A 282,237-nucleotide genomic window follows, 5' to 3' on the forward strand; every position below is an offset into this window, starting at 1 on the left:
CACACACACAAATCTAGTACCTTAAGACTATTCAGTCCGAAGGAACCACAATCCACCTGCTAGAGAGGGGAATATCCATCCGCCCCAGTGAATCTACAGACACGTTCCTGTTTCTCAGCAAGCCTTGAGGTTTACTGGAGAGACTTTATCTCCACCAACAGCTGAGACAACACAGGACAGAGGGGCCAGAGACACAAGGCAAGAAAGATGGATCAGTGTAGATAGGGAGCCCAGCAGCAAAGACTGGGAAGAGTGATACTGGTCACCACCTGAAGAAGCAGGGAAAGTCAAGAAGCCTAGAAATTAGAGAACTGTTTGGATATTTCTCTATAAAATTTGAGATTGTGCAAATTTCTGTCTTGATAGATCTTTGACAGGAAATTCGGTATATATTCATATGAACCCCCTCTCATAAAGAAGCAGGGTAAGGCAGAGAGAAGTGCCTGACCTAGGATCATAACTTTACAGAACTAAGCCACCACCAACAGGAGCGATCCCCAAAGCAGAAAACCTGTCTCTGTGTTGTCGTTCAGGGCTGACAGAATTCCCCTTGTGTCAATCACAAAACTGAGATCTCAATACACGTGCGGTCAGAACTGTGTGACACTTGCCAAGCCTCTGCAATCGTAACACATACCATACATGCTAGTGCTGACCTGAACAGAGAAATTTGGGCTATAAACTTACACAGGCAAGTTTTGAGGCCTCTCTCCACGGTTTAGAGAGCGATGATGCTGCGTGCTGCCAAGCGCCCCAGCCCCTGCAGCTGGGAAAGGGGCTGAGTTATAAGCACATAACTCATGGTCTGAAGGGCAATTAAAAAAAAAACAGCAGTAAGACACAAGTATGGAAAATGGAGCAAAATTTGAGATCACACAGGTTTGTTCCATACTTACATAAATGTTAACAGACCTTGAAGTGAAGGCTGACACACAAATACACGCTTATGTCCAACTCACCTCGTTCAGTCGGATGTTGGACAGGGTACAAATATTTTCATTGACATATGAAAACAGACTGTAAATCTTTTGAAATGGCTGGCCCGCAAACTCCACAAGGTGCTGTTCAGCCATTCCTCAACACAGTCTAGCCAGAGTTGTTTAAACACTACTGCAAACAGGCTGGGCCAATACAAATATTATAAACTGTGATTAGCAACCAAAGACCTGATCTGAGTACAACAAAAGAAAAACTGACCTGCTCAGGATTTCATCATCCCTGACATTTACGAAATTTGCTTAAATCTCTCAGCATACAGTTTGCAATGAAGTGGAGCTACATGAAAACAAGACATGGATTGTCAGGAATTCTCTTATCACCAGTCCTGTCAAGTGCTGCATTTCAGTCAAGCCCACGTAACAAAATAAAACTGGGCCGGGGGAAGCGATCCAAGTGTAAGTACTTACAGTCCAAGTTACCAACCAGTAGAGAGTTTTTATTTATGAAATAGGGACTCCATCCTCTAGAAGATAAACATTGTAATTTATGCATTAATCTTAGCTCGTTTACCTTCCTTATCCAAATGCCTCTATTTCCTCCTCCCAGTTGGGCCTAGAAGCAAAGGCTTGAGCCTTTATACAAACAAGCTAATGGATTCTAATGGCTTACCCCAATGCAATGTCATTTAATCACAGAAGCACTTTATTTTCCCTGCTGTATTCAGGGAAGGGAAAAAAAAGAGAGACTGCATCTGCATTCAACCAGCTCATCTAAACACCTCTTATTTCAGTTCAAATTCCATTATTCCCATTATTCTCATTATAGTCGAATTTTCTCATTCTTCCATTTTAGTACTCTTTCCTCTCCCTTCAAAAAAAAAAAAAAGAAAAATCCATCTTTAGCTCCCTGTGTTTCCCAGATCACTTATTAAGTAATTAAAAAAAAGTAATCCATATATTTACCAGTTTTGTTGATTGTTCCCTCAACTCTAAATTTACTTCATAGGAAATCAGTCCATATTAAAAAAAAAAAATAACCCTGATGTAATTACATTATTTTCACTTTTCATATAAAGTACCTAGTACTCCAGCAATGCTCCAAAAACCAGTAACCGGCAACCAAAAAGAAAAAAAGACCCAAATCACAACCAGCCAAACTCAGATACAACCACCTAATACGGGATCTGCTTTTTAAACACTTTTCATCTTTCGTTCCCACCACACATGGTTTCTTTTGGTTGCATTGTTTCCTTATCTCTGTTTTAATTATTTCACTTGCTCTTTACTCCACACACTCCCATGCCTTTGTCAAGTTCTCCTTGCTCCATGGGAGTGAACTGGAGACCCAACCAGACAGTACAGTCACCAGCGCTTCTCCATACCCAGAGTAAAAAAGACTAGTCAGCCAAATTTCTTCTCCAGTACCTTTCACCTCCTTAGCCCACAGGGGCCACCTGCTCAGGCTTTTCCTCTCTCCTCTTTCTCTTCGCTGTGACTTCAGAAGGTGGGTAGATGCCTTCTCACAGCATTTCTTCCTGGCAAGTACTACTTACCCTGTTCTTCCTTATTCTCAGTTGTGTCCTACACAAGAGGCCTGTTTTAAATCTCATGGTTACAGCAAGGTATAAAGTAAATAATGAACGCCGGTACTCCACTAATCTCACCCATTCCACACATAGGTTAGTATCACCTGTGTGCTCCACCTCATCTTACTCTAAGATTTAATTCCTGGGCTCTTTTCCTGTCCCTTTGTTTCTGCAACCTGCTCAACCATCACTACATTTAGTGCTCAGCAGCCTCAGCTCTGTCTCTCTCCCGCATGTCTCTGTTATCCCACAGTACCCTCCTTTTCCTCTCTCTTTCTAGTCCACGACTCTTAACATCAGAGCTCTATTTGCATTTCCCATCATCATCATAACTTATATTTCATTTGGCCCAAACTCTTGACAAAAATCCCACTAATATTTAGAAAGAAACAGGGTGCTTAGCATGGGTAGGAAGAACAGAGCAGGAAACAACACATGTAAAGCCTCCAGCTCTTTCAGAAAGGTGTAATTTCTCATGAGGAATGACAAGGCAAAATAGCAGAGCAGTCAGTCTTTATCGATCCTGGGGTCAGTGAACATCTACAGAACAGAAAGGTGGAAAAATCAGAAGACTTCACCTTTCTCTAAACGAAAAAAAGCACAACATTTGTTCTTCAAGGTAAATGAAGGAACAAGAAAGCAGGTCAAGAAGCCAAAAGAGTTGTAGCTGCCAAGTTATTTCAAACAAAATCTAAAGTGCCAGTTGTTCAATCCATTCCTTGACTCCTTTCAACTGTACAAGCAGTTTTATTGTAGAGGTAATTATTTCTGTACATTCTATTTTTCCTAGGGCACTTCGTGTTCCCTTGCTCTTGCCAGAGTTGTCCATCTATTACAGCATCTAACAAATCCATGCACAATTGCGGCATTTTCTTGATACTCTACTATATTAGTGCTAGAGAAAGTTCCTGAATAAAGCCTTTTGCTCCAGAACTTCTGAAATGCATTGTTACTGGATGCCACACAGTAGAGTGCAATTGCTCTGTAAGTCAACATTATGTCTCAAATGAAGTATTACAAGAAATCTTTAAATCACATTTTATTTTTCAAATTCAAAAATAACTATTACCTTTATTTAACTTGTTACACATCTCACAGATTTAAAATATCATGCTCTATTTAAATATCTGAGTGACAACACTACACAAATAAAATGTTACACAAAATATATTTAAGAAAATGTTTTGGTCTTCAATCTGAACAATAAATAGACAGGCACTTCTACATATACAAAGGAAGCAACCACTATTTAGAATAACTCTTATAAGCAAGATGTGGAAATACAGAAGAAAATCTGAGTTTTGAGAACATGTTTAACTCTACATGAGACACCATGCAACTTCAAAGGTTTTTTCAAAGTTCAAAACTCTTAGGATCTGCACAATTCTAGATTTGCTACCACTTTACAGGAAATCCAAACCATGCTCTCATAAGCAATGTGCAATTTCAGTTATTTGCATCAAATCAAGCTACCCGATCAATGTTTAGTGCCAAAAGAGAAAACAAGAACTGACCAGAGTAGCTTTTCACCTAAGAATCAAGTCAGCTTGGGGCAGGGGGCAGACCTCACTGTACCTAATGCCCAGCCCCGAACAAAATCTGTTCTTCCTTTTCCTTATAGATTGAGCTCTTTTATAGGGTGTTTCAAACAGTATTATGCTTTTTTGGGAAAAAAAAAAGCATCATCTACTAAAAGAGTAAATCCTTCAGGCACAGGCACACTTTGCACGAAAGGTCATAAGTAAAGGAGAAAACACTGTTCCAGGGTGCAAAAAGACTGAAAACTATAAATTAAAATAAATTCAGTTGTTAAAGTCTCATAAGAGTGTTTCATACCTAACATAAAACTACATTCGTCCAATTTCTGAATTTTCAAATTACAGTGGTTTCCACACACTCCCACACAAATGCTACTCAGGGAAAAGTTATCTTCCACCATCACAATTAGGGAAAAATGCATTGTAGCAGGCAATCCCTGTTTTCAGTACAACTAACCAGTCACTAACAGCTATTACATTCTTGAAGTCCTTTTTAAAATTAATTTAAGACAAAGCTTGAAACATAATGACCACCAGGAGAATGGTGAAGTCAGGACCAAGTCTTCAAGACATCCCCTCAAATTTAGTATTTATTCTCATTTTCAAAAATAGAGGAAAACATTTCCAGAGAAAACCATTAAACAGAGCTTCAGTGGTCCACCAAGAAAGTCAGACTCAAATTTGGAAAGTTATTTGGACTGAAGACACTTATGCACATTACTTTAACAATTTAAGTGTGGATCTTGCAAGCGTGTCCAAATCTTTATCATTTCTTGAGGTTTTCTACTATGTACTAACATTAAGTTTGTGTAGGAACATATGTTATTTCTGTATTTCTCTTCGATATCAAATGTTCTGAAGCCTTTGTGTTTTTCCGGAGCGAGCCCAAGCTTCTGAAGGCACATTCCAGTATAAACATCATCAATAGGGTAAAGGAGTACCTGGTCAGATGCGTTATTCAGTCTTAATGCCAGATCACCAGAGTACAAAAACCCACCACCTCCTGCATACGGAGGATACGAACCTTCATAAACACTTTCCGGGATGTAGTACTTCAATTTTTTCTCTCTGTGAGGTCCAGCATCTTTGATCACATCACCTATAAACAAGTCTTTGGCTTTTTCCTTTGATAAGCTCTTCAAGTAATCCAGGATCTGATGGGTATTCACAAAAACATCATCATCACCCTTAAAAATAAACTGGACATCTGCGCAACTGCTGCTGACCCACTTAAGAAACAGCACCTCTTTCAGAGTTAAATTGAAGAAAGTGTCTCTGTAGTTCCAGAGCAGAATGTCTTGGTGGGTTTCACTCTCAAATTTTATCATGTCAGAAAGATCAGGAAAGTTATCCTCTGGTGGGGTCTGCCCAAGTAAGAAGACCCTTTTGACTGTCACATCCCCCGATTTTATTTCCTTGCCCCAGGATTGTCTAATTGCTTGCCGTCTATCAAAATGGGGTGTAAGTGACTTAATAGCCAGCAGCAGAAAAGGTTTATGTTTGCACTTGTTTGGCTGATCCATTAATAAAGAATAATTTCTACATCTTAAATAAAGTAGAAAGTCTTTGAATCTGTCTGGTAAGTTGGCAAAGTCACTGACCTCTGAAGATACCCACGGGTCAGGGTCACAGGAACTGAGAACACTAGAGTTTGAAAGTAAGTTCTCTTCCACAGTCATGTTGGAAAGCAAGGTCAGGATAGGGTTGTACAGCAGTTCAAGCTTTTGTTGCTGTTTGTTCCAATACGCTTTGTGAGGAGTATACTTTCTCCAGAATTTGCTGCGTGGTATAATAACACGGCCTTTTGCATTCTTCTCCTGGCTGCCACTTTTTGAGACTTCCACAATCACATAAATAAAAATGTTTACCATCATCAGAATTCCCAGCAGCTTTAGTCTTCTGCGTCCAACACTCATTTCTCATATCTGAAAAGAGAAAAATAAAAACAGATTTTTACCCTTCTTCCTATCAAGTTCTCAATGTCATAAAAATGCAAACTACTTGCAGACAAAGAATGTACAAGGTAGTAGCCTAAAAACAGAGGTTACCTACACCTCAAAAAAGCAAAAACTAGTCGACCTCTAATACATGCACACCTACAGCTAGTAAGGGTTTGGGGTTTCATCAGCAAACAAGAAGCTGGAAAGAATGTAACATTTCCATTTGCTAGTTAGGAATTTTACACAGCATTTCACAACACGCCTAAATTAGCCAGCAGTGTTTCTGCTCCTCATTTAAGTCTTCTTGAAGCACTTGACTGTATAATAACAAGAATCTGAGCCCTCAGCTTGGCAAAAGCAGGCAGAGAAACTTTTTTCTGCTAGTTAGGCGAGCTTAAGGGTATAGAATAAATTGCCAGCTATTTTTAAATTAAGTTTCAAGCTTTTATACTTGCACTCTTATACCTTCCAACTACATAATAGGCAGAGCTGCATTTTAAAGCACACAATTCGTTTCTGTCCATGTCACTTGGCTGTTCCTTGGTAGAGAGGCTGACACAGAACTAGCCAGCTGCATTGCTGATATTCAGATCTCTGCAGACAGAAGAGAAGATGAATTTTGGTTTTGGTTTTTGTTGTTTGTTTTTTTTAAACTCCAACTAGAAAAGGACATGAATGGCAGCAGAAAGTGAAAGTGTAATTATTCCTAGGAAGGAAAAAGAAACTGAAGAGAAATAAAAAAAGGATCGATTTCGCATATATGCAAGACCTGGAAAAGTGTACCTCCCTTTGTTGCAGCAAAGGTTATTCTGTGACCCATCTCCAGTTTTTACTATGAGAGAAAATGCATCAATTCCTCTTTCTTCCACAGCTGTCAGAATGAGGGTGCACAGTACAAAGAGTAACATGGTAACAGTGCATTCCTCTAAAGTAGTGCTTGTTAAACTGTTTGTTAGCCCATGGGGATATCAATGTACAAGCCACACAAAATTTAACAAGCCATTCTAATTCAGAACATCAGACTAGAAAATAATTCAGAATGAACAAGGAAGTCAGTAAGGTTACATTTGTGTCGAAGATGCTTTTATTTGCCAGTAATATAAATGACTATCGGAAGGTCAGAAAAACCTAAGGAAATAAAAATATTTGTTATCACTGTTAAAAGCTCAGCTGTAAACACTACATCAGAGGACCTGAAGCCACAGAGCAACAGCAATCAGGAAGGTATACTTGAGAAGTATACCTTGTACTTGCCTATCTTTTTAATTTTATTTCCAGCCATGACCAGACACCAGAGCTGAACTGACCCTTGCTGTCTTCTGGTTTGACCAGTCTTACGTTCTTTTACTCCTCAGCAAGTTAAACACAAAATTTAGTAAGAAAGTAACAAATAAGAATCAACTTTTTTTTTTCCCTTTCTCTCATTCAACTCCTAGATTCTCATCAAATCCAACAGGGGGGAAGTATTTTTTAATTTCAATTAAAGCACTCCTAGAAACAATGGACTACTGTGAGAAAAATCCCTATTCTTCCTTCATTTGATCTCATGTACCATCTGCATATTTATCTCTGTATATACTCAGGCCAGATCTACTTTATTTCATGTCCCATTCTCAGCCAACTATGAAGTTTGCTGTTCTAATTTTCAAGTAGTTTTCTTCTATACCTCAAAGACAAAAGCATGCTTGTGGTCAGTGCCATCATTTAAGCTAAACTGAACTGTTAGAAAGCACTGTCTGGCCAGAGTTTAAAAAAAAGCAAAAAACAAAAAAACCGACAACAACAAACAAAACACATGCACACAACACACACAAAAAAAAAAAGAAAGAAGAAAAAAACAAACCACCCCAAACCTTGATTTTGCTCTTTCAACTGCCACAGCAGCTTCCACTAAAAACAGATGACTATTTTTCTTTACTTCCCTTTCAGTACACACAAAACTACTGGAGAAGCAGCTGTCCCATGTTTCGTACTATTCCATGCAGTTCAGCCAGCACATCAGTCTACACTGTCCTCAAATGTTTCTATAGCACTCCTCACTACAACAACAAATGAGGTGGTGTTTGACCTGTGATCCCAGGACCACTGAGACAACGGGGTGAGAAGCTAAGCCTCAGTAACAGCTAACAAACACAGCATTATAAAGAGCTCCCCAGAGCCTTATTTTCCAGGATAAGTAGCACTACACAGCTCATCTGTTGCAGCTCCCAGCAACTAAGCTATGAGTGTTCAACATATCAGTAAGTCACTTGGATGCTTGACCCGAGGCTGTTTTGAATGCACTGAGACACCATTTGCAAAGACACTTAAAATCCTTCAGATAGCTAAGTCTTCTGGGCAAGCACTCCAATTCTGTAACTACAAGATCTTCCTTAATCTTTCAGTTTTTCACTTGTAACCTTGCAATATCCCCTGCAGCAAATGACACTGAGATCCTACACACAAAAAAATAAATCTTCATATGCTGTTAGACTTAGTAGAGCTTTTCATCTGAAAAATATCAGTCCGGCAAGATGACAGTGGTTCCATCACATAAGGCATGCTAAATGCTATGAGTCCTACATATAAGTACTTCCAGCAGCATTTTCAATCTCCTTTTGAAAAAAAAAACAAAAAAAACAAAACAACGATCCAAATGAAAACTAGAGGCTAACAAGTGAAAACAGGGTAAAAATTGTTTTGTTAAAAAAGTCACCTTTTTGTAAATGACACAAGACTTATTCATAGTATTAGATCAAGCTTTTTGAACTAATTGCAAACAGAATATGATTAGACTTCAGAAAGTCTATTTCTACAAATTGAAATAGAATTCTCAGTTCTGCAATTAATATGTACTAGCTTTAATCACTACACCTGAAGGCAGGATTTAATAAAAGGATGCCAGCTCAACAATTTCGCATCTAGTCAAGTCATTTATCACCAGATGCAGCATTGCAACCCAAATCACACCCACAGCCCATGTCTCAAGACAAATCTCATTTCTTCATCTGCTTTGCTGACAACACAGTGACTAACCAAAGTGTCAGCACGACAGAGATTCTGTGCGTTGGGCAGCTTGCTAAGGAGAAGCATTGTAGAGTACAAGACAAGCTCCCATTTCCTATTTAAAGCTACAGCAATCTGGACAGATCACAGTAACTTTCTCCTATTCCAACAACAGCTCCTATAAGCATTAACATCACAAAATTTCCCAGCTGTCTCCTTTAACTACTGAGAATAGCAGATCTGTTAGGGAAGCCAAAAACAAACTAGAAGTGATCTGGTTCATACTTAAATCTATCTGATGCATTTTTATACAAATACTGTTGAAGAACTGAGATGAGCAATACAAAGAAATACTCTATTTGAAAAATCCCTGCTGCTTTAGGTGCTAAAAAAGGCTAGAACACACAGCTAGCTAGCAGAAAAAGCAGAACACAAGAGTAAACACTATGTATTGGTAAAGAAAAACCACAGTACACACAGAACCTCAGGAATAGAAAATCCTGCAGAACTTTATTCCAACTTCAGTGGGTAAGGTGAAGAAAGTTACCTACACTCAAAGGTGATCTGACATAGTTTTTTCAATGCCTGTTTTCAGCTTCTCAGCTACACTGATATGAAGACTGTTTCAGCAATCAGTTGAAGTTTGTACAAATCATCACATTTCTGCTTATGCAACTTCCAGCTGCACAGTTACAGATCAGTTTCACTGCATACATAAAGTCCATTTGTTCAAAGCCTTTAGAAAACACCCATGTGGCTGGAAAAAAAAAAGAGTTAACATTAACCATACTCAGGATAAACCAAGGTTCTGCTATAGATACAGTATTTGGAGAGCTTGATTCTGCAGAAATGGGAGGAAAAGAGGGAGGAGTTTCCCTCTTCAGCTCCACTCCACTCTTACAACTTCACTGCTGTCAAAACTAAGGAACTGATAAAAGGGAACAGATTTATGGAGCTACCAAAGCAGCACTAGTAACAGAAGATGGATGGAAAAGGCAAGCCAGCAGAACTTTAAGAAAAACAGCTTCACTGTGGGATCAGGCACCAATCAATAAAATGAGATTAACTGCAACAGAAAAGGAACACAGGTATTACCCAAAGAAGCCAAAAGCTACAAGAAAATATTCCAAACACTCAGAAAGCTTCAAGTCCAAATAACATTAATGCAAAATTATGAGAAAGTGTTCACAGGTTGTTTTTAAACAGTATCATTCTATGCTTTATCTCAAGAGTGAACGTATTCCAAAAGCCTGTAAGGAACCTATTCAGAAGTCTAAGACAGTTGGTATGAAACAAGAATCAAAATCACAGAATCACTCTTCCAAACTGGAAGGGACCCTTGAGGATGGAGTCCAACTCTTGGCTTCACAGAAGACAACGTAACAGTTAAACCATATATCCAAGAGCATTGCCCAAACTCTTCTTGAATACCAAGTACGCACACTCCATGCAGTTCCAGGAATTGATTATAGAAGCAACACTCTTTTTGGGAGGCAAGGATTTACACAAAGAGGGGCCATGATACACCCTGACAAAAGAGAAGGATTACATCTGGAGAAGGTCATGCTCAAGGTCAAAACCAGGAACAAGTACATCTAACTGTTCCGGCCCCTAAACAAGGGCACAAGCCAATACATCAGTTTGAACTTCTCACATCAGAGTTAGGATTCTGTAGAAGAATTCTGATTAGCCCTGTTTACAGCACTTTATTTTCTATAATGACTTCAAAAATTTAGTATGTGAAACATGTGATGACAGTTTTAACTTTTTTTTTCTTTTTTAATTGATGCTACTAAGACATTGTTATGCACAAAAGCAAGCCTAAATCTCTACTGAGGTTTAGCTGTAGGAGACAAAAAGGCCAGAGGAAGATGCAGATGTTGAAAAGAAATGGCTAAAAACCCGAAGTATATTTAAAAGTTCAGGAAAAGTAAGCCGCTCTGGGATAGGGACAACAAAACACACTGTATGGTACACTAAGTAGCCTTCTATAGCAAGATGTCAAAACAAGCACACCTAGATTTGCAGTCACTGCGTACAGCCTATAATCAATCCAAACAGGAGTTCTAAAGCCTTGGAACTTGCTTCAACATCCAGATTTTGGCAGATGCTGCGCATTGCCCTGAACTATGAAGCAGTTTTCCTTTCCTACAGTTTTTCAGCAAGGCACTACTTCGTTTTACTTGGATATATTACCATAGATGGTAAAAACTTTCAAGGTAGCACAGGCAGGTGCTCTTTTGGAAATACCATCAAAACAAAGGGCACTGATGAGCATGAACGCAAGGGGCAAATGGATAAATTTGGACAGTCAATTCCACCAATTTTACCCATGAAGCAACACAAAACTAATTTCCTGAAAAGTGAGTCTACATTTGTATCCAACTTATTTCATTCTGCTTATATTCAACAAGATGTGCTGAGTCGTTAAAATACCAGAGGATTTACTGCTTGCTTACATATGAACTGAGATATCATAAGATAGCTTCAGGAATGCCACTTGCCTAAATAAGCAGAACTTCCTTTTATTCTAGGTTTCTATTTAGCAGCCTGGACACCAAAGAATCGTATAATCATACACCAAAGATTGATAATATTTGTTGACTGTAACTGACGTTTAATTTAGGTTCCTAACCAGTGGAGCCTCTTACTAAGATGCCCAATTCCTCTACATTTAAGCTTCTTCTGCAGCACTATACACACTAGCTCAGTCTCTGTAGAGAGATGAAAATCCACCCCAAGCTCTTCCTTACAACGCAGTAAGAGTATACCTATAGCATGAAACAGAAGAATAAGCCGTCAGAAGGGAGCTACAAAAGGAAAAGCAACTGTTACTTCATGTGCTTTAATAAAGACAGAAAAGTAATCTTCCTTTCTCTTAAGTACTGATGCCCATGATAAATTATGCAATCAGACAGATTGCTGGTGACTTTCTAACACTTGAACACCTAAAAAGGTATTACTTGTTATTACAGGAAGGCTGCATCATTTCCCTTTCAAATAAAGGGATAAGTTTTATTAAAACCACCACTGGGGAGGATGCAGTGCAACATGACTTGGTGAGGATCCTTAAAAGCAGTTTCAGGTCAGCAAGTAGGTTCAAAAAGCACAATCCTGAATGGTGTGTGTCCGCTTGCATTCAAAAGGCAACATAGCCTGTGGTGGCAGAGTGACCCATGCTCCATTCCACTGCACAGCATGGGCATACCCACAAACTCTTCCAGAAAGATGAAGAAAGCACAGTATTCCTGTTTATCACATAAAGGAGGAAAGTTTCAGGGAGCAAAAGGCAGGTAAGACAACAGCCATTTTCAAGATTATAGTTCTGCTTAAAAATAAGTTTAGATGTCTCTAGATGTACCAAACATCAATTTATTCACTCCAAGACCAGTCCTTTGCTATTAAAACATTCTTTATGCTTTTGCTTATGAATTATAATCTCAACAGTAGTAGAAGTAGGCTGTGACTACCAGTAAGCAGTCTTAACAGCAACATATCATACAGATTTGCAGTTAAGCAAACCACCCAAAGTAGAACTCCCTTAAAACAGCTTGAATACGTAGGATTGAGAATTAACAATTCCTCTGCGAAAGAAATACCAGATAGTATGATGGAGACTACCTCAGGTGGTGTTCCTTTCCACACTGCATATACCCACACTAGCATTCCTGCACCAGCAAAGCACTCCACAGCAGATACAGCGACAGTAGCAAATCTGTACTTCGAGCCAGTACACCAAACCTAAGAATGCTCATGCAACCCCAGAACAAAAGAAAAACAATACATTTAACCCGACTACCTGCCTCAACCCTCACGTCTTGCAGCAGTTCCAGGCTGTTGATCCACAAGCAGCTGAACTGATCTAATCGCCTGACTCTTCTTTTTGATGGAGACTTTCTCCTCCTCCCTCTCTGACTCAGAGAACTTAGGTCCAATCCCTCCATTGCACTGGCCCTAGCGCTTTGCCAGGCCTCTCTGTAAAACAGTTCACATCACTAACCCAGCAGAAAACTAACAAAAGACCAGAGATGCACACCAGATAAGCACCACAGCAGATGCAGTGAACACACACAGCAGAGAGAAGGGGAGCAGACAGATCTCCCCTCTTCAACAGGGATAATACACCAGAAACTGAGCCTTGGTTCTGGATCCATAATCCCTCCCACCCTCCAACAAGAAGCAATCTGATATCACAGCAGTGACAACATTATACCCTGGTACAAATAGTCATATAACATCATTCTTTGAACAGATCATACAGATGCAAGGTAAAACATATTTTTTTTTCCACCTCCTTCAAGTCTGGCAGAAGCCATGACCTTAAACTGCAAATACTTTTATCTCCTACTGAGGACAGGAGTTATGCTGTATTTTCTAAGTGGGCTGAGTAACCTGTCTACACTATTTGACTGCCAAACCCAAGTATTAGAAGTCCATTTACTTACTGTGGCTGACAAAAGATAAAATAATCCATGCTACCTTCAAGTATTACACCTAGCACTCTACTGGTTCAGGACTAAACTATCAGGAATCTGGCACAACAAAGCTGTAATTCACTTATCTAACAGATAATACCTTCCTTTCTTTACAGACACTAGCTATAACTGGGGCTATGGCATACTTGGATCTTGCCATGTAACTTCATTTTGAAGCCTGATATCCCTTATAGCAGTTGTACATGCAGCACATCTTCCGGTAGTGCTAGCAGTGCACACAACAGTGACATCACAGTTCAGAAGATAATTTTAAGATTATTATTATTATTAAATACATCACAAGCCATATGCAGTCCCTCTAACCTCCTATGAGATTCATCAGTTCTCCCAATATCTCAGTTCTGTTCAGTGAGATTCCTGGATTGAGCAACAACAGTTTTAGAGCACAAAGATGTTAAGAGCCCCAGGCTGCTATAGTCTGTCCTATTTCCAGCTTTAAAGAACTTGACCACTTTATTTTTCTAACTACACAAAACTGTGCATCTTTTTCACCTCAGAACTTTACATAAGCGCACTTTTACACAAGAACATCATAAGAACTGGCAAATATCAGTATTCTGTTGCTTCTGCACAAGCACATCACAGTGGTTCCCCCTGAGTAACAGGGTGTTTTCCGTGTTCTTCAAAGACCACAGATATTCTGAAAAAATGTTCCAGTTGGAGGAAACTTATCAAGATAATACACTACAGAAAGTATCAAAAAGTGAAATTATATTCAGAGTAGTTAATGTTTATTTTAACATTAGTTTTAATTAATTGCATATACCTGCTTTGAGTGATCTTTCAGCATATTACTTAGTTTTGGGAGAAATTCTACTCTTCCAATATTTTATTACCAGAAGATACCACTGCAACTTGGACATGGAATTCCAAGATCCAAATAAATAGCAAGACTGGGGAAGGATGTGCTTGTGTTTTCCTAAAACTTAGCCCTAGGCATAAAGAACCATACACAATTTGAATAAAAGCTGATCTAATTTCACGTTGTTTCCCACTAGTTATCTTCAGAACATTTGCATGTCTTGCTTGAAAAAAAAAAAAAAAAAAAAAAAGTAAAACCACCAGAAAACTTCACTCCCAAAAACACCCAATGGTACAGTGAGGTATTTCTCTAGTAATACTCCCCTGGTTTTCTGTAGTAAGATAATAGAGGGCCAGGGACTACACTTGAACCATATTATTGAACCTAATCTCCCTTTGTCCAATTCCTCTTTGAACCCACTAATATTTTCAACTTTTATGAATTCCACTGCTGATGAATTCCTCAATTTTTCACGAACTGAGAACTTGTAATTACTTGCTTTTCTATCATCACACAAGAGGGGAAATTCTTGGAAAATACAATAACCAGAAAACAACCCTGCAGTTATTTTTCCCTGTGTACATTTACCACACGAGCTATATAACGAACATTTATCTGTCCTCTGTTCCTTCTTTGCCACAGTAAGAAACCCCAGCCATTTTATTTCTGGAACTATTTTGCATTTCTGACTATTCTGGAATTCCCCCCCCTCCACTTCTCTTAGGTTATTTTTTATACGGCAACAACAAAAAAGCATTTAGTACTTAAAGCTCACAAATAAGAATTCGTGGAGACTTTTTTAGAGCCATATATCAATGGGACTTGGTATAAGGCACAAGCCAGATAGTATACTCAAATCTTGTTAAACATAACGAAAGAGAATTACTTCCAAAAGTAACCACAAAATTTGAGAAATAACTGTTTCCCACATACCTCTTGGGGTATTCCCATTAGCTTAGAAAGCTTTCTCATTCTCGGCTACTCCCAGACCATGCCCTACAATTTAAGGGAAGGAAGTATACACTGCACAGAATCATAAATGGTTTAAGCAGTTTTGTGCTGTACTTTAAAAGTTACTTTGCTTATCTGATCCATGGCACAACTCCTTTCCCAGATGGATTCTGCCCCTCTCTTCAGAGATGGACTGATGAAAAGAAGTAGTAAAATTCTCATAAATATTAAAATAAATCTGAAACTGCCAGTGGGAAAGAGGATTGTTAGAAAGTTGCCAGTCTTCCCACAAAACAAGCATTTTTGTGGTCACCTGCTCAATTCACCCTTCGCCTTAAAGGTACTGGTTCCTTGTTACTCACCGTTTGTCACTCCGCCCAACCTTCAGCCATGCACTCAGCTGCGTCACAGAGCAGCTTACAGTAGCTACAATAATAAACATCGCCCTTGTCAGCTCTACCACTGGTTTATCTTATGCATTACAAAGTTTGTAAAAGCACAATGAGAATTCAAAACTCCCTACCCCTAACAGCCTACTTGACTGCCATCTCAGACTACTAATGTCAGGTTCTGACTGTGGTATTATGACTCAACAGTGAGTTCATTTACTGCTGAATGCTAAGTTCTGAATATCAGAACCCCAAAATCTTCAGATAAGTTACACCACTGCTATGTTTCCTGTCACAATTTTAACTAATTCCAGGTGCTTCCCTCCCTCTAGCTCCTCAAACAGGAAAGAGAAATTACCAGAATGTCACCTTTTAAGGTATGCCATTTGAAATAGCAACTATGAGATGCAAGTTTTGTTAACTTGATATTGCTGCCTAGAAATAGTGCAGCAACACCCACCAAGTTTGCATCAAGATATCTTCACAAAGTAATTCAGGACAATGAAAACTTGTTTTTAACTTCATTAAAAGCACATTACGTGAAATTCCTGCCTGACAGAATACTTGCAGATGGAAGATCTCCAATGCCTCAAACTGAACACTCCCAACTCGGAATCAAACTGATAAAGTCACAACACCTTCAACTGGAGAGTGATCTACTCTTTCACTCATCTTAAATTAGAAAGTCAACTACCAGTGAAACACTCAGATCATCCAATCTTGTCTATATTTTAAGTTGATACGTCTCTCACAAAATGTCTGGGTTTAACTAAGAAGATATTTAAATATTGTGTACCTACTGAATTCAATTCAAGTAAGGGCTAAATATATTTTTTTACCTGATAAAATTGAATTATTGGATTGGCTGAAACACCATTTGGTTCATATTTTAATTGTTTCAAGTGTTCCTACAGAAGATAAAGGTATATGCAAGAAAAGCCCTCTGGTCATTATAAAAATTATCTGTAAACTCAGTCCCAGGTTTAATATATATTCAAGTTTTTCTACTGGTATAAACTACTTCATTTTGGTCACGGGGTAAAAAAAAAAAATCAACAAAGCTTCACATGTATAGCACACTTGTATAAGGCAATTTAAACCATGGTAGTGTTCCTATAAATTAGAACATTGTGCTAACACCTGCAGCCACATCAAACATCTATAAAGGTATTCTAAGTGCATGTACAAAATAACTTGTGATTTTAAAAAGGTCGTTTTCTTTGTTTAAGAGTAAAAAGGGGTTGGGCTGTGTGGTTTGGGTTTGTTTTGGGTTTTTTATAGTAATTGAGCTTTCATGCTGACAACTAAGGGTAAGATCTCAGCTTGCTATAAAAACTAAAGTTTAATACTTCAGCATTTGAGGGCCTGTGGCAGTAAGTGTGACCTGTTTTTCCCAATCCAGTACACAAAAAAATAATCATGTGTCATGCTAAGGTCAGTTCAAGCTTTAGAATCTTTACATTGTCCAATTTGTTAGGAATAACGCAAAGCTGCCAGCCTCTGATTTATAGGCTTCAGTTTTTACACACATTTGAGAAGGCTTCAGTGTGAATGTACAGTAAATTACACAGAATCAAGAGAAGAGGTTTAACTGAGTGGCAGCAGAGAAATATTTCTTGGAAGAAAACTGTCATTCATCACATGGATTACAAGTTGGGAGGTAAAGTTCCAAGGCAGTTTAAAACAGTTTTAGTCATGACTAACACATTCCTGTAATGTATTCCTTCCCCTATAAACTGCACAGTCTTACCCCTCTTTGCATATATTTGACTGTGGTGAGCCAGTTCCGGGAGCTAAAGAGGACAATAAAGAACCTAGCAATAAAGCAGCAGTTAGTTTTTAGGTGGTTCACATCACAAGACTTGCTCGCTACTATGCTGCACAAACACCAGTGACAGTGCAGGAGAGGGAAGACTCACAAAGTCAAGACCACAGCAGATCCTGCTTTCAATCAGCTTAAGCTTTCATGTACCAGCACATTGCCATGGCAGCCTGACACTACTGATCCTGTTCTCACCTTCATCCAGAGGTCCCACAGGCTGGGTCAGCCAAGCATCAACACTGGTCCACCAGAAGAGGCCTTTAGGCAACCTCAACCTTATCAAGACACACCCTGGTGCTTGAATTTCTCTTAACACTTTCTGTTATCAAATCAGTTGGTTAGCAACTGAATTAGCATGACCCACCCATTTCCACTACTTCTTGTGTGGTCTGCTGGAGTGTTATCTTCTGGTAATTACCAGAAACCTAAGGAAGTAGATAATGAACTACCTTCCTCACAGATATTCAATATGCAGATCAATGCCAGTTCTGGTAATAAAGAATAAAGAACAAGTGATACATTGAAAGCATCAGTCAGGTTTGCAATGGAAACCTAAAAACAAAGTCTGCTGGAGAGGCACTATCTTCTTACTTTTATGCTGTATTTGAAATAAGAGAAGTGATTTAGTATACCTGTTCAAGATGCAGATAACCATTATTTTCCACAAACAAGACAATTCATCTCCTTCTGGCATCTCTTCTAGCTTTATCTTAAAACCAGTACTTACTACTGCCTTACCCATATTCCAACCACCTTTATGTCTGCATAGAGAGCATTCACTATCTAGTCAAGTAACAAAGCCATTCTTTAAGCACCATACTGCAAGTCATCAAAATTTTACCTCTGCTTTGTCTTCTTGCCTACATTAAGACTGTCAGACATAAGCCACACTACTAAAAACTATGTTTCAAAAGCAAGGAGGCTATTACTTGGGATGTCTGATAAGGTCACCGCCCCTGATAACCTGCTAGTTTTGGGTTAAAAGTAAACAGACACTGGTTTTCAATTTGACTTCCACAAGATGCTGCCTTTGCCATCAGTACCTGGGTGATGGGATGATAACCTCCCCAGTCATCTCAAGACATTTCCCTGCAAGTGCTATGAGGTTACTCAATCAAAAGTCAATTCAAACTAAATTCATATAGCAAATCAGAAGAGCAGGTCAGAATTCTGGGATCTGCCTCAAAATTTACAGTACTGAACTAAATAAGTATTTAAGAATGCAAAATCTACATTTTAAAATGCAAATACGTGAAAAGATACGTTTGCCTTCTATTGTTTTTGGTTTCAAGTGTCATTAACAAGTACAGGAAAAAAAAAAAGGTTTAATCTTTCTGAATAATTCATTTCAAGTTTAGAAAAAAACAGTGGAGTTCTAAGTAGGGAAGTTCATTTTCCTCCTTCAAACTTGTAAAAAGTGAGATACAGGTCTCATTCCAGCCTATCAAGTTTAATGAAAAGGGAACAATTCTTCCACCAGTTTTAGGCAGTTAAAGATGCATGTAAGTACCAGGAGGATTTTGTAAAAGATCTTTAAGCAGGTTAGACAGCTAACTCCTGTTTTTGTTAACGGCGGATAAGCACGTAACCTGATTACAGACTCCTAAATCCATGCAGGAACTTCTGTACAGCAATGTGAAGTATCCACTACAATTGAGAGTGGTTTGAGTAATCCACTTTAAGATGTTTTGCATGTCTGTCAATTGCTTTTATTTGAAAGCAAATCCACAACATCCCAAAGACAGTCTTCCATTACCATTTGCTAACATTCAAATATCAGATTAAAAAAATATCGTTGCTCAAGTAAGATGAAAACAGCACTAAGTTCAGAGTACAGTCTGACAATCAGCCACACTGCTTCTTAAACTGAATTAAGAAGTCCCACCATTTCCCAGTCCATGAATTCCCATATTTACATAACTCACATTATGTATAACCCTCAAGACAAGCAAATAAACCCCTTGGTTCCTCAATTCAGCTCAAAACACAGCTGCACAAACAGCTACGCCAGCACAGCAGACGTGGGGCACAGACAGGAGTGCTGCTTTGGCTGTTGCTCCTCGAAACTGCACCAGCCCACAGGATGCTGTCGGCAGCAAACCCTGCACAGATGAGTGACAGGTCTCTGCGCAGGAAGCCAAGCATCCCACAAGCGCACACATCTTAGCCAGGCATGTCAACCATCACTGCTGTGCTGCTACTGTAATTTCATACAAATACGTATATCCTCTGGTAGTTCATAAGCCATTAAGAACTCATCTTTTATAGAAAAATAATAAAACCACTTATCCACATAAAAAAATAAAAGAATCAGGATTTCTTACTAATTTGATTTAGAGAGCTGATTTACAAATTCAGTTAGTCAATCCACTCCCAAAGTAACTCTTCTATGAATTTAAGATGGAGCAGCTGTTATTTCACAAGTTATTTACAAAGACGAACAAAACTACTTCCAAGTTAAATGCTTTTCAGCTCCTACTATTGTATTTTTCACAAACAACAAAAGCTTTCTTAACCAACTGCTGATGAAATTGTTTCATCAATTCTCCTTTTAAAAATCTCAGCACCACACCCATCACACACTGGGATTCTTTTCCTTATTTAAATGCTAATTGTTTCTCATGAGACATCAATTCAATCATTCTTTTGTACAGTTTGTCAGAAGACATTTTAATGATCCAGTCTTTTCACTGGGTTTTACATGATCAGGAGACTTGGAGAGGTTTACTTACTTTAAAATCCTAAAAAGCCCAATGAAATCAGTGAAAAATACAGAAGTGCATGATCAAACCCAATATACTTGTCAGTTCTTCCTGTCTAAAAATCGAGATGTGCCTGTACATATTTGAGAGATTTATTCCACACCTTTCAGTTGTGACTTGTTCTTTCTGTACTGAAGTGATGGGAAGAGCCTGTATTTCATTATATCATCATCATATTCTCTTGATTATTTTTTTGCTGTTTTTTTAACACATAAGGATTGTGCAATGCAGCTGTGAAGTAGTAGCTGATAGACTGATAAAACAAACACTTAGGTATACATTTGTGAGGTCAACACATGGTGTAACAGGGAGATTACATCAGTAATTTTTGTTAACTGCACTCACAAGCACATTTTTTTTCTCTAAATGATGTGAAGCACTTGTCTGAATATAGCTTATGACGCACTAGAAACATCAGATACTAATCTGGCGATTCCTCATGCACACAGGTGTAAAAACCATACGTTTTTCCTAAACCAATTGTTAACACTTTGATTAAAACTGTTACTTCACAAACAACCATCAGGGATTAAAACTGCGTATGCTTTAAAACTATTATAAAAGTTTAAATTTTAAAAGCAAACTGATACCTACTTGCTTCAAAATTACTTACACAACTTCTACCGTATAGTAATAGAAAATATAATAAAACAGACATACTAGGAAAAAAATCCCAAACCAACAACCTATGAAAGGCACAAAGACGGTTTCAAGCTTTTGGAAGGTGACCAATCCTAATGGCCTTCCAGAAACATTAACATGAGAACCAGACACATTAAAAGGCTCATTATTTTAATGAAAAACATATTTTCCTCTATATTCTGTGCTTTCTACAAAAACACACTGATCAAAACAAATAAAACAGATTAATAAAACTTTGCTGTCACAATGAGTATACTGTGGCCAATAGCCTTTTTTTTTTTCCTTTGGCCTATTCTTGGCAAGTTTTAGAATTATACCATTAAGTATATGAAAAACTTACAAGAAACCTACCATGCTCTACTATTTACAGTATAAATGCTTCATCTGAAAAATAAGAAATTAATAGAATTTTTACAGCCGGAGATATAACCAAATCCAGTAAAATAAAGATCTGGCACATCAACCTATGATGCATTTCTGACAGAGCTGCTCTTTCCATCAAAACCCACGACTTTGACAGCACACAGAAAAAGCCCATCAAGTAACTAATTTCGTGGTTAGTTAGCTTCACAAGTTGTCTGAAGATTTTACAAGACAATTTGAAACACATGTGTCAAAAATGAAGTTGACTATGGAAAAAGAAGTTATCAAAGAAGCTGGCCGAGGATTTTAATTGATACTGCTCAATCTTTTTCCTCTCCTTTAGTTAATTTGTAGAAATACGGCTACAGGGATTTCAGTCAAGTACATGTATCAAAGACAAGCCACCCCTGCTCTTTGACTGTTGTGATAATGACAATATTGGCTGTGCTAGGAGACATATGACTACATCGCATGTTTCAACACAATCAGCACTGATGCAGACTGTCTTTTACCATCACCATTTGTTCTCCTTCAAGTGGTTTAACGCAGCCGACAGCAAAAATCACTATCAGAGCTAGTCCCACTACAAAAGTAGCTGCACCAGGTGGCAGTAAAATGACAATTGCAAAGGCTCTTGGCATTGACAAGTCACAATGGAGGAGCACTCACCTGAAAGACTTGGTCCTCCAAGGAGTATGATGGGTAGGCAAGAAGAAGAAGACTGCAATCCTGCACTTTTTATCCCACATACAGTGTAACTTATTTATGCAGACAATTGCATATATTTGTCAGCATAGAATACAAAACCACTTCATCCACTTCCCATTTTTCATTATGGCCTTTCTGACTAAGTACTACCTTTATACTGATCTCCCCATCAGCATCTTCATTACCCGGAAGTGTTTGCAAGATTTAGGAGGAGCTTACGGGCAAAAATAATAAAACTCTTGACCGACAGTGACAGTGTGTTCATTAGGAACAATCTCTAGGGAGATTGGTGAGCTGTATCTATCATACGACAGGGCATCAGACAACAAGCTAGCACTCCCAGTTATCTAACACATGACCTCCAAAATAAGTCCCTTCAACAGTGTCACCTTGCTGCTGTCTCTCACTTTCCTCCTCCTTCCTCATCTATTTATAGTATATGGGGAAAAGAAACAAGCAAAAATTCAAGCAAAACCAGTTTACAGATGACAAAATTACTTAAAACAAATCCTAATTTTTGATTACTTTATGCAGTGTCTGTAGCTTCCTTATAGCCACACAAAAGTATTGCTCAACATCTCAGGTAAGAAAGTCACATGTTCAAAGCAAGCAGCAAAATCAGGACTTCCTTTAAGCCAAAAGATTTTCATTCTAACCGACAGCATTGTATTTTGAAGTATGAGGCAAACATTCTGTAATATAATTCAACTCCACTGAAATATTGTTTCCTAAATAATCCATTTTCTTTTCAGGTTGTCCACGCCCCCAGAAAAAAAAAAAAGCTAGAAATTACATTGGCTGATTCTCCCTTTTATTTCCTCCACGCGTTTGGTAATAATTCAGAGCTAATTCAGCTCCTCTGGGGGGCTTCAACAGGCAGAAAAAAAAAAAAAGCTAGAAATTACATCGGCTGATTCTCCCTTTTATTTCCTCCACGCATTTGGTAATAATTCAGAGCTAATTCAGCTCCTCTGGGGGGCTTCAACAGGCACCAGGCTGGGTCACCCAGGTGACAAGGGAGTCGTTGCCCCCAGCCAGTTCCTGGGCTGGTCACCTGAAGGAAGCACCAACCGTCCCACTCACCCGAGTGTCATCCGCTCTCTCCACCCACCCACATACACACCCCTTCGTGACAGCATGACAGCCTGACTCAAAAGCGGAACTGCAAGAAGAACAGGAAACTGTTTTAAGCAGCTCTAAAAGGGAACAAAATTTGAGGCTGTCTCTCTTTAAGGCAGGGAGGAATAATTACTCAGAAATTTCCTCAAAGGAGAATGGTATAATAATGTTTCCTCAACAACTTTCATATTATATATTTAGCACATAATTGCATGCATACATCCTTCCACAGTCAGATTAAGCTCTTCTGTGCCCAAACCTACTGTGTCCAAAATAATTCTATACTATATTAAAACAAACAAACAAACAAACAACAAAACAGGGGGGAAAAAGCAACCAAACCAAGTAAATTCTAAGTTGCACAATTAAAACTAAACACTAGTGTTTAATAATCAACTCCAACAGCATGAAGCATTTTGGGAGGACGGACGAAAGGATTACTCAAGTAACGTTCACCATAAATTTTTGCAGGATGACTAATGAATTGGGAGCTGCAGTTTGGCCACAATCACAGCTAGTGACCTGAAATCCCCTCCTGACAGGGTATAGTAGTCTTAGGAAGTTTAAAGGGCTAAAAAACATTATCTTGTGAAGGAGCACAAATATTCAAGCCAACTCTAGTAAAAACAGTATTTTCTCCCTTTCACGTTCACCAAAGAACATACTTTAGAGCCACCACCACACCGTACCAGCAAAATCCTAACACTGCGCAGATATTAATAATTAACCTACTTGGTTACAGTCAGTTAATTAGCCGACCCCACGAGCTGTGCGAGTCGTTCCAGCTCCGCCACCGCCCCAGAAGAAAACCCGACAGGCGCTACCGTGCCCGCGTCCTCCCGTTTCTCTCCTCCAGCCAAGGAGAGGATTGCAGCAGCACCCAGCACTGCAGCAACCCTACGCCTGAGGTTTTCTCTGGAAAAAGCTCACGGTTTCACCACTGACTCCTCCTCCCCACCACCAGAAAAAAAAAAAAGGCGACGACAAACATACGGTTGTTTAACTCGGCTGAGCCGGCCTAAGTTTGATCCATGCCAGCAGACGGTGCCTCTGCCTTCCTCTCGCCGAGTTTGTTGCAACATGTGCCGGTTGCTGCCGATGCTCCGGTGCGCCAGGGGACAGATTTAACGCCCCCCCCGTCCGCGTGATTTAACGCCACCGTTTTCACCGCCTGCCACCTCCCACATGGAAGATAAAATAATTTTTTTAAAAGTCTCAAAATCCCAAATAAATATATACGTCTCCGACCGTTCGGCCCCCACCGCCAGCTTGTAGCTGTCACTACACAAATAAGCTAGGGGCTACGAGGAAGAAAAACCTCACGATCTGGAGTTAAAAACGATTTGGAGTTAAAAATTTAGTTAAAAAAAAAATCCCGTCCTTTCTCAGCCTTTTTCGCAGCACCGCGGCCCGGCGGGGGTGGCAGCCGAGCCCCCTCACGCCCCTGCTTTGCCAGGCTGCCGCGGGTCTCCGCCGGAGCTCTTCCTGCCGCAGCCTCCACAACCACCACGCTTCTGTCCGGCCGCCTGCACGCCGTGAGGGTCCGTCCACCGCGTCGCCGGCCTGCCGCCCTACCACGGCCCCAGCAGCCGGCGGGGCTCCATGCCGCCCCCCTCCGCCAGCCCCCCGCAGCGGGCGGGGACTCCGCACCTGAGGGCGACGCCGGCGCCGGGGCGGCCTCGGAGGGCTCGTCCCGTCCCACCGCCTCCCCGCGGGACGGCGCTCGCCGCCGCTCTCCTCGGGGCCGGCCGCGCCTCGCGGAGGTGCGAGCCCGCGTCCCGGGCGGCCTGGGAGCGAGAGGAGAAGGATGCGGAGAGAGGACAAAAACAACGCCAAGTGAGGCGCTCGGGGCTCCGGCGGCCGGGCCGGCCGTTGCGGGGGGGCCGGGAAGCGCCTCACTTGTTGCCCTGTGGCAGAGCCGCGCGCCCGCCTTCCCGCCCGTCACGCGCGCCTCCCCGCACGAGCGCGCGCGCACCCCCCGCCCGCCGCCTACCAGCCGCGCGCCGCCGCGACAGCAGCGCGAGCGCCCCGCAGCTCGCACCACGCGCTGCAGCCCAGCGCAGGATTCGGGGGGAGGGGGGGGGGGAAGCACCGAGCGCCGCGCTCCCCCCGAAACCCCGCCTCCGTCCGGCCTGCGGCGCAGCGGATTGGCGGAGCGGGCGGCGCGGGACCGGGCGGGGCGGGTGGGGGGTGGTCCCTTCGCCCCCTCTAGCCCTGGTCGTCCCCGCGGTTGTCGGACCGATTGGCCCTGAGGAGACAAGCGGACGGGCGGAGGGAGAGGTCTAGCACCGTCGCCTCGCCAGCCGCCTCGCCAGCCCCTTCCCCAGCCGAACACAGCCTCCCCATCCCTGCCCTGCCACCCGACGGCGTGCAGCACCACGCCCTGCCCCGCGGGTCAGCGTCTGAGCCCAGCGCCCCCCATCCACACCTCGCTGTCATCGCGCCCGCCCGCAGCCCCGCCTCTCGTCCGCCACGTTCTCCCTCGACGCCTCATCCCCTCCCTGAGGTGAAACACCCCGAGAAGGTGCAAACTGCACCAAGTGACTGTCGGCACAGGAAACTGTGAGCTGTTGTCACCAGAGGCCTCCCCGTTCCCAAGAGGAGGGCGCCTGGTCTGGGGGCTGTTTCCACAGGGAGGGAGCAGCACTTGGTCCAGCAGAAAGGCAAAACACCAACGCATTTATGTCTGCCAGCTTTGCAGAAGGTGAGGCTGTGCCTCCTTCCCTCCCTCTTGCAATAATAAAAACATGTTTTCTGAGGTAAACACCTACCAGTTTTGCAGACTGGTGGCCTCTACAGACGCAGGCTGCTGGCTGTGGCTACGAAACATCCTTGTGACAATGTTAGTTCCTTTGGTTTTTCTCCACATGGCATCAAGCAAAAGATGAAAATAACCAACCATGCTGAAAAACGCTGTTCCACATCACTTAAAAACATTTTTTTCTCCTTTTTAAGCAAGGTTATTGCAGCTTTCTCAGTTTTATGTCATGGTCCACAAAGCTTTTGTTATTGAATCTGGGGGGAGAAAGAAAAGACCGGCTCAGGCTACCAGTGCTTCTCTTAGTAAATAAGTTTCTGAGAGTTTCAGATTTTGGAAGTTTACCCTCCAGAACTGATACTAATCATGCATGACTCATTCATTAGTAACCCTCTTTTTTTGTTGTTGTTTGCTCACTTGCTAAGTTGATGAGGCTACAAAACCTGGCCAGACATCCCTATTAAAACAAACTAGCGAAATCTCCAAGCCCCAGGATGCTTACTGAAATAAAACATAAAAATGTGTGCAGTTACAGCAAGGAGTACAGCCTTCAGTCTCCTTTTGGCCAGATCAATAGCTACCAGCAAAGAGATCTACCCCTCCCATGGACTGTGAACCCCACGGCTTTTTGTCCTATACAGGAAGAAAATGAACACATGCTGTTTGTTTCCATTTTTAGCACCTGTATTCTCAATCCAACGTAAGAAGAGGCCCAAACAAACTAATTATCTCAGTGTCACCTGGCACAGTCATTTAAAAACTCTTCACTGCAAAGGGAGAAGTAAGCATGTCCCCACAATCCACAAAGATACACGTTTATGCACTTCCATTTTACAGTGCTCATTTTCACCAACGCTCAGCAGCTGATGGGCACAGCCATAAACATGACTAGTTTGGTAAAAAGCATGAGTATAAACAGCGTGTACTGAGCTCCCTATGCCCTCTGTCCATAAATATTGGAAGCCCATAGAAAACCCGCAACGAGTCTCCTGGAGCTGCTCCAAAATCTTATTCAGGAGTCTGGAAGGAGTGTCCCCATCCACGATGTACTGGCAGCGACATTGCATATTTCATTCCTCTTCAAATATTTGTATATGTACTTAATGTTTGAGCTGTCCTTTTCATCAAAGTAGAAAGATTACAGCAAAGGGAGGAATTATCCTAAATCGGCAAGCATCTTTGTTCATTAAGTAACACAAGGCTCGAAAGGAGAATTAAGCATCTGGCAGCCAGGAGCTTGGCTCCACTGCACGGGAGATTTCATAACAATGTTTTGAGATCAATTTAAAGAAAGAGGAAAAAAAATTCAACTAGAATAGCATGTCATGTAACACTGGGTGATAAGGAGCCTGGAAAAACATACTAAAGCTGAAAAGTTTGGACAGTGGTGGTCTGCTGTATTTGGGGAAAGGATGTTTCCTCCTCCCAGTCCCACGTGCACGGCTGAGCCTGCGCTTCTGTAATCGCACCGACTCGGCTGATAACGGGGCTGGGTTGTGAAACACTGAGTGGTGGGGAGGGAGGCATTTTAATCCAAATATACTCCCTGATCCAACCAGCAGCTGAGCCTCAAAAATTAGCTGAAAGGGGGAAAAATACCTAGAACCTACACTGCCACCGAGCTAAACATGTTTCCAAACCATTGCCTAACTGCAACGCCTCCCCTGTTCTCGGTGCAGCTACGCCCTAAAAACCTCAGGAAGGGGTATGGCAGGATCTCACTTTCCAGCCCTGCGGCCCCGAGCGTGGGCAGCTCGACCTTCCTAAATCCATGCATCACGCTGGGGGAGGTGTTAATCCTGGGGAGGTTTCTTACCTGGTACTGGCAATTAACAGGTCCCGGTACAAGTAACAGTAGTGCCGTCCTGCAGTAGGGATTGCAGGGCTGCAGTGGCCTGCTACGTTGAGGTGGAAACTGCTCCAGCTCTAAACTCAAATCTCCTCTGTCAGTCGTCAGGTTTAATAAAGTCTCATTAGCATAAAACAATCCCACAAAGCAACTCCCCCCATGCCGCTGTGATATCCTCTCCTCAGGCTTCACTCCAAAGCTGCCTCCTTCTCACACTCTCACTGAGGGCCAGGACATCTCCTTATACCTCCCTGTCCCCACCTGGGTCTAAGAGAAGTATCTTGTTTAAACGCACCTCACTCTCAGATGTATATGTATTTTATTTTATTTATACTTCTCCCTTTTCAGCAGACCCTGTTGCTTATGGCCACCAGGCCAGTAGAAAACAAGTCTGTCAAGCAAGGATGTGAATGCACCTGATGCCCCACCATCCCATGTCATGACCCTGGTACAACCCGATACATTAATTAACAGGAACCAGTTCCTAACAGCACCCAGACATGCTGTTCCCAAGCTTTTGCTGTTGTTGATGTTGTTGATGTTGTTGCTTTGACAGGGCCTGCTCTGAAAGGGGATTTGTTATCCAGCTGTTGAGACAAGTAGTGAGGTTAAGGAGTAAACTCATAAAAGCACACTTTTTAAAGCATTGATGATGGAGCAGACACTAATTACATCTGCCAGTGTGACTGTCATGGAGTATGGTCCTTGGGCCATCTCCAGAACTATACAGTAGGATGAAGCAGGACATGAGGATCTACATCTAAGCACAGATGTACAACCTCTCCTGAATGGCCGATTAAGCTTGGGTGAAACTAAGGAAGTCCTGAAAAATCTGAAATTGAAGTTGTTCTCCAGTTTGCTTCACTAGAGAGGGAACAGAATTTTCATGTTTCAGGTCTGTAAAGCTGTGCTTTTTTACGGGCACAGTAGTAAAGTGTTGCTTTTCTTTTTTTCCTGAGAAAGGGAGCAAATGCTTTTGATCACAGCTGTTGTCAGCAGCATGTACACACTTTAATTTGGTCTGAATTTGGAATAACTTTTTTGCCTACATATTCAAAAATACCACCTTCACTCAGCGTCGTGATACAAATTATGAGATCCAGTGTACAACCCTCCCCAGCGAGTTGTAGAGCATCAAACATTTTTCTGCGGCTGGTTCCAGGTAAGTTGTATGTTTAGGGCATTGGTCTTGTGTCACTTGGTGACATGAATTCTTGTTGCTTGAGTTTTTCCATAGGTAGCATGATATGCACAACAGCCAGAAAAAGGTCTTTTAGCAGGATCCAGCTCTCATTTTTTATCAAGTTCAAAATAGTTTCTATTTTTTTCCAGGATATTTATGCATTGCTGTCATAGCAATTGGGTTCACGGGAATAAAAGCTGATTGGAAGGGGTTACTGTGTTTACAGCTATGGAAATGAGCAATGTACAGTGGCCTTTTCTCTAGCATTTGCCTGTTAATTAATAATTGTTACATTGCCAGGAGCAAAGGAGAAGTAGGAACGAGTCCCAGGTTATAAAACCTTCAAGGTTATCTTGCTCTTCCTGTTCCACAGCAGTGAAGCAAGAGTGACAGAAGTCAGAGGCAGCTGGGTTGCACCAAGATGGGGCCCGGCCGTGGGGCACTGCCTTCTGGGGCCACAGGCTGCTCTCCCAGGGGAGCCCCATCACAGCACGTCCTGTCCCACCACATCTCAGCTCATCACAGCAGCTGCAAGCACATCCTTCCCCAGCTCCCGGAAAGCAGCAGATGCAGGATTTTCCCTTGAATCCGTGTATTGCCTCGGATTCCCAGGTACCAGTTGGCAGCCACCCTTGTGAACACAGCCAGCACCTCCTCCCCTGCTTCAGCTTGCCACCAGCACCCATCTAATCAGAAACACTGACTCCTTTCCATGGGGAACACCTGTAAATCCCGCATGGCTGGTAGTCATTTGCATCATGGAAGTGCTTGGGCCAGAGCCCTCACACTGCATCCCATAATATTAATGACATCTGTTAGCACCACAGCCTTTGCTCCAAAGCACGTACCCACCACTTGGGCCGAAAATGCTGCTGGCTGCAGGCACACGTACTGAAATGCTTCCCAGCCTCCCTCTTGTAAATACTAACCTAGTTCTCCTGGGTCAAATGCTCCTCCAGTTCAGTGCAGCTGGACTGAGTTTTCTGTGACCATAAGGTTTTCCAGGATACAGCTCTACCTGATTTTTGTGGACAGACTAGTATGGCTAGAGAACACCTGGAAAGCATGGGATTAACCTGAGTGTGCTTCTGTGACTGAGGAGGATAAGAACATAAGATAAGACGTTAAAATTTAAATCACAACAGCAGAGTAAAGATTGCTCCTGCGGCATGCAAGCACTTCAACAGCAGCTGTGATTTTCAAACACAGGAGATAAGAAAAATCTAAAAATGCAAAGACAAGGGGCAATTGGAGCTGGAGCACCTCAGTTCCTCCAGGAATTAACCTGTTTTTTCCCACCCAAATATTTGAGCCTTGAATTCGGCCAAGCAAAGAGCCTCTCCCATGGCTGGCAAGGTTTGTTGTCAGGGTTTGTCAGCAAGGTTTGTTGGCAAACAAGCCAGCGACATGAACACAACCTTTCAGTGGTCTCCTCACAGTAATTTTCTCCCCTGGACATACACTTGCAAACCAGTGCAGCCTCTCTGCAGAGCTGTTTTGCTCCACTTCCCTTTGCTTTCGTGCCTGGTGAGCTGCAAGGGTTATGATCAGCTTTTACAAAACCACTCAAGTTGAAGAGATTGGCACATCCATCCACGTCCCCCAGAGCAGCACTTTTTTTCTGGAGTGTTGCACCTTGCTCCCCCCTGCTACATTGTGTTGTCATTTACAAGCTGCGGGCAGAGCTGTATTGTGCTTGTATTGATTCACATTTGCCAAGAATAATTACTCCCTGAGGTGCATGGATTAAAGACAGTGTTTCCCTGCTCTAGAAGGACATACCTGCCTTTTTCAGATGAAGGCTGCAGCGTTTTCCTACCTATGGGGCTCCTTTACCTTGCAAACAGAAGGTACAGCAGTGCAGGCAAGAAGATGGAGAAGAATCCACTTGAAATGGAACTTCTGTATGAGCAGAAACCAGACAATAATTATTTTGCAAATAACGAAGAAGCACCTACTATGTACAAAACATCTTTTTTGTGTCCCAGAAACGTGAGCCCTTTATACCTCTCCTTACCTTGGTTCAGAGGCATTCTGCAGCATTTTGCAGCAAGACCTGAAGAGCTGCAAAACCGAAAACTGCCAGGTGGCAGAGGCTGCAGCTGTCTCTTTGAAGGTGAGAAAACTGTTTACAATTAAGTAAAAAGGTATGGGCCCACATAAGCTGAACTGCTTCCATTTTGCTTTTACTTTTTAGCAGATGCAGTTTTAAGCACCAGCAAAATCCCAGCTGTAGGAAAACTGCCAGTCATTATATGTAACTTAGACTTTTAAACCATCTTGACTTCAGGCCATGTCTTGGATGAGGCTCTGCTGTGTGATTTCCTTCATACACTTGCTGGTGCCAGCTTGGGTAAGGAGACTCGAATTAAAACCAGTCCTGTATATGGAAGGGTGCTGACATCCACACTAGCTGTTATCTGGGTGACAGGTTAGTCAGCAGAGAAAACTCCACCAACACAGTGCGTGAGAGGTTTTTCAAGACACTCCCAACCATTTGGCAAAGTGCTTGCAGCCACCAGCGGGGTGAAATCCCGCTCAGCCCGTGGGGGTTGTAGACCAGCAGCAGTGACACAGCGCATGTTTCACCACTGGGGCTTGGAGCTGGCACTCCTGAGAGCTCCTCCTTTGGGTGGTATGAGCAGAAGAGTCTCCAAAACCAGGGTGGGGAGAGCAGCCCTGACTCAGGGGAGCAGTGGTGGCTCCTAGGGCTGCAGGGTTGGGGTGGGATCTAGCTGGGCTGCTTGAAAGCTCCTTCCAAGGCACTTGTCAGGCCCTATCCAGAGGGAGATGCAGGGCATCCTCATTTTGGTGCCAGCTCTCTGGGGGGACAGCTCTGGTGTTGGCCCCACTGCGCCCTGCATCCTCTGTGCTGCTCCCTGGAGGGAGGATCCCATCCAGCACACTGGGCATCCAGCTTGCAGAGCACCCAGGGGTTTGACTCCCAGCTGGGAGGCTCCTGCCCCACACTGTCCAGCTGCTGATGGCTTCTTGCAGGCACTTGGCATTAATTTGATTTCCCCCAGGCCCCACATTTCCCCTGTAACCTTTTTACATGTATTTATGCTTGTAAAAGCCACCTCGGAGGCCGGAGGGCAGTTGCCATGCTGCATTGCTAAGTTACACACACCCATCACCACCAGACCTCATTTCGATGAGCAGATGCCAGCGGCACCACCCGCGGTGCAGGATGTGGCCTCCAGCATATCAGAATTACAATATATCAAAGAAGGAGATTAGAAATATTTTATCTTGTTATTGTAGGGTCTGCAGATAAACTTCAGAAATAAAAAACAAGGCAAAGGGAAATTAAGTAATCCATGTATCTAGTTTTAACATGCGGTCTCATATCTATGGGTGACTGAAAAATGACCTGGAGGGAAGATGCCTCCTGCATTAGGGACTGAGATCAGCAACATAATCAGACTAAATTAAGGGTTTTCTTCATGCCACTCGATGGAGAAATCCGCCTGGCATGGATGTGCTCTTTATAAATAAATAAAACTTCAGAAACCAGCACACAGCACAGATGAGATCTAGCTTCGTAAATTAGTAAATCACTGCCCCACGTACAAAATTGCTGCAGGTTTTGTGCCTGATCCTGTACATATTTAACCTCCCCCCTGTAAACAGTCCTCTGAAGTTAATGGAGCTGGACTAATTTACAATGGCTGGGGATTAAGCCGCTGGGGTTAAGCATTTCTGCTGGCTCTGATTGCAGCACGTTGTAGTCACAGGGCTGTTAGGTTGACTCGGAGATATTCCTGCTTCAGAAAAAACCCCAAACTGTGCCCATTGCACCATGTTGGTGGCAGCCCCGTGGCACAGCCCAAGTATGAGCACTCACCCTTCGCAGGCAGTGTCCTCGGACACAGAAGTGCCGCTCCCGCCCTGCAGAGGAGGGTGCAGACATTTTGTCAGATGCTGCAACGTAAAGCTCATTTCTCTGTTTCATTCTCACGGGGGACATGCCAATGTTTTCCAGAGACCATTTCATTACTATTATGCTGCTTGCAAGTATCTTAATTTAAATCACATTATAGATGCAGCAAGGCAAAATGATCTATCCACTGCCTAAATAATAAACTGGAGTGAAAACATCCTTGGGCTGCGAGAGGCACAAGCACTAATTGAAATGTATAAACTTACATAACATTATTTATAGAAAGGAGCCCAATTGTCAAAGGCCCTGAGAGAGCTGGAACATGGGAATGTTTGTTCTCCCTGCAAAGAAAAATTAATTATGTATGTTTATAAATTCCAGTTGCTTTGTTTGCTTGTCTCCTGACGTGCCTCAGGACTGCTTGAAAGGTATTTATGGTTCCTGGCCTCTGCTTCTTGATGGCATTTTTTAACCTTGTACTTCTGCGTGCCATTGCCTCGCAGGATCTTGGAGCAGGGGATTAGCTTTACACAGTGTTCCTTTGCTGTAGAAAAATGCAAATTTATCCTGAGTTTCTGCAGCAGCAAATTCATTTCAGGGGATGCCTGGAGGATGCCAATGCTCACCAAGCCACCAGATATTTTGCAGAGGGTGGTGGGGCAGCTGCCATGTTTTGTGAGCACAGGGAGATAGAGCCCTGAGCTACTTGCAGGCAGCTGGGATGAAATGGACACCTCTCCCTGCTTAGCTTGCCATCTCCTCTTGACGTGGCTTTGCTTATTTTCGTCTTTCACTGCCAACAACAGAGATGCCATGAAGACTCTAATGCTCTGCATGGTTTGATTTGCAAGGCAGGAAGAGTGATACTTATTACTAAAATGCACTATATCAGATAATTTCCTGGTAATGTTGTATTCAGCCAGGGCTGCCAACTGCCAGAAAGCTCAGGAAATATAACAGAGAAATTACATATCATCAAACCCAAATGATGAATGTTCCCTTCCAGGCTCTGCTCAGAAGCACTATGGCTTTGTGTTTTGTGCTGTGATTGCTGTTTTTTCCCCTCATCCACCTCTGCAAAACTTCACTTCTTAAGAGTCTGAGATACCCACTGGCATCCAAAAATGCAATTTATTCAATTACCTGGTTTTACTTATTCTACAATACCATCTCATTACAAAAGCTGGTAGCTGAGTGCTGGAGTTGCAGTGCAGTGCAGCCAGCCACTAAGTGAATTAAAATGCAAGCTCCAAGTCACCTGCACTCCCAGGAGATAAGAAACAATAAAAGATTTCATGCTTCCCTGATGGCTGATGTCCTCCTACAGCAGCACATTCCAGAGGCCCTTGGGTCCTGCTTGCTGTGGTAACAGGATCACCTGCAAAATGCCCCAGGGCCAAACACCCCAGGCAGGCTCTCCGTCCCCAGCCCCCTCCCTCTGACATGCTTTCAAAGCCACTTTCCTGCAATTCTTTGCATTCTGTGTTGCTACCACCAAAAGGAAGAGGGAAGGGAAAGGCATTTGGGGATCTGAACATGGGGATGATCAACCCCATTACGTCTGGGAGGAAAGGTTCATAGCACCAGCCTGTTTCATCCATGGATGCTGTGCTGGGACAAGAAGCTCAGATGATATCCCAAAATGATCCTAATCAAGCCGTACCAGCAGTTCAGAGGTGAATTTGCAGCAGGTGAGGTTGTAGCTGCAACCCCCTTGCCACCCTTTCATGGGAAGTGACACATCGTGTCCTCCGGGGACTCTGGTGGCCCCGGGAACACCCATGGCATTCAGGCTACTGGAAAAAACATATTTGTTGGTTTATGTGCATGCTTTTGAGGAAAGGGGTGCAGCTCTGGCAAGGCTTGGCTAAACCAGAGTAGACTTCATGGGTAGACACAGCTTTGTCTTGCTGTGCTGAGGAGAGAAAGCATGAATGGTGAGAGCTGCATGTCTCCCTACACTATCACCTTTATCTCCCAACACAGCGAGGGAGGCCCAGGAGCACAGTCTGGCACCCGTGTTGGATTAAACAGCATCACAAGCCATGCTTCCCTGGGATTTGGGAGTAACTTAAGAGGTGGATTTTAACAGTCCCAGCTTCAAGGTGAGGAGTCATCATCTGTATTTTGATTGCAAGCCATGTGAAACATAATGCATTAAAAAGGTAGCAGTGGTTGCTGCAATGGACCACTGTGCTTCCCCTGCATGGCTGTGGCTCTGCGGTACTGCATTCTTAAAAAGGCTCCTTCTGTCCCTGGCACCAACCGAGTGCCTTTTTACAAATATTTGGAATAAATGAATAAACTGCTGAACCTCCTCAAAAGGGGAAGGAAACATTTCCTTCCATAAGCAACATGGGGCATCAGGTAAAACTTCTCAAAGACCTGTGCATCTAAAAATGGTCAGTAAATATCTAAATTAGAAATCTCCTCAGAAAGATGGTGATTTATTTTATCAATAGATAGCAAAGAACTGATATGCAGAGAACAAAAATCTCTCAAAATATCAACTAGTTTATCAAAAAGTTAAAGCACAATAAAATGTGGATGTCATGGACTTCAGTGAAAACCATGAAACACAGTAAAAGCACAAACATTAATTCTGACATTTACATTAATGCGGACACTTCAAAAAGGACCTGTAAGAAGAGAAATTAAAAAAAAAAAAGTAAAAAAATAAAGAGACTAAGTAACCTGAACAATGGGGAAGTAAGTAAACAACAATATAAAATGTGTGCCTTGTTATCTGCTGCTTTCCATGGCCCAAACCTTCATGAAATACAACGCTTGCTTGCCTTGGATTTGGAAAAACATGGTGTGCCTAAATTATTATTTTTTTCATATACAGATATGCCTAGAAAAATACTCTAATAATTCAGCAGTTCTGGGAATATGCAGACAAGAAAATTGTGCTAAGAGGATTCTTTTTGCCAAGCAGAGAGCAAGTACAAGGCTTGCCAACTGTGTAATGTGTGATTGAAAGCGACAGCATTTGCAGATATTTTAGGGAGCACCAGATCATAAACGAGCGGCAACTTGGAGGAATTCCCAGAAAACAAGAAGCAATTGCATGAATAAATTGCAGGGCATTTTAGCAGTGTAAGAGGTGACATCTGAGGAGGAACCAGCTGCAGGTTGCAACAACACGTGGCTGCTGCTTACGAGTCTTCAGTAAAAAGCAGCAGAGCTTGGGATGGGCTGCACACCTGGAGTTACACATCTGGAGTTTTTACATACACAGTGCCAGAGCCGCAGTCCTCAGTCATTGCAGGGCAAATCCACCATGACTTTGGCAAGTTGTCACCTGAGAAGGTGCCAACAAAAGTGGGACCGGAGGAGACTGCTGGTGCTGCTGGGTGCTGTCCCCTGCCTGAGCAGCATCTACCTGGCCAATGGTACCTGGGGTATCTTAGGAAGAGTGTGGCCAGCAGGTCAAGGGATGTTATCCTCCCCCTCTGCTCTACCCTGATGAGGCCCCATCTGCAGTACTGTGGCCAGTTCTGGGCTGTCCAGTTTAAGAAGGACAAGGAATTACTGGAGGGAGTCCAGTGGTGGGCTACAAACATGATGAGGGGTCCGGAGCATCTTTCTTATGAGGAGAGATTGAGAGAGCTGGGTCTGTTCAGCCTGGAGAACGCTGAGAGGGGACCTTATTTATGCTCATAAATATCTCAAGGGTGGGTGTCAAGAGGATGGGATCAGACTCTTTTCAGTGGTGCACAATAACAGGGTGAGGGGTAATGGGCACAGACTGAAGCACAGGAGGTTCCATTTAAACACGAGGAGAAACTTTTTACTTTGAGGGTGACCAACCACTGGAACAGGCTGCTCAGAGAAGCTGTGGAGTCTCCTTCTCTGGAGACATTCAAACCCATCTGGACACATTCCTGTGCAATCTACTTCTAGGTGAACCTGCTGTAGCAGGTGGGCTGGACTGGATGATCTCCAGAGGTCCCTTCCAACCTCAACCATCCTGTGATTCTGTGATTCCTTCCCTGGCTGCTTTCAAGGACTGGGTGGGAAAACTTTTCCCAGGTGAGACTCAGACAGGGGCCCCTCCTTCAGCTCCTCCTCCTGCTGCTTCCCCTTCTCCCTCACTGTACTCCTCCGGTTGTGCTGGGCTGCTCATTTCCCTGCTGTAAATCTACAACTGCCTGGCAGGCTCAAGGGCTGCCTCAGGGCACACTGCCACATGGCTGCTCCCCTGAGGGAAGGAGGAAGAGGAGGAGGAGGTGATGGCCCTGGTGTCACACTGCTTGCGTGGGTCAGCGCACAGGCATGGGAGCTGGTGCCATGATGGGCCGCAGTGGTCTCCAAATCAGGAGGACGCCCCTAAGGCCAACGAAGCTGTGCTGGGATGTTTGATCGGACAGACCCATGCAGGAGACCAGCATTCACGTGTGGCCCTGGCCACAGCAAGAGCTGCCTGGCCAGGTGTTTGGGCCACATCTGGTTTACATCTGAGTTCTGGGGAAGGAATTTAATATCCCTCCTGAGGCACATAAGCAGGACCTTTCATTTGCCAACACCACAGAGGTATTTAGCGGGACCATTGATAGCTAGTAATGTGCATGAATCCCAAAAATAAGCCACTGGCGCTTGTGTCCTTCACTACAAAGGAAAGCAGAGCAGGACTGGAGGCCTCTTCTCCTCCACCAAGTTCAGCCAAGAGTGGCCAATAGGCTGAAAACTCCATAGCAAGGGACAGATGGATGGACGCACACATAAACCATCCCAGTAGGAAGGCACAGTCCTGCTCAAAGGGGAAAAAATCTGTTCTCTGTGCCCCAGAGGCAGGTGGGCATTGCAGCAGTCTGGGGAAGTACAGCATCCTCCTTCCCTGCCCATGTCAAACCTCGTGAAGCACAAACAATTTTGCTGCCCAGTGACGCTCCTGTGCCCTCACCAAGGGCCAGGCAGAGTGCGGTCTCCAAAACACTCAGCTTTATTTTTTCCATTTGTGCACGGTAGCTTACAAAAATCCACCAAGAAGAAAATAAGTATCATTAGATATTCAGGGGAGGGAAGATTAGGAAGAGACAGAAGCAGCCACCCATTAAAATGTGTCCCTTTTCAACTTCTCACCTCTACTAGGAAAGTATCCAATTATTTCTTAAATGACCCCAATATTTTTTGCCACAGCCTCAGCCTCCTTGCCTGGTTCACGTATTTATTATTCCTTGCATGAAATAATACTTCCTGACATCTGTTCCCAGTTTGTTTCTCTTTAATTTCCATTTATAGCACTTTTTCCTATCCTCTGACCATGTTAAAATAAAACAATAAGTATGTTTGACATGGTGCAAGTTACTTAAGATCATGATCCTTCCCTGACCTTGATTTTTTTTGTTTTTTGAAACATGCTCTAAAACACAGCAAAACATTTTAATTAGCTTTGATGAAAAAGCAAGTGGAAAGCTCAGAGAAATGGCAACCACTCAGCATTTCACACCCAGTTACCGGGGGAGAATCCATTGGTGGTTATGGTCCAGCTCCACTCTGAGAAGTATCAGCTGGAGGCAGATGGGGAAAGCGAGGAGCTGTGGGCTGCACGGTCCCTCCATGAGACCGAGGGAAGAACCTGGTGGCCGTAAGAGATAAGGTGGCAGTGGGACAGGCACAGCAAAGGAAACGTTAATTCCCAGTGCAGTGATATACAAATTGGCTTGAGCGATACTTTCCCTTCTGATCAGGCAGATGGGAAAAGGTGCCCCTCCCTTGCTCTCTGTTGAGTGAGTTTGCTTCCAAGTACAATCTGGCAACTCCACAAGCAATAAATTCACAAGGAGAAGCAATGAGGAGTACTTTAGTTATGGCACAAGAACATTTTGTGTTGTCATCCCTATCTTGGTACAAGCCCTCAATGTAATTTTAGCTAAGAAGGAGGTTGCTTATGAAGCTAGAATAAAAAGGAATTAATCAATGTAACCTCCAACCAAATGTGCGCACATCTTCCAGTGAAGTAACAAAGCAAAACAGCGAGCTGGTGTCATCTCCAGCTGGTTTGTCACCATGGTCTATCAGGCAGTTCTCCAGTAGGGACCATTGTGCTCCATACAGCTGTTAGCCTGCTCAGAACAGCCCCTCCAGGTCCTCCGGCTCTGGTAAGCCTGTAAGGATGGTTAACCATCCTGCTGTGACAAGGCCAACAAGGTCACACCCCTGAATAGAAACATCTGAAACAGAAAACGCTTCTGCACAGCCTTCTTTAGTCAGAAGGACAGCAGTTGTTGTGCAGTTTGGTGCTACGGAAGAAAGATGCAGGTGCCTGTGACCACCGAGAGCAACCTGGGCAGTTCAGATCGCGGTGCCCTGTAGGCACCTTATTGGCCTCTGAAAGCTTTTTTCACACAACTAGTTTATCTACAGGGTTTAACCTGCCAGGCTGCCAAGAGCATTTTGCTTTTACCCAAATTCCACACTGAACACGCACCCACTAGAAATCCTGGGTTCAAACCTAGGGCTTTTTTGAGGTCAAGACAAACATCATGACAAAGAGGACTAAGAGTAGCCAAGTTGAACTGTGCCCTGACAAAGCACCATCCTCTCAAACACAACACTCAGCTTGGTGCCAGGGCTGCAGCAGCACAGCTCGCGAGCTGAAGGCCGATGAGCGTGGCTGACCTTCAGGAAGGCAGGTCTGAAGTGGCTCTGAAGGCTCGCCGGCAGGCTGCTGGGTCAGGTGCTCCGCGCACACCGGAGGGCTGCACCTTTTGGGAAACCAGCACCATCTCCCACTGCCCAAGAGATGCTCCCCTGATTGTCCCCTGGCTCCCCATGGTGTCGGGTAGGTGTGACTGAACGAGCCAGCAAGGCCCTCGGGAATTATTTAATACTCAGCAGCACAGAGGCCCTGCAGTTACAGAAACGTATGTCTCTCTGCTCCCTCAACTTGCTGCACTTTATCTGCCCTCCCAGAGTTCATGTGGGTGGATTTGTCCTATATGGCCCATGGTTTGGAAGCATAAACATGAGTCCCCCATAGTCAGCCTATTTTTTCTCCTCTGCCACAACTGGTCAATTTTCCTTCGCTGTTCACCCAGCCCAGTATTTACAGCATCTGGAAGACTCAAAAATTGATTGAGGGGAAAAAGAGAAAAGCTACGCTGAGGTCAAAGGCCAAATTATGCAAAGCTTTATGAGACAATGCTGCTGCTGCCTTGGAGAACAGGCCTGGAGGAGGGGACAGAGAAAGCTTCAGTGTGACTTAGCCCATACTTGGTTGTGAATGCACTGTGCATTTATAATTGGGATTTAACAATCATTACCTATTTTATGTGCAGAAATGGGAATGATGAAAAAGTACCAAGGGTCATTTGTTTTCTGGATTGAAATCTCTTTATTTTGTTAAGTCGTCTGAGTCAACAAAGTCATGCTCTCCTCGATTTCCGAGAGTTTCTTCAGCATCTGGCTCACCTTGGCCTCATCAAACTCCAGACAGAGAAACTCCGATTCCTAGAAAACAAAATTGCAAGAACAATAGTTGAGAAAAATTGGCTTTTCAGGTAGACAATGGAGTCCTGATGACTGGTGTCCCATACCTCCTTTTTTCCTAGTACCAGTTAAATAACCTCAGTAGACCCAGAGGGTGACTACACACCTACCGAGCGAGAGCAGTACGTGCCAGCAGGCCAGCCAGCGGCTGCCAAAGAGGACAGAGGAAGGCTGAGCTCTGCCCACCCTTCCTTCCAAGGTAGGCACCAGTTTGGGTCTCTCCTTAGCTGCAGACTTTCGCAAAACTTGTAGAAATTTAATTGTATCTGAGACTTCCGCTTCTTTTTCCAATCTGGTGATCCCCAAAGCTGTGGCTGCAGATGCCAAGAACTGCAAAGCGGCTGGAGCTGCCACACAAACTTCATCATATACGAAAACCAGATTTTATATAGGGGAAAACACAATTCAAAACACAGTCTTGTACAGCACGTTCCAGTCTGGAAATTCAGGAGAGTTTTATATTCTCTTACACGTGGGCTCTAATGTCAACAAAAACTTAGAAGCAAGATAAGAAGCAGCACTGATTTGCTCTGAAAAGTCCTGTCATGTGTTAAAAAGTAGTTATTCTCTGACAAGATGGATATTGGGATATAGTAAAAGGATCTGGTCAAAGGCCCAGAAGATAAAGAAAATATATAAAGAAAACAAAGTCTACATATATGTGTACATATATATATAGTTCAAATGATATGGAACTCATTAATGAACACTGATATGAAAAGGTCTCCTGAGACCTCCAGTCCATTAGCCTTACTTACTGGTACGTCTATAGTGACAGAGTGTTTACTACAGTGAGTCTCGCAGAAGAAACGTTTGAGATTGCTGGGAGTGCAGCTGTACTAAAGGTCATTCCAGGTGAAGTACCATCGGTGACAGAGAAACAAATAGAAAACATTTGAAAATGAAAGTGCAGCCAATATGGAGGGAGGTTTCCTTAGGAGACACCGGAATGGTTTTAGCAATCAGAATCACTGGATATCCACTGAATTTCTGTAAGTAACACAGACCCTGTGGTGCTTATAAAAGCAGAAGAGCACTTTCAGGTCTCATCTGTTTTCTACCAGACTAAAATTTATATCATTATATCAACATACATTTTTTTCCAAACAATTAGCATCTACCCAAAACATCACAGCTTCATCCTTTACATTCATGGAATTAATAGTTTATACACGGGGATAAAATCATTGGACAACTTAAACCCATCAACTTTTACTAACCACATTTTAGGACAAAACAAGCGTTTTTGCCCAGGAAACAGGGATAGTTTTACCTTTTGCCCTCTCTCGTCCTCCCGTGGATTCACAGATTGTTCCATTTTTTGTAAGAACCAAACCAGCAAGTGAGATACGAACCAAAATGCTGACAGAAGAAGCAAGGGGATCATTTTGTGTGCAATTATCACAAAAGACGCAGCCAGAAAAACTCTCCCGGGAAAGGAGGGAGGTGCCAGAAGTCAGTGATCAGGCAGCTGCGCGTGTGGAAGCACACGACAAAGCTGTGCCACGGCTTCTGCTCACACAGTCACACAGGGAACTACCACAGTTCAAAGCAGAAATCAAAATGGTGATTTAAACCTTTACACTTTCTAAGAAGGGAGAATTCACACAATAAGAGCGGTGTGCACTTTAGAATTTCTTCTGTGTTCAAATATCACTGTCTCTCCCCTAATGCTGGTGCTCATAAGTCACTTCCCCATGGCCCAGGACCTTCTCCCATGGAATACCTGCCACCCCTCCCAAAAGCTGCCGCTGCACCAGTGCGGTCCAGCTCACCATTCTCACAACCAAGAACTGCTCATTCTCACTTACCCTTTTTTAAAAAACACTTCTTAATCACTAAAAGATTATAAATGCAGTCGAAAGGAAAGTGACTGGAGATAGACAGCGAGGAAACCTAGAGAACTGGCAGAGGGGTAGCGCAAACCTGACTGTAATAACCACACCTTAACTTTGCAAGTTAAGACAAATATTATACAAACCAGTCAGTTCTTTACACCTTTATTTTTTAAGCAGTGCTCCATCCGGGTCACTTGGCTAGTTTTTAAGTGGATAGATCTAAAATATGAGGTGGCTTGGGTCATTCCTCAACACATAAGCGCTGCTGCGAGCAGGAGGAGCAGAGGCAGCTCTGGAGCAGCGACAGCTCCAGCGTTAAAAAGAAGCTGGGAAAGAGCCCCAGTCATGCCAGCAACCTGGCCACTGCCAGAAGATATTAATAGTATGCTCCATGGTAGAGTTATTTCTCTAACATGGACAGAAACAATAAGATATTACCTTGAAGATTTAGCTTTAGCTGCACCTGCTTAGAGGCTTGTGTAATAAAGAAATGCCAATGTTAATTAAAAAAAAGGAAAAAATTCCAAGCACCCTCCCACATCCTAAAAAAAAAACCCACAAGACCAAAGAAATTTTAAAACTCCAACCTAACCCGAAATTGAAATTGGAAATTAGACACTTTTTAAAACAGTGTGAGGACACATTTTCCTTGGAAAAGGTACATCTTCAAGTAGTTTTTACAACGATGCTGCCCAGCTCTATCACAGAAGCCTCCCTGCATCGTAGACTACTCTTCCCTACTCATTACAGTGGGAATTTGCTATTGTACTGCCTGATAGCAGAAAATAAATAAACTCTGCTAAATAAACCCTGATAAACTCACCTCAGCATTATTTTAACTATTACTTGCTTCCAAACCATTCTATGGAGAACCCGTCCTTGACACGTGGTGCACACAACTGTGTGCATATGTGACTCTACCCCGGTATCGCTGGCAGGCCCTGAAAGGCTGCCCACTTAAGAGGTGTTGGACTTTGTTCTGCTACCTGTCAAAATAGACAAGAAGATACAGTCGATTTCCTCCTCCCAGCGCTGAGCAGTTCCTTAGTGCTCCAGGTTTGCTTCTCCAAGGAACTGTTGCTCATGCAAGGCTGGGAGGAGATGCAGACAGAAACGAAATAATAAAAGATAATGCATAAGTTACCATGACAATGTTCTCCAAAGTAGGAAAAGAAGCCCCAAAAAGAAGAAAAATATTTGATTTGAGCTTATTTTCACTTCTTCAAGAACCAGGGCAATGCCACATTGAACTGGATGATTCACGCTAAGTGGAAATAGTTTCTGTGAGATGTTCATGAGAGTGATTTATTTTTGCTGCTTAGATTCTCAGAGTAGGAACACCTGATAAGTGGCAAAAAGAAAATAAACAACCCAAGCTGCCACAAACTGATGCAGGGTGCTAAATGTACGAGGTGCTGCATCAAATCTCCTATCACACTGTGTCAACAGCGATCCTGCTGCAAACTTCAGAGCTATTTTTAGAGTCACTAATATTTTGCAAGATACACTGGGGCATTAGATAACGACAACAAAGTCTACATAATTCCAGAAAAATCGGAATGGATGGCAATCCATTGATTTCATATGGCCACGTTTCTGACAACACTAAATTCATTATTTTCCATTGAGAGATATTTTTGCAACAAACCTCTAATCATGGCCTTCAAAACCTCTAAGGTAAAGAGCACTGCATTTCCATAATACTATATAAAATGAAGCACAAATACTTGAACTGAAAGTGCCTTCTAATTCTTCTACATTATTTTGGTATTACACGAATCAAGAACTCTTAAGCGAATGATTATTACATCCATGCAGAAAAAGACATTAACCCGCTTGCAGATTTTTTAATACTTTTAATGTAACATCAAGCCTGTAATATCATAGATTAAATAGATAAAGGATTGTAGAAACTGGAGTCATTCCAGGATCATAAGACCAGGTCTCTGGAACTGCATGGCAAATATAATGTCATTGCTTTTATGATACCAACCTACTGAAAACAGTCCATCTAGTATTTTACACTCTACATGAAACATGAGTCTTTATGGCTGCAGAGATGCACATGCTTTAACCTGCTGCTCTCTGTGTCTTTTGGAAGCACAGGTTTCCTTTCAGAAAGCATTACAGGCAAAAAAAAAACCCAAACCATATTTTAATCAGTGTCACTAATTAGAGGGAAGCGTACACTAAGTTGTTACACATTTCACATCATAAAGAATTAATAAAAGACAACTTAATACTTTGATGCAAGCTTTACAGACTTTCTGTATGACTATGCTGTTTTGAAACTGGTGATATTAAGCTGCATTGGTTTCTGTAAGTCTTCCAACTTGTTCTCTTTTCGATTTTGTATAAAACCAATTGTTTCCTTTTTTGAGTCATTTTAACCTTATGTATTCACCACATCCCACCCAGAGAACAGCGTCTTGTCCTGTGTGCTCCCCCTACACAAACTGTATTACAGGGGTTACTTCTTCACACTTCCACTTAAAAATATTAGACCACAATGTGTAAATACAGAGGTTGACAGTGAACAAATGGTGGATGTCTAACACGAGTAATTACGCTGTGTTTGTGATTAGTGATCTCCTATTTCTTTTCATTATTGAAAGAGTGCTCAGCCATAACCCACTGTGTTCCAGATGCTGCTAGGACACTGCTCATTCATTATTGATATCAATTAGCCCAAACTCTCGGCTGTTTCAGAGAAAACACCGCACAAGGTGCCCTCCTACGAGGGCAAAACACATTCAAATACCCTGAATGCCGATCCACTTCATATGGCAACTTGCTGTGAGCATAAAGGAAAGGTTGTAAAAGCCACAGTTCTGCTGGCACAAACACAATTCAGAAAAAAAACCCTGCATATACTCACAAAATCCAAATTTCATTCTTATTCACTGATGCCTCTTTGCAAGATTATACCTGCAACTTTTTATGTGGTCTTATCCGACTGTCACTTGCTAAGCTTGGTTACCTGGGTCCTCCAACAACTTTTTACAACGTCTTCAAGTAGCTGAGACTCAAATTACCCCATAAAATGCCGTTCCAAATCTGCCGTGGTCATTGGCTACTACAGCTCTCCCTCGCTGAAGAGCGGCGTATGTTTAAACTTATATAATGCACATAGTATTTTGACCTCCTGTCCACAATTCAAGTCACTAATTATAAAACCATGAATTTGACAGGGAATTTCCAGTGATTTCTCCAACCCCGTACTCAATCAGCTTCATACATGTGCAGTGATTGAAATGCATTAATAATGATTGCTTAAAAACAGCCTGTTTTGTCTTCCTGAGTCCCACATGCCAACATCGAGCACAAATGCTAAGGTTGCAAAGTCAATCATCCCCATGAAGCTGCATCACCTTCATTTCAGCACTTGGTAAAACAGGCAAAGAGATGCAGAACCTAAAATCCCTCTGGGTGTAGCCACAGTTTGAGATACCTAACCCATTTTTTAGAAACCTGCAGTGTCTTTAATAGAGCTCCACGCCCTTTCAACACGGCTCCGACCATCTGTGGCTCTGACCATCTGTGGCTGTAAGCACACGGCTCTTTGCAGATTTAACCGCATCTGCCTCGGGCACCCAGAAAACGGGGAACATCTTGTTGGGAAATGACTCTGAAGTGCTCAGCTGTGGCCAGCTCCTCCAGGCCTCGGGCCAGGGCTTTGCGGACTGAAATAAGCCGTGAGGTTACATTTCACTGCCTTATGTGTGAGGCTGCCTCTTACTTTCTGGCAGTGCCCTGTGTTGTACCCCTGGGGAGCCTGTTCAGCAGCCTGAACCCAGAGCCAGGTACCTACAGCACCCAGAGCCTGCATTTCCACGTGTTCAATTCAGGCAAAATCCTCTAGGAACTGAGCTGCTGGACAAAATATCTTATCAACGATACATAATTAAGACTTCCAGAGGCTCTTAAATTTTTTAAGGCTTTTTTTTTTTTTTCATAAGGGCACCCAGAGGCACCTTCCTGACCTTGCTGTAAACCTTGAGCTTACTATTTTCAAGTTTTTTTTTTCCCAAAAAAAGAATTATGGCACTTCCTATATGAAAAGATATTTAAGGAGAAACCACCAGAATATTTTTCCCTCCTAGTCTTGATATTGGAGATGGACAAACCATTCTGGGGAAGGATTCAACCCGGCACGGGAAATACCGACCATGTAAGCTGGTCAGAGCCAAAGGCCACTAAATACAGGGTTGGGTAATCCTAACCCTACGGCATTGCCATCACTGTTGCCTTCTGTCAGATAGGAATAGAGTTGAAGCAAGAGAACAAGAAGTCTTACTACCTAACTCCTGGTGCAGGAATGAAAAGTGAGACATCTCTGTATCTAAACTGATTTCTAAAGAATAATGCAAAAATGAACGCATCCTGCCCTTAACTCCCCTCTGCCCCTGTGGACACTATTTTGACACAGAAAGCACATCAAGACTGTTTCCAGTTGAATTCCAGTATTTTTGAAAGTACAGCTGAGCTCAAGAGTTCTTTCAAACCCTAAAGCAAGCAGTGTGGGATGATTAATCTTTAAGAGGAGCATTTTTCTCCTGCTGCTTGACCGGCTTGAAGCAAATAGGTGTCAACAGCACGCAAAATAAATCACTTCACCTGCTTATTCCGTTGACACTTTCTTGGGGACACTGGTATACAACTCTGGTTGGGTCTTGACCACAGTTACTATGTAGAAGGTGCAAACAAAGAGATAAAATCACCAACTAGGAAATGCATTTACTATCTAACTATTCTTTGCACAAACTTTGTTTCCATTAGGAAAGCTTACAAGGCCTCTGTGCAGATGGGTTGCAGAGATTTATACAATTTTGTATGCATATTAGGGAGAAAGTCCTGCTATTAGCCTGTCCTACAGGCACGTTCTTTTCCTCCTTACAACAAAAAGAAAGCAGCAAAACAAGTCTAGAGAGATGGGACTGTTCAAGACTGAGGCTTATTAAGGGAGAATTTAGGGAGAATTTGTTTAGGGGCTTGTAGTCTATTTTTGGAAAGAACAGAATCATAGAATAGTTTGGTTTTGAAGGGACCTTCAAAGCTCATCCAGTCCAACCCCTGCCATGAGCAGGGACATCTTCACCAGATCAGGTTGCTCAGAGCCCCGTCCAGCCTGGCCTGGGATGTCCCCATGGATGGGACATCTACCACCTCTCTGGGAAACCTGGGCCAGTGTTTCAACACCCTCACTGGAAAAAATGTCTTTCTTATATCTTGTCTCAATCTACCCTCATAGACTGGTCATCACTGGTCTAACCCCCATGTGGGAGATGGTGCACAAAAGGTTTATGAGGAATCACGTTAATTCTGTAACAAACACGGCTGCCAGTCCGCAATCACCCTAAAAGCATAAACGAGACCGAAAGTTTCACATTATTTTTTATCCTTTAGAAGAAAGCTCTTGGGGATCCTATGCAATTCCAGTGTCTGTCAGAGGGTGTTATCTCAGGGAAATAGAGGCTAAAATATTATGTTTAACATTTGTATGTGTCTTTCTCCATGTGAATGTCTTAGTGCCTGCCTATGGGTATCTGACAGGGCTGAAGAGGTTTTAAATGAAAAAAAACACACAGTGATACCTGCAAGTGTCACCAAACTGTACAGAGACGTATATAAAGACAGAATTAAAACAAACAAACAAACACCTTTGTATTGCTATGAGATTTTAATTAAATTATGTATTTAAAAACTATATTACACTATATTTCTGTCAGGGTATTAGGCTCCCATCTTACTTCTTCTCACATTTTTCTCCAGCTAATCTCAGCTCCCCCACTGCTGAGCAGTCCTTCCCCTGCTGGTGCTCACATGGGTACCAGTGCCGAAAAAGCTCCATCATCATTTATTCGAGCTCTGTCTGCTGTGTCAGCTCTTAACTAACACAGAGTCTCCCAGTGGAGTGACTGCAAGGTGATGCACTCTCCTCCAAAAGTCCCCCGCAGGGGACCTTAAAGAGTAAATGCCCTTCCTCACTTATGGTCGTTTTGTTCCTGTGCTGATCTGCATTTTTCTATCTTGTTTGACAGCTGGACTTGTTTTCCTGCACCGTATTTTGTTTGGTTGTTTTTAAGCCTTTTCACAGAGGTGAAATGCTAGTCGACAGCTTCCTCTATACATGTTTAATCTCCAAATATCTAGGCTAGCTTCTGTTTTTTTCAGTCATGTAGCACTTAACTGCAGTATGAAATTAGACTAAGAAAAACAGAGCCTCTGCTGGAAGGATCATCTTTTTTTACCCTAAATTCAGCTTCTCCAGTGAGAACATTATTCAGACCTGCAAGTCGCATTCATCCCATTTTAACCTCCCTGTTATCTAACATGGGAGTCATTCAGCATTGCAAAAGAAACAAAATCAAGAGTCATTCCGCATCATAAATAAAACCCTTTTCAGAATCAAATTTCCAGGACTTTGTGGTATTATTTACCATTTTCTTAAATGTATTGGGAAGTACCATACTATAACATCAAATCCTCCCTGCCACCAGGGTATGTTTGTGCTACAGGGTATCACCCAGACTGGAGTTTGTAGACTCTGCATTTAACTCTTAATTACACAAGGAAATCTCTGTGCTTTTAACTTAACTGTGTACTTAATCAAATCTCTGTCAACCACGTTCTTCTCTGTTACTACAATATTTACTGGCAGGACAACAGGATTTATTTTTATTTACGTTTAAGTAATCTGCATTTAAAAATGATTTCACAGTGAAGGAATACAGTCAAAACCTGAGCAGAGAATACCTGACCTTTAGGAGTCTGCATGAATTGGGATCCCGGCATACTCTGGCTGACAGCACTATCAGCTCGCAGGCTTAATAACTCGGTTAGCATCCCCCAAAACAGATCTCTCTTGCTCCCTCACAGCTCTTTAATGTTTTAGTTTATCTATTATATAAAGGAATCAAGACTCCATTAAGGTCCTGCCTAAAAGTATTACACCAAATATAAAAGCTGAGTGGAAATTAATACCCTAAGACAGGTCAAATGATTGCATTTTCCAGGACGGCAGGCAATGCTGGCTCCTGTTGATGGCAATGGCTGGAAGATCTTGGCTTTTTGACTCCAATCTGTCTTCAGCCAAGACTATACCTGGTTTGGCCAAAGAAGAGTCCGAAGATTAAAATTACTCAGCATTTTGGAATAAGACGTGTTTAAAACCTTATTTTCTGCTTCTTTCTGAACAGTACACACTTGCCATGGGGTCTAAAAGGCACCTGGATTGCCTGAAACAGAGGAGCAGATGAGGAGAGCACAGGGGGTGTTGCTGAAATATTTCAACACACAGACCTGAATTAAAAGTACAACAGTGTTTAGTTTGGTTGCTGCCAGTTTTGCAAAAGTGGTCAGTAAAGGCCATGCAAATCCTTTGCTGGTTTGCATCTCTGAGCAGTGAGAGGCAATGCCCTCAAAAACTCCCATGTTAAAAAAAAACTCCCTCTGTTCTTGCACCTAAACTCAGCACGACCTGGCTACAGGAAATACACTGTGCCCACAAAATGGAAATTTTTATAGAGCAATTTTTCAAGGGCATCTGTTTATGCACATCTATGCTGGTTGTGTTTACAGCATCACGGTGATGCCAGATCCATTTTCCCTGGGGTATTTTACCACCTAGAGGGGGGAAGAGCACAAAGCTGGCAAAACAGATCCTCAAAGGCACACACCACCAACAGCATCCATATCATCACCAAACCATTAACCCTCTGTCCCTGGCACACTGGTGCATCACAAAAATTCTGAATTACATACAAATATGCCTGTAAATGGAGGGTGAAAAGCTACACTTGTTTGGGCAGAAGGGCTCCCCTAAAAATAGGAAAACAGTGTACCAAAGGCTCGAAAATATGCCTGCAGTTCAGCTGGGTTTTCCTTTTTAAAATATACCACAAAATGGTTGGGCCAAACAGGCGCTTTTCTTCTCCCCTCCCCCTATTTTTAGGGCATTTATCTATACCCTTTCCGATGAGCTGAAAATAGAATTTATGGGAACAAAAGGGGCTAGTCAGAGTTACACTGCCACCGCAAACACACACTCCCAGCCAGACCAAAATAACTACACTTGTTTCTTTTTAGTAGTTTGAATGTATGAACTTACAAGGTGAAGGGGAGGACGGGAAGGAAAAGTTTTATTTAATTTTTGATATTTTTTCTCATTTCTCTTAGAATGAGAACTGCTGCCTTTCTGTCTTTTGCTTTGCCATGAGAAACCTCCTGTGAAAAGGAGGGCGGCCCCATATTCATAGCCCAGCCTGTTGTACAGCCCCTCCAGCACCGCTGCTGTTGCCGCGCCAAAGCCTCAGTGCAGGACCCGCACTTGGATTTACCAGCAGAACAGCAGCTCCTGCTGAGCGAGGTGCAAAGCCCACTGAACACAGTGGGAATCTCTGCACTGATTTCAGTGACCTTTGGATCAAATGCACTAAAATATCAGCATCATGTGCCAGCAGGGAGACACTGCAGGAATACAGCTCTCTGCTGAAAAAAACAAAAACGGGAGAAGCAACAGATTTGTATTTTTCTTTGCCTTTTTTTTTTTTTAAGCCCACAGAATATGTCCTTGCTAATATTTGCTGCATGATACATAACGCCTCTTTTTTTTTCTCTTTTCTCACCAGCCTCTTTCCTTGTGTAAGAGGGAAAGCAAAGGCTTGCCATGAAAGCTGAAGCTGTAGCACAATCCTGCAGAGAGATGAGCGTGGGAGGACACTTCTGCCTGTGCAGAATCCCACTGCAGTCGAGGGGCTGCAGGCTCTGCCCACACACATCTCTTTGCCTTAGTTAATATTACAACTTTGTTTTATTCAAGCTGCAAGTTCAAAATTTATCCTAGAAATGAATACAGGCAATAGAATATAACTCTGCTTTACAGTCAATGCACCACACCTGAGTTCATCTGTTCAAAAACCTGACTGGGACCCCATTCCCCAACATGATCCCAAAAACAGCCTTGCCATGAAGATTGTTTTAATGTATGGCACTTCACACTCTTCCTGACAGGCATCATGTTGAACTGTATCTTTTTTTAGAAAGATAAGCGATTCAAAGAAAAGTTATCTAATTTTGGTTGAGCTCTCGTTCTCAATTCAAGGGCAAGTGGTACTTCAGTACAAATCATTTCCATAACTGAATTGCAGAGCAGTCATTTAACAATTAATAAGTGATCTACTTGGCATATGAAAACTAAATATGAAAATAAGCATGTGAGAATTGGAGATACCTCTGCACAAAGACGGCCTGCACGTCAGCTATTTAATTGGTTATCTCTTTCTTCTCCCCGTGAACAAGAGGAGAAGGCAATGAAATATAAAAGAACTTAACCACTTCTCTAGAGGAAAATGGAGCTGATCTGAATGGCTCATTGTCCTGGTTTTGTTAAAAACAAGTTTATCTTTTAGTGAATTTTGCCTGTCAGCTAAAGCCTTCATATTAGCTGCATTTTCCTGGAGAACCCAACACATGTTTTGGTAAACATAGCAATGGAATGCAAAGCTATTGATAAGCATGGATGCACCTCTCCTGAGAGGGGCAAGGAGAAACAGGTGACCAAGAAACTGACCAACTGTGTATAACATTCCATTCACGTGAATACTTCATATAAAAGTGGGAGATCACGAGGATCTTGTCTCTTTTTCCCTTCTGCTTATGGCCGACATTAGGAGAGGACCTTGCGAGTCGTCCCTGCGAACCGAGGCCTGGTGACAGACTGAATCCAGCTCCGGTCGGCTGCAGAGTCCAGTCCAGGACTTTGAGTGCTGGCTCTGCAGTTGCTGAGACTTTCAAGATTGGTTTTGTATATTTTGTATTATTTTCTCTATTCTTATTAGTAGCATTAGTAAAACATCTTTAACTTTTCCAACTCTCTTCTCTCTGTCCTTCTTTCCCTCCTGATTGCTTGTCCTGAGTGGGAAGGGGGGAGAGGGAGGGGCAAAAGGGGGAAGTGGGGGGGAAAGAGGTTAACAATACATCTGCCAGGGTTTTATTGTCAACCCGCAACCTAAACCCTTGACACTCATTTAGCCTTCTGTGTCTTTGAAGCAGAGAAGTGCCTGGGTTTGTCTCTCCACAACAGCTACCTTTTTGTAGCAGCACAGCCTTGTTCTCCTACATCAAAAAAACCTAAGATTTGTGACCTTGGCATATGTAAGGTCATCGCTCTTGCTGAAGGAATGTGAGAAATAGGATGTGTTTCACCTCCTTCCCGTTCCTGCGACCGGACTAAATGTGTCCTCCTGGGACACCAACCTATGCATCGAGGACCTGGCCTTGTGGGCATCATGCTGGTCTGGGACATCATGGCCATGAGGGTGCAGTGACACCACCTCAGGTCTTCTCACTCCAGCTCTTGAGTGGAGGGACAAGAACTGAGTCACGATTTGCAGCAGCTCTCAGATAAAAGAAAAATGAACTGTGCTGTCATTCAAGGTAGGGAGAAGAACAACATTAAAAAACTCAAAGCTCCCCTTTCCTTAACACCAAATGCTGTTACGTGGGTTTAGACAACTGTCCTAAAGTGGAAATACAATAAAATTTGTGAGTGGGCCTGTGTCCTTGTTTCTTCTCCTGCCAAACATCAAAGCACGACACCTTTTCAACCCTTGCGAGCTTAGGGGTTTGTACCAATGGCTGATCTCTCTGCAGCACTCTTGACCCACAGACACTCCCAAAGCCAGGACTAACTGTGCGCCATAGCAACAAAAATACTTGTTCCTGGTTTAAATGTCTGGCTTTTCAATTTCCCTGCATACTGTCCTACCAAAGGGCTGGGAGGTAGTAGAGACTGTACAGAAAGATTTGGACTATGCTGTGGGCTGGGGGTGACAGAAAGGGGCCTATATATAAAGTGAAAATGGTGATGAGAACAAGGAACATCTGTCTCCCTTCCTTGCCTGCAGGATTTTCACATCTCTTAACCCTGGTAATGTGTATTATTAATTTTTCTATATCTATTCCATCTTTCCTCAAGGGTAGGAGACAAGAACTAGCAAAATTTTAGCAGGAACAGTAAATAATTAGATCTTCAGGTTTATTTCCTCCCATTCTTTAATCTTGCTTTTACCTGCACTGCTGCTGAATGCTGAATGGGGATTTTCACTGACCATCCATCACTTGCACCCCTGGTTTTCCCTTCCTTCACAAGCCTTTACAGCACACAAGGAGCTCAGAGAGGTTTACAAAATCCAGACGACTCCTTCTCCAAAGCATCATTCCACCTCCTCTCCAGAGATTCAAAGAAAAAATCTCATTATGGCTCTGTTAATTAGCAAAGCTGGGTTCAACTCATGCTAGCTGTTGTTTGTATCTACCATAAAATGTAGTGATGAATTTTTGGGAGCCGGCCACACGGCGTGCAGGAAAATTAAACCAAGTTTGATAAGTAGCTAAGAAGTTATAAGAAAAATAGACTTAGTGGCATCCTGGGCTTATTGCATTCATTCTGCTCTGCTGTAGGCTCAGTAACATGCTGCTGGACATCATAAAATGTGCCTTAATTTCCTTGGATGAAAGGATTATCCTGAAGCATGCTGGGAAGCAGCTTTACATTTGGAACAGCCTTTCTCCCCACAGGCCAAATTAACAGTTTTGGAAACAAGTTGCAGACATGTAAAGAAAATGTTAATACAGTGGTATTTTCCAAAATATCAGCCCGGGTTATGAAAAAGGTGTTTGTGCTGTAATGAGCTCCTAAAATAAACAGGCGGTGAAGATGGCATTCTTGGCCGCCTTTGTTTGGTTCTCCAATAAACAAGTTCTTGATGAGAACTCAGCATTACCATTTAATGGGTTTCTGCTATTCTGTGTGCGCTTGTTTAACAAACAGCTGTAATTAAATGCTGAAAAAATACAGACCTCAGCTTCTCCTTTCAATCCAACGTGGTGGCAGCAATAGGTTTTTGCTTGGGTTTGTTGTTGTTGTTGTGGCAGCAGAGCAGAGGAGGACACCATGAGGTGTCCATGCACCATGAACATCCCTTGCACAAAAAAGTAGCTTCCAAAAAAAACAACTTCCACTATAACTTTTAACAAAGCCAGTCAGTCAACGTGAAGAAATCAAACACATCTTTGGCGCACTATAAAAACAGAAATACAGACCCCTGCCAAAATAATCCAAGAGGTGCTTTCCAGAAGAACTTCTAATGTGCTGTTGAATCCTGTGCTATTGTAAAGGGGTTGATATAGATTTCAGGACACTGCTGAATTTTAAACGAAAAAATAGCTACAGACAACGTTAGACTTCCTTCTTCTTTTTTAACCTCACTAGATTTATCTTACCACGTTGTCTTCTCAATATGATTTCACAACACAAAGATGGAGGGAAGAAAGACTAAGACAAACCATTCAATGGTTGTCTTTGATATATAGAAAACACATGAACTCATCAGATCTGAGGAAACTCTGATGCAGCAGTTTGGATATCACTAAAAAAAGATGGTCTCTTCCAACCAAAATGATTCTATGATTCTAAGTGACGAGTGATTTCCCTGGCTGGAAATCTCTCCTGTGTGGGCCACCCCTGGGTGGAGAACGCACTCTCCTCCCCGCAGTGTGCTCCAGCGCTGCTCTTGAAGAACACGTGATGAAATCTCCACCATGAAACCTCCAAGAAAGCCAAAGCCTTCTGGAAAAAGGGACTAATTTTTAGCACTCCCACTACAGATGAGCCTCAAAAACATGGAGCAGGACTTGACCTGCATCACTGTAGAGGAGTTAAGGAGGAGGTAAGAGGGTCACTGCTCATGACTCTGTCATGGCCCAGGTTAAAAAAAATCACCTCAGACAATATTTTTCATATGGACCAGTTCTCCAGTGTAACTCCCTTTTCCTTGCTAGTTTTCAGCTGCTTTGGATTCTGTGTCTCAAAACAGCCATGAATAGGAAATAATAAGCAAATAGAACATCTCCACTTATTCCTACATTATAGATCCTTTGTGAGCAAAATGACCGTGACTTCTTAAAATTGCGGTGAAGCATATTTTTAACTTGTACTAAAGATATGGTGAGTCATTAATGACCTGGGCGCCAGAAGACTCTGCTTTCTGCAGCCATCGCTGCTCATTATTTCAAGAAAACAATTAGTCAAAATTAAAAACAAAGCCCTAGAGCTTCCAGAAACTGGATACTGTTCTTTGAATCATTCATGAACAGGATGAAGACAATAAAGGCCATCTGGACCAGCCCCTCGCCCTTTTGTAATGGGTATAATAACTAGAGACAATTTCATCAGTAACAGATGATAAAAAATATAGATCCTCTTCAGGAGCTCTGGATGGGGAGGATGGAAAGACGGAAAGACTGAAAAATGATTCTTATTTACTGACCTGGCTGTGTTAAACTCCAAGCTACAAACTTTTTTTAAAAACAAGCGTCTGAAGCATTGAAAAATAATAGCCGGAGAGGAATACTCATAGTAGAAAACCAAGGCAATACGTTCAAATAAAAATGTAGGGTTTAAAACTGGGATTAGACTTTTTGAAGACAACACATTTAAAAGATAGCATATTACCAGAACAGAGCAGAGCTGAAGTCATTTATTTTCATTAAAAAATGAATCACCATACTTTTCCCCAGCTATAACCCATTTATCTGACTATAATGAGGACCTAGCATTTGATGTTCTAATCTCTACAGATTCACCCACTAAAATATAACTACTGCAGGAGCAAAACAAGCTTGAGTCTAAAAGCACTGGTAGCACTGTCTGAAGTTCTTTAGCCTCAGAATAGCTGTAAGGAGAGATGCACTCTGCTCAATGAGATTTACTGCTGTTAGATAATATGGCCAGAGAATCAGCTTTACTAATTTCTTTGTCTTAGGTAAAACCTCTAATCACTGTCCTCTTAGTTTTCAGCTACAAAGGGCAAAAGCAAGTTGGTTTTTGGGTTGTTCTGTTATTTTTTTCTGTTGTTGGTTTTGTCGGGTTTTTTTGTTTGTTTAGGAAAAAACAAGAAAACAAACAAAAAAGGAAAACAAACCAAAACCAAACCAAAAAAACAACCCCCAAAACAACCACACCAAACAAAACCAACCCCTCCATATGTTTGGGGTTTCAGTTACACCATCCCTCCCCGCAGCCTCGCTGACCCGAGAGGCGCTGCCGCAGCGAGATGTCCCCGTGAGATGTCCCCGTGAGATGTCCCTGTGAGCGCACACACGAGCTCACAGCTCCAAAACAGGTGAAGCAACCCGCGCAGCTCCTCATGCGGGGCTGAATTTACTTGCCAAAAAAATAAATCAGTTTATTCCTCAAAGGAAGTCTGGGGAATCTAGATCATGGAGCCCAAGAGATATTTCTCCCTAAAGATACCATTAAGTTTGCTGCCTCTTGTGCTTAGTCTGTGATCTGCTTTTTCCTCCTGTCATAGACTGTCATAGCTTGTTCCTGTGCGATGTGGAGCAGGCGTTTTGGGGCCCTTCACTCACAGCAGGAAACACAGTTTCTAACTAGAAAAGACAAATCCTCTACCAAGCCAAGTTTCACATCTCTTCTTCGGAAAAGACGGCATCAGCACCCCCCGAAAAATAAATAATCTGAATGTGTTACATTCAATTAATATTTGAAACTTGTCCCTCGATAACTTCTTGGCATTGCAGTTGTGACTGCTGGTATTTTCTAGCAGCGAGCAATGGCTCTAATGCCGGTGTTAAAAGCACAGAAAGGTTATAAATGTATAATGAGGCCTGAGAAGAGCTGCTCGCTGCTCTTTCTGTTGGCTTAAACATCACACTTTGGTTTGCAGTCCAGACTGTCCCATAACGATAGCGTAAATAAGTGGCTGTCCGAGGACTAAATTCACCACTAAATCCAATGCATCTTTCTCATTTTCACACTAGTGGAATGCCCTCTCTGGTCTCTACTGTACGTCATCAATTTACAAGCTTCTCTATTTTAGCTTTTCTGACTCCTGCCTCACCTCTCCATCTCTGCAGAAACAGAGAAGTCCACCACTTGCCACTTTGATTGCAATAACCCTTCCTTGGGACAGCCTTCAGTATATGTGTAAGGCATCTTCACCTTCAAATTTCAATACGACGTTTGCTTCTACCAGGATGACTATTTGATCACAGCACAGAGAGTGGAAAGAAAAAACAATGCAGAAGAATGGTGTTCATTATTTCAAAAATGAGTTGTTTCTGCCTCTTAATCTTCCCTTGTTGCTTTCCATTAGCAGTTGGGTAACTAGAGATCATTTCTTACAACACATTTTCAACACGACCAATGCAGCAGGTTTTATCCTGGAATCCTTGAAACACTTCCAAGAGATGAGGGAGGCTTAACTAAGAAAACTAATTTCATAGTTTTGCTTTGGAGCCACCTGTGTTTGCCACTTCCAAAGGGCCCAGTACCGCCAGCAAAATATTTTGGGTTCCGCAAGTCAAAAAAGATGATGCCACACTAAAAGCACCATCCCAAGACTATATGAAATGAAAAGGGGCTTAATACAGGCCACATAATATTCTCATTTTGAGATCATGTAACATCTGTCCCTAATACTGCTGTTTTGCTGGGTTTTTCTGGTCCGTTGTCCATGGATTGAGCATCTCCAAGTGCATTATGGCAGATTAGTACCTCTCAAATGCAAAAAAAAAAAAAAGGCATTTAATAGCAGCAGTATTTAAAAAAGCGGTCCTACAGCTACTGGTGGACGTGCCAGTTAATATCTATACCTCAGCTAAAAGTGGCTTTGAAAAGGCACTTTTTCAGCCACATGTATGAATGTTAATGATTAATGTGCTTCTGCATGAAGAGTGGAAGGGGAACAGGTGTAGCAAAAAGATAACAATAGTAGGAAAAAGGCTGGTAGGGCAGAAAAGTGTAAAGGTCAAAGAATGGAGAACCAGTCCATCCTTAGAACTAACAAGTGTAGCAGCTCACAATAAATAAAGGACGGTATGGTTTCATTCTGGAGAGAAAACAATTTGCCAGTCAGTACAAATCTGCCCTACAATGATGTTCCAACTTACCAAATTGGTCCACAGAAGAAATAACTTTTTCAGGCACTTTTTCTGCCTTTCATTTGATGTTTTCATAGGTGAAACAACTGGGCAGCACTCTTGGAGGGCAACAAATCAATGCTTCTTGTTGGGAGGGAAGAAAGCGCCTGCAAAACCTGCAGCACTCCTTTTACATCACTATCATCGGGTACTGAAGATGTAACTGCCTAACGCACACGAAAGACTTCACTGAAGAAATCAAAATTAGCATGTATGTTCTCCTTCTTTCTTTTAGCAAACAAGCAGTCATGACAGAGCATCTAAATGAGCCATTTGAGACTTAATTTCCCCGAAGCACAATGCAACTTAGGATGGAAAAACAAAATTTGAAGCAGCCTTTAAACAAAGTCTCCTATCTTAGAAATGCTCTTCAATCACTTAGCATGATTTTGAAGGTTTGTTAATGTGTTAAAATATTAGTTATTATATCGCATGTGTAAGAAAAAGCCTGAAACGTGATCACACCTTTTGCTCCTCGTGTGATTAAACACCATTCCTGGCTGAGGAGGGGAAGGCTCCCTCTTGGTGGCCTTTCTGAGAAAGACCTATCAGAAAGCTGCCAGGACAGCACTGAATTCCCCTGCTGGAGATCCTCCTTATCTGCTTCTCTAAAGTTTCCTCTTGCTTAACCCAACAAGTTCTTAAAATTGCCCTGCCAAGTGACCGGAGCGCATAGGAAAACCTGAGCAGGAAGGCAAGTACAAAGGACCCCACTTACATGAAGAGAACAGCAAGGCATGGGTATATTTTAAATATCTAACCGACGACCAGTTTTACTGTCAGAATTTTGTGTTATCAAGAATTTTTATTACTATAATTTTATTATCAAGGACTGGTTTTATTACCAGAATTTTATATTCTGCGCTGTTTTTATGGACTACACAAGAAAATAAACATCCCTAATTGAATAATGTGAATCTTTTAGGAACTACCAAAGCAAGGAATTTCACGCAAAACTCTTTCTTTAATGCCTGAGCCGGTCTGGTTATTTGATACAGAGATGCCAGCTCACAGGGCAAGTGACCAACTTTAGAGTTTCAAAACATGAAATTCAGTAATCCATCAGTAGTTACCAGTCATTTCTGATGCCCTTACTGTTTTGCTCATGGATCATCCAGCTCTGCTTTAAAAATTGCAGAGAAAGCATCAGACTCATATTATACAAAGCCATAACACATTCAGTGTGAGAACAGTTTGTATAAGATTGCAAACCTGTTGCATAAGCTTTAAAGGAAAACAGATTGTATGTGGAATTCATCTTGATCAATGTGTCCAGTCTATAATCTAGTTTCCAAAAATGTCACTGTAGTTCCCTCTTTGTAAGAAAAAGAACCTGAAAATATCTGAGAGGAGCTGATGAGATGATGCTTGCTATGCATATTTATGTTGCTGATGAATTAATGTTTGCTTTTTTTCCTTCAGAGTGAGCTTTAAATGAATTGTGTAGGTATCTACCATCCATTAATAGTGGTACCTATAAATCCAGATTGATTTCAGTTGAAAAAAAAAAATTAAAGATGCAGGGAAGGAACCCACAAACCAGTTTCCTCTGAGGGATGACAATAACTGGACTTTTTAAAAGTAATTGGGCTTATTCTTAAGTCATGGTTTAGCATGAGATCAATACAAGATGGCAATATCAGCCCGGTTCAAGCTTGGATGAATATTTAGAGCTGCAAGATAGGCTTTGCATCTTAAGACTTGGAGGAAGGTGAAGGGATGTGAAAGACCCAAGATGAAAGCCAAGGAATCTTTCAGCTCCTCAAATCTACAAAACAAAAATAACATTTAAGGCTTGCCACCTTAGAAAATGAAGTCTCTAGCAGCAAGCAGTCCCATCCCTCCTCCCATCCAAATCAAGACAAAGCAAGTGGTGGCTCTTTGAAGCTGTCTGCTGGGGAGGGCTGATCACCAGTGACCACGAGAAACAACAGGCAGAACTAAAACAATGGGACCGGCTCCTGTCTGAAGCTCCAGACATTGTTCCAGGACCCTCCAGGAGACTGAAGGAATTTTAAGTCCTTTTCACCTATATCTGACTTTCTTTTTTTTAAATGGGATGCCTATGGGTGATGCCAGCATCAATCAAGTACATGTGAAGAAAGAATCTGGCCTGACAAAGAGATTTTTCCTGTTTTTCAGATACAATCCAAACCTGAGACTGCAAACTACTGCTATCACATCAGGCAATCTTCATTAATTCGAGGCTTGAATATTCTCAGTAGAGTAAGGAAGCACTAGCGTAATGCCCTATGCTGATGTGAAAGTGCCTTGCTCCAGTGCATTTTACTGTTATTTGAAGGTTTCATGAGCAACAATTAATTTTTTTAGGCTACAAAAGCTTGTTTTTCTTAAGCCTTGCAGTACCTGTCAGTGTTTTTTTAATTGGAAAAAAACAGTACACTTACTGCTCACACATCTTGGAAAATCTAGTGTGTTAAAGATTGACAGAGCAAGGCACTCAATATCCTAATCACTCGATGTGGTAAACTAGATCCTAGCACTCGATGTGGTAACTTTAAAGAGGTTGGTAGTCAACTTGCCCATGAAATATTACCTGGGAATCTCAGCACTGGGTTAAGAAGTTCACAGTGAGAGAGGAGAGAAACCCCTGGTTCTGTTTGATTACAGCACTTGGGCTGCAACCTCCTGGCTTGGGCCCTTCCGACCCCAGCCAAATAGTTCATCCTTCTGCACATAAGAAATCAGCTTAGCATCACCAGAAAGCTTTGGCATTTCTGTTTTATAGCTCTGTTTATTGGTGCCTGTTGAAATGTTTGTTCTAAAAAATATAGGAAATGGAGGTCTATGGAATCTGCTAATGAAAGGTTTATTATGTTTAATTGAGGCTGATGTTGCATCTGGGTTGGGTTTATTCATTCATGCTGTTAAGCACAGATGAGCTATTGTATCATTAGCAAATTATGGAAAACAATCAATACTCTCTAACATGAAAAGTTATTTTGGGCAATCAGTGTTTAAAAAAGGCTCAAACCATCTCCATGGTCCTCTCAGGTTTCCATCCTGTGTGCATTTGTTTTAGCAGTTGCCCTTGCTATCCATGTCCTGCAACTTCTCACAAATGTCATCCACGAAACACTGACAGAGTTACTAAACACAAATTTCAAGTTACAAAACAAAGTTGTTCGCATTTGCTGGTAAAACAATCCCTGATCCTGTCAGAGCGAGCTTCAAAACACCTCAGTGAAGTCAAGCTGCAGATAAAGCTCTAAAAATAGGTTGCCCTTAAGGCAGTTTTGACCAAAACAAATTACCCAGTTTAATAAGCATCGTTCCCTCCTTATCCTCCAAACGTTATGCCTGCCAAAGGAATTAGAAACAAAAATAGCAGGTTTATCTTCCTCAAAACTACCAAACCCACAGGCTCCTAGCAGTGTTAAGCTCGGAGGAGTGCAGCAGCCTGAGCTATAGTGTCTGAAATGAAACCCAGAAAACTGTTAATTAGCTGTACAAGTATCTGAAAGGGTAGAATATATCATAGTCAACAATTCCACAAGCTCAACCTGAGCTCCTGGTCCTGAATTATGGATTGTTGATGCTCTCCTCAAAGCACAGGATTACAAATATTCTCCCTGAAGCTTGTCTCTGAGCATCCCAAATAAGCTCCAGAACAAACCCAAAATTGAAAATATTTTAAGTAACAGATGACCATGAAAAATACAGAATGAACACAGGAAAAGACTGCAACTTTCAATTAGGCTTTTTGTTAAAACAGCCATGCTTGAACAATCTACTTTTCTTACAAGTGTTGTTAAATGTTCACTTCAAATTCCATGTTTCAAAAATTCCCTTTACCACTACCAGTAATACTGGTAATAAAGCCTGATTATACTGGTAATAAAACTTGGTGGTTTATTCACATCAAAGATGTCACAGAAACTTTTGTTATAGGTGGGTTTTTTTCTATAGAGCTGTCTTCAATGTCAGACTTGAGCATCTCACCCAAAATAGAAATCTCCTAAAATCCCAGAAATCAACCCATATTTACAGATTACCAGTCTACTAAGTCCATCTGCTGCACTATTTTAAAATACCACATTTGTTAACAAAACTTCACCTCTGAGTTCCCTGATCTGCTTATTTTGGCCCGAATACTACTGCTTATATTGGTTAAAACACTAATGAGAAAGAATCTTTTTGTGTAGCCATAGTTAAAGAACAACCCTTCTTAAATGCCAGTGTGCATTCTTGCAAAGCTACTTGGTGGTAATTTCCATACTTTGCATATTGTTTTTAAATATATGCATGCTTTACGCTGTATAATGCATTTCTACCTAATACATTGTCAGAAATAGAAATTATTAACACCAGATTCATAAGGCTTCAGCTTAACAGGAATTTACAGCAGTTTATAATTTATCTCTGCAACTGAGGGCCAAGTCATCAGTTTTCTCCAGAAGGACCCTGAAAACCAACAGAATGACCAACGTCTGAAGAGAGAATTACTGTGGAAAAACAATGTAAAATGGAGTGTAAGTGGTTACTTGCATAGGGTTTAAGTACTTACGGGAGGAGTGGGAAGACAGCTGGATAGAGAACACCATGAGTTTCTCCCTCCTCAAAGTCAGGGAGTACCCACAGCCCATTTTGAAGAATTAAGTATCATTTGAAGGGATAACAATTATTTTGGCAGCAAAGTTTAGTAATAAATTAAGCAAAAAATGTCAGAATATTTTTATAAATTTGCAATGAATTCTAAATTTTGAGGAGCCACATGGCATCCTGACATTGGGATGTCATGGGTGGCTACCAAAACACCTGTACAAAGCTCTGGTGCAACAGTACGGTGGACAACGCCTTGGAAAAAACAAGCGCTCTCCCTGGGTAAAAATACCCTGCCCCGAAACCTTTTTCAACTGTTAGAGGCAGCAGGATCGTCATAGTTAAGTCATCGAGAAGTGGCTGGAAACCGTCCCGATCAGATACCATCGCAGCAGGCCTTGAAAACCAAGTGTCTGCAACTGCTGCCCAGCCCGCCTTGCTCATAAGGGTTCGGCCTCCTACACTTTACCAGACAAAACCATCTTTCTTGGGAGATGTGACGTTGGCACCATAACAAAGACTTCAGTGCCAAGGAAACAATAGAAAACACAAACCCTTCCCCTGTGAACAAGTCAAATGCTTTATTTATTCAGGTCGCTGTAAGGCAAGCTACGTTTTAGCCATCAGACCCATCTTTTTCATGTAGCAAAGCCAAAAGGTGTTAAATTTAAACACTGAAAATAAAGGAGAAGCTGTTCCAGTTCTTCTTTGTGAGATGCTCTCCCCTGCTCCTCTTCTTTCACCAGGCACCAAGCAAGCCAATGAGAGAGAAGCCAAATTTTGTAGGAAAACATCACTTTCCCTGCTAGAAAGAGGAGACCTGTCTGACCCCCAACGGCACCACCACTGTGATGCCAGGGAAAGGGGCTCTGTCTCCCCTCCAAGGCTCTGTGCATGCAGGCTCACCATTACACACCTCTGCAAAAAATCACTTGGTGGAGTTAATCTAGAAATGTTCCACGCCGGGCACTGAACTAAAGTTATGCAAGTGCAAACGCTGTGATAAATTACAGCACGTGTGCATGTGACAGAAGGCAGAATATAAAATGACAGAAATAGCCCTGTCTCCTTGTTTATTGTTTTTAATTTTCATTTAAAATGCACTTCAGAGATAAGCACAAAAGACCTTCCCCTCTCCCCCCGGCCAGGTCAGATACAATGAACTTGTCCTGAAAGAATTTAACCTTACTTTTTAGTTGTTCTCCAGAAACACTACAAAAACAAAGTTTTCCACATGCTGAGAAGAACAGAAACAAACCCAGGGCTTTAAAAAGCAGCCGCTGTGAACGGCAGCTCGCCCTGTCCCAAAGCCAAACGCCTCGCTCACCCTTGCCAGGCTGCACTGGCCATCGCCTTGGCACCTTTTTGCATTTGTTGGTTGCTTGTTTTTGGGTTTTTTTTGGACATGCAAATACATGCAGAGTTTGACAACATAGGTGAATGGATGTTTGGGCAGCAACATCAAATTCAAGGGTTTAGCTTCTCCTTCAAAGCTGTACAGCAGAAACCCTACACCATGGACTCACACACCTTATACATAAGCCAGCCCTGTTCCTTAAGTCCTTCCTGAAGGGGAAGGTCGCTGCCCTTGGTTGCTGCTGCTCCTAAACCTAGAAGAGACAGCAACTCAGAGCTTGGTGGTCAGAAACTCCTCAGCCGGACCTGCAGCTTTCCATCCACTGCACATCTCATGCCAGATCTTTCCAGTACGGTCGGTAACACTGAAATGTGGGAATTTGAAGTGTCTTTCTAAGTTGGTATCATTTGCACCACAGTATTTGACTAGATAGCTCCTTCCACTGAAAGCCCTGCAATGAAATCCGTAAGAGTTTCTCCCTTAGCAATGAATTAGCTGATATGTAATTTCAAAGACATATATTTTGTATGTAAAAATATTTTAAGAAGCAAAGGTGCATTACACTTTTTGTCTGGTTTACTATCAATACAAAATATGTTTCTGTAAAATGATAATAATTAAAAAATACCAATAAAACCTTGACTAAAATTCCCATCTTGTTCTTTATTTGTATGTTTTTCTTGAGGAGGTTTCTGAATCTGGAGTATCAGCAGGGCTGCTCACAGTGTGAAATTCCCTTACCCAAGGAAAGCGCTGGATAAACAGGCAAGCCAGACTAAGCCAAGCTGGAAGTTCAAGACACAGAGAGGTCAGCAGGCGTTCCTACGGATTTATCCCCAATAGGAATACTTCATAGATAGCGCTGGCCACTTCCTGCTCACATGGAAAGGAATTCATTTTACCATTGCAGATCATGTTTGAAAGTTGAATAATTGATTGTGTTTTAGGATACACTGTCATCTTTGATTGAAAGGACAAAACAAACTGGATTTAACTCTGTCTTCACAGCCGTGCTGTCAAATTAAGTCCGTTCTTCTCCAAACACTGTGTGGAGAGCAATTTGATGCAGCACAGTTTCTTACAATTTTACAATTACTAAGGTTTAAGTCATTTATTAACCCTATGGTAAATCTTTCTTACTATGAGTGGTATTCACTGAAAATAATTCGAATTATTCCATATTCCTAAGATGTAAAGATATACTTATTAAAGGTTAATAAAGGCAGAAAAGTCTTGAGCACAAGAAAGAAAGAGAAAGGAAAAAATAATTAAACAGGTTTAATTGGTTTTGCATAAGCGTTCACATTTTTGGCTGCAAGTTTAGAAAACTACCCAGAGCCACACAGAGATATTTCTGTTGGCAACTGCTGATCAGTCTGTGCATGAAGGTTTTGTTTCATTTAGAGCATTAGAGGAACAAGTTCTTCAGCCCCTTATTTTTTTATAAACAGAAAAGTATTTTTCCATTATTTCTATTACAACTTAGAATCATAGAATCATTTCAGTTGGAAGAGACCCTCAGGATCATCGAGTCCAACCACAACCTAACTCTAGCACTAAACCAAGTCCCTAGGAACCTCATCTAAATGCCTTTTAAACACCTTCAGGGATGGTGACTCAGCCAACTCCCTGGACAGTCTGTTCCAATGCCTGACAACCCTTTCCAGTTATCCAATCTAAACCTCCCTCGGCACAAACTGAGGCCATTTCCTCTCGTCCTGTCACTTGCTACTTGGGAGAAGAGACCAACACCCTCCATGCTGCAACCTCCTTTCAGGCAGTTGCAGGCAGTGATAAGGTCTCCCCTCAGCCTCCTTTTCTCCAGGCTGAACAGCCCCAGTTCCCTCAGCCGCTCCTCGTCAGACTTGTGCTCCAGCTTTGTTGTCTCCTCTGCACTCTCTCCAGTACCTCGATATCTTTCTTATGATGAGGGGCCCAAAACTGAACACAGGATTCAAGATGCAGCCTCACCAGTGCTGAGTACAATGGCACGATCACTTCTCTAGTCCTGCTCGCTACACTATTCCTGATACAAGCCAAGATGCTGTTGGCCTTTTTGGCCACCTGGGCACACTGCTGGCTCATATTCAGCCACTGTCAGTTAACACGCCCAGATCCCCCATTACCAGACACTTTCCATCCACTCTTCCCCGAGCCTGTAGCACTGCCTGGGGTTGTTGTGACCCAAGTGCAGGACTCAGCACTCAGCCTTGTTAAACCTCATACAACTGGCCTCAGCCCAATGATCCAGCTGGTCCAGATCCCTCTGTATGGCCTTCCTACCCTCCAGCAAATCAACACTCCCACCCAATTCAGTGTCATTTACAAACTTACTACAGGTGCACTCAATCCCCTCACTCAGATCATTGATAAAGAGATTACATTTCTGTAAATTCGTAACCTTTATCACAAAATTGCACTCATCTTGAATTTCCATCTTGTTTTAAAAACTATCTGAGAAGTCAAAGCGTAAAAGACAAAATAACCACTTAACAGAGGATGGAACAGGATACCCCTTCAACACCGGAGGGTAAGAATAAGCAAACTCTCAGCTTTTATTCACGGATGATGTTACAGGCACAGCTATTACAATGTCACTGAGATAACATGAGACAAAGATGAGACTCACTAAAAATTCCTCTCTTAGCACACCCTTCCTTTTGACTCACTTCTTACCACCACCAACAAAAAGATTATGTAGTGTGACCTACCAAAAAGATGTAGGAAAATGCTGCCACTCAAAGCACGGGTGCTGATTTTGGAAGAAGAGAAGACCACAGCAGAGGCAGGATAGGAAAAGATGACAAATTGTCGTCTTCACCGAGGACAGCCAGTCAACATACATACTAGTATCACAAAGAAAGATCTCTTTACTGCATTAGCTGAACTTGGAAGATGTCTTTTTTGAGATGCTAGCCAAACAACCAAAAGTCTTTTACAAATATTTGCATCATGAACCACACTGAGGAGTATTCACATCAGGTCCAGGTAAGCTATGCAGCTTAAGGAAGTCTTCATCAGACTAAATTTGCCCTCTGAATCAACCCTGAGTCATTCCCTGGAGAAGCTTCTCCCTCCACTGACTACACAAGGAACATACACAGATGAGATTTAACACACACAGTTCAGAAGCAATTTTGGTTGCCAAAGATTAGGTAGGGAATGACTCTTCCCAGCTGTCACTTGGCACTTCTTGGACGTAGTTGCTTAAATTTTTTGTTTAGTTGTTGGTTTCTTCACTGTTTTTATTCAGATGGCCCATCAGGTCATGTTAATTTTGTATCTCCCTAGAAAAAGATGTTTCCCAAGGTTATCTCTGGCACCCTGGATACAAGCTCCATGAACCTGTGCCCACTATAAACAAACTTTAAGGAGCAGCCAAAAGGCCTGTAAGTGTGTCAGGATCCATAACGCAGGGGGAAAGTACCCCATGTTACTTGCAGATGAAGACTGCTGCAGGTCCAGCCAAGCTGAAGAACAAAGTACTGTTGTAGCCCAGGAGATCAGCATCCATCAGAAATTTCAATGACATTCTGGCATTTGAAAACAAATCCTCTCTTTCAGCTGCTGGTGGGAGGGTGAACAAACTAAAACGCAAGCAATTCCATTCATTTCACTATAATTCAGACTATATTTTCAGACACTATCCTAAGCCCCTGAGTAGCAGGAAAACAGACATCCGGTGTAATGAGGCTACACTGCGGAAGACAAGTATCACACAGAAAAGCTAGAACTGAAGTCCTCATGAAAGTAATAAACCACTGTAATACTTTCAAAATTCCTGCTGTAACAACATCTCTTTGAGCAACTGATATGTCCAGATTTCAGTTATGTCGGCAGTGAAATACAAGCCTTTAGTAAAACAGACCTGTAATTCATCACCTGGGGCGTCTTCTCTCCCTCTGTACTCTTACGAAAACCAAGGACAGCCCTAGAGACAGAGCTTTAGGTGAATGAACAAAAAGCCATAGGAAGCGTGACTCGCAGGAGGAATGACTCTGCAGGGCTGCCAACACTTAAATTCTCCTTTCTGGGTGGCTATTCTGCTATGAAGTCAACATCTCTTTCATCATTTTAAATTTGAAATGCTCTGGTTGTTGCATTCAGCAGCCTGTAACTTCCTCCACCCAACAAAACAAGGGGCCAAACTCTATGGGTCTATCTCCCATGGAGTTGTCCCATGCGTGGCACCAGCCCTGGGAAAAGCCCGACAGCCTGTGACTGTGGTACGCGCAGGGGACGGAGAAAGAGCAGGATCCAATGTCTGCTTTCACTAATTCTTGGTAGATTTCCTCTGCTGCAAATGTGTTTTAGCTGATGGCCCACTGTATCTTCCACGTTTCTATATTCAGTTAGCTCCATATATTCCTGGTGCCTGATATTTATCTTTTTTTTTTTTTTTAGATATAAATATCACTCTTAATTTCTAAATTTAATTATTGCTAATATGACTTAGCTTCACTCTTCTAACATCCTTATAAATTCACAGACAAACAGGCTCCTTTCTGTGAAATTCAATAGAATTATCTTCCTCAAGCCCATGGCAACAAGCCTGTGGCTTTCTTTTTGAAGGAGGGGAAAAAATAAACAATTTTGAAGCTCATATCCTGAGATTCGAAACAAATAACCCTCCAAAAACCAGTAAAAGGCCTCTTTTACTTTAGATATTGAAAATTAGCCTATGTCAAGCCAACATGACAGGTTATTTAGATATAAAACGACTGTATTTTCTCTGATTCAGTGTTTATATTCTTCAGAGTTTTCCCTGGATAAAGCCATTCCGCCAAACAGATTTACTTTATTCCCCCAACTTCCTGGTATACAGTAAGTTAGTTATTATTTTTTCTGGCTACTTGGTCCTTATGTGACCCATGGAATAGGAGAAAAAAAGAATTACGATATGCTTATGCTGTTAAAGTTCTCATTAATTAGTTTCTTGACTAACCAAACTTAACAGCCCCTCAAAATAAATTCTTAGCTTCGTTTAACTGTTGAAAACAAAGTACGCTTCAGGTAGGAAGAAACTGTAATTACAACACCGCTGGTTCAGAGATGACCTCTTCAGAATCATGACCATCATAGCCTTGAATTACACAAGGCAGCCAGAGGCCCTCTCCCCCTTTCCAGAGAACCCTCAAGAAACCCAAACCACATCCTCCTGTCCAGGCCCTAAATCCTTGTACAAGCAGTTGATCCCCCGTGCCAGCACTGGTAATCACTGGAGCCTTCTGTGAGCCGACTCTGTTCAGTAACCTGGCCAAAGATCAGCCTTGTAAAGCAAGCAAATTACTTTCTGGGAGAGGAATGGAGCAGAGAAGAGGGGACAAAAACCTCCTTCAGCTCTGTCAGTTTGTTAGACCCGCTCAAGCATGATGTATAACTTCAATCTTAATCCCTGTGGTAAATTCTTCCTGAATAATATTAGCTAAATCACGGTACTATCCGCTCTCCTACCCCATAAGGAGTAGGATACTGTTCCACCTGTAACTCCAACACGATTCTGGAATCACAGGATGCGTTGCCACACAGGGACAGAAATGTCTAAATACAATTCTGAGCTGGTTCTGCACTCACACCTGCAGCCATGGCCTCGAGGTCTGTACGCAATGCATTTTCCCATATTTTTGAAAATTCTGTTCCAGGCTTCAAAACAGGACCATTAAGAATGGCTTCCTGAATAAATTAAAGGGCAGGGAATTTAGGACCATATTGCATCATTTTGTATTTCCACGTTCAAAGCAGACACACAAAAGAGTTCCTTACCAGCATTCTTTTGAAACACATTCCTGGAATTAGGGATCCATTTGTATTTCAGTTAGCAGCACTTACACACAGGCAGATTCCCATTTCAGAAGCTATTCTCCTGAAGCAGTACAAAGCAATGAGATGCTGATAAGCACTAAGCAAATCATTAAAAAATAGTTTCTTCTAAGGCAAATAGCATTGACATTGTAGTGGGAATTAGATATGCCTGTTTGTTTGATCATCTTGGAATCAAAGCAATGAAACAAAAAACCCTTATAAAAATTATTTGACAAGTACATGGAGGCAGTATGACAGTGTTTAAGATCACCATGGTACCTGACTGCAATGCTGCCGCAATGACAGTGACAGCAAGCCAGAAATCTGGAGGTGTTTCAAATGAGACAAGCTCCTTTTAGATTCTGATTTCCTTGGGCGGAAGAAGAAAGGGGAGGCAAGTGCACAAAGAAAATATATTCTTCATATTACTGCAAGAGAAGAGACCTTGCAACTTGGAGGAAAGAAAAAACAGAAGTTATCTCCTTTAACACTCAGAAAATCCAGTGACGATGAATGTGTTCAAAGCACTGGGGGATGAAACAACTTCGGAGTGATGCAGGTTACATTAATAAGCAGTTTGGTAGTTTAAAAGCAGTAGGTACTTCCCCACCCCATTTTAAACATTCTACGGATTATCAGGAAAGAGCAGAATCCATAGAGGTTTAAACCATCTGCAATACAATAAATGAAATACACTAGAGAATAAGAAAATCTTTGAAGATACACAAATAAAGTACAAAACAGTATCTTTGTAAGGTTAGAATGGGACTGGTCATCCATGAGCATGACATACAGGACTAACCCATCTCTCTTCCACATTCAGAAAGAAGTGCAGAATTTCTGTTTCCTTGCACCCCTGAAGAGGGAGACAAACAAACAGAGCTGTGGACAGAGAAGAGCTGCTATGACAAATATTTAATGCAAACTGATTTTGATAATGAACTAGTAAATTATAAACACTGCATTCCCCTGCATCTCCATCCCTAACATTAAAAAACTGTCTGTATCCCAGTCCTGTGCTGGAATAGATGAAAATTATCACCCATGTGTGGCATTCTTAATATGATAGAAATAAAAAATAAATCAAGGGGTACATAGATAGCATTGGTACTAACATGAGTAGAGCAGACCTCTACATTTATTTCTAGTGATGACTGGATTTCCACTGAAATAACTAGATCCTTAGCCTTGCAGGAGCCTCAAGAAATCCTCTGTGGGTATCTCCACCCTGGAAATTTCCCTCTGCGTCAGTAATCATTGAATCATTTTGGTTGGAAAAGACCTTTAAGACCGATACTTTGCTCCTGGCACACCTACATACAGCAAGTTGTCAGTCGTGCAGCCTTGTGAGTTTGATCACAAGTTTCCAAAAAAGATGAAAGTCCATTGGCATGTATGTTTGCACAGGGGTGAGTTACAAGAGTACCCAACATGTTGCAATAACTCAAATCAGAGTGAAAGTTTCTGAGGTAAGAAGGAAGAGGAGACAAAGGGAAGAGCAGAAAAGGCCAGATGCTTATGCAAACGGCAGACTGCACATGAAACAAAATATACTCAGAATTTATCAGGGGCATGGAGATATGCCATTAGCTTTGTAAAGCATGACGTCTCCTGTCCATGAACACACAATTCTGTGAACGATACAGAGCAGCACTTACTGGACACAAAGGCAACTTCTCTGGTGATGCAACACGCTCATAACTGTATGGTATATTTTTTCTGTTTAGGTTCTTACTTCAATACACAAAAGTACGGTGGAAGCATATGAAAAAGTCCTCCTTCTTCTGAATAAGTATAGACTGTAAAGCACTTTGCTTTGGTCCCAAAAGACCAAACCTTTTCCTCATCATCTGACTCATTGCTTTCTACCTGGTTTGTCTCTGATTAGTATCAGCCAAGTTTAAACTCTATACGCAAGCCTGAAAGAAAAAGATGTGATTGTGCAGAAGTGAGAGGAACTAAAGACAAAACGCATCTTCATAATTTCAAGTGTAAGATGTTTGAATGTGTTTGTTATCAGCACAAAAAGTCACGTTCCATTCACTGTGGTGACCCAACCCTTGCCTCCGTCAAAAATATCATCAAGCGTCAACAGGATGCTGGGCTTTGCACTAACAATGCTCGTAGTGTGAAGTATGTTTACCACTGGGGAAAGGAAAAGAAAAAAAAGGATCTATTTCTGTGTGCAACATACAGAGCTAGTCTTCTCTAAATAAATGGACCAGTTTGTTCACGTATGTTGATCTTCAGTTCTCAGAATTTATTTTCAAGTGAGTCCAACTCAAAAGTAAAGGTCTTAAAGAAGAAGACTTTTGTGCAGGTTACAAACAGATGACAGATGAAGCAGCGGGCAAGAAGGGAAAAGATGATGCCCTTTGGTTTGCGGATATCTAGTAAGACATCAGAAGACTTCATGCACAACTGATTCTCTTAGTAAACCTATTAAATCCCTCAATGGCATCCTGTTTGGAGCCGAGATTGCCACATGATCCACTAGTCCAAAGGGGAAAAAGCATCAGAAAGAAGAACCGGTGTCCTCACGTCCCTCAGAACCACATGTGGGACCATTAGCTTGCAGTATCATTTGTATGGTCTGACATACAATTTTAATTGAGAGTGGTTTGCATAACTTCACGGCAACTACAGCTCGCTTAGAATGCAAATATTCTTACTTTTAAAGTTGCTCTCTCCCAGTACTATTGCTAATCAAGTCTCCAGGCTAATAAGCCTGAGTTACGTTCACGTGTATGTCAACTAGCAAAGCTGATTCTCAGTATAATCACCATGAACAAAATTTTAAACCTCAGCTACACAAACTTACTACATAAAGCTCATTATTTAGAATACATTAGAACATGCAGGTGCCAAATAACTCATATGCTTCATCCCTGTTTCTAAAGCTCTGCTTTGATAATGCAGTTTGCTAAATCCAGAGAAGAAGAATTATAGACAAGAAGTCTCGTGCACAATCTCATGTGAAGATTTCATATGCTGCTTTTAAAAAAAAAAACCCAAACCACACACAAGCCCAAGAACAGAATACAATCTATTCAGAGCTTCCTAGAAAAATAAGCTTTGCCACGGAGCAAGAAGAATGTGCTGTTTCCCTAACATAGCACTGGTCTCGGTGCAGTAACGTACAGAGGCAGCAAGCAGAGACACCTTGCAAAACTGAACTTTCCCCAGCAGGGTGTCTGTATTTCCACGTGGTCATGGGCAGCTTTGACCTGGGATGGTTCATGGTCCTCTGCTGTGCTGCACAACACTGATAAAGAAAAACTCCTCTGTAGTTCTGCTGAAATGAAACAAAGAACCAAGTTTGAGAGCATGGAAGAAGCCAAGGGGGTGAAAAGAGCGAGGCAAGAGTAAGAGCAGCACCCTGAGAGTGTGGTGGCAGAACGGAAAAGAGGAGAAGCAGAAGAAACGAAAGCAGAACTGGCAGAGAAGGACAAGGGAGAAACAGGAAGACTCAAAGCAAGGAGCACATTGCTGCTGCATCTCAGGACCTGCTGCAGACCAAGCCCTCCCTGGAACTCTGCCCCAGGCAACTCTGACAGAGCCTCCTACTCCCAACCAACCCTTCCCCAGCATCCCCTGTTCAGCAGCCAGCCCTGGAAACAGTCCCCTGCCTACAGCAAATCCATCATAACTGATGCCCAGGAAATCTTCAGGCAATGGCCTACAATTCAGAAAAGCAGTGGAGTTACCTTAAAAGTAAATCCTGCACGTTGACACTCTACACATTGAATGATGTTCTATAGATGTTCCAAAGAAAATGACCCCTCTCCCCTATCAAAGATGACAGCCACTTCCTTGGACAAACACAGCCCAACGCTGGTTGTTTTACAAGGTGCTTCCTGCCTTGTGTTCCAGCCTTGCAAAATATGCACTTTAGCCAAGAAAAAAAGGTTTTACTTCAGTCTCAGCTGGGCAGGCTCTGGTTTCCAAAAGCACAGGTGCATTACACCCATCCTACCACACCAATATAATTTAGTTTTTTCTGCAAGATTGCCTACTGCCTTAGCTAAGCCAGAGATTCACCTTATTGACCAGAGCACATACAATATTACTGTATGATTACATTTCACTAGGTATAAAATGCTATTGCTTCACACTTCAAAGTTTGGAAAAAGGAAGATGTTAAGAAAAGGATGAGGCTGGATCAAACACAGACCTGCACAGAGCACAAGTGCCTGGAAAAAACACTTCAGATAAAAGTCAGCATTTGACTCTGGTTTTAACAATGGGGACAAAAAAAAAAGAGAAGTACTAAAAGCCATTTCCCAGATTCTAGATGGGGAGGTATTAATATTCTGCTCCATTATACCTCTACCTCAGATTTTCTTTGGCTGGAAGAATCCCACTAATATTCTCTCCAGTGGCTTCTGAATATTACGAGTGTTCTGCCTTTATTTGCATGCAACTATCAGGTAAACTTATGTGCCCACAGGTAAATGTTCTTATGTGCATGAAGGAGGTCCGAGCAACGGTTTTCTGCATGTATAGTCTTAAGAAACTCTTTCCAACCCCATTCTTAAAAACTGTATTTAAGAAAATAAGCACTACAATGCAAAATTATCAAAATGCAGAAAATGTCAGAATCACAGTTGCCAGGCAACCTTAAATAACCTTCTGCCCTTCTGCGTAGGCGCTGTCACACAGGCTGCCATGACAAGGTCCAACACCCTTTATTTTCCAGCCGAGCTCAGCTGCAGGAGGTGCCCAGGTGGCAGATGGGGTTGTGCAAGGACACAGCGGCTGGAAGGTGCAGGGGGAATCAGGTGGGAACCGCAGGAAGAGAAGGAAGGATCTTACAGCTAAATGATATCCTGGAGAACTGGACTGTGCCTTTGCAGGAAAGCCCCTGAAATGGTGGGCAAGCCAAACCTTGTTTTTCCAGGTGGCCACTCACTGTGTGTTCCCTGTTTTTTACAGGCTCAGAGTGAGCTCTGGTTTGCCGAATGACTGCGTTTATGTTCTCTGCCCTCAGATTATATCCTTGAAATTGGAATTATAATACCATCATAACTGTTTATTTATTTATGAGATTTTTATGGCAGTAATAGGGTTTGCATAGGAGTCTCCAAAATAATAAATACTATTACAATAAGCTACAAAGAAATTAATAATTTTGTATTCAAAGCACACTGAAAACAAATGCTAAAGAAAGAATGAATGAAGACAAACTACTCAGCAGCACCCTTTCAACAAGTCCCTTATTATTCTGGGCAGTGAATGAAACAGAAACCATGTGGGAGAGAAAACAAACACACAACCAGAGCCAAGAAAAGGGCATAAAAGAAAGGAGGGTGCAGAGCAGCCTCGCTCAGGCAGGGAACGGTGCCAAATGAAGAAGGCAGTGAGATGGCAAATGGAGAGACCTGGTGACAAGTCTCTGCCCAAAGGAGAAAGCTCTGTCTTCTGAGCAGGGGTGAGTTGTTGGACACTGCTGTCACTTCTTAGGATGAGCTGACCCAGAGCACAGTTCCTGGTGAACAAGAATTTCTCACATCCTTTTTGCATGTAAATTGTTTGCAATGCTCAGCCCTCTGGCCCAGCACTCTGTTTGCTGCCCCAAGAGAAAAGGTGTGAGTTAAAATCTCTCCTGGGAGTCAGAAGAACTTGTGGAGAACTCTGCACGTTTTCATGCAAGTAGCAAGTTGCAAGGAACGTGCAAGAAGGGGCAAAAGGAATGAGGTGGTGTCACAGGTTTGGGGCACAGCATCGTACCTTTGACAGCCCTTTCCAAAAAGCAATGCCCAAGAAAAGCAACATCCAAAGCTCTTTGATATAAAGTTCTGCCTGTGCAGAGCAAAAGTCGATGCTTTAGATTAAAATCCAAAGAATTACTACACGCAGTTTTCTTACCAGGCAGCTTCTGCATGAGGATCATTGCAAAGCAAAATCTCCCAGGCGACCCCAAGGCCACTGGGACGTGGCAGCACCGTTCAACGCGCCAAGTCCCCCAGCTAAGTTGCTTGCCTGCAGCAGCTCTGGGGAACAGTCTCCTTCAGAGGTGAGCGAGTCTCTTTGATCTCCAGGCTCTGTGCCTGAAAAAACAAGCTTCGCTCTTTTTTTCCTCCCCCCGCCACCCCCCCGCAACTGAGAGAGAAGCTTCAGGTCCTTGAAACCGATCCATTTGTCCACTGCCTTTCAAATCCTTGCTCTCAGCTGGAGGTATTGTCTTTCTTCTGTTTATTCTGCCCTAGCATCCACTAAACTTGACTCAGTGTGTTTGCAGAGGAAAGTGTTATGGCCCAGGAAGGCTCAGTCACACATCACATCCAGACCACGATGATCTTGGACCACTGCTTATCAGTGCCATTAACCACCATGCACAGCATTTGGGATGTCTAGACCTGGAAGGACTTCTGCTCTGCACACTTAACACTTGTTTATATTACTTTTAAAAAAGAAAGACACATTTAAAGAGAGTTTCTTTATATTTTCATTTATATCTTGCATTAATTTTACCCTGAGAGTTTTGATTTAATGTGAATGCAGGTCTTGGACCCCCAGAGCCTGCACTTCTTTGGCAGACAGTTTAATGACATGCACTCAAGCACTCTTCCCCTGCTATGAATGAAGGAGCTGCCTTTCTCTTCTGGTTTTGCTTCCTTGAAAACAAAGGCTGAGACAGTCTGCCTCATCTGCCCTGAGCTGAACTAAGCAACAAGGTTTTATCCATACTGTTCATCTAAGCAGAGTGGTTGTTAAGGCATCATTAACCACTATGTGGTGCAGACAAAGGGTGGGATCTATCTCACCAAACTTCAGGCCCCTCGAGCTGAGCTAGTAACGCTCCCTTTCCTTTGGGAGTCCATGGAAACAGACACTTTGAGGGAATGGTCCCATGCAGACACCTGAACTGAACCAGATTTACCACCCCCTCAAACAGTCTGGGTTTCTCCACGTGCTCCCCAGTGAGCTCCGGTGGCCGGCTGGATGCAGACCTGGCTCATTGCTCAAACTCCAACGATGGCAGCCTAAACACCACAGGTCAGCAATGGCAAAGGAAAAAAAGCACGTTTTACTACACACAGAAACTGATTGGACTCACACAGTATCTTTTCTAGCAGGAAGGGTCAGTAAGAAGAGAAACAATACAGGAAGATGCTGTCGCCAATGCCTGCACCTCAGCAAGAGACAGCATGTGAACCAACAGCTCTTTTTCACATCCTCACAGCAGCAGGTATCACAAAAGTCAATTCTGTCAAGTGTCATGTTTGTTCTCATTGTATAATCAAGATATTTGTAGGCAGGAACAGGTTACAGTCTAATTAAGTTTGATCAGACTTGAGGTCTTTCTCCGGCAGTCACACTTCATAGCCGTCTCAGAGCATCACAGTGATATTTACTGGGAAATGCAACCCCTCCGCTTCCATAAAAGCAGACAGTTTAAAATCAGCTGCAGAAAACTCAAAATACTGCTTAGAGCAGAAATGTAATTTTCTGAAAGGAGTTATTGGTTCTGAACATGATGCACTGCACTCATGAACTGTCATGCCTTGTTACTTCAGATACTGGGTCCTTACTGAATACGTTGCCGAGTTCTTTTAAGATGCTGCCTTCCAGGGAGAAGTCTTAAAAAAATAAAAGCCATTATCAAACTAATTTTCTCAAGTCCTGTGGCATATTTACAGGTTAAATGGAATTACATTTTTTAATAGTTCTTAAAGTACAGCTCCACTTTCGAGAGCGATTCAACAGAAATGGAATCAATTGATTTAAAAGTTTATTACCTGCAAGTGTTCAAATATCACAGTATCACACAGTATCACAGTATGTTTGGGATTGGAAGGGACCTCAAAAGATCATCTAGTCCAATCCCCCTGCTGGAGCAGGAACGCCTAGGTGAGGTCACACAGGAATGTGTCCATGCGGGCTTTGAATGTCTCCAGGGAAGGAGACTCCACAACCTCCCTGGGCAGCCTGTTCCAGTGCTCTGTTACCCTCACTGAGAAGAAGTTCTTTCTCAAATTTAAGTGGAACCTCTTGTGTTCCAGCTTGATCCCATTGCCCCTTGTCCTATCATTGTTTGCCACTGAGAAGAGCCTGACTCCATCCTCGTGGCACTCACCCTTTATATATTTATCAACATTAATAAGGTCACCCCTCAGTCTCCTCTTCTCCAAACTAAAGAGCCCCAGCTCCCTCAGCCTTTCTTCATAAGGGAGATGCTCCACTCCCTTAATCATCTTTGTTGCCCTACGCTGGACCCTCTCCAGCAGTTCCCTGTCCTTCTTGAACTGAGGGGCCCAGAACTGGACACAATATTCCAGATGGGGTCTCACCAGGGCGGAGTAGAGGGGAAGGAGGACCTCTCTCGATCTACTGACCACCCCCCTTGTAATACACCCAAGGATGCCACTGGCCTTCCTGGCCACAAGGGCACAGTGCTGGCTCATGGTCATCCTGTTGTCCACCAGGACCCCCAGGTCCCTTTCCCCTACACTGCTAATAGGTCATTCCCCAACCTATACTGGAACTTGGGATTGTTCCTGCCCAGATGCAGGACTCTACACTTGCCCTTGTTAAATTCCATCAGGTTATCCCCCGCCCAACTCTCCAGCCTGTCCAGGTCCCGCTGGATGGCAGCACAGCCTTCTGGCGTGTCAGCCACTCCTCCCAGCTTAGTGTCATCAGCAAACTTGCCGATAGTACACTCAATTCCCTCGTCTAAATCATTAATGAATATATTGAATAATATTGGCCCCAGTACTGACCCCTGAGGCACTCCACTAGATACTGGCCTCCAACTGGACTCCGCATCATTGACCACCACTCTCTGGCTTCTCTCTTTAAGCCAGTTTGCAACCCACCTCACTACTCTATTGTCTAGACCACACCTCCTCAATTTAGCTGTGAGGATGCTGTGAGGGACTGTGTCAAAGGCTTTACTGAAGTCAAGGTAGACCACATCCACCGCTCTGCCATCATCCATCCACCTTGTTACATTCTCATAAAAGGCTATGAGGTTGGTCAAGCATGACTTACCCTTGGTAAAGCCATGCTGACTGCCCCTAATGACCCTCTTATCCCTGATGTGCCTTGAGATGACACCAAGGATAAGCTGTTCCATTACTTTCCCAGGGACAGAGGTGAGGCTGACCAGTCTATAATTACCCGGGTCCTCCTTCTTGCCCTTTTTAAAGACTGGAGTGACATTTGCTTTCCTCCAATCCTCGGGCACCTCTCCCGTTTCCCAAGACTTGGCAAAAATGATGGAGAGCGGTCTAGCAATGACTTCAGCCAGCTCCCTCAGCACCCGCGGATGCATCCCATCTGGACCCATGGATTTATGGACGTCCAGACTACTTAATTGTTCCCTAACCCAGTCCTCATCGACTAAAGCAAACTCCTCCATTAACCTGGCTTCATCCGGGGTCTCAGGGGTACAGGGTTCCCCAGGACAGCCTCCAGCGGAGTAGACAGAGACAAAGGCGGCATTCAGCAATTCTGCCTTCTCTGTGTCTTCTGCCACCAGGGCACCCACCTCATTCATCAGTGGGCCTACATTGCCTCTGGTATTAGTTTTATCTGCTATGTATTTGAAAAAGTTCTTCTTGCTGTCCTTGACCCCTCTCGCCAGCTGTAATTCTAAGAAGGCCTTGGCTACCCTAGCTGCCCTCCTGCATCCTCTAACAGCAGCCTTATATTCCTCCCAAGTGGCCACTTCATGGATTTAAAGAAATAGATATTATAGCAGCTTTGCATGTTCAACCAAGGTTCAGAAACTGTCAGAGAATTTATTCTAATTCCAGTGGCAATTTGTGAGTATCTCATTTGGTTAGGCAACAGCAAACTAAATACAGGGTGAGCATGTCCCTGATTTGAATTGGTGGAGCTTAGCCATACTGGAACACAAGGATACTTTGTTCTTTCCATCTTGTATCTGTGTAACTCCACAAAATACAGTTTGGGAACCCAAATTACAATGCCATAATCTTCATGAGATCTTCATTGGTACAATTTATTACAATTAAATTGTTAGGAATGTGATGATGCAGACAAGGAGGACTCAAATTGAGCACAGAGGTCATCTGGTTGTGCAGGGTCAGGGCAAAAAGCACTAGAAACTTTTGTCTTTAAAACAAGAGGCTTTATACCCTTCTTGGGACTTAAAAAAACACTGAAAAAGTGTCATCATTTGTATGGTTACTTTTAAAAGTGGAACTATATTTCAAGCATTTATTAATCAAATCAAGCATATACAATTTAAATCATGCTTTCCTTGTCTTATTAGCATATTAATGAATATACATCAGCGAGTTGTACTAAAAATATATTGAAGATTTGCATGTCTGATTATCTTTGTGGAGTTTTGCAACTGACAACTTGAAAGGACAGAAAAAAACCCCACCTATGTCAAGGTCTATGCAAAATTACAGCTTAGAGATGTTCCTTAATCAAAGGGTTGCTTTGTATCTTTCATAAGCTAAAATGAGAATGTCTTTCTAAATGAAGAGGACTTGCTCTTGGAAGCATGTTCAAAGTAGTCACTTCCTCAACTTCTAAAGCAGTAAATAGGACAATGATATCTCAACCAAAAGCACTGCCAGTGATCTCCCAACATCTCCTTTCACAGAAAAAAAGGGAAACATAATACTTCTACACACTGCCTCAATAAGTATTTTCAAAACAAACAAAAAGTTATTAAAATTTAACAGGGGCACTGCAAGGAAACAGGGAAAGCTACTTTAACAACAGAATTCTTGACACCAATCAACTTCTTGTAACCAGTGAATGAAAAAGGAAAAAAAAATACACCGGGGAAAATAATTGGACAAATAACAGGACAGGTATTTCAATTCTGTTTCTTATTAATGACCATCATGAATGTGTGTAGCTGAGAAATTTTCTAGGAACAAAGAACACTAACGCTGCTAAAATACCAAGATTCCTTAGTTCCTGCAATCTTATCAAGTTCCCACCTCCAGACACCATTTTAGGTAATTTCCAAATCAGATACGTTCTCCACACCTCTCCAGATCAAGTCTACAATATCGAACGGATCCAACAGCTGCGTGTCTCATTTTCTATTCCTCCTCCATTCTTTGAAGAAACACTGGCACTTTGGAGAGGTTATCCTTAGCACTCAAGGAAAGCTGCTTTACTTCTCATGTTCAAGAGACCAAAGGATGACCCATTTTAGACCCCAGCTAGCAAACACCTATGTTTAAGAGAGCATTTTCTAATGGGACGGCAGAATTCTCAATTTCTTTTGTTCAATTTTGCTCTCGCCCTGTTCCTTCAACAAATTGATCCAGACCAAAAATAATTTGGGAAAAAATGAAAAGGGCGTGGAGAGAACAAAAAAAAATTCATTTTAATTTTTTTAATTTTAAAATTATTATTTTTTTTTTTAATCAGTAAATGTGTAACTACTGGTGTGGCACAGTGATGAGAATAAGTAGCAAAGGTCAGGAATTGTTTAAGTCAAGCTCACTGCAAGAAAAGTATCCATAACCCGAAACTACCATTGAAGACCCACATGTGCTTTTCCATAGCAGTTCAATTTATTGCCTTCCTTTCGGTCTGGTACTAACGAGACGAAGGTCAGCACACTAAGGTGCACCATAAGACAAAACCAGTTAATATGGAGGTAAGCGAACCTGCAAATGCAGATGAAATGTTTAAGCTTCTTCAGTGCAAATTCCCACCACTCACCTGCTGACAACCTGATCTACACAACAGGGAAGCTGATATCTGCAGAAAGAGTCTTGTTTCCTATACTGTTAATTCACTCCTGCGGGAAGGGGCATGAGCATCTCCCCAAATTTTTTTGGTGGCATCTAGAAGTCCGTAGGTACCACTGCTAGTGGTATGAACTGACACGAGCGACAGCATCTGCAGTAGGAAAGAGAGTTTTGTTTTTATACAGACACAGTGCTAGTATTCCAAGAATTTCACATGTCAATTAACTACATTTCTGTACAGTGCGCTCATAATATCTCAGCATTGATGCTCAGTTACTAATTGCCCAGGACAGCTTTGTACACCAGCAAATTCCAGCAGCTACCAGTGACATTCCTCAGCTAGAGATTCTGTAAATTGAAAGATAAGAAGGAAAAAAAAGTGTTGTTTATCTTTTTTCCATTTTTAACTATGACGCTACATATGAGTAGAAGCACTAGGATGATGGAAAGCCACAGCATGCACAAATTAGAAGAGAAATATCTCCTCAATAAAAAGATTATACTGGGAACTGCCTACATATTGCATTCCCCTGTGCCCATACCTTCTGCTGCCTAATGTATTAATAGAACTGCTCACCACGTGGGAATTCAATTAGTGAAGAAAGGTGATAAAGCAAAGGTGCTGGAAGATAACATACAAGTTCCTCAAAAGAAATGACACAGGTTCAGTCTTCCCTCAAAAAGCTAATACACCCAGAGAAACAGGGCAAGTTTAATGGTATGGTTTGCTGTGATTTTGCTTTGCTACTGTGAACTGTGTTGGGTTTTTTGTTGGATCAATTCCTGCATAGCCAAAGCTGAAGTCCAGGTTTTATAACAAGTATATATATATATATATATTTATGTTAATGTATTTAATTAATATTATATATACCTATTTTTAAGATGGGATAGTAAGAATCCAAAGGATTAAGCAGCAAAGAAGGGTGTGAGTTTCAAGCATTTCTACCCAATTACGTGACAGCTTTCCAATTTTCTATCCTCTGACACTGCCTCCTACAGCAGCTCTTCCTAATTAAAATAAATGAAGAACCTGTTCTTATTTACACTCATAAACACTACTGTTCCAGGATCTCAAGAGAGACCATGACAAACCTGGAAGGATCTCCAACGAGCTTTTCAGCAGCAATGTGGCATACTGTCAAGAGTGGGAAGGCTGGCCAACTGGCAAAACAACAATTTTAAATGTACTTGGCCAGGCGAGGCCTGTAAAAATAAGATGCTCTGTCAGCCAATGCAGTGGGCACTTATGTTCGTAACAACTCATTTTTTTCCCTGAGTTTTCTAAGAACAAATTACTTTCTAACGTTGACATCCAAGTCATTTGAATAATATAGATGGCCAGCAACTCTAGAGCTAAGATGCAAAGAGGCCAGTTGCTTTGATTTGCCGTATACAGACCATCCAGCAAGGAAATTCCTCTTCTCTTTGAAAATCAAGCAAAACTCCTTACTTTTGTTAAAGAGAGGCTAGTGGTAATTTCTGGTTCTTCATCCATGTTCCCCTTCCTTGAAGGCCTCCTGGGGTAAATATATATTTCATAAAATATATTTATTCTGGGATTTATCCCAAGAGAAATTATTTCAAAAAACAGAACACATTCACTTTCACACCCAAACTACATGCTGCTCATTTTACAAAAGGTGGGCAGTGTCAAAATAAATTATTAACTTCTATATATTAACCCGCAGGAGGCCTCACACCAGCAAATGTTCTCCCTGGGTCCTCAACAGTTGGCAACATGACATCCACTAGACCAAATCTCTGCATGGCAAAGTTGCTTTTTAATAAGCCAGCAATGGATCACATTGGCCAAGCATGGTCCCCTCTGCCTCCTCCTCCAGGCTTGGTATAATGAGAAACGGCAGCATTTTTTATCTACCTTTCCCATTTCAGTTTTAGCTCACCTTCTGCAAATCTCCAAAGACCTTCCACTTCAGACATTAAAGCACCATCTTTTCAAGCCCCGCACTACATTTTGCCTCATTTAAAGCCTGATTTTGCTGCAGCAAGTCTGAATCTCTAGCTGGCTGGTAGACTTGAGAAATGCAGAGCTGCTCCTCCACCCTCCGGCTGTGACCCAGGCCAAGCCATGGGCTCTGAAGAGACAGAAGCTCTGACTACACTTGTTTAAGAGCAAGGTCATGCAGCCACATGGTGCCAGTCTGCATGTGGCATTTTGTGGAAATGCAATGCTTTAATTTGCAGATTTTTGGTCAGTCTCTATACAGCTACAATCCCATGGTGGTAGGGAATTGTATGGACAGTGGACTCACCTGTGATTACTTACATGACAGCAGCAGTGCAAGTGTCACATTGAAACTGCTCTGACAACCTACCTCAAACCAGGCAATTCATCTGGTGATGAGAGGCACACAGTTTCGGGTCTCCAAATTACCCGGTTAATGCAAAGTGACGAGGAAGCACAAGAAACTCATAAGCATCCCCTAAGTTTTGTAGTGACCCAGGAACTTTCTTATTAGAGAACTGAGACAGAGTTGTGGAGGTTTTGAAGCTCATCAGCCATCTTTGCTTCTAACCTCTGCAGTGTGTTTTCTTTAAACACCAGGAACTTTTTTTGTGCCCACTCACACCCTCCCCAACAAAACATTTAGTATCATAGTTCCCAAACCAGCACTCCCAGCCTGCTGAAACCCAGCTCCTCATCTCCTGACCCCCAAGTTCACGCATTCAGACTGAACTAAAGCACAAACTACAAAAGCAACGCTCTTAGCTCAATCTTCCACCTGAGATTTGCGGAACAGAGAAGGAACGGAAATGCATATAGTGACTGGATTAAACAAAGAGCGTGAAAGCATCCGTTTCACCTGAAAGTCTGTGAGGTAAATGCTGGGGCCTGTTGTGGCACAGACCCTGGCAGTGTGTCTGACCACAGTGACTTTATCCAGATTGAGTCCTGAAGATCTGAAAGCATGCACTGCTGCAAGCTCTTAGGGAAACCTACCCCAGCACTGCAGGAATAGCAAATACAGGGTTGTAAAGTTATAAAAATACTTTCAGTAGGGGAGCCAGGATGAGGACCGAGAGCTGTGAGCTGAGGGTATGGTACCAAAGGAGCACCGACTGCTGCTGGGGGCAAGGGAGCTGGTAGGAAAACAGGGCGAGGACGGCCAGAAAAGCCACAAGCAGGCAGGGATAACATAGGGATGGTAAGAAGAAGGAAGCATGTGTTCTTCTAACTGACTCATAGATGTGTAGTGCCAATTCCAGAAAAAGGCGTAGCTAAGTGATGAAATGCATTTCCTGGAGACAGTTTTCAACAGGCAGGTCTGCTGAACCCAGCTGCTCCCATCACAGCCTCATTGTAGTCTCTATCCGAAGGCCTCAAGAGGCAGTTCTGGAGGCTGTTTTATCAAAGCTACGCAATAATTTATCACTGCATGAGAATGCCAGGTTGACGTTAGATTGCAAAATATCTGTTGAACACATGAGATACATAACAGATGGCAAGCTGCCTGTCATAAGGTCTAACACCTCAATGTATTATCTGAGAAGGTTAAAAATTTCAAATATGCATTGAGGCAGATGAAAGGTAGAAAATATGTATCATTATCGTAACATCTATCTTCATACTGCTCACCTTCAGTTAACACAGAATTCTCCCCGTAATACCTTGAGCTCTGCTACTATCAAAAATACACATCTCACTTATATTGTTCTATTTAACTATGTTGGCAAATCCAGTTCCCGAGTACAAACAGTTGACAAGAAATATATATGTGTGTGTGTGCTCATGCGTGCCCATATGTGTGTGCACAAGGCACAAAATAAACAAGGATGGAGACTGTTAGTACCATTAACTGTAGAATATCCTTTCTTCATTTAGGATGAACAGGTGAGGTACTCATCAAAATATAGTCAAATATACACAGTGGAAAAGTGACAGTTCAAGTCAGACATTATTTAACTAATATATCATTTTAACGCTCTTCTCTCTGTACCATATTACACTTAAAAACCCCAACAGACACAAATAAAAAAGTTTTCTTCTCAGTCCCCAAATTTCGCTTTGCTTTCAGGAGAAGGTGATGAAAATTGAACTGTCAAAGCAAAAGACTACTGAGAGTGCCATGTGGAGGATTAAGGAAAAAACTGAGTTAAGTCAGCCAACTGTGTTCCAGTTTTCACTGTGCTGCCTGACCCGATGCCCTCTCTCGTTTTTATTTGCTTTCGCAATGTACTGCTTTATGTAACTGTTCCCTCCAGCTCATAAATTTCCAAGGTGAACAAAAGCTCAAGTGATTACATTTGGTTTGGCCACAAAGGTGATTTTTTTCCACTAATTTCCACTTACCGGGTTTTATATTTTTAATTACATGAAAGCATTAAGGCTCTTGCAGTTAAGCTGATCGATTTGGCTTCTAAATGCCCACACTTTCCCATTTTGGACTGGAACAATAGTTCCAATAATGTTACTAACTGCAAAGATTAAAATGGATTCAGGCTGGAAATGAAAAACGGTTTGGTGGTTGTTTTTCCTTCCCATCCGCAGGCCAGGCTGCCCTTATTTTGGTTCGGGTACCTAAAAATGCTTTTCATCTCCGTAAGCATCCTATAAAAGGCAACTTTTTCTTTTCAGAATACATCCTACATAAAAAGGACTGGAAGTCCGTTATCTGCAGTTCTTTCTGGTGACAGCTCTGAAGCAGCCTGGCCTGGAATCACGCAGAAGCAAAAGCAAGTGCAGCCGTAATGCTTCCTCCCTCTAGCACGAGTTTGCTCGTGGTGTTGTCTTGATCTGACCGTTCTCCAGCAGTGAAAGCTACTGGTGGGGATAACTGCAGCCCAGGGAAACCAAGAGACCCGTGCTTACAAAAATGTGCAGAACACCACCAGATCCTCAGTGGCATTCAGTCTCTAATCCTAGCAAGGTAATGAGATTTAGAGAAGCTAAATGCTAAGTTTCTTTATTATACTGCAAAAGCACATTCAACTTCAATATTTGTGTGTGAATCAGCTTATTCTCTGTTTATAGCACAACTAATACAAATTTCAACCTAAAAATTGCGCAGAATACACAAAATTAATGAGTCAGAAACACTCCTGATCTCCCAGAAGTTTACTTGGAGACCTATTTCAGTCTGTCCCAGAAGATCAAAAAGTCACAAAAACTAAAAGTTGATTAAATTGCAAGCTTCAGTCCTTCAAAATCCTAGCATCATTTTACCTCCCCCATATAGTACATGACAGTTGTCTATGCTCATTATGAATTCCTCCTACATCTGAATTATCACCTGTATTATTGGGTCTGGACCCAGCTGTTAGCAGAGGTTATATGTGATATACCTGAGGCAAACCCTGAGCTGACAGCTCTTACTTTTTCAGTATAAGATAAATTCTTGCACTGGAATAGGATTACTTCACCTAGTAAGCCCTTTCATGAGAAAGCATCTCTCTCACCAGCGAGAGTTTAAAATTACAATCAAGATTCAGTCAGAAGTAGGAAACATTAGACTTTGCAATTTCTCAAAAGCCTGCAACCACTGCTTGCCTATTCTTTAAAGAAAGATGTTTGTTTTATATGAAGATGTAAAACCCTGGTGATTTCAGACTTCACAAAAACTATATGGAATGAGAAGCTGCCCTTTGCCCTTAAATTTGAAAGAAATTATCCTAATTTCATAACTTACATTGTGGTTTTTACTATTTGATGTACAGTAATACTTACTTGCCATATATCATTAATCAAGTTTTAGAACACCTCTGTCAGGTAGATGCTTTAAAAAAGGAAAGGTAAGAAATAAACAATGTTGTGGAAGAAAACCCTCTAATTCATAATCCTGATGCAATTTCCTCGTATCTTTCTGGGAAGAATCCTGCTGTGGAATCCCAGACTTCATTTTAAATTAGGGCAGAAAACACTCTTTGCTCAGAAAATGTGCTTGACACCCCATAAAACTCCAATAAAAGTGCTATTACATGGATTACCAACATCTTAGACACTGAGAAGAGATGCGTGTGAAAATAACCACTTTGTAAATAAGTTCAAGCACAAAAGCAAATGCTCAGGCTAACTGGTAACACTTGACCAGTGTCAGATATTAAACTGCAAAATATATAATGCTGAAAGAAAGTAAAACTTCTTGGCAAAGCAGCCTAGAATATTAGTGGGAAGAATACAGCCCAAAGGGAGAGGTACTTCTCATTAGGAAAATAACATGACAATGTCCATAAAACAAGTTTAAATATATCTTAATGCCAATCCACAGAGCAAAACCAATGCATTTAATTTCTACTAATGACAAGACCAGATATAAATTTGTGACTGAAATCTGCAGGTACCCGAACATTGTGCAGCAGCAACCGTTCGCCATATGGAGCTGCAAGGGCACGACAAGGGCGACTCTCCAGCTCACCCCACTGTCCCTCCTGTCAGATTCGCGTCCGGCTGAAATTTCATGCCAAAACAGCTTTACAGCGATGCTCAGAGAGGGAGAACAAGACGAAAAAGGACATAAAGAAGGGGGCAAGGAGCTATAGATGTTTTAAGAGAAAGCCAGCAAGGTGTAGAGATACAGAAGGATAAAGCCATTGTGCAAAAGAAAAGATGGGCTGTTCAAAAGGAAATAATGGACTGAGTGTGATGAGCACTGAATATCACGAAGAGATGAAGGCAATCGCATGCTAAAGTGCAACTGCTTTAAGATTTTATTTTTAGCCATATTGTTAAAGGAAATGGGCTTTCAAAGCAGAGTACTTCATGGCTGGCACGTTCATCTGCCTTTAACCAGGATGTATAAAGACTACATCACCAGCACAAAGGAAACTTTAAATGTCACTGTAAAATCTTTACTGAAGAAGAGTTCAAACTGCAACTCACAGATCCTGAACCAAACTTCTCAAAGTTTGGAGCACCAGTATTTCCAAATGCTCATCATTAGAAGTGTTTTTTAAGAGCATTTAAAGGAAAGGGTTCATATTTTCCTATTATCAGTAATGCCGAGGGTAGCAAGGATTAAATCATGCAAGTTGTAATGGGTTCTCAAACCTACAAACATCTCACTTCCATCAGAAAACATTCATGAAATTTGACAAAATTCATGTAAACTTGGTCTACTGACATTTATGAACCAGTTACATCAAATTCCCCATTTCTAGCCATATTAGGTCTAACATACACTTTTTCCATCATGAAAGCACTGACTGATTAAAATTCAGAGATGGCAAGCAGAAAGTAAGGTTACTTATCGAGGCAGAAGGAGCAGACACTTCACCAAACTGCCTGGCTGCCTGCTGAGCAGAGATCTAAATCCAGTCCAGAGGTACTGAGAAGAATCGGAGCAATTTTAAATTCTGAAAAGGTACATTTTCTACAGGGTATTTCTTTGCTTCTGTTGAAGTATGTGAAATATCAATGTCAATTCATTGCACATCAGTACATTTATAGACTTCCCTGTCATCAAGTATCCGAATGAAAACAGTCTATTCTGAATAATTTACTCGTAAATCATCAGCCCATTTTCTTCTACAAATCCAGGAGATCTTCGGCATTTGCCAAATCACATTTATGACTGACAGCCTTTTAGAAAAGGTGTTCTCTCTGTTAAGTTTCTGAAGGGTACCAGTATATGTGTATTTGATGAGCTACAAAACTCAATATTTAGGACAGATATAAATTGCTAACAATAAAGTAAAAATACATATAAAGTCTATAAAACACGACAGTTTTAAGTTCGTGGGCTGGATCTGGTGTGCAAGACCAACTTGTTCAACTCTCAATAGTAAAGTTTCCATGACGATCTTTGCAGGGGGTTCCCAAACACAAATGAGAAGAGGCTGAGGGCTGGATGAACTGTTCTGGCAACCCACTTGCTGCTGGTTTGGTCCTGGGGTTCCCCCAGCTCCCCTGCCTCAGCCCATCAGGTGAACATGCTGTGGACTGCCTCAGACAAAAGCTTATCAGCAGACAACCTATTCAACCCAAAGCTAAAGACCATGTGAAACCATAGCCCCTCAAAATAAACACCAATTTTCACTCAGGCGGTGACAATCCCAATTACTCCATGATTACTTCTCTAAGTATTAGTCTAATACCTGTATTTGCTCTGAGCGTCAGACTTGCCGACAGCTCGCTACTGCACTGTCCTCGGCAAAGGAGACAAAACTTGTGCTTGGTGACAGTTCAAAAAATACATTCACACAACCACTTCCCTTGGTATGTTTGAAATATGAAGCTAAAATAATTCATTCGGTTTTGTTGTGGGGCTCTTCTGTAAGGGAAGTTACAGTGTCTTAGAAATGTGTATTCTTGCTTCATGTCCACATCCCCTTTCTCTCACTGCACAGGGTGGAAGAAATAGAAACGTACTGGCTGACTGATGTCACTGTAATAATCCATTACAGGGAGAAAAACAATTTCAAAACAAGAGTCACTAACTACATAATCCCCTGATGAAATACAACAGTGGTTCCGAGTTAAGGATTTCTTTTTTTAATGAACACAGCTATGCTTCCCATTTGCTCAGTAATGTACTAATTCTAATGTACTCACAGTAACCTTTAAAAACGAAACAAGCCAATTTTCCATTTGTTACTAATACAATACAATTATTTCCAATCTCAAGATCCTGAGCAGAAGGCTCCAATTCTTTGAGGTTAGGAAAAAACCTAACAACACGCACCATTATTGCATTCGTCACTGCAGAGATACATGAGTGGATGGCAGAGGGTCAGCACTTAGGAAGGGTCAGCTTTCAAAGACTGAGAGGAAAAGTGGACTAACAGAATAACTTCAACAACATATACTGTCTCACTAGGACCCCAATTTACTTGTACTTTCATTCTGGTCTTGGTATAGTTAAAATTAAATCATTCAGTCTGCACAGATTGGCTCCAGGTGTGTGTATATATATATACACACATACACATTTTAGGTATACATAATCCAGGAAGGTTTTTGCTATACGGTACTAAAATATTATTAAATCCAAGGAAACTTGCTAAATGTTAACACCAAAAGCCCCGAATTAGCTCACGGTACGATCTGCGGTAGCTACTGCTAAGAAATGAGGTTTTAAGATTCGCTAACACATTGCAGAGGAAAAAGATATCAAATTGAAACACACTTCCTGTCAAAAAAAGACAGAAAAACTGAAGATGGGAAGCCATGCCTTTAGTTGTACATTCATATGAATTATAAAGATTAAAAAGAAATGCAGTGTTCAGCACTGACAGAGCTATATATATCTCTTTCAGGCAGATAAGCCCAGATTGCAAAATGTGACTAGTAATAAAGATGTACTTGTAGCATGAAAATAGGTGGTACGTAAAATAGAGTCCTCCTCCTAATTTGTCCTAAAACATAAGACATTATGATGCATGATCACCATAATTTGTGAACTTTATTATTTTTCAGCTTCTACTTTGCAGATGTTAACTAATTTTATTATTTATTTTTTTAAAAAGTGCATGGAATATAAATATAATTTTAATATAATTGCTAGTACAGCTGATTTTGATTTTTACATTCTCAGATTTTCCAATCTCAGTGTAAAGAAACCTATTATTACTTATATGAAAATATAAAATAATCAAAAATAGCATACACTGCCCAGAACATTTTTTGTATCCAAAGATGGACCACAAGTTCAAGTACATTAAAGGTCTGGTGGTGAAAACTAGAATGACTTGATTTGGATGCAGTGAATTCAGCAATAGGTAAAATGCCTCAGCACATACATAGCTAAATCAGGTTTATGTATTTTGCAAAAGAAAGCTTACCTGCCCTTTTTTTCCCAGTTCCATTTCAACTATTGCAACAGGGGTGTTTATCTGATCAATGTGTCTTGACTGTGACTTCAGATCTACTCGCCAGTTCATGTTTTTCAAGAAATTATCCCAACGGCTTTGATTGATCAGGCTCTCGTGGATCTTCATTCGGTGGTTCTTCCAAAATTTTGCAATGACGGCAGCTTGATCAGATGTGATGCCACCTTGTTTTTTGGTTTGGGCAGTGAGAAAAGCATCCAGCTGATTCAAATCCATGTCTGCTGAAGCAATTGACTGTAGGGAAAATAAGAGGAGAAAAAGGAAAAAGGTTGCCCAAAACTATTCTTTAGCAGTTTAAGCTGAACAGTCTACCAAAAGGTCACATCTTTAGGGTTTTACAAATACTGGATTTTAAAGGGATAGAATCATAGAACAGCTTGGCTTGGAAGGGACCTCCAAAGGTCATCTAGTCCAGTCACCCAGATCAGGTTGCTCAGAACCCTGTCCAGCTCTGGAGCCCTCAGCACAGGACAGACATGGACCTGTTGGAGGGGGGCCACAGTAGGCCACCAAAATGATCAGAGGGCTGGAACAGCTCCGCTGTGAGAAGAGGTTGAGAGAGTTGGGGTTGTTCAGCCTGGAGAAGAGAAGGCTCCAGGGAGACCTTATTGTGGCCTTTCAGTGCTTAAAAGGGGCCTGCAAGACATATGGGGACAGACATTTTTGTAGGGTCTGTAGTGACAGAACAAGGGGCAAGGGTTTTAAAGAAGCGAGATTCAGGCAAGACATGAGGAAGAAATTTTTTTACAATGAGGGTGGTGAAACACTGGCCCAGGTTGCCCAGAGAGGTGGTGGATGCCCCATCCGTGGGGACATTCAAGGCCAGGCTGGACGGGGTTCTGAGTAACCTGATCTGTTGAAGATGTCCCTGCTCATGGCCAGGGGGTTGGACTGGATGAGCTTTGAAGGTCCCTTCCAACCCAAACTATTCCATGATTTTGTGATGCTACTGAGGACTCCAGAGTTGGACACAGGACTCCGGGTGGGGTCTCACCAGAGCAGAGCAGAGGGGCAGAATCACCTCCCTCACCTGCTGGCCACGCTCCTTTTGATGCAGCCCAAGATACGATTGGCCTTCTGGGCTGCAAGTGTACATTGCTGGTTCATGTCCAAACTTTTATTCACCAGTATCCCTAATGCCTTCTCTGCAAGGTGGCTCTCAATCTCTTCATTCCCCGGTCTGTACTGATACCAGGACTTGCGCCCTAACCCAAGTGCAGGACCTTGCACTTGGCCCTGTTGAACCACATGAGGTTCACATGGGCCCACTTCTCAAGCTTGTCCAGGTCCCCCTGGATGGTATCCCGTCCCTCAGATGTGTCAACTGCACCACTCAGCTGGGTGTCATCCACAGACTTGCTGAGGGTGCACTCGATCCCACTGTCTGTGGCACTGATGAAGATATTAAATAGGACTGTCCCCACACAGACCCCTGAGGGACACCACTCGTCACTGGTGTCCATCCAGACATTCAGCCATTGACCACTACCCTCTGGATGTGACCATCCAGCCAGTTCTTCAGCCAATGAACAGTCCACCCATCAAATCCATCTCTCTCCAACTCAGAGAGAAGGATGTTGTGGGGGACCATGTCAAAGGCTTTACAGAAATCCAGACAGATGAGATCTGTAGCCCTTCCTGTATCTACTGATGTAGTTACTCCATCATAGAAGGCCACTAGGTTGGTCACGCAGGACTTGCCCTTGGTGAAGCTGTGCTGGCTGTCTCAAATCACCTCTCTGCCCTCCATTTGCCTTAGCACAGCTTCTAGGAGGATCTGTTCCATGATCTTCCCAGGCACAGAGGGGAGGCTGACAGGCTGATCGTTCCCTGGGTCCTCCTTTCTACCCTTTTTTAAAATGGGTGCGATGTTTTGCTTTTCCAGCCATCAGGGACTTCACCTGACTGCCATGACTTCCCAAATATCAGGGAGAGTGTCTTGACACTACATCAGACAACCCCCTCAGGACTCTGAGATGCATCTTGTCGGGTCCCAGAGATTTATGTTTGTTCAGGCTCCTCAAGTGGTCACAAACCTGATCTTCACTTACAGCAGGATGGACTCTGCTCCCCTAGTCCCCAAAGCTGGGTTATGGAAAAAACCTAACAACTTCCATTAAAACTCAATTTGCAAGTGCCTACCACTTATCCTATTTTCCTGTCCCCGGATAGCTGGAGGGTAATGGATCGGTAACAGTGATGAGGAAACCTGGAGCACGCTTGGCAATGCAGTACCAGTGCAGGATAATAAGGAGGCTTCTTATTGCCCACCTGGCCCCAGTATGCCCTATGCATACCCAACTGATTGCTGCTGGGAGCTGGGTCAGAGGTCTGGCACAATACTGCTGTTCTGATGGTCAGATAGCTGGGCCATATACACAGAGTGTTTCAAAAAGATGGGACCGGTTTCAAAGGTGTATTGATTTCAATTATTTTTGAAACACCCTGTAGCGTGCCCTCAGTCACAGTTGAAACAAGTGAGGAGACATCCCAGCTTGTTGCAGCATCCACAGTTTCATCTGCTGCCTCCACACCACAGACAAGGAAGCAAAACTGGTAAATATTGCACCAGTAAAGCAGAGCCGGCAGCACTGGCCACAGTGGCATGTTGGCTGCAGCAGCAAGAGCGCAAATCTTCCAGGGGAGAGCCTGTGGTGTGCATGGAGCAATCCTTAAAAATGCAACTGCAGCTTCTTCCAAAGCATCAGTGAACTCTCTCAGGCTAAAGACTATATTTGTGTTTTGCAAGGTAGTATAAGGGGTTATTTACTCCTCCTCCCTGCACAGCAACAGATATTATTCTTCCCAAATCCTTTTTTTAAATAGATATCCAGTTTTTCTATCTATTTTTTCCAAAGCTGATAATCCTACAGCCTCAAACCCCATTGCCTAACTGGCAATGGTTGCTAAATACAGCGGTGAAGGGAGGGGAGGACAGGAGGTGTAAAGAGGAAACTGCGGCTAAGTTTCCCCATCGTAGTTTCAAGTAGACACTTCTACTTCATTCTCACCCAAAATGGATTCGGCTTGCCCTAAATGAACATGCTACCTTCAAGCACATGCAATATGGAGCACAGTAAGGTGAAGCGTGGCCAACAGTGCAATCCCTGGGATTTGCCTCAATTTCATTTTCCTTGACATGGTATTCCTATTGCTGAACCCACACGTTGGGGGAAATACCAGTCTCACCTTTTCAACCCAGTGGGTGATACCATGTGGGCAGATGCATACTGCGTACTTTACATTTCTTGTTTGCAAAATTGGGCATTATTTATCTAAAAACCCACGGGTTAGCACACCATGAGCTTGCTAAGAAGCCCACTGTTTCTCCCCATTTCATCAGTGATGAACTGTCGGTGGTGTGAGCTACTGGCAGGCCTTGCCACCTTCCTCTAGACCAGCTTTATGTCAAAGCACACTATCAGACAGATGTCAAAGTTCCACCAGGAGTGGCCTGAAATAAAACAGCAGGTAAATGTAAAAAAACTAAACAAATACCACACACACAAAAACAACCCCACAAACACAAGAACTAACCCAAAACAAAGAGTTCAAACATCACCCAAGCAACAGAAGACAGGGGCAGGTTTGCTGCTTTGAAGGGAGTAAAGCCAACAATGCTCAACCTTCAGCAGATACATCACCATATCCTGAGCTTTTTTCAAGAGAAAAGGACACCAGAAACAGAAGCTTTTGTAACATTTTTAAGAAGAGGAAGCACTGCCTTCCCTCGTTCTCAGAGTGGATTAGCTGCCATCTGTTATGTGGTCAAGAAAAGAAATGACAATCCACATGAGCAACCAGTTGGCTGTATCAGGGTTCCACCTTAATAGAAGTATCTACCAATTCATTTCAAAATTTGAGATGCCTAGTGCCCCGCTCTGTCTTTTCTATAGGGTGTTCAGCATATCTGTACATATTGTTTGCTTTTATTATGAAGATATTTAACTTAAGAGGTCATTATCCTGTAATATCTAATTATGCTGTAAGAGAAAAGCTCTTCATTTTCAAAAGAAAAGCTATTTAGACTTACAGTCCTTTCCTACATCCACATCTTAGGACTGTCTATGAACTGCTGCATGAACTATTTTCTGCTTTAATATTTTCCTATCACTACACGTGTGTGGTTTGCATGTTGTGTGACACCAACTACTGCTTATGTATGGCTTTTGTGCTGGTTTCTGTGAAGGGGGGAGGAATAGAGGAGGATCAACAATCCCAGACCACAGCACTTTAAGAAAGCCCTGTCAAGATCAAGATCAAGTTGAGATGCAGACTTTCTTCTCAGTTCAGCTGTGCAGAAAATTGCCTTCTGTTTTATTCCTGTGCGGGAACCAAGAACATAAACTGCATCCTCTGCACTGAATGAAGCAAAGGTGTAACGGAGAAACATCTAACCTGCATTAAATGTGAACGTAATGCAGATTCCCTGGATCAGATAACAAGGTAAGCCTATTCTTGGCTTGATTTTATAACCTTCAAGTATTTCACATCTGTGATTCTTAGGAGCTTCTTTTAATCTCACCCCCTTTACAACTCATTTTGCAAGATGCCATGCTTTGCTAAGCTGATAATAAGCACACACACAAAGTTCCTCATTGTGCTTGACACATGACATAAATCGGACTTCTAAGTGTATCTGAGAGAGGAAGCTTATGACCAAACTTGCAGTTCTAAGCATAAGGAGGACAAAACAGTATTACTAGGGCCTATACAGGACAGCTAAATTTGCCTGTTTTGCAGAGATCATCAACAGATTGATTAGTTAAGATGCAGCACAAGCTATATTTAAAACCTCTGTATGTTCACATATTATAAGCACCCTGAAATAATTTGCTACCAAAATCCTATCACATAAAAGAGAGGAAGGAAACCATGTATCACAATTAGCAATCTCTCCCTCTCTCACACAGACACACATGCACACACAATACGGATCGTTTAATACTGTGTGTGTACACAGCCAAGACTCCAGAAGATAACAGCTATAGAGGATTTTGGTGGAATATTTATCAGATAATGCATGCTTTAAATAACATAGCCATATAGTCCATCATTCAGATTAGAATCTCTCACAGCTTGGAAATAGGACTACTACTTAAAAACTCCATTAAAAAAAATATAAATCTTAATTTGAAATGAGTACAAGTAATCAATGAGTAACATCTCAGTAGAGATGCACAAATATATGAATGACTATCATTAATATAATGCAAAACGTACCAGCAATAAAGGTTTTCAAGTCACAGAACAGCAACTTATTTTAATATTCTTTTTCATCTCAACTTCGAAACATTTCGTTGTGGACAGCAAAACTGATGCAAATTACAAAGAATGAGAGAACAACTAAGGTCTTTGCTGATCTTTTTTATTGTACAAAATCTTACACAAATCATTCTTTAAACATGCGTAGTTCTACTCCCTTGCTCATCTGAATGACCACAGTTAAATTTTGGAGTATTTAAGTTTAAGGAAATTTTTAAATTTAACTTGGCAAAGAATATATATTTCCAGTCATATTCAGCACAGCATTATGAACAATTCTTTCCATTACTTTTAGCAACACTCATTTATTACATAGAAAATCACAGTAAATACACCTTACTGATATTTCTAAGGAGTAATTTAAAGTTAAAACATAGGGGGTTATTCTGTGTTTATAACTAAAGACAGGTAAAATATGTCTGATTGTAGGTCTCCCTTTCACGCTTTTAAAGCCCAGGAGCTTTGGATGAGCATTTACCACCACCACAATGACCAGCTGTTGTCCGCCTCCCACAGCAGTTTCACTGCCGGAATAAACAACACATGCACATTTTTGCATCATTACTGGAAACTTCTCAGGACTTCAAAGGCATTGAAACCTATTTTATCCATCAGCTTCTACGGCTGAATCACCATCAGCATTGGTTTGAGAGGGATGCACCTTATAAATGCCAATGACTTGTTCTACAGCACGTCAAGAAATGCTGTGTTAGAAATATGACACTAAGGGAAAAAAAGTTATGTATGACTTAACTCCAGTTTTTATTGGCAATCACAAATGATTTACTATTTCAGCACAGAAATCCTCAACTAACAAAAAGCAGAAAACTTTTCTAAGAATGCATAAAATCATAGCTGCTCTATGCCAGTGAGTAATTTCATTTACATTACTATGACTAGTAACTTAAGCGACTAAGTAAAAAAACCCACCTATTTTCAAAACTACAGTCTGTAAGAGAACACCATGAGATATTAAAAACTTCTTCACATTATGTATTTTGAGATTGGTTAAAACATGCTTTTTTTTTTCCTCCTTAGGAAGCACAGCTTATAGACAGCACATCATACTAAGAGCACGCAAATCACATCAGAAGCAGCTGGGCACACCTTTCTCTCGAAAGGCTGGGCAAATGTTTTAAACAACAAGAAACAGTTTTGGCCATACTGACTTCTCCCTGCATTCACCTTCAACACATACCCACTATGTCTTCAAATATAATTCAGACAATAAAAATCTGACTTCAAATACTATTTCCTTAATGGAACAGTATTTGATAATGTGGAGAATTTTGTATTGGCTTAATTAGATCCATTAGACATGTGCCTTAGTACACAGAACAGGAAAACAGACTTAAATTCATTATCTCTTCTGAGAAATACAGCCTGACAGGCATGCAATACTAGTGAAAAACAACAACTGGCAAAACCCACTGGGAAAAAAGAACACACTTCATTTCCAGAAATAAAACATTACTTGTCAACCATTATGGAAAGGCTCCAAGAGCTGGCCATGCCAGCATGTGTAGGCATTTTCTCCAGCTGACCCTCAAAATTGCCGGCTGCTGCCAGCCTAAAGCACAAAGAAATCACAGCCTCCGAGAAACAAATACTGCAGTGCTGTGTACTGTGCTGATGAACTCGCCTCTTCAGATTTTTGGGAGGTGGGTGTAAGAGGCTATTCCTGTACCACAAGCCTTCTAAATCAGATGCTTAGAAATCTAACCTCGAAAACTGTTTTGCAGACCCTTGGAGCACGTGCACGGAGGAGCGTGCCAAGGGACCCTGCTCAGCAAAAACACTCTCAGATCACACAAAGCCAATTCCTGTTAACATCAGGATACTGGGTATTTCTTTCACTTAGGAACCTTGGAAGAAAACCTTAACTAGCTTTGGGGTAAGCTGCATGCAGCTTTGGGGTGGGTAGCTCCTTTCTCCCTATCTAAAAAGAAAGGCAACCCTCGGAGAGCACAGAAGGAACAGAAGCACCTCTCATCATCTTTGGGCACAACAGCACATGTCGGTCCTAGTAAAGCTAAGCTATTTGTCAAAGTTAGTTCTGCATGTGCTTCTGCAAATACTGGCTTCACACAGGAGGAACACAAGAACATGTCTGCAACCCTGTGGTTTCTGGGTCCTCTTTGGAAGTATGTACTAACCAGACTCTCTCCCAAGGGCTGCTGAGATACCCAGTCCTGTAATAAATGAGCTGTTCCCATAGATGTTCCCTGGATATTAGTCCAGTAGACTTTCCCACGCTTCTGGAGACAGGGAGGTTTTCAACTAGTTGGTAGGTTGTGCCTCACAAACACTGTTATTAGAGCCCAAAGAGCTCTCCTGAGAATTGGAATTAAGATAAAATTAGATGAAACAGCATGCTTGTCTGTATTTGAAAATGGTGACCCACCTTTCGGAAAAAACCCCAAAGCTAAAGGCCTCTACACCTCTTCAAATTTCTAAGTCAAAAATCATCAGTGACCTTAACAATACATCTAGTATTTTTACATCAAAGTAGGAAGATTTTAACTAATCTTTAAGTCTTCATCTAATCCATGAAAGATGATATGAATTTCTTTTATTCAAGTTCCATACTATGTTCCAATATTATTTTAGTTTGCCTTTTATTGAGCTGCAATATACAGTTAAAAGTGAATTGAAACTGTTTGCTAATAGAAAAAAAGCTAACTATAAATCATTAAGAGGTAATAAAATACATGTTGCTTAAATGACTGTAGCTTAATTTTTTTTTTCTAGTGTGCAAGAGATCTTCTGCAACACCTCTTATTCTAACCTGGAGAGCCTTTTGATTGATTGTCAAGGAGACACTAAGGAGGTCAATGGACATTCAGCAGACTTGTGAACATTTTTAAGTTTCAGTTATTCTGACTTTCATCAAGCTTTCTTCTTGGACAGGAGCACTCACAACACATAGCAACAACAACAAAAAAAAAATAACTTGACTGCTACTGCAGATGGGAAAAATGTGTGTGCATGATGAAGTTTCAGACAAAATTACATCCTTCCTGCATTTCTAATCTTATTAAGCTTGATTCTACCCAGACTTGTCAAATGTGCACATGGAAGATAAAACTCTTCTCAATGGGTTGTTTCCATGCTTCTTGACTGACTCCTCTGTTTTCTTCCCCAAGGTCCCCAAGCAGAAACTCTCCCAAACCCACATCTTTTTTTCACATACAAGCTCACCAAACCAAATGTTCTCAGCTAAAATTGTTTTTTTTTATTTGAACATGAAGTTCAATAACAGAGGAGTAGATATTCAGCTATTTTTGGCATAGCTTACAATTGAAAGCAAAAGAATCACAGAATAATGTTGGTTGGAAAAGAACTTTATGATCATTGAATCCATAGAATCATTTCAGTTGGAAGAAACCCTCAGGATCATCAAGTCCAACCATAACACAGCCTACCTCTAGCACTAAACTGTGCCCATAAGAACCTCATCTAAATGCCTTTTAAACACCTCCAGAGATGGTAACTCAACCACTTCCCTGGGCAGCCTGTCCCAGTGCCTGATAACTGTTTCCGTGAAGAATTTTTTCCTAATATCCAATCTAAACGTGGTGCAACTTGAAGCCATTTCCTCTTGTCCTGACTTGCTACTTGGGAGAAGAGACCAACACCCTCCATGCTACAACCTCCTTTCAGGCAGTTGTAGACAGTGATAAGGTCTCCCCTCAGCCTCCTTTTCTCCAGGCTGAACAGCCCCAGTTCCCTCAGCTGCTCCTCATCACACTTGTGCTCCAGACCCTTCACCAGCTTTGTTGCCCTTCTCTGAACTCACTCTCTGTTCAACCAGGCCAGTCATCTTCTCTGCCAGCTCATCTTTTGGCACACAGGGACAGCCTGCTCCTGTGTATCTAACATTTCCTTCTTGAAGAGCGACCAGACTTCCTGGACTATTTTGCCCTTCAGGACTGCCTCCCAAGGGAATGTGCCAACCAGCCTCCTGAACAGGTCAAAGTCTGTCCTTCAGAAGTCCAAGGTAGCAGTTTCGCTGATCATCCTCCTGACTTCTCCAAGAACAGAAAAAACCACAATAATTTCATGATCGCTATGCCCAAGCTGACCTCCAGACATCACCCACAAGTCCTTCTTGGTTCAAAAACAACAGGTCCAGTTGTTTCCCTAGTTGGCTCACTGATCAGCTGTGTTAGGCAGTTGTCTTTCATAGGCTCCTGGAGCCTCCTAGACTGTTTCATCTCTGCTGTGTTGTAATTCCAGCAGACACCTGGTAAGTTGAAATCTCCCACGAGAACCAGGGCTAGTGATCAAGAGACTTCTTCCAGCTGCCTGCAGAATATTTCAACTGCCTCTTCATTCTGGTTGGGTGGTCTGTGACAGACTCTCGCCAGGATATCCACCTTGTTGCCCTTCCCCTTGATTCTTACCCATAAATACTCAACCCTACCATCAACCTCATCAAGCTCTAGACAATCGGAACACTCCCTAACATACATGGCTGCCCCATCACCTCTCCTTCCTTGCCTAGCCTTCTGAAGAGCTGATAGCCATCCAATGCAACACTCCAGTTGCACGAGTCATCCCACCATGTTTCTGTGATGGCAACTATATCATAGTTTTTCTGCTACACAATGGCTTCCAGTCCTTCCTCTTTATTGCCCATGCTATGTGCATTGGTGTAAGTGTGCTTCATTTGGGCTATTGGTCCCACCACCTTTCTTGGGGGAGAAGCTCTAACTCCTACATGACCACTCTCAGGTGCTTCCATGGTTTCTAACACATCAATAACCCTTGTGTGTTCGCTGCCGCACAGCTCTTCATCTCTTGCCTTCACTGAGATGGCAGACTGAAGGGCTTCACTGGCACCCCATCCCCCAAATGCCACCCCCTGAGTTATCTCTGGTGAGCCTGGTTTTCTTCCCATACCCCTTAAAATCTAGTTTAAAGCTCTTTCAATGAGCCCTGCTAACTCCTGCCCAAGGATCCTTTTCGCTCTTTGAGACAGGTGCGCCCTGTTTGCTGCCAGCAGGACTGGTGTCATGTAAACTGACCCATGATCAAAAAAACCCAAAATTCTGCTGGTGACATCAGCCCCACAGCCAGGTATCGTTCTGCTGGGTCTTCCTGTATCTTCCCTCCAACGGGCGGGACAAAGGAGAACACTACTTGTGCTCCTGACCCCTTAACCAGTCATCCCAAGGCCCTGAAGTCCCTCTTGATTGCCTTCGGATTTCCCATTGCAACCTCATCACTGCCCACCAAAAAATCAATAACAGATAATAATCCAAGGGCAGGAAGTTTTCTCTTCACATCTTTAGCCCAGGGAGGCAGCAGACTTCCCTACGAAGTGGGTTTGGTCTGCATAACGGGCCTTCTGTTCCCTTCAGAAGGGAGTCTCCTATGAAAACAACCTGTCTTTTTTTCTTCATAGAAGCATTTTTGACACCGACTTGACCTCTGCGGGATCTCCAACTTAGTTGAACCATCTTCCTCAACAGTGTTGTTTGGTTGACTTGCATATCGCATACCTCTTGTGCAAGTCAGCCTGAGAAGGTGGGGTAGTCACAGCAGAGACCCTCCTTCTGTGCCAGGTGGGAACATGTTGCCATTGTCCACCATCCCTTGAGTCACCACATTTCCCCATGCAGAGATAGGGCAGGGAGTCTTCTGTACCGTGTGCCCTGTCTATACACCAGGCCTGTCCCACAGAAGGTAGGGTGTGGTCTATCTCGCTCTCACACTCTCTGATGCTCCTCAACCTACTCACCTCCTCTCAGAGCTGTGTCAGTAAGGCGTGTGTCCTCCACCTGGGCACACCTCCCACAGCTGTGCTTCCTGCTGTCTTCTGGTGCTGGTGTCAGAGCAGGGCACACCCTGCAGCCTGACACCTGGGTGGCAGCATCTTCCCACCAGCTCTCGGTAGCTGCATCACTTGTGGTGGGTGCTGACATTACAGAGGCCATTGCTCTGAGAGCTTCTCTGCTCTCCCTGCACACCCCTCCACGCCAACTGCCACAACACGCTCCGTCTGCCTGCTCTGTTTGCAGCACTCCTGATCACCAGCGTCCCCCGAGCAGCTTTTTGTAGGCGTGGGGGTGGTCACCATTGCCCTGGCAATGCTCAGGTCTCATCGGCGACTCCCATGAGAGCTGGTGGCTCCTGATGGGTCTGACTGCTGACTTGGACTTTCCCTGTCTAGAGAAAACGCTTCCTGCACCAAGACCTGCTGCTCCACTGCAGACCAGGTCAGCCCTGGAGCAGCTCCCCTCAGTGACTCACTGGTGGTCTTGGTTACACTGTGATCTCACCATTCATTTTTAAAAGCATCTGAACAAACCTCGTGAAGGATCTGGAGCACAAGTCTCATGAGGAGCAGCTGATGGAGCTGAGGCTGTTTAGGCTGGAGAAAAGGAGGCTGAGAAGACATCTTATCGCTGCCTACAACTACCTGAAAGGAGGTTGTAGCATGGAGGGGGTTGATCTCTTCTCCTGAGCAGCAAGTGATAGGGCAAGAAGAAATAGCCTCAAGTTGTGCCCGTGAAGGTTTAGATTGGATATTAGGAAAAATTTCTTCATGGAAGGGGTTGTTGGGCACTGGAACAGGCTGCCCAGGGAAGTGGTTGAGTCACCATCCCTGGAGGTGTTTAAAAGACAAATAAATGAGGTTCTTAGGGACATAGTTTAGTGACAGTGTTGGGTTAATGATCTGACTCTATGATCTTAAATGTCTTCTCCAACCAAAATGCTTCTATGACCACATCATTTTTCTCCAGTCTGCCTGTGTCATTTGTCTGTATGTCTGCTAGAAATGACCAGTTTGAACTCATAATTCCATAAAACACCACTTCCTAAATTCATTTGCAGGTGGTTTCTTTTTCCTGTGGTATGAAGACTCATTTGATGACAAAGGAGGATGAAATGTTGATTAAAATTGGCAGCCATCAAATGAGCCGCAACCCGAGCCATGCTCCTGTGGTCAGATCAGAGTTCCTGCAAGTCTGCTGTGCTGAGCTCAAAATCATGGCTCCCCAACCCCTTCCTAAAAAACATCTTCATCTGAAGGAAAACTGAGAATCATCGGGATTAGACTGTCTGGACCTACTTAAAGACTCTGTTTAGGTCTTATACCACCTACAGAATATGAATAAATTTAAAAAAAACACACCAGAACAAGCACGCCCCCTAATAACATCAGTCATAGCTAGGTCTCCAAACAATGCCTTTGTACTCACATTACAAATAGATATTCAAAGCCTAGATTTTAAGCAATAAAACTTTAAAAAGAGAAGCACCACCCCCTTCTGAATAGTAGTTTCCAAACTACTTAAATTATTTAAAATACAAAGAAGAAGATATGTACAAGAAAAAAGGCAATGGAAAGCACTTCTCAGAGAGCTCAGATAGGCGCTGGAAAGGCTAAGGAGAGATAAAACAGAGAACTGAAAGAAAAAAATGTTCTATTAATAGCAGATACACTTGCAACTACAAAGGACTAAAAATATGAATTGCCCGTCCTGTTCTGTACTTAATTGAATTACAGCCAAAAAATCCCAAGTTTTACTATCAGTTTTCTCCCCATTTGAGACAAATTCCTTGTTATCGTTTAGAAAGCATTTTGCCACTTGGGGTGGAGGCGAAGAAATGTCACATTTCCAGTAGTTCTTAAACATGTAGCTGTGTTACAGACAAGTTTGACAGGTTCAACCTTTTTCAAAATGAATGTGCATAGACATGTGCTCCCTGAACTATGTTTCAGTAGAGGCAAGTTGTTTTCTTGGAGAACGTCTAAATCCTCACAGGTTACGTTATTCAGTCTAAAACAGTGTCTTCTTCAGTTGTCCTGAAGGAGGTGGATTCAGAAATAAGAACTCTCGACAGATGGAAGCCATTCAATGCAGTATTGCTAAAGACAGAGAGGAAAAGAAAAGGCAGAGAGAAATCCAGATAGTGCAAAATAAATATCAGATGGTAAATACAAAAAAATTCAAGGGAGGGAGTAAAAGCAGGAAAAGAGACTGACAAACACTACGATAGTCCTGGAACTGATGACATGACCCGTCGTTCCCTTAGCAGACCACGTGGTCGGCCTTTTTTCTGCTCCTCCGTTCTCTTACAATAAAATAAATGAGAACTGTGTTTATCAGGTTTCTGCAATCATTCCGGGAAAATTACTTGCTGCCGCAGACTACTGCTCCATTTTTAATCTCATTTCACTTAGGAGAGTTAAAAATAGATGTTAGAGCAGCTCATATTTTGAAGGCACGTGGGAAAAAAAAAAGCTGTAGCCCTACCTCGCATGCAGCAATGGGTGCAGACATCAGCAGAGCTGATTGTGGCTCTCTGTCGGCAGTGATCCTGTCAGTGAAATCAGGCAAAGCACAAACTAAATCATGCTCACAGCACGGCGCTGCCTTAGCCCACAGCCCTGCAGACACATTTCACAGCAGCAGAGCTATTGGCAAGTTAAGGAGACAAGTTTACAGACTACACAGCTTCAAGGGAAGCAAACAAGAGTGCTCTGCCATCTGGTCATTCATCACCTATTTTGACAACTCGTGTTACATGTTGACAGGTTTGACAGGCGAAAGGTAAGCTTCCAGTCTCAAGATACCAGCCGACAGGTCTTCCTTTGGCACAGATAAAATGGTTTTCCCTCTTGTCAGCTCTGTGAAATACAAAATGTGTTCCCCAAACCAGCAGCAGCCATGGTGGCTGTTAACAGCTGAGCCTTTGTAAGGAGAAAGGAGCAGCAGGTCAAACTCTTCACAGCTGCTCTGTAAAGGTCCCCTCCAGTGCTCGAAAACAACACTTGATTGGGAGCAAAGCCCAAGCTGGGGAGCTCAGAAGAAAGGACTTTCCCATATAGATTTAAGTACCATTTGCTGTATGAAAAATGCTCTTAGAACTAAATGTAATAAAATATTTCGGGGAAAAAAAGGCTAAAGACTTAATGAAACAGCCAAAATATCAATCTGAAGGCACTCTCCAATAGAATGATATTAAATATTAATGATTGCTTTAGTTACCTCAGAGGGGGTTTTCTATTTCTATCAGTTTAGGCTCCTGATCAAGATATGTATCGGTACAGCTGGCCAAGTAATCTGGTTTTCTAGCAAGTTTGTGGGAACAACTCCCCACATCTGTGCCTCCAAAGACAGTAGTAATATTCATGTCTGGGGTCTTCCTGTTCATCTTCCCATTCTTCACTGGGTCCTTTTATTGTCCCTAGACAGTCAGTTTCTTATCTCTAAGGCTGCAGCTTCTGTTGCTAAAGGTAGCATCCTTATCTTACAGCTTAACTGGCTCTGGACCTGTCTTTTACTTGACTAGGTAAAAGTTCAGCACATCTAGGTGAAAGTTCACAGCCTGCAGCCTAAGACTTCAGGAAATTTAGCTACTAATGCTAAGCAAGTTATGCAAAATAAGTTCTATATAAGTAGTATAATAAATTGAACAATGTATACCACCAGTGAAAACTGGTGCTGCACAAAATTTGGCACAAACAGCCAGGAGTTTCAGCACTCAAATGCTCTAAGACACTGCAACTCATGCCATCAAAAAGAATTCAGTTAATTTTTCCCATGGCTTTTCTTTGGCTTTTAGTCAAATTGGAAGCTACTCTTATTCAATAAACCCCTTACCATTTGTCCACACAAACTGGAAAATTTCTCTAGTGCTTTCTTTTCACTATGAGACTTCTTATAGATTTGACACGCCATAAACTGAGATGTCATAAGATGAAGCCTGTGAACAAAAGCACTGTCCCTGCTGAGCAAGGAACAACTGACACTCTTCTAACCTGGTTCACAACACACCAGCACCAGATCCCTCTCTCTCAGTCATGCAGGAGGAGATTTCATACAGTAGGTGCAAAACAGAGGAACGCACATGAGTTACTCATCGTGTACAAGGAGGCACATCCAGTAACTGATGTGGAAAGTCCTTCTGCAAAGTTGCATCAGCTACTTGTGCCTCTGGGCTCCTTAGAGCCCTCAAGAGAGAACCATCCTAGAGGTCTCGAGTTCTGAAGCAGAATAACAACCTCTGAGGACCCATCAGTAAAGCACAGCTTGGGTGACCCACGCATCTCACGCCTCACGCTGGAAAACAAATCATGTGGCCATCCTGCAGGACTCCAACCAGCCTCAGAACCACAGGTTATCATCTTCATCCTAGGCAATGTACAAAAAGCAAGTGTGTCACTGCCTGGTGTTAGAAGGTCACCCATTTCTGACCTCTCTTATCTCTGCATGTGTGCAAATATACCGCATGGACATGTACGTATGAGCATCGCACGAATAGCTGACCACCTACTAAAATAATAGCATGCTGCCTAAATGTGCCATTTCTTCTTCTACAGAAAGAGAGTGTTACGAACATTTTGTTCACTTCAAAAAAGGTAAAAAACGAGTTTAATAAAAAATGGAAAACAAATCACAACCTTTTCAAATGTATAAAATATTTATACCATTCTTGACTATGTAAAACTAAAGGGTACTTACAGTAACAGCTTGTTAAAATAGAATATCAATGACACTTGAACCAGAAATGGCAAGAAAAGTATAGAAGAACGGAACATCTGATGCGACAGTCTGAAGAGAGACAACAAAAATGTGTAAATGTCAGACAAGGAGTAAAAATGTCTGTTGCTTACTTTCCTTTTATACGGATAGTACTTAAGTGTCTGCATATATCATCAGAACATGTCTCACAATCATGGTTTATAGAGACTGAAAAGAAGGGAAAGAAAAAATGACCCACTAAGCTGAGGTAGGAATCTTTTGGCAGACATCCCAAAACATCCAACAAGAAAAAAAAAGTCTAACCTTATTTGGAAAAAACACAGAATTGCACTCAAAATATATTTGTATTGCCACTTTTTATTGTTAGGGGAGAGATATGAAAAATATGCTTTCAGAAATATATTAACTCACACAAAATGAGATAATTACAAAAATATTTTTAAAAATCATTAGAAAACCACTTAAGTCTAAAAATTGTTTGGACAAGTTGGCTATTATTTCACATTTTCTCTGCACAGGACTATTTTTGTCTTCTTCCAGTGAGATCCTGTTGTGATCTATTTTTACTTACACAGAATTATACATAAACCAGCATTTTTAAGAGGTAAATATAGAAGATTACGAAGAACTAGAGGGATGAAAAATGTCTTGGAAGATCACCATTGCCTTTAGAAGTGAAATACGCGGTCCTCAGGAGAGCAGATAAACAGATACCAAACTCTATGGGGAGCTGAGAAGGAAGAGGGAATCACAGGCTTGCTATACAAGTACAAAACTACCAACTTTATAATGGATCAAGTACTCTGAACTAGACCGTGGGCTATCAGCTATAAACAGGTGCTCGTGCACTGTAAACAAAGTGAAAGGTAAAACCCACTTGTTTTCTTCAAACAGTCCAATTCTAAATCATTGGGTGGCTAAAAGAAGTACAGGATGATTTCATTTCCTTGTATGATTTCTAAGATTTAGTCTCCTTGTATGACTACTATATGCAGTGGAATACAATTGTGGAAAGCCTACTGAGCTTAAGCTTCAGATGTTCAAACACATAACAAAAATGTTCCAAAATAATTTTTTTAAAAGTTTGGTTTTCCCATCAATGAACTCCTATTCCTAATGGAGGCCATCCATGTTCCAGTCAGTTCTGAGTTACTCCATACATCAATTTTTATTTGGTTTGGTTTTTTGGGTTGGTTTGTTTGTTGTTTTAAGTTACTGTGTAAAAGTATGTATTTCTAATTATAAATACACAATTTTTAAAAGGGATATTTCTGACTCTGCCTTTAAAGAAAGCCACTCACTCCATCTTGTTCTAAAGCCAATGATCCTCTGGGGATGAATGTGGAGCCCCAGGGAGGCTCCCAGGGAACCAGATCAGCTCTTTCGGCTGGAGCTCGAGTTGCCAGAGGTTCTTACCTGACAACTTCTGCCCTATTGGGCTCAATGACTGAAAACATCAGTGAACAAAAGACTTCATGTAACAACTATTGTGCCTGTTATTTTGTGCTACTAATTATTTTTTTCTTTAATTAAATAAACCGTTGCAAAAATCAATGTCATCTAACCACGTTGAAGAGTTCAAGGCTCCAGAAAGTACAAACTGCAAAATGGAATAAATCTAGCCATACAGCATTTTCACCACTCCAACTTTTTGGTATTGTCTTTTTTTTTTTTTTTTTAAACAAGCTGTTGGACATACTGCATCCAGTTGCTACAAACCAGTACAGTAGAAAAACTAATGTACTTCATACCAAGACTGTAGCTGCCAAGAGGTACAGGCAATGGGATATTTCAGATGTTCAACTGCTAAAAACACTGACTTGTATCATCCAAATTTCCTTCTCATATGCTAGGTGTGAACTTCAGCGGCTCAAGCGAACACCGCAGGTCTGCATTTTTGGCAGGGTATTGATTATTCAATGCATTAGCAGTTATTTCTGTTGCTTTCTTCTTGTTCTGAATGTTGTGTGAAATGGGGATGTGTAGGTTTGCAGAGTGGATTATGCTCTCCCCAATGTAAAGAATCCATTGACCGGTCTTTTTTCCTGATAAGATTCATCTTTATTTGCAATCAAAAAAAAAAAAAAGTATATTTGGGGAAGGGGAGAAGATAAAATAATAAAAAGTTTATTATCTGCTCAGCTGTGTGGCAGTCTCACATGAGACCAGCAAGACCGGAATAAGAATTTTCACTCCATTGCCAACATCAGTATCCTCCTGGAGCAAGCGTTAATCTTTCTTCACATCGGTTGTAATAAACACAATTTTAAAAGTATTGTGATAAAGAACATCATTTCAGTGTACAGATTCTCCTTTCCTTTTAGTTTCTTCTTGAGTTTGGTGCATGAAGAAGGACAACTCAAGTTCTCCCATTTTCACGGGCCACATTTAAAAAGGAAAGACACTAGTCCAGAAAATCACCAGTGCTGAGATGATGGCAGTGAACCTCATTACCATCTTCAGCATTTCCCTCCCACTTTGGGAAACAGAGAATGGAGCATTAGTGTTACTGAAATAAAGGAATGAAAATACATGTGAAGCCTAAGGGAGTCTTTTTCCCTTTTCAAATATAATCCATACAGCATGTGTTCGATGAACACTAATTAAGCATAGTAGAAGCATTTAATTTGTAGTAATGAACTTCAAATCAATCTTCAGTCAGAGTAAACTCTTATTAAGGTCAAGGGAAACACTGCAGGGATCAGACTGGACTAATGAATTTCAGCATAATCAAAATACTTGCCTTTCTGTGCATGTGCTTGTAAGTGCATACCCAAAAATCTATATACATAACATATGCTAACCACACACATACATATATATGTAACTTATACTAATCATACATGTGTGGGTTTTTTTTTTTTTTTTTGAGAGATGACTGCATCCAAAACTTGCTGGTGTTATTAATGATGAAAATACTACTTAGCGGCAGAAGTTCTACAAATTCAACAAACTGAACCATACATTTGCATGGGAAAAGGGACATCAACAGGATAGGAAGCACTGCAACCATCAGTGAACCCAACTTTCTCAGCAGCAGCTCTTTGGGAAGTCCATTAACACACAATTAGCAGGTTTTCAGCAGGGCATTATAAAAGGTAGATGTAATGCAGAGTCATCATAAACATGGAGAGCTGTAACTGACGTTCCTGCTCTAGTCATAGGGCAGCCCCCACTTTGCCAGCTGAGACAAAGCAATTAGATCTCTACTTGCAAAGATATAATCAACACTCTAATTGAGCAAGAACACTGAGAGAGAGAGAGAGAAAGACTTGCTTCTCATTTGGGCAATACAGAGTTTACCACACCTATTACACATCAATGACGCAGGTCTGCTGACTTCTTTTGATTTACCACTTTTCCATAGATAAGAACATAGAACAAAAAAAGACACAAAAGGTCAGGTAAACCATTAAATGTAAGGTAAGCTGTTTTCCCTGAAGTGGCACAGTTATGGCATGTCGGCACTTCACACTCTCAGATGAAGTGAGTCTTGGATTGGCCTTGTTAGGTAATAACCTTTCACCTCAGTGTCATGTTTGAGTTACGGAAAATACTACGCATTAAGTGAACTACATTATAACAGAGGGAGCCCTCCTGTTTCTGCCCACCTACAGGAGTTGCAGTCGTAGCCACCCAGTAGTAGGAATGCTATGAGGTTTGTAATGCAGATATGTGGGTGGGAAGCCTTGCTCACACCATGTTGTTCAAAAGAGTCCAACTCGTATAGGTCTGCTCACAGTGCAGAATATCATCATATCCACATCCCACAGCTACCAGCAAAAACACTGCCTTCGACACATCTCTACAATAATTAAAATCAGAATGAAAACCATACTTCAAAAATGAAAGGCCTTAATACAAACACCAAGTTTTGCAACTGGAGAAATGGCAAAAGAACGAGTATTTTAAAAATCCAGAATGATGCCGGTACATTGTTTTTTCTAGCTGACACATACAAGCAGTAAATTGGTGCTCTAGGCAGGGAAGCACTGCTCTAACCACTCCTGTCAATGTTCTTCCACCATGTAACATCTTGCAGCCAACCTTCCTCTCCAATTCATTCTTCTGAAGAATTTCCCCCCTCCATTGTACGCTATTCCTACAGCTGCCAGTTGCACCAGTCCTTATTTGAACTGACTGCAGATATACATACCTAAAATCTAAAATAACTCATATTGCAAGCACTAATAAGAATGCTTTGGGGCAGTATCCATGAATATTTGCATCACCGCAATACAGCAGATGCTACTTCAAGTAAACATGCAGTTTTCTGTCCTCCTCAGACAACACTGAAATAGTGGCAAAAAAAAGAATCAGGAACTGTAGGTTTTACATACTGAGAAAAGAAAACATAGGTTGCAAAACCAGACACTGCAGAGGTGACAACTGAGCTATGTTCATATTAGCGAGCTATATAATAGTGGTGTTTCACTAAATTTTAAAACAAAACAAAAAGGACTAGGATTGAGATAATAATTTTCTCATGTAGGTCCAATCATAACACCGTAGACATTCCCTCCCTCCCAAAATTCTGTGCAAAGTTACTGTCAGTATATTTCTGTCTAGCCCAATAACAAATGCAATTATTCATAATAAGCACAGTTATCTGCTGGAGTAAAAGGTGTAACACCATGCAGGACGGATATTTGGACACAGTACTTTTTAATGCTTTACAAGCAACTTGTTTCCTTTTACATGAATTGAGAAGAATGAACATGCTTACTGAGTTAGCTTTTTAGTTGGTAGATGCAGGCACAGTTGCAATTCCAAAACAGCAGAAAGCAAGCAGTCTCTCCTATTAACTCTTCCCAAGTGATTTAATCTCAGTCTTCTGACTGAAGCTGTTTTGCCTCTCAGTCTTGCAGAAGCTTGGACAACTGCAAAGCACTTGAGAGTTCATGACTCAGCCCACATGCTTGAGGAATCACAAGGTATCTGGGGAGAGAGAAGAACGACAACTCTCTTCCCTTATTAGAAAATGTAAGAAGTCTTCCATTTCCCACCAGTGGCTGTAAACAGAAATCCTGCTGAAGAAGAGGCCTTTATGCTCCAGAACTGAGTGAGCCCTACAGCTGTTGTTCTGTGCTGACTTTTCATCTAAGGGCAGATCCCTTCTGTGAAGACCAAATATTCCCTTCTCAAAGCAGAGGCAGTAACACTTTGGGACCTCCTCTCTAGGTAACAACAGCAGCTTCACACGGAAAGGACCGCTGTCCCCAGCAGGAGAGCAAGTCTTTAGGGACCACACATGACAACGGCATTGATCAGCCTCCAAAGACTCCAGAGCATTTTACACACCAAGCGATTGTACCCACCAGTGGCACAGAGTTTTCCCCCACAGCCTTTAGGTCAAATTTTAATCAAAAGCTTTCTTATTCAACAGATGTCCTCTGAAGGCACGAAGAAAAGTAATCACTAGAAACAGTTGGGCATTTCACAATATAGAAACAGCTTCAAGATGGGGGACACATACATTGTGCGTGCCAGCAGCACAGCAAAGCCAAATAACAATGGTACAATCAGCCTCTTGGCTGAGCGACAGCAAAATGAAACATGACAGTCATTAGAAAATGTGGCAGAAATATCAGCATGATTTCTACGGAAAATAATCTATAGGGGAGGGCTAGTGAATGTTATGAAGCGTATATACAGAGTTTTGATACATCTTATATGGTGAATATTGAGCTCTGGGTTCTCACACATCACTTAAGTACAATCTGATTAATATTTTACCAATGACATACCAGTATACTTATTACAGATGGTGACACCCTCAGTATTTGTGAAAATAAATACTTATAAATCGAATACAATAAAATATTTAGACTCCTCACACTGAAATTTTTATTGTCATTTAGCCAACATACAGTTTGTTCTGCAGCAGAAGAGCAACCAGAACACTTCCAGTACGGCAGCAGATGATCACATTCAATAAATCCAACAGCCTACTGCCACCAAAAGGAAAGGAGTGGAATTACTCCAAATGCAAAGTAACTTTTATTAGCAGTGGAATACAGTAAATTAAACTTATGTAAGGAAGACACAAATACAATATTTTCATCAGAATGAACAAGTCTTTGAAAACAAAAAAAATAAACCATGGGAGAGAATTTGCAAAAGCTGATCACCACAGTTTCTCAATGTTCTGCAGCCTTACAGGATAGGATGCTGGGAAGCATGAAAACAGAGGGTAGAAAAACAATTGATAGAAGAACATTGAAAAGCTACAGCTCCCCAGGGCCAGCTGTCCTAGGACTTTGTTCTGCCTTCCAGGATATTCCACACAAGAAAAGAAATGAGATTTTAAAAATAATAAAAGTAAATGTAATAAAATAACATGATTTCTCTACAAAATAAATTTGGCATTTTAGAAAGAGGTCAGATTCACGCGCATTCAGAAGATCTATGGGCAGGAAAGGAAACAGCTGTAAGAAGTACATCATCATGACACCTTTTATAAATACAAAACCAGAACTATGCTATACACAAACCAGGGGAAGGGGGGAAATTGAATGCTTATTGCTGCAGCAAATATTTTTGCCCTGGTTTTGTTTAAAACAAGACCAATTCTCTTTCAGTGATTTTTCCTTTCAGCTAAGTCCCTCTAAGTAACTGCATTTTTCTGAAGTTAGTTGGCTGCATATTTTTCAGACACTGTTTGTTCCAGAGCTGCTAACAGTAGGAATGATATCCAGAAAAGGCCCAGGTTTATCCTTACTGCTACAGCAGCCAAGGTCACTGATAAGTTTTGTACAATCCATAAGTGAGAGGGGTGTAGTTGGACGGATGCACAGACAGAAGAGATGACCAAAACTGACCTGCCAGGTATTCCATGCCATCCATGTCATACAGCATCTAAAACTGGGAGATCATGAAGGCCTTGTCCTTGCCTGTCCCCCTGCAATCCTGGGCCTGGTTCCAGTCCGTACATCCCTGAATCCAGCTCCTGTTTACTGCAGAGTCCAGTCCAGAACTTCCATATGCCTGCCCTGCTGGAGCAACACCTGCTCCGCTGCAGGAAATTCAATATTGGTTTTGTGTATTTTACATTATTTCTCTCATTATCAGTATTATTAGTAAAGCATTTTTAACTTCTCAACTTGTAAGCCTCTCTTCCTTTTCCTCCCATTCCCTTCACTTAGTGGGGAGGGCGGCAGGTTAACAGAGAGCGTCTGCCACGGTTTATTGTCGTCCTACAATATACAGTGACAAGGAAATGCTTTTGTGGTCCTTATTCATCTCCATAATTTTCACAGGTGCCATGCTTTGCACAGACAGAATGCAGGATGGCATAGGAAAGTCCTTCACCTTATGTATATTCAGTTCTAATATAAGAAAGTGGCTGATTTATGGTACAGAGCTATGATTACTACTTCAAAGACATGAAGTACTACAGCAGTTAAGTCACAAGAGCAATAAATCTCTCTGCTTCTAACCATCAAGAAGATGGGTGTCAGATTAAAACACAACGCTCAAGAGACAAGAATGAGGTATAACTCACCCCATTCAATCTAGGTGCTTACATTACCTATAAAGTCAACAGAAGACAGTATAAGACATCTGGTCTTCTCCATATTTACCATACAAAGGACCTGGGCATCTAAATGAGGTATTTGAAAATAAACAGTATGGCCACTTTCCAAAAGAATGTACTTCATGCTATTAGGTATTATCATCAATGGAGACAAAACAGTTACCTGTCTTCTTCTGAACTTCATGTGTAGATCACTGCACACAAGGGAAACGGCTGCACAAATAAGAACTCTGACTTTCTGTTGCTATTCTGCTGTTTGCTCCCCTTCCGCCACCACCCAGAGGAGAAAGGAAAAAACAAAACTACAAAAAAGATAACACAACCATTACTGTTAACATTTTAATAATGCAGACCTCTCACAAGAAATTAAATATAAAGACTGGAATAACCTTGCTCAGAAATTCATGTGACAGTAGACAAGGAAGGGACAACACAGATCTTCAAGTGGAGCTTGCTCCTTCAGGTGCTGGGGAGACACCAGTATCCAAGACGTGTTGAAAGACTAAGCTGTTGCAAGCACAGAGGAACACTTTTGAAGTTTGCCATTATCAGCAAATACAACACACAAAAAACTCAACAACAACAACCCTCCCCCCTTCCATATTTAAATTCACAGAGATACTAAAAGTGTTCCAGACAACTCTCTGCAGCATGCAAATATGTTTTGCGGTTCTCAGCTGCCTGAACATTTAGTTAAGCAACTTGCAGGGCCAAGATGACTTTCCCATCACCCTTGCTCGGCCACCTTGTTCAAACAAAAGGAAACAGCTCACACCATGTCTGTGCAGCGGCATCAGACAAATCAGTTTATGCAAGAAGCAGAGATTCGCTCGCTAGCTGTAAGAATCAACAAGGAGGTATCGCAAATAATAGTTAGGACAATGGGTTTTCCCGCTAGGTAGATGGAAGAAGAGGCAAAATTTTAAGCCTCCCTACTTCAAAGCACAACCCTAAAATCAACCTTTCCCCCCTTATATTGGGAGGTGTCAGAGAGAGTAGGCCCTCAAAATGACCAGAAAACCAAGGGATTTTCTAGCATGCTCTAGAACAGAGATCCTGAAAGCATTCATTGGACCTAGGTGTTACTTCAAGTCACCCACTAGAAATAAGCAGCCCAAAAATCCATGCATACATGACATGAAGTAGTGTCTGTACAAAGGAGTTGTGTATTGCTTAGCTCAAGACTTCAACTTTCAAGTGTGTACAACTGCATCAACTTTGGTTACTTCCCAGGAATTTTATTGATAAGGAGGTGAGCAGAGTGGTGGCCACGAAGACCATGAGACACAACTGGTAACAGCGAGATGCTGCTCTACGCTGGAAGGCATGACCTCCAAGACCATAGGTGTTATCAGTTTTGGTTCTTAAAGCAGCACATGGGGAATATGATATCCTCTTCCCAACACATCGCCATCCTCCTAAGCTATATGGCTAAATATGCAATAATTTTAATTATCTGCGTTTTTCTGGGGCTTGAATTAACATTATGTCCAGAATATGACATCTCAACAGTGCTTGAATAGGAGTTGTCTTCCGAAGAGAAAGAAAAAAAAGACAAAACCCAAACAGAACACAGACAAGACCAGGGAGTCTTCAGTCCTGCAAGAAATGGTCTTTATGACAGAGCTGGTAATATTCATTCCCGGGTTTTCAGGTCTTCATCTGAACTTGATCATTAAAGAAACAATGAATCCTCCATAAAAGCAGAAAATGAGTGCCAGCATCCTCATAAAATTCCAAGTCTGTCAACTACACTTGCCTACCTAAGTTTCTCTCGCTATTTCCTCTGGTCGTGGCAATGTCTTTTCTTCTGGCCTCAAACACATCATAGTGGCTCAGCAGCTGTCACGTTTCAGTGATGGCTAAAGAGCCACCCATTTCCACAAACAGTAAAACAAAGCCTATACAGAGTTCGGAGATTGTTCATACAAACTTACCATATATCTAAAATTACTACACTGCAGTACTGCAGTGGAATAAACAGAAGAATACTACTTGTGCTTCTTTTGTTATCTGCCATATCTCTGAGGTAAGACAAAAGCACCAAGAAAAACAGATGAGAAAAAAATAAAGATATAACCATAAGGTCTGAAAAATTACAATCAGATTAGGGGTGAATGGAATACCCGAGTAAAATTTGGCTTAGGCAGATTTAGAGAGGAAACTAACTTTTAAAGTAAAACTGAAAAACAATTCAAGAATTGAACAGGAATTGCTGAAATATCAGCCAGAATACACAAGAATGGGGGAAGAATGTATGATGAAGTACTAGTTTCATTTTCTAAAAGAAAATGGTACAGCAGAAAGACATCTTTTTTTTCAGTGTAACTGTCAGGTAGAACTCAAAACTTCTTGGCTTTTTGCCATGGATTCAGACACTGATCCTCAGGGGGTTTTGGTTCCTGAGCTCTGGCAATGCACAGTTATCATTGCTCCATGAGACAAAGCAAAGAACAGGCAGTGTGCCCAAATCTGAGAAAGTCTAGTTCAGTGCTCAGTATATCAGCAGCCATGGATTTCGGTTTACTTCAGGATGCCAGCAAAATAGCTTGCTACTTCTGAAAAGCACATCTCGCCTCCTGCTCCCCTTCACTCCTGGCTACACAGTACCAACTGTCCCCTTGAATTATCTCTGACACCCACCACGTCTTTTCATTAAATAACTGAAACCCAGGAACTTCAAAGTAATTCTCTTTTTCTTCCTCCCTTTGAGTTATTTAATAATCCAACAGAAAACTGTCAGCTCACAAAGTGGTCCAGAAAGTGCTGTAGTTGTCAAAAGGTAAGAAGTGACAGATGGGCCAAAAGGGGCAAGACCCCCCATTTTGACAATAACATACTTCCCAACTGGCATCCTGCATCTCACAGAACATGTGGCAGATCCGACTGCTCTGCCCACCAAGGTGGTTTTCTTCAGGCATGAGTGACCATAAATAATTATCAAAGTGATACATTTCACATGTGCAGTTCCTTACCTGATGCTGCTGCTAACAGTGCTGTGAGCACAGTGTCATCATGTGAGAATGAGCTGCGTTTTTTGCTGAATCCAGTGACACTGTGTGTAATGATCCGGTCACTACTGCTGCACCATCAGGATTTAAAGCAGCAGTTAACTGCTTGTCTGCTAACATGCATGTTTGCAGTAACATACTGACTCCTGATACAAAAATAGCAATATAGGGAAAAACAAAGCACAAACTTACTTTTGGCCTAACAAATAAGCACACACATAAAAGCAAGAAAAGCCAAGTCCTATTCAAGTTTCCGATATTTTTTTCACCATACAGACAAAGACAAGGTAATCCCAAGGATTCTTCAGAGGACTGTAGTTTAAAATATGCTGTTTTGAAAAACAGATTAATGATCCTTAGCAATACAAACAGCATGTAGCGCTGTAGCGACACAGAAAGCACAGCAAGCAAACACATTGCAGCTTCACTTGTACATAGAAAAGAACATTTTAGAAAAAGACAACATAAAAAGCTCACTGCTAAACACAGCATGAGTTTAGGCATGAAAACTTATCCAGCCAAAGCCACGCTACCGCATTTTGTTGTATTTTCCTCACACGAGTCTACTGAACCACCACCGAGTGTGTAAAGCCTGCGGAGCGGTGGCGGATTTGCCCACCAGGAGGCGGCCGCCGCCCAAGCGTTCCGCACCTGGAGGCTCCTGTGCCACTGGGAGCTGCGGCGAACTACGCGCTTCCCTCCGAACGTGGGGGGAAAAACACCTATTCAGGAGAAAAATACCTTCTCCTCTCTGACGCCTAAAGTAAAACCTGTCTGCTCTTTAAAATAGCTTGCATCACAGTTGGTGATACTTTTCCCAAAATACAGTTTTCCTTTAAGAAACCTATATTTCGAATTAATAGCTCTTCTTAAAAAGTTCTCAAGTAGCGGTGCTTATTTCCAGGAGCATAAGTGCCCAGAGTCGCGCTTTGCCCTTCACAGTGTCCGGGCTCCCACTTCTGAGGAGCCGCGAACAGAGAGCCCGACCACGGCCCGGTCCCGCACCGAGCCGCCCGTTCCCCAGCCGTGCCCGCTGAGGGGGAAGGCACAGGCGAGCCGAGCCGCTTTCATTCTCCCCAACACGCTCCAGAAGCGCCCGGCACAGCTCAACCCCTCGCTGAGGGCAGCCAGTTCCAGCCCCGCGGCAGCCCCCGCAGCCGCCAGGGCCCCCCAGGGAGAAAGCCACTCGTCCGTGTGTGGACACTAGACACGCCGAGGCGGAGAGGCTTTAACCCACCGGGCAGGGCCCCCATAGCTGAGCCACTTCCCCCTCCAGAGCCCCGTCCCGGCCGGTACCTGCAGAAGGCCGCCCATCTTGGCGCGCAGGGCGTGGAACTCCTCGGGCGCCGTCTCGGGGTAGAGCTGCCCGCGCAGCAGCTCCTCCGTGATGTCGGCGTTGCCGTAGTAGGCGGCCTGGGCGATGCCGCCGAGGAGCCCGCTCAGCGGCTTCGAGCCCTCGGGCGGCGGCTGCTCCGGTGCCGCCATCCTGGAGAGGGCGGAGCCACCGTCGACCCCGCCCCGCCCGAGGCAACGAGTACGGCGGCCGCGTGAGGACAGGCCGCCCCGGAGCGGGGGCACCGAGCGTTCTCACGGTGTATCGGGGGTGGGATCGATCGTCCTCCGAGCAAGCGATGCGTAACTATCAGGCACCAAACACGTACGTGGAAAAAGCAGCGGCTCTACCACTCGGACGAATTTTATTTAACACAAACATTTAGGCACATACCACGGAGTAACTGTACAATTAACTTCTGATTAACACAAGTAACGACAAGTGTAATGACACACACCACGGAGCCTTCACTGATTGGTATTGTTCCATTCCTGGTCAATTTCATGTGATGTTTCAAAGGCATTTATGATTAAAAAAAAAAGATCAACACAAAACCCCCACACCAATCACACACAAGAAAAATCCCCAAACCCAATCCCATCAACTTGAACCAAACAGGAATGACCTGACTGGGTACAACAAAGCTCTGCTTTCTAAACTGTTTCTTCAAGAAAAGTTATCTGATTTTACTAAATATTCAGATGTCTTAAGGGAGCTCCCACAGGCTTTGCTCTCTGTCCTTTCACTGTAAGATGCAGCATAGATCGCAAAAATAAGGACAGTTATGAAACAGGTACTAATAAAAAACAAGTGTTTTCTCTGTGCACCATTCTATACAAGTTTAAATATTAAAAAAATATTAAAGTGCTTTGTATATACAAGCATATGCAGTCACAAAAGAGACTGTGCTCTCAAGAGATGTCTACAGCAAATTTTCTCCCGCCAATAATAGTAGTATCATATACCACCTGATTTCAATTATTTAAGCCCTTCATAGTTGCACTTTTTTATGACATACAAGAAATCACATGTTGCTCAAAAATAGAAAACATGAGTTTATGATCAACATGATCTGTTCTGCCTAGTGCTTTATTCTGCAGCTTGTTTTAAGTAGAGAACAGGCAAAGAACACATGTGAGTCATCCTTGTCTGACAGGGATCAACCAATATCTCTTGAAGTTAGAGGATAAGGAAGAATTAACAGTACGGGCATCTAGAAGTTTCTTCCATTCTTCATTGATTTGGGCAATATTTAAGATGTCCTTTTCCTCCCATGATATACAGATTAAACAGCATCTTCAGAAGCTCTAAGGAACCTGGAGATACAGGAGTTTCTATCACTAGATATGAATTTATAGTATGAGAAACTTATTGGCATTTGGGTACAGACTCTTCACAGCACAGCTGACCCTTCCGAGCCTCAACACTCTTCTCTGATGAATACAGTTCACTGTTGCTCGTATTTAAAAAGGAGCAGCGTAACAACTCTTCATGGCTTATCCATATCACCACTGAATATGAAGTAAAAATTCTATCACTCCACTTTAAATTTCTGAAGATGTTGTTCCTCCATCGCATGCTTTTCTTCTGCTGAAGGATGTCATTAAGTCCTAACGAGCAATGCTGGTTTACTGACTTAAGTTGAGGTACAAAGACAAATTTGTTCTTATAATTGCTTTTTCTTCTCAGATCTCAGCTTATTCACTGCCTTGCGTGAAGATGGAAAAAAAAAGTGCTGGTGAAAAGTGCATATTTTGACTTCAAAAATAGTACGAAATTATTCGGGATGCACATGGCAGCAACCAGTAACCTGTGTCTTTAAGATTATTTATTCTTTTTTTTTTTTTTGTAAACAACATTATTTTTAAACAAAAATACATTGAAAAGTCTCTATACACAGTATGTGTTCAAACTTCATTGTGATGCCATGGTTTAAGCAGAAAAAGACAGTCTTGATGGAAAGCTCAGCCACACTACAACCATCTTCAGCAGCACAGCACACCATGCTGCCAAGACGCAGCTCTTTCAGGAATACTTCATTTGTTATTTATCACCTGAACCGTTTTTTGACCATAGTGGTAATAGCTGTATGCAGATGTTACCGTTGTGAAAGCTGTGATGCACCTTTGGGGAAAATAGTACCTGTAAGTCATTTGAGTCCACGTACTATAATTAAAAGTGTTATTTTTAAACATTTTCTCTATTTTCAGTATACAGACTATGCCCTACAGAAATGCAGTTTACAGTTTATATGCTGAAATTCAGTGCTAAGCAGAGGATTAGATAAACAAAGGAACTGCCATCTAGTGCTCAGTTTAATTGTGTACTAGGCCAAATTTTTACCATACTAACACTTGTTTTAGAGAAGTGAAGACAAGAGATTCAGAACTTGCAGCCTACATGATTTTAACCAGCTTGAGAACTGACTCATCTGGGAAACTACCCCTTAGTAGGATCAAAGGGGAGCGTTCAAATCACACAGAACTTGAACTTATGATTTTATCAAGTTCCAAAGCTAAAGCACAAGTTTTGGCTCCAGCCTCTTCTGTTTCTGTACCAGAAGCTGGGTAATAACTATATATATTTCTAAATCTGCAGCACTCCTCTGTGTCAAAGGCTGACACCATTCAGGTGTAAGTCAAAGTTACAATCCAGCCCCTCCATTACAGCTGTCCTCCTCAGACACGCTGCCAGATTCATCCAGGTAATTTTTGAGAGCGTTTATAGAGGAACCTGACAAGTTACACCCAGCATTTCTCCATGACTCACAACATGGTATCTCTCTCATAAAGCCCCATACAAGCGGCAAGGTGTCTGTCACAGATGCAGTTCCAGATTTGGCTTTCCAACAGGTTGAAAAACCACATCAGCTGTTAAGATCAAAGTTCCTTGCTCCTTAAGAGCTTGGGGTTTGCATTTTTTGTTCTCTAAAAGACAAGTATCACTGGATTTTCCACTACTTAAAACTAAGTTATTAAGTAATTCTGCCATCTGCTGTTCAGCCTCTTTGTTCTGAACTCTTACCTAACTGCTCAGGAGAAATAACTGCACTTGTAAGAACTGCCCTCAGCTACATTTCAGATTCAGATACAGTTCAGATGTCCAAGGACAGCAGTGAAAGAACAGCCATTATTAAACGAGATATGCTCCTGTATGCCTGTTTTCATTCAATCCCTCCCCTTTCTTCCTATAGTCTAGCAGGAATCAGCGGATTTCTTCAGGTGCTTTTCAAACAGGCTTCAGAAACCTAGATTTCAAGATAGCACATATAGTATAAAGCAAAGACAACAAAATATTTTGCCTATTTTTACAGATATCAAAATTGCTTTTTCAAGGCCACTTACAGCGTGAGTAGATAAAGGATCCGTACAGTCTTTCTTCCCACTCTCTTCTGTTAAGAAGTGTACACTTTGCCTGTGTACACTACGTCTATTCTGAAGACTTCTTTGTTAGCTATTCCTGGAGCTTAACTAGTTTCACTTGACTATTTTTTGCTTGTACAGTAAATTAAGTACCAAAAATTATCCAGCTTGTGTCAGTTAAGAATAAACATGTAAAAAATCAGCTGTATAGGCCTATTACATCATCTAGGCAGATTTTTGTTCCACACAATTAGATTAATCTCAATTAGCAGTTTTTTTAGGAGTACATTAAATTATCTGAAAAAAGTGGAGAGATAAGTTACCATAATGCCTGCAGATATACGCTGTCCACATAATTGAAAACAGGAGCTGCTAAAGAAGCTGCCACCAAAATTAGCTGAACTGCTGTATTCATCTGATAAAAGCAAAATAAGAAATGTGACCAAAACAAAGACATGTACTATGCAAGGAATATCAATATACACTTTCTATCACTGGTTTTAGTCTATATACAGAAAATTTATTTAGAAACTTCTTTTAATGAAACACCTTACACACTCCTAATTAAGATGTGCTCTGACAGAGTATAGTTGGAAATCTTCCAGGATTTAAGTTGCCTCCAAATGAGTTGGCACTATTTTGAAACAGCACTCAGGAGTACTAGTAAACAGCCCCCTCTGTCCAAACTACACACCACCCCAAGTACTGAGGAGTTATGTTTGGTAATGAGTTACTACTCTTACCTTGCTAATGAATGTTGGTTTTAATTGGGCAGTAGCATAACAGGGGTTAAAATACCTACTGAGTGTCCTCTGTTGGGGGAGAAAAGAGAAAAAAAAAGGCAATTCTAGGATTTTCAATCTGATACACCTCTTCACATGGTACAGAAGTGTCAATCATAGCACTAAAAAAATATACTGCTCTTATACAATTTATTAGACATCATACAAAGGAAAAAAAGTTATCAGTAGCTCTGACTCATCTTTATAAAACCTGTTTCATGAAATCATGTTCTGCTTACAAAACTACCTGGCAAAAGAACAAGCACAGCCTTACATCTTAGGCTATCCATGCAAGTTTTGAGCAACCATCAAGTCTCAAGATGAAAATCTCCTGGTTACAACTTTGTTAAAGGCCTATTGCTTTTTTATACATGCAAAAATACAGAAGATGTAATCAAAATAAAATTATTACATGTTCACACAATCTTGTTCAATGCTATACACTTACCGGTGGAGAAAGAGTTTTGTATCGAACATAAAAAACAGCAGCAATGAGTGCTACATCCCTCAGAATAATCATGGAAGTAAGAGGAACTGAAAAATCAAGCCAACAGGATCTAGTGAAAATCACATCCATGATTACAAAGTAAATAAAGTATAAAATAAGAAGAAATCACCACTCCCAAATTCTCCTGAACAAGTTTTATGCACAATTGAAGATTTTTAACATAACATCCAAAAGAGTTTAATCTGAAGTCCTAAAACAATCCAGTTTATGATAATTTTTTAAATATAGCTACTAACTATTATTGTTTTACAGAAAGTACATTTGAAAATGGCAGCATATGCTTTTTGGTTTTGTATATGGCAGCACATGTGTTTTGTAAGGTCTACTGGGGGAGGTGGTTTTTAAGTCTTTAATAGGAGCAAACAGCAAAGGGTAACTGACAAAGAACAGTTCCCAGCTAAACAGTTTTCCTGCCAGAAACACAAGAAATATTACTATACATAAAATTAGCTTCTTTACCTTATATAGTACATGCAAGTAATGACATTTCCTCACCTGGGATAAGATTTGCACAAGTTAGGCTTACATAGAGCACACTGATGAGAATTTTATCAGCCAGAGGATCAAGAGCACTTCCCAAAGCTGATTTCTGATTAGCCCAGTTTCGTGCGATAAATCCATCCAACTGGGAAAAACAAATTTCAGTGTTCCTCTGTTAGAAAACTAAGAATAAAAATAGCTTATACATGCTGCTACAAAGATATGTCATGGATGACATCACATAATACAACTGACTTAACTAAAATGAAATGTGATACCTCTAGCTGATATTTGTATCATGCTTTTTTTCACATTACATTCCAAATTTTGGAAACCTCTGAACATATTCAATTCTTGTTATAAGAAAGAAAGGCAAAAAACCAGGAGAAAAAGAAAAAAGGTAACCGATGCTCTTAAATTCACACAATTACTGTCATGATGGGTGCACTGCATACACCTGCATATGGTCACAGACCACGAGATGCACAAGCACTGACCACGGAACCCTGATATCCCCTCTGCTCCACCAGCACTAAGTCCTCTTGGGTTACGCATGAGCTCCCTTCACAATGTCGCTGGAGATGTATATACCATTTCTAGAAAACAATTAATATAAAACCTAACCTATTTATTAATTTCCATTCTACACTCCAGTCTAAATTTCATCAGGTTAATGGGATCATTATAGCCCACACCACCCCCAAAGTATTTCCAAACGGATGTAAACATACCAAATCCGTTACACCAGCCAAAACAAAGACACCTAGCGCAACGTCAAAATTTTCTTCAACGATCAAGTAGCCTAAAACTGGCGCCAAACCCATTCTTGCCATTGACAGTATATTTGGGATCGTCCAGGGGTTTTCATACTGCAAAGCAAGAAAGCAAAACTTTAGGTCAGGAAGGCAAAGCCTAACTTGGCAGGTGAATTAATCAAGACAAAACCACACTTAATTTGAACTAGGCAGAAAGCCTTCCAAGTTCTTGGAAACAGCCCGCCGTTTGCGCAAGACACACAGACACGGCCTCTAGCTACTAAACATAACCTCGAGCATTCAAAAGGAAAACGGGCCGCCACTGAGAGATCCAAAAAGCCTTCGTCTGGTTCAAAGATCGAGCGTGACACCTGCTTCCCGCCGGCCGCGCGTTACGGACACCGTGCGCGCCCCCCGGGCTGCACCGGCCCGGCCCCGGGCACCTGAGGAGCGCGGCCGGGAGCTCCCCGCACCGACGAAGAAAGCGGCCCCCTCCCCGCAACTCCCCGTCCCGTCCCGGGGCACGTACCAGCTCGGCGTAGCGCCCGGCCACACGGCGCTCCTGCTGGGGCTCCGGCGCCGCGGCCTCGCCGCCGCCGTCCCCCGCCGTTCGCGGCCCGGCCCCGCCGCTGAGGAGGCGCCAGGCGGCGACGGGCGCGCGCAGCAGCCGTTGGTGCTCGCGCAGCAGCCGCGGGCGCTGCCGCAGAGTGTGCACCGCGCGCGGCCCCGCCAGAGCCCCCGCGGCCGCCGCCAAGCAGAAGACGCCGCCGTTGCCATGGCAGCGGCCGCCCGCCCCCCCGCCACCGCCCCCCTCCGCCGCCGCCGCCGCCACCTCGGGCCGGCTGGCCAGCGGCCTGGCACCGCCGCCCGGCCGCCGCCGCCCCGCCCCGCCGAGGAGCCCCCAGAAACCCCTGCCCAGCCAAGCGGCGGCCAGCATGATGTGATGTGGCGCCTGCCCGCCGCCCCTACGCGCGCCGCGGCCCTGCCCGCGGGAGCGAGCGGCCTCCCAGCGCCGCCGCCATTCGCCGCCCCGACGGACTGGCAGGGGCTCGGGGACAGGGTACGAGCCGCGGGGTGTGCGTGTGCGACGAGGGGTGGGGGGGACGTGCGACTTTTTTGCGGCGCTTGACGGCAGTCCCCCTCCCCGCTGGGCCGCGCGCTTTACGGCAGGCTGCGACCTGCGGGGGGCGCGGCGGCTGAATTAGAAATAAATCGTAGCTGAGGGGAGAAACACCAGGAAAAGCTGCGCTTTCCGGCCTACCTGCCGAACGAGGCTCTTCCCCAGTGGTCCCCGGGCGCTGGCGGCCGTGCGCATGGCAGGAGGTGCCCGCGGTCACCCCGCTTTTCACGGCGGGGCAGCTTCTGGGGCCGCGCTTGTCGATGCAGCTGTTCTTTTACAAGCTCTTAACGGAGAAGGGTGAAGGTTTGCTTTACTACTACCACTTCTTAGGGGACCTAAGTAGTCTGTTGTTCGTAGTACTTGCTCTTTGCCCTCCCTCAGCCACATTTACTTTGGCTCAAGAAGGAAGAGTTTACTTTTCCAGGTGCAGTCACTTGTTTGCTTCCATGGCTTACTCCTACCCACCTCTAGCACTAGGAGACACTGTCATTTTTCATATTTCTGGCACCAGTTTATCATGCAGCTATGGTTTCACCCCCCAAGTAGTCAAGCAACTTTAATTACAGCAGTCAATTAACTGGCAAAGCAAACAGAGGCTCTTAAAAAAACAAAATAAACAACCATAAACCACTGGCTTGTAGGATATTTCATTCTACCTCTTCCACAGCTGTTTGAAAGAATCTGGAGATAGCATATGATATTGTTAATTAATTATTTGTTAATTGTTGTTTAACTTGTTAATTATTTGTTAATTAATAATTCATAATTTTTGTTGATTAATTACAATTAGATGTAGTTATTTCTTTTTTTTAGACATGGGGAGGGTGAAAACAGGAGTAGAAGCACCTGCTGGGACAGGGTGCACTACCAGCAAGTTTGCAGCTGATATAGAAGCAAGGGCCTTTCAGAGGGACCTCATCAGGCAGGACATGGAACCCCAGTTCTGTCCGCTACCCATTATGCCCTGGTTATACTGTACAAGTCTGAGAAGATTTCTTCTACGTGGGAAAAAACCTAAACCCTGCATTGATCTGTTGGCAAAGGTTAAAAATCAGTGTCTAACACCAGCTTCCTATTGGTTGATACAGTAGGTTGCCTTCTCATGTAGGATCGATTCCCAGGTTGCAAGGAGTCTCATCTGCTGCCCAAATGCTCACGGAGAGGACACCTACTGATGCCCACACAGAATGACAGTTCATACATTAAAAAAAAAGCCATTAACCACAGTTACCATAATCATAGAATAGTTTGGTTTGCAAGGAACCGTCAAAGCTCATCTAATCCAACCAGGGACATCTTTACCTAGATGAGGTTTCTCAGACCCCCATCCAGCCTGGCCTGGAATGTCCCCAGGGATGCAGCATCTCCCACCTCTCTGGGGAACCTGGGCCAGTGTTTCACCACCCTCATTGTAAAAAATTTCTTCCTCATGTCTGGCCTGAATCTTCCCCCCATTACCCCTTGTCGTGTCACAACAGGCCCTGCTAAGTATGTCCCCATCTTTCTTACAAGCCCCTTTAAGTAATGAAAAACCACAATAAGGTCTCCCTGGAGCCTTCTCTTCTTCAGGCTCAACAACCCCAAATGTCTCAGCCTGTCCTCACAGCAGGGCTGTTCCAGCCCTCTGATCATTTTGGTGGCCTCTCCAACAGGTCCATGTCTTCCCTGTACTGTTGTTGTTTTTGTGTGTTTCGTTGTTGGTTGTGGGATGTTTTTTGTTGGTTTTGGGTTTTGTTTGTTTTGGGGTTTTTATGTACTTACCCTGAAAAGTTCTCATCTGCCACTTACTGCACTAGGCCCTGACTCTGATTTCCTAAAAGTCAGGCAATGTTCAGCACTTCACTCTTGCAGGACACACATTCTCTCTCCTGTGGCAGGAAGAGAGTTACATGGAAGCATAACATGTTTGTGTTATGCTTCCTGTAGTGGCCATTAATACCCACAAGCTGTGTTCACTGTTACTGTATAACACACTCAAATCAGATTTTTCAGAAATACATTTAATAAAAGTAATAAATAAAATCGAATTCCTGCTTTACAAATTAAATATCAGAAGAGGGATATTTTCTTAAATCAGACTTGCATTTCAAATGCAATCTTAACTAGATAGACCAATAAATACAGACCTGCAAAGCTGAAAATTTAAATCCGTTTCAATAAGGTATCACTTCTTAACTGCTGTAAAACTGCATTGTCTCAACATGAAGGTTCCCAAGCTTTTAGAAACATTTCTGTACTTCACATTCTTCAAATGCACACAACTCATATGTTCTCACTAACAATTTCTGTTCTTATGTCTGTGGGTCTAATATCTCTTGTAGAAGTAGAAACTGTTGTGTTACTGTGACAATGTCAATATCAAATACACTTTCCACTCAAGGATGATAAAGCACATGCTAGTCTTACACAGTTGCATTTGGGCTAGCAGACCTATAGGATGAGCCAAGCAGCAATACCACATGTCGGTTTGTCCTATGGTAGCTTAAAGGAAACCTGTTGGCAACTATGAGTTTCTGAAAGGGGATGTCACACCTCGGTGAGTGACAGTGCCAGCAGTGCATCAACTGATGTGGGAGGCTGCAGTTTAGCATTTTATTGCAGCAGGTCCATTCCAGATACAACGATGATGTCTCAAGAAAATTTGTCACATAGTCTGAAGCTGATAAACTCTTGAACCTTTTTTCAAAAGATAACCCTGATCATTTAGGGATCCAATAAAGCTTTCAAAATCAGATACCTAAAAAAAGAAAAATATGTAAACATCAAATTATAAGAATGACATTTTATCTCATGTAAAGCAACAAAAAGTTTGAAAGAACTCTGTGAAATAAAGTGAGTTGAGAATAGGTTAATTTTCTTAATAAACAGCTGACCTACTAGGAGGTGGCATACAATCAGTTGCACCCTTTTGTGCTTTACGTACACAGTTTTTACTGTGGTGTTACACAGAATAAGTGTCCTCCACTTCATAACATGCAGAAAGTACTCAGAGTTACATATGTGTAAATCTAAGTTCTGAAACAAGTATCTACCAAAGAAAAGTCTGATTTCTACAACTCTCACTTATTTCCAAGTATTTGTTACAGGTACAGACCTTTGAACAGGCAAAAATACTCTATATATGAAGGGAATATTAGATTAATTTAATTAGCTTTAAGTAACTACTAGATGAATGAATGTTCATGTGAGAAGAGAGCTTACAGTAACATGGTCTGTCAGAGCAGATTCAGACCCAATCCAGTCTTATGTACAATTAACATTTGAACACATTTGGTGACAGAAACCATCTTGCCCCAGCAGGACAAAGAAGGCTAACCAGGTAACAGAAAGAACAGCATTATTGCCCAAAATAAATTCCATAAATTCATTACCACTAGTTTTCACTCATTACACTGAAACCCATTTAAGTTTTAAACTGGCATTTAAAGCTTCTCATAACGAAGCAAAAAGTAGAATTAGCTATCGATATTTTTGTTTGGCTGAATTCCCCCACAAGTACAAAATGCAAAAACACATTTGTGGCCATGTGTCCTACATGCTGTTTCTATCAAGTTACAACATTAGGATGCTCGAAGCAGGAAGGAAAACCAAAAAGGCACATTTGGGCCAGAGAAGGCCAAGCAAAACATTACTGCACTGCCAAAATAGAACATGAACAACACAGCAGTCTAAATTTGGGAACAAAATTAGGTGTGGCCTCTGGAGAGCCAGAGGAGGTGAAGTATACTGAAACCAACTACCTTCCATGAAACAAAGCAGAACCTTGTTAAAGCCCAGCTTCAGAAGTAGGACCATCCCTTACTTGTGCAAGGAATTGTTACTGTCAATCCAGTAGTAAGATTAATAAGGTTTACAAACACAAGCGATGCAGGAAGAGTATTCAGCCTAAAACCAGCAAACACCGCTTATTTCTGTTGATTGCAGAGGCACACAGATGTGCCTTTTCCGATTTCCATTTTCAATAAGTAGTTTTGACTGGTACTGCAGTTTGTTGTTGAAGAAATGCTTGGTTTCCAAACTTACTCGTATTTGTAGCTCCTTCGCAATCTGTCGAAGCTGTTGCAAGTCAAAGAGATTGTTGTAAGTTCTCTCTGCAACACTGTTGAGGGCAGAAACAAATCTTTTTGCTTGTGACCGATTGCTCATCCCAGACCCATGCTGTGAACGTTCAAAGTCCAGTTTTCCAAACTCATCTGAGTAGGTTCCCAACATGCTAAAAATATATAAGCCACGATCAACAGGATGTAAAAGGAAGGGTGCGTAAATTTGCTTCCTTAAACATAACTGCTTGAGAAAGCTTTCGGAAGCCCCATAGGAAACCATTCCCTAGTAAGAAAGTCACTATCTAGGGAACCTAGACTAAGCAACTGTATAAATCACTTTTAAACTTAAATTGTTCAAATGCAGCAACAGAGAATAATCACATGAGAGAAAAAACCTTTGGTAGTGTCTCATGCCTAAGTCACTGTGCACTGGTACATGTAACTGCTGTGATGACACAACTCAAAGGCCTAAGCAATCATATCCAACTTAGGGCTGCTATCAGTTTTAAAAGAAGAGCTAACAAATCTGAATACTATTATCAATGCACCTAAACTTGATTAGGTCATTTCTTCACTGTGTTTGAGTATCTGTATTTAAAAAAAAAAAAAAAAAAAGGGTCTTTGAGTTAATAGCATCATAGTACTTACTTTACTTCTAAAGCAGTGTGTATTACCTGTACTTCATGATTTCTATTACATCCTCAGCATCTTCCTTGGTACATTTCTCCCTTAATTCTAGCCTTGATCGTGCCTTAAAACAAAATAAAAGACCCCACAAAGATATATTTAAGATAAATTACAATTTCTGTAATTGCCCCACAATAGGCACAAATTTTAGAAGGAAAGATGGAATGTACAGGAGTAGAGATGAGCCTATAGTATTTTTTGGATAGCATATCAACATCATGTCCTTCACACTCACATTATTAAGCTGTAGCTTAAAGTTAATTTGCTTTTTAACAGTGTATTCTTGGGAAGCAACAGATCACAAATAGTGTTATTAATGCATCGCGTTAGGGAAAACAGTGGCCCTTTAAGTTCAGAACGGGCAGCAGCTTGTTCCTGCCTGCACCTACTTTTCTTTCTTTTGGGAGAACGCGATAGATTCCAATCCCTCAAGAGGGTTTACTTTAAGAGGTTTTAAGCATCACTATCTCCTAAGCATTTGTAAGTCTCTTGCATTGCCTTTTTTTTTTTTTAAGCACAACAACAAAAAAGCATAGCCTTGAATAAGATGTCAAAAAGTTATAGGATATCAGTAGTAGTTTAGGAATAATCTCTTTGCTTTCAATCCCTGAAGTATTACATCTTGAATTTACCTCTGTTAGTCGAATCAGAGATTCCAGCTGCCTTGTGGTGATTGGTGTGCTGTCTGCTCCTTGGTTCTGTTTCCGGAGCTCAAGGTAGAATTCCTGGAGAACCTGAGCAGCTTCTGGAGATAAATTTGGGTGAACGTACTGCCGAGCATATCCAACATACTTCCTCAGCAGCTGATGTGGAATGGCATCAAAGTTTTCTCCTGGTAAGATCTAACCCAATTACAGAGAGTTCAGATTTCTGTCAGAACCCTATACAATATAAATTGTATCATAGAATCATTTCAGTTGGAAGAGACGCTCAGAATTATCAAGTCCAACCATAATCTAACTCTAGTACTAAAATAATTTTAAAATAAAATCTTTGTATTCTATGCTTTATCTGGTGAAATCTTCAGTGTAAGGGCTTTAGAGCTCCATATATGAATTGTGTACTTAAAAGTCCATACACTATGCTTAGACAGGTAATTAAACACACTTGTCCATCTCAGAAAAAGCAGCTAAAGCTTCTCATTTGCAATGACAGGAAGTGCCCAATATAATTTGACTATATCAAGAATTCTTTCTTAAAAATAAAAAGACCCATGATTTCCCAATTGTTATAGGATGTATCTCCACAAAAGATTAAACCATCACTGCTGATATCCCATTTCAAAAAGTGCGTGGGATTAGCTCCAGTACGGGATATTTCTCCCAAGACCGAGCTTTTGACAGTATCGGCCCTCAAACTGATCACTTCAAGTTTAATAAGAAGTAGTATGCTTTCCCTCCTATGATCTCCAAATCTGTCATGAGTTGCAGATGTCTAAGGATTTGTTTAAACACTGCTTTATTTGGATTCAATATTTCACAGCACATTGTGTCATATCAAATTATATCTAGTCTAGTTCTGTAGCTCTTCATTGAAATCTAACACAGCAAATTTACTTTAGAGCTTCTCATGCAAAGTTCCTTCTCACTACCACAACCTAAATAAACCTAGCTCAGCTTACACTAGACACTAGTATGTGGAGATGAAGATGGCTTGAGACACATTTTTAGCAGCTCCAGCAGGCTGGGTAATGTTACTTACAACAGACAATTGGTAGAAACTGGTGGCTGGAGCTTTAAATGCTTCCTCTTTAATTCAGGACCAATTATGATGAGAATGACACCAAGGACATCCAGCAGGTCAGGGCTGCCAGGTCCCACTGCAAGAAACACCACAGGAAGGGGCATAGCAACAGTCACAAGACAAGTCCTACCTTTAGTCTTTCAAGTAGTGGTCGATCTGAAACGACTTCGAGAACAGAGCGATCCTGCATGTTGGTGCGAGTCACAACAGCACTGCTGCACGCTGCCTGCTTTCCAGCTCGGATTGCCATCACATGCTCAGAGAGCAGGTGATCATGATCTTCATTTGGGGTGTCCAGCAAAATGAAAACTAAATCAAACCTCGACAGTAAGGCACTCCCCATTCTAGAATAAAGACATGAAAACCACACGTTGCTTGTAAAAAAAGCAGAACTACAGCAACCCTTCTCCATTTCAAAGACATTTAAAAATCCTGTCCCATTCATTCAGAATAGAGTAGAACAGCAACTTCTCTCTTAAAAACCACAAAAAAATTATTACAGTGAGCTTGTGTTCTAACTCCAAGAAACTCAAAAGTAATTATATACAAACAACTAGACTACCAGAAGCACCTACTCCTGGATGTGAACTATATAAAGCAGCATTTCAGAAAGTGCTCACTTTAAGTTCTCAGACACTGTTTTGGCTTTGTTATAATGTCCTCCAACTGGGTTTGCTGCAGCAACAATAGATGTCCGAGCTGGCAAACTGCAAACAATGCCAGCCTTGGCAAGGCTGATGCTTTGCTGTTCCATGGCTTCCAACAAAGCCTGGTGTTGGTTTCCCATCTTATCAAATTCATCTATTCCACAAATACCTGGAAGCAATTAAGACAAAGACTTGTTAGGAAACACATTAACTGTTGGATAAGCATACACTACAATCCAATGCTGATTGTACGGTCTGATAGATTGGATGTTACAATGCATCAGAAGTCCAGCCTTAATGTCTTAGGGACTGCAGGAGACATAGGACCAAGTCTCCATTTCAGCCAGGTTTGTTTTCATTTCATGTTGCTGCAGCTGAACCATTATGAAGTTGGCCTTGTTCATGAAAGCAGTGTCTTAATTACACAATAAGATGACAAAACAAGCTTCTTAAAAATAGAAGACAACCCTCATAAGCAAGAAGTTTTCCAAAACAGTAAGAATTAAGCAGCTGCCATTAAGTCAGTTGTTTCTCAACAAGAAAATCCTAGTCCTTTGACACATTAAGTAAAGCTGGTATACAAATCGCAGAACTCCAGTTTCCTATACATCCTAAGCCCTAGGAAAACAGGAACCACCTCCAGAAGTCTCTAGAAAAGCTCAGGACTTCTCAAGGTGTGGAAAGCCAATATCATTCTTCAAATTTAAGTTTTTAATCCACAGTAATGTAGTTAATCTTAGACTCAGCAGCACATACACCTGTTCATATCAAACCTTTAGCATCACACGTATTACCTTGATCTCCAAGCACTAAAGCACCAGCTTCCAAGGCAAAATCTCCAGAAGCACCATCTCTAGACAGCGTAACAGTCAGGCCAGAGCTGGTTGAAGTATTACCACAAACATAAACACCTCGAGGAGCAACGTTACACACTGCCTAGGAGAGAAATAAATAGTTTTTCCCTCCCCAAGGTAAAGAATTTCATAAGCCTAATCCTAGAGGAACAAATCAAAGTAAACCCAAATTTGTTTCTTTCTACTTATTGTGGTCCAACAGTAAAGTTATAACTCCTTGCAACACCAAGAGACATACTTCTGTAAAACAGTAGAAATAACTTTGTTCACAGTACTTGCAGCACAGCCACATCTACTGTGTTATCAAAACTACTAGGACCTGGGGCACAGCACCTACATTTCAAAGTAGGTTGAAATGCCTGGGGTCATGCTGTCTGTCACAGAACTGCAGATATAGTTTCTGTATCTTCAGACCTCAACGTCCTTTTAGACTAATATATCTTGTCCTAGTGCCCAACACATGCTGCTTTAGAGGAAGTATGCACAGATTTCCCCTCAGCCGGGGGATAAAGGACAGTCCAAGTCTTCTCCATGCCTCTAATATCCAGAAAGCAGCTTACAGTTTGAAACTTGAACTAGAAAGCAAAGCATGGTAAGCTTGAACATAGATGTTTTGCAGTTAAATTTGCCTAGAATACAGTTATAACTGGATTTTCCCAGATATGTCTATAGTTATTGATGCATCTATTTTATTTAAAAGATAACACCCCAAGTATATTTGTTCAGTACCAGATATGTGACAGGTCCTGAGTATTTGCATTAAAAAAAAAAAAAAAACACCAACCAACCAACTTGGCTTCTTTTCAGCATTGGTTTTCTGCTTGTTGTTTTTGCTTGGTTGGTTGGTTTTGGTTTGTTGTATGTGTTTGTTTTTTGGGGGGTGGGGTGTTTTGTTTTGTTTTTTTCCTGTGACAGTAATGACTGATAGAAGCCTTGTCTCTGGGTCTTATCTGAGGAACAGATCAGTAGCTTTTCTTGAATGGCATTCCATTATTTAGTAATAATGTAAAAAACAAATAATCTACTGTATGCTAGAGAGTCCCCATTCAGTTAAAAATAATTTTAAAATGTTTGCCAGGATGCTTGCATACAAATCCATCACTTTGGTTAAGTTATTGCAAGCCATATCCTAACACAACGCATCTACATTAGAAAGACTTGGACTTTTTAAACCAGGTATGCGGTACTGTAGGTCTAGGTGAACTCTGTGAGGCTTTCACTTCATACTAACTAAGGGAAAACACATGGAACTTTAAAATCATTCTGTTTAAGACAAAAACATTCTAGTACTAACTGATTTTGTCACAGTCATGCAGAAATGCCCACCAAGATTAAAACACAAATGCAGCAGCAGGTCCCTTTCCCAAAAAGCCAAGACAAACAAAAGAACCCCAAACTATATAAGGCAGGACAGCAAGGCTACACTTGAAAGCCCCCAGGCTTGAGCAAGTACACCTGCTTTGATAAGTGTTTTAACAGGCTGGATCCCTTCCGCAAGGCACTCTGGAAGGAGAGGACAGCAGGGACCCCTTTGGGTGCTATCCTATATTTGAGGCATCCTACATGAAAACAGCTCCAGCTAAGCGCAAACAACCCTTTGGTCTTAGCACAGATATCCTATTATGCTTACAAGAAGTTATCAAGGAATTAGAGAAAAATCCAGTCAGACAACAGAAATACATCAACCCATACTTGCAACATTTGACTTTTTCCTAATCCTGGATCTCCAACAACCAGAACATGTGGATCTCCTCGCACTGGGATTCTGTTCTTGTCATCTACAAACTTCTGACATCCTCCAAATAATGCCAGGGCCAAACCTGCCTTTACAATCTGTGGGGGCAAATACCGACATGAATAAGTATCTGCTCATGTTGACCAATATTGACAGCTCCCTAGAATTGGCTGTAATAACCCCTTCCTTCTGGCTGGCTGAATTTACGGGTATAAGACTGCCACCTTCTTGACATTGAAAGTGACTACGAATCACAGTCACCTGTGAATACAGTCCCTGACCCTTCCCCCCACCCCAGATAAGTTTTATAAATGCTTTAGGAATTTACTGTGGCATAAACATTTCAAACTGAAATTGCAAGCAGAGCTGGGTTTGTTGTGGTCTTTTTTGGCGTGGTGTTTTTGGTTTGTTTGTTTTTTACTTACCTCATGGCCATAGATTGCAGGACAAAGAGAGCTGAAAAACAAAGACCACTGTAACATAAGGGGAATGTAAATATTGTGTTATGATTAAAGAAAAAAAATCACTTGTTCTCTCTTGTCATAGGATACCTCTGTAAACATTCAGCAACAGCTAACCAAAAGTTGTGTATCTCCAACAGAATCAGTTTAAAAGCAGCATGAAATTTATTGAAATTTTCAGATAACCAGATATGCTTGAAATGATAAGAAAATCCTTTCATTTGAGTTTGCACAAACAGAGAGGAGAGCCAGTTTCCCAGTGGCTTCTGCCCCTGTTCTTATCTTTAAGAAGTAACTACCTGTAACCCTCCTTTTAAAGGTGCCAGTTTCATGTTCTTTGACTCCACCTGGAGGACCCAAGGGACACCCCAGCTCAAAAGGTACTTCTGGTCTGAACAGAGGGTCTTTCACACCCTCTGCTCACTTCTAGCACCTCTTTCCTCTGCCATAGAAAAGCAGAGCAGAGAACAAAACAGTGCTCATGACTTGAGTTTGCTCAGTGTGGAGCAAAATTAATTAATTGCTTGTCTTTTTTTTTTTTTACCCCTGGCTTTCTGTCTCAGGGTTGAAATGAAACTCTCCTTATTTTCCTGTATCCTTGAATCCGTCCTGGAGTCCTAACATCCCCACTGCAATACTTTCACTTCCTCCCAAGCCCCTTGATCACTAAAGCTTGTTAAATCTCCGCAGTGTCTGTTACACAAGCCTCAGCTTTAAGATTAGCTGCCACATTTGTCTGAAGTTGGTCATGCTGTTTCAGGGGTCTAATCCTAGATCTAGGTTAGATCTGGCACAACTTACTTCACAATGAGCCTGAACAGGTTTTCCTCAGCTTGAATTTCTTGAACAGCATAGAGGTCTTTAAGTGAAAACTCCATGAATGATCTCTGAAAAGTCTCATCATCAAAATTCTTTGGTTTTTGTCCTTTACTGTTACTGACAGAATTTGCCTCAATGTACAACAAGAACATACACTTGTCATTCTTATTTTTAGAAGCTCCTGTTAGAAAAATTGAGAAAGGATGGAGAAATGTTTAAATACTGATGTTATTTACAAATGACATAGGGTAATTAAGAAATATTAAGTACAGTTGTGCAAAATGTTCATTTTTAAGTAATTGAACACCTACATTTTCAAGAATTGATGCAAAGTAAGTTTCCAGTTACATATGTTCTTAAGTTCCTTCCATTTAAGTATACAAAAACAATATTTTGCTAGATTAAAAGGGTATATGTATGTATGGAGAGAATATTCTCCCAGAATAAATAGAATTTTGACAGAATTGCACATAATCACAAAATGGCTGGGGTTGGAAGGGACCTCTGGAGATCTTCTAGTCCAACCCACTTGCTAAAGCAGGTTCACCAGAGCAGATTGAACAGGAAGGTGTCCAGGCAGGTTTAGAATGTCTTCAGAGGAGACTCCACAGCCTCTCTGGGCAGCCTGTTCCAGTGCTCGGTCACGCTCAGAGTAATGAAGTTTCTTCTCATGTTTAGATGGAACCTCCTGTGTTTCAGTCTGTGACTGCTGCCCCTCATCCTATCATTGGGCACCACTGAAAAAGAATCTGGTTCCACTCTTTTGACACCCAACCATGGAGTTATTTATAAGCACTGATAAGATCTTCTCTGCCCAGTCCTCTGTCCTGTTCAGGTCTTGCTGAATAGCAGCACAACCTTCTGGTGTGTCAGCCCTTCCACCCAGTTTGGTATCATCAGCAAACTTGCTGAGGGTGCACTCAGTCTCTTCATCCAGGTCATTGCTGAAGAGGATAAACAAGACTGGACCCAGTACTGACATCTGAGGAACCCCACTAACTACAGGCCTCCAACTACGCCCTGCACTGTTGATCATAACCCTCTGAGATCTGCCATCCAGCCAGTTCTCAATCCAACTCACTATCCACTCATCCAGCCTGCACTTCCTGAGCTTGCCTGTGAGGATGCTGTGGGAGATGGTGTCAAAAGACTTGCGTGTCAAGGTAGACAACCATCCACTGCTATTCCCCCATCTACTCAGCTACTCATACTATCATAGAAGGCTACCAGGTTGGTCAAACATGATCTCCCCTTGGTGAATCCATGTTGACTACTCCCCATAACCTTCTTTTCCTCCACATGCTTGGAGGTGATGTCCAGAATAAGTTGTTACATCACCTTTCCAGGAATGGAGGTGAGTCTTACTGGCCAGTAGTTTCCTATATCGGCCTTCTTGCCCTTTTTGAAGACTGGAGTGACACTGGCTTTCTTCCAGTCCTCAGGCACCTCTCTTGTTCTCCAAGACCTTTCAAAGGTGATGGAGAGCAGCTTAGCAATAACATCTGCCAACTTTCTCAGCATTCATGGGTGCATCCCATCAGGGCCCATGGATCTGTGGGTGTCCAGTTTTCCAGGAATTTTAAATTACTACGTTTTTGTCAAATAAAAGTTGCAAATAAAATGTTTCTACTCAATATTTAGATGAAAAAAATCTATAGTGCAGAAGAATTAAACATGTAGCTTAGTAATTCATCATTTTTTGTATCCCCCAATGATTACTGAGCAGAGAATGGCGTCTCACAGTAAATCAGTATGGCAGTTCTCTGCAATATGTTCTATTACACGGGAGAGGAAGTGGGGAGAACTGTGAAACCCCATCTATCAGTGGACATTAGGGACAGTGCTCCTTTTGGACAGTGCTGCTTCTGGCCTTTTCAAAATAACTCATTATAGAACCAGAATCACAGAATCATAGGATGTCCTGAGTTGGACAGGACCCATAAGGATTGTTGAGTCCAACTCCTTTGGGAACTTCTGAAGAAAGGTACTCTTAATGCATTTACAACTTTGAGTGCTCAAATGAAGGGGGATGGCTGTTGCTCTTGCATAACCACTAGAAAAATCCCCATGCTAGGAAAAAGCTATTCTCAGATGATGCATTTTACCTTCCTCAGTGCTCGACACCTTAACTATCCCTGTAATTGTGACCATATCTCCTGGGACGCAGCTGTCCACAAGATCTTGAACGAGTTCACATTCGATTGTGCGAGGGATTCGGCCTGCTTCTCGCTGATCGTCTGACATGAGCTCCTGCACTCTGCAAAACACAAGGTGAGTGCACACTCCATGCATAACATTTCCAACTCAATTACAGCACACAAGATCTCCAGCTGTGTGCTTCCAACTAATCTTTTCCTACCCAAAAAGGAAGACAGCAGAAATGCCCTGATAAACACAAGAAACAGCAATGCTTAATTTGGAGAAAAAGAATCTTTCCGTTCAGACTTTAATAAATGAGTATACATCATGCATAAAACCCAGAAATAAAATTAACTATGAACTCCAGAAATAATAAAAAATGCTGAAATTCAGATTTTTCTGACACTGATGCACATGTTCATACGGAAATAAGTTCAGTACATAAGATGGACCTCATATACAAAAATTAAGAGGTCAGATCTTAGAGCCCTGATGAATGCTTAATTAGCATTTTTACCCTAGCAAAGCCCAAGAAATTCCTCAGACCACAAGAACAGCAGCTCACTCTTTGTATAGTTGTAAAAGGCTGATAACTAACAAGTTCTTCGAAAGTTTCCGGTTTTGGCTCTGCACTTACAGGTCTGATAGTTTCCCTTGAAGCTTGGAGTTGAGTGGTTCTTAAGAAACTGTGATAAACAGCACCCTCTAGAGCTGCTGACAAGAACATCAGCGCTATTTTTTAATGAATTTTTAATGGCTTTTATTACAGAGGGTTAATAAAGAAAATCATATTTAGATGTCATATGGCACAATAAGATTTTTGATACAGAGCACATTAACTTAGAGAATCTGAATGTAAGAAGTGGGGAAAAGTAAGCAGATTCCTGTTTTTTTCCAAGCTGACACCCTTACTGCAGGAAGCGAACAAGATGCAGAAGAAACACCACATCAAACTCTAATGAACATGTTATAGGGCAGTAGTAGGATGGTCATAGCAGCATAGTTAAGATGGAAGCAATGAAAACAAGATCCACTGTCCACCTTCCCATACTTTAACATTGTTAATTTTTGTAGAAACAGTAACTTGTTCCCCCACAGCCGTGATCTCTCAAATTTTGGGCTGATTAGACATCGAAAGTTATGGTCAGGCACAGCACTATTTCCTTCTATTGAGTGTGCCCTACGGACCGGGGGCCACAAGCAATATTACTTCAAATTCAGATTTTTAACCCTCAAATTTACTTTTGGTTCATTCAATTGTTACAGATGAGTAGCTTTTTTTAGTCGACTTAGAGATCACTGAAAGGAGTCATTAAATAATACATTAAATTAGAAATTATTAAGAAAAGCTGCAAAGATCGTAAACTGAACATTTCTCAAAGAACTCATTCTCAGTATGACAATTTCCAAGAAGTTACTACATTGATTAATGTGTAAAGCATATTATTGCTCTGATAAAACAAATGCTTTGTAATACAGATTTTGAAGAGTGCTTGCCGCAAAAGAATACGATTATTGAAGCTACACAGTGTAACAAGAAATGAGCCATCCCATCACTTTCTGACTAGCCTGTTGCATTACATTTTTGCACAGAAAGGAAAACGTGCTTACTTAACAGACTGCCAGTCCACGGTAGTGGTTAAGGGAGAGCTTCTGTCAGGTGTGAAGGATCTGCCACGGCACTCAGGAATAACACACTGTAACAATAGTAATTCTAATTAATTTTCAACCTTTTTTAAAAAAAATAATAATTTGAAATTGCCTTATTGCAAAGCAATGTGATCCATTAACACCGTTTCAGGAAAAAAAGCTAGTTAAATTAGGGTTAGAAATTAGCACTATGTATAATTAATGACGAGCTATCAGACACCCCAAATAGAGCTGAATACCCTTGGTAAATGGGTTTGAGTTTTCTTGAGTTTTTGGGGAAGGTAGCAGGTGGGTTTTTTTCAGGGGAGTGGGGAGGATAGTAGTGTTTGTTTATTTTATTTTAATACTTGTCCTAAATTAAATTAAACCAGAAAGTTCTAAACAAAACCCACAAAAAACCCCAAATCTAACCATAGAAAACCACCACAGCAAGACAGAGGAAGCTTTTGAAACAAAACTGCTGAAATGGAACCAAAAATATTTTTTTTCTACATTAGAGGGAGTTCCTATATACTGGTTTTGTTTCAGCAGGATACAACTTTTTCTAATAACAAGGTTATGCTGTAATGCAGTGTTGCATGGTAAGTTTAATTTTTTTTTCTAGTGTGTTAGTTGTTTAACCTAGCTTTAAATATCAGATTTTTATTTAATACCAGCGGTGTTGCTTTTTTTCAAATCACTACAGAGGAGGGAAAAGTATGAAGTTAGATGGTTTTAACTGACCTTGGTTGGAAGAGTATACTTTCCATCAGGTAGAGGAACACCCTGAACATCTCCACATGTGCCGCATACAAAAGCTAGCTTAGTGCAGAGAGGCTTTATGTTACTGACACGCACCACAGTACCACGCAAAGCAATATATTTTCCATAGCAGTTGGCCCGAACGTTTTTCAGCTGAGTTAGCGGATCATAGTTGTACACCCTACACAAAAGTTAAGCATAAATATTTCAAAAGCTTACAATATTTAAAGAAAACAAAACAAAAAACACAAGCAAAACAGAAGAACACCACAAAAACAAACAGAAAACCCCATGTCTAACAACAACAAAATGTTTACATACCAATTATTAACAGTAATTATTATTTTGGCTGTGGACCCATGGCATAGTCTTTGATTCCTATTCTAAAGAGCAGTGTAACATTTAATATTCCTCATGTGTTTACACCTCAACAGCTGTACAGCTTGTTTCTATAGTGACACCTCCCTCCTGTAAACAACTGGGACTAGTAATACAGAAGAAATGACTTTATAGTCATCTATAACCATCTCTTTGAATTTTTTCAGATTAAGACCAGAGTTTAGACTCGTGACACAAAAGGATCAAAGACTTATTATGCCCATGTTCCAAAAGGAAGGATGGATTTTCATATTTCAAGGACATAAGAACCTGTCAGGTATAACATACTGCACCTTGTTAAGGACAAAAAAAAAAAAAAGAATACCCAGCTGAATAATTCAGAATAACAAACTTTAAACAGAATAATTTATCAGGGAATGGAACTACTTAGCAGGGCCTGTTGTGATAGGACAAGGGTCATGGTTTTAAACTAAAAAAGGGGAGATGCAGACTGGGCATGAGGAAGAAATTTTTTACAATGAGGGTGGTAAAACACTGTCTCAGGTTGCCCAAAGAGGTGGTAGATGCCCCATCCCTGGAAACATTCAAGGCCAGGCTGGATGGTGCTCTGAGCAACCTGATCTGGTTGAAGATATCCCTGCTCATTGCAGGGGGGTTGGACTAGATGAGCTTTGAAGGTCCCTTCCAACCCAAACTATTCTATGATTCTGCTGTGTAATTAAAAGGGTGCAGTTTTATAATAACGCAAAACTTAAATACATATTGTAGTGTGGCAAGCCCCCAAATTCAATTCAATTGCTATGCCAAAACCAGCAACCATAGCAAACAGGCACCAGCAGGAAAACAAAAACACACAAAACCACACAACCCAAGACAAACCAAACTCAGATAGGGCTTATACTCCCAGTCACCCTTAGACTCCTGAAGTCTGAGAAGCCTTTACTTCTAGCAAAGGAAAAAAAAAAGTGCTAAGGGCTCGTTTCATTAAGAACTCAAAGGAAGTCACACTTCTAAAATATCAGTAATTATTATTCGTTTAAGTACATGCTTGTTCAGAATCACTGTAACCTCAGTTTCTTAATTTGAAATTAAAGTTTGATTAATTAGAATTAATATTGTTGACACTTCCTACCAGTAATCCTTCAATAGATTTAAGCTAGTATAAAATAATACATCCTCATACACCACTGTCAAAACATCCATAGAAGGAATACTAAATATTACCCGTTGTAGTTTAGATCTACACATTCCAAATCAGCTTCCTTATGAAGACAAACCTTTTGCTAACAGAAGTCTAGATCATAATGTCTTTCTAACTTCTCCAGTAACCAAAAAAATTGAAATACTTTTCTCTTTTTAATCAATACATTTTCCACAGAATAGCTTTTCACAGAATAGTTTTTCTACCTAGAAGTTACTTTTCTGTCTATAAGCTTTCCTAGTCAAAAGCTGTTTGTTCAGCTTATTATAAGGTTTCATGTCACTTTTGTCTTCACAAGTTTAGCCTTTGTCATGGTGAAGCAAAAACTGAAGAGCAGATGGGTTTTCTAGAAACAGCTTCACAAAGTCAAGTCTCTCAATAAACAAGTAAGCCTCCAGCAGCACTCATGGACACTGACTACTGTTAGGCAAGAGGCAAATAGATCCTCCTGAAAACAAAGACTCAACACCCATTACCTAGCATGAATGAGAGGCACATTTATTATAGGTTCTCCATCAAGTGGTAATCCTTCCTGCACCTGCAGCTCTGCAGCATGCCGTTCAAGGTCCTTTGTTAACACCTGGACAGAACAGAAAGGCAAACACAAATGTAGTGTGGATTCAATTTGCTATTAAGCTCAATTACCATCTCTTATGATTAGAGCCTCTGCTGAAGCCTACAGAGCCCTCTGCTCTTCTGCCGAACAGTATTTTTCTGCTTCTGCACAGTTTTAAGCTTCTTTTCACAGAATCACAGAATGTTAGGGATTGGAAGGGACCTCAAGAGATCATCTAGTCCAATCCCCCTGCCAGAGCAGGAACACCCAGATGAGTTTACAGAGGAATGTATCCAGGCAAGTCTTGAATGTCTCCAGAGTAGGAGACTCCAAAACCCCCTGAGCAGCCTGTTCCAGTGTTCTGTTACCCTTACTGAGAAGTTTCTTCTCAAATTTAAGTAGAACCTCTTGTGTTCCAGTTTGAAACCATTACCCCTTGTCCTACCACTGGCTGTCACCGAGAAGAGCCTGGCTCCATCCTCATGACACTCACCCTTTATAAACATTAATGAGGTCACCCCTCAGTCCCCTCTTCTCCAAGCTAAAGAGACCCAGCTCCCTCAGCCTTTCCTCATAAGGGAGATGCTCCACTTCCTTCATCATCTTTGTTGCCCTGCACTGGACTCTCTCCAGCAGTTCCCTGTCCTTGAAGTGAGGGGCCCAGAACTGGACACAATATTCCACAAGTGGTCTCACCAGGGCAGAGTAGAGGGGAAGGAGAACCTCTGATGACCTACTAACCACCCCCCTTTAAATGCAATTTAAAACCAACATATTTGTTCTGTTAAAAATAAGAAAAATAAAGTATACAGTAATCTTTAATGCTTGTCAAAGTGGAGTTTTGTTTGACTAAAGCACAAACATCTGAGAACTTGCCTGTCAACAAGCAGTGAATGACTGCTTTTAAGAGACATTCAACAGAATCAGATATTCTTGAATCTGCTCACAATTCACCCACCAGAGCTGTGGTTCTGCTGCATGAGGTGGCACACACAGCGCAGAGAACTCACAACACATTACATAAATACACAGGAATTAGGACTCCCAATAGGGAGTAACAGAAACATTACAACTATTAGTTTTAGTCAACTGCTTTGATGATGAATAAGCAAAATGCACCAAAACATTTTCAAAACAAAATTTTGTAGGCCATAGAGAAATGGTGGAGAGATCAAACATTTTGAATAAACATTATATTTCTGTAAGACAGAAAATCATAGAGATTTATTTTCTATAACATAATTGCCTCTAAGTTCCACTGATTCTTCATCATTGTGAAGGTTAGGGTTATATATGTTAGAATGTCATGTTTACCTGATGAATTGCCAGACCCATACACTGCAGTATTTTCTGAGGCATATCCCTTAATTCAGTAGATATATTTGGTATGGATTTAGTTAATTCTCTGTCTTGGATCAGTTCCTTATAATCCACAAGAATGCTTCCTTTTCTTTCTATTTCATCCTGTGAAATATTTTAAGTTATAAAATACACTTCAAGTTACAAACACCACATCCAAATCATGTCATAAACATTTCATGTCTATGATGGAGATGATTTTTGATGGAGAAAATACACAAAATTTGTAACATTATTGTATTGACAAGAGATTGTTGGTGGGGGGAGCTGTTTTGTTTTACTTTTACCTTATCATAAAGTTCAATGCGCTGCATGAAAAACTTTTCAAAGGCTTGAGTCTTCAGGACAAAAGGAGACCTGTCAGCATAAGCTGATTAAAAATACAATGCATTAGTAATTGACATAAATAATTAATTCAATTTCACAAAATAACATAAACTGTCAATTTCTCTTCTATTATTTTTCTGCATTCCAAAACTGAGGAAAATGAGAACCTCAGCAGTGTCACAGTAATGTTCTGCCGTAAGAGCTGTTACGAAACAGAACTTTGTCTAAGATGACATAAAACAAGCACATAGGACCAAGAAATGCACAGCAGCACTATGTATATTCCAGTCTTTAGCAAACTGCACATCTTATGTGGTTAATTGAACTGGTTTGAGAAAATTGTATTTTACACTATTCAAGATTCCTTTCCAAGTTTTGGAGCCCAGAGAGAACACAGTGTGCCACAAGACCAAAATCTCTACTATATTCATGCTTTTATATTAAAAAAAAAGAAAAACTAATTTCAGTTGCTTTCTGTTGAACTTATCTCCTCTAATTATAAAAGATCTAGAGAAAATTGAATACTTGCTGTACATAATTTTGGTCTAAAGATACCTTCAGAGAAATAAAGTTTCCAGCCCTTATAGGGGATAAACTGGTCCAACGTTGATTGAACTAGTCGAGATTTTACTGAAAAAACAAACAACCAAAACAGGGATTAAAACAACGTGGATACTAAAATTCTGCAAGCTTTATTCTCAGTGATTCTTTCAACTGCTGTGAGGCAAACAGCAGTAGCTGCCTCAGCGACCAAACACGATGGCTTCAGAGAACAGGAAGAAGCACAGAAGTCGACTCACCAGGTTCAGGCATCCTCCCGCACTCCACCTTCTGCGCCTTGCCCCGCCAACTACCCCGCCAGCCGCCCCGCCACCTTTGGAGGCCTCTTCCCCAGCCGCCTCCTCTGCCTCGAGGGTCCCTGCTCATCTCGCTCCGCAGGTGTCAGTCCGGGGACGCTACGGCAAACTGAGACAATAAGACAGAAAGTTTCAATTCAATTTGACCTGCGCGGTTGGAGCAAAGGCCCTGAGGAAACAAGAAAACTCTCACCCCGCCCCCTCATTCTATTTTGGCGCCGCTACGTTCCTTCCGGCGCTGCAACCAATCCTGAGGGAGCATGAGGCGTTGCCATGGAGCGGGAGGCGTGACCCGCCCGCTCTCATTGGCCGGCTTCTTCCCTTCCGATGGGGTCTCACTCCGCCTACCCGCCCTCTGCTTCCGCTCGCCCCGCTGCAGCGCGCATGCGCCGCCGGCTGCGCCTGTGCACTGGCTGCCCACGCGGCGGAGGGCGCACGAGTGGCGGCTGCGATGGAGGCCGGCCCGGGGATGGGCCCGCGCATCCGTGAGGGGGATTGCGCCGTCCTGAAGCGGGACGATGTGTTCAAAGCGGTACCTGTGCTGCGGCGGAGGTGAGGGGCCGGCCCGGGGCTTTCGATGCCACTTGTCACCCACCCCCTCGGCTGAGGTTTGCTCCTTCCTCTCCCCGCCCCCGCCTCTGAGGCGGCACCAGCGGCCGTCGCGCCAAAGGGAAGGCAGGGGGGTCTCGGTGCGGCCGGTGTGACTCTCAGCTCCCCTGCCGTGCCAGTCAGGAGAGACGGCCTCGCTAGGCTGATGTGACAGACAGCATGAAAGATTTTAATGCTGCCTTAGTTACTATGCCAAAAAAAGTAAACCCAGGAGATTTCTGAGCCGCGTTTCTCGTGAGAGTTTGAAATATATTTAAGCTGGTTTTGTGTTGTTATTGTCAAACTGGTGCCGACTGAGAAGAGGTGCAGCAGCCCGAGAAGCGAACCTTCATCAGACTTCTCTCAGTTGTGGGGTGTGATTTCTGTGAAGTGCAGCATTGCTTTGGTTTCACAGGGATTGGATTCAGTGTTCTCATCGGTATTAAACTGTAGATGGATGGCAGCTGTCAGCCCTGGACAGTTACTGCTTTGGAGAGGATGCTATGAAAAGTCTGTCTTTCTTTCCTAGGCCAACGGGCATAGCAAGAAGCGCATGCACCCCAGCAGGAAATGCTGCAATCAGTGGACACTTCCCATTGGGGAATGGGCTCTTCCTGTGCAGCAGACAATTTTATATATCAGTGTGTAGAAGTCAGTGTTGGGTAATGTGGCCAGACATCTGATTCAGTAGCATGGAGATTTAAAGGTACTCTGCTTGAATGAGGCTGGTTTAAAAATGGGATAGCTCAGACTTAGGAATTTGAGAGTACTGGTTATCAACAGGCTTAATGTTCACCAGTAGATTCTGGCATCAAACTCAGGTAGTTACTCTGTTAGCCTGCAGAGCGCTGCCAACATCTGTTTGTTAGGTCCCTCTTCAATTGTTTAATACCCCATCACAAAAGAAGGAATTAAGAAGTCAAAGAATAAATATTGCCACAGAAAATTAAATAACCTTTGCATTAATTTTTTGCATTTCTATAATCTGGTGAGGGCAAGGACATTCCAAGAACATGTGGTTGGATATTCTGTGTAGAATGGTCATTAGGATGAAATTTGAGCGCACACACACCATTTTTATCTGTCTAAATTCTTTTCAGCCATTTCAATTCTTTTATCCTTTTATCTCTAATTAGTCTTTTAAAATCTGGATTGGCAGGGATTAATAGACTTTACATGAGCAAATATAGTGCCTTTTTTATTAAGAGGGTTTGGTAATGTCCCTTGAAAAGGTTTTATTCTTACGCTTTATTTAAATTCTGGATTGTATTTGAGTATACAAATAATACTGTGTGTAAAATATGTGCATGAATTTCATACTTCAGTCAGCAGAAAACTGGAAATAAGAAAGAACCTTTTTGTTTAGCTTCAGGATTAGTGCTGAGTGTAATCAGCATAAGAGCTTGTATTGGTAAGTTTTCATTCAGATGTGAGTGTGGCAGACACACTGGTACCCATTTCATTTGTCAAGATCGGTAATTCTCTGGACAGCAAGGAAAACTTTGTAGGTCAACCTGGAAGTTAAAGGCTTTGTGAGTCCTTTTTTGTCTGAAGAAGTGCAAACCTCCCTTAGAACAATAAAAATAAAAGGTATAATCAAATCCTTCTTTGTTTTAAACATTTCTAGGATTCTGTGACACTGGTGTCTGTTTTCTTCATAGTATTTTGGCAAATGTTATTTCAAAGGAACTCTGCAAAATACAGATTCATGCTCATGTTTTTGCACTAATCTTCATGACCCAGCCTAGACTTAATATACTTTAGATTAATTTCATTCATTGTCTAGTTCTGGCTTTCTCTGTCAAAAGTGGTACTGTATCGTTCAAGTACTAGATCCTTGTTTTATCTGCCAGTTTAGAATTCTTTTGAGCAACAAAAAAATATTTTTCTCACTGTATGCTCAATTTAAGTTCTTTGTTCTTTTCCTGTTCGGTTTCAGTGTAATGTGGTTTTGTAGTTAATAGTAGTTAGCATTTCACTTTTTATGCTTTTCTGGGTTTTCTTCAAGAATATAGATAAAAATTGCATGTACAAAGCTACAGTTTACTTTCAGTTATTGTGGGTTTCAGACATAGTAAAAAATAATGCTTTTAATATTCTTTTATTATTATTTCAGAAAAATTATTTTTGAGAAGCAGTGGTTCTATCTGGATAATGCCATTGGACATATTTATGGAACCACATTTGAAGTAACCAGTGGTGGAAACCTCCAGCCAAAGCAAGAGGTGGAAGAGACTACTACAGGTATTACAGAGGATTGACTGGTCTTTGGAAAAACGAGTTCAAATTAATTTGTTTCTTTGACACTACCAGTGATGATGAAGAGGCTTTCTGTTAATCATTTGTTAACGTTACTTATATTATTTCTGTTATAAAAGTGCATGTTTTTGTCTTGATGTGCTGTAACTACTTCTGTAACAAAAAAGGTTTTTAATATGGGAGAAAAATTGAACCTTATTTTGGGTGAATATATATACTAAGGTGTACTTTATATGTTACATTTCATTGATTGCGTAGGCAATACTTTGCAAGGTCACGAAGCATATGGGTTTAATCCTGAGAAGTCTGCTTTCTGTGAAACTAAAATCATATGTTTCTCCTATTTAAAGATATTTAGAGCTAGATTTTACAAATCTATATCCTTTTCCTTTAGAAACAAAAGAAGCAGGTACAGATAATCGTAACATAGTTGACGACGGAAAGTCTCAAAAACTGACTCATGATGACATAAAGGCTTTGAAGGACAAAGGTATTAAAGGACAGGTAAAAATAAGGTTTTGGTGTCATTTCCCTGCTAGCTTAATGGTTATATTTTAGTTTATGAAATAAGCTATTCTTTTCATCGGTGCCTAGACTTCAGTGCTTTTTCTTTGTTCTTCTGCCCAAGTCATGTTTTTCCTAAAGATCTGTTTTTACAAAAATGCAAAGGCTGTTTTCAGAGCAAATAATATAAGGTTGGCAACTTTGTCAATAGAGAGTAAAGTACAAATTTTTATGGCATTGGAACTCATAAGATGCAAAAAGAAATATTAAAACTGTTAAGGAAATACAGCTAGTGTAATCACCTTTCAGTTTGGTTTTTATAAGACTGAAAATATTTCTGTATTACAGACATATTAAAATCATGCCATAATTAAACTATCAAAGGTGTAGGAAAGGATTATGGATAAAAACGAAAGTATTAACCAATAACAGCCTGTGTAACATGTACTATCTATGTGCCTTCAGGCAGTACCTGCCAAACACATGTTATGCCTGTGTTTTATCTTCACCTCAAAAGCTAAGAATCTTCTCAAGAGCTCAGTTCTGTTCTGTTAGAAAAGGGATTTGATTTTATCCTGCACTTTGTCCAAAAGAAGTGAGACCATCTTAAATGTTAATAAACATTTCAGCCAGTTCTGTTCTGCACATGTTGCCAGTCTAAATTCTCTCATCTTTGGCTTACCCTTTCTAATAAAAATAAGATATTGCTCATCAAGTTCATCTTTTCTTTGTGTTTTGTTGTGTGCTGCTGCTTTTCAGACCAGCTGTTCTGCTTCTGCCTGCTTAATAATGGATGGGTTCAAGGAGTTTAGAATGGTTTTTCTTCTGTTTCCATAGTTGTGCTTCTAGTGATGTTAGCTCTTTGAGAAGAATGTACTAATCAGTCTGATAGCTTTGATGTTTTCCCATTTGTTCTCATTATCTGTGGCAGAATATCACTCCGGCTTTTCTGTATGTCCTCAGGATGTCTGTGCCGTATGTCTACTGTGCTGTTACTTTAGGTTATTAAAATATCCTACTTTGTTAACTTAGGCTTCTGAACTGTAGCTGAGTATTTATTTCAGACTGTGCTGTATTAGCAGCAATAGATATTACTCTTCCATAAATGTCTGGTAAAATTTGAAATAATGTTTGTGAATGGCATGTATTCGTAATGCAGGCTCAGTTTAGAGATGATTGTTCTTTGAAATAAAGCAACCTCAGTGTTAATGGGCTTTGATTTTGCCATCACTTCCCAAATCCTTCCCAGATCTGAGGGACAGGTGTTGGGATAAAGACATGAAGTGGCACGTACTTCCAGGGCATTGCATAGTGCTGCAGCATCCCTCTGGCTTTTGCTTACCCTAGAGAAATAGTCCCCAGTTTCCTCACTGTAAATTTTACTGGAACAAAAACCACCCAACTCAGACACTGCATTTAACTTTTTCCAAAAATAAGCCAAAAAAATAAAGGTATGCTGTTTCATGCCATTATTAATACATTTTAAGTGTTTGAAGGAAATAATGACTTGAAAAGCAGCAATAGCAGGTGAGAATTACTTGCACCACTGTATTTTGGAGCAAGTTCTTGAAGTATAATGTGAGATGCAGTGTCCACATTGAAAATACTCCTTTTGTCATTCACCACCCTCTCCAGACTCCTGTGAAGCCAGGTTATACTATTGCTCTTCCTGCACATTTAACATAAACTTACAATTTTAACAGTTAAACTACTTTGAACACAACAATGAAAATAGCACTTTGCAGCATTTGTTTTTGTATTGCAGGCATGGAGAGAAACTCTGGGCAGTGAAAGCTCTTTTCTGTTGGAGGTTTTAATGATCCCTCCAGCTGGAACCTGAAAGTATGAGGAAGAAGAGTTGGACTGGCAAAGGGAGATTAGAACAGGGAGACCAGGAAACAAAACCTGGGATTCTGGGAAAACCTGGGAGCTAGAGAAGGAAGAAGTTAGAGCGAGTAGTGTAGGAAATAGTCAGTGCTAAGGAGTTTGACATTGTGCAGGGAGCTGGTACAGGAGTCTAGCGCAATTTGGGAGGCAGAAGAAATTAAGTGGGGTAAGGAACATGTCTGATAGATGGCGGAGTACAGGGCAAGAACTAGCACAGGGTGGAAAAAAAAAGATACTCTTGGAGACAGAGATGCTAAAGTCAGACAAGAGACCTAAAGAGGGACTTGAATTAAAGTAAATATTACATGACATCAGGTTCCTTGTTTTGTTCTATTTTTGTAAAACATCTTTGCCTGTATAGCTTCACACAGGACATGTGGTACTGTCACACAATCTAGTTACTATGGGGAAGGTGAGACTGATAGAATATGTGTCAGTTGTTCCATAACTGCCAATAAACATAACTCTGCCTCATTCTAAATAAATTAAATTTAAAATAGCTAATCCCTTGGAGAAAGCAGGGTAGTCTTTTTCACATTCAGCATAGTATAAGAATAAGTAGGTGCTGAAGTTTCACAGAGAGGGCTGAAGTAATGACTTGCTGATGTGGGGAGGAACAGACCTGCTTTTTCTTAATTCTGGCCACATGAGTCTGCCCTCTCTTATGAGTTAGTTCTGGCATCTACCAGACTGCTTCCCACAAAATACCCTGTTTCCAGGATATGCATTTTCAGTTTTAGCATTTTTTGCTGGCGTTATGTACTTAAAGAACACTTAGAGACAGAAGTATATGGTTAGATTCCTGCACATAGTCAGGGTAGTGCTTCACCTTCCATGTTGATGAGTAGAAATTTACTTTGCCATTAGTGTCAGTAGAAGTTACTGGTCTACATGTCTCTACTGGAAGAAAGTATTTTCCGTGTTTGTTTAAAAAAATACTATATATTAAATGAATGAGAAATAAATACCAGCTATAATAAAAATAAATTGTCTTTTTCAAGGAAATAGTTCAACAGTTAATAGAGAACAGTACAACATTCAGAGACAAAACAGAATTTGCTCAAGATAAATACATAAAGAAGAAGAAAAAAAAGTAAGTGAATTTTAAAATCTGGAAAATACTTAGTTGTTCTATAATCTGTTGAGCTTAAACTAAGAATAATACTATGTGTTTCTTACAGATATGAGGCAGTTATTACAATTGTGAAGCCATCCACTCGCATTCTTTCAACAATGTATTATGCAAGGGAACCTGGAAAAATTAAGTAAGTTTTCATTTTTTTATTTTTTCAAATTATAACATAAAGATATTTTAATATTTTTTAAAATACCTGTATTATACCAAAGTATATAATACTCACGTTTCTTCTTTTTTTTCCTGTTAATGGAAAGATTGCAAATTAATGAAAAATAGTGTGAAACAGAAAATGAATCAATATGTTATTGCGGCAAAAAGGAAAACTTTTGCATGCACCACCAGCTTTTAGCATTTTCCTACCATCCCTAGAGGCTCTTTTGCATTTTCAGAGGTATGTCTTAGATGGTTTTGGTCAGTGGCACATTGTCTCTGCTTTCTGGCTCAGTAATCAAAATAATAAGCCAGCTGCCAGAAGTAGGAATTGTTAGTTTTAATGATTTATTATTTTAAAGTAGGAATAGTAGATCTAAGATACTGAGCCTTAAAAACCCCAAATTTATGTTATTTAAGGCTTCTCAAACGTTTTTTCCTTCTCCTTCCCCAATGTCCTTCACTTGGCTTTATTTATCGGTTAAGATATTTGTAATTTCCTTGGCCATCAGTGAGTCTATTCAGTGCATGCACTGCAGTCAGCAGAGTCAGGTTTTGATCCTGGATTGCAGGTGGTACGTGCTACTGCGAAACAGATGAAAATCACTGAGGTTACATCACTGGATTAGGAAATGCATTCAAATACCATCTATTCTTTAGTAAGCTGACATGCTAGAGAGCAAAAAAATGAAGTTTAAAAAATATTTTGGCTGGCTCGCACAACATGAGATGTGCACTTTATTATGTGCACCCTACTTCATATCCTACTTTTGCCGTTTTCTTTGTAAATCTGAACACCCGTTCCCTGCTAATTTCTTGTTGGCTTTATTTCTAGAGCTTCTTTATTACCCGATGGTTAATCAGAAGTTTCTGCATGGTCACTCTGAAGGCCACTGATGCTGTTATCTGAAAATCTACCCATAATCCAACTTTTTTTGACAGACTCATGAGTATTTCTAACTGTAAGAAAACTAATTTGGTATTTCTTAAAACCCTCCGTCTTCTAGCCACTTGCGATATGACACCCTAGCTCAGATGTTGACTTTAGGAAATATCCGTGCTGGCAACAAGATGATTGTAATGGAAACATGTGCAGGACTTGTGCTGGGTGCGGTGATGGAACGAATGGGAGGTAAGGAACACGGTAGCTTTAGTAATGTACAGACAAATTGTATTTTTATTGGAGAAAGTTGTATTTTGCATATTTCAGTTGGAATTTGTTTTTCACTATTTTAAAAAGTATGAAATTTAAAGTTGTCACTGGATGTCGATCTATTTTAGCTTCTATCTTAGTATAATGACATTGTGTTTAGAAAAGGCTGTAAAGAGGTTCTTCTCAGGCACCTGGGAAGCCCAGGACAGAGAATGGCAGAAAACAGGAATAGGAACACTGGAATTCAGAAAGCCCACAGCACTGGAAATGTTGTCATTCCTCTTGTTTACTGTGGCAGAGATTTAACATCAGTAAAATGTGCATTTTAAAAATAGTATATGACATTTTCTTGAGCATATTCTAGGAGAAGTTTGATTTGTTTTCGTTTCTCAAGGTCAGTGAATTAGTTGCTTTGTAAGTCTTTCAAAGACATTAGACAGAGGTGACAATTATATTCCAGAGCTTGCAGGGTAGGAAGTGTGATGTGATGTTGTGCACCCAGATGTGCTGTCACACAGGTGGTTACACTGTAAATTGTTTTTGTTTCAGCAACTTTTGGCCATTCAGATACTTTCTGAAGTAAATGAAATATGCAATTTCAATACAACTATTGAAAAGTTCTTTTTAGTATGTTTAAACATCTGACATCTCTTCCTTTAGGGGGGGTGTCTGAATGATGAAGAAATTCTTTGCCTATTAATGCTGGTTAAATGAGCTTTTATTTTTAATCAAAACTACTCCATAGTTGTGAGTAACAAATACTATAGAAAATTTGTCTTTTTAATTCTTAATTAAATTAGCTTTTCTAACAATGTCTTTGCTTGTATTTAAGGTTAGCGCAGAACATATATGTTTAATACATCTTTCAGTTATCTTGCCCTTCTGAGTTGCAGTCCTTCCTTCTTTGCAGTTGTCCTTCCAGTAAAGATTTTCCACCGTGAGGCATACTTCAACAGCTTGTCAAATTTGATGAAGGTTAGATTAAGAGCAGGCAATTTACTTACCTATTCTTAATTTATGCTTCATTGGCCTCAGAAATCCTGGCTTTCCAATGTGTTTTTGATTCTTTTGCTCTCATAGGCTATGGATCCATTATTCAGATGTATCCAGGAGGGGAACCTGTTAGAGCTGCTACCAGTTGTTTTGGATTTCCAAAGGTTTTTTTCGATAATCTTCATGAATTTCCTCTTAGCAAAGTGGATAGTCTCCTCTCTGGGACATTTTCTATGGAGACTCTGCCTTCAGAACCTGAAGATAACATGCTAGTGGAAGAAGAAAGCAATGGAATGACTGATGGGAAGCAAACTTCCCTGCAGGAAACAGAAGATGAATCTACTACTGAAACAGCTATGGAGGTCAAACAAACAGAAGAGCAAGAAACAATGGACATTAACACTGAAGATGTAGGATTTAAAGAGAACAAAGAAAAAGAAAATAAAGAAAATGTAAGATTATTAGTTGTGGCTATTCAAGTTTTACAGTGCCTGTATACTTAAAAATCTGCCATCTGAATCAGACATGCTGAAATACAGCTTATTCAGGTGTTATAGTGGAACTCTGTATGTTGTCTTTTGTTTTACATTAAGCCTTCTAAAATGCAAAAAATGAAAATGCAGTCCATGCAGTAGAGATCCAATACCATCTAAAGTGCAAACTATTTGGTTTTTTTTCAAAGGTTCGGGAAAAGCAAAGAAAACAATGGGAGAGAAGGAAAAAGCTAATAGAAACTGCTACTTTGTTAAGAGAGAAGAATGCCGATGGGTGAGTTTGTTTTGGTCCGTAAAGTCACCTGTTTGAAAACACATCTGCAGAAAATAACTTCATTTGAAACAAATAAAAGCTTTGTTTTAAAAATATCCTATTTTTTTCCCTAATGTTTAGAAGCCAGCAGTCAACCCAGGTGTGTTTCGTTTGGTTCTTACCTGGTTGAGGTTTTTTTTCCTGTGGTTTGAAATTTCATGATCTAAAAATCATAGTTTCCTGACTAGCTATGAGTAAACATTAAAAAAGTCTATCCAAAGAGAAGCAGAACCAAGGTAAAACTTAATACTAAATGACTGCTGATAAAAATCACGGATTTCTAATTAGCGAAGTAGAACCTGAGGTCTTAAGTTTATTAAATTGGAATGAAGTTTGTTGTTTTGGGGAGTTGGTTGGTTTGTTTCTAGAAAGACTTTTTTTTTACACAGGAAAAAACACATAATTTCATTTTAGCTGCTTTGCTGGGATTGATTGTTCCCAAAGAACAATTTAACATGAAGATGTAATATCAGAAGTTTAAAACAAATAACGATAAACATATCCCTAGAAATTCAGCCCCACAATAGTGTAAGAGAGTTTGGTGATTATGACTTTTTCATTATGTTCTTAGCAAATGCTGAAATTATTTGAGTTAATCAAGTAACATTGATTTAGTTAGTTTAATAACATTCATATTCATTTTTTCCTCCTAAGAATATTGGCTCACTGGGAATAAAGCCGTTCTACTCTGATAAATTTTAATACCCACTTATTGGTTATGTTTAAATGCTTGTGTAATTCTTGGTTTTATTATTATGTAATGTTTTAACTTTCGTTCATTCATATTTTAGTATATCTCATCTAGTACATTTAAGTGGTAGAATCAGCCTTTTCTATAAAGATACAGAGAAAAGTGTTCTCTAAAGCAATAAAGTGTTCCCGGAGGTTTGTTGAAGTCCTGCACATCTATGTGGCAGCAGCGCCTGTGGCTGGATGACCATTAAGCTGCCCAAATAGTGCCAGCGTTTTGTTTTGGTTTTACCGCAATCTCCTGCACCCATCATTGTAATTAATATCTGTGCATGGTCTGGCAAAGTGAAAGTGAATATTTGACTTAAATTGACTTTTCCTGGAGTGTAAAATAGTATATTTGGTTGTTGATTGAGTTCGAGGAAGCATATTCAGTATTTACCTCTTGTTAATTTGTTTTTGGTCACTTGTGTGCTTCTTTTGTTCTTTGTAACTCATAAAAGCTGCAACAAATTGTGTACTTGAAGGGATGAGTGATTTATTGCTTTAGCAAGCCTTGGCATGATGGGGGTAAGAGAAGTGTGTGGTTTCCTGAGGACACTCTCCCAGATGGCCCAGTCAGGATCACCTTTGTTTGGTCACCAGGCCCACTGCTTGCCCACAGGGTACCTGTACTGCTAAGCCAGGAAAAACTGGCATGGAATAAAGAAATACTTCAAACTAATGACTTGTCACAGGAGTAGAAGCAGGCAGAGAGGTCAGCATTTTGTTTTGTTTTGCAAGAGAGAAACAGGGAAAGGAAAAGTAAAAGCTAGGTAATGTTGGAGATCGGGAGAATGATTAGGATTTGTTGTCAGAGTAAAGAAATTTCTATTTTGTTAATTCCATTTATGAGAGTTGAAGTCTGACATAGGTCTTTGAGGGAGAAAAGGAAGACTTTCATTAGGGGTTTGGTATTCTTTTAAAGACTACTTCTTTAAGATAGATTATTAAATTTTTCTCATACTATGGAAGGTGGAAATTGGTTTATAGACACTCCATGTGTTCAGAATTAGACCATACCCCCTTTTGCTACCCTTGTCCTTCTTCTACCTCCTCCTTCTGCCCTCTCACCAATTACATTAATTTTGCAACTGGCCAGACTACCTGCTGACAGCAATATGTGCTGCCATATGAGAGGACAGAATTTGATATTTCACAGTCTCTCTCATTTCTCACTTACCTTCCTGTTGTCTGGCAGTGTCAGTGCAGCACTCCAAGCCTTCTGAGACAGAGTCTGGAGTATTTTTTTGTTGTTGTTTATAGTCTGCTTCGTTAATTACTGAGCACAAAAGTTTTGAAGTTTGGATTTGAAGTAAATAGCCCATGGCTGGTAGAAAACCAAAATGGAAACAACTGTAGAAGAAAAATTGTCTCATTTCTTTCTGTATGTTGTGTTTAGGAAATTGAACATCCCTTTTTACCTCCCTTTTGTTAGGTAAGTTTAACACTGTTTCCAGTGCTGTACATTCCCCTGGAGAACAAATGTTAATTAATAGGTCGTCTCATCTTGTATCTGTATACTGGAGAATTAGTTTAATTACCCCATTCTTTCTGCACAAGTACAACTTATTAACTAATTTACTTGACCATGTCTTGTAATCTAGTTTAGCAGTGATTTTTTTTTTTTATTAAAAGTCTAGGTGTCTCTAGAGAGTCTTAACCATCTGTAAATCCAAGTTACACCATTAAGAGATTGTTTTCTCCTCAAATACTAACATTGTTATATAAAACTGTATTTAATGAAGATTAGCCTGTTTAAAGAGTCACGACTGGGGTTGCATTCTAAACAACAATCGGCAGTCACAAATTTAAATTGTATTTGGACAATGGTGTTAGGGTAGAGAAGGCAGCACGCAAATTCTTGGGTTGCAAGGATTACTGTGGAGCTCAACAGAGCCAAAATGAGTGTTTCTGCAATGTGTTTAATAGCCCGCACTTTGGGGAACAAGTGTTTTATCCTCTTAATTATGCAAGTAGGAAATCATGATTTGTTTTTATATTTTGGGAGTTGTTACAGCCATGAAAACATACTGATGAGGAACATCAAAGCTGTAATTGGTTGCTGTGCTAAGTAGGAGAAAATGTCACTTGATGAATAGGTTTTAGAAGCAGAAAACTAATACGCATGAAATTTGTTTTGCAGCTTAATTGTAGCCAGCAAGTTTCATCCCACTCCTTTATTACTTTCTTTATTGGAATTTGTTGCTCCTTCAAGGCCTTTTGTTGTCTACTGCCAGTATAAAGAGGTAAATCAAGTATGTTATTATAGCTGTTATAGTTCAAGTTTGAGACTATTTGCCTGTATAACCTCCTATTTGGGTTTTTTTAAGCCATTACTAGAGTGTTACGCAAAGCTGAGGGAAAGAGGTGGTGTTATTAACCTAAAGCTGTCTGAAACCTGGCTACGAAACTACCAGGTAAGGATTGCAGTAAGTGATTGTCAAAGCTGTGTGAATACTGGGGAACAAAACACTCTGAAAAATGTGGGGTTTGGACTGACTGGAACTATGTGTGAGCTCATGTAGTCTTACCTGACAGCAGTGGGAAAATATTCTGAAGAGTTTTAATGCTTCATTGCAACAATTTAAAATGGAAATACTTTATTTTCTTCTTCCAAAGCATTTCATTTGAACAGTTGCTGAAATACTTGTAGCACAGTGACAAATTTAATAGTTGAGCTGCTTTAGTGGCTAGTCTGATGTGAGGAACAATCTAATGTCATGTAAGAGAGATGTGTAACAGCAAAATATTACAACTGTTTATTCATTTCCAGTTGGTTTGATAGCTGAACAAGCGTAATGTTAAGAATGGAGGTGACTTACCAAGTCAGTGTCTTTAAATCACACGTTTCCTGGAACTAAAGTAACAAAAAGTTTCTGGTTTAGGAACTGAACAATGAGAACAAGATGAGAAGGGGTGAAAAATGTCAGTTTGACTAACTTTGTTTGAACAAGATGTTTGCACATCAGCTGTGAAGCAGCAGAAGCGTATCTCATCTCTAAGCAGCTCAGCACCTCTGAAGAGGTTATTGCACTTGACTGATTTTCTCCTTGCACATACGTTTCTGGAGCCTGTAGGAAATTATTATTAAGGGGATGATTTAATTCAGGGGTGGCCATGGTTACTGACTATTGATCATGCAACCAGATTGGGAATGATGAAATTGATAGATGAAGGCATTCACACAGTTTAGGCTTGGGAAGGGTTACTGTGTCCCGGTGCAGTTTGGAACAATAGTGCCCTATCTCCTGTACATCAGTAAATCAGCTTAGACCTGTGGTGACGGCCAAAGCAAGGAGGAAGCGTAACTGAAGAGAAAGCATTTCCAGAAGTGTAATGTAGCTGAAAGTGGTGGTTCATTGCCCTGTCTTACCTTAAGAGTAGCTATGTACAGGTTATAGTGATGGAACTGGAAATTACTGTATTAATGCTGGTTTTTTACACCAGCTGTGGTTTCTTGCAAAGTACAGTTCTGAACATGACTTTCATGTCTCCCAAACCTTGACTTTGTGCTGGAAATGCCATGAAGAAGTAATCAGTAAGGCAGTAGCCTGTAGTCTTATGTATTTCTATAGGTGGTTTCTGGTATGCAGATGTTTTGCCCTTTAAAGACAAATACACTTTCCAAATGAAATGGCTAGTTGTTGTGGTGGCTGGAAAAAAAATACATCTTACACTGCAAGTTTAAATTACACAATTTGATGTGTACATATAGAGTGACTTTTTACTTGGTTTTTTGGGTTTTATTTTTTTTAAAGGTCTTACCAGATCGAAGCCACCCAAAACTGACAATGAGTGGAGGCGGAGGGTACCTTCTGTCTGGTATAACTGTTGTCTTGGATAATGGCAAATCTGATTCCAGTAATTTAGATGCACTGAAGATGGAAGAGCCATCCTCTAAAAGATGCAAAGTTCAAGACCTTCACTGTTAACATTTGAAGAATTGATTTGTTTTTTTAGATCTCAGGAGTCCTACTCTTAGTAAAATAACAAGTATACTTTCTGTGCTCTTGACAGCACAGAAATTGTACCTGTCATACATCTGCCAGCAAAAAGCAACAGAACTGTGTGGTAGGGAGGATTGTCTCGCTCTTCACCAGTTTGTGATCAGAATGAGAAGAGAAACCCTTGGAAGCAAATTTCCCATTGAAAACACAGGAACTTCAAAAAGAAAAGATCAAAAGAAGATATAGCAACAGCAAAGGCATCGTGTTTGTTTGTTGCCAAAAGTGGATATGATGAAGTGGTTTTTTAAAAGGTTGAATCCAAATTAACATCTCTAACTTAGCTTCCTGTTTTCCCAGAACAGCATCAGGGTAAACCATTCTGCATAGTGATCTGCTCCCACTTCACACACAGAACGAACAGCAAAATGAAATTAACAGCAAAAATCATACACTTTTCAAAGGAAAAATAAGAAGAGAATACTAATACCAGAACTTTACAGCGTGACCCAATGTTTTCCTGAAATAAACACTGAAGACAAAGTCCCTGTTTGTAAATTAAAATACGAAATACTTAAGCAGAATGTCTCTATTACTGTTTGTCATTTTCTTGAGTTATGTTTTTACTTTAAGATACAACTGTTTTGAAAACATTTACATGTATATATATTTATTCTACTGTTTTATCTTTCATGATGTGTAGCTTTTTATTATTTTTTAACTTTGCATTTGCCATTTCAATTAAACTGCGGGATGTTTTTCCTATGGAGATTTACTTCCTTCTTCTTACTTTTCCCTCTCTTTGGAAATAAAAGGTCTAGCAGAGAACACCCTTGGCTATACCCCAGCAAACCCCCAGTGCGCAGCTGTAGGCCCATATGGGAGCTCACAGAGCCAGCAGGACTTGGCTTCTGTTCTTGAACTTACTCATCAGTGAGACTCTCGAGCTTTGGGATCAAGTGATCAGCTTTAAAATTCTGTATATTGATAAGAGTAATGCTCTTCTAGGACACCACTAGCTTAAAACAAAGCAGGTGTTACATTTTGTGTAAAGAAGCAGTTAAAGATTTCTCTTAGATGAACAGTATATCTTAAAGTTTTTGTCTAACTCTGGCCCATCTGGGGTTTTTTTTCTATTTTTATGGAAAGCTTTTTTTCTTATGTGAAAAAGCTGTAACAGGAGAGACTGCAAGTTTCACCATCTCCTCTGTGTTTCACCAACCATGTGGATCTGAAAAATGTCTTTTGCCCCTCTCCCCTTTCTGTACAGTATGAGTGTTGCAGATCACATGTAGGGAATAGAAATCTGATATCTGTTTTTTACTAAGTTTGTGTCCTCTTATTTTTAAAAAAATTTTTTTTGATTTCTCAGCTTCTTTCAAGAATGAGTGAGGAAACAGGGGAGGAAGATAAGTTTTCCTTTACCTTCAGTATGCATGTGTGGACATACAGTAAACTGAGACTTTGAAAGCAGCCAGTGCCCAGAATGTAATGAAAGTCTGAGACAGCCTAAATCAGAGCAATGGATAGGAGCCTGGAAGCTGGGGAAAGGCAAGAAAATGATGAAATGAGTGTAAGCCAGGAGATAAAAACCAAGTAAGTCTATTTTTCTTCAGTTTTCTTACCTGTAAAGCAGGCACAGGTACTGCTCTGCCACTTTCATTGAGCAGGTAGGTATGTGGCTGTCATAGCACTACAAAGATATAAAACCGTACACAGTAAAAGTTAGGTGAAGCAACCAACATACGTTTTCAATCCTACTTCTTAACATATATAATACACTAAAAATAATAAGCTGAGAAAAAAAAAAGGATGTATAATAAAAATATCAATTTTAAGAAATAAATAATATTGGAACACCTGAAAAATTAGATCAAAGCCAAACTGGCTTTGTTTCACTAGCATTAACAAAAACACTCTCAGTACTGAATCCTGTCCCCCAATTTTTAAATGCACCATAATGCTTGTAGCAATGAAAGGTAACAAGGATAATTTATGTAAAATATTTAAAATTACTGATGTTTCAACTTGATGGAACATATTCTACATGTAATAGTAGAAGAGCACATCTTGATGTATCACTTCTTATTTTAATTGAAACAAATAAATGAAACCTAAAAGACTATAATGAGAGAAGCATTGTTGAAATGCAAGTTATTAACTCGAGGGAGCCTTTCCATTTTTACAAATAAGAAATTAGGGAAAACAGAACAAATGAGAGTGCACCCTGCAAGATTTTAACATAAACTGAAAATAACTGATGGAAAGCATCTCCAGGACTAAGGGGGGATGAGGGAAAAGGCAGGCAATACGTGCCTGCCTGGGTTTAGTCTCCATAAAGCATAGCTCAGGAACCTGATAATCACTAGAGCCTCAAAAAGAGCCAAGGACTTTTTTTATCTTCAGAGCTATAAAATGTAACTAATGGGTGTAATTTAATTTCGGTCAATGATGCGTAGATAAGGAATGGGGAAAGGTAGCGGATATTAAACAAGAACTGGGTTCTGTAAAGCAGGATTAACAGACCACTGAATTCTGCAGAAGCCCCTTTGTTTTTTGAAAAAGCAGAGAACTCAGTTTGGACGGGCAGTCTGAGAAGCCACCTTCCACCACGCTGGATGGAGGGCTGTCACTGGGGTGGCACATCGTGTCACAGCGCAAGTGCTCCCCAGACCTACCTCAGCTGTGGTTACGGTCCCCTTAGCTGAACTGTGGCTGCCTTCAAATGCTTTTTAAAATTTTTTTAATATGTAGGCACTTTTAAAAAAAACTCACCTACAGCTTAAGATGGGCTGTTTCCACCAGAAAAGGGCAGTACCTGCTTAGTGGTCTGGAAACATGCGTGTTGTGCGTGTCTGTGCCTCCTGAAGTGCTCACCCAAGCTTGACATCTGCTCTGTGAGGGTTACAAGAGTGATCTGGGTGCTGTTTGTTTACACCTCAGAGGAACTTCAGCCTTCCCCAGCTCAGCAGTGCCTGTGGTGCTCAAGCCCCTGCTCTGGTAACAGCGCTGTGGACATTTGGCAAGGCCAGGGCCTGGTCTGTTGAAGGTATCACTGCACTTACAGTGACTTGGTATCTGTTTTTATTCTAATCTTTTGTAACAAAGCAGAACACACAGCTGCCCCCACTATGCAAATTTGCTGAAAATAGCAGATTAGAATACACAGTTACAAAGATTTCCATTCCTGTGTTTTACTGAAACTAAATTTACCATTAGCTAAGGGTCCATGAACCAGAAGCTAGATAACACTTTTTCAGAAGGCAAAACCACCATTTCTGCATCATTGGATTTTTCTGGAACAAGCTTACACATCCTGTACAGCAATACTTCTTTGAAATTGTACCACCTGGCTTCAATGCCAAAAGCAGGCGATTTGTCTTTAAATAATGCAAATTGATGTAAATGGTATTGGCTGTTTAAAAAAAAAAATCATCTAGTGTTACCCATAAAAAATCTTGAACAGGCAATGCAAATGTGTAGATAAAAATGGAACAGGCAGGAGCAGTGAGAACAGTGACTGGGCTCTCTACTTGTGGCATCAGCGATGCAGAGCAACGCAAACAGAACAGAGACAACAGAGCAAAGGGCTGTCATGAAGCTCTGGGAAGCCATGGAGGGCTTACATAAGTACAGACACGCTTTTTCTCATACCAAGGGGGAAAAAAGTACCATGCTGCAATGCTTATTGTACAGTATGGTACATTTTAAAAGGGAGAGAGTCTCAGAATTCGTAGATGCAAAAAAAAAAGTAAATTATTTCTACAGCTGGATGTCCCAGCTCCCCGCTGAGCTGGCAACTAAAACCACACGCTGCCCAACTGCCCCTCGCCTGCCCTGGTGGGATGGGTTGGAGAACCAGGAAACAAGGCAAAACTTGTGGGTTGGGATAACAACAGTTAACCAGAACAGGGAAAAAGAAAACTGAAACAAAAAAAACCCCACAAATAACAATGAAAGAATATACAAAGTTATGGATGCACAGTGCAATTTCTCACCACGCGGCAATCACAACACTGCAGCTCATCTCCTCTGAAGCAGCAAGTGGATTCCCAACTGCAGCCTCTGCCAAACCCTCTCCCTGCCCCTCACAGCAGCTCGCATCCAAAACACAATAGCTCCAAACCAGAACATACCCAGCTGCCTCACTCTGAATATCAAGAGACAGTCCCCCCAGCCAGCCCTCCTTTTATAACTGAGCATGACCTCATATGATATCAAATACCCCTTTGGCTAGTTTTGGGTCAGTTGCCCTGGCTGTGTCATCCCGCCAGCTGCCTGTGAAAATTAACCCTACATCAGCGGACCCAGCACACTTCAGGTTACTTCCTTACGATTGCTGGAAAAGTCTGGTGAAACCACAGTCCCACCAAAGTCAAAATTCTGCCTACTTCTCTGACCCAGCATTTAATATATTTCGACCAAACATGATGTGGTGTTACGCTCAAGTGGTGTTACCAAACTCCCTCAGACATGCTCGCATAGTTCAAGGATCAGTATCTCACCAAGTACTTTCACTTCATATTGGCTTACAGTTAATTAGAGAGTAAGTGTTTTAATGAGCAGGTGGATTAAATGGGTTAAGCTGGGATGATAGATATTGTACATTTACTGATAATGTGACTCACCTGAATTCTTTGTATAGCACCTCTCTCTCCTGTGTGTGGTGTCACACAAGCAATTGAAAACATTGTCACAGCAGAAAGAATGTAAAAAAAAAAAAAAATCACATTTGGATAAGTTAAATAAAACCCCAGATATCTGGAGTAATTTAAACTAATTATGGAATGATTTATTTTACGGCATCATAGTTGTCATGGCTCCACGGAGCCTTGAAATGGCTCCTTCAGCACACTACTCGCTCATTCTCCACAAGACATTATCCAGTTTATTACAGAGACCCCAGCCTTCCCCCAGCTCACTGGCTGCTGAGGAACTCGCCTCATGCAGCATCAGCCACGCTCCAGCACAGCACAGGGGCTCTGACACTGCTCACCACAACTACTGTCTGCAGGAGGCACAAAGAACAGTGGGTGATTACATTAATGGGACTGCTTAGTCTTGAGTAAGCAGCAGAACCCATCCAGGATGTACTGCATTGATTTGGAAGCACCACGTGCTTCTCAAATTAACAAGCATCCATCTGGTGTTGCAACCTCTTTGCTGCTTTAATGACTAGTTTCCAGAGCTAAATAATTCATGGGATGTTTCTGACTTACTGGAGCAAACCAATCAGCATTCCTTCTTACTTCTTGTGCTCTTGCCAACTGTGAAATACAAGGCATATATAGGCTCCTTTTAACTTTTAAAAAAATATTGGTGAACCACAAGTCAACATTTTATCTATCCCATTGTGTCTATAACACAACCAATCAAATAAGCAAGGAGAAAGTTTGGTCCAAGATCAATGGTTTTTATTATTTCAAACTCAGACAAATATATTTCTGAAGAACACTACCACAATTACTTTCACAAGCATATTAAAAATATCTGCTTTGCATGAAAGGTTGTATTACTAAAATTCATGCTATTCAGATAGCATAGTAGCAAATTAAAGACATTTTCAGCTATATAAATCACTACACTATAGTGGACAGTAAATAGTATTTCCAAACAACAATCCAGTGGCAGTAAATTCACCACAAAATACAGGTATTGTGAGAACAGCTACATCAAGCTTTGAAACACCAAAGCAGATCATCTTCAGCCTCTCCTGTTCTCATTAAACTTTTCAGCTATCTTCTGTAGCTCCAAATCCATAGCTGCCAGGTTTTCCAGTTCTTTTTCCTGTGAAAACATAAACCAGCACTCTACATGAAACAATAACATATTGGCAAATGGTTTGTTCCATGGCAGTGAGAAACACAGCCAGTTTCTGAGGCAAACATCTCCTGCTACTTACTTGTCCCTGGGCAGCTTGCTGGGGTGGAGGTTGTCAATAGCACTGCAGTACAGACTTGGGAGATTTGTGCAATTTCCTGCTTTTAACTGAGTTAGGGCTGGGGAAAGTATCAAATACTCATTCTGAGAGCTGGCTCTAACAACAGCTTGATTTTTTTTCTTCTTCAAACCACCATTATATATCAGTGACCTCCTGCTATCCCGCAGCTGCCACCCCAGCAGCACGCACTGAAGATGTGGCTCTCAATGTGACTTAACCTTGTTTGTGTTTTTCCATGCACGGTTCACCAGCTGCCCTGGGAATGGATTTAGAAACACACAAGTCAGCTTCCCCCAGCTTTCCGAGAAACACCTGTACACTTACCTCCTCTTCTGTCAGAGGCCTCTGGCTCAGACTTCCTCTGTCATTCCTGATTACGTGATGCTTTTTCACGTCTTCTCCAGAATTGTACAACTCCGGGAACTCAGCCGATTTCTTCCTGTAATTCAGAAGTTGTGCTAGTTGATCCATCTTGTTGGATTGCCTTTTCATATCATATCTGTTCATTTTGCCAAGATTCCTCTTCTCAGTGCGTCCCTGGTTCAGAGCATTCAGGATTCGCTTCTTCTTCCACCAGTCATAGTCATTATATTCAGGGAAGAGACTCTTCTCATTCAGGGTGGGCCTTCCTCCCTCTTTGCTGTCCAGAAGCTGCTCTCCTGCGCTGTCCCTTTTCTCAAAGCGCTGGCTTTTCCACCACAGGAGCGGGTAGAAAGAGCTGTAGGACGCTGGGGTTCTCTTCTCATTCTCAGCAGGGAGATGGCTTCTGTACTCTTCCCTCTCCGCGTATCTTCCCTCCTCCATAGCCTCCTCTTCATTTTCCATCTGATCACTGCTGTGATGCTTCCTTTCTACCTCCTCCTCCTCCTCTTCACTGTTGCCAGGGTAGCGCTGCTGCTCCACACTGTCCTCAGTGCTGTAGTGTCTCCTGGCCTGCCCGCTGCGCCCTCGAGTGTATGCTTTCTCCAGCCCTTCATCCTCATCATCCCACAAGCGGTACTTCCCTCCAGCACGGTACTGCTTCTCCTTGCTGAGAAACCTGTCCAGCTCTTCCTCACTTCTGTCTCCAAGATATGCCCTTCCCTCAGAATGGTGCCTCTTTGCTTCATGTGATCCATCATGGTGTCTCCTCTCCACACGCCATTTCTCATTACTTTCTTCACTGTGGTGATGCCTCTTGTTGTCTTCGCTGCTCTCCTCATCCTGCTGCCACCTTTCTCTGTACGCCTCGCTTCCCCGGTCTGCATGCCTCTTCTCCTCCACCTCTTCAGACCCATGCCTCCCACGATAACCACTCTTCTCCTCACGCTGCTGCTCAGACTCTTCATGACGTTCCTGATGGTGGTTCCTTCTATCCCAGAGATGGGTCTCCTCTGTGTCCGATTCCTCAGCTAGTTCCTGTTTCTCCCCACCAAGGCCCCTCTTCTCTTCTGAGGAGTCACCCATTCTATGCTTCCCATGATAGTGTTTGGGTTTGTAGGGTTGCTTCTCCTCCTCTGTTTCTTCACTCTCATCAGATTCTTCATGCTCTTGCTGACGGGAGAAATCATGTTCCTGAGACTCGTGATGGTATTTTTCACTTCTTTCTTCCTCTGCCTCTCCCTCTTCACCTCCCTGAACTCTCTTGTAAGGGCTCTGCATTCCCTCCTCTGAATGCCAGCGGCCCATGGGGTGCTGGTCATTCCCATCAGGGAACTCCTCTGTGCTCGCACCTCCAGAGTGGGACTTCTTGTTGAGAACAGCATGCTCTACCTCTTCATCATGACGCTCACTCTCTTTGCTTTCTTCCTCACTGTGGTAGCTCTTTTCCTCCTCTCTTCTGACTTCCTGATAGTGTTTCTTTTCTTCTGTATGAAGTCTCTCTTCTTGAACAGGTGTGTGGTGCCCATCCTCTTCTTCCTTGCTTTTACCTTCTTCATGAGCAAGTTTCTCCTCATCACTTCCTTTCACGTACGTTTTAGATTCTTCTTCTGCCTGACTTTGTTCTTTCTCCACGCTCCCGCTATGATGTTTTTCCATTTCTACTGGGTTTTTCAAATGCCTCATTTCAGGCTGGCTGTTTTCGCTTCTCTCTCTGTCATTTCTGCCACCTACAATAAGAAAAGCAGCATAATGAAGTAATCCAGCTGTCCACTAAAGTGTTATTTCAGTTTAAATACATAACTGGCTTCCCAAAGTAGCAAGAAGATTTGGACAGAATTCAGTTTTGAATTCTGCTTTTAAAATCTGTTATTTTCTAATGTTTTGCGTGTTTGCCTAGAAAAACATTAACTTTTTTTTTTTTTAATTAGGCATTTTTAAAGTTCCATTGAAATTTTCAGAATAAATTTTCCTCTTTGGCTTTTTTCTTTGTCTGTGATTGTAGTATTAAAATAAATTCACTCTCATTCCCATTAAAAAAATCAATGAGATCTGGAGTTGTGTTCAGTTCTTTGAATGTCAGGCCTTACCCATTACTTACACTTATTCACAATAAAGACAACCATTTATTTCATCTATTTGAAAATATCCAGGGCTTGAATCAGATTTTAAAAGTCCTAAATTGACTGGAAAAAAAAGAAATCTGTTACTTTGCAAGATTTATATTTAATCAAATCATGCTCCTGTCACTATTTCCAAAATGCTAAATGAAAGTCTGACTCTGATCACAACGGTAACAGTATATTTCTATGAAGATATTTCTGCTTCACTTGTGTCTGAGTAACATCAGAAATAGATCACAATTCCTAAAAGTTTTCATAAAATAGCTGCACAGGTTTAAAAATAGCTATTATTTCTGAAAAGCCTCTCATGTCATATTCTTGGAGAATACCTGTGTAATGGAAAAAATATAGTCCTTACCCTCTCTTTCCAGCAAATAGGTTGTTGGGTTTAATTTTCCAAAACATAGTAAATATATACTTTTTCTCTGAAATTAACACCAAGTGTGATGCCTGATGGCATCTCCTAGAAATTTGAGGCTGAGTTAGATACATGTATTCCCAAACCCAAAACCACCCTCTTCTGAGAACTGTATTAGGACTGTGCATTATTCCTCTATAAACGAGCAGGAGACAGATTGGTTTCATTATTACTTCTTGCTGGCAGGTAAGTTCAAGAGCCTTTTTATTGTTCTCTAATTAGATAAATATAACTGCACAGAGAAGAAAGATGCATTCTGCAGTTTGACACAGCGTCAACAACAGGCTGACCATGAGCCAGCAATATGCCCTTGTGGCCAAGATGGCCAATGGTACCTGGGGTGTGCTAGGAAGTGTGACCAGCAGGTCCAGGGAGGTTATTTATCCTCCCTCTCTACTCTGCCCTGGTGAGGCCCCATCTACAGTACTGTGGCCCAGTTTAAGAAGGACAAGGAACTCCTAGAGAGAGACCAGCAGAGGGCTACAGAGATGATGAGGGGTCTGGATCATCTTTCTTATGAGGAAAGACAGAGAGCTGGGTCTGTTCAGCCTGGAGAACAAAAGGCTAAGAGGAGTCTTATTTATGCTTATAAATATCTCAAGGGTGGGTGTCAAGAGGATGGGACCAGACTCTTTTCAGTGGTACCCAACGATAGCATGAGGGGCAATGGGTATTGACTGAAGCATAAGAGGTTCCATGGAAACATGAGGAGAAACTTCTTTACTGTGAGGGTGCCAGAGCCCTGAAACAGGCTGCCCAGAGAGGCTGTGGAGTCTCCTTCTCTGGAGACATTCAAACCCACCTGGACACATTCCTGTGTGATCTGCTCTGGATGAACCTGCTTTAGCAGGTGGGAGGCACTAGATGATCTCCAGAGGTCCACTCCAACCCCAGCCATTCTGTGATTCTGTGAAATATGAATTCTGGCACTGAAATGTGGAAGCACCAGATTCACAGGGGCTGAAATAACAGTTTACCAGCTCCAACAAGAGATGATCCATCTACCAAATTCCTTTCACAAGTTCAGATAATGTTGTACTTACTCTTCTTCAGGATTTCTTTGCATTCGGGATTAATCGGTGGTGCATTTGGCTTAGATAGAGCATTAGACAGAACTTCCACTATGCACCGTGTTACCTAGAAGAAACAAAATAGCAGAAAAAACTCTCACAGCAAAAATGAAAATCCTACCTCTGACTCAGTTAGTGAAGAAGGGTAGTTTAGGATTAGAGTTCAGGCTAATATTTGAGTTTTGAGTAACCCCCAGCTCTACCACAACTTCCTGTGCATTTGGGCAACAAGTGCTTCGCTCCTCACTCCCATGCCAGTAAGAGAAAATAGTCATTAGCTCTTTATCTCCCCTTTTGTTTGCATAGTTAACAGGCTCCTTTTGCACATTTTTAAATATTAAATACCCTTGTCAGTACAAAGGAGAGTCAAACAACATATGGTAACAGCATCCTACAAAACAAACAAACAAACAAAACAACACAACGGTTTAGAGGCGGACTTGGCAGTCTTAGGTTAACAGCAAGTCAATCATCTTAAAGGTCCTTTCCAGTCTAAATAATCCTATGATTCTATGTTCAAAAGGTAAGGATCAAACTCTATATCTGCCCAAATGAGGGTTCTACAAAGGTGTTACTACAAGTATTGCTTGGATCTCCAATGAACCAAAACCACTTCTGTAAATGACAGGCTCCATGCTTTTTCATACGTGTGTGCTGTAAGCTCTGCCTCTTTTAGCACTTAATATTCAGGACAGTCTTCTGGAAGCACTGTAAATCAAGGGATTTAGGAAAGTCACACAACCCCCTCTAGCCCTAATCGCCCGAAGCAGGACTTCAGTACAAACTCATGCAAAAGGATCTTCAGGTGCTGAAGTTGTTGGTTGTGGGTGAGCACTCCGTCACCCTGAGACTCTCGTACACCTGATGATGTGGGTGGCTGGACGGGAGGAGACAATGAAATATTCATATGGCCATTTGTCTTTCAACTGTTTTTAGTTATTACTAGATGTTCATTAATCTAAATGATCACACTATCGACCAGTGAAGATGGTCTGATGTCAGCTTAGAGGTGCTGAGAGCGGCTATTGACATTTATTTAATCAAACAGGTTAAGAATCTCTTTCCAAAGTAGGAGACGAGAGTACTGCATTAGAGAGTCCATTACATAGCAACTGCAGGTATTTAATCCATTTTCAAATTTGCCGTCTCACTTTTTAGACTCCAACAACACGTACTATCAAATAATACTTCAGATAATTTTTCAGACAGCTATAAAGCAGAGTTTAATAAGTACCACACTGGCACAAGCAGCCAGCTTCCATTTTCATCAAATGCACCAAAGTGCATGCAGGTACCTTCCGACAACGAACGGGACTCTCAGTTCCATGTGACTGATATGGATCTCTTAAGAGTTTGCCCTTAGGAAAAAAAAAAAACACCCAATACATTACCCTGAGAGTGTAAAGACATAATATGGAGAGCATGTGACTGATATTTTCTGATATTTGCTTCGATATACATCTACTCACCATTTCTTCAACATGGTCTATTTCCACTGGAACTGCGCTGACACCTAAAAGAAAAACCAGTTATTACAGACTCATTAACCTGGCAACAAGCATCAGCAACAGGAACCCTCAGTCAAACTGGGCTGATAAGATGGCTTGAGTTCTGGGTTGGCAGGTCAGTAAACCACACACATTTTGCATTACATCTTTTTTTATTCAAGATGGAAAAGCAATGTAAAGTTGCAACCTAGCATGAGAGAAGAGGCATGTTGACATTTTCAACACAAGAAGAAAACACATCCAAAATCAGAAAGCAATGCTTAAATTCCAAGATGGAAACTTTATTGCAAGTCAGATCTTTATGTAGTTGTACCTGTTTGGTGGTAAAAATAAACCAAACCAAAACAAAAAACCCCACACAAATTAAACAACAAACAGGAAACAAGCAAGGATTGTTTGCACCCCAAGAATCTTTTGGCTTCTGCAAGGGGCTCTGGATGGACCCCCTCCCCAACAGGAGACCATTCTTCAAGGCTTTAAAGCAACCACTGTCCCAGTCCTACTGGAGAGATCCTATCTCATTTGTATAGGAGGCAGGTCCTGAAGGGAAGGACGGAGGCAGAAGGGACAGGAAAATCTCCATTCACTGAGTGGTCCATTATCACTCCAATAAATAAGTAAAAGAAAAATCAAATCCCAGTGGAAAACAACTCTGGAAGGAAGTGGCACAACCTGTCTCTGTCTGTCCTGAGGACCCGTGGGGTAAGTAACACCACCTTCCACCAGATCTACTGCACCCGGTCCAAGGTATTTACTCCTGGAAAGAAGCTGTTGCAAATGAATCCACCATGCTGCTTTATTCTGCAATAGGTCTCCAGTTGGTTAATGAGTTTGTCTGCTGTGCATATTAATAAATTATGTTGTCATCCACCTTGAGATTTGCAGAAATGAGGTCAAGCAAGTCTGCCAGCCACACACAGGCATATAGAAGCAAGGTTTATTGTATCACAGCTTCACAGCCTTACTGCATGGTAAATAATCACAGTACAGAAACGTACAGCTTGCAGTGTGCAGTTCTGAAGTCCTTATACAAGTCAGGACAGCCTCACATACACCTACCACCCTCCCTGCAATGCTGCTCAGTTGGGACAGCAAGAGATCTTCTGGAACAGATGAACATAGAGCTGATGATGGAGATGAAGGGGTCAGTTTACCTTACAGCATCAGGAAAACTAACACTGCCTCAAGGAAGTTCCCTTCAAAGTGGACTGGAGCACACAGCCTTGTGCTTTTGGAAGCAGCAAGACCTTTCTTTTCTGTGTCTGCAGAGGAAGCAGACATCTCCTTCATCGGTGGCTTTGTGTGTAATAACTGAACGCAATACAATAATACTCTCGATATTTCTACTGTCCTCTATTTTTGCTTCCCCAAACATATATGTAGGAATGTGTTTCTCCAGCCCGTCTCCTCTCTGCACATACAACTGTGATCAGAGAAGGGAACCCACACAGGGATAGCACAGAAGGGATTCCCCTAACATAGCACCACATCCCTATCCCATCATTTCCCCAGAGCGCCAGGTGGTGTACGGGGGAGATGGTGCTATACACAGCCAACTCACGCCCCCATCTTCTGCATTCAGTGCTGACTGAGCCAGGCTTCAGTTTTCTTTATTTACTAACCTAGTATGCAAATAACTACCACACTGCACAGCGTTGATGTCGCTGCAGTCTAACCTGCCTGCATCCTCCACCAGAGCACGGAGGGTAAGGATGTATGGATGTGCAGGGGCAGGAGACTGGCAGCGAAGTTTCTTCTACTAAAAAAAGCGTTATCCACTAAAAGGGCGTTCTCCAGTCCCACAGGGGTTGGAGACACTGCTCTTAGGGCATGAGCAGGTCAAAATCACCACTTACACATAAGCAGAGGTGACAACCTGCTTCGCTGGCTCTTCTTGATGAGGTTCCTCTGGTCCCCCAGCCCAGAGGCAAACATCTGATTTTGTCCTTTTAGTGATATTGCCACAGTACATCTCCTGCGAGTTACACCCAGCTGATGTAACAAAGCACAGAACAAACTTCTGAATGTCTTTTGCTATTAGAGGTGCCAGCTTCAGTCTGCTTCTCGAGCGCTATGTTGCTGGTGAGGAAATACAAAGTCAGGTTGTACTGACCGCCTTTGCCCTGTCATTCCAAAGCTCCTGGCTCTCCAAGGAGATTTACAGAGAGATTAAGGACCATTAAGGAAGTGCTTCGTTAATGATGAAAGCTGACATACAGAGAAAAAGAGGAAGCATTAGGCTATCATAACAATGTCAGAAGAAGCAAATGGTATTGGACACATCATATTAACCTGCCCAGAGGAACAAAAGGAATATTCAATCCACTGCAGAGCCTGAAATAACATATTGAGGCATCTGCTTTGCCAGAGCCAAGATGGGAAGCCTGTGGGGAGCCAGCATGCCCCACTTTACAATGGTGCTGGCAGGGCCAGCCTGTGCCTGCTGGCAAGAGCTCCCTCAGGGCCACCTGCCAGCTGGAGATGCCGGCCAACACCTCTGCCTTCCTCTCCACGTGTGTTCTGGAGGGGTGAACCCAATGCCCCATCGCGTTGGACTGCAGGGCACCCACCCACGGGGCTTGTGGGGCCACAGCAGATGGCACAACTACAGGGTTCCACAGCAGAAACAAGGTCAGAGCACGCACCCATTCCCTGCCCATGCAGAAAAAATAGACCACAGACCCACAAAGTAAAGCAACACCTTGGGTCTGCTTTCCTCTCCTGAAGCAAATCTACGCAGGCAGTTACCATCAGATTATCTGATTTACAGAAGTGCTGAGAGCTGATGAAGCTCGTGAAAAAGGTTGAGAAATGCTGGATAAATTCACATGACTTTTGCTTGCATCTCTGAGATCGGAACAGATCTTCTGGTCGGTCCCTGATGAAATCCCCCCATGGCTTTGTTTCATTAATGCCAATGACTCAGTGCAGTGCACTCATCAAAATGTCAGCAAAAACCTTTCCTAGGAAAGATCACAGAAACTTTGGCGTATTGATTCGCAGAAGGAGCACTAGAAAGTTCTTGAAGCTAGTGTTTCACTGATTCCCAGCCCCAAACAAACTCCTTAGTTGATTCTAGCTGGCATTTCAAAGCAAGACAGCCAAAAAGGATGTGAAAAGGTACCTGACCTGTTTGATGGCATAAAAAACAGGAAAAAACTTCTGCTAAGAAATCCCCACAGGGTCTGCAGAGTAAGTCTGGTGAGCTTATCTGGGTTGGGGTCTCTCCTCCCATCTTCCACCCACCCCTTTGACTACAATGAAGACATGTGAGGTGAGTAGACTTCGTTATAGAGTTTCTGTGCACGTCCCAGATGCACTTCCACGTGGAGACCTCTAATATACCTAAAGCTGAATTACTCAACCCAGAATGACACCAAATCTTTCAAGAAATAATACAGTATGCATAAAAAGCTATAAAGCCATGATCTCACCTCACCCTGTTGTGCATAATCTTAATTTCTCAGTTTGGCTTTAATATTTAATACCACATGTCGAAAACATTTTCTGTTCGTTAAAGTTGCAGACCCAATATTTTACAATCATCTCTCTGGTATCAAGAACTAGATAGCAAAAACATAGCACAAATAATATCACACTGAGAAGCCTTTGTGGAAAGAAACTGCACTGGGGGAGGGTAATAACCGAAGAGTAGTTAATACATAATAACTGAAGAGCAGCCGACGAGCCCCAGCACAGCGACGGGGCCCGGCCGGTGGCCCCTCGCCCGGCCGCAGCCGGGGCGCAGCTCCGGGCAGCCCCCCGCCCCCCTCCCAGCCTCTCACCGCTGCGGCCGGAGGGGCGACCCGAGGTGACGCAGGGCGGGCCGGGCATGACGTCATACACCCACCCATGGCGTCACCTCTCTTCAGAGGCAAAACCCCTTCCAACCACCCCGCGCCCGGTGGGGCTTTTCATTCGCCTCTCCCTCGGGTGGGGGTGCGCGCCCTCCAACCCGCTCACCTGCCAGGGCGGCGGCCGCCAGGAGCCCGAGCAGCGCCCGCAGCCCCATGCTCCGCTCCGCTCCGCTCGGCGCGCTTCGGCGGCTCGCCGCTATTTAAAGGGGGGAGCGGGGGCGGAGGAGACGGGCGGGGGGCCCCGCCGGGAACCTGCGTCACTGCGAGCCCCCGGGGGCGGTGCAGCCGCCGCCCCCTCCCCCCGCCTTGTCCTCGCCCTCTCCCCCACAGCGGCGCCACCCGCAGCCGCGGGACCCCCCTGGTCTGCTCCCCTCCGCCTTCCCTGCCCCCGCGGCTCGCCAGAGCCGGGGAAGTTTCTACCAGGTTGGGAAAGCCGAGCTCATCTTCCCTTCCTTTGCAACTACCGCATCTCTCTTCTTCCTGCCCCCACTGAATAGCCCCAATACCACTTTATACCCCCCCAGCCCCGCCCTCCCTTCAGAAAAGGAGAGAAGCGGGGTCTCCCTGCCCCTTCCCCCAGCCCCGAGGCTGCGGTGTCACCTTCACATCTTTCCCACCATCACAGGGAGTAGGTGCGGTAACCCATCCCTTTGGAACAGCTTTCATAAGAGATCACTGCTGTGTTTCCACGTCCATTTCCCATTAAAGCCTCTTCAGGTGCTGCAGCAGGCTTTTTTTTATTATTTTTTTTCCCTGCAAGGTTTCTGTCCTTTCCGCTCATGTCATTGCACACCCACCCCGCACACAGCAAACCCAGAACTAGACAATGACAGAGAAGTGATCCCTGTACTTATATCTGGTGAGTGAATGACACGCAGCATTCCTCAAGAGCTTTACCGGAGAAATCACTGCTCAGCATCCATCTCCACAGGCAAACCTCCTATTTACTGTGATGATGCTCTGGGGAACCACAGCAGACCTACAGAGATCAAGTTTTACATAATTTTCTTATACAGCTCCCACTGTCCCGATTAGTCCTTGATGGGCTGGAAAACACAAATGACAAGCTGTGATGAGCTCACCACAGAGCGAGTCTGAACACTCCTCCCAGTTCTCTTCAGAGACAGGCAAAGACACTGTAAGACTAGGACTTGTTTGGCTTTTCCTTCCATTAACTCTTAGAGGGCCATTTGCAAATCATGTGTATTCTTCAGCTAAGCAGTTGGCCTTCTAATTGCTGCTGTTCATGGAGGACAGTGGATCTATTTTTTACACTGAGGGTGGTGAAACACTGGCCCAGGTTGCCCAGCGAGGTGATAGATGCCCCATTCGTGGGGACATTAAAGGCCAGGCTGGATGGGGCTCTGAGCAACCTGATCTGGGTGAAGATGTCCCTGCTCATGGAAAGGGTTGCACTAGATGAGCTTTGAGGGTTCCTTCCAACTCAAAACAGTCTATGGTTCTGTGTTTCTATACATCAAAACGGCAGTTAACTCTATTATCGTTCTGCATATTGATTTGTGTATTAACAGCGACAGGCTGCTATAACCATACATGCTTTAAACATAGAAAACAGGACACGAGGACCCAAGGACACAACACATCAGTAAAATTCACATGCAGCTTCATCTGTGTGCAAAGGAAGCCAGGAACTTCAGTTCCGTTGGCAGCTTGTTTCAGGAAATGGCCTTTAACTTCCAGGAGGCAAAGCCAGATACCTCGTTCACCTTTCATTCAGATTACAGTTCCTGCAAAATAACAGAACCCAGTTACCTGGCCACCAGGAAAAGCAAAGCAACCCTGCAACATCTTCTCTGTTTCCTCAGCCTCCCGCTGTTCCTGTACTGCCTATACAAGCCACATCTCCACAGGCAGATGCTTCTTTGGAAATCACCAGCCCTGACTGTGGGAAGTCAAGAGCCCAGTTCAGAAGACTGTGAAGAAATTCACAGGCTCCAAGGCCCCCATGTCCACCCTTGTCTATGTGAGGATTCAGCCTGGCCTCAACCTTCTCAGCTTCTCATAAGAAAGAATTTTAGGTGAAACATTTGCCATTTAAGCATTCTCTGCTTCCCCAGGCCTATAAATAGCACTCTCTGGTTACCCTTGTGTAATCACTCTACTCCAGCATTTGCTTGACTATACTTATCTTGGATACGACAGTCAAAAGGAGCAAGTGATACAAAGATGCTGAATAAAAATAGGCAGCTATTTGAGCATTTATGAGGAATTTGCACTAAGTACCTGTATTGCACAAGTCCCATTGATAGTTGGTATCACCACCGCTACAAAAACCTTCTTGCTGTGGAACAGACAGCTGGGGTTAAGCAATTCCACATCCCTGCCTCGTGTGGCTGCTAAACCACCCCTTGCACTGCAGCAGCAACCACTGGGGCTTCCTGGCTGTTTTCTCTGTGTTGGTTCATTTATTTATATTTGACTTGTAGGATTTCTCTGAAATGCTCCCTCATCTCAGCACTGTGTGGGCTGATCCTGAAGGATCAGTAAGTCCTGTATTTGCCATTGATAAGGGAAGATGTTAAAGGACTCTGGGGGCATGTTTTGCCATCAGTTATATCAGGGTCAACTGGGAGCACATGTTAATGCCTTCAGATTTGATCAGAATCGAGGTTAGAAAGATTTGCACAAGTTCTGCAGGAGGTCATCCAAGAGGTCCGTGACAAGAGCCGGGACCAAACTGGATGGATTATATCTAATTCCATCTTCAGCACCCAATGGTAGGATTTCAAATCATCCTACCATCCTACCTAACATCCACAGACTTTTCTGGCAGAGCTGGAAAACCAGACAGACAATCCAAGCACCTTGCCTGCAGTTAATTTAGTCAGCCTGTATTTTCAAAACAATGTCGCTTCACATGGACTTTTACAGCCAGGTATCAGCTGGCACAAGCTTACCCCCAGGTTAGGAAAGAGATGTGACTGCATTAAGTCAGAATTACAGCAGGCAGTGGCATATTTCACTCCATCAGTTGATTGGCACACCCCAACCTCCCTTCTCAGATGTGTCAGAGCTCCAGTTGCAGTGATATACACGCCTCATAATGTTGTGACAACCTATCACTCTACAGATAAACAGTATTTGTCCTTCTGGATTCTCTCAAATGCTTTTAAAAAAATCACATTTGGCTCATCCTAGAAGCTAGAACTTCAAAGGATGACAAGCGAGTTTCTGTGTCTGAGCTCCTTCTAAATTGAGAGGAGACCTGCTCAGAGAATATGAGGATTGCTCTCCTCTAATTAGATGTGCTAAGGGATTATCTTCATTCTTGGATGCCAATTAGTTTTCACAGAATGAAAATCCTGCAGCCTGTTTCATTCAGAAAGTGCTAAGGGGATGGATCTGGAGAGAAACACAAACAAAGCTGAAAAGCCAGCACCTCAAGGGACATCATCTCTCTAGCTTCACTAATGGCAGTGTAAATCCTTTCAGAGGTTTATGCATATGCCGTGCTGGTTGCAACATAACGGATAATGGACTTGCACAGATGCTTAGGCTTTGCTGCCATTATACATTACCATATATATACATATATACCCATAGGTCACTAATATCAGCTGTTACAGTGGCTTAGAGCTGGAGCAACATGTAGTTGAACCACATCCCAGGAATTCAATTATCATCTTAGTAGCTCTACAAGTGAGGCAGGATCAGGTGCCCAGCTCATCTCCCTGTTCTATGGCAACAGACTTCAGAGGAGTTAAAATCCATCAGACACATCCACTGGAAGGGGAAGAGGCCAGTGCTCCACCCGCTCTCGCCTGCGCTGCATCCGGACAGGGAAAGGCAGATGGGGCAACTCTTCAGGGGTGCATATGTCTGTACACGCCCCTAAATCTTTGCACGTCTCCAGTCAAAGGCTCTGTGAGAAGTGGCAGCCAGGACCACACTCAGATCTCCATCTCATTGAGCAAAGAGTATTATATTTATCCTGTATCAAGCACCTGCAGTGATGTTGATGAATGGAGCTTGCTTGCTGAGCTACGGGAGGAGCTGACAAATGACAGGGACAGAGGTATTGGGAACAGTGTCTGCTTGAGCTGAATTGATAGTGCTATTAGATAAAGCAAAATGCTTCTAAGCACACTCTGCAGCAGACTGCAGGGTGGATTGGCCTGGTACAGTTTGTTATTTGTAAGGGGTGGTCAGTCTGCACGTTTCGGTTTAGCCTCTCTGTCATCCGAAACCCAAGAGTGATTAAAAATGCACTCTCACAGCAATGCTGAATCCATGTGATGCCAATCACCTAAGTGCACCGAGATACAAACCCACCTAATTCTGTATTTACACAATAACCAGCTTCCAATTTAAATCTAAAATGCGCACGTTTTGCCTCCACTGAAATGTTTTGGGGACATTTTTCCTTGAAAGTTAAACACGCCTGTCACATGGTATCGATGAACCACCCAGCAAAGTGAGCTCCGGTTGAGAGACACAGGGGTTGTGAAGAGACCCCATGTGATACAGATGTGGAAGTTCTGTAGCATGGGCAACTATCTTTTTTTTTCCTTTCTATATTTATGTAGTACCTTACACAGTGGGGTTAATGCCACATGCTCTTAGGCAGTACCTAAGTTTCTACTGTTAGAAACCGACTTTAGTCTTTAGTCTCAAAGACTTTATTCAATGAAAATCTAAAGTTCAGGTTGACTCTTCTTGAATTGTCTTTCTCTTTTTTTTTTTTTTTTTAACAAAAGAAGATTTTGCTTACTTGTAAACCTCTTCTCTGCCATGCAGGATCCTCCTAGCTCATCTTCAATGATACACCTGTACCACAGGAATGAGGTCAAATGGCCAGACTGAAAAGAGGTTTAAAATATGCGTATAAAACATGTCATAGATGTTATGGGATCTTAAAAATATAGGCACAGACACTGCTACGGTCTTCTGGAAAAAGTCCTATACCAGCTGATAGAAATCTTCAGAGCCTGTGAATACATTCACAGTCTACAGAAGATGTAAAGATAGCAGCAGAAAAAAAACAACCAACCAAAAACCAGGAACCCCAAACACAGGTAAGTAAGAGAGGAGAGACAAAGTGTAAATGACCATTTCCCCAACATCCCAGGTTTTCCACACAGACATCTTCACATATGTCTCCCCTCAAGTCATTCCTCCCTCCCTCCCAAAGTGCCTGTCAGCTCAGATGGGAAAAAAATTAGATTATGCTGCAATACAAAAATAAATACATAAATAAAACCCAGACTTCGGGGCCTACAGAACAAAGGGCAGTTTTTCCATACTGCACTGTCAGCGTGATCACCACTAAAAAGCAGTGACACTTCTAGGTCCTTCCCCAACAGGAGCTTGACAACCTTGCTTGCTCCAGGGTTAAATGCAACTTGGCTCTTGCAATTACATTGGTCCAGCATCCATGGGAAAGGTGACATTGATGAGAATCAACACGCACGTTTCCCGCCCTCCTACAAGAGAAGGTAGGAATTTGCCTAAAACTGTTGCACTGCTGGGGTTTTTAGTTTCAATTCTCTTTGTCTTATCTGCACTGCCACTTTTCACCTCAGTATAAATTCCTGATTTGCCCAGAGAGCAGCCTCAGAGCTACGGGGCATCTCACCCTTCAGCTGGGTATGGGGGAGCTGCACACCCAGGCCCCAGCGCCCCCCAAAATAATCCCCGCAAAACAACCCCTGCCCAAACCTCCCCAACATTTATTTTTAAAGTACGCCATTAGGCATGCTGGTAACCTCACTGGTGAAGAAGTTTGGGGCTTGTGCAGTAGATTGTAAAACAGGATGGAAATTTCTTCCAGCATGCAAAACGCTGACGTAGGCCCTTGTATTTTGAGTGCTGCTTGTCATTAAGCAAAACTACTTTTACAGTTGCCTTTGCATTGCAAATAATTTCATTTAGGTAATGAAACAGCCCCATTCAGTGTTTCTGCCTGCATTTTGTCAACTGTGTATGTTCCATTTAATATTTACAGACTGGGGCGCTAGTCTGGCTTACTTAGTAATTCCTTTATTTAAATATTTATAGCACACCGACTCTCGGCAAGGGTTCTGTTTGGTAAGAACAATATTGTTCTCTGGTTGATAGTGTCATGGAAATTTCAGAGGCAAACTTCAGTTTCATAAGATAAAAAGACACAGATTTCTGCAACAGATCGTAATGATTTAAAAGGAAACTTCTTACGTTGAACAACATATGTACCAAAGAAAAATCCCATTATGCCCTTGCACATAATTCCAGACTGAAAGCAGTTCTTAGAGCTATTTCATGATACCAGTACTCATACAGCACAGGGAATTGCCAAATATGTTTTCAATCGCCACTGGCACTAAAAGCAAAAACCCAGCTGTAAAACAACCCTATGAAAGAAAATAAAACCTGCAAAATGCAAGAGGAGTTTTTGCTAAGAACCCTTCCCACTAGAAAAACCTTTTTTTTCTTTTGCACGTCCCGATTTTAAGACTTTTAGGCTCTCTGTGTGAAACACCATGTGCTTATAAAAAAAGACTTAAGAGGCTTAAGTTTAAAGGCAGCCTTGGGAACTGAAAATACCTGGTAGATACTCCATCAGTATAAATTTGTCTAGTTCTACCGACTTCAGAAACTACGTTCAAATGATACCAGCTGAGAGCCAGGAGCAGAGAGCACATCCCTGGCCTGTCATTTTAGGCTTTGCTGCAGACACCTCAGTTTTCAGGCATTCCCTCCTGGGTAAGAAGATAATTACCTATATTTGTGACAGAGGGACAATTTTCCAGAGGCATATGATAGTTGTGATTCCTTTGCAAATTGCCATGGCAGGGCCGGACAGGGATGTCGCCTTTCTCACACAGAGCCCCCCTGTTCACTGGACACCGCCACCCTCCGGGTCCCAAGTTCTTTTCCAGTCTCATCTCCCTCCGTTATGACTCCAGGGACCTCAGACCACCCTGACAGGGAAGCAGAGGACCTGTGTTTCAGTGCTGACCTGATGTTTTGCAAAACACCCTCCCCGCCACTGCAGCGTGCCGGCTGGGAGAGCAATCACCCCGACCTCTGGAAAAGCAGCCACCATCATTCACAAAGTCAGCAGGAACGAGCAGCTGCGAATGAGAGAAATCAGTGGGAAAAAGCCAAACACCAGCTCTGCAAGCCAAGCGGCAGTAACAGCTTCTCCTTGCAGGAGCAGTGCCCAGAGTTTGGCTCCCCAAAAACGCAGGGTTTCAAATGCAACCTGAACCTTCCCTCCATCCCTGCAATAACCAAGAAACCACCCTCTCAAATAAAATCCGCAGCTTTTCAGAGTAGAAAAGCTATTCTGCAAGAGGCAGAATTGATGACACATGAACCAAATGATTTTGCTCCCCAGCTTGCTCCCACATCCTAGCCCGGCCACCCACCTGCCCCAGTACCCTATTCCCACCTCCCTCCCTGTCATCCCAATGAATTTGGTGGGACAAGCTGCAGCCTGGAGCTGTGCAAGTACTGCCCAGCTGACAGGACAAGTGCTGAGTGACTGCCTGGCAGGATGGACATGAGTTGACTGACTTAATTGTCTTTCCCTCAGGGAAGCATTAATTTGAGTCTTTCTTCTCCATCCATCTGCCAGTAGCATTAATTTAGGTCCTTCAAACATGGATGGTCACAAACCTTCTGGCTTTGCCACCTCTGTACAAAGAAACCGGGCAGCACGGGCACAGCAAAGCTCCAACCACAGGTGCTACATGTAGATCTCAACTGGGGAAAAATACTCCTTTGCATGAGTCTTCGGTGGATTTGATTTGGTAATGGAAAAGCAAAACCTCCTCTGAACTCTTCTTATGGAACAGAGGAATATAACTGAAAACCAACGAATTAAGTCATGTCATTTGCCTAATTAAAACCTTGTTCTTTAACTGGATTAGGTCACTTTCATTTTTTTCTTAAAATTTATTACTTTAAAATGAATTCTACGGAAGATGGAAAATCAGTTCTTATTTCTCATTGACCCTTTATTTTGTGTACTATGATTTGAATGCTGTCACTGAAAGAAGAAATCAGAACATATCTAGCAGTCTGAAATCTGAGCATTTCTAGAAAAATCCTTATTTTATCAGGCCAGTTCACTTTCCCATGGCCATTCCAACTGAAATTCCATTCTTACATACTTCTGAACAGTTTTTCTGTTGTTGTTTGTTTGTGGTTTTGGTGTTTGTTTTGTTTTGGGTTTTTTTTCATATTTAAAAAAAAAAACCATGCATTTGCTAAGCAACATCATATAAAATCTCTGTGGTATTCTGTGCTGGCTTGACTGAAAATGAGTTTATTTTCTTTATGCAGTTAGAAACCTTTATTTTCCATAGCGAGCACAGTCATTATTTGGACTTAGTTTGAGAACACAAGATAACACCCTGGGACAGAGTTAATGTTTTTAATTGCTCTGGTCTGAGAGCCCAGGATGTTCTGAGCTCTGCCCACAGGTGTGAGGCAGCGAGGAAGGGGGATAGAGCTTGACTGACATCCAGACTGATCAATAAGAGTATTCCATCCCATTAGTGTCATGCTAACTATTTAAGTAGAGTTGGGATCTTCTGGTCTCTCTCTGGCTTCTTGGCCTTCTTCACTCTTTTTGTTGGAGCCGGGGGAGTTCTGTTTGGGAAATTTAATTTGGCCTTTTGCTGTTTTGCAGAGGCCTCTGGGCCCTTCTGCCTTTTTCCTTTTTTCTCCCTCTGGGATCAGCTGTTGGGACCAGGTGCTGTTTCCTGGGACTAGCTGCTTGGTGTGGACAGTTTGTGAGGAATTGCATTGAGTATCTTTTATTTTATATTCTGTTTCTATTTTTATATATATTTACTAGTAGTGTATCAGTATTTTGTTATTAAACTGTGTTTATCTCAATGCAAGTGTCTCCCTTCCCTTTCAATTCTCTCCCCTATTTGGGGGGAGGGGGAGAGGGGGTGAGCGAGCGGCTATCGTGGTTGTATTGCCAGCTCGGGTTAAACCAAGATGCATTCTCAACATTTCCTATTCTGCTACAACCCTTTTTCAAGTTGAATTTCATATGGAGTGCTCACAATAAGTAAGGGTCTCAGCTTATAAAAGATGCAGTAATAGCAGAAGTCAAGACTGTTGATGTAAGAATAAAGTTTATTTAACAAAATACCTACAAGCTACATAATCTAATGCTTTTAACTATCACTGATTGATGCATCTTATATAGCTTGAGAAACAGCCACTACCAAATTTGCTTCTATCTTAACCTATGACTTCTGCATAAAAAATTCTACAGTTGAAGATCACAGAACACATTTTTTTTAATATAACACGTTAGCTGTGTTTTAAAAGCATGGTCAGAGTAGCCATTTTCCAGTAATTTTTGAACAGTGCTGAACTGGAACAGGCTGCCCAGGGAAGTGGTTGAGTCACCATCCCTGGAGGTGTTTAAAAGATGTATAGATGAGGTTCCTAGGGATGTGGTTTAGAAGGTGGGCTTGGCAATGTTAGGTTAATGGCTGGACTCAACGCTCTTAAAGGTCTTTTCCAACCAAAATGATTCTATGATCCTATGGCCCCACATCAGGGCCACCACGCTGTCCCTTCTCCAAAGATCTTTCCCTAGTCAGAGCACGGTCTGGCAGGAGCTCAGCGCCACACTGCCTGGTGCTCATTCACTATCCCATCCACGTAGCCAGTCTCAATGAGAGGTTTATGACCTTGTGGCTGCCAGAGAGTGGATATTGGGTTTCTGCTGTGCTACCTGGAAAAGCACCAATTTTCATGGAGCAGCACCTGCTGAAAGAAATGGAGGTTCATTGCAGCTGGCACTTGGCAGCCTATGGTCAGCACCAGGCAGAGAGCGACCGTTGCTGACGTTCAAAATCCCATCCCATCACACATTTGCCTCTGCAGATTTCCAGCCAAAAACCCTTGCAGTGTGCTGCAGGCCCCCCGTCAGGGACGCAGAGCCAGCACACAGCCTGCCACCGCATATAGAGAAGAGCTCCTTCAAGATGAAATGTCTTCACAAGGTGGAAACCAGCAAATGCCAAGAGCTGTGACCTGGAGTCAGTATTCAGGAGTATTAATGTGGGAACCTGCCCCTGCTTTCCTCTCCAGACCTGACAAAGGTGGCCTTGACCATCTGGGTGCCAGGGTCCCATGGGAAGGGTGTGGTGCCAGCTCTCCCTGGGGTCCTTAGCATCTTTGATGCTCACACTTGTCCTCAGGCCTGTCTCTTGAAAAAACACATGTGGGATGTTCTCTTTGTTACAACCTGTCTGGATTTCCAACAAGTGGCCATACCTGCTCCCTTGGACCTGTCCCTGTATCTCAGCATTAAGTGACACCCCAGGGTTTCCTCAGCCTTTCTGCTGGCAGCTGGTGCTGGTCACACTCAGACAGGAGGCCGTTGGGGTGACTCAGTCTAGCCACTACATGTGACATTTGAAAGGCTGAGCTGAAAGCATTTTAAACACTCTGGGAGGAAAAAACCCAAGAGATGGGCTGATGCAAGCCCTGCTGAAAGGTCCAGCATCCAGTTGTAACCCTGTGGCAGGAGAAGTGATACAAGTGGGAAAATCAGGAAAAGTGACCTGCAAAGAGACTCTGCTACCCTGGACAAGAAGAGCAAGCCACAGTGGGTGGCTTCGCCAGCTCTCACATGAGGCATGCTGAATCTGCAGTGTATCATGCCCGGGCTTTGGGAAGAGACAGCTCCTGCATGCCTCCTCCTCCATGCAGACCCATGTTGGATGGCTGCCTCAGTGGGGGGATATTTCAGCTCAAATGGGTCAAGCGTGGCAAACTTATACTAGAGGCAAGTTCTCCATTCAAGGTTAGGAGCACTCAACACTGGCCAGACAGTGTATATGGGGGACTGTCTCACCTAGGCTGAGCAGCTCTGAGGACAACACAGAACTAGGACTGTTGAGGGTGCTTGGTACAAAGGCTAAACAGGGTGTGTTTGTGCTTAATTGGTTTCATTTCTTTCTCCTCATGGCAGGCTGGGTGCTGATACCATCTCGTCTCACGAAGCGCCACCCCATGGTATCAGAAACAAGATGAAGGGACCCAGAGATCAGTCTCACCCTTGTCCAGCACACCGCCACATTCTGAGCCTGATCTGGTGCTGCCTCTGGAAAGACTCCTCCAGCATTCAAAACAGCCTTTGGCCACAGTCTGTGTTTCCTTATCCTATTTCATTTTTCTCAGGAATTCACATGCAATGAGCTTATTCTTGAACACCAGACTAAAACCCAGACATGGGACTTTGTCTACACACACCTGTTTCTCATTGCTTCCTGTGGTACTCGTCTTGTGGGAACCTCTTTCTGCTTCCAGCACCAACACATCACAAAACTTGAGATCAGTCTTTCCTTTCTGAAGTGAGAACTCAGATCACAAAAAAAAAGCCCCCCAAAAATACAGAACAAAGCAACTTCCCTATAGGTCCAGCCATCCTGTTGAGGAAAGAAGTGCTTTGAGAACGTGTATGCAGTTATCCCACAGCCATCTTCGGCTGTGTCCAGATTCTCTTGGCCCCTAGCCCATGCTCAGAGCAGCGACGCTCCCACAGGGAAGCCCCAGACCCAGGGAGGACGAGGGGACAAGGATGCAAAAAGACGTCAGCCTCACAGATCACACGGTGAGTTGCTTCTTAAACAAGGAGGCCTATATCAAAGATATGGGTGTAAATGCCCTGTCCTCTCATTCCTCCTTTGAAGATCTCAGTTACCCAGAACAAGCTGCTGGGAACTCAGAACAAACCAATTTGTGAAGGTCACACTGAAAACATTTTGCAGGGCATAGCATCGATCTCCCCTATTCCCACCTCGGTATCTTTAATCACAGAATCATACTGTCTCCCTGGATGAAGCTGCTGATTTTAGCACCCATTGAGCAGCATTCCAGGTCCATGTACTGCGTCTTACCCCAAAATGCCGTCACTACAGATAGCGCTGGATAGTGTCACCTGCCCTGAGGTTGACTGGCATTTCCCATTACAAGAACCTACCTTCTAGTGTGAGTGAAACTTTGTTCAGCTTGAACTGAGGTGAGATTTTCCATGCCAGATGTTATTTCATTACAAAACTTTCCCTCTTAATTCAAAGCACCTGCCATTGCAAAGGCAATTTAAATAAAGGTTTGACCTTTCAGCCATGAATTTTCTGGCTTTGGTTAGCTCCAGCTACTGTCTTAATCACATCTTATTATTTCATGCTCTGTCTGCTATGTGCCAGTTTTTACTTTTAAGGAAGAAATGCTGTCATGTGTTGTTGGCTAACAGATGTGTGGGGAAAAATAGTCATTAGGGAAAGCCTACAGAACAGGGTATTTTTAAAATGAACTTTTGTGTTGTGAGAAAACATATGCCCCACATAAAATCACCTACGCTCAATAATGAAATAGACGCATTTATATAGGATGTATATACGGCATATTGTACACTGATTTTAGTAGCCATATGTCCTGATATACTCACCCACACCAAAACACCTCAAACTCCTGGGGAAAGACCCTCTGCTGATGTAAATGGCCCCAGCTCCATTCACAGGCTGGGAGCTATTTCATCTGATGCCTGCTGAGGATCTGCTCCTGCCGCAGGTGCTCAGCTCACTCCCTGGTTGCCTTTTGGCTCCAGCATTGGGCAGGTCATTGGCATGAATCAGTGCCTCCCACTAGCAGCTGTGTGGGAGGAAAAATAAGAATTCTGTCAGAGTAGGCATCAGCGAGGCCATCAATACCAAACATCCTGGAGGAGCTCCGAGCTGAGGAACGTGGGGAATGACTTAATAGCAGCAGGATTCATCAAGGATGACAAAATAGTTTGGATCAGGCATTTGTATAAGGTTCATTCTGGGAATAGAGGCAGCGCTCACTGCCTGCCAGACTTAGTCCAAAGATGAGCCCCAAGGCAACCCAGGCATCTTTGTGCCTGCAGCAGCATGAGTCACACCTCTGAGACACCGAGGGACTGCAATTCAGCTCAGCTGGTAAACACCTAAGCCAAAGTGCACACATCTCTAATGACAGTCCTGCCCAGGACTTCAGGTGGGCTTTGGATCTGGGTGGTGCAGGATGGAAACCCCACAGGCACTGGCTGTCCTTACCATGTCCCGTGTTCCTCCTGCTTGGCAATGACGGATCAGTTTTGGCCTCGTCATACCCTATGGGGTAGATGTTTTTGCCCATCTTTTACTTAATTTATGCCTTCCACTTGAAGACCTTGTGGGATCATGTATACACACAGCCCTGAAGGGTGTTGTGGGTTTTAAGTGTTGTCAGGCCAGGACACTTTTTTGAACAAACAGAATAAACAAAAAACCAAAACTCTTGGATTTGTTCTGCAGCGGAAGGCACCCAATGCATTTGCAAAACCAGCCTCCACATACTACCAGAGCACACGAGGAGATGAACAGAGGTGTCCCCGGGCTTGTGGGCAGCCCAAACCTCAGGCAACAGCACCTTGGGAATATCCCCAGGATGGTGGTGAGGGGAGGTGGGTGGAGGGAACATGGGCTGCAGAGGTGACATCTCCACTGCTTCACACAGGGTTGTTGCAACAAGGGAGGAAACAAATGTGACACATTCGCAATTTTTGTAACAGGAATCAGGAGCCCCTGTTCTTATTTTGTGCAAATTGCCAGAGCTGCAGCAGCATGATTTATGGAAAATCAGGAAAATTCCCTCCTGCAGCCCTTGAAGCAGGCAAGAGGCAGAGGGCAGGAGAGCGCTGAGCACCTGGGATCGCCCCACTGGGCAGCTCTGCCCTGGGATCATGCAGCCAGCCTCACCAAGCAGCAAGTTGTGCCTGGCCTAGAGTAAGGGAAGAACAACAACTCTGAGGCATGTTTCCTACTGCACAAAGGTGCCACTCACAAGCCACCCTGCCCAGAGCGTGCACACAACATGGGCAAAAACAGCTAGGAGAGCATAAAGTTGGGTGCATTTTTCTGCCCAGTGGCTACAGCAAAGTCTGCTTCGAAAGCTGAACCAAAGCAGTCCAGCAGTCTACTGAACTCACGGTGGTGGAGCATGTTTGGGTACAAAGCGGTCCAGCATCGCCTGCTTCCTTGCCTCCAGGGAAACAAGTTATTCTTGCCTTAAATAATGAAGTAGAGGGAAAAAAAAGGATGGACTGGGTTACAGAAGCAAACAAAGTGAACAGAGAGAAACCCACAGCAAAGGGCCTCCGAAAAGAAGATGATCTGTGCTTTGCTGAGTGCTGAAACCACAGAAGCATCAAAGCAAAATCAAGTGCAAACCACGCAGAGAGGAAAGCACTTCACCCCTCAGAAAAAAAAAATGCAGCTTCCCAGAGGTTATTGCACAGTCTGGGAAAAAAGTTACAGAATGCAGGACATTTCTGTGAGGGCCTTGTACCACTTTTCGTACTTAAACATTCAGAAGAAACTTTTGTTTACCTGGAAGGAGCCATCATCTATTCACCCATGGCTGGCCACACTTCCAGGCCGCTATTTGAGTCCTTCTGAGGGCAGTGAAGCAGAGTTAGATTGAAACTAATGAGCCTCTGACTGTGCTTCTGTGGTTTCTTCCAGTCACAGAACAAAAAACAAACAAAACTAGAAAACACACTGAAAACCACTCACCCCCCCCAACCACAAACAAACAAACAAAACCTCACACAAAACAAAACAACAACAACAACAAAAACCAAAACGTGCACTCAAAAAGCAACAGGGCTGAAAGTTCTTTAAATACTTGAAATTCAGGGAATAGCAACATGACAAAGGCAGCAGATACCTGCATAGTAACAAATACCCAGATAGTGTAAACTCAGCAGTGTATCAGGGTCGTGGCAGCATCAGAGCTAAGGCCAGACATGTCAAAGAGCAGGAACATTTACACAGGAGCGTCCATCCTGCTCTATATGTAGGGATAGGGCAAAGGGAGAATTAGGTCACTTCAAAAACATTAGGCCTTTGGAGTAAAAACATGGGTTGATTCAGGTCTTTGATTTCAAAAGGGGTGAAAAATAGCCAGAGTGCAAGTCCTTTCTACATCTAACTGCTACAGCTATCTGAACTTAGATATCCTAGATACAGACTTCCTCCCATCCCAGGAGGGAATTTCAAGCTTCATGAACTTTTACTTGTTTTCTAGGAAGGCGCCCCAAGCACGTAATTTCTGGATTTATTTGCGAAGGCTGCAATGTTCCTCTCCTTCATTTTGCAGCAAGCCTGGGGGCTCTGTCTGTGAAGAGAGAATCACTTTGGCCAACTGTTTCCAAACCACGCCCCAGGATGCCAGATTACCACTCACCTAAACAAGTGCTGAATTAAGAGTTATTCCCTATCCATTTTCCTTGTAGGTTATCTACCCTTCCTCAAAATTTGGCCTCTTAACCACCTAACATGCAAATCAGCATGGACACAGGAACTGGACTCGTACCCCACAGAAACCAAATACAGTTAAGAAAAAAAAATCCTATCTTCTGTGCCAAATTTATCGCCTGCTCCAGAGATGTTTATTCCAAGGGGCTTTGTCTTTGCCCTTCTGTCTCAGTGTGAGACACACACTTATTTTTGGCAGGCTTATTGGCATAAGCTGAATATTGTACCTGGAAGCAAGCAGTGCACAGAACAACTGCGGGTGCTCCTGAGTGGGGCACAAACTTTTCAAAGGAAGTGCGTGTTTCAGTAGCATAGAGCTTACCGTGTCCCCTGCGAGATGCCAGCCAAGATTTGTGGATGTGAGTCATAATCCAAATTTTTCAGCTGCATCCAGTCTGTTCTGCCTACATTACTCTTTAAATTCAAAGTTTCACAGTCTTCTCAGCCGCTATCTATCTTCATGCTCTTTCAGCAGCTGCCTCTGTTTTGTCATTGCTTGCATCTCATTTCCTCAAGGGCTGAAGAGTCATTACTCTTATCCCTCTTCTTCCTGCATCAGAAATTTCTAATAAGCAAACCTGGATGTTGAAGGCAGTGGCTGTGCAGCTCCAAGAGCCCGGAGGAGCTGAAGCAGCAGCACCTCCCCTTTGGGACCCCAGATTAACCCCGTGCATGGACACGCACCTTCCAAACTAAGATTGCTTCATTTTGCCATCATTTAAAATCCTTAAAAACAAATGAACAGCTATTCCCTTGAAAGTTTTCTAAACCTCATTGTAAAAGTGGATGAAAAGACAGCAGTTTGGGATTTTCCAGGCTCCAGGAGGAGCACTCTGTGTGCACCCTTTCTCCTCACAGCCCCAAAGAGGGGCTCTGGGCAGATACCTCACATTTGTTATTAGTGGAGAAGGCCACATCTGGCTCTGTGGCTGACCTAGAGTCAGACTAGAGTCCATTAGGGCTTCTTTTCTCTTCCATCAAAACCCAGCAGGTATCTCTCAAGCATCAGTAGCAGCAGGTCTCTCTTAAACAAGAGGAATCTCAACTTTTGCTCTGAGTTTTCTCTGTGGAAATTGTATGGGTTTGACTTTTTTCTTATCAAAAAAAACAAAACCAAACCAAACCTGAATGCAAGACCACAGGGTTTCAGAGCTACTCCAAAGCAGAGATCAATCCATCACCAAACCAAATACAAGAACTGAAGTGATTTAGATGCAGTCCTCTGACGTCTCCAGCTCTCTCTTTCTGGGAGGTTATTTCCTTTAAAATGGCAGTTAACATGTTTTGCACAAAAGCTCATATTTAAGCATGTGGAAAAGCATAAATACTGGCAAAAAAATTATAAGGCAACAACATCTGATTCACAATGAAGACCTTCCTTTCTCCCTGCACCTCCTTAGCAATAAGCTACCTACATCCGTCAGCATGAATGCCCCTGTAGCCGTGACTGATCTGTGGTGGTTAAGCAATGTGAGCTGTCAAGGAGAGACTAGTACTGTTACTGTAATTACTGATAGGACGCACAAGAGCATGTTTGTTTTTTCCAGCTGCATCTATTGCTGAAGCAGTTGGTATTACCTTTCTCCATAATTTTTGCCTGCAGAATGCTTTTCTCTGGATTCTGACAGACCAACACCTGTGGATACATTTACTACTACAGAAATGACGCTGGATCCTCATTTCTCATCTCAACGCTTGAGTAGCTGAGGGTCTGCTCCAATATTTTGTGTGTCTTCCAGCACATGTACAACACTCCTGCCATAAAAGCAAGCAAGCCACACATCAAGTAGGATCACCAAGAAGCCGATTTATCAGTTTCAAGATGACTCAAGGACTGCAACCTAAACCCAGATAATCCCAGTATAAATCTATTTGCAAAGAGAGATTACAGCAAGTCCAAAGATCTTGCCCATAATTCGCAGCCAGCTGGGCCAGCAAGGGCCTCTTACTGCTCTGGTTAAAGTCAGCAGCCAAATTTTCATTGCCTTTGCTGGAGACACCTGCAGAGCACAGCAGCTGTGCCAATCTGCCAGGGGCAGCAAGGCAGGAACAGCAGCCCCACGTGAAACTGCAGCACAGAATGTGATGCGCACAAAACACAAACACCTGTGCTGGGATCTATCCCATGCAGAATGGGAACCAATGAGACGTCTCAGCAGCTAGGTTGGTAGAGTACGAGCAATCTCCAAACAGAAATGTTGAAGATCAAATACTAAACCTGGTGCACCGTGGCTGTACTGGAGTGATCGCATTATCTGGGAACCTTGATGTTGACCTTTGAGATCCCAACTGTTCTTTCTTATTTGCCTATATGCTGTCACCTTCCGTACATCCTTTTGCTCTGCATGCTTCCTTGAACATGTCCACACCAGAGAATGAATGGCTTCCCCAGTCAGCAAGCAACATCACCACAGCAAATCACCCCTTAGGTGGGCAAACTGGTGGGTGGAAAACATACACAAAGGCATGTCCTCCTAACAGAGGGGGGTAAAGCAACAAAGAATCCACTGAGCCAGGAGATACGAGGCCTCCAAGCGAGAGACCTTTAGCGGTTGTGTGTGGATTCACTGCTCTGTTGCTGACATCAGGCTCTTTGGGCTCAGAGAGATGTTTCATTTTAAAGGGAAAACTCCTCCAGGGATCTCATTAGCACCATCATGAAAGACAGAAAGGAACTGGAGGCTGGACCAGAGCTGATAGTGGGGAAACAGGACAGAAGCACTGTCAGGCTGTGTTTAAACAGGCAGCAGAAGGAGCCTGGGAGCACTGTGCCCTCTGGGGACAGCCTCACTGCCCCAGGGAGGGGGTACCTCCTTCCCTTGTCTGCCGGGTGAGTGGCTGCTGCTCAGGAAAGCAGCTGCCCAAAAGCTCAACCTGAGGCACCTACTTGCTCAACTGCATTCCTGGGGCAGTTCTCCCCCTGCCAAATTCCTTCTCCTCCTCCCTATGCTCCCCGACTCTTCGTGGGGTCTGTCCTCCTTCTCCCTCCCATCACTGGCTGGACACTGTTGTTTGTGGGGAGCAGCAGCTCTGGCCAAGTTCATGCTTCTACAACTGGCAGCAGAAGACAAGGCACCATGGCTGTGTTTGCAGTGGTGGGAGGTGTGCTGGCGTTGTTACACTTTCGTCCCACTCTGCAACACTGAGGGCGGGTGTGACACAGGATTCTGGCAGCCCTACACATTTTAAGTTGATTGCTCCTTGAAAGCTGCTTCCACCTTTCTGAAGACTCCATTATAAGAAGGGAGCGAAGCAAACCATGGAAGAAGAGCCGTTTGCTGGATCCAGAACACAAGTAGATTCCTGCCTATTAGGCTGAGAAAAGCCACAAAAGCAACACACAAAAAAAAAGCAAAGAACCCACAAAAAGAGGAGAAAAAAAGACCCACCTTAGTTAATTTGAAGCAACACATCTTAGTTACACATCAGCTTCAGAAATCCAAACAGACATAAGTTAGGCTCCCTGTGCTATTGCTCCCCATAGGTAATATTAGTTATTACAATTTATTCTATGTAGCTTCACAAAATGCCAAATAGGACTGTGTTTCTTTCAAGTACAGCCTGTCCAACGTGATTGGTGAATCTTGCTTGGAGCACCTGGTAAAGGTCTTGAAGAAATCCAAGATAGATGTTTATCAAGGAAATGAGTAATACAATTGGTTTGGCTTTCAGCAGATTTGGAAATACATACAGCAGGTTCCAATATAGGTTTATGAAAAATCAATTAGCAGTGAGTGGGAAAAGGAGTGATGAGTGTTATTCTCTGTGCTGCAGTCTTGTTTAACTTAATAAAAGAGACTGAGCAATAAGATCCCAGTGAAACACCTCCTAAAATTATGTGTTTCTCCAGAAATGGAGCAGTTCATTCCACAGTAGGAATGATCAAGTGTTCCAAACTCTGTCACATTTCAGCTCCAGATATCTAAGACTGTTAGACTCCCCTAAACATTTGGGTTGTTTTGTTATCATTAAAAATCAACAGGATTTTGGAGCCTCATTTATCCACCTGAGTTCTGCCCTGCTTCCGTAAGCACCTAAAATATGAAAATCTGCCATAAAATAATTAGTTTTATTCTAAATTTTAATGAAAATTTAACAATAAAAGTTTGGAGAAGACAAAGATCAGAATTTTTCCAGAAGGTTTGTTTACTTGCAAGCCCCCCCCAGCAAGCTGTGAAACAAAGCAAATACTAAACCAACGCAGAGGGCCTGGCAACTCTGGTAAGGACAACCACCTTCTCCCAGCAAGTCTCTCTTTTAGAGTCTTATACATCGTTCAAGAGCAGAACATTTGTAAGAATAACTGTAGTCAGTAAAGCACAGCTTTAATGACTGACAGCCTGTCCAGAGAGGGCTTGGAAGCTCTGCTTGCTCCTGGTGACCATTTCAAAGGGCTCCCATATGCTGAGCAGAGGGGCCTGAACTGCAGCCTTGCGTGACAGCAGCAGCCTTCCCACCAAGGCTGTGACAGAGGGAACCCAGTCCTGCGTCTCTCATGCAGCTGTTTTCCTTGGAATTCACTCCCAGTTTCCATAAGCACAAAGCAAAGCAGAATTAGGCCTGCCCAGTTCATCAGACCCAAAGCACTTTAAATTCCTCAGGTGGCAGTGACCAAAACCAACTGCTGGGAATTAGTCATTCAGGTCACCTCTTAATGTCACAGGGCAAGCAACAGTCATCACAACTCAAGCTGGGCAACCAGTGTATTGGGCCAGTTCCCACAGTAGCCAGTGGTGCTCCTGCCAACTAAAACCAGAGCAAGGAAGTTCTGGGTATAAGAAGCAGCAGCAGAGCTTGTTAGAAGAAGCAAACCTTTGCTGTAAACAACCAACACCAGATGATCCCTACTGGAGGGCAACCACCTCCATGGTTTAAATGTCCTGCAGAACATTTTCCCTCATCCATCAACACACTAGGAAAGTAATCACGAGGTCTTGTGCAGTGCCAACAAAGATAACGAGAGTGTACTCAAGCAATGAGCACTGGCTTTCTCTCTGTGAAAGCTCTGGGCTCAGACCCCATGGCAGCAGAAATCATCAAGGGCTAATGGGTAGGGAGAGAACTGGAGGAAGCAGCATTGCCCCTACAGAATCAACCAGGTGACCCAGTCCTGGGCATGCTGAGATGTGATCTCTGCTTTTCCTAGACACTCTGCATCTTACAGCAGGCAGCTACCAGGGCAGCTGGCACTAACTCTGCAGCTTCCCCATGGATACCTCTGCAGAGCCCTTACTCATTCATCTATTTCAGGCTGCTCTTAAACCAGCTCATATAGATAGGAAAAAGTCCCCAGTCTGCTCAGTTGGTGCATTTGAAGTGTTAGAAACATCGCTAAAGCAAAAAAGCTTTTCTGTTAAAAAAAAAAAAAGCTGCTCAGAAGCTGTCGAAAAGCTAACTCGCATTGCAATCATAATCTGTGGGATCATACATCTGTAGGTAAACACATACAGCTACCAGGCACCCCACGGGAGCATCAGTGTTACAGTATCAGCTAGGTACAGAACAAAATCTTCAGTTTCTTCCCAAGGTCCGGGGTCTACCATGCCAAGCTCCTTCAATCAGTCTGTTACAGTCAACAGTTCTTGGACATCCATGCCCACACTGGGGCTGAATTTGGGCTGGGCTGTTGTTCAGTTGGGGTAGGAATGTAGGTCAATTTAAAAGCCTGGTAAATAGAAATCATTATGTCTGATGTCCCAGCAACAGACACTGTATCACCCATCCAGATCAATCAACACATCTCAAGCAGTTACACGGGAACCACAGATGCTCCTTATGCAGTGCTGCTCTGCAGAAGCCAAGGTGCCAAGGTCTCCTCCAGAAGATCCCCTCCATGGAATGTGTGGTGTTGAAGGTGGTGCTAAGAAGAACCGTGTCTTTACAAGAAAGTCACCTCTTGGAGTGAAAGCCAAGCTCCAATGACAGCAATAAATCAGCATCTTGCTCACTTCTCATGTGGCACATCAGGGCTATGTTCTGTCTGTGTTTGTTTCAAGAGGAGTTGAAGAACATCATCTGAGAGTCCAGGTGTTCTCCTCCTGTCTTCCAAGACAACTTCTCCCTCAGCTGGCTTTGCAAAACAAGCAATAATGGGCTGGTTTGGAAAGATCTTACACCCATCTCTGTTCAAGACCACTTGGGCCATTTGCAGGCAACGCAATGCATAGGTTGTTCCACGCTTGTTTGCTAGCTCTGAAATCTTCTGCAACAGACATTGTGATGCAGCCTTGTAGGTGGGATCCTTTCTGTCTGGCCGTTTTTTGCAATATATTTTGTAGAAGACATCAAGAGACTTCCTGACACTAGTATCTTCTGTACTATCATGTTCATACATCCATGAGAGAGCAGCATCGCCAGGCTCAGTGGGCTCACACAGCCCTGCTTTTGGATAACATCTCACGTTTGCTTTCTCAGAGCCTCCAGGAGAAAAGCTTGTAGGAACTGCAGAGGGTATACTGTTCTCTCCTGCAAGCACAAGATCAATGAAAGCCATTAGTCAACAGGCCACCCCTCTGGCAAAATCTTTTTTTGTCCCCCCTCACTGCAGTCTGGCAAACAGGCTGTGAGCAGGAGTGAGCTCAGTACTGCTTTAAACTTGGCTGGATGCCAGAGTGGCTTGGTGCAGAGATTCATACACGACGAGCTGTATTTGGGGATCACATAGTTGTCCCAGCCTCACCCTACCGTAGTGATTGAACCTACTTGGTAGTATGTGCCTCCTAGTTCCTCTCAGTCATACTTCCAAAGAGGTGGAAATTGGGATCTGCTGCTGCTGGAGACAGCAGCTGACCCTCAGGAAAGTCTAGTTAGCAGCCGAAGCAGTTCTGCCTGTTTCCTTTTTCTCCCTTCGTCCCCTGGTCTAATTCTTTCCTTTTCATAGTTCTCTATTTTACTCTTACACAATGTGCAGTCCAGTCCTTCAGCTTTCAGCCAGATATAGAGCCTCCAAACCAACACTGTTATGTTATGTGTTATAAAGTCACGTATAGAGTTTGGGAACGGGGACTGCAAAACGGGATCCTATCCTTCCCAATGAAATCCTATTTTTGCAGCCCAGCTGCACTGAACACTCTTCTCACATCCTGCAGGAATTTTTACAGATAACATTTATCTGAGGACTCATTCTCACCTGGGTCTTCTCCTTCCTTGCTGACCCACATCTCTGGGTAACAGTCTGGGCTATGATTCTCTTCTGGTCAAATGTAATCAAGGGGGATGTCTTGTACTTGCATAAAATTAATACAGCATCAGCACAGATACTCTTGTCAGTGGTGTGACTAGGACAATCAGCAAGCCACACACAGCTTCTAGTAGGAAAAGCCTCCATAAAGAGACCTTGAATTGAGCTCTGGTACCCAGGGAATGTCTCTAACTGCAATTTCATCTCCGAGCCTGCCGTGCCAGCCCATTTGCCAAGCACCTGAGTCACCAACAAGAAAATTTTCTAGGGCTCAGCCAGAGATCACACAGCTATCATCTGCAAGTTACATAAGCAGGAGGCAGGGAGTCAGAAAACAGCTTGGTCTTTTCTAATTACGTGAAATACGAAGCAGAGTGCAGTCCTTCTTATCAGTAAGAGACAGTGCTCAAAGGAAATCTCGGCATGTTCATAGAAGGCTGCTCTTTCCCTCCCAGTACACAAAGAGCTACCCTGCCCTTCCTGAGTGGTCAGATTCATTAAAATGAAATTAAGATGTCAGTGCAGCCGTATTGTACATTGCCTCTTTTTTCCTCTCCCTACTTTTTATCTTTGATCTCGCTTTTCAATTTTACTTCATCCTCAATTCTGCAGTTTTACATAGAACCTTTCCTCCTCTTGCAATGTGTCATTTCCAGTGCAGTACAAAGAAAAGCTTAGTGGCCTTCTTTTGATATATGCCACCACAGTAGCAAATCAGAGCTAATCAAAGAGAACAGGTCCATTTTGCCTCAGTAATCTTTCAGCCTTGGTGCCTATGTTAAGTTAGAACTGAAGCCTCACACATCTCTGATAATTCAATCAAGTGGCACTTGTGCTCAGACTCCTGTGTCACTTGCAGCCCCCTGTGCTGTGCTGTCACCTTGCTCCTCACACACAGCTCACAGCCATATTTTTCGTAAAAGAGCAGCAGCTGCCTCCAGCCACAAATCTCAACCCATGATCCAGGAAGAACAAAATCCTATTGGTTTCATGGTGTCAGGGGAGACCTTTGTAATGCTGTTCTGCATGTCTCCTGCGATCCTAGATTGGATATTAGGAAAAAATTGTTCACTGAAAGGGTTATCAAGCATTGGAACAGGCTGCACAGGGAAGAGCTTGAGTCACCATCCTTGGAGGTATTTAAAAGACGTGTCGATGCAGCACCCATAAACATGGTCTAGTGGTGGACTTGGCAGTGTTAGGCTTACAGTTGGACTCAATGATCTTAAAGGTCTTTTCCAACTTAAATGATTTGATTTGATTTGATTCTATTCTATTCTTGTCTAGTCTAAGTCTAGTCTAGTCTAAAGCCAGTATGACCTATGAAGCAGCTATCTTCTGCTGAAGCACAATCTACTGAAGATGTGACTGGTAAGTATTTTCAGGGGTATGTTTTTGGGTTTGATTAGTCAGAAAGTACTCATATTATTGGGAGGATGGTTTTCTTTCAGTTACTGATTCAAATTTATGTTTCTCTATTTTTCAACAGCAGGCTCTATCCTTTTAGTGGATTACTTTTCCAGCAAAACCTTCTTAACGCAAGACATGAAAAGTCAGACACAGAATTCCCAGAACCAATCTATATCCCATGAACTTGCACCTTTCCTCTGCTTTCCTGATAATTTCCCAATACCTTCTCAAACTATGTGCCAAGACTCATCTTTGCAAATACACTCAACCCTTTTCCTCCCTAAAAGACTTCAGTCGAGGTAGAGGTCCTTACTCGACACCTTCTAAAGAGCTGATACTGCTGTTGTAAGGCACAAATCTCCTGAATGATTTATAAACCACCAAGTACATGCCCAGTAGCTAGATGCCTGCAGGGTCCAGAAAGAGCTTCTCAGCTGGAGCACATGTACAGCACACAAGTACGCCACGCAGGCCAGCAAACATGCTGCTAAAGACAAAGACAGCATTAAACTAATCAATCCCTTTCCCTCTCCATGCACCTGCATCCCTCAAGAACACTGGGATTCCCTGATAGCACACAGCAGCGTTGCTTTAAAGCTTAGACTTCTCTGGCCTGGTCTCAGCAGCAGGAAAAATGTGGTTTTCTAAACTCTATCCTTCCATGGCAAACTTAACAACACAGCTGTCATAAAACCCAGGTGTTGACTTGACCCAATGCCTACAGAAGTCAATGCAAAGATGAACAGGTCTGAAAATTCACACTCTATTTGCCTCTAATGGAGTTTCATCACCAGAACATCTGATCCAGATTATTTTTAGCTATTTTCACTCATTTATACTACCAAACATGTGCTAAAGGGGATAAACAAACAAACAAACAAAGCTCCAAAAACTGAAACAGGTCATTACTCATGTCTTGGTTTAATTCTCATATGATGGATAAGCATCAGTAAGAATGTATAATATTTCATCTGTGCCTCCACTCTATGCTAATTGAAGTTCAGCATTTGCAGCTTATTAGTAAAAGACCTGGGGGCTGATAAAAGGATATTCTTTGTGTTTATAAACCTGCTGATGAAAATTTAAAGTCTCCATCTGGTACAAGCACATAACCCTGCCGCTCAAAGCACACAATGAAATCCTGCTTTGGACTTGGGCCACTTTCAGTGATGCAACAACTCTGCAATATTATCATTTGCGCTTCTACAAAAGCAGCTCACATACTGATTTGAGCCTCTGTATAGCTGTGTTCAAGCACATGCAGAGTGTAAAACAAGACATCTCTCAAACAGCAGAGCTCCTACACTGCTGGCTTTCTGGGGGAAGAAATCCCCCCCCAGTTCAAGTGGCCAGCGATTCCTGCAGCTGCTGGTGCTTCACTAGAGCTAGTGTTGCTGTGATCTTTGTCTGCATGTGTTGCAGGGGCTCAGCTGGATGCCAGCAGCTGCTAAAACTCTAGTTACATCTGTAGCTGGATTTGTTCAAGCCTCTTGCCTTTTCCCACACCGTCTGCCTGCCTCCTGGGAACCCTGCATGTGGGATGCGTGGCTCCCATCCTGCCCAGTACACAAAGGTCCATCCTATCAAAAGGGTCTGCAAGATTTATACTGTAGATCTGAGTATGACAGACCTAAACTACAGTGATTTGTCATCATCAGTTCCGTGAAAAGGGCAATTACATTGCTTGTTTTAGGGCAGGAATCGTTTACACTAGTGCTTAGGAATTACTCATCCCTGGTACTTCTGGAGCTGGAGTCCAAGCCCAACAAAATGAATGCCAATGCCATACCCACTCCAGCGCTGCTCAGGTGTTAGACACTATTGGAGCAGCCAACAAGGGCAGCAAGGCCTTGACTCCTTTCAGCCATCTGACTGACCACATACCACGGATAACTTTGAGCAAGGGCTGAACTTCTCTGGGTGCCTTGATTGTGCCACCCTAAACAAGGACAAAGAAAACTATGAGACTGAGAAAAGCAAATTATTTTTTGAACAGGACTAAATTAATCTGGAGATATGCAAATTGCCCTAATGTTCACAGTACTGATTGAAGTTCAACCAGATGTTGGTTAGATGACGCTAGAGCACATCCCTATGTTGTAACGTCAATGACAGGACTGTTATCCAGTGCAGCTCAGAGTGACAGAGGTTATTTAGGTTCTCCACTCTGAGATGGTGAACTGAGAAAACGTGTTTGCTTCCTGCTACAGCTGGCTGTGAAGGCCTGAACAGACCAGCAGGACCAGCTTGTCTGAACAAATGTCCCTGAACAAAGATTACCAGAGAACTAAGCAACAGTGGAAAGGAAAAACAAAGGAAAGGAGAGAGCTAGATCTCTTCCCTTGGGTGAGACCATCCCCAAAGTCATCCATACTTTACCTACTCTCCCTGGGAGTAGATGGGGTTGAGCATAACTGAATATCACTTTTTTTTCAGAGTAGCTGAACAACAGAAGCAGAAGACATGTTCTGGCTGGGGAGACAAACTCCAGCTATGCACTCCCATGTCAGCACTTAAAGTACTGCCTCATCCAAGGCACCACCATGAATTTATGCCAAGTTCAAGATCTGAAAGAGACCACATATCCTGCCTCTGGGCACAGAGCAGTTAACTGGTGCTCCCAAACTTTTCCTCGGAGGGGAAGACAGAAGACTCTCCTCTGTTGATCACAAAATCAGACATTTCTTGACCTGAACACCTCATCTGCCCTGGACACTGCCACCTGCACCTCAGTGTGCTCTTCCTACCCATGAGTCTGCTCCCCACTGTGACTTATTACAGTTAAAGTCAACACATTCTCAGCATCCATGAGGCATGATGAGTCATACAAGGAGGACGTAAATTACCAGTTGTTTTGGTTGATGGTACCCATTAAAAAAGGCCATTCGGAAGTTCTCACATGTTGTACTATTTCTCTTTTCCCATCAACCTGCCAGGATGTACCTGGGCTGAAAGCAATCATCCACAAATAAGAAAGGGTCTCTAATTCTGTGCTTGCTATTAAGTGGTAAGACAAGTGCAAACAGATGGCATCGCTGCGGGCAGATGCAGCGCTCTCAGCACTCCTAGAATATCCCTTCTTGCCTCTGCATCAGGCATGTCCATATGGCATGGGAATGTTCATATAGAGGCAATACTACTAAGGCTTGAGCAGAGCTCCCAACTAACAGCAAATCTATGTCAAATCGCATCAGTTGGGGGATGCATCTATCTGTACAGAAGGCAAGAACAAGTCTCATGTCGCAGTAGAACTCCCCCTGTGTCCACGCACCTTATCATTACATGCATTGAGCATTTGAGACAGCTAAAACAGAGAAAATTATCTTTTTCTAAAATTTCCACCTGGTTGATTTCCAGTGGGAGTGCATGTGTCATCACAGTAACACAACTCCACTCGGCTCTGGGAAGAAAGAAGAAATTTAGGGAGAATTTAGCAGGAGCTCATTATACCACAAACACACGTCAGCCTGCCAGTAACAGCATACCAACGCACTCAGGCATTGCAAAGCTAAACATTTTGGGACCAAATCCTATTTCCCTTACTTGCATTAATAAAATTTCCATTGATTACAAGAGTGTTTTTACATTGCTTTTTAATTACATCCTAATTACATCCCTTTACATGAACTGGAATATATTTGCATTGTATGATTTCCATTACTAACATTTAAATTGCAATAGCAGCAAAACCACAAGTATCAAACAAAACAAGTATCATTCTGCTAGGTGCTGTACAAACACCTATTACTTTGAGTAAAAGACAGTGGCTAAAGCCTTTCTTGTACACTATGGAAGAATTACGGTAGTTTACAACTTCTCTGCACACATCTCTGCCTTGCAGAAAACAGATGTTTTCTTCTTGCATTGTTCTTTGGGAAACCATTCAGCATTTAAAGCAAAAGCAAATGGAATTTTCAATGACATTATAATTCAAAAATACTGTTGTAAGCAGAGAAAATTTGTTTCTTGTGTGTACTTAAATTATGAGTTGAAAGTGAAAATAAGAATGCAATATGCTTTGCTACTTTGCTGTCTCCCTGATCACACACAGAGCAGCCTTCTCCTGCAATAACATGCAGTAGGCTGTACCTCACAAGAGAGACTCTGCTTTACATGTGACACAACCAGTTATGTCCTTCATTCACCAGCTCACTGGAGAGGCACATGTGGCTGTGTCTGGTTGCTGAGGAGCTGGCTGGGAGCTGTGCAAATGCTGGGTGAGTAAAAGGCAGCAAGAAGGGAAGAAAGAGCCTGGAGGGATTTGAGGTATGGAGCAGAAAAGGGAGGCAGTGATGGAGGAATAGCCCTGGGGATAGCCCAGTATTGAGTCACGTTCCCTGCCTTTTTTTTCTACATGCTGCACATTTGTTGTGTGAAAAGCTGGGAGGGGGTTTTAATTCACGTGGGATAAGATGTAAACAATTATTCTGAAGAAGCATAAATCCCTCCCTTTCTAACTCCCTTAGGAATTTGAAATCCAAGAAAAATAAAAAGCCTGCTAAATGGTAAAGTGGGTTTGAAATGCAATAAGCAGGCACAGCGCATCCCCCTAGACACTCTTCCAAATGTCACGCTTAGTATTAAGCTCTGCCCTGCTCTGAGAGCTCACAGCTGATGCCTGCTGGGTCATACTTCTAAGACAGTTGGAAAACTCAGCTAAATGAAATCTTTTGGAGAATGTACTAGTTAAACATGCTGGATTTAATAAACCACAGAGCAAGTAAGGTGCAATACGAACTCCTACAAATTAACACTGCTTGTTTGCCGAAAGCTGAGAAACAGGCTCTGCTGTCATTTCACAAACCTGTTCCTAAGCAACCAAGCCCCATGGTCCAGGGCAATAGGTATGAGCAGAAGGAGCAGCAGCATTGTAAATACCATCACTTACAGCTGTGCCCCAATAGCCTGCCGAAGGTAGATCCTCAGCTGGACCGCAGAGCAATAGGCATTGGATGTAACTGTCTGTGAACAGCTGCCATAATTGTCACAGCATACAGGAACATCTCTCCTTGCAAAGATACCAGGTATCTCTGAAGAGATGGAGAGCAACATACCTGGGGTGCCTGAGATATTACTTTTACAAGGTAAGTTCCTGCCTTGGAGCTCATCACCATTCTAAAAATAGAAACAGCAAAGTTAAGAACTCTTCAAATAGGTATATTTAGAGTGGTTTAATTTAGATTATTCTGTAGTCAACAAAAATCCCTAAAGCATCCAATTTGTCTCAAGTTCTGATTTTAAAAAAGCTTAAGATCTAAGGTTAAAGATTCTACTATAATGAATAACCCTTCTCTGGAAGATAAATAATTAAAAAACCTGTTTATCTAACTGAAAACATTAGCTGTCAATTAAAGTTATTATCCAGCAGATGAGGGCATCAGGGGCTTTATTAAACTGTTAACTATCTGCTGCTTTCCTATTATATATATAGTCTTGGGAAGTGACAGCTAGACTCACCTTGTCTGTGTAACACTGAAGGCACCAATTTCCAAAAAGAAACTCTGACAAGGCTTCTTAATCTAATTGCTCTTTCCAATTAGGCATTAGGAGATTGTGGGGAAGCAACTGCAAGAATAGCAGCACATACGTTCATGTGCAGAGACAGCAGTGCTGTGCTAGACCCGCCTCTCCTTAGCTACAGCAAAACATCCCAATGGGCTTTCGGCCTTTAACAGTCAGGATCCAACGCGAGCATTCCCAAGCCAAGCCTCTGCCTCCTCTGTAGCTGAAACTGAGAACCATCTTCTCATGCCAAGCCCCCCCACTCACCAGGAGCACAGCATTGCTCTGCCCACAGGGAGGACTTACACCATTTGAGTCAAGTTTGACCCCTTTCCTCCTGTGAGCACACAGAAGCCTTTTATTAAGAAGATTGATTTTTCCCTTCTTTTAATCAGCAACTTGCAGTGTCGCTTTTTTATACATGGAAGGCTCTAATTTAGCCCCAGATCATATTTGTCTTTAAGCACATCCTATTTCAGAATAAAAGCAAAAGTCTAGTGCTTGAAACCAGTGAGAAACAATTCTGCCTGCCTGATTTTCACTGCTTAAGATGTTTAAAGAATTGTATAAAGGAAAACTGGGCTTTGTGGGTTATGGTGCCTGAAGGAGCTTTTTCACTTTATTCAAATTGAACAGCTAAAGCAAAAGGTAGCTGTTGCCCTTCATATTTTTTGTTTTCCTTCCTAAAAATTATAAATTCCAGTCAAGTCTATTCTCTTTTTTCCAGCTTACTCTATGGAGTCAGGTCTTCATGAACTGTTAGCTTTCTGACATAAGAATTTCCCAAAGAACTCTAACTAACTGAGAGAGAAGGAATTTTTATTCAGCCACTGGGTTCAGTTACTAGCTACTTAACTCCAGAATTCGTAAAAGGATTTGCTTTGCCCACCTCTTCAGCAAAGAGCTGAGAAAGTCCCTTAGGAACCTGAGTCATCCAAGGAGACCTCTCGAAGAGATGAAGAGGGACTGGTGAAAGACAACATTCTTCACAGTTCTAAGGTAGAAGATGGGCAGGGAAAAATCCTTCCTGTTTCTGGCAAGACACAAAAAGGAAAGATACTGTACTTCTAGAGACACTGCAGATGTTGTCACAAAGAAGTAACGAAGCTGTGAGTTGAAATTAAAAAAAGACTTGAGCAGCTATCTGGATAACAATTAGCGATCATAGACAAGTCTAGCCAAAAAAAAGTCTGGAAGAGTTATTAAATCCCGTTCTTCAGGGTTTTAACAAATCCTCTGCTAGAGGCAAGAATGGGCCCACAGGCAGCATATTCTATGCTGCAGACACCCATTTTGGAGGATGAGGATGAAACAGAGGGAAATTGCCTTTTATTCTGAAATATTCAGTAATGGCTACTGCCAATGACAGGAAGCAACTATAGATTACAAGTATTACTGAGTAAGACAATATCACTGTATTTGCAAGTATTAAAAAGAAAACAAAACCCAAAGCAATATCCTTTCCTGACACATTAAACACTTTGTCTTTCATTCAGAGTTACACATTTTCCGTACTCAAGAGGACCGACAATCCTCAGCTGACACCTTTGGCAAGAATGGGAATAAGCAGATAGCTCTCACTGGAGATCAATAGCTCAAGTTTCAAAATCAGTTCACAAAAATTCTACCTTCAGCATCTCCTTGCAGAGTGATGTGCATGACCGTTTGCCTGGAAAAACAAGAATATGATGCTATTCATACAGCTAAAATACAAGAGGAAGAGCCTGTTGTGGCAGTATTTCTTTAATGAGAAGAACAGATTAGAAGACAAAAATATTATATAAAATTCAGCAAAAGATGTGCTTTATTTACAGATTGTGTGAACTTGGAAAAGGAGAGGTGGGAGGGACTGTTGAGTGTACATTGCCTTCCCTTGCCATTATAGCACACGAAAGTCCAATTCATTACAATGTTAGCACCCGCAAACACGTATACAGTTGACACTGCAGGGATTCACATGCATTTCAGCTCACCTTCCAACCAGCTATGCACAGCTGCAGAAACAAGTGACATGAGAATCATAGGCAGAAACGCAGTTTCTAGATCAAGAAAATACTGCAAAGCAAGGTATTTTTAAGCATACTTCTTGAATTTTAGGTAAAATGATATTACCTGTAAATATTTTTGAGAGCAAGAGAGTTGTGGCCTACAATACTACCATTATCCATATTCACGGGAGGCTCTGCACTTGGAGGCCTGAATTGTGATGTGGAATTGATACCAAGGTACCACAGGGCATCTACCGTAAAACAGCCGCTGTGGGGAAGCGAAAATGCTCTAAACACTGTGGAGGTTGAAAACTGAGTCAAATAAGGCAGACGAAGGGGAAGGCCAACTTAAATATAACTTTGTCCCAATTCTTCACCCCCTCCAACCTGCACAACTGTATGTCTTGTAGTCAAATGCATCTGTGTGAGTTTGTTCAACTTTCTACCAATTTATTATTTAGGCCCAGATCCCAAATCAGTGGATTGATCTTCAGCAGTGCTGAACACACAGGTGCTCTCACCCAATTTAAAAGAAGCCATAGTGATTTTAGCTCTTCTGAAGGCAATGCCATCTAAGCTAATTCTTCACTAATTCTTCAGCAGCAGACCACAAGTTGTATAACAGAAAAAAAAACAGGTATCTTTTGGTTAGCAGATTTTATGGTTCTGATCTTTCTTTTTTTGTCTAATGCCTAAAGCATGAGTGTGGGAACAACACAAGAAATGCTTACAGACAGACTGATTCTCTCTAGATGTGATAAAAGTAGTCCCTCTTCAGATCAAAGCTCCTTACCACCAGTCAGGATTGATCTTTCACTAAGAACAACAGAGGAACACCTGCAGACGTGGTTTCCTGAATTTACGTGCAATAAGATGTTTTAACCATGCTTCTTGTCTGTGTCAGGCTTCTGGATATACAATGCGTGTCAGGCAACCACAGAAAGCCTTGCATTTCTTTTAGAAGTGGAGAAAAGTAGAGAAAAACAAACCAAAACCAGAAAGAAATAATCTTAAAAAGCACAAGTAAACAGCAGGTACTAAAGAAATCTACTGATATTCTGGTGAAGATCTGAAGGCAGAGTGAGGCACTTTCCCAGTCTCCCCGCAGGCCTGATGGGGCTGCATTGAACAGGCTGAGCAGAGACCCAGACAGGCCAGACCTGCGGCTCAGTCCTCGCCCCAGCCCCACCATGCAGGATGTGGCTTGGGGCTGTTTTTCTCCGCATGGCCAGAAGAAGCATTTGCACCAGATATTGACCAAAATTGAAAAAAACCCTCAGAAATATGAATGGAAGTAAGATATCAATCTGCACCTATCAGCCTTCCGCAGGCTAATAAACGAAACATTCTCATATTGAAGAAGCCAGAGTCGGGTATATCAAACAGTCATCAAGGAAATTTTCAAGAGACAGAAAATGTGGTTTCAAACAGAACACAATGAAAGCAAGATATACAAGTTTAAGAATTTGGAGGTATCTGTTCTTCACTAGTCTGAGGCATTTTGGCTTGCCACTTTAAAAGTACACTGGATAAACATTTGAGCCATTTAGTTCTGCTACGGTATTACTTGAAACCAAGCAGTGAGGAGAAAGATTATTGGACTAGAGTGATAGGTACATTTATAGACTATTCACAAATGCTGGAGGCTTGAGAACCACAAGGGCCTTTTCTTAATCACCTACATGCCGTTTGGGGAAACACTGAAAATCTCTTTCATCAGAACCAGCTTGATGGAAAATTAGGTTTTGAACAGAAGTGTTTTGCCACTTAATCAGTCAGCTTTCTGCAGGAATTGCTAATAAACCAAGGACCTAAAACTGAAATAGAAAATGGTTATAATGTAAGAATTTCTTTGGGAGTGAATCCTCAGGTTGTTAATGGGCTGTGCTACCTCCTCAGATGGTGTCATGGCTGTGGGACTCAATACTTCTCTGAATGGACTAAACAAAACCGAAGGGCAAGGCGGAATGGAGAAAAGAGAAAGTCCTTAAGAAGAATGACTGTAAAGCTATAAAAGAGAAAAATCCCTGAGCAAGCAACTAGAGCACTCTCCATACCTGTCTCCTCAATTTGTCCTCTCAGCCAGTCCTGAGAAAGGCTTGACAACACAGGCATTTCCCTGCTATTGCCCTCAAAGCCCGAACAGTAAAAGGTTTCAGTCACTCCAGATTTATTGGCATGCCTTTAGCTGGCTGCACAGCCTATTAGTCCTGCTTTTTAAGAAAATTTCTTAGCCATGAGCAGATCAGGGTGCACTCAAATCTCTCAGTTCTGCCTCAAACCAAACAGGTCACCTGAATTACAATTGGACACAACTCTGGGTAAACTGTGAAGGTCAGTGAGAGCCCAAATCCTGTTTAAAAAGCCAACAAAATAAAACTCCGTATTGTCCATCCCATATTATCACCCCACAGCAATTCTGCACTGGGATGATTCTGCTGAGAGGCTGCACAGACTTTATCAGGCAAGAGCCTGGTGCTGTGTGTGAACCACTTGCTTGGCCAGTTTCTCAGTAACACCTTCAACTACTGACGAACTGTGGTTAGTGATAGTTACTGCAACCATGTAATGTTTGTTCACCACAGCTTTATGACACAGATGTTTTTAAGATACACAAGAGATATTAAGATCTTGCATTACCACACATAGCATGAAAACATCTTGTGATGTTCACAAATACTTGTGAATAGAAAAATTAATTCATTCCTGCATAATAAGGAAAATAAACAGGTAAGCCAGAACAAGTTAGGGCAATTCAAATGTTCCTTTACTGAAGAACGTGTTTTTCACCCACCTTAGGCCATGAGATTACCTAACTGAAAACACCTACTTCATTCAAAATAATTGCACAAGTACCAAGGTAGGGAAAAAGATAAAGCTCCTTAGGGCTTATTGCAGGGATCTGTAAAAACTGTTATTCATGTTTTTCATAATCCATCTGACATTTGCATGTGTAAATATTTGCACCATTTACAAATAGTAAAGAACACCACCCCAACTATTTGTCAAGGTGATGTGACTTTCGACAGAGTAGTGAGATGAACTATGATCATGGTTTTTTTTCAGAATTTGTTCTCTGAGTATGGGCTAGAGACACTATAGAAACAGACACCGAGATACTGGGAAATACCAGTAAGTTCAGAATTTGTAGTTTATTGATCAGACTTTCAAAATTGCCTGGCTCTTTTTTCAAATGTGAAGCAACCAATGTTATCAGAGTATTCAGCAATTTCCATTGCTCTTTTGTCACCTGGATAAGAACACAGGTCTCCACATGCAACTGTTCCTCTCTCCAAAACAATATCAGAGGGGAAAAATAGAAAAGAAATTAAAATTATGAAAATAAACATGAGTAAAGCTGAACAAATGGGCAATCAACAGATAAGAGAGACTGGTTTTGAGTCCGGACAATCAGGAGCTGAACCACAGGTGGTAAATGCATGAAAACTATGTTCCTAGAATAACATAGAAACTAAAACCAGCCCAGTTCTCTGGGCATGCAACCAGCTCTCTGCACCAGGAATTGCTAGTCAGATGGGTTTAGAGGTATCCTTGGACTAGTGATGGGAACTCTTTAAGAAACAACAAATTCCTTCAATATGGTGGCCTTGCTCAAAGTTGGAGGTTTTTTTCACTCTGATTTCAATTGGTGAAGATACCTCAGGATTTTCCTTTTGGATGCACATTTTAAAGAGAAGGGGGATGGATGCTTGTGAATATTGCTCTACTTGTTGTGAAAAAATAATTTGAAAAGATAACTCTTTTTTAAATTGAGTCTGCACTGAAATGGAAGGCAGAGGTGTACATAAATTAAATCCCATCCAGGTGGTACTTAGTTACTTTTAGCACTCTGGGAGACAGTTAAGGTGACCTAGACAAGGTGAAAAACCCATTACAAAGTGGAATGTCTCCCTGGGGCAAAACGGTTATAGAAGCCTAAAAACTCAGTTCAATTAACAGAGTAGCTTCAAATTAATGGAGCTCACAATTCCTACCTAAGCGGTACCAATCCAGGCCCTGAAATTGTTCAGGGTGTGTCTGGGAGCAAGTAAGGTTTCCAGACCCATGTGCACAGCCTGAACCTCTGGACCACTCCTCAGTGATGGAGAAAGAAAGCTTAGTACCACCTAAAAATTTGGCATGATATGGCTGTGCAAATTTTGCTGGATCATTTCAGATTTTACTACTCATAGTGAAATTATAATGTGGCTAAAATTAATACAGAGAATTGAAGATAATTTTGATCAAACTGTGAAACTCACTCCTTCCAACATTGGAAATAGCTGCCAGCTTCAGCCACCAAATCTCATTTTCAGACAGGTGTTCTAACAATGAAAGTTCGCACATATTTTTGGGTAATATTTCTTCGTCTTTTAAAAATGTCAATGAATTATTGGTGGGTCACCACTGCTACTACTCCCGGCAAACATTAATACAAACATAATTAGTAATATTAATAATATTAATATAGCCACTCACCTATTCAAAGAAAAAGGCAAATACTTAATGCCTTAATATTGGACATGTTTATCCAATGATAAATTGGATATGTATGATACGTGTGTGGTACAAACCAGATCCTTAACAATGATGGTAGATTAAATTTTTCAAGTAAAATGGTAAGTTTACCACTATTCAATCTCCTATATGTATGCTGGAGATATTCCTGACTGCTGTGTTTTACTACAAGCTAAAGTCTCCTGTTTCTTACTTGAGATTGTTTGGTGGGGTCAGATTTGACAATCCAAATAATTTAGCTGATCATACATTGAGGTAAATTTCTTTCAATTTTTTTAACCCCCAAATTTATTATCACTTTAAGAATTTTGTTTTAGAGGGCCTAAAGGAAACATAATTCAGACTGTATTCTGTGATTGTAGTAAATACATTTGGCTTATTTAGAAATAAAGCAGGAAATTCTGAAACAAATACTTCAGTGAACATTTCCAGCTCAAGTTTTGGGATTAGTCTTCAAAGGCTACTTAATTGGCTTTTTTAGATCAAGTGTGGACAACATGAGGATCTAAGTAATTAATTTGTATTCCACTACCTTGACAACTCGCTTCCTTAATCTCTTTCATTTTTCTCATGAACCGTCCCCAAAGCCTCAGTACCCTCGTAAGGGAGGACACCTCTGCAAAGTGTATAGACACTTGTGCCTCTTAAAGAAGCTGTAGCTACAAGTATAAGAGTGTATCAGAAAATGATCATATCCAAGAATGACTTGGACTTGAACATTATTATCTTACAAATACGGTGGGTAGGTGCATTTCTCATTAATTAAATTAAGTCAGGCAGAGCTGTCAGAAAATAAAATTGACATTTAGGGGATCCTCAGCTGTGAAGTTTTAAAACCTCTATGATCATAAAACTGGAGTCCTTCATTTCTTTCACTCTACAAACAAATCCACTGCTACATTCTTCTGCTTCCTCTTGGTCACATTCACTGCTGAAGGTTTATCGTGACTCTTAAGACAAGAGGAGATAGATCTGACACTTCCTTTAGCTGGCAAAATGTTTCATGCATTAAGAGCACAAAAAAGGCTGGCACCCTTGAGTGAGCAATTGAATCACAGTAAAATAAAGGTCACTGAGAATTAAAATAAAACCAATGTCTGTCTGGCTTCACAGAGGTTCAGTTGCGCCCTTAGTGCCCCCTCAGCCTCAAGCAACCATTAGTCATTCTTCATAATAAAAACATAAGAGGCCAGTCTGCTGCAGCATAGACTTGAAAGAATTTAGAGATTAAGGTATTCAAACACAGGTGGAGACAAAAGGTAAATTTCAGTGACAGCAGTACTTGTGATTTAATGCCAACATGCAAGCACAAGCAGAGCACAAAGAGCTAACAAAGTGAAGGCATCTGGAAGAAGGCATGCAAGGTTAATCATGGGGTGTGATCCTGTTCTTTTTAAACTCAGCTGCATCATCACCGATATGTACTATAGAGTTTAAAAGAGCTTGCGTTGTTTTGGCTTGTTTTAACCTCCAGCACAACAATGAAGGCTTATTCATCCTCCTGCCAAGCAGTAAGGAAAAGGAGGCAGAAGAAAAATCATTTAAATCAGCTGATGAACAAAACACTGACACTACAGGGAGTACAGAGTCAACCTGAAGACAGCCTGTCCTGGAGGAGCAGGGATTGTGCAAAGCAGGAACAAAGATACATTTGCTACCTTGCAGAGAGGCTTAGAAGGCATGATGGCATCAGCCCGTGCTGCGTCCTTTCAAAGCCTCACTCTCTCTCACACTGTGTGGTCACTGTGTGATGAGAGTTCCCACAGTTAAAACAGTGCATATGTGTGAGGTGCACTGCTCGCCTGGTCCAGGCTCCAGAGAACCCTTCAGAGCAGAAAACAGGTTCATTACAGCAGCACCTCTGCCCACCCTGACAGCTGCGAACCTGGGGAGGAAGAAGCTCTTACTGCTTTGGACCACAAGGGAAGCGGCGCTCTCTCTCCAGCTTGGCCACTGTCCACCCTGCACATTTCAGCATGGAGGGGTGGGATTTTTTTCCCCCCAGGAGACCACAGCGTGATGCTGAGCCATACTGATGGACTGAGGAAAACTTTTTGTGGAAATCCCACAGTGGAAGTCCGCTGGGAATTTCACATGTGCTTCTAGGAATGAGATGCCACCATCAGCAGCTGCTTTCTTACATCCACTGCTCCTCTCAGTTGGGTTCCCCCTACCCTCATGCATTTACACAGTGTTTGAGAGAGCAGAATCCCAACAAAGGTTTTCATAGATTACCACCGAGGTAGTAGCAGTGTTTATTTTCTCAAGTACACTAGAGAATTTTCTCTCACGTTGCAGGACATGAATGTAAAGGCAATTTGAAATAAGTGGAAATTATGACAGTTCTTATGTTTGCACAAAAAGTCCTAAGCTTTTAAAATGCAATTCACATGAAAGGAGACAAAAGGATTTTGTACTCCTTAGCAAAAGACAGCCCAAGGAAAATAAGGTGATTGAAAAGTAATTAAATCATGGCTACACATAAATTTTATTACAGACAGGTAGTTGTCCAAAAAGAACGCTTTGGACTGTGATACACATCAAAATAATCTAATTACCTGTAAAAATTAGAGAATCTGTAAGTTTACCTAAAAGACAGAAGATGAGCTTTTAATTGTTTTCACTGCAGACACAAACAAAATGCACTGATTAACTTACTGGGCTCGAGAGAGGCAATTATTTTGCAGCAGATGCATCTGTAAGAGCAATTCTGTGACAGCTCCAGATTTAATCTGCCTTTGTTTTATGAAGACCATCTGCACAAATCATTTTTCCCTTAGATTTTAGGTTTTGAGATGAACTCTCCTCAGACAGAATGCAAAACTCAATTACAGCCCAGTATCAGGATCTCCTGATGCCAGAGACACATGTTACAAACTAAGTCTAATGAAAGCTCCCTAGCTGAAAACAGAGTTTAATTTCCTTCAAATAAAAAATAACACACTCCTCATTTTTGTAAAAATATTAAAAGGACGATGGAAAACAGATGAACAGATTACTGAGCCCATATCAAAGGCAGAATATTTTAAAAGGTTTTTTTGCCTGGAAACAGCTAAGACATATTTTAATAAAATATTCTTACAGCTAATGTGCTGGTTCATTCTGAAATATTACCCAAAGAGCGGGGCATCTACATAACAAAATTCTGTTATATCACAAATCCACAGACTTGAAAAAGTGTTTAGCAAGAGATGCTGACATCTTCATATCAACTTTCTTGATGCTGTTTCCCAGATCACAGCAGAGTGTAGCACTGATATCCTACTCTCTGCATGCTCAGAAGTAGCAGGGGAGGAGAAAAGGGCAATACCTGTTTTACGATGGACTGTTAGACCAGCTCAGGGTTACCTGGCTGGGTTTGACACTGGGCAGACCCACAAGCAACTCAAAGCCCCACAGGTGCAGGGATCACTCCAGCTCCCATCCAAGGAACTAGTCAGAGGGTCAGCACAAGAACTGACTACAAAGAAAAAAGCCTTAGCAGGCAGAATTACAACCAGAGTCTCCAGAAAAGCAGAGGAATCCTTCTTTGGACAGCCTTCCCAAAGATACTCTTAGCCAAAATAATAATACAAATTCTTTTAGTCTAAATGTCTACATTCATTCTGGATACAGTCATGAGAAGTTCAACTAAATTTAAGGCAAAGGCAGTGGGTGCAAAAAAACCTGCATCCCCCTTTCTCCTATCTCAGGCCAACAGCTTATCAGCATTACCAAGAGAGCATCTGTCAAGCAACCTGCACAAAAAACCTGAATTATTTTTCAAACCTATTTGCCCTCACCATCATTTTAATGGTCCAAGGCACAAGGCAGGACATGCTGGTTTCCACAGTTTTGACAGACAAAAGCATTAACTGTGTGCAACCGCCAAATGAGTTAATGGCTGCTTCTGAGAAACCTGGTAATCTCCCAGGCAAGGCTTCTCCAAACATCCATACCCATGCCCATCCACCAGCACCTGTCTGCCCCGTATTAGCACCTAGAGCTCCACACAGAGAGGAAAAATGCAGTAGGTTTTACTTATTCAAATGAATCCACTGATTGAACTATATCACCCATGTCAAATCTTCTCTAATGGGCACTGAGCAGTGTGATTTCAGGAGGCATCCACAGACTAAGACACCGTACACAATGAAGCAATCAGTACTCACTTCCATGTTCTCCTTTGGATGCACACGTGCTGCAGGGTGTCACAAGCTGCATGTCATCCAGCCCCAAGAGTGCTCTTTGTATCAAGGCATAGCTAAGGCACAACAGATGGTTTATTGCATCTCTTTTGTCTTAGGTTTTTTGCCTCTAAGCTGGACTTAACGTGCACCAATGCACACTGGGGAAAGTGATTTTTTTTTCAAAGACCGCATTGAGCTTTAGGGAATATTCGCATGAACGTTAATGAAACCAGAGATGTTCCCACAAATACTCCCAGAGGAAAATAAAGATGGTTTGAGGCCAAGTGTTTGAAGGACAAAGCAAGAGTTAGATTAGCATAGTCACGTGGATGATGTTCTAGCAGATGCAGAACTGAGAACATTCACCCCTTCTCATGTTACTAACAGCAGCAAGAAGAGACAGAAATTTACGTTAACATTTAAGTGAGTTATCACCAACCAGCTGTAGTTTTAGATACTATTTAAATTCCATAAGTAGTTTAGCTCTTGCCTAATTAGCTATGTTCTGTGATAATATACAGTAATGTTAACAACCTGTCTGGCAAGACTGGCAGCACTCAGACCCGTGGTCATGGTTTAACCATGAGAAGAGGAAGGAGAAACCAAAGGGTGATACTTGGCACACCATCCCCTTTCCCATTTTGGTTTCTCTCAGTTGCAGCCTTACTAGCAAAGCAAAGGCTGATAGTTGATATATTCATATTCCCAATGAATATATATATATTTTATAGTCCCTGCGGTGTTTATTTTCACAGTACTACTCTTCTTCTTGCAAGCAGGAAAGGCATAAAGAGGGAAGCCTGGCAGGTACTGCATGTGGCAGCAAGCTGTCCAAGCAGAGCAGGGGGTCCCTGCACCCCTGAAGAAGACGGGCTTTGCTTCTGCTTCATCACTTGCTCCCTTCTTTCCTCACAGGTAGAAAAGCAATATTGGAGCCAAGGCACAGGGATATTCAGATACGTACTCAAACTCTCCATCTAAGTTTCAAGCAGCAAGTGATCTCTGTTGCTTATTCATTAGTCACTAAAGCAAAAGCAACTAGGGATACTATAGTGTCCAGAAGAGAGGTAAAATCCATAGGAACACATGGTTGCTGAGAGAGGAGCAAAAGCAACTGTTTTCAAATGAGCAGTAAACAGTATTTTGCAAAAGGAAAACCACAGACACATTATCAGATATGAAAGCTTCCAGAACAGCAGTGAAGCCTGCTTACTTTCTCATGCAATAATCAAGGGAGGGAACCCAATTCCTGCAACCAGCCAATAACTTGCCAGCTGTGAAAAGCCATGGAGATCTGTTTGAGAGGTGAGGAAAAAGGGAGGACCCAGCTATTCCCTGGCAGGGCTTCAAAAAGCTTAAAAAGATTCAGAGTAAATCCCTTCACTGCAGCTGCTGAAACAAATGAAGCTTCCCATCTTCTCTCAAACTTGGCCACCTGACTGTTTTGGGATCACTCTGGTCTTAGCAATATCTGCTCCAAGACAAGCAGGATCTTGAGGCAGACAGAAATGTAATATTTCTAAGTAGGCCAAATTTGCCCCTTGCAGCAGTACAGCTCTGTAATACTGCATTCCTTTCCATACTTACATTCTGTGTATCAGATCCAACTTTAAATCTCATTTTTGCTTTCGTCCTCTGCAAAAGAATGATTCCTCTTCTTTTTATTAAGAGAAAAAAAAAAAAATCAGAGCTAGATCCTGATCAGAAGTAAGTTGCCAGCTCCATATCAGCAGATTGTTGAGCGCTAACAGCAATATATGCAAAAATATCTCCCTTTATATTCCTAGATTGCCGGGTTGAAGAATATTAATATTTCCTCACATTCCTTCTAACACAGGAATGAAACCTACTGGTGCAAACTCAGTGCCTCAGACACTGGGGCTAACTTCACTTCTGGAATGCTGCCACAGGCTCTGCAGATGATTCACATGCACACACATGCTATCAGCCAAGTGTCTCGTACAAAATAATAATTAGCGGCAATAACAAACATCCTACCACAAAGCACTGCTGCAGCATGAAATGGATTTTCTCAAGTTATTTTATTTTGAATCTTCTGTTGCCTTCATTATATTTTAATTAAAACTGCACCAGAAGAAAAATTAACCTAGGAATAACCTCATTAGACATCCATAGAAGAAGCAACGTAGAGCAATGTTAAATTCAGCAGGCATTGCACACAGTAGTTCTGTAAATCACGTTCTGCTTCAATTCAGCACTTCAGTAGAAAGTTCATCCTTTCAAGAAATTACTGAAGGATTATAAAATAATCTCGAAACAGATCCTGCGTGTGCTACACCATGACCAGGAGTAAAGATGATATATTTCTCTGCAATATTTATAGACTATAACTGCTTAAATAATTAAATTCAGAATAAGTTTATACTATGAAGAGTATAGAAGGACTTGGAGTTAGGCACCTGGTCAGCATATTAAGGGTGAGTATTCCTTAAGTCTGCACAATGTGCCATATTTTTGATGTATGCTATCTGCAGGTTATCCATTAACAAAGTAAATACCACTGAAAAATTTAGTCATGCATAAACACAACCTAACCTGAGGAACAAAAAAAAGTTTGTCCCCACCTCCAACTCTCCATTGCCTGCTTCTTTACTCCAACAATCCCCTTACTTCAGTCTCCCTCCTGCTTCTGCATTTGGGCAGGTTATCCAACAATTGCTTTTCAAGCAATAGTACTTATGAGGTACAGACTATTGAAGGCCAGAGTTGTACCCATTAAAGCACTGGCATCAGCACTGCCATCTGCAGAATGGGAATCTCTCCTCCTCTTTTCTAAAGGGGTAAGGAAGGAGGTGCCATGCAGGACCAGATCCAAAGAATATCTGGTCTAGTATGTCCCCTCCACTTGCGGTCTGTTCTACATGACCACAGGAGATGTGGTAATGGGGATATGCAGGTGTGATCTGCCACTTGAAATTAGGCAGCAATTAGTACATGCCTTGAAACACCACCCTATGTATCTGGTATCTCAGCAACATCAGTGCCAGCAAGAACCACTGACTTAGCTTGTTCTTACTATCCAAATCAGTGTATGATCCCCTCTCTTAATACTGCTAAGCTCTTAGCCTCAATAATTTCCTGTAGCACTGAGTTTTATAATGTAATTACGCGCTGTGTAAGGAAGTGCTTGATTTTGATTCTACTACTCATCCTTTTCCTCTTCTTCCAAAACACGCAGAATGAACATTCAGATTTCTCTATGGTTCAACTTGAAAAAGAAAAAAGCCCAAGTTTTGTGCTATTCTTTGCAATACAAGTACGCATATAAAACGGACCACTATGGCAGTGTCGAAGTCCCAATTTATCTAGATGTTGTATACTTGTCTGCTTTCCCACACTTACCTTTTTCTGGTTCTTTTTGTCTCATCTTTTCAGATTTAAAAAAACCCCAGCTTTTCCCGACAGACATCACAGCCTGTAAAAAGCTGGGACCTCCTTTAGTAGTAACACACCTCATATTATTACTCAGATATGTATAAAACAATCAGTGGTCATTTATGGAAGGTAGGAACCGAAAGGACTTACTTTCTTGACAAACCCAAATAACTTTTTGAATAAGATGATCTTTGTAACATAGGCAATACTACCTTTATAAAATATAGTCAAATTGCAAAACTCAAGCTGCCACTTGCTCCCACCTTCATCCAGGAATGAACATAAACAGTGCGCAGCTAGAAATCGCTCAACATGCTGAAAAGAACAGCAAGCAGCACACAGGACAAAATATTGTCATTTGCTTGCCAGTGCTCATTATGGCAGTAAATAACCAGCTGCGTGCTGCCCTTCGCATATAACCTTAGCATGGAGGCTTGCTGTAAACACAGAAGCACCACTCAGCCTGACAGCATTCCATCTGTCTGTGGAGGAGATTTTATAGGAATCTATATGTGCATGTGTAAACCAGCGAAGGGGCTCAGCTACTATGAAATCTACAGCATGCACCATCAAGGAGGAAAGGGGGTGGGAGGTTGTTAAACTCATGAAATGAAGGAAAAAAATCAGACACAGGAGGGCTCCAGGATAAAAATGCATGTACTGTAACCCACACTGATGCTGAATCACTAGCCTGTGTTGTTTTGTTTGAAAAAACATTGTGGATGATGAAAGTGTGCTATATTTTATACTCACAGTCTGCTACTAAAGGGTTATGAGTCACTAGTTTTTGTGCTTTTATGCTGCAGCCTCCGCAGCTGCACACCAATGAGCTCGGTGAACTAAAACATAGAAATGGGCAAAAAAAAAATAAGGCCTGAATTAAGACACACAGAGCACTAGTTTAAATCCAGCGCCAGATCCCCCACTTACGTCACTTATTTTTGTGACAGGTGCCTGAGTTGTGAGCCTTTAGGAATATTTCATCTGGACCCCATCCATGTGGTGTGGTGCAAGGCAAATGTTACAGAGGGGAAGCAAGGAGACATTGTGCGAACATGAAGGCAGGCACTAAATAACTACACAAAGCATGGAAAAAACTCTGCAATGATCCCCACAATCCTAGGATTAATCCAGGAGACATCACTGCAGAGAGCAGGGACCTCTGTCAGAAGATGGAAATGGCTGTCTAGGCAGTAGCGCCGTGTCCCACCTCGTCACACATCTATGGAGCATCCCCTGCAATGCTCCAGGCACTGCATCCACCATAAGCTCTACTCATGCACAGAAACAAAGGCATCCCTACCCACAGCCTCCTGCTCTGCTCTTGCTTTAAATTTGCCATGGCAGAATTGGGTAGGAACGAGCTGCACCCTTTCACAGCACTAAGTCTGGTCTCTACACAAAGCAGAGTCCTGGGAGCACAGCAAGAAATACAGCTGCTCGTTTCAACAGCACCAGCATCCCTTATTTCGCGTCCTCCCTGCCACCAGCCACAGAGGATTCCCCGATATGTATTTCTCTGTTGCCAATTCACAGCAGCTTCAAAGAAGCTTCAAAGTCAGGGAATAAATTCAAAAGCAATAAGAGATCACAGCATTCAGGGCAGATGTACCTTATTTTCTCTTGCTGCACTTCAGTGACAATTGTCAGTGCAGAGCCTTTTGGGTCCAATAAACTCTAGATCATTTTTCTAGCACATAGTCATGCTGTATGTCTGAGAAAAGGTTTGAATGATACAGACATATGTGTAGTGAAACCCTCTCGGTGAAAATGAGAAAGTCAGGCTGTGCATACATGATCACTGGTTTAACAGATCCCCAGAAGAGCGTGAACTTCATACAGAGAATTTAAGGCTCTGAGGGTCCTCCAAGGTGTTTTGTGTAACAGGATACGTGAATTTGACAAATTACAAGGCAAAACCCCAGGGGGAAAAAAAAATCTTGCTAATAGAGTAATCAAGAAGCATCATTACTGTTCAAGTTCACTGTTTAAGCCACACAGGTACTTCATACAGGCTCATATATTGTATTTCAGCAACATTCAGACACACTCAAGATACACCAGTATTTCAGCACACAGTGCTCTTGTACATGTTGTTTACATAAGCTACACCTGCAAATTGGTAATAAAAGAACATTCTCTGATTATTTATTTATGCAGATCCAGGGGACTGTTTGCTATCTCAGCAGTAACTAGAATGAATTACATAAAATCACCATCAGAGCGGGAGGAACACTCCCACTCCAACATGTGGGAGTGGCTCCAACATGTAGATTGTGGCACTTAGTTTAGTGGTGGGCATGGCAGTGCTAGTTTAATGTTTGGACTCAATGATCTTAAAGCTCTTTTCCAACCTAAATTATTCTATGTGGAATCATGCAAACTGCTGTCTGTCCATGGACTGCACCAGAAGGCAAAAGTTTCCAATGCAAGCAGTGAGGCTGGGTGCAGCACATACATCCACCAAAGAGACATGTGCTTCAGAAAATCAAGCAGAAATGAAAGCCACTGCCAGCAAAACAGTGTATGTAAGAAAACAAACACGGAAACAAGAATTTTTGAAGAGTCTTCAGGAGTCACATTTCTTATTTGTATGTTACATCACCAGTGTATCACATCTTCATCTGAACTACAGACATTGCTCACAACTGGATGGGAGGTGATATACCTTGGATCTGATTACATGCGTGAAGCTCAGGGTTTACCAGGAGCTCTGTAGCATTGTTACCAGGGCTCCCAACCTACAGCACAGCTGCCTTTCAGGCCGATGCAGCTCTACTGCTTCCCCAAATGCTCGTGCTAACCTGAGTGACCCACACAGTGCCATGCTACCAAAGAAATATCCTCCCAGGCTGGCACAGGATGAGCTCAGCATGCCTTTCCAAGCCAGTCTGCCCTTTTTCATTGTTCTGTCCTAGCCAGACATCCTTCATGATTTAAATTGGGATTTTCAAGCCATTTTCACAGATCTTTACCACCCACACATAAGTGATGCAGCTGACAAGCTGAGACACCAAGGTACGCTCTGCAGACAGCAAGGAAGGGTAATGTTGGTTTTACATAACAAGGTTATTATAGTCATTTCATGTTTTTGCCACTTGCTGGCTGCTCAACACATATATGAGACTGGGTCATTTCTGTATCATCTTCTCTACAACAAGACCATAATATCAAGCTGCAAATAGCAGATTTATTATACAAGAAAGGAGCCAATATCTTGGTAGCCCCACACAAAAGAATCTAACACTGATGAAAAGATGCCATGAACAAGTGTCCAGGTAACAGGAATAGCCACACCTCTATACAGCCTTCCCCAGTTAATTAAATTACTTAAGGATTCATGGCACGCATTTTCATTTTTCTTTAAGGAAAAAAATAAAATATTTAGTGGAGATATTTCAGCTGCACAGCAGTTCTTGCACTCCAAAGTGACTGGAAACAGTCATCCATACAATAATACTGTAATAACATCTCTGAAACATGCTGGTGTAACGCTTTATAATAAAAACACATACTCTGGCTTACGGGCCTCATGATTGCTTTGTAGCTGTTTCTCTCCAGCCGTTAAGGAAAACTGGAGATTCACTGAAAATGTTTCCTACAAAAGATGCTTCTTTTCCTTAAAAGTAAAACTAATAATGGAAAAATTCTAACCTGGACACCCTACAGCAGGGCCTGCAGGAGCTATAGTCTAATCCCTTTGTGTTCCCATTCTCTGCAGTTTTTGCCTCTGATGTAAGCCTAATGTCTGTGAATCTTTCCATGCAAACTTCTTGCATTTTAAAGCTAAAAATACATCATAGAGTTTTTGTTGTTGTTTTGTGATTTTTTGTTTGGTTGGTTTTGTTTTGTGGTTTTTCTTTCTTTGCCTCTCAATGTTTCAAACACAGAGCACTCACTGCTGAGACATACAACAAAATCTGGTCCATATTATCCCTGTTTACCCTGTTTAGACATGTATCAGTGCGAAAAACTCAACCCAGCTTTTACAGGCACACAGTATTGCAAAAGGGGTGGCAGCACTTGCTGGATTTCACACCAGAAAGAAGAGATGAAGGGAACCAGACGTTCAGTCTGCCATGGGGAGGGGACAGCTTCCAATCCAGCACAAGAGTAGATTTGGAAGGATGCATTAATCTCCAGGACCTGCTTCCAGGTGCCACAGCCTCTGCACATCAGATGCTGGGGAAATCCTGTCAGACCTCTGATGTTGTGAAGAAGGGTCACTTTATGAAACCTTCTCCTAAGGGCCTCTGAAGAGTGATTCTCAAAGCTGGGAAACAACACAGCAGAGAAGGAAATTCTGTCTCCCTGCAGCACGGCCTTCCTCCAGTCCCTGCAAAGCCTGGAAGAAGAAATGATGCACACAAGTGGCACTCAAATTCACTGCTACATCAGGAAAGCAGAGGACATTCTCCAAGCCCTCTGCACTTTTCTTGATAGAATATTTTTTGGATATCTGGATCCAAATAACATGAACACACTAATCAATTGTTACTTATCGATGCTGAGAAGTACAGGCATGGAGGGTTATCTAGGAGTTCAGCACATAAAAACATAGCTTGCCTGAAAAAGAGGAAATGTACTGCAGTTAAAATGGTAACCCAAGGTGACTGGTAAAGACAGAACACTGTCTAGCTCCCACACACATATACAATATTTTCTCCATCACTGCCATTGCTATCCATCTTCCCATACCCTTCCAGCCCCACAATCACATCTGTGTGTTCCTAGAGCTCCTCAGCTTCAAAATAATGACAAAATGAATCAAAACCTATTAGCTAGAGATTAAGCAACAAAACCCATTTTGCACAGGTTTCCTGGCATCTCAGTCTCACAGACATTTTAGTTTCCGTTCCTGGATCCTGCACTTTCACTCAACCCATATCCTTTCAACTGGCACTTCAGCACCATTGAGCAAAGCCACAGTATTGCTGAAGGGAACGGAGTTGGGCAATGAAGCAAATGAGGAGTTCTGCAAGAGCTGCCTGTGTTTTCGATTCTAATCATGTGAAGGAAATTACTCCTGTTGCTTGCTCAAAGCCACCATCTTGGTGAGAAGCACATGGTAAAAACAGTCCCTGGGCAAGATCAGGTCAATGAGTCAAAACAAAGCATTTATCTCTTTTATAAAAATATAATGGAACTTGAAGAATTTATACTACAGCTTGCCACTAAAATAACTGTCACAGGAGAAGAAGAGTCTCTAATCCCCACCCCCCTGCCCGTGACAAGCCAAAGGCTCATGTCATGGCAAGCCAGAGTCTGCTGCTCTGGAACATTCAGTAAATCCCTTGCAGGCACACACACAGAAGCATGGAAGAACAACACCAGTGTGTGAAACTGGTGTCATGGGAACTAATGCATTTTGGAGTCACGCTCTTGAAGGACTAGACAAGGGATGATACTTGTTCACTGAAATATCATCCTAAACCATGGCTTCCATGCTGGCTACCCAGAGGCGTAGCAGATGCCACACAAACTTGTTAAAACAGCCTCTCCCTGAAGATTCTGAAGCCCAACTAAAGACAATTTATAGACAAATCTGTTTCAGACGGGAGCTCGGTGCAGTGAAGGTAGCCATCTCATGTGGAGGTTTGTTTTACAGGGGACTATTAACTTCAGTTAACACTCTGCTTCCTCCAGCAGCACCAGTTGACTGTCAACATCTGGTATCCAGTTGCTGCAGGACAGGTCCTCTTCCATGGATGAGTCCAATAGGAGAGGAACAGAGATAACGTTTTTGAAAAAGATGAAAAGGACTGCAAAAGAAAGCTTTCAAGCACAAGAAAAACTTCATGTTACACACGCAACAAAAACCTGTTTATGGAACAGGGAAGCCACCATTAAGGAGGAACCCAAAGCAAGGATCAGCTTTTCAGCCACATGTGTACTGTATTTTGCAGCTTTACAGAGACAGTAGCATCTTCCTACTCAAAGACACCCCCACCCTGACCTGATAGCAGTCTGTATCTTGATCAGGTCTTCTTGTACTACCTTACAAATTCTTATTTGTCCCCATAATATTTAATAGCACCATGCTGGTACCGAATGATAGCGGAAAGTCATGGGCTTTATAGAGTCTAAGCTTGTCTACCATTCCTCTGTAAAACATACCTGAATGGTCTCTGTTCCCAATCTATAACCTTCCATCTCAAAAGAGTCAACATCTGCAATTTAAGGACGGAAAACTATTCATAAAAAAATGAACAAAGTCTTGTTCTCTGTCATTTATTTACAGGATTTAATTCCTTCTTATATAAACAGCTAACGCTCACTAACTGGCCAGGCAAGATAAAACAGTATTGGCAGAAGTATGTACAAAATTGCCTCGCAGCCACCTTAGGAATAATTGCCATAATGATATTACTGCAGTCTCAATTAGATTAGGTCACAGCAACGGACAAACAGTGATAGCTATGATGAGAGAAATAAAAGCCCAGGTTGGAATGACAGTTTAGATAAGGAAGAAATGTCCCACAGGGACTCTTCAACCACAGCCACAGGGCAAGGCAAGATTAAAATACCCCAGGCCCACTGGCGGGCAGACGCAGCTCTATGTACCTATCACAGGTTGCACTGTCTTGCGCTGGTCCGTGCTGATAGCATGGCTCTTACTGCCAACAACCAAATGAGGCCCCCTCTCACACCAGACTACTGCTAAAAGATTAATGAGATCTAAAATAGATATATATTGCTTGTATATGCCATGTGTGCACTTTTTAGCGTTTTATGATACTAACTGGCTAACAGCCAGACTGCTGTCGGCCGTGTAAAGCAAAGCATTCATCTCCAGTAGATGGAGCTTTAAGAAAGGCTACAAATGCATTTGTGATAATGAAATTATCTATATGGCATCCTGAAAGCAGGTACAAGCTTTTGTGTACCCTCCTTTTTGAAATGAATATCAAGAATGGTTTGTTATCCTGATATTTTACATAGATACGCAGATTCTCCTCCATTCTCGACATTCAGTAAATCCCTGCTCTGGCTACTGAAGCAGGATCACATTTATTTTCCTGAACCTGACTCCCAGGCCTGTCTGACCTTCTTTTTTTTAAAAAAAAAAAAAAAAAAAAAAATCACTAAACCACTGTCTTCACATTTTAGTTTTGCCATTTCAAGTCTAAGCCAAATCCATGATCCTTAAAACTAGGAAGGATCAGAAAAACACCTTGGACAATACAAGGGCTACAAGCACAGCAAACATCAAAGGCAGAGCAAACATTTTATTGAAAACTGTACCAGCGGGGTTTTGGAAGTAAAGCCAATAAAAACCATTAAGTTCCCTGAAATAAAAGTGCAGCAATAACAGTTAATTTAGGGCTCACGGTGAAGACTCAGCACACAGCATGGGGTGGGAGGATAGTCCTAAGGGGCTTCTAGTCTTTAATTACAGGCTGACAGAGAAAAGATTTCCATGGTGTTTCAAGGGCCATTGACTGAAAGGTCTGTATACTTTTGGGGATAAAAAGGATGACATTACCCAGAAGTCAGAGGAGGCAGGTGGCTGTATGCAGACAATGGAGGTGGAGGGAAGAACACCACCACAGTTTAGCACAAAATAGAACATGATGCAGTGAAAGTGCAAAACCAAAGAATATTATAAGCAAAGAAGAGAACAAAGCCTGTGAACAGACTTCAATGAACAAAAAGACCCAGAAAAGAGCAAAAAACAACTTCGACCTGACTGCAGGGCTCTTAGACTTACACTACTATGCAGTAAGAGAACTTTCAAGATAACAACTTTTCAAGACCACTGTACTAATAGAATCATTTAACAGTAACTGTTAATAGAATCATTTCGGTTGGAAGAGACCTTCAGGATCATCGAGTCCAACCATAACCTAACTCTAGCACTAAACCGTGTCCATAAGAACCTCGTCTAAATGCCTTTTAAACACCTCCAGGGATAGTGACTCCACTTCCCTGGGCAGCCTGTTCCAATGCCTGACAACCCTTTCTGGGAAGAATTTTTACCTAATATCCAACCTAAACCTCCCCTGGTGCAACTTGAGGCCAATTCCTCTTGTCCTATCACTTGCTACTTGGGAGAAGAGACCAACACCCTCCATGCTACAACCTCCTTTCAGGTAGTTGCAGACAGTGATAAGGTCTCACCTCAGCCTCCTTTTGTCCAGGCTGAACAGCCCCAGTTCCCCCAGCCGCTCCTCATCACACTTGTGCTCCAGACCCCTCACCAGCTTTGTTGCCTCCTCTGCACTCTCTCCAGTACCTCAATGTCTTTCTTATGATGAGGGGCCCCAAACTGAACACAGGATTCAACATGCAGCCTCACCAGTGCTGAGTACAATGGCACGATCACTTCTCTAGTCCTGCTGGTCACACTATTCCTGGTACAAGCCAAGATGCTGTTGGCCTTTTTGGTGCAGGACTCAGCACTCAGGCTTGTTAAACCTCATACAATTGGTTTCAGCGCAACGATCCAGCTGGTCCAGATCCCTCTGTATGGCCTTCCTACCCTCCAGCAGATCAACACTCCCACACAATTCAGTATCATCTACAAACTTACTAAGGGTGCACTAAATCTTATCATCCAGGTCATTGATAAAAAGATTAAACAGAACTGGCCCCAATACTGAGCCCTGGGGAACATCACTCGTGACTGGCCACCATCTGGATTTGATTCCATTCACCACAACTCTTTGGACCCAGCCCTCCAGCCAATTCTTTATCCATCTCAGAGTACAACCATCCAGACCATGAGCTGTCAGTTTCACCACGAGAATGCTGTGGGATACGGTGTGAAAGGTTTTACTGATGTCTGTCTGAGTACACAACATCCACATCTACTAAGTGGGTCACCTTGTCATAGAAGGAGATCAGGTTGGTCAAACAGGAGGTGACTTTCATGAACCCATATGCCCAGGCATAGTTCAGTGCTCAGCAAGGAATGACTCCCCTTCCTCCAATACAGGTACTAAACTGGGGAGAAGAGACAAAAAGAAAAAATGTAGCAAAACAACGCACAAAGAACTAAAAAAAAGGACAAGTTGCTCTGAGCCATGTCACAGAAATTGAATTGTGCATGTTTCTTGTCCCCATATCTCTAAAAGATCAGTGACAAGTGAAAAAGGACCCAGAGAAGGATAGTCTAAAGCTGGCTAAAATATTGTAATGGTTTTTCTTTGAGATAAAAATCAAATACACCAGATTTCTTTAGCCTGGAAAAATACAACCAGGAGAAAGCATAAGATGTCTGTAAGATCACAAATGGTTTGGAGAAGGAAGTGATGACACACTGTTTCTTAGTCTGCAGGAACTCAGGAGATTCAGAATGTCAAAGAAAGCAAGAGATGCAAACCAAAGCCAGTGGTTCCCCACAGTCCAACTCCCACATTGAGAGAGATGGAGAGATCCAAATGCAATGAGACAAATTCTGCTAGGAGGACCATTCATCAGGAGCTAGTGATACACCAGTATGACTTCTGTGGTTCCTAAACCAGAAGTCCTGGAAGCCAAAGGCTTGCAGGGACAGGGTCACTTCTGTTTGTACTGGTCTTTAAATCACTTACCTGCTGCTGAGGACAAGTTACCACTCAAGCAGTCTCCACTCTGACCCACTTTGGGCATTCTCATACTACCCTGTCCTGCATTTTGTTCTCTGGATACACTTCCTGCTGTATTGTGTGTCAATTAGAACTGACAAAACCACTTAAATCCAAAGTTCATTTGTGTGAGGCATTGCCAGTGAGACTCTGACACCTCATGGCTCCTGTCAAGGCGGTTCAGTATTTCCAGATGAGGAGTCTGAAGCATTTAAGAGAAAGCTCCACAAAGTAAAAGGTGTCTGAAAAGATAAAATAATCCAACACGTTTTTGCACACAGGAAATTAAAAGCACTAAAAATGTTTTAGCAATGTAAGGGATGCAGCAGCATACATTCAATTAGTAAGCCTTGCTACACATAAGCACATTTGGCAACTCAGTACCCGGGCCCTAAATTGCACAGGGAACCACAGCAACTCTGCATCATCTTTACAACATACAGACTTTACATTTAAAATGCAAAATAACCTAAAGAGTTGTGAGCTACCACAGAAACATGTCTTGTTCTCAATGGCAAATGGGACGAATGTGCTTTCTCGTTGATGGCTTAATGGTTCCATTGGGACTATTTACTGTTGCTTACTCTGAAACCTATTTCACATTCTCTGACCAAACAAGGACTAAATAAACTTCCTTCAAAGGTTTAAAACAACAGGTTCAGACAGGAGCAAGATGCTGCTGGGCTCTGTTATCCCAGAAGACAGCTAGAGACTTCACTCTCCATGGCAGATAGCTATGTAGCACAGCATGGTTGCTGCCCCATGGAGCTCGACAACCACATGAAGGAGACACACAGAGCCCACAGGTACAAGAAACAGAGACCACAGCAGTGAAGAACCATGGAACCACAGATCACAGCAGACCAGTGACAGACAGTGCAACCACCAGCTGGGGTGAGCCACCAGCTGCCAGCTCTGCACTAACCATGCAGTAATTCTCAGTAGAAGGCTACAGCATCCAGTTACAATCTGATAGACAACTGCCTAGGCTTGACTTTAGGGAGGAAATAAAACTTCCAACATTTAGAACCACTAAGAAGCATTTAGAAATGTATAAAATTTAGAACCATTTCAAAATGATTTCACGGTTTGATGGGAGCATCCCTAATTGGAAATCAACCCATTCTGTTTCTACCTCTACACAGAGAGGTTGGCAAGCATTTAATTTGCCTACACACTCAACTAAGAACAATGAATGAAAGGAAACAACTGTGAAGGTCCCTACAACTGACCTTCAAATATACAAATTCCAAGTTCCGTTTTGTGCCAGCGCTTTTTAAGAATTCAGGGATAAAAAGCAAAACTTGTATAATATTATGCACCTTTCCATGTTAAGTGTTGGTAATTAGATTGGTCGATATAGTTGAAACTGTGTGCCTAATACTAGTGAACCTACCAAATACTTTTTCTGGGAAAAAAATGAGATGGATAACAGAAGAAAACTCACTCTGAACAGAAGACTCAACTCCAAACAAGTCAACACAAATCATTAGACTACAGTACACAGTTGCGCTGCACAGTTGTCCCCCCAGCACCGCTGAGAGCCAAACTCCCAAGCTCTCCTTTATGCACAAAACCACATGATCCCATCAGACAAATGCATATGTGCAACTCCTTGTCTTTGTTACTGAAGCATTTCCTCTGGACTTGATATCTAATTGTTAATGGTTTCATACTAACTGTTCATTTTCACAGAACACAGAGGTGTTCCGAAGCATTAATGTCTAAGAGTCAAGTCACATACCTCAGTTTATTCCTTTACTGACCACACACAGAATCACGGAATGGTTGAGGTTGGAATGGACCTCTGGAGATCATCTAGTCCAACCCACCTGCTAAAGCAGGTTCATCCAGAGCAGACTGCATGGGAAAGCACCCAGGTGGGTTTTGCATGTCTCCAGAGAAGGAGACTCCACAAACTCTCTGGGCAGCCTGTTCCAGAATACAGCGCTCTAATTCTCCTCAAAATTGGATTGGTTTTCTTCCTCAGACTGTGAAGAATAAAACACTGTCTTTTTCTCTTCCAGGATTTATTTTTGGCTTGATGCATTATATAACACATTGCTGAAAAATTAATCTACAAAAGATATAAGACCTTCAGTGACTTGGTGGTGCTGAGTGCTTTATTATTTGTGTTGTGCAGTTTTGCTGTATTCCTTTTATGTAAGGTAGCACGGATTCCACTTTGCAGCTTTATTCAATATTCAACACAACTAGGCCACAGAGATGCCCAAAAAGTTAATGCTGCCAATCTTACCACAGTTGTGTAGTTACCCAAACCAATGGGTAACTGCCTGTGGCTTCAGTGGAGATGCATAAATTCAAGTCCACTGAGCATCTGCACCACTGGATCACATAATCTATGCAAAATTATTAGGATTTGAAACACTTCACCTTCTTTTTCCTCTAAAGAAGACTAGAGTATTAAGAAAAATCTAGTATTACAATCATATTTGAGAGTGTTCTTGGTTAGAAATCATCAATAAATCAAAAAAAAACCCCACATTCACTTGAAAATAGGTGCTGCTTTGCTTTTGATAAGCTGAATAAATCACCCACCTTGACAAATAACTGGATGTTTATACCAATTTCAGGGATAAAAGAGGAAGTTGCTAAAAAGAGAACTTTTGGAAAGGCAAAAAAATGACAGTTGCACCCAAAAAAACCCATAATAACCAAGCTTTAAAGACTCTTCACTTCAATAACAAAATCAGATCCCAGCACAGCTGTAACTATAAGATGCAGAAGTAGGAAGGCTATTCCTAGACCAAAACAAATACTTGTTGAACAGGCAACATTAGCCACCCTGTGCCAAGATCCATGCAGTAAAAAACACACAACCAACACTCCTGAGAAGTATTCCCACAGCAGCCTTGGGGGTTGTTTAGCACCATTTGTCAACAGCAGTAAACTGACACAGGACTGAGCTCCGTACAGTGGCATACAAACCCACCACCAGCTGAAGAAAAAAAAAGTCACAAGCCTATTAAGTTCCAAGCATGCAAGGTTGGTAGCATCAGAAATTAGTAACACTGCCCACTAGAGGGTAGCAAGAAACAAACCTTAAACACTAAAAATCCAATAATTCCCAAAATAGGGGCCATGATCTTCATGAAGGCCAAGGCAGTTATACACGTCATCTACCTGAAAAACACCCATTAATTCTGATGGTGTTTGGGATCATAGTTCAAACCGAAGTGGGTTTCCAAGTGTGAGTGCATGTTAACTTCCTGCAGTCCATGAGACTGTTCACAACAGCACAAAGGAACTTTGTACATCATCGTGCCCTTCATCTCCGCATCAAGCTGAAATGTAAGATATTTTGGGGGTGACCTTTATCTTTTTGGTAAAGGGAAGTTTCTGTATCTAACCATGACAGCCAGGAATGCAAGTACAAGTCCTTCTTACTTCAGCTTTGGTTCAGTCTGAAGGTGATTTAAAATATCAAGAGTGTTTTGGATTTACAAAGTTAACATAGACCTCTCAAATGAGACTATATATGAAGGTCTTTAGCCTTCAGGTTGTCTCCAGCATGGCCAGACAAAACGCAATTTTGGAAATTCTGCTAGTTTGGGTAACAGTTATAGCTGAGACAGCTAAGTTGTAATTTCTAACCCAAGTAATGAATAAAAACACTAAGTTCTGGGCTGAACTGAACCTTCAATCACCCATCAAGTACTATCCCTGAAAGGTCACTGCTGACATGGCAAGTACAGCCTGCTCCTTTCATTTTCAGCTTCTACGTCAGCACTTCTGCACAACTCCCATACAGAAAAAGTGCAAACCACGCCAAACTTCTTCAGTAAACATAACTCACTTCTGCAAAAGAGATTATGCAACTCTTGACAGGCAAGTGGACGTGGTAAACAGGAGAGAACATTTAAGGACAAGTCAGAACACATGCACCAACATTAGCGTGACACCCTAGTTGCTAATAAATACACAGCAACTCACTGCAAATTCAGGCATCCACTGGGTATGTGTAGGTTTTTCTTCCAGAGGAATCCCAGCTGTCTGTGGAACTGACAGCTGCATTAACAAGCTGAAAATCTCTGCTTTGTTTAACGTACATGTTTGGTTGACTGAAAACCCAGAAAGCAACTGGAACGGTCCAAAAATCACAACTGCTTTCATTTTTAAACTGAGATAATCTTGTGATTGGGTGTGTTCTTGATTTAAGTGGTCATTCCAGCAGTAGTGCTGTGGCCCAGACTCACTGATTTGCCCTGAGCAGGTGAGCCCTAGGGAAATGGTTCTGCTCCATCTCCCCCAAAGCTTTCACAACTTGTTCCAAATGGACTATTCTTGAAGGAAGCCTACAAAAACCACAACTGATCCAAAAGAACCTACAGCCTGGCTCCCCACAAGGGCAAAGCTATTAATAGTGTAACACTGCTTTTTCCAGAAAACACCATTCTGGAAAGATTGTAACCCCATATGAAAGACAGAAGACACTGCAGATCGCTGTACCTTGGCATATACCTACATTGCTGCCTGAAAGAGCAACTCTCCTCATCTCATCCGCATAAATACTCATGTGGCTGCCCAGCCTGCTAGATCAATCCCCCAAGCTGACTCTTCGTGTGCCCACCTGAGTACCAGTGCTAAGGATGCAGAAGGAATAAGCATGGTCAGGGGCAGCGTGGGACTCTCGCTGCATTAGAGAGGTCAGAGCAGTCCATGGAAGATAACTAAAGTTAAGCCTGGGCTCAAACCCGAAGCAAACTGCAGGAACAGTAGTGCTTTTGGAGAGGAAACTGAAGGTTGAACACCTCCATCCTCCCAAACTGGTTTTTATTATTTTTTTTAAGAGCTAGCCAGCTTTTAGATATACACAGGCCTCTCTGATCACATAGTGAACTGTCTTCCTTAACTACCCCATCAATCCAGCATCATCCTTCCCCTCCTAACTGTCATCCTTCCTCTATTATCTCTATTCCTGTGATGCTACATTTTCTATGTACCTTCCACTAAGTGACTCTGTCCATCCATCCATTCTCCTACGGATGCACCTTTTTAACTGCTTTTCATTAAAAAAGATAGAGCCATTAAGGGAGAAGCTAGAGACAAACAAAGAATCCCATCCCTCCAAGATGGTGCTGGCCCCAGAGAACCACTGGGCAGGCAGATGGGGCTGAGCTCTGCCCTTGCTTCAGCCAGCCTGTCTCCCGAGCACGGTGCTAAGGCTGAGCTCTCAAACACTGCCTCCGGGTCTGGTAGCATCACCTCAGGGCTACGCTGGCAAACTCAGCTCTGTCAGACCACAGAGTATGGGGAGAGCCCACGGCCCTGCATGCACTATACCCGTAGTCTATTCTCTAACCTTTTTTTTCCCAGGCAAACACTGTTTCCACTATCCCTGGTATGCTCTGGTTCAGTGCCCTACAAGAAAATGGAACACAGCCAGTGGCCTATTTTATTGTAAACAACCTTTATTAGCTGCCTTTCAAATATTAATCCAAATAATTTAAGGTTTCCCACACACAACCAAGTGCTGCCAAGTAGAAACTTTTGCTGGCAACTTTTCTTAATCCGGATCAACTTGCAGGGTACTGCTGCAGCATTGTGTTGTTCAGTGATACAGACTAGAAACACTATAAACAGAGAATTTTTGGTATTATTCTTTTCCAGTATGGGGATTAAAAAAAAAAAATAAAAAAAAAAAGCATGCTGAAAAGTTCACTGATCAAATGTACTTTTCTCACTCTATCAGTGCCTAAACACTTGAACTCTCCATGACAATAAGCTAAAAATACACCTTTGTTGCAAGAGCAGAACCCTCACTCCCACACAAGCCGTAAACCTACTCAATTATACACAACTTAGATGTTTAGTAGTATTCCTACAGGACTGTTTTCTGGCCTGAGGATTCCTGCTTTCATAAGGCCCTGATTTCATGGCTAATGGGTACTATCTTCTGCTATTACAAGCGCTGGAGGCTCTCCAGACTAACACAACCTGTTAAAAGTGACTCAGGCCCTAGGAATACCTCCATATCCATTTCCGATTCCTGAATACCTGGGATGGCATGGTATTTCAGTCAGTCTCAGCCCGGTTCATGCGACAGATGCCAGACACAGCCTGTGCTGCCAGTCTGCTTCTTTGATAAGGAAGCTGTCACATTCCCAGAGACCTGATGACCTTTTCGAAATGCTTTTGAATCATTAAGGAAGATACCCACCCCTAATAAAAATTTTTCAGGTTTGATAAGAAGACCCATCATCTATCCTGCCCAAGGGCCAGGATGCAATCTTCTGGTCATAGTGTGGGGTGCAAGCTATAGCCACCTCCGCTCTCCTAATTTATCTTGTGTCATAGCAGCATTTTACAACATCTCACAAGAAGAGAAACAAGCAAAGGACCTTCCTTTCCCAGGATAGGTTTGACTGAACTTGCTTGTGCAAGCATAAGTGACACAGGCAGACTGTTTTTAAAACTGTCCTCCTGCCTCTTCTGCCACAGTGACCAAACTCAGTGGCTTAGAAAACTGAATTTGCATAAAAAAAAGAGAGATTAAGCGAGCTTGTATATTGGTTGGACAATGTTATAAGGAGAAAGGAACTGAGATTTCAGAGCATGAACTGAATCCCAGGAGCACAGAGTAAGGAACCATTTTACAGCAAGCATCCCATAGTTATTGCCAAGTGGTCTCAGTTGTGAGAGGTCTCTAAAACAAGTGATGAAGGAGAGGGTGCACAGGCCCCACCTGCCCTCCTCAGCACACGTGGAATCCCCACCAACACCAGCGGGAGGCAGGATCTGGCCTCTCAGAATACCTTGGTACTGAGCTTCAGCTACATATTCCACACGTGTACCATAAATGACTTGCCAAATGATGCCATTTGGGTTTAGAGCTGCCCATCTTCATTTTTCCACAAATGCCTCAGATCAGTCTTAGGACTGCTGAGTGGTCAACCAGTTCTTCTGTGCATCCCATTCACCTGAGCAATCGTGTCCAGTTGTCCTGAGCCACACTAAATGGTGTCTGAGCAACTAAACCACCTTACACATACTGCATGAACTGTCTCACAGCTTCCAGAATTTCTTCACACATGCAACACAGGGCTTGTGAAATCTGAGTAGACAAAAGCCTTCCAGTCTGTTAAAGGAATTTCCCTATCCTCCTCTGTCACAAGAGTGGAAAAGGTTTGCTCAAGACATTTCTTATCCTGGTGGTCACCCCTTGTGCACAAAACATAAAGCAAAACCTCAAATCAGATATACTATTCCTCTAAAGCAAGATGAAACATTGAATGTGATACAGCTTACGGTTTAAAGTAGAGGTTACAGTAGATTCGCATCATTAGTAACATAAGACTCATGACTTCTTGGTCTGCATATGAAAAATCAAAGCAAGGATCAGTATCTACTGTTTGCAGATTTCATTACAGTTCTGGATGTCCCACAATTACAGGTGAAGACAACTGCACAGACAAGCAGTCAACATCAGAGCTACATTAGTTGATAGATCCCACTGCTTACCTGTTTAGCATGGAAAATAGTGGAATTCCCACTGAAAAAACTCACCTGTCGAATTACAAGCTGATTTCTTGGAACTAGCAAACCACCCAGTGCCAGAGGAAGAAGAGGAGCCAAACTCTACTTTTACACTACTTCAGACTCCAAAGCAACCAGAAACGTCATCGGTGACATTTCACCTGCTAAGGTGCCTTGACAAACCCTTTCCACAAATTATTTGCTGATCAGATTTTATTCTCCCCCCACAATATTAAAGATAATTACTACAGCCTTCATCCTAGCCAGTATGACCACATGACAAGAAATGCCACTGGGCCAGTATGTTTTGATTTCACACTTCTTGCCATATATTCACACTGACTGGGCTGTGTGTCAGCTGTCCCTTGATCTTCTCAGGTACAACATCACTCCTAAGAATCTGAAGTAGGGGCTGACGTAAAATGCTACTTCTGCAGGAATGAGTCCTCCTTCAAGTGAGGGAACTGCTGTCTCCCAGGAGCTGAAGTGAAGCACTTCTCATCATACTCATGTCATTAGCACAAGCAAACATTCATTACTATAATTTTAAAATAACGGGCTACGAGGCCACATCCTGAGCTCATGCCTGGAAGATGCCTGACAAGCACATGAAGAACATAATGGACAGTTTAAAAACAATTCTTACTGACTATGGTAATTTCCTATTGATGCCCAGGGGATTGCTCTGTGGGTTAGTTCAAGTAACTCTCTTTTCCTGAGAACACATTAAACATGAGGAAACAGTGTAGTCAAAACACTAGCAGCTGATAGTATCCTCTGAACTTCTCTCCTGTGTATCATCGACCCACAGTTCACACTGCATCTGTCAAGATGGAACAAACTGTAGCTCAGGTAAACTGTGTCTTAAGACAAGACAGATGCACCGGTACCAGACTGCTCTTCTCAGTCAAATGTACACTAAGTAGATAATGCACTGGCTAAAGAAAGAGTGTGTGGAAAAGCAGAAGCTGTTACCTGTGGGTGGAGAGGGAAAAGTATCCACAGAACAGAAAAGTTCCTCGCTGTTTTCAGAGTCGTGTGGGGGCAGAAAGCACTCTGCTAGGTCACAAACAGAGGACAGGTCCAATATGCTGCTCTCATCTGAGTGAGAATTTGATGATGTCTCTTTTCCTTCCATGGTCCCACTGCAGAGACACAAATGCAACTGAGCTGGGTTTTTAGAGCATGAAAATCCAAGCAGAAACCAACACAAACAATTTGGCATTTTTGCACTGCTTTCTGAGCTGAGAAAAGCTGACCAAGCATATTGGTACTTCATTTAAGAAAACAAGAGCAAATTCAAAGATGTAAGGGAAACAGTTGTCAGCCCTAAGTAGGATAACGAGGAGTCCACAACAAATCTGGCTTTCCTATAGGCTTTCTAGAAGCAAAGATTCAGGCCCCCAACATGAAAAAGCTACGGAGTATATTCCCTTCAGGGCACATTATATGTGCAGTTCTTCAAGGTCCCTGATCATTCATGCTTCTAGAAGTCACAAGTTAAGCCCCTGCCTCTGTTCATGAAATTCATCACATTCACTAGCAGAATGAAAGAGCATCTTAAAACACGGTAGTCTCAACCCCACAGGGACAGCAAGGATTTCCTTGTGTGGAGACCCTAGGGCAGCGGTATACCCTGTGCACAGCACTTTGGAAAGCTGCAGTTGAAACATCTGACATTCCAACACCCTTCTCTTGAGCTCCCTGAACCAGTCCACCACCACAGAGAGCAGGGCAGGGTTGGTGCCATCCAGCTCCATACCAAGGGCTACAGTGGATGGGCAGTTCTTTTGGAGAGGATGAAATCAAAATGTTCTACTCCAGCAGCTCCAATCACAGCCACACAAGTGTCTCAGGCAGGAGAAGAATGAAAGGCAAAAAACTTGGTGGGGAAGGAGCTCACAGAATGACAAATAGAGAGAAGCAAGTAGGAATCCTCAGACCAAAGGATGATTAGCACTGCCTCACTAAGAGGGACCCTGTAGACCTCAAGGAAAGATGCAGAAGAGCCCCAAACACCCTCAGTTTCTACCTGACACCTCAGCCACCAGCCTTTGTCTGCCCTGCACAATCCCTTGTGAGGCAGCTGAGACTCTCCACTAACAGTACCAGGTCTGAGCAGAGTACTGCTGTACTCCACCTGTAGCAACACCAAACAGAGAAGGAATTGACCCAGTCCTTACTACAAGGGCTTATGCCAGAAGGACTTTTGCACAGGAGCTTCACTTAAATACTTACTGAGCACTGATGATGATATTGAATGCGGTAAGTGTGAGCAGACATTGTGTTTTCCCCTCACTCAAGTAACGGATGCTACATTTCATGGAAAAAATGTGGACAGAACAAGAGTGTTTCTCATGACATGTGAGTTTAGTTCCCAGACTCCAGGAGCTTTAGAGCAAGTTTCTTCCTTCACCTGTTTCATTTACTTATACATGATTGAAAAAAGCAGGTTGTGGCTGGCTGTGCTGCCCCCTCCACCAGCTGTATCCTTTTGCTATTTTGGTAAAGAGTGATAGGACAGGGGAACCAGATCCTGTGGTCAGGCAATGGCTTGAGACCCTACAGGCTCACATTTATTTACTCTTCCATAAAATGAAAAAGGCAATATACTCTTATCTCAGAGCTGTTGTCAGTGAGGAATGTTAGAGCCACAGCAGCCAAACAAATGCTTAGAAGAGATTAGTACTGAAAAATGAAGTAAATACCTTCATGCAGATTTAGAAAAAAAATCACCTCTCCTTAGGTGCTTCTGTGTGGAGTCAACTTGTAGCCAAGATGTATCTCTGACCTTTGCAGAATGCTGACTCACTAATGAACAGAGCAGAGATTGGCTGTGATACTGGAAGAGAGCAGCTGCCTTGCCTTGGAGGGACAAGCAAGGTCAGTGGATTCACAGAAAGCTTCCAGGAAAAACAGAGCGGAAGGTTAAAAACAAAACAGAGCACCCAACCCTCTGCCCCCAACAGTCACTTCAGAGGGAATCTTTTCCTCCATTGATCTTCATGTCCCAAAACACAGATGATCTATGCAAACAGAACACAGTGAAGGAGGAATTTGCCTTCTTATTTGTTCTACTTTTAAAGTACATTAATATTTTAGAGAACAAAAGTGCCTGTTTCAGTCCTCGGTCTGGCAAAAAACAACGGGAAAACAAAAAAGAAAGAAATCAAACACAAACAAACAAACGAAAAACCCCACACAAAAGCCAAACAAAATACCACCAAAAAAACCCAACCCAAACAAACACATGCACACACACAGCCCGCAAACAAACAACACAAATACCAAACCAATCCTATCCCGCCAAGGGCAAATGGGAGATTATAGCAAGAGGAGCTGGTGGTGTGGTACCAGGAGAGCTTAAGGCTGTCATTGATATGGGCTACTGTGATCCTGGCCATCTCTGCCAGCTGCCTGTGCCAGCCTCCTTCCTCATATTGCCATGACAGAGCTAACATCATGTGCAGTCATGTGATGATCAGGTTCAGATAAAACAAATCACCTTTAAAAAAAACAAAAGTTTTCTCTTGGATCAGCTCCTCCAACAATTTCAGAGTGTAGTTTGACTATATAAGGCAGCATAAATCAAGGCTACAGAAGTTCTACTCCCAAAACTGATGGAGAGACTTGTTTGTGAGGATAAGCAAGACTTCAGCTCACTCCTGGACCTTCAGGTACTTGAAAGAGACACTGTTACCTCTGTGCCTTACCTCAGAACAGCACTGATGCGGAAGCAGTCCTCTTGGAATCAGTTCTCTGTGAGTAAACAGTCTGTCACTGCTTCAGGATGTCCTTCTTCCTTCATGGTTTGCCAACCGCAGCTTGCTGGAATGAAACAAACAGGTCAGTTACATGCTCCGCATCAGCTGATCAGGCTGATGGACAGTGTGACCTTTCCAAACACACATGCCAGCTGTCAACAGTCACCACATATACCACCGTCTGTCAAGTCCAGCAAAGAGAAAAGCTTTTTCTAGGAATCAGAAACACCACATCTAGCAATGCCCTTGAATCTTCTGACAGCAACTGAGACCTCCTGAAAACAAGGGGTCAGTACACTCTAGAAATAAAGCCAAATTTTCTTTGCAAGAAGCTGCCAGATGCACCGAGTATTCAAAACCTGTAAAACAGAGAAAAAATTATAGATGATATCCTTCCCTTCCTCTTGTGGAAAGGCAGATACATCCCCAACAGGTTTATCTAGCAGTGCTTTTGATGCCAACACTGACACCCTGTCCTGTGTCAGGCCTCAACCAGGATATGCGTATTGAGGGCCACGTAACCCAGCATGTGGAGCAAGCCACGGGCCCACGGAACCCAAATCCTGTTTCTCACCCTCTGCCATTACCTCATTATTTTCAGTGAGCAACCAGGACAAACGTTCTTTCAGGACGAAACTGGATTTTCCTTCAGGCCACGCTTGAGCAGCAGCAGCGTGGTGCTGCTGGGCATCTTCCAGTCAAACACATGCCATCAAGTGCAATGGGCACGTTGGGGGGTGCGAGGCACTGGCCTTACCAGCTGCCCTGCTCAGCTGGTGTTGGGGGGCGCAGAATACAGGGTTCTCTTCCTCACAGTCTCATCTCTTTCCCCCTTTCCTGCAGGCAAGAGACCCATTATTGCAACAACCGCTCCCTGGGCAGCGCAGGGAAAGAAGAGCAGTGCAGGGCAGCCCCCGCAGGGCCCCCAAAAGCTAGAACCACACGCGGCGTCGCCATGTCTGCCGCCTCCTCCTCCTCCCCCGCCCCCCCACTTTCTAAGGAGAAAATGAGGCTGCAGCATCCCACGGACCGCAAAACATGGTGCAAGGGAACGAGGGGAAAGCAAAAGCCCACAACCCCTCTCAGTCCCTCCTCCCCGCTGCCGGGCGGAAGACAACGGAACCTAGCAACACCCTCCGCTCCCAGGCCGCCGGCCGCCATCTTGGCTGTGGGCAGGGGCGGGCGGAAGGGCCGCGGGCAGGGCGGTGCGGAGCAGGGCGCCGGCGGAGCCCAGGCTGACCAGGACCCGGGCGGCAACGGCAGACGCGGGCGTTCTGGCCGCGTCTGCGGGGCAAAAGGGTCCGCCCCTGAGGGCGACTGAACGGAAGCGTCCCGTGGGCCTGCGAGTGGGGAGGTTGTGTAGAAAGAAGCAGAATAAGACGAGAAAAATACAGAGAAATATGGCGGGGGGAGGGGCGGGGGGAGGGCGGGCTGGCGGGCGTGGCGTCGAGTCAAAGCTGTTTCCAATCAGGTTTTTCTCAAAACAAATTTAATTCGGTTTTAATTCTCTCGATTCTAAGGGGAGACATTTTGGTTAGAAATGTAGAATGTCCTGAGTTGGAAGACAGCCACAAGGATCATTGAGTCCAGCTCCTGTCCCTGCATATGACAACCCCACAGTTCATGTTTCTGAGGGTGTTGTCCAGTCTCTTCTTGAACACTGTCAGGCTTGGGGCCGTGACACCTCTGAGGAGCCTGTCCCAGTGCTCCACCAACCTCTGGGTGAAGAACCTTTTCCTAATAATGTCCAACCTAAACCTCTGTGGCACATCTTCCTTCTGTTCGTTCAGGTGTCATCACCCTTCACCTGGGTGAGGTGAGGCAGCAGCGGGGCTGCCAGCGGCACCGTCCCACAGCTTGCACAGGTTCTTTTGTTTGGTCCCGCTCAGCACTCAGTTGTTTTACACCGCTGCTGTACAAGCCCTGACCCAAGGTGCAGCCTGGAAAGCCCTGAGGAGTGGTGAGTATGGGGCTGTGCTTGTTCCACGGGGGGAAACAACATAGCGGGGCCCAGAGGAAACAAGGAAAAAAAAAAACAACAAACAAACCACACAAACTGCAGTTCTCACTCGGAGGGTCAGCAGGTGGGTCGGTGTGAGTCTTTCTGCTGGGGCTTACAGAGTTCATCTCCAATAATTCATATGGAGGTGAAGGAAGCAGATGGCCAGTCGTTGGCTGCTGTGCACTGAGGGTGTCCACGCTCTCCTACTTGGCACCCAGTTTAACAGGGAGCACCATGGAAGCTTTGCAAACCCTGCTGGAAAACAGGATATGAGCCACATTGAATTTGGGCCATACACAGCACAGCTGCCACGTATTGTGACAGCCTGGTGACAAGGACCACAGTAGCAGTCTCGGGGGAGCGACACAGGACAGTCTGATTCTCTGATGGGTGCAGCAAGGGTACCCGGCCACACACCAGATGATTTTCCAGCAAAGAATATATCACAGTGCCGCCTGACAGAGCATGCATGGCACAGCCAGACATCCTGTGACACCCCTGCCGGCTAAGGTCAGGGAGCAGCCCCTTTTATTGTCCAGACAGGCAATTTGGGAGGAAAGCTGCCAACCAGCCTGTCAGGGAGAAGTGCTGCCAGGGGAGAGCTGGCTGCTCTGCTTGACATGCACCCCGCCAGTGAGACTGGGAAGGAGCTGGTAGACTTTTTCCAAGGGCCTTTGGATTGCAAAGCAGTGGTGGCAAAATGATGCGTTTAGAAGGAAGAGGTTAAAAGGAAGAAAATAAATTGGAAGTTCCATAGTTACCAAGAGGGCTTCCTTTTGCTCCAAGGTGAGCTGTCTTGAGACAGGGAGGGTTCCCACAGGCAGAGCCTTTGAGTCTGCTTTTCAGGCACAGCAGCTGTGACTCTGCCTTATGCTTACAGCCTCCCTCGAGCCAGGCCTGCGCTTTTGGGGTCACTGCAAGTAGAGATACAGCCCAGCTACCTCCTAGGCTGTAACTAAACCCAGACACTGCTCCAATCCTAGGCTACCTCTTGCCATTCACTAGCTATCCCTCTGGGGAGTGGGATGGCCCCTTTTTTGTTGAGCTGGAAGGCAGCACTCCAGTGCTTTATTTCCTTGCAGGGAATGAGGCTAGAGCTGAGCTGGGGAATGCAAAACATCAGCACATCTGCTTTATTTAGCTATGGAAGTACATGCAGTATTACAGCATCCAGAAACCAGCCATCTCTATGATTTCACCTCACTGGGTCATCCCAGGTCTCTGCCATCAGAAAAGCTTTGGCATTGGGGAACTTGATAAGTATTGCTATCTCCTGGAAAAGCAAGGAGCTCCAGCAAACAGAACTGAAAAGGAAGCCGTAGCGCATATTAACAAACATCTCCGGCTTACCGATTTCTATTTGTCATATTAGGTGTTCAAACAAATCTTTGAACTTGCCTTCATTTCCCTCCCTTTCCTCACCAAAAGGGAGAGGTCCCACACCCTCTTGATAGAGCTGTGCACTCCCCTGGTTCCCCTGCCATTGTGATCTACAGTCTTTACCTTTATTCCTTCTGGTCTGCGTTATCAGCAAAAAGATTACATTTGCCTACAGTATTTATGGCAAGTCTTTAAGTGTGTACTATGCTCCTTTTTTTTTATAATTTGTTGATGTTAGCACATGATAAAACTATATCAGCAGCTGTGTCTGAAGTTGATTAAAGCAGAAGGTACGTGAGAGCCAGGAAACAGAATTAAACCCCACACTTGACATTTAGCGAAGATCAAATAACTGAGAGTAACTCATGGGGAAAAGGAAATACATTTTCTGACTATTGCAGCTCTGTCGCAATGTGAGTTTTCAGAGTGTTGACAGTCTCAAGGGAAGAGTCCTAAGCTGTAAAATTTCCTGTAATTGAAGCTAATGTGTTATTCGCCAACTTACCATCTTAAAAACATAATAAATAACATGAAGAAAAGAAGTCTGTCTTCATAAACAGCAGAACAAGCAAGTTCATGTCTTTTCAGTCCTTTCCCACTGTCACACCACAGGGGAGCAACTCTGTCTACTCACTTCCTTCTTTCACAGTAGCTAGAAATTAATTTAGTACATGAAAACAGAGTAACAGCTGAATAGCTTCTGTTCAGGAGGAAGTGCCCAGGGCAGAAGGAATGCTACGGAAATACGAACAAGGTTATTTTCTCACTGTTGAACTATACAAAGATTGTTCTGTTGTTTAAAAGAAATTATAAAGCCAAAGTTTGTAATCTGCATACTTAAGTGCTTTGAGTTCACTTCCATGCCATGAACTAGCCCATTGTTCTCTAAACTGAAACAAGAAAGAATATCAGTATATTTAAGTCTATCACTTACATGCATGTTACTTCCCAGCTCTAGAAACTGTTACTAAAATGAGTGGAGGACCAGACTCTGCTGGATTCCCATTCTGGAGTTCCCCTCATGCTGTGCAGACAGTGTTTTAGTGGCCTTTGCTCTGGAAAACCCTCTTGCAGTCACCCCAGGCATGAGTGTTGTCAGGCTTCAAGCAAGAAAATCTGAGAAACAGCTCTTTGACCCCATGAGATGAGAAACTGCAACTGGCAACTCATCACTCCTTCCAGACCAGTAAGGCTTGCTGGTGGTACTGCAAACAGCAAAGGGCAGAGGAAAGCCTGAAGAGCTCTTTTCCATCGCCCGTCCATCCCATGAGAGGTAAGACACTTGGCATTCTCAAGTAACTTCACAATCATCCTCCCTTCACCTATAGCTGTGTCCTTTGTGTGCACACCATAGTACAGCATGGAATGTGCAGTTTGCCTTCAGAGGCAAGAGACATAAAAGTTGCATTGAGACAGCAGACACACAAGGAGCATCTCCAAGCTTCCAGGTCTGGGTGTATTATCTATCTGGTTCCTACAAGGCCAAACCTGGGTTAACATACTTGGGGGAATGTACTTGCTTACTTAAACAAAAACAAAAACACAAAAACCAACAACCAACCAAACAAAAACCAAACACCCCATACCTATGCAACCCCTAAATATGCAGCTGTGTTAGCTGATCAGACAAAGGGTGTTACCAGTCCCCACAGATATTCCGCAGTTAAGCCTCCAGGGCCGCATAAAAAATCATTGTGTGTTTCACGTTTTGCCACATCAAAGGCAATTGTTCAAATCAGCAAACCTCTCTCTAAAGGGTCAGTTCCGCTTAAACTGAAATACCCCTCCTTGTCATCACTATCTCTAAACAGTGATAACTGCACAGCTAATGCCTTGCAGAGTTTGGCCTGAACTGTCACAGAGCACTTACTGCTGATTCAGGTTCCTGGTTAACACTGAGGTCAACAAATAAGATATCCTACTTGTCTTTCTCATGCATAGTCAAGTAGGCATCTACCAAGATAGACCAACCCCATAAACTGTAATTCAGTAACTACTTCAAGACAGGTTAAGCTTATGAACAGCAAGCAGTATTACAAAAAGTGGGTCAGCGAGGCATCTGAAAAATTTTTGGCCTTCTCTTCCCTGGCCATAAGACAAGTAATGCTTTTTGTTTCCTCCTTCAGTAAATAGTTTAAGCCTTTTGCTTGCTGCAATCAACACCCTAAGGTACAGGAAGTTTCAAAGACCAAATGTTATTTCTGTTGCACCACATGCCAGTAAAGTGACTTTTTTTTTTTCTTCCTTTCCTTTCTTTTTTTTTTTTTTTTTTTTTCCTCCAGGGAATCTGTTCCTGTGGGTCTGCTGGCAGCAGTATCTGACTTTTTAAAGTACCATTTCTAAACTCAACATGAAATCATGGTAGCCAGTTCGTGTATTAATAACATGTCTTGGAATTTTGTGATTTCAGAAGAAACTCACTCTCTCTTCAAAAGTAGTTTTTGGTGGCAGAGGCTTAAAAATGTGAATGTTGAGGCTATTCCAGTACAAGCAGGAGCCATTTTGTTTTTTCTTAGAATCCTGTACTAAATCCTGTGTCTCTCTTTTTAAAACCTTTGCTGAAAGGGGCACAGAAGCATGGCTCCTACCCCTCTGACTGATATTACCTCTCCTCTTTTTTGGGCTGCCCCCTTTGGATATGCTGCTGCTTGAATCCACTTTGAAGGGAAGTTTTTTAGGACACTAGCACTGCCGTTCTTGTTCTGCTTAAGCTTTTAGCACAGTGGATACAGACCACAAGGCTCTGTGGGGCCTCATTTCCTCCCTACAAAGAACCTTTCTGCATCACCATTCACTAACCATAAAACAAAAACATTTTGTGACTCAAGGACAGATACAAAGCACCCTGAAACATTTGCACCTAAACACAACTTGGGTCTGTCTTAATTAGGTTTGTGTTTCTTTCTTCCATACTTCCCCTCTTGCAATGTAGTTCTATTTAAGTCTCCACACCCATGCATTCCTCCTGCCTAGTGATTTTGTACATCCTAATTGCTCTGCCTGTGCCTGTGGCATAGCTGTTGCCTGATGGCAATCCTGCACTTTGCAGCTGTGATGAAGGAAGCACACAGAGAGAGCAGAGACATTTGGAATAACAGGACAGGTCTAACCTAGGCTTGTCTCTCAGTCTCCCTTTGGGGCAAAATAGCCCTTTAAGCATTGGCTTACCCTTTGTTGTTTATCCTCTTTCATTCTTATTTCTACCCTGTGAACCAAGTGATCTACAGTCTCTTCAGCTTCTTAGTCACCGTACACATCAGCCATCAACTGAATTCCTTTAGTTCTGGCAGGGAGCATGTGTCTGAGTTTCCAGTTCTTATACTCCTGGGATCTGGTTGGAATTTGTTACAGCTGGACCTACATATGTCTATACACCCATAAATATCCACCAAGAATTTGTCATGTTCTCATGCTGTTGAGCCTTCAGGGAATTTCCAAAAGATGCTTGCAGCCTCGCTTGAAGTAAATAGTCCCAAGGGAACAGGAAATAAAGTCTGGCTTCTCTGCTGGGTTTTCTGGTGCTTAATACAGTATGGAGGTCCAGAAAGAAGTGTCAACTGCAGTATTCATGCACCTCTCTCCACTAGAAGTCTTCCAGCACTGAAGAGTTGAGCCACCTCTGCTGACTTTCTACACTGCTTCGGTCTCTCCATTGTCTAGTAACAGACTTCTGTTACAGCAAGCATCTTGGCTCCAAGATCATTACCTTTCTATCATACCCTGATCAAAGAGCTCGAAAGTAACTGGAGATGAGCACATCCACATTGGCTTTGTTTCTTCTAGAAGCCAGGCTCAAAATAGAGAGTCATGTCTTGCATCTAAATGGCTGGCATCCTGCAAGCACAGTTGTAATGAATAGAGCGAAACCAAAGGCCAGAGAGCATGGAGTGCTGGAAGGAAATCACCGTCTGTTCACACATGGTGCTGTCTGCTGCCCCAGCAGTTCTCTCTGCTGTATTGCTTCGAGGAGATTCTAACTAGTTTTTGCAGTTGTAAGCATATGATTTTACTATAACTGAGTTCTCATGCATAAGGCATAGTTTTGACAATGGCTTTGGTATTAATTTCATGCATCAATTCTAGGAGAGCATCTTTATAACTTAAAATCGAGGCTCCATTTGATCCTGTCCAGTTTGTTAAGGAAGTTCCTTTTCCCTAGGTTTCCAGCAGCAGAGACTCAGGCATGGATTCCAGAAATTCTTCTAAAATCAATAATTGATTCACAAGTTACTGCATAGAACAGCTCAAGCTCAGTGCCACCTGAAGATGGATGCTCAGCAGAAAAAAACTTGGACAATTATACTGCCACAATCCAAGCCCTCACCCCACCATGTGTCACTCCAGGCCAATTGCAAAATTAGAGTCTGGGGTCTCCCTGTTTTTAATTGGATCTCTTAATTTTCATTAGGCAGGCTGTCAATTAAAGTTCTGACTTTCAGCTGCTATTTTGCATCTGCAGCTCAAGAAAATAAGTTTTCACTAACAGCAAAAGCATTCTTCTGTTGAACACAGTTCTGTTCCTTTGTCTCCAAGGACACAACTCCCCTTATCTTCTAGCTTGAAGACTCTGTGGCCTTTTTTACTTAACAAAACAGAAAGTCCAAAAGTTCACAGCTTGCAGAGGTTATGCTAAGCAAACTTACTTATGCTAAGTGAGTTCTATATAAGCAGCTTCTAGACATGGTCTGTAAGAAGCAATGTACCGAATAATTCAGTAAGCTAAGGCAGCCCATTCCCGAACAAGTGTATCTTGATTTGAGATTACAGTCTTATTACCTGCCCCATACATTATGGTGGGGTGAGTTAGGGCATTTGTGGTTTATTGTTGGGGTTTTTTTTGTTGTTTTGGTTGGTTGGTTGGTTGTTTTTTTGTTGTTGTTGTTGGTTTTTTTTGTGTGTGTGTAGTTACAGTTTTTCCCATGATTTCTTTTTATGAAGTTATGGTTGCTACAATCTGGCCCTCTGCTAAAGTCCATTCAAGAAATGTCCACTTCTAGTGCCTGTGCTCTGGCTGGGTCACAACTAAAAGACTAAAGCCCGTCATAAGCCAGGCATGTACCAGTGCCCCTACAGGAAAAGGACACTGTTAAGCTCTCTCTTCAGAGACATGCTGCTGCTGAAAAAGAGCAAAGAAAATCCTCAGACAGCTATTAGCTTCCAGCTCTTCTCCAGTGCTCCACCTGGACAGGGCAGGGCTCTTTCCTGAGAGCAGGCATTCTCACAAGGTCCTTCTGGTTTCCCTGGGAGGCATAGCAGTAATACCAGGAGGAAAGGCAAGGCTTCTATTCACTGCTACCTTTTTGCTTTGGGCTATTGAGCAATAAGAGTGGTTTTGGGCCTTCCTCTTCTGAGCTGTCTGCACAGCAGAAGCTCAATGGAAGTTGTCCCCCAGCCTGGAGATTGAGAGGCAAGCAAAGCTACACCTGCCAAACCAACATATTAATGCATAAACTGACCTTCCCCTCAGCCTGTGGCAGCCTTCAGCTTGCTTGCAAGTGTTCACATGAGCTATCCTGATCCAATCTCACCAACACTGAGAACATACTATTGTGTAATAAATCTACATGAGCACCTCAAGAGGGAACATCCAGCTATCACACTCACCTCCAGCTTCAATCCTCACAGCTCCAAAAGCCCAAATACACCTGAAAGATTTAAGCCAGCAGTGTTTTTTCTTTAAAGAGACAGTGATCCTTGTTGCTGGCTTTACACCAGTATTTCTAATGTTCCTCTAGCTGCATTTATTCATGACCTCTAGTTATTGTAGAGAGCCCATCCTGTAATACCTGGACAAGAGTAGACTGTTTGGAGCAGGAAGAGCTGTGTACATACCCCGTGCTGCTCAGCTTTTCCACTCCTGGTGCTGACACAGCTGGAGAGAAGGAAGAAGAAAGCTTTGGACTTGGGCTGAGGCAGGTGAACCCCACAAGACCTCTGCCCTGCTGGAGCATGATTTCATACACTGTGTTCCTGAGTCAGCTGGAGGTGGCCTTGAATTCCTTGGGTAAAAGCATCAGACTAAGACTGCCTTAGGCTCTGTATATGAGTAGATACAGAAGAGACCCTGCCCTCTGGCCTAAGGCTTATTTGTTGCCTAAAAGCAAAGATAGACCACTGTTCTTTATTCTTAGTCTCCAGACATAAGCTCCTTAACTGCTTTTCAGGAGTGCTCCCTTCTTAATCTGTTATTTTTAGATTAGCTAGTTTTAAGGGACTGCTTGATGCCCTCTGTACAACTACTTGGAGGTGTTTGATGCTCACATTTCTCAGTACTGCACGCTCTGTTTTATCTGCAGTCATATCACAACAGTTCACGTTCTGCTGACTGGATCACAGTGTTAGGCCTGGGCAGCCATGGGAGACCTCTAATTAAAAAGCAAACAAACAAACAACAAAGTCAAAGTGATTGAGTCACTAGCTCACATGTGTCCTGGTTTTGTTAAAAACAAGTTTCTCTTTTAGTGAATTTGCCTGTCAGCTAAAGCCTTCATATTAGCTGCATTTTCCTGGAGAACCCGACACATGTTTTGGTTAAACCTAGCAATGGAATGCAAACTTATTGATAAGCACGGATGGACATCTCGCGAGAGGGGCAACGAGAAACTGGTGACCGAGAGACTGACCAACGGTGTATAACATTCCATTCACGTGAATACTTCATATAAAAGTGGGAGATCACGAGGATCTCGCCCCTTTTTGCCTTTTCCCTTTTTTTTTCCTCATGGCTGACATTAGGAGAGGACCTTGCTGGTCGTCCCTGTGAACTGAGGCCTAGTGAGAGACTGAATCCAGCTCCGGTTGGCTACAGAGTCTAATCCAGGACTTTGGGTGCTGGCTCTGCAGTTGCTGAGACTTACAAGATTGGTTTTGTATATTTTGTATTATTTTCTCTATTCTTATTAGTAGCATTAGTAAAACATCTTTAACTTTTCCAACTCTCTTCTCTCTGTCCTTCTTTCCCTCCCGATCGCCTGTCCTGAGTGGGAAGGGGGGAGAGGGAGGGGCAAAAGGGGGAAGTGGGGGGGAGAGGAGGTTAACAATACATCTGCCAGGGTTTGATTGTCACCCCGCAATCCTAACCCTCGACAGATAATTGGCGCCCAACGTGGGGCCAGAGAAAGGGGTAAATTTGGAGATTTTTGGCTTTTCTACTGCTCTGACGTACCTTTCAATTTTCTTGGCACGGTGCCAGCTCATAGAGTTGTGATACTCGCGCGTCTGTTTGCTTCGGATATTATTTAGTGGTATTAAGGCAAAGTGAATTACATTGATTTAAAGATGTTATGGCAAAAGTTGTATCAGTTATTTTCTACATTGTGCTCGCTGATCCCATATCTGTGTTGGTGTTTCTTTCTGAATCGAAGTATTCACTATATAACAACAAGAAACTGGACAGCGGTCATGATGATTCTGTGTGGTTTGGCACTGGTTTATTTCATTATACTGCAGCCACTAATGAATTTCTACTCGCTTCTGCTTTACCTTGAAAAACCTCCAGGAGAGATTAAAGAGCAGAATGGCTCTATATTTGCTAATTGGTCAAGCGAATCTTTAGAAAGGCTGACTAACAATACTTTTGTGATTTCGCTGGGACAGTTTGCAAATGTGTTAGAGAACTTTGAATATCCTTGGAGCTTTGATAGAACTGTGATGGTGTTATTTGGTTTGCTGAATGTGTGTCAGTTTGTGTTACTGTTAAGAGAAATGAGGTTCAATAGGAGGTTTGCGTCTCTTCTTAGTCCTGAGATTTGCGGTGCGTCTTCGGAAGCTTTAGCAAAAAGCACTCCTAGCCGCTCGAGAAGAGGCAAAACAGCCAAAGCTGCTGCTGCAGCCACTGCCCCCACAACCGCGGCTTCACAGGCTGAAGCTACAGCTCCTCCGCAGAGCTCCTCTGCCAAGGTCGCTGCAGATAACGTTACTTCTCCAGCCTCAAAGGCTAACAAGGCAGCCCCCCCGTCTTCACACACTGGGCACTGTTGCTGCTGTAACCACAGCAATCACTGTGACAGTCATTCAGACTCTGAAAATGAATCAAATGATGGTGAACCCATATCAGCATCAGTTGCTGGTTGTAAGAAAGTCACTAGAAAGACTACCCGTGCAGCAGGTGATGGCACAGGGCCAACATCAACCCAAGACGCATCATCAGGACAGGGTGGAGATGAAGTGACCACCACTCGGTCCTTTTCTCCAGGTGAGCTGAGAGATCTGCGAAAAGACTTTAGTCGTCGTGAAGGCGAGAATATTTTAACCTGGCTGCTGCGATGCTGGGACAATGGGGCAGAAACAATTGAATTAGAAGGTGGTGAAGCCAGGCAGCTGGGATCTCTGTCAAAAGATTCCACCATTGATAGGGCAATTTCAAGAGAGTCTAATGCCGCTACTCTCTGGACCCGACTCCTGGCAGCTATGAAAGTCAGATTTCCCTACAAGGAAGATTGTATATCCAAGTTAGGGAAATGGAATACTATGGAGAGAGGTATCCAGTTCCTGAGAGAATTAGCTGTGCGAGAGATCATCTATCTAGGACCAAACAGCCAAGAGGGGACAGACCCAGATAGAATCAATTGTACAAAATCTATGTGGCGCAGATTTGTACAAAGTGCACCACCTGCATATGCTAAGTCATTGGCAGGAATGGTCTGGTCGGCTAGAGGTGTACAAGAAATTAATGAAGTGATTGAGCAGCTCCGGTACTTTGAGGACAGCCTTGCTGGTTCTCTACGGGCTTGTGTCTCCGCTGTGGAGAAACTGTGTGAAAAATCTGATGACCGGTTTGAAAAGCTGTTGCAAGAAATCAAAGAGCTCAGAGAAGACTCGTACCGTTCACGACCTGCACAAACCTATGTTTCAGCTGTTAGGAGAAGGCGTTTCCAAACTCGAGAGAGAGGGCAGAGGCAGCCCACAAAAAGAGGTTCACTGTGGTTCTTCCTACATGAGCAGGGAGAAAACATGAATAAGTGGCATGGAAGGCCTACCTCAGAACTTCAAGAACGAGTACGTGAGATAAAAGGAAAAACTCCTAGGAAGGTGGCTGCTCCAGTTTACAAAAGGAGCAGAAGAGATTCTGATGCTCTTGAAGGAACCTCTAATTCACACCCAGAGACTGTGCAAAACAGGAATTAGAGGTGCCCTGCCTCCAACCAGGTGGAGGAAAGGGATAACAGAGTTTATTGGACTGTACAAATATTATGGCCTGGTACAACACAACCCCAGGAGTATAAAGCTTTAGTGGACACTGGTGCTCAGTGCACAATAATTCCTTCTAATTATAAAGGAACGCAATCCATCAATATTGTTGGAGTGACTGGGGGATCCCAGGAACTGACTGTTGTAGAGGCTGAAATGAGCCTAACTGGAAAAAACTGGCAAAAGCATCCCATTGTGACTGGTCCAGATGCTCCATGCATCCTTGGTATAGACTACCTCAGGAGAGGGTATTTTAAGGACCCAAAAGGGTATAGGTGGGCATTTGGTATAGCAGCTGTGGACACTGAGAAAATTGAACAGCTGTCTGATTTGCCTGGTCTTTCAGATGACCCTTCTGTTGTAGGACTGCTGAGGGTTGACGATCAGCAGGTGCCAATTGCTACCACGACGGTGCATCGCCGGCAATATCGCACCAATCGAGACTCTTTGATTCCTATCCAGAAGCTGATCCGTCAATTGGAAAGCCAGGGTGTGATCAGTAAGACTCGCTCACCTTTTAACAGCCCAATCTGGCCAGTGCGTAAGTCTAGTGACGAGTGGAGACTAACTGTAGACTATCGTGGCCTGAATGAAGTTACACCACCACTGAGTGCTGCTGTGCCTGACATGCTAGAACTGCAATTTGAACTGGAGTCAAAGGCAGCCAAGTGGTATGCTACAATTGACATTGCTAATGCATTTTTCTCTATTCCTGTAGCAGCAGAGTGCAGGCCGCAGTTTGCTTTCACCTGGAGGGGCATCCAGTACACATGGAATCGCTTGCCCCAGGGGTGGAAACACAGTCCTACCATCTGCCATGGACTGATCCAGACCACGCTGGAGCAAGGTGAAGCTCCAGAACACTTGCAATATATTGATGACATCATCGTATGGGGCGACACAGCGAAAGAAGTCTTCGAGAAAGGTGAGAGAATAATTCATATTCTTTTGGATGCTGGTTTTGCCATAAAACGAAGTAAGGTCAAGGGACCTGCACGAGAGATCCAGTTTTTAGGAATAAAATGGCAAGATGGCCGTCGTCAGATCCCAATGGATGTGATCAACAAAATTGCAGCAATGTCTCCACCTACTAATAAGAAGGAGACACAGACTTTCTTGGGCGTTGTAGGTTTTTGGAGAATGCATATTCCTGACTACAGCCACATTGTGAGCCCTCTCTATCGAGTGACTCGTAAAAAGAACCGATTTGAGTGGGGCCCTGAACAACGACAAGCCTTTGAACAAATTAAGCGTGAGATAACTCATGCGGTGGCCCTTGGACCAGTCCGAACTGGACTAGATGTTAAAAATGTGCTCTACACCGCAGCCGGAGATAATGGACTTACCTGGAGCCTCTGGCAGAAAGCACCAGGAGAAACCCGAGGTCGACCCTTAGGTTTTTGGAGTCGAGGATACAAAGGATCTGAGGCCAACTATACTCCAACTGAAAAGGAGATACTAGCAGCATATGAAGGAGTTCGAGCTGCTTCAGAAGTGATCGGCACTGAAGCACAGCTCCTCCTGGCACCTCGACTGCCGGTGCTGAACTGGATGTTCAAAGGGACGGTTCCCTCTCCACATCATGCAACCGAAGTTACATGGAGTAAATGGATTGCACTGATCACGCAACGAGCTCGAATTGGAAGTCCCAACCGTCCAGGGATATTAGAAGTTATTACAGACTGGCCAGAAAGCAAAGACTTTGGGATGTCTCCAGATGAGGAGGAAGTAAAACGTGCTGAAGAAGCACCACCATATAATACGCTTTCAGAGACTGATAAGCAGTATGCACTGTTCACAGATGGATCCTGTCGTCTTGTAGGAAAACATCGAAGGTGGAAAGCTGCTGTGTGGAGTCCCACACGACAAGTTACAGAAGCCACTGAAGGACAAGGTGAATCCAGTCAGTTTGCAGAAGTGAAAGCCATCCAGCTGGCTTTGGACATTGCTGAACGAGAGAAGTGGCCAATACTTTATCTCTATACTGACTCATGGATGGTAGCAAATGCCTTGTGGGGGTGGCTACAGCAATGGAAGAAAAGCAACTGGCAGCGCAGAGGTAAACCCATTTGGGCTGCCACACTGTGGCAAGACATTGCTGCTCGGCTAGAGAGCCTGCCTGTGAAAGTTCGTCATGTAGATGCTCATGTGCCTAAAAGTCGAGCCACCGAGGAACATCTAAACAACCAACAAGCGGATCAAGCTGCTAAGATCAAAGTAGCTGAGGTGGACTTGGATTGGCAACATAAAGGTGAACTTTTCCTAGCTCGGTGGGCCCATGATGCTTCAGGGCATCAAGGTAGAGATGCAACATACAAATGGGCTCGTGATCGAGGGGTGGATTTAACTATGGACACTATTTCACAGGTTATTCATGAATGTGAAACTTGCGCCGAAATCAAACAAGCAAAACGGTTAAAACCTGCATGGTATGGGGGGCGATGGTTAAAGTATAAGTATGGAGAAGCTTGGCAGATTGATTATATTACACTTCCACAAACACGTCAAGGTAAGCGCTATGTGCTTACAATGGTGGAAGCAACCACTGGATGGTTGGAAACATATGCCGTACCTCATGCTACAGCCCGAAATACTATCTTGGGCCTTGAAAAGCAAGTCCTCTGGCGGCACGGTACGCCAGAAAGAATTGAATCAGACAATGGTACTCATTTCAAAAACAGTATTATAGACAATTGGGCCAAAGAACATGGTATTGAGTGGGTATATCATATCCCATATCATGCACCAGCCTCTGGGAAAATTGAAAGGTACAATGGTTTGTTAAAAACTACACTAAAGGCACTTGGTGGTGGAACCTTTAAAAACTGGGATTCACATTTAGCAAAAGCCACTTGGTTGGTCAACACTAGGGGATCAACCAATCGAGCCGGGCCTGCCCAATCAGAAATTCTACGGACTGTAGAAGGAGATAAAGTCCCTGTAGTACACATGAAAAATATATTAGGAAAGGCAGTCTGGGTTACTCCTGCCTCAGGCAAAGGCAAACCTATTCGTGGGATTGTTTTTGCCCAGGGACCTGGCAGCACCTGGTGGGTGATGCTTAAGGATGGAGAAGTTCGGTGTGTACCTCAAGGGGATTTGATTTTAGGTGAAAATATGCAATGCTGAACTGTATGATGTGAATTGCTGCACTAACAATGTTTAATAAGTGTCTTTCAGATCAAGACAATGGTGATGAAACTAGAGCTAGCTTCTTCGAGTGGCGCCCGACACCTTCTTCGAAGTTGGTGTCCTTAACCCACAAACAGTGGTCGTGAGATGCACTTGTATCATTTTTCCTGCCCTGGGAGACTGTTGTGACAAAATGAACTTAATGAACTTTTCAAAGGATGGTCCACTGATTAATTACTCCTGTGTATATATGTACATATGTATATATATATATATAGTAGTAGTGATTAATTAGATTATATTGATAGATTGTACTGATAAGGTTTAAGTATTCAGTGAATGTCATATTATAAGGGGTGGAATGTCCTGGTTTTGTTAAAAACAAGTTTCTCTTTTAGTGAATTTGCCTGTCAGCTAAAGCCTTCATATTAGCTGCATTTTCCTGGAGAACCCGACACATGTTTTGGTTAAACCTAGCAATGGAATGCAAACTTATTGATAAGCACGGATGGACATCTCGCGAGAGGGGCAACGAGAAACTGGTGACCGAGAGACTGACCAACGGTGTATAACATTCCATTCACGTGAATACTTCATATAAAAGTGGGAGATCACGAGGATCTCGCCCCTTTTTGCCTTTTCCCTTTTTTTTCCTCATGGCTGACATTAGGAGAGGACCTTGCTGGTCGTCCCTGTGAACTGAGGCCTAGTGAGAGACTGAATCCAGCTCCGGTTGGCTACAGAGTCTAATCCAGGACTTTGGGTGCTGGCTCTGCAGTTGCTGAGACTTACAAGATTGGTTTTGTATATTTTGTATTATTTTCTCTATTCTTATTAGTAGCATTAGTAAAACATCTTTAACTTTTCCAACTCTCTTCTCTCTGTCCTTCTTTCCCTCCCGATCGCCTGTCCTGAGTGGGAAGGGGGGAGAGGGAGGGGCAAAAGGGGGAAGTGGGGGGGAGAGGAGGTTAACAATACATCTGCCAGGGTTTGATTGTCACCCCGCAATCCTAACCCTCGACAACATGACATTAGGAATAGAGCAGGTTCTCCCAGTGGAGACCTCTTTTCCATAGGTGAGGTGATTCAATCTGCGAGTCCTGACCTCTCAGCACTTTTAAAATCAGGCTGCAGGTTGTAGAATTTGGAAGGTGCCTCAGAGCTACATTACACTAACAGGGAGGCAGATATCCCTCTTGCACTTTCAAATGTAACTTCAAACTTTCAATTTGTTCCTCCTAAAAAGCAGGGTAGTAGGGAGAACCGTTTATTCCCCTGCAAAAAAATCCAAGTTTGCTGATAGAAACAATCTGCCAGCTACAGTGACCTGCTGGACCAGCATCACCAGCTCCCAGCACCATCTACAGCTCCTCAGTACAACACAAGCCACTCGTGCTGACTTCCCTTATGTCCCCACTGACAGTTTCTCATCGCCCCTAAATTAGATGGGTGGCCCTACAAGATCCTTCAAGGGGCACCCTGGCTCTGCCCAGCCTTGCCTTGTGTGGGCATGACCCTTTTCTGTACCCTGTCCAAGCATATCTGACAAAGGCTTAGTTAGCATGGCTAACTTCAGTTCTCAGCTCCTCAGCCTGGGGAATTTCTGCACCCCTTCCCTATGCAAAAAAGGAAACAGAAGTGTGCCCAGACATGGGTACCATTGTGTTTTTATAAAGGAACCACAAGACTGAGAATTAAGGAGTTTGTAACCCTTTGTTTGCCCCAGGAGAGCATCTTGAATGCTCTGTGACCCAGGCTGAAGGCTCTGTGACCCTGCTGAAGGCTTCCATTAGCTGTCACCAAGTCCCTGATCCCGAGGCAGCAGCAGGTTCTATGTTTGTTAACTTGGTACCACTTTTGTTTTTCCTTTTCTTTTCTTTTTTTTTTCCAGCTTGGAGGAAGAAGTGTCAGAGCCATGAGCACAGCCTGAAACCTGAGAAGCCTGTGCTGGCTGAGACTCTCTGCTTTGATCAGGTCTTCAAAACCCAGAGCAGCTCCAAGACCTGGGAAGCCACAGCTCCTCTCCAATAATAAAGAGAGGGTCTGGTGTGTTTGTCTTTAGAGGCACCAGAAACAGCTGGGAAGTAAGATATGTCTGTCTGCTACTCAGCTACCTGAGCAAAGAAAACCCCTGTGTGTTCATGGAACGCTGTCTTGGCTTGTTGCTACAAGCCCACAAAACCCTATCAGGCTGTTACTACCAATTTTTCCTCCCAGTGGAAACAACCATGCTGGATTCTAAGCATTCAGCTTCACACAGATCTCCTTTATAGGTAGAGAAGACATCAGCCTTCTGCCTCTTCTGCTCTACAATTCTGCCTGGACATCACTGGTGAGACCACATCTGGAATACTGTGTCCAGTTCTGGGCCCCTCAGTTCAAGGACAGGGAACTGCTGGAGAGGGTCCAGTGCAGAGCCATGAAGATGATTAAGGGAGTGGAGCATCTCCCTTATGAAGAAAGGCTGAGAGAGCTGGGTCTCTTTAGCTTGGAGGAGACTGAGGGGTGACCTCATTAATGTTTATAAATATGTGAAGGGTGAGTGACAGGAGAATGGAGCCAAGCTCTTCTCAGTGGCAAACAATGATAAGACAAGGGATAATGGTTTCAAACTGGAACACAAGAGGTTCCATTTAAATTTGAGAAGAACCTTCTTCACAGTGAGGGTGACAGACACTGGAACAAACTGCCCAGGGAGCTTGTGGAGTCTCCTTCTCTGGAGACATTCAAAACCCGCCTGGACGCCTTCCTGTGTAACCTCATCTGGGTGTTCCTGCTCCGGCAGGGGGATTGGACTGGATGATCTTCCAAGGTCCCTTCCAATCCCTAACATTCTGTGATTCTGTGATCACACAGAGACCAAACCACGCTGCCCGTCACTGCAGCTCTGCACTGCAGGGCTTTCAAACCCCAACCCAGAAGACCAAAGTCGAGTATTTCCGACTCTAATGATTACTGAGCTGACAGTAAATGCCAGATTTTTGGCATGCAGACATGTAGAGTGAAAGTTTGCAGCTTTTCTAGTAGCTATCAGAGTAGATGAACATCTATATATAATTAATAGGCGTTCAATCTGACAAAGGTAAGCTTAGCAGCTTTTTGCTAATTATCTCAAGGAAAAATAGTATATAGGAGGTCTTCTGATGCATGGTCCCAGCATCAGTAATGAATCTCTGTAAGAAAAACACTATTCCCCAACTACACCAAAGAGAAAACCAAGAAAGCTTATTATACTCCAAAAGCTTCAGCTAGTCCTGTTGTTCTGACCCAGGTTACTCAGGATCAGCAAGCAGGTGGTGCTCATGGCAATTTTGGCCTCAATTCTGAAGGATTCAAGGCGAGAGTTCATTCCAAATAGCAGAACAAATACAGGCAAGCAAGCCAAGGTACCTGCCATGTGTTTTTGAAGAGCAACAAGGAACTAGCCAGTAACTTAAGAGACTGAAGTAACTCTGCTTAGGCCTCCAAATCACTACTGAGGCTTGTATTTAAACTGAGCATAGGGTTTTCATCTTTTTTTTATACAAAAAGCAAGGTCTGGAATGGTTTCCAGACAGTATCCATTTTTACTTCTGTACTATGGTTTCTTCTAACTACAGCTAATGCACCTTTCTTCCTCCATTTATCCTATGGTGGGAAGTACTTGTTTACTTCTCCAGCTGGAGTGTTGATAGACCCACAGCAGAACAAGTCACTTGAAGCTGGGAGAGCTCAAACGATTCCTACTTTGGCCATGTGAAAGTCTGGGACTTTCTTTTCCAGTGTCACAATGTTGTTCAGAAAGCAAGCCGACTCCTCACTGTAGTGCATTGAGGGGTTGTGCCTTCTGTGGCAAAACAGTCACAGCCAAACGGTGCACGTCTGCAGCTTAGAAGTGCCTAGAAGTTATTTTTACCTCCATTTGACCTTTTACATCAGCATTAGAGCAAAGGTATATTTAATTTGGGTGGGATCTGTCCCTGAGTCTAAGAAACAGCTGCTCTCTGGAACAGCCACTCCTCCTGCCAGTGCTGTATTGCTGTAAATCAGTCACTTTAGGTAGCCAGGACTGCTCAGGGGGTGGGTACCACACAGGCATGTGGGGCTAGGCACCAGAAACAGATCTCCACAGAGCTTTAATTTCTGTGATTAACAGGAACTCACTGTCAGGGTAACCTGGAGCTACTAAGTAATAGCATCTCCCCATAGTCAGAAAATAAATATTGTCATTTTAGAGCACAGCGTGTTTCATTTCACAGGAATGAAAACAGCTACATGACTCTTGCAAAACCATTGCTCTTGCAATACATATATCCTCCTTTCCTTCATTTCTGCCCCCTTCCAGTCCCCATCCACCAATTTGTGAGGAAGAGGAAAACATCTGCAAAGCAGGATTTTTTTTCCTTTACTTATATCCTCAATATTCCTTTAGAAAACCTCTTCATTTCTTGGATAAATTAAGCACATATTTTGATACTTAGGGTAAAAAAAGTGCAAATCGAGACAGACTGCGGCGGCGGGAGGGTGGAATTTGGTGTAATAAATGTACTGATGCAAGGATTTGGTTTTACATGAAAGGAATTCCACCTTCCATTTCTCTCATAAACATCATGTCTTATGATGCTTCCTTCCCACTCTTAAACTCTGCATTGACATTTGCTTAGCAGTTCCCTGGCACTAATGCAAGTTTCCATAGCAAAGGCTGTGAAAAGAGACTGTAATCACAAACTTGAGGAACTACTGAGGATTGAAAGGCAAATAAATCAGACATGAAGCAGTACAAAAATGCAAAATAATGTTGGAATATCCCTACTGGGGACTTCCTGTTAGCACTGAGAGATGATGGCAAAAATATTCCCTTTAGAAATCCTGCTCTAAGTAGAGGATCTAGAAGGCTGTGAGTCACAGTTAAAAATGCCAGACTAGAACTGAAGTCCAACACTCTGACTGGATCAGAACAGATACTCTATATCTACATAAATACCAAATCCATCTAAAATCTTGTGAAAACTGATGATAATTATATAAAACTTAAAAATCTGTGGGACTTTCCTTGCAGAGCTGTAAGTGGAGCATTGGCCATCAGAGCTCTAGCTGGCATCAGCTGACATGATTCATGGCCTTCAGTATAAAGAAAGCTTCAGTATAAAGAAAGCTTCAGAAATGAATAAAAGCTCGATTTACAACTCTTAACGCCCCTTAAAAGGGCTTCTGTGTAAGAGACCCCCACCTGTATTAGTAGGAGCACATTGCTCAAAGCAAAGTTTAACCCTAATGACATCCGAAAGAATCTTCTCTCCACAGAGAGATAATGCAGTGATATCTCGTTGAGTGCCCAAGTCATTTTCAATTGAAACTGGTAACGGGGAGGAAAAAAAAAAAAAAAGGCTTTAAAATTTTTTAAACAAGTGTCAGGTCTAGTGCTTCTTAGTGGGTGGAATCTCCCCATCACAGAGGGCTACTGTGAAGTTTATAAGGGTGTATATGCCTCCCCTCCCTGTGCACTGCAATACTGGGATTGGTGCTCGTGTCTGTGCCAGTTGTGATTAGCACAGAAGGGAAATTTGGGATATAAGGAGTTAAAGGACTAAAGAAACCATGGGGATGATCCCAGTGGGAGAGCCGTCTTAGCTTTAAATGGGAGTAGTGGTAACAGGAGATGCTAGCAGAGGGCTGTATCCTCATGTTTGCCTCGGACAGCTCCAGCATCAGGGCCAAGCCCAGGATTAATGTGAGATTGCTTCATTTGTGGCTGCCTGTCATCCCCCTCCATCACAGTCTCAGGGCTGTAGGTGCCATTTTACACCACGGAGCCCATTTCACAGTTGGCTGCTGCCAAAATGAGTAACCTCACCCTGTTCCTTGTACCTGCTGCAGTGTTCCCCAAGCTCCTTTGTTGAGCCACTGCAGTGTGCAGGACCACCAGTCCAGCTTTTCTCCCCACACAGCAGGTTAGTTTTATGCTAGTTAAACCAGCTCACCGTGGAGCCTGAGAAGTGGCACACGGGATTAGAGGGGCTGAAGAACCAGCTTTGGGGCAAGAAGCTGCTTGGCACTGAGGAACTATTTGACCACCTCCAGCATCTTGTAGGACCTCACCGTTCAGTGCAGCAATGGCATCTCTACATGGTCACCAGCTGAGTGCCCTTGCTGGATGTTTTTCAGAAATAGCAGCTAAGACTGAGTCCTACAGTCCTGCTTATACCCTACAGTCCTGCTTATACCCTGCAGTCCTGCTTTACACCCTGCCTTTACCATGGCTCAGGATATCTGTGCTACATGGCCTGCAGGAAAGTGGATCATGAAGACTGCTGAAGACAACAAAAAAACCTCCAAACCAAACACCTTGGGTTCAACTGCAACAACCAAGTCTTTAGGAGACAGGTTGCTGAGCTGTCACTGTAGGGCAAACGCTTCAGCAGGGAACAGAGCACAGCCAAATCTGCCCTTTCTGCCCTAAAATGGCCAGGAACTGCATGCTGAAGCAGCACAGACAAGTCCAAACTAGAGCCACTCATCCCTGGTGACTGGCAGTGATGCCTGCTCCAGAGGATGCACACCTTGGGCCAAGAACTGAGCAAAGGATGGACTTCCATAGTCCAAAAGCTAGTGCCAGCAAACTCCTTGCACTGAAGTCTGTAACTGATCCCAACAACTGCCCAACTTTGCCCTTCCCAACCAGAGCAGGATCAGGGGGACAAAACATCACCATGCAGAGGCTGCTCCTTGTTCCTGTAATTTAGCACTATCTCACAGCAGGAAAAACATTACCTCATTCAGGACAAGCATGAACATTAATTCATTAATTTGAGACTACTTATCGCTAATGGTACATTTAGGTGTCCGTGAATCAAGTGAAGTGCAGTGGATTTTTACATTAGCACTAATAACAGTTACCCATCCAGTTCCCTTGTGTAACTACAAGATGCAGAATTCATCTGAATTTTCCCCTTGAAAAATGTTTTGTGTAAGCCTTTGAAATTACAGACAAGGTTCCATCTTCCCCAAACCAAAGGACTAGTATACAACTGCCTCCTAGTAGCACATGATGCTTCTGTGGTGCTCCAATTCCTTCTGGCATGGCTTCAAAGGCCTAATACAATTGAAATTAAGCGATGATGTTTCCCACCATGTCCCCATGCCTCCATGTCCCCCCCCCAACAAACAAACCACAAACACAAAAAAATAAGTAAAACAACATATTGTTTATATGGTCTCTTGCCCATTAGCTTTTATGCTGTACATGCTGTCTTATTTCAAATATGATCCAAGACAGTCATTTTACTTCCCTGCCAAGAAATAACAGACCACTGATTCATTATATTGAATGCCAAAGACACTAGCAGTCTGTAATACTATAATGTGATAACTATTTTTAAAAATGCATTTAAATGCAATTTTTGGACAAAATTAAGTCCATAATAGGCTCTAGCTAATGTGTTTGCATACCCCTGGGGATGGTATTCCATTTGTGGAAATAATACAGCCTCTGAATTATTGCAGTCATTAGCCTTGACCAGCAATAGAACTTAATATCTTGCATGTCAGCAAAAACTTTAAGCAGGTACACATGCATAGGTACGGGACAGACTTGGATAAGATATAGACAGGCAACGTAAGAGTTGCACAAATAGTTTTAATCAACACTTGGACTGTCAAATTAATCTTTTACTAGCAGATAAATTTGAGTTCACCCTTCATAACGCTCTTTAGATCTTTCTTCCCCCTGCCCCTTATGACAATATCAGAAGTGGTCAAATGTCTGTCTGCTTGTAGCTCTAGTGTATTCCATACTGCAAGGCATGATTTCAGAGCACAGACCTGGCCTTGCAGCTGCCCCATATCTAGAGAATTGCCAGAGGAGTTGCTTGCCGGTAGACAGCATGTGAGCTGCCTGGGAGCCACCTGGTATCTGCTGCCATTTGGGTTCTTCCTTCCTCCGATTACATGGTTTCATCAGACTTGGCAAAATACACAGACAAATCCACAGGTTTCACCCTAGGTCTTCCCACAGCACATGCCAACAGGCAAGATTGTCATCGTATGAGTATTTGGTTGGAAGAGACTTCTTGAAGTCTCTATTCCAACCTCCTGCTCAAAAGGCAATGATTGCCAGTGATAAAACAGGTCAGCTGTGACTTTGTCTAGCAGATACTTGAAACCTCTCCAAGGATGGAAGTTGCCCCAACCCCTCTGGTGATCTGTCTCAGGGCCGCATACCTTCCCCAGCATCCCTCCTGAACCTCCAAAGCCACAGTTTGTGACCTTTGCCACCTTTGCTATACCATCTGCCACCACCATAATCTTTTCAATAGCCCTTCAGCAGGTTAGAGGCTACTATTACATTGTCCTTTTGCCTCGTGGTCATGCCAGGACTTTGTTGCTGGCACCACCAATGGGACATTCTTCAGAAAGGAGGTCACCAACACCATCCTGCTGGATGCTTGTGAGCACTTGGCACCTTTCAGCTGGAGTCACCAGTATTTGCAAACAAGCCATGTAGCATCCACTCAAGTGGGTGTGTGTAGACAGAGGCAAGCAACCATGTGCCTTGAGTCAGGGTGCCAAGGCCAAGATCCTCTGCCAGGAATCTCTTATCAGCTGCCTATTCAGTTCCCCTACATCCCTCATGGAGGGGAGGGGTGGAAGGTAGTATTTATTTGAGCTAGGAAGTTCACTAAGCATCACCGTGTTAACAAAAAGTGAAAAACCTGTGATAAAGACAAGCATCACTGAAGCATGTCTGTTTCCAGGACCAGGTTAGCTCAGTTGTATTCACAGAAATCTTGTGCAAGGCCATGCTGAAGGAGACCACTGTGGAGCTCAGCCCAAACCAGCATCATGCTGCAAAGGTCCAGTGTTCCAGAAGAACTCACAGAAGGGGGGAGAGCATTTCTCCACATCTGGGCATGGACACCACCACTCAATACTCCACAGTTTTAGTGACAAAGCTCATGGGCTGCCCTTCTTCAAAGGGGAGAATTGTGCAAGACATGGAGGCAGGAACCAAGAGAAAAGAAGGGATATGCAATTTAGGACATCAGGATTCTCATGGAGAAGAGGTCTCAACAGCATACTCAACTATCTGGCAGGCGAGGGGTGTTTTGTTCTGAGGGTGGTTACCACAGCAAAATTCTCTCCCAAAAGTGAACATACTCAACAAGACCATGTCTTGGTTTCCTTAGTGCAGACACATCACCTCCTCTAGAGGCCCAGGAAGAAGGAACTGATGGAAATCAAACATGCTCCAAGAGATGCAAGATAGAGGTCTTGCAGCACAGCAGAGCGCAGGCTGGAAGCTGTTTGCACCAAAGCCACCACAGGCGCACAGCACAGCTTTGGCCGTCAGTCATCCATCTCGAGTGCAGAAGGGTGAAGGGGACTGGAAGCAGGCATCAGGAGCATCTCAATTCAGGGAAGAAACAGAGGAAAACTAGATAAAACAGTATAATAATCAACAGAGCAGGGGAAAAGGATGGGATGGTTTGACTCTGCAGTAGCGTGACCTCAGTAAAGTCATTTCATGTCCTTGTGCCTCAGATTGCTGCTTGTGAAACAGGAGACAACTAAAACCTCCTCTCTCCCACAGTGCAGCTATCCAGCCTGTTCAGAGGGCTAACTTTTCAAGAAAGGGGCATTGTCAAGCAAAACACAGCCCGTGAACATTAATAAGGCAGTAATCAATGTCCTGCGTTCTTTGGCATCAGTCTAAAAAAGTGATTTAGTGGTTATAAATAGCTGTGTGCCCAAGGCAGGAATCACAGTGGGCTCTGTTTTTTGGAGATGAGGAGATATCTGCTTTTATATGAAGAATTTACAAATGATCAGTAAGATAAAGAATCTTTTATTTCACAAACAAAGAAACAAGCAGAAGATGAAATACAATCCCTAAGTGTCTTATATTCAGTAATGGGAAAATAAATCAAAGCAACCATTATTAATCTGAGACACATCTGATTAACACAGATCTGCGAAGAACAAAAGGAAGAAGCTCAGATATAGTTATAGTCTTGTTAAAGAGATAATGAGTTATCATCAGGGTGCTTCTGTAAACACAGCACACTTTCCATGAGGTGCAAAATAGCGTCCCCCAGGTGTACAGCTCTTACCAGTAACATCGAGCAAAGGTATAGAGCTCTGCTCCCACGTGCTGCCCACTGGCTTGGTCCCACTATGTGGGTGCTACTCAACTCTACCCCCTGGCTGAGCAGCAGAGCCCGTATCACCCACCACATGTCCTGAGCTGATCTCAGCTGTAAACCAGGTACTCAGCTTGAGCAAGAAGGGCTTTTTTCCTCTTCTGTGTTCATGAAGAAGGAATTAAGTTTGCTTTGGAAATTACTTCCTTATTTCGTGTGTGTTCACTCATTTATTCTAGGTTACTAATTTAAGTGCTGTGGGTCACATGGCACTACTCATTATATGACCGGTAATATGGATGCTAAAAGATCCATAACTGGTTGATGTCAACTTCCTCCCAGTTTCCACTTAAGCAACACTTGAAACTAGGTCACAGCAATAATTAACTTTTGCATGAAATCTCTCTTCAGCCTATCCTGTCTCCCATTGGCTAGATAATTAAAATCAGCACCAATATTAGGCTGCTACTTTGCAGGAAAAAAAAATAATAATTATAATTTTGGGGAATAAATTAACTATGGGTTATTATGTCTTAATGCTCAGCTGTTCTCCTGTAGCTGGAAGCCAGAATCCTTTCTGTCCTGCTTGAGCTTCCTGGAGGTAACTGGGTCACAGGAACACATGCCTTGGCTTCACCCTTTGCTGTACTTCAGCTTGACAAATCTTTGTTGAAGAGAATCCCTTAAAGCAGAGGCTAGTTTCTTCCAGCTTTTTTGTTGGAAACTAGCTCCATGAGCACTTTCAGGGACATAGCTGATAAGCTTGCCTTTGGGTTCATGGAGTTCTTGACATGCTGAGCAGATTTTCAGTTGGTGAAGAGCAACAAGCATGTCTGACTTGCTACTTCTTACATCCTAAGGGAAATACCTAAATAATATAGAATAACTCTCTTCTAGGAATGCTTTCTCCTCCCTTGATGAGGAGGGGAGGGTAAAGAAGATGCTTGGCTGTAGATGGATATTATGTGCAGTGGAACAAATCTTACCCTGAGGAGCATCCCTTTCTTCCTGGGTAAAACGATGGCTGTGCTCTGGGCTGTCCCTGGGAGAAGCGTGGCAAGATCATTTCTTGCCCGAAGGTCTTTTTACCTTGAGGCGTGTAAAGTATCTATGTGGCTTCAGGAAACTGTAGCTGATATTCTTGGTCAAGGAGACAGTCACAACTTCCCTGAATACATAAAAAAGACAATAGTTATAATTAGTAGCTTGAACTGCATTGACTTGGGTCTGGCAGCTCCGATTCTCCTAAAGTTGGCCAGCCAGGCTGCAGCTCCTCCCTTACTCTGCAAGGATGAGAATAAAATCAGCTGGCAGCTGTTTCCCAGGGACAGAAAGACCATGATTTTTGAAGTCACCCATCACAACAAGAAAATCTATGTGTAAATGTAGCTGCCTTTGTTTTGTATGGTGGGAACACCAAAAAGGCCATTGCTGAGATTATGTCTGTAGGCTTAAATATGGCATCTGAACCCTTTCCGCAGTTTTGAAAAAATCCAAGAAAATACAAGATCTTGTCACAATTTTAGATGTTAACTGCCTACAACTGAACTCCAGAGATGTGTAGAGGGATTACAAAAGCAAACAAAGGATTTGGGGTTTTGTTGGTTTCATTTTGGGGTTTGCTTGTTTGTTTGTTTTTTCTCTGTGTAAACTTGAGCTTCTTCAGCCTTCATGAAGACAGATCTTCATCTATTTTCTTCCTCATTGTGTATATCCTACTGCAAGCCCAGGTAGCTACCTATCCAAATAACCAAGTGAGCTGAATTGTTTGCTGGAACATGATCTCTGCTGTAGCTGTGGTTTCTTTCAGTTTGGGAATTTTGCAGGCCACTCTGGGAACTGTGTCGGAAATCAGTGACTTTCAGCAACACAGCCCTGCAGCAACGCTTGTACAAGGCACAACAAATCTCTGATACTGCTTTTGGTCCACACTAGAAGCAGAGAGAGTTTTGCCAGTGAGCTCAATGGAAACAGGACTGAGCTTTTGATGAAAAACAAGCAGAATTGCTTAATTCACTGCGGCGATTAGGGACGATGCATACCAGGACGCAGAGAGAGATTCACGCAGAGGCAGAGATCTTGTTCAGGAAGGAGCGCAGAGCCTGGCCGAGCAGAGAGCTGACCTAGGCCTAGATCCCCTTCTTTATTCACCATTGACAATTTATAGGATTTACAGGTACAGGCCGGGACTAAGATGTTTACAAAAGGTGTTTTTCCACTGATTGTTATTAAAAACACACTAAACTCATGTGATGTTTGCCTCACTTGTTTTTCCATTCATTCACAGAGCAGGCCCAAGGACACATGCCATGCACTTGAGGCAGTTATCCGGCTTGAGATACCATTCTCACGAGTCTGGGCTATAACTTTTTACAGTTATGAGAAACGTACTTCAAAGTAATCTGTCCAAGGACCTTTATATATTATTATGTTAGTATTATGTCTTTGACCGTCCAGATGGTCATATTAGTATTGATCTTCCTTTATCATCCAGATGGCTGGAACTGCACATCTTGCTTTCCCACATTTTACTTTCCAACAATTCACCATGAGATCTTGAGCATTCCTTGAAATGCCCTTTCCTGAATTTGCAATCTTTCACCAGCACTCCAGCTCAGGGCAAGAGAGGCATATGATGTTTTTTAAAAACCTATCCTTAATTAATTTTTGTTATCTGGCAGACAAAGTTTCAGACCTTTTCTTTATCAGCTTCCAGAAACTAAGGCATGGTTTCTCATGCAGAATGCTGGCCCCCCACTGCAGGCTCCTCCACTCCTAGATGCCTGTCACTCGCAAGTGTCATCACACCTACCAGACCTTGTCAGTATTGACACAGCAGCTTCTGTACAGCGATACTTGGACAAGAATCTGCTTCCTGGTTTGGGATAGGTCTGTGCCACTCACCTGGCAAAAAAGGGCTGATACTAACCAGTCCATGTGCCATTAAAATGCCACTTGTTTCCTGACTGGTGAATTTAAAAGGTGAAAAAAATATGTCGTGCTTTGAATATATGAGGAAGAACTGAAGAGATAACTGCCAATGTGGTAAACTTAGAAACACCACAGCAAGCAGCTAGGCTGAACTGGGGATTAAAAAGACAGATGTATTGGAGGTTCTTCCCTAGCAAGCCAGCAGCATAATTTCCCTGCAGCTGAAGGAACTTGCCTGCGTTGCACCAGAAAACTCCCAGCATTTGAATGTGTGTATTTTGTGCTGACAATGCACTTTCGTCCTAGAATCAAGGACCATTTTCTTGGTTCCTCCAGTGTACCTACTACTGGCACTGTCCAAAGGAATATGCGTTTATATGGCACCTCTCGGACTGATTGCCACAAATTTGCAATCAAACTCTATGTTTTTGTTCTTGTTAAATCTGTCCCACTGATAACTGAAATTCCTATGCTAACACTCTTCTTCCTTCTCCTCCTCCTCTCTACAGAAAATGGCTGGCAGTTTTTATGACAGGTTGTATAAATACAATCTTCTTAAGCGGAAAGGAGATCGTATTTACAAACCATATTTTAAAAGAGCAGACCTTTGGGAAAATCCATGGCATTGCTGCAGAGCAGAGATCTGCTTGGGGTGAAATCGTGCTCTATACTAGGAGTTAAACCCACCTGGGCCATTAGATAGCAGCAAGTCTTCGCGGAGGCTGTCTGTAAGTCTCTGCAAAACAACGCAGACATCCGTCTGCCTGCCTGCACATGGAGGAAGCATGAGCAGGAGATGTCACTGCCCACAACTCATATCCTGGTTGCTTTTTTTTAAGCCCACAGTGTACAGTGGCCAGGATTCTGCTCTCAAGTGCTGGCTCAGCACAGCAGGAGCCACAGAGCCCAAGTGCTGGATTCAAGGTCTGAGATTTCTAGGAGGGGTCTAATGAGACTTACAAAGTTTTCCAGGGTCTAAATCTGCCTAAGTTGCCATGTCTGCTTTCCTTTCACCTTTAAATGCTTGTGTACTTTTCTTTGAGAAGCAGGTTGCTTTGTCTACATCCTTGCTCTGGAATAGCAGAGGCATCCAAGGGGTACAAATGGCCTGACTGTGGAGTGAAAAGAGTAAAAATATGATTAAAAGAGTGAAACTACTAGTGAAGTAAAAAAAAAGTATGCTCCTCTATGGTGCCATCACAGGAATCAATACACATGTTTAACATTGAGAGGAAGTGGCATGATGTGCACTTCTGCTCATTCTTAAAGTGATATTGAGTATATGTGCTGTGACACAGCTCTGGGATTTTAAATGATCTCATCTTGCTGCTGGATGAAATGCAGAACACCTTCTTCTGGTGAATCAGGCTTAATTTGCCTTTGTCTGTTGAGCAAGCGTATAACATGGAATCTAAGACAAGTGTTTTATTTTTCTGGAGATTTTTACCAAATTCTCTTTACATTACAAACTCAAAATTAACCATTATTCACCACTTTGACAAGTAAGTAAGAAAAATGCCTATGCATTTTTGGTTGAGACTGGTGTTATGATCTTTTTTAACTTGTCCAGGAAAAGCGCTGCTTCTATTTGAAGAATATTCTATCGGTGCTCTCTGGTCTTCCCTTATCATCCAGCCTTCATATCCCAGGCTTCCTTTGCTATCCTTATCCAAGATACCGTTGTTTTTATGTTAGATAACTTAGAAGTGCAAAATATGATGTGGCATTTTGTCTGGGAAAATAAAAAAGCCACGTCTATTCACTGCAATGTGAATAGGATTAAAGACAAATATAGCTCCTTCCAAACTCTCCACTCTTCCAAACTCTTTAGCTGTTTCCCATCTTTAAGATTTTTATCTCTCTTTGTGAAAGACTTGGTCGTACCACAAGAAGTAGAAGAAACAAAGATTAGACACTTTAGAAGGAAAAAATGCAGTTATAAAACAATGATTATCCTAGGACAAGTTCTCTTAACACATTAGTTGCAAGGCAATGGCTGATGTAAGCAATGATAATTACTTCCTCTTGCCTTTTGAATACAGACAATTGCAGTAAAAGTGATACTTTACTGTTCATAAACCAGTTATTGTTTTTCCTTTGCATGCTGAGAGATGAAGCACCCAAATATCAGAAATTACAGTTGAAATCTGAAAAAGAATGTACTGCTCCTCATTTCTAAATTATTACTCCTAATATTACTCCTAAATGAATTCCTCTGTCTCCCCAGAACCACTTCCCCAAGTTACTGCAGAAAAGGTGGGAGCTGATGGAGCAGAGCTCCACTCTGCATCTCCCACATGTTCTCACTTCCTAAATACATTATCTGCAGGCCTTGTGGGCACAGATGAGAAAAAACACCACCTCTCTGACTTAATGAGCCAGCAGGGAGTTTTCTTCTGCAAAGGGAAACCTGCACCAGACAGCTCTGACATCACACAATCACAGGATGGTTGAGGGGGCAACAGACCTGTGGAGGTCATCTGGGCCAAGCGCCCTGCTCAGGCAGGGCCACCTAGAGCTGGTTGCCCAGGACCTTGTCCATCCGTTGCCCAGGACAGGTGGGGAATGGCTATTTTAACCTGTGTTAAAGAAATGCTCTTGACCCTAGGTTTCCCCTAGCATAGTCTCAGATGTCTGTCCTTAAAAAAATCATTTAATCAAAAGATAAAAAACAAATCAAAAGATACAGCAAAGAAACAGTCTGGGCTGGGTGCCTCTCAAGGGGAGGGACCCTGAGGCAAAAGAGGCTTGGGCTTTTAAACCCTCACAATCTATGCACCCACTCTTCACATGTCCTTCACAGACTGTCCATGCCTGATGGTAAATCTGGGTCTGGGGCTTCTTTGTGTCTTATTGGATGCTGTTTCTCCATCCCCCAGGCAGATTTTTTACTGTTCTTATTTAGCTGGTTTTCAGCCTCTGCTGACAGTTTCCTCTGTCTCCTGGTGCTGGTCTTCAAGGTTGTCCCATCACCAAGCAACCAGGTGTAGATATGTTCATGACTTGTGGCCTGGAATTCCAATTTGATTTAACTTATTCTACAATGCCTGTATAAATGTCAGAGAGAGCTCAAGGTGCCAAATCATCTGACACATTTCAGCCTGATTACCTTAGTTTCCTCTCCCTTCCTTTCCGTGCCTTCCCTGGTCAAGCTGCTCTCCTCTTGGGTGGGCTGGCTCCCAGTGAGGTGTGTAGCACAGTACAGACACAACGGATACCCCACGGGGAGGAAGAGAAGGAAATGAGCAGTTTGCAGAGGTTACAGAGCCAAAGGCTTTGCCCCAAGTGTGTGTGACTTTATTTCCACATGGTGCACCGTGCTCAAGGGAAAGGCGTTGTATTTTGCCATGAGAGTGGGTCATGCTCGGTTCCTGCTGACTGACCCCAACACAGCGAGGAGGCTTCATCTGAAGCCAATGATGGCAAGGTGCTGCAACCCTCAGCGTTCGCTATTTTGCAAACCCCACTATCAAAGGAATGTATTTGCCTGACGCTTCTGTGCCTTCCTGTGGCATTATGTATGCCATGAGTGGCCAGGCTTGGTTAGCAGACCTCTGAACCGATGGACACTGCCCACACGGGACAACGTGGCCATGGTCTGATGTACTGTTGGCACTGGCTGTTCACCAGCTCTCTGCAATATTGATCAAATGATTTGAAACTGGTAACAGAAGGGCTGTGACTTCAGCCCTTAGATTGCTTCCTGGGAAAAGGTTCAGAAGATGCCTTATGGAGCCAGGCTTTCTGCCAGATGAGTTATTCACCCATGGCAGGACTCCCCTGGAGAAGAAGAGGGCTGCAGGATTTCCCCCAGCACTCCTCCACAGAAAACATGGGAAAGCAGACTAATGGCTCCACATTTTGATGTCCCATGTGTCATTGCTCTTCGTCTTCTCCATACAGTGTCAGTTCTGCTTGAGATATCACAGAGGGAGAGTGACCACAGATAAACAACAGCCCTGTGTGAACAAACAGGGGCCATGGAATGATAAGCGTGACCCCCTGGAGAAATTGCTGCCACTTAGGAGTGAAGGTCCTGGATTCAGCAAAACACTAGGAACACGCTAAATTTGAAGTGCATAAGCACTTACATTGGCCTTGTAGGCTTTGATGGCTTGGGACAAAGAGAGGGTCCTTTCTCCCCATGGCAGCTATGGGTAGTGTCTCCACAGTGTTGCCAACCCTTGTCCTCCAGGGATGAGGCATTCAATGTGGAAGTCACTACCAAGTCCCAGAGGATGAGAGACCACAGTATTAAGCCCTAACCTAAAGCATACTGAAGTCAACACCTACTCATTGATGGATATAGATGCTGGAAGAGGCCTCTGGCAAATAACTAATTACTTCTTGAGCTGGGGACAGCCAAGTGGCATACTTGTAGGGGACTTGTACACTTGCTTTCCAGTTAATAATTTATTCACATGAGTAATCCTCCATTGTGCAAACAGTCCTATTGAATACAAGGCTTATAATACAATTAAGGGCTGCAGGATGAAGCCCTGAGATCAGATGGAGAGTAAACAAAGTATGATATTACAGCCATTAATTAATGTTTAGAAATGGGCAGATAATGAAGTCAGGATGGCCATGAGTCACAAGGCTTCACTGCATCCTGGGCTTGTGAGCAAAACTATTCTTAGTGCAAAGTCATGGTTCTACTTTTAAATATAGCTACTGTCTGAAAAGTTATGGCTGAAGTTGTAACCTATGTATAACTGGGCAAGTAAAGGTGACCATATCACCCAAGGCATAAAGTTTTGGCAGGATCTCAGTGTTATTCCGTGCAAGTCACTCTCCCTGCTGTCTTTTCAGCTAGTGCCAATTTTGCTTTATATTTTTTAACACACTTAATTTCTTTTGCCCACCTCCCTAAGAAAATCAAGGTTTATTGTGGGAATGGCAGGACGTGCTGTTCCAGCCACCTGGATGATAAAGGAAGATCAATACTAACATGACCATCCAGACAAATAATACTAACATGATTAAATCACAGCAATTAGTCAAAACATAAAGAGCCTTGGACAGGTTACACAGAAATTTATTTTTTATGAGTGTAAGGAGTGATAGCACAGGCCAGTGAGAATGATATCTCGGGTTGGAAAACGACCCCTGTATGTATGATGTATAAATGTTGGGCCTGGGGGCGTGAATGAGTGGGTCGGAACACCACCCACAAGATATGCATGGGAACGTGGCTGAAAGCAGTCACGAGGTAAGTGTGGTGTGTTTGGAACAATAACATCCTGTCTAACCTCTTGGTCCAGGCCGATACCTGTAAAGCTGTAAATTGAGAAAGGTTAATTAGAGCTCAGTTCGCCTCAGCTCTGCTGGCTCTGCTGGTTCTGCTCTTGCTGCTAATGAGAACTCCGTATGTGTGCATCTCTGTCTGCATCGTTCTCGATCACCGCAGTTTACGTTGCTAGGCTGTGTGTTTATATTTTCACATTTCCCAGTACATTTGAATCCATCAGTTGGCTTTGGACAATGTTGATGAAGTGGCAAGGGCCTTTGGAATCTGCATGGGGAGCCTTGTGGCAGATGTTGTATTTGAGGAGTCAGTGACCAGGAACACACCGTGTCTGTCCTACCAGGCATCATATGCAGTGCTCGAGCAATCCTAGCATTCGCATGAGTGGCTGCTGCTGGAGTGCCCCGTGGACAGCCTGTGCTGTGCATTGGTGGCTGTTACAAGAGAGCTGACAGTCCAGGCTGTCAGGACAAGATAATGGGTTTGGTTTGTTATGCAAAATAAAAGGCACCGCAGCGCAGCACGGGAGGGAGGACAGGACCTTCAGGGCACACCCTGGGGAAATCCACCCAGGGTCTGTCCAGCTTGAAGGGCTGTAAGATTCACTCACTATCTATATTCCTGTTTTTATACTATTGTATGGAAATAGCTATTTTATTGAGCCAATTGTTATTGGGCTTTTCCTACTGAAATCTGGAAAGAGTCCTGCACCGCCTTGCCCTCTTACCCTTCCAGTGATGCAGACAGGATATTAATGTCCTAGAACGTGAGGTTTGCAGTCAGGACAGGAGAGGCAGCGTTCGTGTGCTGCTGCTACAGGAAAGCCTGCAGCACGGAATTAGTCTTAAAAACACACAAGCAGGAAAGAGATGCTGACAGTCAGACGTTTTAATCTCCATAACCCATAATATTTAATTTTAAAGCACTTAAAATATTTTAGCTCAGTTAATATGTATAAAAACATCTCTAGCAGTGCAGTCATTTTGTGAGATTGTATGTGTTGAAAAAACAAGATATCTTTGTTTTGTTTCTTAATAGTTTGAAAAAACACTTTCCTTGTTGAAACAAAAAGCATTTTTGAATACTCATTTCTGCAAAAAACGTCTGCTGTGCATAAAGTTAGTTGACAAAACAAACCATAACTGTTTATTTATATTAGAAACAAAAAATTAAAGGTCTGGAGCATGTTACAGAACAAACTAAGCAGAAATAAACAGGAAATAAGTGACTGACTAGCCATAACATATTAAGGTCAGTTCCCATTGCTTTGGCTTTAAACTGTATCCTTTCCCATTATGTATTTTTTCCAGGAATTTTTCTCTTTCTTTTTTTGGTGACTGCTGCTTTTCTTTTCCTGCTTTAATTGAATCATTCCCTTCTGTCCTTTAGAGAGTTTGAAAAAATAAACTTTTATCTGGGCTCTGCAGCTTGAGGTGACAATTCCTACGCAAATTACAAATTGTGTTGCAGAATATGTCAAACCCTGGTTCATTTACTGTTTTTTCAATTACTTTGATTTAATTCAGCCTGACCTTTGGCTTAATTCAGGATGCTTTGCAGAAGATCTATGGGACAAAGGAATTAAAAAGCTAACATAATAGTTTGTTGAGGCAAGGCAGTCTCCCTGTCTCAGAATCAGTCTACTCTGTTCAAAACCCTCCCAGTAATTCCATCCTTGAGTGGAAAGAATGGGATTTTGGAGGTGCCTTTTAACACCCATTCCCTAAAAGACTCCTCATCAGCATCTAAGAACCTTCGCAGATTTTGACTGCATGCATGCCATCCTGGGATCTGGCCCAGAAAGAGAAAGCCCCTTAAAGATCGCACTTATTTCCATTATTTGAGTCTCGGCATTCATTAATGTAACAGATCGTGTCATGACCTTTTGATACTTAAGGGGGGCTTTTAAGAAACATGAGAGAGACTTTTCACCAGGGCCTGTAGTGACAGGACAAGGGGCAATGGTTTGGAACAGAAAGAGGATAGATTTAGCTTGGACATAAAAAAGGACGTTATTTACAAGGAAAGTGGTGAGGCACTGAACAGGCTGCTCGGAGAAGCTGCAGATGCCCCGTCACTGAGAGTGTTCAAGGTCAGGTTGCATGGGGCTTCAAGTAACCTGACCTAGTGGAAGAAGTCCCTGTCCATGGCAGGACTAGATGATCTCCAAAGGTCCTTTCCAACTCAAACCATTCTGTGATTCTGTGTTCTTTAAAGCTCCCTTGCAACCCAAACCATCCACTGAACAAGGGTGAATGTTTACTCTGCCAAAAGTCATTTCAAATGTCATATGATCCCTCAACACAGTTCATGTTCAGAGCCCTCAGGATACCAGAACTCTGGTTTGTTTTAATATTGCTGGTTCAGTTTTTAAGGGGCATAACTACTTGTGGAGCAATACTTGGAAGGGAGACAGCAGAAATAATTATAGCTGCATCTTGTTCTGGAAGAGAGCAGGGAAATGCCACAGGCTACTCACTAAGACATCATTTCTATGCTCTCACTCCTCCTCATGCTAACACATTTAATTGTACTTTAAAAATATGAAAATTTTGTAATACAATGAATAGCTGGCCATAATTCAACAATAGCAAGTTTTAAAGGCAAATATATTCCCACTGTGGAAGCAGGTGGTTGCTGTTCATGGGGTAGCACACCCATCTGCAATACGGTCTTGGCTCAAGGCAATCATTAACAAAATGGTTAGGAGCCTCAGACCACCTCCCTGCAAATCAGCTGGATTTTTTGCAGCGCAGAGAAATGCAAGGTGCAGCAAAAAGATACTTTCTGCCCTAATGGTCTTCTAGAGTAGCTCATGCAAGTTAGTTTTCAAGTGACTGATGGTGACACCTCAAAACAGTGACCCATTTCTTGCCAATAGCACCCAGTGGGAATGTGCTTCCCATGTTTTGTGGAGTGCTGGCCTGGAGTCAGGATGACCAAACTGAGTCTGGGGCTGCAGCGCAGCTCTTCCTTGCTGGCAGCCTTCCCCATGGGTTACTGAGAGCAGCCCTACAGAGAAGGACTTGAGGGTACTGGTGGATAAAAGTTTGGACATGAGCTGGCACCTGCAGCCCAGAAAGCCAACTGTGCCTTGGGCTGCATCAAAAGGAGCGTGGCCAGCAGGTGAGAGAGGTGATTCTGCCCCTCTGCTCTGGTGAGACCCCCCCCGGAGTCCTGTGTCCAGCTCTGGAGCCCTCAGTAGAGGAAAGACATGGACCTGTTGGAGAGGGGCCAGAGGAGCCACAGAAATGATCAGAGGGCTGGAACAGCTCTGCTGTGAGGACAGGCTGAGACAGTTGGGGTTGTTCAGTCTGGAGAAGAGAAGGCTCCAAGGAGACCATATTGCAGCCTTTTAGTACTTGAAATGGGCCTGTAAAAAAGATGGGGACAGACTTTTTAGCAGGGCCTCTTGCTATAGTACAAGGGGTAATGGTTTTAAACTGAAAAAGGAGAGATTCAGGCTAGACATGAGGAAGATATTTTTTCCAATGAGGGTGGAAACACTTGCCCAGGTTGCCCAGAGAGGTGGTGGATGCCCCATCCCTGGAAACATTCAAGGCCAGGCTGGATGGGGCTCTGAGCAACGTGATCTGGTGAAGATGTCCCTGCTCCTGGCAGGGGGGTTGGACTAGACGAGCTTTGAGGGTCCCTTCCAACCTAAACTATTCTACGATTCTATTTTAACCATTATTTCACCTGACTCTCCCCAGGGTCAGGTCCTAAGAGGAAGAGTTACAAGACAGCAGGAGGGTTATTCCTTCAGCAGTTGTTTTCCAGCAACACACAGTTTCCCAAGGTCATGGACACTGGCAGAGCTTCATGGCTGCCGTCTTGCCGGCAGAGCTGCCAGCGCCAGTAACGCAGAGCGTCGCACATTTTAGTTAATCAGTCCTCTGCCTGCCTGTGGCCTGTCTTTATCTGTGCTGGCCTTGCACACAGGCTTGGGATCCAGCCAGCCCTCTGGCACACCTTGACCTCTTCTGGTCTCACAGCTGAGAGCAGCTGGGGACATTTTCAGCACTTTTCTGTGATTGACAGAAAAGGGCATTCACATGAACCAACAACCTAGCTTTGAGATCTCACTACGTCTCACCAGCTACAGCCTAGATTTTGCAGCTTTTGTTTTGCTGCTATTAGTAACCAGCCAATACTCCAATAGGTTTTGTGCTGTTTCCATAGCTTATCTGTCCTTTACGTGTCCAGGATGAACCTGATAAACCGGTTTCTACTGCTGTTACACAAACACTGTGCATTGTTCAGCTGTACACGCTGTCATTTTAATCACTGATATTGATTAACTTTTAAAGCTTTGACTAAAATGTGAATGGTAAACTTGTGAACAGGTTCACGCAGAGACAGCCACTGAGGAGAACTGTCAGACTCAGCTGGAGCAACAACCTACTTGTGAGTAAACTTGGATTTAGAAAACAAGGGATGTTGTCATCTTTAAAGTTACAAACATCTGTATATATCTACAGAAGTTTGGAGTTGAAAGTTTTTACTTCCTCACAGCAAGGAAAATAAGAGCCAGACTTGCTCCGAAAGCTTTCTTGGTTTGTATCTTGTTAGCCTAAAAAAAAAAACCAACAAAACATTTTTGGACATTTTCAATGCCAACAGCATGTGTGCTGCTTACAAGACCTATTGGCTGAGCATGACAGAGACAGCCAAGAGTACAGAGTAGGTGTGAAGTATCTGGCATGTTCTGTTTTCCTACAGAGGTCCTCTTTGAGGTTGCTTACCGATAGCTGTCTCTATTTTAAACCTCAAGTGATAAATCTGTCTCTCAGCTGTTTTTTCTACAACTCCATTGTCACTGCAAGCAGTTCCCTGGCAGCTAAACAGGACTTAACTTCTAGCTGCTCATGTCCCCACTTGTGCCAAGACAGCTCTAGCATTCATCCAGCCTGGCTTTGAAATTTTTTAGCCCACTGACCCAACACGGAACTAACCTATTAATAATAAAAGTTTTAAAAAAATAATTAAAAACAAACAAACCCAAAACAAACAAACAAAAAAGTCTTTCTGACAGGGAGCTATTATAGTATAGCTTGGCGAAAGGTTAGACAAAGGCCAGAGGAAGTACAAAGGGCAGGTGAGAGTGCAAAAGCAGGTGTAAAGGAGCCAAAATGCTGCAGCCAGATGTTAGACTGGTTTAGGCCAGGGATACCCTTAGGTTCGCTTCAGGCTGAGCTTTGCTCACAAGAAAGAAATTGCGTCCCTGAGGTATGGCTGCATTCCCAGGAACGACAGTGTGGTGAACAGGTTTACCACATGTGAATTGGTACCTATTTAATAAGTATAAAAAGGAAGAATATTAGTCATAGACAGGATTGTATTTTTAAACAATTTCATGTCAATAACTGAAATGTAAGCACATTTCTCTGTAATTATTGGTATGTGCAACAGATGGAGGAGAAACTTTTACCTCTATTGATTTTGAGGTCTCCAGCTTACTTTCTCCTTATAAGTGTATTCAGTACAGGCACACTTCAAGAAATGTTGAGTCTGGAGGCAGAGGGCTCCAACAGACAGTAAGAAGTGGCACATTTCTGCCCCTGTTGGGCCCTTTGGTGTTCACATGGGCTCTGGGAGCACCGCTGTCCTTCTGTCCTGTGAAACACCGGGCACCATCCTCATCTGCAGAGTCCAAAGGAAGCACTTGCATCACTATTATTGTTATCTGGCAGAGTACAACATTCAATCACACATTTTAACTTGACCTTTGAAATGGGATTTTGAACTGCACCAGAGTCAGATGTTCCTGCTGTCATGGGAAACCCCGTCTTTCCTTATCTTAGGGCAGGTGTTCCTCCAGAAGAAAGGAAAGGGAGAAAAAAAGAAGAGGAGAAGAGAGGAGAAGAGAGGGGAGGGGAGGGGAGGAGGGAGAGGGAAGGGAGAAGGGAGAAGAGAAGGACCAACCAAACAAAAAATTATCTGTGTCATATTCCACAACTGCTATTGTTCTTCATTTGCTGACCACCTTTGTCTCTGACACAGTGCAATGGGTGCTGCTGACAAAAGGAGCATGGGAGGTCTTGAATACAGTTTCAGGGATGATGAGATGGAGAATATAACACAAGAAGATTTTGTGCAAGAACACAAGAGAATGGCTTGTAATTGGCATGCAGACAGAGCTAGGCATTCACAGAATACGAAAGGTACATTTATATATATGTAAATAAACAAAAAAAAAAGTTATGTATGTAACCTACTATATAATTTAAGTTATATATACGCATAAAACTTACTACATGACTTGTTTTAGTCATATATATATATATATAAAAGGTTTTGTATTTGTAATCAACTTGGGCCAGTTTAAATGTGGTGTTTTGATGGTGTGTGTAGTTTAGTTGTTTATTTAGGTGTTTCCCAATAAAACTTATACATGTTCTATTTCAGAAACTATAAACCACCTTAGAACAAGAAGCAAACTGTGGTCAGGCATCCTCAAGACAAGATTATAATATATCTCATTTCTAATAAAAAACTCATTTCTGCAATATTGTATTAGCACTTGGAATTTTTTTTTAAATTATTTTCTCTTGTAACATTGTCTGTCACTGGTGCCAGAATAGACAAGAAAATTAACAGTATTTGAAAAGGACTGAATTTTCTACAGGAGAAAGTGAAATATCTGTAACTGTTCTTTTTGATGTTATAAATTGGATCACTGTTAACAGTAGCCACATAGGGTTTAACTTTATATTGGTTATTTTATATTTAGTCATGCTCTTGTCTACCTCACTGTTATTTTGTCGCATTTGCTACCAGCACACCTAGTCCTTGTATTAGGAAATAATACCCCCTAGTCGAAGAGATATCTGAGCTATTGCAAATATAGAGTAGCATTCACTTACGTTCTAGGCTTCCTTACTGTAGACATTTAAAAAGTTTTGAACACAGCCTTATCTTCTTGCTTAATTCTCATCACCCACTTCTCTGATATGTTTCTGTGTTCCCTGACTAACTGCTAACTCATCCACAGAGAAGAATGTATCATACTGTATTACAGTATACATTACAGAGAAAATGCCATTGCACAACAGGCCTTTTTCTAATAATCTTTTCTCATCATTCTCCATGAGACTGAAAGGCATTTGCCATGCTAATAGTACTACTGTCTTGCAATTTTTATTCTTGCTTGTTATCTTCCAGCCTCTTAGCATTACTTTTCTTTACTGCCTGTAAATTTTCCAGATTTCACATTAGATAATGACACAGCAATACTCTCAGCAGCAGAGGAAAGGTCAGAAGAAGTGCATTTTCAAGAATAAGTGATTCTACAAAAAGATAAAAAACACCTGAGGAGATACTGAATGCCTAATGCTTTGCATTCATTTGCATAAATTTACCAGCTATTTTTATTCACAATAACCCACCAGAGCCAGAACAACTGCAGAAAAATCAAATGCAGTAAAATAAGGAGCACAATTAATCTAAATACACGCAACTTGAATCGGGTGCAAGCGGTGATGTCAATATAACCAGTTCACTGGAACTGATAATGTGAACTATGAAGGAGGAAGCAGCATATCTGTAATTTGATGTTCACAATTTTTGTAACTACTTATAGTATGAATCAAGCTTGATTTATACGTTGAAGCTATAATTTTGCAGCTGAAGAAAATATTACAATGGCTACAGAAACAGACATAAAACCTCAAAGGCATTTCCTAGTGCCTTTTTGCTAGTGTATTCTATATGTCTGCCTCAACCACTTATTTCTTGCACCTGGGCAAGTATTCTTGTCATTATTTATAAAAGCCAGGCTGCGCAGGTCCCACTGGGCTTTGCGTCTCAACTAGCACAGCCTGAAGGCTATTTTGATGTTCTGCCTGTGGCACACAGCACCTTTAGCCCCACTTCGCAGCCTGTGTCCTGGCTGGGGGCACAGTGCCGTTTGAAGGCAGGTTCTGCAGTGTTTGGGGACGCTGCACGCACACCGTGTCTGTCACTCCTCAGCCGCTTCAGCACAGCAGTATCACTGTCAGATCAAAGAAAAAGCAGTTTGCCAAGCACTATTGGCAAAATACTAGTTATTCTTATTAAACCACTACAGTGGAAAGGAGAAAATGTTCTTTCTAATGCGTGCACACATAGGTCAAACAGAGCTGGTGTTTGCACACTTGAAACAGATCTTGTAGCTTTGTCTTTCCGGTTCTCTTTGTGAGTTTTGCAAACAGCGACTTGATTCAACTCAGCTTTTATGACATAAACCCCCATTCTTTTGTTTTTATTTTGTTGCTATGTATTAAGAGAAGCAGACCAGCAATCTTAACTTTTTTGACAGATACTTAAGAAGACTTCTATAAATTAATCTACATGCCCTAATTACTGTACAGTTTTATATTGTCTTAAGGAGTATCTGAGACTTGCCTGCTGTGTCATGGCCAACTATGACCTTATCTGATCTAACCATATTGAAGC

At 42.5% G+C, this 282,237-nt stretch overlaps 8 protein-coding genes and 1 long non-coding RNA gene across 26 annotated transcripts; 2 read left to right on the forward strand and 7 right to left on the reverse strand.

Moving 5' to 3' along the window:
- Window positions 1-3,550: 3,550 nt before the first annotated feature.
- B3GNT2 (UDP-GlcNAc:betaGal beta-1,3-N-acetylglucosaminyltransferase 2) lies at window positions 3,551-27,688 on the reverse strand. Of its 6 annotated transcripts, none has more exons than XM_071805756.1 (3): window positions 27,616-27,688; window positions 25,813-26,056; window positions 3,551-5,987 (listed from the first exon to the last, which is right to left on the reverse strand). In XM_071805756.1, the coding sequence occupies exon 3, from the start codon at window positions 5,976-5,978 to the stop codon at window positions 4,785-4,787; it is 1,194 nt and encodes a 397-aa protein (XP_071661857.1). In that variant the 5' UTR covers window positions 5,979-5,987; window positions 25,813-26,056; window positions 27,616-27,688; the 3' UTR covers window positions 3,551-4,784. The 6 variants fall into 6 exon arrangements, with proteins under 6 accessions (XP_071661857.1, XP_071661856.1, XP_065691843.1 ...); XM_071805755.1 differs by lacking the exons at window positions 25,813-26,056; window positions 27,616-27,688 and adding exons at window positions 6,468-6,596; window positions 24,035-24,685; XM_065835771.2 differs by lacking the exons at window positions 25,813-26,056; window positions 27,616-27,688 and adding an exon at window positions 25,035-25,112.
- A 12,341-nt stretch (window positions 27,689-40,029) lies between these two features.
- On the reverse strand, window positions 40,030-119,088 carry COMMD1 (copper metabolism domain containing 1). Its single transcript, XM_065835768.2, has 3 exons — window positions 118,873-119,088; window positions 91,214-91,495; window positions 40,030-40,169 (listed from the first exon to the last, which is right to left on the reverse strand). Exons 1-3 carry the CDS (start codon window positions 119,059-119,061, stop codon window positions 40,062-40,064), a joined length of 579 nt encoding a protein of 192 aa, XP_065691840.1. The 5' UTR covers window positions 119,062-119,088; the 3' UTR covers window positions 40,030-40,061.
- Window positions 111,677-118,853, reverse strand: LOC139827503 (uncharacterized). The gene is made up of 4 exons (XR_011738126.1): window positions 117,541-118,853; window positions 114,955-115,072; window positions 114,729-114,867; window positions 111,677-114,043 (listed from the first exon to the last, which is right to left on the reverse strand). It is a non-coding gene; the product is annotated as an uncharacterized lncRNA (long non-coding RNA).
- Window positions 119,089-119,238: 150 nt separating the features above from the next.
- Window positions 119,239-125,897, reverse strand: CRLS1 (cardiolipin synthase 1). 2 transcript variants are annotated; one of them, XM_065835192.2, is made up of 7 exons: window positions 125,326-125,895; window positions 124,773-124,910; window positions 124,057-124,186; window positions 123,502-123,587; window positions 123,015-123,083; window positions 122,595-122,686; window positions 119,239-121,033 (listed from the first exon to the last, which is right to left on the reverse strand). In XM_065835192.2, the coding sequence occupies exons 1-7, from the start codon at window positions 125,731-125,733 to the stop codon at window positions 120,946-120,948; spliced, it is 1,011 nt and encodes a 336-aa protein (XP_065691264.1). In that variant the 5' UTR covers window positions 125,734-125,895; the 3' UTR covers window positions 119,239-120,945. The 2 variants fall into 2 exon arrangements, with proteins under 2 accessions (XP_065691264.1, XP_071661859.1); XM_071805758.1 differs by lacking the exon at window positions 119,239-121,033 and adding an exon at window positions 121,040-122,156 and having other exon boundaries at window positions 125,326-125,897.
- A 2,003-nt stretch (window positions 125,898-127,900) lies between these two features.
- MCM8 (minichromosome maintenance 8 homologous recombination repair factor) lies at window positions 127,901-146,280 on the reverse strand. The gene is made up of 18 exons (XM_065835364.2): window positions 146,018-146,280; window positions 145,773-145,847; window positions 145,178-145,260; window positions 144,846-144,995; window positions 143,452-143,555; window positions 141,418-141,616; window positions 140,656-140,741; window positions 139,011-139,162; window positions 136,888-137,086; window positions 136,051-136,081; window positions 135,583-135,723; window positions 133,831-133,972; window positions 133,010-133,205; window positions 132,520-132,733; window positions 131,279-131,488; window positions 130,634-130,710; window positions 129,940-130,129; window positions 127,901-128,653 (listed from the first exon to the last, which is right to left on the reverse strand). The coding sequence occupies exons 1-18, from the start codon at window positions 146,142-146,144 to the stop codon at window positions 128,561-128,563; spliced, it is 2,469 nt and encodes an 822-aa protein (XP_065691436.1). The 5' UTR covers window positions 146,145-146,280; the 3' UTR covers window positions 127,901-128,560.
- Window positions 146,281-146,478: 198 nt separating this feature from the next.
- On the forward strand, window positions 146,479-160,996 carry TRMT6 (tRNA methyltransferase 6 non-catalytic subunit). 4 transcript variants are annotated; one of them, XR_011738127.1, is made up of 12 exons: window positions 146,479-146,626; window positions 148,779-148,906; window positions 149,316-149,425; window positions 152,314-152,405; window positions 152,494-152,577; window positions 153,608-153,732; window positions 154,834-155,198; window positions 155,429-155,514; window positions 158,429-158,531; window positions 158,616-158,702; window positions 159,171-159,309; window positions 160,044-160,156. XR_011738127.1 is itself a non-coding variant. In XM_065835188.2 (11 exons), exons 1-11 carry the CDS (start codon window positions 146,526-146,528, stop codon window positions 160,215-160,217), a joined length of 1,455 nt encoding a protein of 484 aa, XP_065691260.1. In that variant the 5' UTR covers window positions 146,479-146,525; the 3' UTR covers window positions 160,218-160,996. The 4 variants fall into 4 exon arrangements, 3 of the variants coding, with proteins under 3 accessions (XP_065691260.1, XP_071661860.1, XP_065691262.1); XM_065835188.2 differs by lacking the exon at window positions 159,171-159,309 and having other exon boundaries at window positions 160,044-160,996; XM_071805759.1 differs by lacking the exon at window positions 160,044-160,156 and having other exon boundaries at window positions 159,171-160,037.
- Window positions 160,997-165,621: 4,625 nt separating this feature from the next.
- Window positions 165,622-175,760, reverse strand: CHGB (chromogranin B). 2 transcript variants are annotated; one of them, XM_071805760.1, is made up of 6 exons: window positions 175,613-175,760; window positions 171,611-171,654; window positions 171,437-171,499; window positions 170,115-170,208; window positions 166,495-168,260; window positions 165,622-166,016 (listed from the first exon to the last, which is right to left on the reverse strand). In XM_071805760.1, exons 1-6 carry the CDS (start codon window positions 175,659-175,661, stop codon window positions 165,933-165,935), a joined length of 2,100 nt encoding a protein of 699 aa, XP_071661861.1. In that variant the 5' UTR covers window positions 175,662-175,760; the 3' UTR covers window positions 165,622-165,932. The 2 variants fall into 2 exon arrangements, with proteins under 2 accessions (XP_071661861.1, XP_065689997.1); XM_065833925.2 differs by lacking the exon at window positions 171,437-171,499.
- Window positions 175,761-194,871: 19,111 nt separating this feature from the next.
- SHLD1 (shieldin complex subunit 1) lies at window positions 194,872-241,150 on the reverse strand. Of its 8 annotated transcripts, none has more exons than XM_071805765.1 (6): window positions 240,832-241,150; window positions 240,389-240,638; window positions 239,751-239,865; window positions 238,746-238,940; window positions 237,013-237,182; window positions 194,872-197,273 (listed from the first exon to the last, which is right to left on the reverse strand). In XM_071805765.1, the coding sequence occupies exons 5-6, from the start codon at window positions 237,173-237,175 to the stop codon at window positions 196,753-196,755; spliced, it is 684 nt and encodes a 227-aa protein (XP_071661866.1). In that variant the 5' UTR covers window positions 237,176-237,182; window positions 238,746-238,940; window positions 239,751-239,865; window positions 240,389-240,638; window positions 240,832-241,150; the 3' UTR covers window positions 194,872-196,752. The 8 variants fall into 8 exon arrangements, with proteins under 8 accessions (XP_071661866.1, XP_071661865.1, XP_071661864.1 ...); XM_071805764.1 differs by having other exon boundaries at window positions 238,774-238,848; window positions 240,832-241,149; XM_071805763.1 differs by having other exon boundaries at window positions 238,774-238,940; window positions 240,925-241,148.
- Window positions 241,151-249,132: 7,982 nt separating this feature from the next.
- Window positions 249,133-256,360, forward strand: LOC139827671 (uncharacterized). The gene is made up of 3 exons (XM_071807258.1): window positions 249,133-249,187; window positions 253,091-254,881; window positions 255,543-256,360. The coding sequence occupies exons 1-3, from the start codon at window positions 249,133-249,135 to the stop codon at window positions 255,566-255,568; spliced, it is 1,872 nt and encodes a 623-aa protein (XP_071663359.1). The 3' UTR covers window positions 255,569-256,360.
- The last annotated feature ends 25,877 nt before the right edge of the window (window positions 256,361-282,237 follow it).

Source organism: Patagioenas fasciata, chromosome 3 (genome assembly GCF_037038585.1).
Source record: "Patagioenas fasciata isolate bPatFas1 chromosome 3, bPatFas1.hap1, whole genome shotgun sequence".
Lineage (NCBI taxonomy): Eukaryota > Metazoa > Chordata > Aves > Columbiformes > Columbidae > Patagioenas > Patagioenas fasciata.

Excerpts from the sequence above, each read along its gene's own strand:
- CHGB (XM_071805760.1), bottom strand. The coding sequence starts at position 175,661 with ATGGGGCTGCGGGCGCTGCTCGGGCTCCTGGCGGCCGCCGCCCTGGCA. Across the intron at positions 171,500-171,610 it reads TAGACCATGTTGAAGAAATG|GGCAAACTCTTAAGAGATCC; the intron begins GTGAGTAGATGT and ends TTTTTTCCTAAG. Across the intron at positions 168,261-170,114 it reads CAAAGAAATCCTGAAGAAGA|GTGGCAGAAATGACAGAGAG; the intron begins GTAAGTACAACA and ends TTCTTATTGTAG.
- COMMD1 (XM_065835768.2), bottom strand. The coding sequence starts at position 119,061 with ATGGCGGCACCGGAGCAGCCGCCGCCCGAGGGCTCGAAGCCGCTGAGC. Across the intron at positions 91,496-118,872 it reads AGATGGGCGGCCTTCTGCAG|TCAATTGCTTCAGCAGACAT; the intron begins GTACCGGCCGGG and ends TTTTCCCTACAG. Across the intron at positions 40,170-91,213 it reads AACTGGGAAAAAAAGGGCAG|GAATCGGAGTTTCTCTGTCT; the intron begins GTAAGCTTTCTT and ends TTTGTTTTCTAG.
- TRMT6 (XM_065835188.2), top strand. The coding sequence starts at position 146,526 with ATGGAGGCCGGCCCGGGGATGGGCCCGCGCATCCGTGAGGGGGATTGC. Across the intron at positions 148,907-149,315 it reads GGTGGAAGAGACTACTACAG|AAACAAAAGAAGCAGGTACA; the intron begins GTATTACAGAGG and ends CTTTTCCTTTAG. Across the intron at positions 153,733-154,833 it reads GGTGATGGAACGAATGGGAG|GCTATGGATCCATTATTCAG; the intron begins GTAAGGAACACG and ends TTGCTCTCATAG.
- B3GNT2 (XM_071805756.1), bottom strand. The coding sequence starts at position 5,978 with ATGAGTGTTGGACGCAGAAGACTAAAGCTGCTGGGAATTCTGATGATG.
- CRLS1 (XM_065835192.2), bottom strand. The coding sequence starts at position 125,733 with ATGCTGGCCGCCGCTTGGCTGGGCAGGGGTTTCTGGGGGCTCCTCGGC. Across the intron at positions 123,084-123,501 it reads ACAAAACTCTTTCTCCACCG|AGGACACTCAGTAGGTATTT; the intron begins GTAAGTGTATAG and ends CTCCCCCAACAG. Across the intron at positions 122,687-123,014 it reads AACCAACATTCATTAGCAAG|ATGAATACAGCAGTTCAGCT; the intron begins GTAAGAGTAGTA and ends TGCTTTTATCAG.
- LOC139827671 (XM_071807258.1), top strand. The coding sequence starts at position 249,133 with ATGATTTCATACACTGTGTTCCTGAGTCAGCTGGAGGTGGCCTTGAAT. Across the intron at positions 249,188-253,090 it reads GGTGGCCTTGAATTCCTTGG|CAGCAGAGTGCAGGCCGCAG; the intron begins GTAAAAGCATCA and ends CTATTCCTGTAG. Across the intron at positions 254,882-255,542 it reads ACTTCCACAAACACGTCAAG|TGTCTTTCAGATCAAGACAA; the intron begins GTAAGCGCTATG and ends ATGTTTAATAAG.
- MCM8 (XM_065835364.2), bottom strand. The coding sequence starts at position 146,144 with ATGAGCAGGGACCCTCGAGGCAGAGGAGGCGGCTGGGGAAGAGGCCTC. Across the intron at positions 144,996-145,177 it reads GCATTGAACTTTATGATAAG|GATGAAATAGAAAGAAAAGG; the intron begins GTAAAAGTAAAA and ends AATATTTCACAG. Across the intron at positions 133,206-133,830 it reads TTTAGTGCTTGGAGATCAAG|GTATTTGTGGAATAGATGAA; the intron begins GTAATACGTGTG and ends AATTGCTTCCAG.
- SHLD1 (XM_071805768.1), bottom strand. The coding sequence starts at position 237,175 with ATGGAAGGAAAAGAGACATCATCAAATTCTCACTCAGATGAGAGCAGC. Across the intron at positions 197,274-237,012 it reads TTTTCCCTCTCCACCCACAG|GAGAGAACAGTATACCCTCT; the intron begins GTAACAGCTTCT and ends TTGTGCTTGCAG.